Here is a 288,358-nt window from a genome sequence, read left to right on the forward strand (position 1 = left end):
ACTTGTTATATTTACCTGCTCTGGTATAATGGATATGCACAGAGCAGCCCATATCCTCCCCTTCTTGGGTCCCTCTTCGCTGCTCCTGGCCCCTCTCTCCTGACGAGTGCCCCCATAGACCAGCAGCTTGCTATGGGGGCACCCGAGCCGAGTCAGAACTCTGTGTATCCATTCAGACATGGAGCCCGACTCGGCCCCATCCCCTCTCTCCCTTGATTGGCTAACTGACTTTGATTGACAGGCGCAGGAGCCAATGGTGCCACAGCCAATCAGGAGGAGAGTCCTAGAGGGGCTCAGGGTAAGTATTAGGGGGTGCTGGGGGGCCTGCTAGACACAAAAGTTTTTTTTTATCTTAATGCACAGAATGCATTTAGATAAAAAACCTTTTGCCTTTAAAGGTAAACGAGTGGCAGTGAAAGGTCTGTAGGCAGCAAGGGGTTTAGCACTGGCCACACCTTACTCCTCATATGGGGGGTAATTCTGCCTTTCCTGGGTTAATCAGTGGTGGTGCTGGGAGAGGATATGCAGGCTGTGAGGGAACATGCCTCCAGGACTGAAGCAGACCCAGTGAGGTCTATTTATTAGCCAGGAGGCTTACATTTTTGTTTGATGGACTTTTGCTTTGAGACAATGGCCCAGATTCAAGTAGAATTGCGCGATATTTGCGGGGGAGCAGGGCAGCGATTTTGCCCTGCGCCCCCGCAAATATTTTGCGCTGCCCTCGATTCACGGAGCAGTAGCTCTGTGAATTGCGAGGGCGCGCCAGCAAATTTGCCCGGCGTAAGCGCGTGCAAGTTAAATGATCCCGCCGGGGGCGGGAATCATTTAAATTAGGCGCGCTCCCGCGCCGAGCGTACAGCGCATGCTCTGTCGGGAAACTTTCCCGACGTGCATTGCGGCAAATGACGTCGCAAGGACGTCATTTGCTTCTAAGTGAACGTGAATGGCGTCCAGCACCATTCACGTTTCACTTACGCAAACGCCGTGAAATTCAAATTTCACGGTGCGGGAAGGCCGGCTATACTTTAGCATTGGCTGCCCCTACTATTAGAAGGGGCAGCCTTGCGCTAAAAGTAGCCGTACGGAAACTCCGTACCTGGCTTGCGCGGGGCCCGCGCAAGCTTGTGAATCAGTGGTAGTATGCAATTTGCATACTACACGCTGATACACAATGGGAGCGCCCCCTAGCGGCCCCCGCAAGAATGCAGCCTAAAATCTGCGAGGCATAAGAGCCTTATGCCGCGCAGATTTTAGCCTGCAGTCGGTGTAACGAGGTTCCTGAATCAGGAGCACTCGTTACACCGGAGCAAGTAAGCACTTGTGCTGCGTAACCTATGGTTGCGCGGGCGCAAGTGCTTCTTGAATCTGGGCCAATGTTTGGGGGTTCTGAGTAATTTTCTAGCAAAAAAAATATGATGATTTTTACATGTAGGAGAGGAGTACCGGTATGGAAGTGGTTAAGGATCCTGCACGCCCTGAAAACAATCAATGGCGAGGAAGCCATTTCTTAAGGGGACGAAGCACAGAGAGAAAACTAGGTTTAGAAAAAGAACCTGAGAAGAAGTCCCATCTCAGGGGTGACCTATAGCAAGGGGACCTTCTCCCATTACACATGCAGCTGTTGGATTGGCTGGACACTACAATTGTGTAGCTGCAGGCCCCAGGACATTTAAACGACCCAGTGCCCACACATCCACAGTGTGATTGGCTGGGAGCCGCCGCTAATGAGCACAGCCAGAGAAGCACACTGACATCCCAGGAAGGATACACATGGTGGGAATATTCAGAGAATATCTACTGGGTGCCGAGTTCAGCTTTAGGTATTCCAGCCTGGGGAAAACCCATCACACAGACAGGCGCTTCAGGCTGACGATATTTTGTGGCGAATCGGACAGTGCCGTGCCACGGCAGGTTTGGGCCGTGATTGGGACCTTAGCACTGCCAGGTCTTATAAAACGTCCACCTACTCCGCTACAGCTACAGTGACCGACAAAGAAAGCAGAAGGCACAATAAAAATTTCCACAGGAGCCCAGAACCCCCCTCCCCCCCACCCACAGAGCTGACAGGTCATCCACGCTGGTTGGTCAGGAGGCTATGTTTTCTGTACACTGGGGGTGAGATGTCGTGGGTGATAATGTAGGTGCGGTCAATCGGGGGGGTTTTAATATGGGTCGGTGGGTAGTAATGTCAGTGCAGTCAGTCAGTGGGTGAAAATGTTGGCGCAGTCAGTCGGTGGGTGGTAATGTCGGTGCGGTCAATCAGGGCGTGGCAATATGGATCGGTGGGTGGTAATGTTGGCGAGATGGGTGGGATGTGGCGGTCAGTCTGTGGGTGGTAATGTCGGTGCGATGGGTGGGATGTCGGCGCGGTCAGTCGGTGGGTGGTAATGTCAGTACGGCCAGTCGGAGTGTGGTAATATGGGTCGGTGGGTGGTAAGGTCAGTGCAGTCAGTCGGTGGGTGGTAATGTCGGTGCGGTGGGTGGTAATGTCAGTGCGGTCAGTCGGGGCGTGGTAATATGGGTTGGTGGGTGGTAATGTCAGTGCAGTCAGTTGGTGGGTGATAATGTAGGCGCAGTCGGTGGGTGGTAATGTCGGTGCGGTGGGTGGTAATGTCAGTGCGGTCAGTGGGGGCGTGGTAATATGGGTCGGTGGGTGGTAATGTCAGTGCGGTCAGTGGGGGCGTGGTAATATGGGTCGGTGGGTGGTAATGTCAGTGCGGTCAGTCGGGGCATGGTAATATGGGTCGGTGGGTGGTAATGTCAGTGCAGTCAGTGGGTGGTAATGTTGGTGCGGTGGGTGGTAATGTCAGTGCGGTCAGTGGGGGCGTGGTAATATGGGTCGGTGGGTGGTAATGTCAGTGCGGTCAGTGGGGGCGTGGTAATATGGGTCGGTGGGTGGTAATGTCAGTGCGGTCAGTCGGGGCGTGGTAATATGGGTCGGTGGGTGGTAATGTCAGTGCAGTCAGTGGGTGGTAATGTTGGTGCGGTGGGTGGTAATGTCTGTGCGGTTAATCGGGGCGTGCCAATATGGGTCAGTGGGTGGTAATGTCGGTACGATGGGTGGGATGACGGCGCAGTCAGTCAGTCGGTGGGTGGGATGTCGGTGCGGCATGTCGATGTGTGGTAATATGGGTCGGTTGGTGGTAATGTCGGTGCGGTGGGTGTTAATGTCTGTGCGGTCAATTGGGGGGGGCAATATGGGTCGGTGGGTAGTAATGTCGGCGCGGTCAGTCAGTGGGTGGTAATGTCGGTGCGATCAGTCGGTGGGTGGGATGTCGGCGCAATCAGTCGGTGGGTGGGATGTCGGCGCAATCAGTCGGTGGGTGGGATGTCGGCGCAATCAGTCAGTGGGTGGGAATGTTGGTGCGATGGCTAGGATGACGGTACAGTCAGTCGGTAGGTGGTAATGTGGGTCGGTGCAGTCAGTCTGTGAGATGTCGATGGGTGGTAATGTGGGTAGAATGTCGGTGCGGTCAGTCGGTGGGTGGGATGTCGGCGTGGTGGGTCAGTCAGTGTGATGTCGGTGCGGTCAGTCGGGTGGGTGGGATGTCGGCGTGGTCGGTCAGTCAGTGGGATGTCGGCGCGGTCAGTCAGTGTGATGTCAGTGCGGTCAGTCGGGTGGGTGGGATGTCGGCGTGGTCGGTCAGTCAGTGGGATGTCGGCGCGGTCAGTCAGTGTGATGTCGGTGCGGTCAGTCGGGTGGGTGGGATGTCGGCCAGTCAGTGAGATGTCGGTGCGGTCAGTCAGTGAGCAGTCGGTGGGAGGTAATACGCATTTTGACACAATTCTGGAATCGCGGGCAGTGCCGCAGCAATTCCCCTTGCGATCCAGAACGCTCAGGTGTGAATGGAGCCTTAGCTTAACCTGAAATGAAGATGTGGGCACATTCACAAGAAATGTTTGTTACCTTGTCAGGCGTTTCTCCCAGCCGCACGGCACGGGTCTCCATCAGCCCGGTGTCCGGAGTGCAGCATCTGAAGGACAAATCACAATCAAGATTTAGATGGTCATCAATTGTGGGGAACCCACTGCACACATCTCATATTACTGCCCCCGGGAATGAGGAAAATACACTATGTGGCCTAAAGTATGTGTACACCCCTCCAAATGAAGGGTTCAGGTGTCTCCAGTGACCGGTACTGTTAACCACTCGAAGACCAGGAATTTTCTGACACTTTTTGTTTACTAATAAAAATCAGCAGTTTTTTGCTAGAAAATAACTTAGAAACCCAAAAACATTATTTATATTTTTTAGCAGAGGCCATAGAGAGTAAAATGGCGGTCACTGCAATTTTTTATGTCACACAGTATTTGTGAAGTGGTTTTTCAAACACAATTTTTGGTTTTTTTTTTTTAAATTTTAATGCAATATATAACCCATTTCTTTGGGTAAAATATAAAAGGTGATGTTACGCCGAGTAAATGGATACCTAGCATGTCATGCTTTGAAATTGCATGGAATGGAGAAAAACTGCGATAATTAATCTCCATATTTTACAGGTTACCAGTTTAGAGTTACAAAGGAGGTTTGCGGTGATACCCCCCATGTGTGGTGTGAACACTGGGGTAGATTCAGGAAGCAATTACGCCTGCGTATCCATAGATACGCAGCGTAATTGCTAAGTAGCGCCGGCGTATCGACTTTCTGTATTCAGAAAGCTCGATACGCCGACTGTAGCCTAAGATATGACTGGCATAAGGCTCTTATGCCGTCGTATCTTAGGCTGCATTCTGACGCTGGCCGCTAGGTGGCGTTCCCGTAGTTCCCGTTCCCGTTCCCGTAGTGGTCAGCGTAGAGTATGCAAATACGGCGCTTTCGTCGTAAGGCTGCTCCTGCTATTAGCTGGCGCAGCCAATGGTAAGTATACACGTCGTTCCCGCGTCGCGATTTTCAAAATTTACGTAGTTTGCGTAAGTGAATCGGGAATGGCGCTGGACGCCATTTACGTTCACGTCGAAGCAAATGACGTCCTTGCGACGTCATTTACCGCAATGCACGTCGGGAAATTTTCCTGACGGAGCATGCGCAGTACGTTCGGCGCGGGAACGCGCCTAATTTAAATGATCCACGCCCCCTACGGGGTCATTTAAATTACGAGCGCTTACGCCGGCCCCTTTTACGAAACGCCGCCGCAAATTACGGAGCAAATGCTTCGTGAATGAAGCGTAGCTCCAGTAATTTACGGAGGCGTAGCGTAAAAACGGTACGCTGCGCCGCCGTAGCAGTGCGCGCACCTAGCTGAATCCACCCCACTGTTTACATGTGCGCGCTCTTTTTACTACTCACCAGATTTAGAAAAAAAAACAAAAAAAACAAACTAACACACACTTAAGATATTAAAAAAGGTTCCCACCAGCCTATTGGTGAATGACACTGGGGCTGGCCTATGACGTCCTCGCAGGGTCCACCCAATGGTGTGATCTGTCACCAGCTGCATCCAACGGACACAGCTCACTGTACAGATCACTGAACCTGCCACCTGCCCCGCTGCTGATACCATGTGACTGCTTTAACCAATCACAGGTCACATGACCGTTGTAAACAATGGATGGCTTCCTTCAGATAGATAGATTTATCTATACACATACACAGGGCTCAACATTTCAAGTACTGAGCTACTAGCCAGGCCTCAAGGGTTACTCGCCACCAGTTGCCCCACCCAACCCCTACCCTGCCCCGCCCTCATAAATGATCTCATTAAATGACACTTGAATGTTTTATGCAGAATTAAGCAACTTTATCCTCGCTCATCAGTGCAGCCTCGCCCCGTGCCCACCAACGCAGCCTCGCCCGTGCCCACCAACGCAGCCTCGCCCCGTGCCCACCAACACAGCCTCGCCCCGTGTCCACCAACACAGCCTCGCCCCGTGCCCACCAACGCAGCCTCGGCCAGTGCCCACCAACTCAGCATCGCCCCGTGCCCACCAACGCAGCCTCGCCCCGTGTCCACCAACGCAGCCTCGCCCCGTGCCCACCAACTCAGCCTCGCCCCGTGCCCACCAACGCAGCCTCGCCCCGTGTCCACCAACGCAGCCTCGCCCCGTGTCCACCAACGCAGCCTCGCCCCGTGTCCACCAACGCAGCCTCGTCCCGTGTCCAACGCAGCCTCGTGCCCACCAACGCAGCCTCACCCCGTGCCCACCAACGCAGCCTCGCCCCGTGCCCACCAACGCAGTTTTGCCCCGTGCCCACCAACGCAGCCTCGCCCCGTGTCCTCCAACGCAGCCTCGCCCCGTGTCCACCAACGCAGCCTCGCCCCGTGTCCACCAACGCAGCCTCGCCCATGCCCACCAACGCAGCCTCGCTAGTAAAAGCCGCTAGTGATGTCCCCTCTCTACTCACCACCCCTCGCTCCCAGGCAGCCCACCCTTGCCAGCCCTCAAAATTCTCTCTCTCTCTATATAAATATATATCTATACACACTAGGGTTGTCCCGATACCACTTTTTTAGGACTGAGTACGAGTACCGATACCTTTTTTCAAGTACTCGCCGATACCGAATACCGATACTTTTTTTTAAATGTGTCCCCAAATGCAGCCATGTCCCCCCACAAATGCAGCCATGTCCCCCACAAATGCAGCCATGTCCCCCACAAATGCAGCCATGTCACCCCCATATGCAGCCATGTCCCCCCACAAATGCAGCCATGTCCCCACACAGATGCAGCCATGTCCCCACACAGATGCAGCCATGTCCCCCCCCATATGCAGCCATGTCACCCCCATATGCAGCCATGTCACCCCCATATCCAGCCATGTCCCCCCCATATGCAGCTATGTCCCCCCCATATCCAGCCATGTCCCCCCCATATCCCCCCATATGCAGCCATGTCCCCCCCCATGCAGCCATGTCCCCCCATATCCAGCCATGTCCCCCATATGCAGCCATGTCTCCCCCCATGCAGCCATGTCTCCCCCCCATCCAGCCATGTCTCCCCCCCATGCAGCCATGTCTCCCCCCCATCCAGCCATGTCTCCCCCCCCATCCAGCCATGTCTCCCCCCCCATCCAGCCATGTCTCCCCCCCATCCAGCCATGTCTCCCCCCCCATCCAGCCATGTCTCCCCCCCCATCCAGCCATGTCTCCCCCCCCCATGCAGCCATGTCTCCCCCCCATCCAGCCATGTCTCCCCCCCATAAGTATTCTATTTCGGTATCGGGGTATTTGCGGGAGTACGAGTACTCCCGCAAATACTCGGAATCGGTCCCGATACCGATACTAGTATCGGTATCGGGACAACCCTAATACACACATACACACACACACACACACACACACACTGATTTGGGTTATTTCCATGAAAGACGTGTACCAGAATAGATTTTGACCTAAATTTGTGAAGAAAAATTATTTGCAAAATTGTATCGAAACATAAAAAAAAAAAAAAGTGATAAAGATTTTTCCTTATTATTTATTTCAGGTATACAAATGTGTGTGTGTATAGGCGTGCCCTTGCAGGACCAGAGCGATGTCAAACATCACTTCTGCCCTCCGGCCTCAAAAGGGCCCATTTTTTTTCTTAAAAAAAACTTCTCATTTTATATTCGTATTATTGCTTTTAAGTGTAAATGTGAGGTCTTTTTGACCCAAGGTCTCATATTAGAGAGGCCCTGCCCTGCTTTTTTTCCCCCATTACAAGAGATGTTTACATTCCTTGTAATAGGAATAAAGGTGATCAAAATGTTTTATTTTATTTTTTAAAGGGACAGTGTAAAAATAAAAAATATAAAGTAAAATAAATAAAAAATAAAAAAATGTAAAGCCGATGGAGATTTCCAAGTATCAAAATTTGTCGCCATTCCACAAGCGTGCGCAATTTTAATGCATGACACGTTAGGTCTCAATTTACTTCATCTCAACATTATAGAAAAAAAACTGGGCTTACTTTACTGTTTTCTTATTTAATTTAAAAAAGTGTATTTAAAAAATATAATAAAAATTATTGCGTTTGTAAGACCGCTGCCCTTTTACAATGTGGCAAAAAAATATTGCAAAGATCTCCATTTAATTCTCTAGGGGTATATGCTAAACAAAAAAAAAGTATTATGTTTAGGGGTTCCAAGTAATTTTCTTAACAAAAAAAATACAGATTGTAACTGGTAAAAACAAAGTGCCAGATTCTCAAAAAACTCCGGCGGCGTAACGTATCGTCGTTACGTTACACCGCCGCAAGTTTACAGCTAAGTGCCCGATCCACAAAGCTCTTACCTGTAAACTTGCGGCGGTGTAACATAATTCCGCTCGGCGCAAGCCCGCCCAATTCAAATGGGGCGGGCACCATTTAAATTAGGGTTGTCCCGATACCACTTTTTTAGGACCGAGTACAAGTACCGATACTTTTTTTCAAGTAGTCGCCGATACCGAATACCGATACTTTTTTTAAATGTGTCCCCAAATGCAGCCATGTCCCCCCACAGATGCAGCCATGTCCCCCCACAGATGTAGCCATGTCCCCCCCATATGCAGCCATGTCCCCCCCATATGCAGCCATGTCTCCCCCATATCCAGCTATGTCCCCCCCCATATGCAGCCATGTCTCCCCCATATCCAGCTATGTCCCCCCCATATGCAGCCATGTCCCCCCATATCCAGCCATGTCCCCCCATATGCAGCCATGTCTCCCCCCATGCAGCCATGTCTCCCCCCATATCCAGCCATGTCCCCCCCATATCCAGCCATGTCCCCCCCCATATCCAGCCATGTCTCCCCCATGCAGCCATGTCTCCCCCCCATCCAGCCATGTCCCCCCCCATCCAGCCATGTATCCCCCCATCCAGCCATGTATCCCCCCCATCCAGCCATGTCCCCCCCCCATCCAGCCATGGCTGGATGGGGGGGGGGACATGGCTGGATGGGGGGGGAGACATGGCTGCATGGGGGGGGAGACATGGCTGCATGGGGGAGACATGGCTGGATGGGGGGGGAGACATGGCTGGATGGGGGGGGGGGGGGCATGGCTGGATGGGGGGGGGGGGAGACATGGCCCATCCAGCCATGTCTCCCCCATGCAGCCATGTCTCCCCCATGCAGCCATGTCTCCCCCCATCCAGCCATGTCTCCCCCCATGCAGCCATGTATCCCCCCATCCAGCCATGTCTCCCCCCATGCAGCCTTGTATCCCCCCATCCAGCCATGTATCCCCCCCCCCATCCAGCCATGTCTCCCCCCATGCAGCCATGTATCCCCCCCCCATGCAGCTATGTATCCCCCCCATGCAGCCATGTCTCCCCCCCCCCCATCCAGCCATGTCTCCTCCCATGCAGCCGTGTCCCGCTTACCTGCATCCCCGCTACCGCCGACTGTGTAATACGCGGGGAACATTACAACTTTGAATAGCTGTAATGATTGGCGCGCCGCGTATAGACACTCCCCCTCGCTCGGGATTGGACAGTTCACCCGAGCGAGGGGGAGTGTCTATGCGCGGCGCAAATCATTACAGCTATTCAAAGCTGTAATGTTCCCCGCGTATTACACAGTCGGCGGTAGCGGGGATGCGTCGTAACGGCGGCGGGATGCGGCGTCACGGCGACGTCGGGGGGGGGGGTGGTTTGAGTATTCTATTTTGGTATCGGGGGTATTTGCGGCAGTACGAGTACTCCCGCAAAACTCCCGCAAATACTCGGAATCGGGCCCGATACCGATACTAGTATCGGTATCGGGACAACCCTAATTTAAATTAGGCGCGCTCCCGCGCCGGACGTACTGCGCATGCTCCGTTTTGAAATTCCTGCCGTGCTTTGCGCGAAGTGACGTCATTTTTTAGAACGGCGACGTGCGTAACGTACATTCATATTCCCGGACGACTTACGCCAAAAAAAAAAAAAAAAAAAAAAAAAATCGAAACGGGAACGACGGCCATACTTTAACATGCCTCGTCTAAAGTTAAGCCATGTTAAAGCAGGCTTAACTTTGCGACGGGAAAAAATTACTAGCGACGACGTAACGAACGCGAAAACCTTCGTGGATCGCCGTAAAACCTCATTTGCATACCCGACGCTGGAATATGACGCGAACTCCCCCCAGCGGCGGCTGAAGTATTATTGCATCCTAAGATCCGACGATGTAAGTCAATTACACCTGTCGGATCTTAGGGCTATCTATGCGTAACTGATTCTATGAATGAAACGCATAGATACTCTCAGAGATAAGCCGTCGTATCTCCTCTGTGAATCTGGCCCCTAATGTCAGAAATAAGCTTGGTACTTAAAAGTGAACCCTCCTATCGTTTTCAACCAAGGAAGCCGCCATCATGGCTTCTGTTTTATCCTTAACTGCCATGATGCTGCACATGTGATCAGTTATGCCATTGGATGGTTTGACAGTTTAGTTGAGCGCACGACCAATGTGACAGTTGGCATTCTTGGCATGTCAGGAATATAACTGCTTTTTGAAACTGAAAATCGATGTGTTTATTTCCGCTTTAAGAGCCCTTTCACACTGGGGCGTTTTTTGTGGTAAAAATAGCGCTATTAAAACGCTCCAAAAACGCCCCTCTCCATTGAAATGAATTGAAAATGCTGTAAAAACGCTGTAAAAACGTGGTAAAATAGATGTGTTTTACCGCTATTTTAACGCTCCGCTATAGGCGTTTTTGGTGTGAAAGGGCTCTAAGTGGTTAAAGAATTTGTGTCCTGTATACAGGAGGTCCAGATCCTTTCTAAAACCTAAACACATTCATTCTATGTACAGCATTAAAGGAACACTAAAGGTTCGTTTTTTATTAGATCAATTGATTGCTGTAAGCTAGAGCATTTAAATATCACTTACCTCGTTTTTCCTTTTGACCTCCAAAATACAGTAATCCAGGTTTGAAAATGCCATTTCCTGTCTCTCCTCTTCTTGCTTTCCACCAGCATCTGAGCTGTTTTGCATGGTGGAAAGCAGAATGTGCTCACCCCCTCCCTATGACTACAGCCCTGTGTGAAGATGCTCTCTTATCCCTCCCAGGCATGGAGGCTAAGCCTAATGGGAACTGTAGTTCCCATTAGGCCGTGATGTAGCAAGAATGAATGCGCACCGCAAACCAGGAAGTCAGTGAGAATAATGATTCAGGAGTGACGGAGGTGAATAAAACAGCTTGATTTCAAAAGGTATCAAACTAGTTATAATGCAAAACATTACTTTTTACTTTATCAGCTACTGTCTGACTTTAATTTAAGAGGAAAATATTTTTGTCTTTACAACCCCTTTAAGCATACGAGTAGGGAGAGACACAGAAATTATAGATCTGCATTACACACATATAATTGATATATATATCATACAGGATAGATCAGTGCTTGTAACTGAATTCCCCCTCCCCCCCCCCCATGGGCAGACTGCCTGTTTGTTTACAATGCAGAGAAGGGGGCGGAGCCTAAGGCTTGAGCATAGAAGGAGTGGAGCCTACAGCTTGCATAGTGACATCACAGCACAGAGTACAGAAAAGGGGTGGAGCTATTGCTTGAGAAAAGTGGTGGTGCCTCCAGCTTGCATTGTGACATCACAGCTAGAGTGGTATTTATTCCAGGCGCACAGGGAGTTTAGAGACTGAAGCGAGAAGAAGTGTTTGAGCGACTCTCCTGATTATTGGACATATTATTGGAACAAACAGTTATTACAAGAAAAGAAAGCTTATTTTTCTGTACAGCAGATAAAAGCAGAAAGGATGACGACGAGGAGAATTACCAGAGCAACGAGAATTCATTTGCAGGAATTTGACTTCCATAGCATTCTGGGAAAAGGGGCTTTTGGAAAGGTACTATATTAAAACTAGAGGTTCACGATTAATCATTAAAGTGGAGGTTCACCCTATAAAAAATTTCTAAGGCCCCTTTCACATTGGGGCGTTTTTCATGCGGTACAGCGCTAAAAATAGCGCTGCTATACCGCATGAAAAATCATGCCCTGTAGTGTTCAATGTGAAAGCCCGAAGGCTTTCACACTGAAGCGGTGCGCTAGCAGGAGCGCACCAAAAGTCCTGCTAGCCGCATCTTTACCGCGGTATAGGAGCGGGGTGCTCACCGCTCCTATACCGCGCCTTCCCATTGAAATCAATGGGAAAGCGCGGTAATACCGCCCGCAATATCGCGGTAAATACGACGGTATAGCCGCGCTACAAATAGCGCGGCTATACCGTCACCGCGGCTGCGCGCCCCAGTGTGAAAGCAGCCTAACAGTACATCCAGCACCATGCTGCATATAAAATGTCACTGACCTTTATTTTTTTTTCCCCGTAGATATCGTTTAGGTGTGGAAATCACCGCGGCTTCCGGGTAGGGAATCCCGTGGGAGTGGGCGTTCCTATTGACATGCCAATCAACTGGCATGCTAAACGACGGCGCACACATCGCGTCACGACTTCCCGAAAGAAGCTCGGGTTGGCTCGGCTCTATTCGGTGCCGGTGCGCAGGCGCCGAATAGAGCCGAGCTTCCTTCGGGAAGTCGTGACGCGCTGTGTGCGCCGTCGTTTAGCATGCCAATTGATTGGCATGTCAATAGGAACGCCCACTCCCGCGGGATTCCCTACCCGGAAGCCGCGGTGATTTCCACGACCTAAACGATATCTACGGGAAAAAATAAAAAATAAAAGGTCAGTGACATTTTATATGCAGCACGGTGCTGGATGTAGTGTTAGAAATTTTTTATAGGGTGAACCTCCACTTTAAGAAGCGAGATCTCAATTATTTCCCCGATTCTCGTGGCAAAACAACATCTTTCACATTATACAAAAACACAATTAGGCTAGTAATTACAGTGCGACATATAATATTAGCAACAACAGCCATTTTATTCGCTAGGGTCTCTGCTAAAATAAATATATATAATATTTGGGGGTTCCAGGTGATTTTCTAGGAAAAAAAATGATGATATTAACTTGAAACCAACAAGTGTCATAAAAAGATTTAGGGCCAGATTCACGTAGATCAGCGGATCTTTAGATCCGCTCGATCTACCTGATTTTAGATCCGCTCCCGCAAGTTTGCGAGGCAAGTGGGTAATTCACAAACCACTTACCTCCAAACTTGCGGCGGCGGATGGTAAATCCCCCAGCGGAATTCAAATTCCGCGGCTAGGAGGGGAGTGTACTATTTAAATCAGGCGCGTTCCCGCGCCGATTTAAATGAGCATGCTCTGTCCGCGGAATTTCCCGGCGTGCATTGCTCCCACTGACGTCACTAGGACGTCGGTGGTTTCGACTTGAGCGTAACTAGCGACGCGCGGGTTTCTGAATCGGCGTACGCAAACGACGTAAAACATTTTTAAAAAAGGGACGCGGGAACGACGGCTATACTTAACATTGGCTGCGCCTCATAGAAGCAGGGGTAAGTATACGCCGGGAAAGCCGCTACGGAAACGTCGTAAGAACACTGCGTCGGGGTCCGCGTACGTTCGTGAATTTGCGTATCTCGCTGATTTACATATTATTCAACGTAAATCAGCGGCGTATATCTTTGTGAATCTGGCCCTTACACACTGGTGCGTTTTTCCCGCGTTTTTGCGGTAAAAATAGCGCTATTAAAATGCCCATAAAATGCTCCCCATGCCCCTCCATTGAAATGAATTAAAAACCGCTGTAAAAACGCGGCAAAAACGGAGCGTTAAATTGCGGTAAAACACCGCGATTTTAATTCATTTTAATGGAGAGGGGCATGGGGAGCGTTTTAACCACTTCCAGACCTTAGGTGTTTTTCAGATTCGGTGTTTGCAAGACTAAAACAGTTTTTTCTGCTAGAAAATTACTTAAAACCCCCAAACATTATATATTTTTTTTCTAACACCCTAGAGAATAAAATAGTGGTCATTCCAATACTTTTTGTCACACCGTATTTGCGCAGCGGTCTTACAAGCGCACTTTTTTTGGAAAAAATTCACTTTTTTGAATTAAAAAATAAGACAACAATAAATTTGGCTCAATTTTTGTATATATTGTGAAAGATAATGTTACTCCGAGTAAAATGATGCCCAACATGTCACGCTTAAAAACCCTACAGAGTAGCTCTAGGGCTATAATTATTGCTCTCGCTCTAACGATCGTGGCGATACCTCACTTGTGTGATTTGAACACCGTTTTCATATGCGGGCGCTACTCGCGTATGCGTTCGCTTCTGCGCGCGAGCTTGTCGGGACGGGGCGCTTTAAAAAAAATTTTTTTTTGTTTTCTTATTTATTTTTATTTATTTTATTATTTTTTACACTGAAAAAAAAAATAATAATAATTTGATCACTTTTATTCCTATTACAAGGAATGTAAACATCCCTTGTAATAGAAAAAAGCATGACAGGTCCTCTAAATATGAGATCTGGGGTCAAAAAGACCTCACATCTCATATTTGGGCTTAAATGCAAAAAAAAAAAAAGTCATTTTTTTCAAATGACCAAAAAAAAAATTTGTCTCTTTAAGAGGCTGGGCGGGACTGACGTTTTGACGTCACTTCCGCCCAGCCGAGCTATGGGGACGGGCGAAGGAGATTTTTCCTTCAGTCTCGTCCCCGACAGCACCCGATCGCCTCCGCCGCTACCAACGGCTCCGGTAAGCGGCGGAGGGCGTGGGAGAGCGGCGGGAGGGGGGGGCCCCTCTCCTGCCACCGATAACGGCGATCTCGCGGTGAATCCGCCGCGGAGACCGCCATTATCGGATTCCAGACCGCGCACACTAAAGATTGATACCTCGATTGTGGCAGCAGCTGCTGCCGTTACCGAGATATCAATCTTTAAAAATAGGACGTACATCGTCGTGCGCAGGTCTGGAAGTGGTTAATATCGCTATTTTTACCGCAAAAACGCACCAGTGTGAAAGGGCCCCGAGTGTATATACAGCTCAAGGGCTGAGGAATGTTCTGGTACTTTGCAGATAGATTTTTTTTTTTAGTTTTTAGAGAGAGGAGAAAAAAAAAAAAACTTGGCACTCTGCCAAATATGACAACATAGCTCCCCTTTGAGCTAAATATAAACATTGCAGATTTTGTTTCTTTAGATCAAAGGGAAGAACTTCTGGGTATAAATTAGGGAAGTTTAACCACTTAAATACTAAATCTTTTTATGACACTTGTTGGCTTCAAGTTAAAATCATATTTTTTTTTTCCCTAGAACCCCCCAAACAATATACATTTTTTTTTTTTTTTTAGCAGAGACCCTAGAGAATATAATGGCGGCTGTTGTAAAATGTTATGTCCCACTGTATTTGCGTGGCGGCCTTTCAAATTAAATTTAGAAAAACTTTAACCACTTAAGCCCCGGACCAATAGGCTGTCTAAATACCCAAGGGGTTTTTACAGTTCGGGACTGCGTCGCTTTAACAGACAATTGCGCGGTCGTGCGACGTGGCTCCCAAACAAAATTGGCGTCCTTTTTTCCCCACAAATAGAGCTTTCTTTTGGTGGTATTTGATCACCTCTGCGGTTTTTATTTTTTGCGCTGTAAACAAAAATAGAGCGACAATTTAAAAAAAAATGCAATATGTTTTACTTTTTGCTGTAATAAATATCCCCCAAAAACATATATAACATTTTTTTTTTCCTCAGTTTAGGCCGATACGTATTCTTCTACCTATTTTTGGTAAAAAAAAAATCGCAATAATCGTTTATCGGTTGGTTTGCGCAAAATTTATAGCGTTTACAAAATAGGGGATAGTTTTTTTGCATTTTTATTTTTTTTACTAGTAATGGCGGCGATCAGCGATTTTTTTCATGACTGCGACATTATGGCGGACACTTCGGACAATTTTGACACATTTTTGGGACCATTGTCATTTTCACAGCAAAAAAATGGAAAATTGTATCATACTTACCAGTAATTTTCCTTTCCTGGTGCCTATCCATGGCAGCATACCTGTGACAAGCTCCGCCTTGGCTCCTCCCTCAGGACTAGTGAATATTATAAAAGAGTTGGTTAGCACCGCCCCCACATTCTCCGTAATATAGAATACCGAGGGTGGGAGCGTATGCTGCCATGGATAGGCACCAGGAAAGGAAAATTACTGGTAAGTATGATACAATTTTCCGTTTTCCTGGTGCCTCCATGGCAGCATACCTGTGACAAATAACTAGCTGAGACGGGTGGGATGATGCTTAGGAGGTTTATTTCAAAGGAATTATTATTATTATTATCAATAATTAGAGGAAGCAACGGCTGATTTGATCGCCTGTCTGCCGAATTCTACCGATGAGAGAGCTCCTGGGTCTACTCGGTAATGCTTCAGAAAAGTATGTTGGGACGACCAGGTCGCTGCCCTACAAATAGTTTCGATTGCCACGTTCGCTCTTGCCGCCCAAGAGGCAGAGACCGCCCTAGTGGAGTGTGCCCTGACCATCAAAGGGGGGTCCAGACCCTTTGCCCTGTACGCCTTGTGGATAAGCTTAACAATCCATGAGGCCATTGTTCTTGCTGACGCCTCCTTGCCTTTGTTCTTCCCCCAGGGAATTATGAGCAATTTGGTAGAGTCTCTGAAAGGTGCCGTGACCCTGAGATAGCATTTTAGGGTGGAGGCAATGTCCAGTTCATGAAGAGAACCTGATTCCTGTTCTAGAAACGTTGGGAGAGCCCATGGTTCCGACATGGCCAAAGATGACGTGACCTTGGGGATAAACCCTCGTACTGTTCTCAGTTCCACTCTGTCATGGTAGAATATGATATGGTTATCATCCGCCCCCAGAGCTTGGAGCTCTGAAACCCGTCTGCCAGAGGTTATGGCTATCAAGAAGGTAAGCTTCAAGGTTAAATTCCAAAGTGATGCCGAGTCCGAAGGAGCAAAAGGTGGGCTGGCTAAGGCCTCTAGGATGACAGCGAGGTCCCAGGTGGGAAAAGCCTGTTTAGTTGGTGGTCGGATCTTTCTGACTGCCTTAAAAAATTGGATTATTAATGGGTCCTCTGCCCACCTTCTGCTGGTTGCTGTTGAAATTGCTGCTACCTGTACTTTTAATGTACTCATAGCAAGACCCACATCCAGGCCTGCCTGCAAAAATTCAAGCATTTGCGAGGATGATGGAGAATCTGGATCGCAGCTTCTGCTAATCATGAAGGCCTTGAACTTGTTCCACACCCTATCGTATATACTGTTTGTGGAAGGCTTTCTAGCCCTGAGAAGGGTTGCGATAACCTCGTTGGAACATCCTAGTGATTCAAACCTTTGCCTTTCAGCAGCCAGATGTGAAGGTTCAGCCTGCCTGGATCTGGATGGGTGTGACATCCCTGAGCGAGGAGGAAGGGTATCAGCGGAACCTTGACCGGCGACTGAGTACTCAGGTACATTGCCGTAGGAAACCAAGGGCGTCTCGGCCAGTATGGTAGAACCGTTATTACTGTTGTGGACTCTATCATGATCCTCGCCAGGAGTTTTGGAATGAGGGGCCGTGGAGGGAATGCATAGGCCAGTTTGCATGCCCATGGGGCTGAGAGAGCATCTATTGCTTCCGCTTGGGGATGTGGGAGCCTCGAGATGAACCTTGGAAGCTTGGAATTGCATGCAGTTGCAAATAGGTCCAGTTCGGGGAGCCCCCACTGGCTCACTATCCAGTTGAAGATTCTTGGGTGTAGAGACCACTCGTTGGCATCTATGAACCTGCGAGATAGGAGGTCGGCTCTTGAGTTGAGATGACCTGGTAGGTAGATTGCCCTTAGGTCCTTTAGGTTTCTTTCCGCCCAGAGGATAATGGGCTCCACCTCCCTCAGCAGGGACCTGCTGTGCGTCCCTCCTTGACGGTGTATATAAGATACAGCGGCTTTGTTGTCCATCCGTAGAAGGACTGGTCTCCCTGTGATCTCGAATTCTAGGGCTAGTAATGCACGGTAGGCTGCCCGGATCTCCAGGATATTCGACACCAAGCCCGTCGCACTGAAGGACCATCTCCCCTGCACTGAGATCTGGTTGCAGTGTGCTCCCCAACCTGCTGAACTGGCATCGGTGGTAATTGTGATCCAGTTTACATGCCCTAGCGGACGTGATTTCATCAGCGTGTGTTTCTTCATCCACCAATGAAGACTTCTGAGCATCAGGGTCGTCAGATGTATAGGTTGAGATAGATATCGTTTGTTCCACTGCCTCAAGAATTCCAGTTGGAAATATCTCAAATGCCAATGGGCCCAAGGGACCATGGGGATACATGACGACATCCGGCCTATCAGGCTCAGACACTTCGAGGCGGTCAGATGGAGTCTCGCACTCACACTCTTCATCTGCTGAATAATAGACGCCACTTTCTGAGGTGGAAGGGACACTGTACCATTCTCTGTGTTGAACAGTGCACCCAGATAAATCATTTCCTGGGTTGGAGACAGGTGACTCTTCTCCTGGTTTATCTTCCATCCAAAGTCTACTAGCGTCGTCAGAAGAACTTCCCTGTGTTCCATCAATTGGGCTGGATCGCTCGCCAGGAGAAGAAGGTCGTCCAAATAATGGTATACTCGAAGCCCCTGTTCCCTTAGAGGGGCTATCATGGCAATCAGTGTTTTTGTGAAGACTCTCGGTGATGTGCAGAGGCCAAACGGGAGACTGCGGAATTGAAGATGTACCGGGCCTACTGCAAACCTCAGATACTTCTGGAAAGAGGGGAGTATGGGTATATGCAGGTAAGCATCCCGTAAGTCTATTGATAACATCCAGTCCCCTGGTTGGATTACACGGACGATTGTTTGTAGTGACTCCATCTTGAATCGTTCTAGGAAAATGTAACGATTTAGCCTCTTTAGGTCTATGACAGGTCTCCAACCTCCGGTTTTTTTGGGGACGAGAAACAGGGTGGAGTAAAAACCTGTAAATCTTTCTGATGGAGGTACTGGGATTACTGCCTGCTGTTCCTGTAACGAGAGAAGAAACTGCTGTAGCGCCTCCGCTTTTTGAGGGGATCTTGACACCCTTGTTGGAGAGAAGAAGTCTTTGGGGGGTTTGTCTAGAAACGTCCAGAAGTGCCCGTATTTTACAGTGGAAATTACCCAGGGATCCCTGCACCTTTGCTCCCAGATTTTCGAGAAGTGTTGGAGTCTGGCCCCCACCGGAATCGCTTGGGATGGTTCGGCGTCAAAAGGACTTAGCAGAATCCTGCGGAGTAGGCACGGATCCCTGTCTACGGTTCTTGAGGAAGGTGGACTGCGTGCTTTTCCAATTTTGCCTAAAGCCTCTTCCTTGCCTGGACTGTCTGTAGTCCTTGTTCTTAGAATATTGGAATCTGGGTGTGAATGTTCTGAAGCGCTTGGATCGCCTGTCCTGGGGCAACAGGCCCGACTTCCCGCCAGTAACGCGAGATATGGCTTTATCCAACTTCTCCCCAAATAGGGATTTTCCATCAAATGGTATTTTGCACCAATTCTGTTTCGATGCAATATCTGCTGACCATGGTTTTAGCCACAAGGCCCGTTTGGCCATTACTGTGTGGAGCATTGCCCTTGCGGAGCATCGAACTGAATCGATGGCGGCTTCCCCAATAAAGTCTGCAGAGAGTTTTAGCTCATCCAAGGCCTTAATAATGTCTTCCTTTGGGACATCCTGCTGGATTGCCGACTCTATATTCTCTGTCCAAGCGCGTAGCGCGTTGGACACTGATGTTAAAGCAACCGCGGGCTTGCAGGCATTGCCCGCCATCTGGTAGGCTTTTTTGAGGTCAAGATCCATTCTTCTATCCAGTGGATCCTTAAATGACGTTGAATCTTCCATAGGCAGCGTAACGTTTTTCGCTAACCTTACCACAGCTGCATCGACCACTGGAGGGGCCTCGAGCATTACAGAGTCTGCTTCTGATAGAGGATATAGTTTCCCCAGGCGGTTAAGTGAGAATCTTTTTTCGGTTTTTCCCCATTCTTCCTCAATCACACCCTTAATCTCGTCCATGAGAGGAAAAAAGGAAATCTGGCGCTTGAGAAAAGGGAAGTATGCCTTAGACTTCTTGACTTCTGTCTCAGTCTCCTCCCAACCAATCGCCTGTTTCACTGCCTGCACATAGGGCTGGACCATGGAAAAGGCAAAGCCGGAGACATCTTGGTCATCCGAGGAATCCCCTGAGGCGTCATCCTCCTCCTGATGTTTAGAGGATGAGGCAGGTGTCGGTCGAGGAATTCCGCTAGTGGACGGTCCGGGAATGGCCTCCCCCGCCGGCTGCTCCTGGAGAGGAACCACCGGTTGCGATGGCATTGAGGCCACTAATTCTGCAAAGGAATCTTTTATTGCTTTCTTAAGCAGGTCCGCCACTTGCATGCCCTCGGACTCTCTGTCCGCCGCATAGTCTCTCATGCAATCTTGACAAATCCGTTTATGTGGAAGAGGGGTAGCTCCACAGGCCTGACACTTTGGGGATCTGGGTCTCGGGGAGCGCGAGTGATGGCGCTTTTTGGCCAAAGACTTCTTGCCACTCTCATGGTCTCCTCGCCTGGAAGACCTTCCCCTGCCGTGGCTTGAGTCAGAGTCTTCATGACGCCTTGATGTCTTCTTAGACGTCTTCTGGCGTACAGGGCTGCAATACATAAGAGTATGCGCCTTAGTGCACTCTTTTTTTTTTTTTTTTTGTAAACTTACCTGGACGTAGGCCCTTACCTTAATTGTAGAGTAGGATCTTGTATGGACTGCGAATGGCTCATGTTAGGTGGATTAGCGGAGGAAGCAGCTAAGGAAAGAACAGGAAAAGGTTAAACGCCATAACCTGACCCGGCTAAACGGACACATTCCTAAGTGTTATTGTTTTTTTTGTTTTTTTTGTTTGTTTTTTTTGTTTTTTAGAAAAAATTATCTTATGTCTTCTTTTTTTTTTTTTTGTAATAAATCGCCCCTTTTTTTTTTTTTACCTGTAGAAACAGGTCTTTTGCCCTGGAGCTCTCAGTATTCTGGTTCTCCCTGGACAGCCTCAGGCATCTTAGTGAGGCAGCCAGGGAGTTATAAAGGGTTCAGGTGAACAGAGGAACGCCTCTGCCCTGAACTTTTGGAGAAAGGGCAAAAATTCTATGTTTTTCCCTATTCCAAGATGGCCGCCGGAGCCTCCGGGCGTACTGCGCATGCGCGAACCGGCGGCTCTAGGACCCGGAAGTCCCGGCCGTCGGCGCCAGCGTCGAATGCAGCAGAGGACGCCCCCAGCCATACAAAACGGCTGGGGGTGACGCGCGCGACCCCTAAAGGGCCAGGAGACGACATGGAAAGTGAGGGATGACAGGGGCAGGCGAGGGAAACACAGGGGGAAAACGAGGGGGACCGCAGGTGAGCCATGGGATTGCAGGGACAGGAAAGGATGCCAGAATGGAGTTTAGGAAAGGGGGAAAAAAATAAATAAAAAAATAAATGAAAAATAAATGAAAAATAAAAGAATTAGCTGCTGCCTCCGTTACCATGGGAAGCCAGATGCCTGAGAGATACACTGCAGATAGAGCTCTTAGTTAAGAGACAAACTGCCTGTCCCAAAAGATCCTACAGAAGGGACTCCCAACCTTATTAGCGCGTTTAGCTGCCCAAGAGAAGGGACCGCATCCGGGAGAGGCTTGAACCCGGATGGACGCTGCCGAATGCAGAAGGTAGGACGATCGACCAGTATTCACTGCCATGAGGTATGAGGAAAAAAAGGAGAATGTGGGGGCGGTGCTAACCAACTCTTTTATAATATTCACTAGTCCTGAGGGAGGAGCCAAGGCGGAGCTTGTCACAGGTATGCTGCCATGGAGGCACCAGGAAATGCATTTAAATTGCATTGTTTATTGTGAAAATGACAGTTGCAGCTTGGGAGTTAACCACAGGGGGCGCTGTAGGGGTTAGGGTTCACCTAGTGTGTGTTTACAACTGTAGGGGGGTGTGGCTGTAGGACTGACGTCATCGATCGAGTCTCCCTATAAAAGGGATCACACGATCGATGCAGCCGCCACAGTGAAGCACGGGGAAGCCGTGTTTACACACGGCTCTCCCCGTTCTTCAGCTCCGGGGAGCGATCGCTAAAAACAAATAGCCGCACCGTCGTCCCGGATCGCTCCCCGAGCGGACCCGACCTCCGCATGTACCGGGGGGGGGGGTCACGATCGGACCCCCCACCCACGTCTAGCAGAGGACGTACAGGTACGTGATTGTGCCTGTCCGTGCCATTCTGCCGACGTAAATGTACATAAGGAGGTCGGGAACTGGTTAAGGCTTCATTTCCACTGGCGTTTTTACAGCTTAACTACTAGCCGACCGCGCACCGTCATTCTATGGCGGCAGGTCGGCTCTCCTGGGCGAGAGCACGTAGTATAACGTCTGCTCTTTGAGCCGCCACTAGGGGCGCGTGCGCGCCCCCCGCCCCCGACTCCCGTGCGTGTGCCCGGCGGGCTCGATCGCCGCCGGGCACCCGCGATCGCTCGTTACAGAGCGGGAACCGGGAGCTGTGTGTGTAAACACACAGCTCCCGGTCCTGTCAGGGGGGGTATTGCTGATCTTCTGTTCATACAATGTATGAACAGAGGATCAGTGTTTCCCCTAGTGAGGCCACCCCCCCCCCCCCACAGTAAGAACACACCCAGGGACATACTTAACCCCTTCCCCGCCCCCCTAGTGTTAACCCCTTCACTGCCAGTGGCATTTTTATAGTAATCCAATGCATTTTTATAGCACTGATCGCTATAAAAATGCCAATGGTCCCAAAAATGTGTCAAAAGTGTCCGAAGTGTCCGCCATAATGTCGCAGTACCGAAAAAAAAAAAATCGCTGATCGCCGCCATTACTAGTAAAAAAAATATATTAATAAAAATGCCATAAAAATACCCCCTATTTTGTAAACGCTATAACTTTTGCGCAAACCAATCAATAAACGCTTATTGCGATTTTTTTTTATGAAAAATATGTAGAAGAATACGTATCGGCCTAAACTGAGGAAAAAAAACGTTTTTATATATATTTTTTGGGGGATATTTATTATGGCAAAAAGTAAAAAATATTAATTTTTTTCAAAATTGTCGCTCTATTTTTGTTTATAGCGCAAAAACTAAAAACCGCAGAGGTGATCAAATACCACCAAAAGAAAGCTCTATTTGTGGGGAAAAAAGGACGCCAATTTTGTTTGGGAGCCACGTCGCACGACTGCGCATTTGTCAGTTAAAGCGGCGCAGTCACGGATCGCAAAAAGTCCTCTGGTCTTTGGGCAGCAATATGGTCCGGGGGTTAAGTGGTTAAAAACGCCTGTCCAAACGCGGTAGCGTTTTCGCGCGTTTTTGAGCATTTAACGTCTGGCGTTTTTACAGCTCTACTCTGGAGCTTCAGAACGCCCTGGTCCTGCGTTTTTTTTACAGCTCAAAAACGCCTATGCAATTTGAAGCTCAAAAAACGCCTATGTGGGCATGATGCCATAGAATAACACGGACAGGCGTTTTTAAGCTGTAAAAAACGCTCAGAAAAGTGGCTGTAAAAACGTCAGTGGAAATGAAGCCTAAAAAGAGAAGTATCTTTTTATTTTTATGTTTGATTCATACTTCCCTACGTGGATGAAGCATCAGACTGACGCTGCAGCCGTCCCCCGCCGTCTCTGCCCTGAGAACCGAGCCACCGAACATGGCAGATGGCTCAGTTTTCACATTTGTGCGACTTCATTGCGACTTGCATCGACATTTATAATTGAAGTGGCACTTAGTGGCAGAAAGTTGCACAGCATAGTCGCACGACTCTGGGGTCACGCTGCTGTGAACCGGGGGGCTAAAAGTGATTGTTATCCCAGGTTCACACTGACTGCGGGAATGAAAGCGTGTGATTTCAGCTGAACTCGCACCATTTCATTCCCGCATGTCAGTCCCTACTTCAGGGGGCGATTTCAGAGACATCTGTGCGGGGTGCTGCACAGATGTCTATGGAAATCGCACCCCGAAGGTCGCCAAAAGTAGCACAGAAACTACTTTTGGGAATCGGTGCGACATACGGTGCCATTGCCGGCAATGGTTACCGATTTGCCATGTTAAATCACATGCCAAAATCGCTCCAATGTGAACCTAGGCGGAAGGAAACATTTTTTACCTCCAGGACTTTTTTCCTGACACTTTTATTCTCATGTACAAACAATATTTATTCGTAGAAAATTACGTGGAACTTCCCAGAATTATATATTTTTCAAAGCCGAGGCCCTAGAAAATGAAATGGTTACGGGGAAACCAGAAGTGATGGAAGCTCATTGCTTCCGGGTTCCTATATCAGAGAGGCAATCAGAGCCATTCCAGTCTTTGTTCCCCTCTATAATCAGCTGGCGGAAGCGCCAGCTGGTGAGATGGCACAGCCTGTTAAAGCCACGGAAGGTGGCAGGAGGGGGGACAAATTCATGCCCATGCAAACCACGACCCATATGGCCGCATAGGTGTGACCCTAGGGTAAGACTTGGGTTAAGTTGTAATATAAAAATAGTTTGCTTTACACATAAGAGGGGAAAGAATCAAAACACAGAACATCTGAATGCTTAATAATAATGTTACTGCTACAGCACATGGAAAAGATTATGTACTAATTGTTCCTCTCCTATAGGTGTTGCTGGCGACCCACCGTGATAGTCTTTCACGGGTGGCAGTGAAGATGGTGAAGAAGAAGCCGCCTATGGTCGAAGACCCCACCTCCACCTTGAATGAAAGGGAAGTCCTGGAAATGGTGACCAACAACCCATTCTGCGTCCAGGCCTACGCCACATTCCAGACAGAGGTAAGTCTATTGTTGGAAAACGTAATGTATAGAAGAACATTAGGATATCTGCATTTCACCACTTGCCACCCAAGGATGTGTCTGTACGTCCTTCACTTGCAGTGATTATATGGGGGGGGATGATGCCTGGGCATCAGCCAGTATCTTTATTTTGGCTGGGGATTCTCTTTTTGGTAAAAGCAATCCTAGCAGCTAATTAGTTGCAGGATCACTTTTACAGGCAGGGAGATGAATGTGGTGCCCCCAACCCCTCTCACCACCTTCTGGGCTCACCCATCAACCCAGGATTGTAACCAGCCGACCATAGAAGGTTCCCAACGACCTCTATAGTCTGAGGAACAGGAAGCAATAAGTATTTTATCACTTTTGGCTTTGTGTTTTCTGCCCGGGTGCAGGAACAGATCGGTCTGATCGGCTGCTTTTGAGGTCAGAAAAAAAGATCTTGGGTCTAATAGATCCCTGATCTCTCTATAAAGAGGACCTGTCAAAGCCTATTGCTGTCACAAGGGATGGTTATATTCTTTGTGATGGCAATAAATGATAAGAAATATATAAATTGTTAAAGTACCCCCTTGCAAAAGGCAAACACATACGTAGGTGGCGCATGCATAATGTTACCAGTGTTTGCACCACACACGAGTGATTGCCACAAACCGTGTAGATATAGGGAGATGTCATGCAGGGTATTCTGGTAGAGAATTAGTATATTACTTTTATTTGAACCTTCTAATGGATCCATTCATTGACCTGTCTATTTTTTTTCCCCCAGAATCATTTATTTTTTGTGATGGAATACATGGGAGGAGGAGACCTGGAGAGCCAAATAGAGAAGACGTCGTTAACCCTCCTTACCATCAGACGCATGTCGGCAGAACTACTTTGTGGTGTAACATTTTTACACTCAAGAGGAATATTTCACAGGTAAGTATCTTTACTATAAACTTCCATCATTTCCCCCCTTCCGCTGCCTAAACCGGTACTAAACCCCATTTGTGAGGAGGATGGTGAGCGCACACTTACCCCTTCGTCCTCTTCCCTCCAATGTCTACCCTTCCGCTGGCCATACACAAAAGGAATAAGAGGAAGGTTGGAGGTAGATTGAACGGTTTGAACCCTTGTGCTTACACTGTAATACAGAAGTGTCACTTTGGTCAGATTTGAAGGCATTCGCCACCAGGACTGATGAAAACAATTACTTAAAGCGGGGGTTCACCCGTACATAACACTTTTTCCCCTTAGATGGATGCTCGTTTTGTCTAGGGGAATCGGCTAGTTGTTTTAAAATATGATCCGTACTTACCGTTTACGAGATGCATCCTCTCCGTCGCTTCCGGGTATGGGCTGCGGGACTGGGCGTTCCTATTTTGATTGACAGTCTTCCGAGAGGCTTCCGACGGTCGCATCCATCGCGTCACGATTTTCCGAAAGAAGCCAAACGTCGGTGCGCAGGCGCAGTATAGAGCCGCACCGACGTTCGGCTTCTTTCGGCTACTAGTGACGCGATGGATGCGACCGTCGGAAGACTGTCAATCAAGAAGGAACGCCCGCTCCCGAAGACCCATACCCGGAAGCGACGGAGAAGATGCATCTCGAAAACGGGTAAGTACGGATCATATTTTAAAACAACTAGCCGATTCCCCTAGACAAAACGAGCAGGAATCTAAGGGGAAAAGGTCTAAAAATAAATAAATGGGTGAACTCCCGCTTTAATGATCAGATCGCAAATATAGTGCAATCAGTTCATGAAAGATACGATTGTTTCCTGGATTGTATAATTCTGTGTATGGACAGCGCTAGGAAAGGGGGTTTTGTGAATGTTGATCCGCCTCTGGGAATTGTCTGAACCGCAGAGCTAACACTCTTTTTCTCTATAGGGACTTAAAGCCTGAAAACGTATTGGTTCATCTCAACGGTCATGTGAAGATTGCGGACTTTGGGTTGTCAGTGACGGGCATGCATGGACGGACGGTGGAGGGATTAATTGGAACAGTCCATTACTTTGCACCGGAGGTAAGTAAAGGACCAGTGATTTGCTGGTACAATATGCTCAGACAATGTACATGTATGCTGGAAATTAATCCATCTCTCTCTCTCTGATATTCTATAGGTGATCTTTGAGGAGCCATATGATCAACGGGCAGATTATTTCGCCCTGGGGGTCGTACTATATAAGGCAGCCTTCCGTGCCCTTCCATTCTACGATGGTTACGAACTGGCACTCCTTATACTCGATGTAGGTTTTCGTACACCATTTTACCCGGATGACGCTGACCCCAACCTGGTGGATTTTCTACAGAAGGTAAGTAGGGACACAGTCCCAGCGGGACAAGGAAAGTAACTAGAGGTCTGCTTTATAAATGGGATTTTTTTGCTTTGCTTGTTTTAGAACTCTGTATCCAGTAGGAGGTGGCAGAAACCGGTCACATGACCTTGAAATAAGTCATATGACAGCACACTCCTCCTATGGGCAAGTATTTGCAGCATTATGCAGAGAACACCGCGCAGACTCCACATTTTCACCATAAGACTTAAAGCGCCATGTGGAGCATTTCCTGCGCTGTACAGAGTGTGGAAGATGCAGTTCTTTTAGGTCTCTTAGTTTTCTACCATTATTGTCATCTTATATTTTCATGTTCTCTTTTTCCCCATAGCTCCTGAGCAAACAAGCATACGAGCGTGAAAGAGCCATCGCCGACATTGAACACCACCCTTTTTTCCAAGAAATAAATTGGGTGGAGCTGGCTGCAGGGGAGGCAGAGCCCCCATTCCCTGTCCTTTGGAAGGTAAGTAGAAATTTGGGATCACCTGATCTGATTCCGTACACAGCTGGGGCCCATCAGAAAATTAATGACATTTGTGAGATGTACCATTGTGCTCAAAGAGAAGCAGTCAGGACCATATTCATGAAAGAGTCTAACTATTCCATCTTCGGTTATTAGAATTGTGCAGCAATGCCATTTTCCACATTAGATTTATTGGAATCCGATTCGTCAGTTTGAGAACCAGGGGGAGGAGTCACCTAAGCTCCAACAGCGCTGTCTCCCAACTTCTGATTGTGCATGACAGCATCAAATAACAGAGCGCTGCACATACTCCCATTTCTCTCAGGGCTCCGTTATAGGATAGGCTGTGCACTGGCAGACCTCAAGAGAGCCGTCACCCCGACTCTCAATCTGAAGGCTCAGGGGACACAAGTAAAATAAGGGGACCAATATAAACCTTTCAGAAGAGAGTTTGCACAATTATAATATTGAAGATCGAGATCCTTGCTTCTGCACAGTGATGGCCGGTATCCGACATCTCACAGTCATATGGGCTTGGATGACCCATGGAGGGGGAAATGGCCCCCAGAGGTCATAGCGGGATTTATTTTACTCATTCGTGGATCTCATTGTTCTCTCTCTCTTTTTCAGAGCCACAGAAATCAAAGAAAGAAAATATTAAATCTGGAGGACATCATGAATCAAAAAGAGGACATCGCGGATCAAGAAGAGGACATCGCGGATCAAGAAGAGGACATCGCGGATCAAGAAGAGGCCATCGCGGATCAAAAAGAGGACATCGCGGATGAAGAAGAGGCCATCGCAGATGAAGAAGAGGCCATCGCGGATGAAGAAGAGGCCATCGCGGATGAAGAAGAGGCCATCGCGGATCAAGAAGAGGCCATCGCGGATCAAGAAGAGGCCATCGCGGATGAAGAAGAGGACATCGCGGATCAAGAAGAGACTATCTCAGCCAGAGAACAGGCCCTGTTCATTGGGTTTTCATTTATCAGCGATGAATGGATAGCCATGCAGAATGGATATGAATTGTAAACACCCAAAACACAACAGGTACGAAAGTAGATTATGTTAAACTGACATAAAACGCACCATTTCAGACCGATTTCACAGCATCTACCACCATTATAAAAAACAATCATCATATACCCCGGGACATACAAGGCTCAATTCACTAAACATGGCACCAAAAATTGTGGTAAAAGAGCACATGCTGTATTTTCTAAAAATGTTATCAATTCATTAAAACCACTAATATCGGGCATGTGCTATTTCTGTCATTTGGGCCGTATTTCTGGATGGAAATATACAATGTTCTTTGCACATTTAGCTGGTTGTTAAGAAGCCGGTGATCTGCCGATATGGTTCCGGCTAACGTGAAAGTTCCTGCGCAGGCGCAATCTGATCTGCCGATATGGTTCCGGCTGGCGGCAGCGATGACTTATGGGTGCCGGTGACTTGTCCTTAAGGTTCCCTTTAACGAGAAAGTTCCTTTAACCGGTTACCGACGGCCCACTGTATATATACGTCCTCTTTTTATAGATGGATATCTCGGTAACGGCAGCAGCTGCTGCCACAACCGAGGTATCCATCTTTTCAGTGGGCGGTCCGGTAAACGATAATGGCGGTCTCCGCCGCGAGACCGCCGTTATCGGTGGCGGGAGGGCCCCCCCTCCCGCCGCTCTCCCGCGCCCTCTGCCGCTTACCGGAGCCGTCGGTAGCTGCTTACCGGAGGCGATCGGGTGCTGCTTCCTAGTGAGTGAGGATGCGAGGGCAAGATGGCCCCCACCCGTCCTCATAGCTTTGCTGGGCGGTAGTGACGTCAAAACGTCAGTCCCGCCCAGCGTCCTAAAGAGACAATTTTTTTGTTGTCATTTTTTTAAATGACAAATTTTCAATTTTTTTTTTTTTCTTGCATTTAAGTCTAAATATGAGATGTGAGGTATTTTTGACCCCAGATCTCATATTTAAGAGGACCTGTCATGCTTTTTTCTATTACAAGGGATGTTTACATTCCTTGTGATAGGAATAAAAGTGATACATTTTTTAATTTTTTTTATTTCAGTGTAAAAAATTATAAAATCAATAATAATAAATAAGAAAAACAAATAATTTTTTTTTAAAGCGCCCCGTCCCGATGAGCTTGCGCGCAGAAGCGAACGCATACGCGAGTAGCGCCCGCATATGAAAACGGTGTTCAAACCACACAAGTGAGGTATCGCCGCGATCGTTAGAGCGAGAGCAATAATTCTAGCCCTAGACCTCCTCTGCAACTCAAAAAATGCAACCTATAGAATTTTTTAAACGTCGCCTATCGAGATTTTTATGGGTATAAGTTTGACGCCATGCCACGAGCGGCCGCAATTTTTAAGCGTGACATGTTGGGTATCATTTTACTCGGCGTAATATTAGCTTTCACAATATATAAAAAAATTGGGCCAAATTTATTGTTGTCTTCTTTTTTTAATTAAAAAAAGTGAATTTTTTCCAAAAAAAGTGCGCTTGTAAGACCGCTGTGCAAATACGGTGTGACAAAAAGTATTGCAATGACCGCCATTTTATTCTCTAGGGTGTTAGAAAAAAAATATATATAAATTTTGGGGGTTTTAAGTAATTTTCTAGCAACAAAAACTGTTTTAGTCTTGTAAACGCCGAATCTGAAAAACAGGCTCGGGGGTTAAGTGGTTAAGGACTGCGCAGGCGCAAACTTGCCGACGGAAATCTCCGAACCTCGGCCGGCATCCAGTTAGACGTGGATTTTGAGGAAAGTGGCCGGTCGACCACACGTCCTCGCTTCGCTCGGACGGCTCGCTCCGCTCGCTCGGCCTCCTGGCTCTTTTTTTAACATCCTCCAATCCACGGGGATGTTAAAGAATGAGCCTTGACTATGGTATACCAGAATACACCCTGACCGCTAAGACCCTTTTCCAGTTAATATCCCCACCTTACCCCTTAATAAATAATGAGACCACCACTTAATGTTGGAGTAAAAACTGGCCGTAGCAGCCTCCTTTATTTTAAATACTCTTTAAATAATAAATAACCAATAACATAACAACAAAACACGTAAAATTCCTGAGATAATACCTCTCCTAAATGGTGTTGGACTTTGCAGGACCCAGTAACCACTAAACTTGTTCACATTTTAACTTTGTAACATTGTAACTCTTTATTTGGCACTGCGGTGTCCTAACCTCTGGTCATAGGCCTCAAGCCGAAACTGGCTCAAAGACGACCGTTGACCGCAGTGCCCCCAATTCACCAACCTTCCAGCTACATTAGTAGACTGGGAACTAGAAACCCCTTCAGAAACCATCCACCACTGGGTACTGGTGTCCATCTTTGGGGTAATATCTTCTCCTGCAAAGTCCGAAAAACACCCGCCACTGCCACGACGATGTAATCCTCACCTGTAAAGAAACAAACACAAAAACAGCACCCAAACACATACCAAATTATCAAATACCATCAGTCCATTTTTTCTACCTCAAAAATAGGGAGGGTGGGTGGGAACTTTGCTCCCCCACGCCTGACTTGCCCGGGAAACTGGATGGTGGGAGATATATATAATCTCCCCTCCCACCGCTCCTGCTCATCCTCCCCCCCAGCTACCAGGGTTCTGTTAACCCTGTCATGCCGGCCCTACGCTGACTTGCAGTTGGCTCCGTGCCTCACTTGACTATGGTATACCAGAATACACCCTGACCGCTAAGACCCTTTTCCAGTTAATACCCCCACCTTACCCCTTAATAAATAATGAGACCACCACTTAATGTTGGAGTAAAAACTGGCCGTAGCAGCCTCCTTTATTTTAAATACTCTTTAAATAATAAATAACCAATAACATAACAACAAAACACGTAAAATTCCTGAGATAATACCTCTCCTAAATGGTGTTGGACTTTGCAGGACCCAGTAACCACTAAACTTGTTCACATTTTAACTTTGTAACATTGTAACTCTTTATTTGGCACTGCGGTGTCCTAACCTCTGGTCATAGGCCTCAAGCCGAAACTGGCTCAAAGACGACCGTTTACCGCAGTGCCCCCAATTCACCAACCTTCCAGCTACATTAGTAGACTGGGAACTAGAAACCCCTTCAGAAACCATCCACCACTGGGTACTGGTGTCCATCTTTGGGGTAATATCTTCTCCTGCAAAGTCCGAAAAACACCCGCCACCAGCACCCGAAGGTAACACCTTACCTTCGGGCGCACCTCCACACCCTCATCGCTTGCTGTACCCCCTCCTCTAGGCGCAACGCCCACATGTCAATCCCCACGTCCGTGAGGTGAACACCATCACTCCTGAGGTAACGCCAAGGGTCAACCTCCAATTCCGGGTGCCGTACCACCAGCCCCCCGTTCCTTAGCACAAAACGCCCCACATTCCTGTTGAGCTTCCTGCGCGCACGATTCACCGCGTCCACCGACCTAGCCATCCTCCACGATGTCCTAGCCACCATGTCCGACCACACCACTACCGCCTCCGGGAAAGACAACCGGAGCCGCTGAAAATCGAATTTAATGTCCCGCGCTATCTCCAGCATAGATCTCACCCCAAGATCATTGCCCCCGGCATGAATCACTAGCACATCCGGAGGTCTGTCCAAACGTGCCCATTTGTGTACCTCCGGCACAACTCTGCTCCATAGCATCCCTGGAACCCCCAACCACCGTACCCTCGCCTCCTGTCTCGAAATTCCCAGTTGCCAACCGGTCGGGCGCGCCTCCGCCCGTTTTTCCCCCCGAACCACGTAAGAGTGGCCCAATATCCAGACCAACAAGGGTCCAGTACCTGAAAGACAGTAAGCAACAACAAATAACTAACACATCCCCCAATACAGCGACACCCACGTTTCCAAACAGTCATCAAAATTCATTTCCCCTTATCCCAACATCATCTCCCAATCCTTCAACACAAATTTGCCACCAGCTGCGGCCTAACATATGAACGAAACCTCCTCGATTCCCACCGTCCTATGCTCTTTATTGCGTCCTCCCCCAGTCCATTCCTTGCCGCCTCCGTAGCAGCCCCAATCCTAAATGAATGAGCCGAGAACTCCTTTGCAACCAGGCCCAATTCCCCCAGACACTTCCTGAACACCGCCACAAACTGATATCTCGACAGCGGGGCCCCATTTTCGTGTACCAAAAAAGTGCCCCCCACCTCCGGGCGGATGTCCAGATATTTCCGGACCAGCCCCACTGGGCAAATTTCCGATCCTTCGATCGGGAACACCTGGACCGCTCTGCCCTTGCCGCTCTGGTCCGTTTTGGACCTTCTGAGCCACAACGTGACCCCCTCCGGGGCCCAACCAACGTCCGATGCCCCCATGCCCCCTTGGACCATTTTCGACGGGCTCACCAGCTCGCCTATCCTAAAAGCCCCAAAAAATGCCAGCGCGAATGCCGCGCGAAACAATGTAACCTCAAAACCGGACGAACCCACTGTACCCATCCTATCCATAAGCCCTTTCAAAATGTCGAAAGACACCGGGCGGCGCGTGTCCAACCGCCGCCCTTGCTTCCTGTACCCTTTCAGAGCCTGGCGCACCCAGAAATCCTTTGTAAAATCTGGCAACCCCTGCCACTTGAATAAAAACGCCAAGCCGGCCAACTTCTTATCCAATACCGACTGAGACACTCCTGCCTCGATATTTCTGGACAAAAAGTACCACACCAATGTCCTCACCTCCGGTCCCGAAAGGTGAACCCCTGATTCCATAACCAAGCTACTCCATTCCAACCATACTTTTTCATAGGCCGCCCAAGTACCCGCACTCACCGATTTTTTAATCCAGGTGGAGATGATTCCAATGGAATCTGCCACAGCCACTCGGACAAGGGACCCCTCGCTCTTCTGCTTCCGGCACCAACTCCCGGAACCTGTCCCACTGGAACCGAGACAAAGCATCAGCCACGACATTTTCCACCCCTGGTAAATGCACCGCATACACAAACACATTCAGCTGCAGACACCGAAGTACCAAGTGTCTCAGGAGCCGAATCACTGGGGGAGAAGACGCGGTCACGCGATTGATCACCTGCACGACCCCCAGATTATCCCCATGGAAGCGCACCTTCCGATCCCGGAAAGACGTGCCCCACAACTCAACCGCCAGCACCACTGGAAACAGCTCCAGCAGCACCAGATTTTTTGTAAAACCCGCAGTCAGCCAGGACTGAGGCCAGGGGCCAGCACTCCACTGTCCTTGAAAGAAGGCCCCAAAGCCCGACCCCCCGGCCGCGTCTGTATACAGCTCTAGGTCAAAATTGCTGACCGGGCCGGACATCCACAATGCCCTTCCGTTAAAGGCCTCTAGAAAAGAGTGCCAGACCCGCAGGTCCTCCCTGTGCTCCCTCACCAACCTTACATAGTGGTTGGGCAACCTAACCCCCGCCGTGCTGGCCGACAGACGCCGACAAAAAATTCTTCCCATCGGGAGGATCCTACAGGCAAAGTTAAGCTTCCCCAAGAGCGACTGCAGCGCTCGCAGCTGTACCTTACGCATGCCAATCATACCCCTGACCTCCGCCTTGAGGCCCTCCAACTTGTCCGCCGGCAGCCTGCATTCCATAGCCTCGGAATCGATGACTATGCCCAAGAACTGAATGACCGACCTAGGCCCTTCCGTTTTGTCGGGCGCCAGTGGTACCCCAAAACGTTCCGCTATGTGCTCCAACGTAGATAACAAAACCGTGCAAATCCTTGACCCCGCCGGGCCAATGCAGAGAAAGTCATCCAGATAATGGATAACCGAATCCACCCCCGCCATGTCTCGTACCACCCACTCCAAGAAAGAACTGAACTGTTCGAATAATGCGCAGGACACCGAGCAACCCATGGGCAGGCACTTGTCCACATAGAATTCACCCTCCCAGTGACACCCCAACAACCGGAAGCTGTCCGGGTGCACCGGCAACAGCCGGAAGGCCGCCTCGATGTCCGATTTGGCCATCAACGCCCCCCGGCCGTACCGCCTAACCCAACTCACTGCCGCGTCAAACGAAGTGTAGCACACTGAACAATCCTCTGCATTAATCGCATCGTTAACTGACCCCCCTTTTGGAAAGGAGAGGTGGTGTATGAGCCTAAACTTGTTCGGTTCCTTCTTCGGTACCACCCCCAACGGGGAAACCACTAGGCCTGCTAACGGGGGGGACTCAAACGGGCCACCCATTCGGCCCAGCCCGACCTCCTTACAGAGCTTCTCGGAAACCACTTCCGAGTGTTGCCTAGCTGAACGTAAATTTTCGGACATTGGCGGAATCACGGTCAAATTAGCAGGGATACGAAAACCAACTGTAAAACCCTCCTCCAGGAGCTGAGCAGCCGCCCTGTCCGGATACCTACCGAGAAACGGCAGCATCCTTTTCACCATCACCGGTGTGCTCCCTCTTACCTGAAGGATCTCCGGAACGGCCCTTGCCCTGCTTGAAGCAGCGGGAAGAGGGGTGATTACCCCCACACCCGGAGCACTCATGCTTGTACCGGCACGACCCTCCGAATTTGCAGTTTCCCTCGTTAAACTGCCAACAAACCCCCTTTTTCTTTCCGGCCGACTGTCCCAGGGAAGAGGCCCCGCCGGCCCCCCCCTGAAAAAACGTCGCCGACGTCCTCGGAGCCGTCATGAGCCGCATCCAAAGGCTAATGTCTTTCGCGTCCCACCGAATGTCCGGCCTAATCGCCCGGCGTTGCCTAAATTGCTCGTCATAACGAAGCCAACCCGTGCCCCCATAACACCGATAGGCCTCACTAATCGCCTCCTGGTAGCTGAAGAGCGCCGAACAGTGTTCGGGGTTCTTCTCGCCAATCACGCTGGCCAAAATAGAATAAGCCTGCGACCAATTCGCAAACGTGCGAGGTATGAGCCGATACCTCCGCTTTTCCTCGTCCTCCTTTTTGGAGTCCTCTGGCTTCACCCTGTCCAAGTTAAATTTCTCCAACGGCAACAAAGTGAATATCTCCACATATTCGCTCTTCCAAATTTTTTCCCGGACCTCTTGTTTCAAATGTGCCCCCAGCGGCGCATCATAACAAGTGTACACTTGCCCCTTTGCTTCATCCGCTAACCGCACCAAATCCCGCTTCTTGCCTGTGGCCCCTGCCGGCTCGGCAGTCACTGCCGGCTGCGCCGCCGGCCCTGACCCCAAGCCACCCCCGTTCGCCTCCTTCTCAGTCACCACTACCGCCGTTGGGGCAGCTGCCGCAGCCGCCGCAGCCCCCCGCCCGGCCCCCAAGCCGCTGTCGGGCCCGCGGGGGGTCTGTCACCCCCTTTTAGCTGGCTAACCAACGCCTCTAACCCCGACAAAAATCTCTGCAACCCCGCATCCACCCCAGGATTCCCCACCTGTGCGTCCGTAACCTGGGAAGATGTCGCACTGCCCCCAGCCACCGCGGGCACCACCAACCTATCCCGGGCCCCCCCACCCGGCCCCCCACAACCACATCATCACACCGTAAATTTGAAACAAATATGGAAAAGGACTTACCGGGCTGCGTGGAAGCAATCCCATCAGCCGATCGTCTGGAATCCCTCGCTGTGGGCACCGTCCTGGGCACGACCTCCTCCTCCGAACCGGACAGCTCCCCTTCCGACTGGTCCTCGCACAACCCCTCTTCCCCCGATGATGACCCCCCGGGCAGCTCGGTCCCGGCGGCCAAAGGCCCAGGGCCGGATTCACTCTCCCTGCGGGCCCTGGACCCGTGAGCGGATTTTGCCGGCGCTTTTCTGCCAGGCGTAACTCTGCTGCTGCGGTCTTCCTCCTGACTTCTCCCCCTCACCGCCTGGGCCTCCTGCAAGTGGCTAGCCGAAGCAGCTGAGAGGCTAGCCACCGTACTCTGGGATCCCTCTCGCCGAGGCCTGCTGACCGGGCCCGTCTCCACCTGCTCCACACGTCGGGCGGGCACGGCCGCCGCACCTGAGCCCCCACGGCCGTCCCCCCCTCTGTCCTTGGGTGCTTCTGGTCCCCCCTGCCGGGCCCTCAATGACCCCTGTAGCCGCCGCCGCCGCGCGTTTTGCGGGGGGGGGCCCGATGGGGCCCTGTTCCTGCCGCCTTCCGACCGTTGCTGGCTAGGGGATGTGCTGGGTGAATACCTGCGGGGGGGGCGCGACGAGCGCGACCGTGCGGTCCCTGCCCGGGAAACTGGATGGTGGGAGATATATATAATCTCCCCTCCCACCGCTCCTGCTCCTCCTCCCCCCCAGCTACCAGGGTTCTGTTAACCCTGTCATGCCGGCCCTACGCTGACTTGCAGTTGGCTCCGTGCCTCACTGGATGCCGGGCGAGGTTTGGAGATTTTCGTCGGCAAGTTTGCGCCTGCGCAATCCTTGAAGGATCGTTCTCGTTAGGGGAACCTTAAGGACAAGTCACCGGCACCCATAAGTCATCGCTGCCGTCAGCCTCCTAACATACCTCCCTATAGAGATAACAATAAGTAGCTACATTTAGTTGATGATGAGCATGATGGAAATCAGGTAGAATGGTAGAAGACGGCCACATGTGTCCATTATTAGGGATTCCTGCAGACCCCTCTGTACTGGAGTGTTAATAGTGACAGGGGGAGTGGGGGGATGCCATAGTGGGACATTCTGTCTGTACTGCTGAAGATGATGTCCCAAGGTCACCCCTGGGATTTTATACTAATGAAAGTAAAAAGAATATGAAATTGGTCTTTATCATTGGTCAGGAGGAAAGTAACACCCATTTACTAAACATCACTGTCTCATTTTTTACAGGAAGACTGAAGAATCGCTGCCCAACAGAAGATCTACACCATCTACGTCAAAGAAGACCACAGAACATGGATCTGACATGGACCCATGGGGGGGGGGGGGGAAGGAGACAAAACAAGGGGACATAGGCAAGAGGGGTTGTCTAGAAGAAAAGAGATTTCATCTCCAAATACGGAAAGGTTTCTTCACAGTAAGAGCTGTGAAAATGTGGAACAGACTCCCTCCAGAGGTGGTTCTGGCCAGCTCAGTAGATTGCTTTAAGAAAGGCCTGGATTCTTTCTTAAATGCACACAATATAACTGGGTACTGACATTTATAGGTAAAGTTGATCCGGGAAAAAATCCGATTGCCTCTCGGGGGATCAGGAAGGAATTTTTTCCCCTGCTGTAGCAGATTGAATCATGCTCTGCTGGGGTTTTTCGCCTTCCTCTGGATCAACTGTGGGTATAGAATTGGGTATATGGGATTGTATGATATCATTTATTTTATTTATTTTTATGGATCTTCAATGGAAGATGGAGGGGGGGGCATAGACAAGAGGGGACAATGAAGGGGGGGCATAGATAAGAGAGGACAAAGGGGGGGGTAGACAAAAGGGGACAATGAAGGGGCATAGACAAGAGGGAACAATGGGGGGGGGCATAGACAAGAGGGGACAATGAAGGGGGGGCATAGACTAGAGGGGACAATGGGGGGGCATAGACTAGAGGGAACAATGGGGGGCATAGAAAAGAGGGGACAATGGAGGGGGGGCATAGACAAGATGGGACAATGGAGGGGGGCATAGACAAGGTGGGACAATGGAGGGGGGCATAGACAAGATGGGACAATGGAGGGGGGGCATAGACAAGATGGGACAATGGAGGGGGGGCATAGACAAGATGGGACAATGGAGGGGGGGCATAGACAAGATGGGACAATGGAGGGGGGGCATAGACAAGATGGGACAATGGAGGGGGGCATAGACAAGGTGGGACAATGGAGGGGGGCATAGACAAGATGGGACAATGGAGGGGGGGCATAGACAAGATGGGACAATGGAGGGGGGGCATAGACAAGATGGGACAATGGAGGGGGGCATAGACAAGATGGGACAATAAAGGGGGGCATAGACAAGAGGGGACAAAGGGGGGGCATAGACAAGAGGGGACAATGGGGGGGGGCATAGACAAGAGGGGACAATGGGGGGGGCATAGACAAGAGGGAACAATGGGGGGGCATAGACAAGAGGGGACAATGGAGGGGGGCATAGACAAGATGGGACAATGGGGGGGGGGCATAGACTAGAGGGGACAATGGGGGGGCATAGACAAGATGGGACATAATAGGAGCAATAGGGATACCATGGGAGGAACGTGATAGGTTGGACACTTGGGGCTGTACAAAAATATATCAGGAAATAGGTTTCTAAGGAAGACCACAGAACATGGATCTTCCATGGACAATTGGGGGGGGGGGGGAGACGTAGAGAATAGGGGACCATGAGAGGGGTAGGGGGGTATTGGGCATACCATGGGAGGAACTCGATAGGTTGACACTCAGGGTGTGGGGTTGTACAGCTCTAAGCCATCTACATCAGGAAAAAGGTTTCCAAAGAAGACCACAGAACATGGATCCTTCCATGAACCGGGGGGGGGGGGGACGACGACAAGGGGACATAGACAAGAGGGGATGTGAAGGCATAAACTGACAGCTCCATCCAGTAGGGTAGCTTAGTGTAGTTAGTTTAGGTCCTGCCCTAGAAGAGTCTACCTTGCCGTGGTGGGCAGGCTTGGAATCTCTTGGTCAAAAGTGTGTCAAAAGTGTGTCAGCGAATGGGCGAGAGGATCACTAGATCTTCACTTCTGGCCAATTGATTTTACCAAAGGACTCTTGGTTTAATCCGAGTATATGTAGTCAGAAAGGTATAATTATACTTTCATGAACACACAATAAAAATTTGTTATATTTACATTTGAATTGCATCCTCTTTTATTTAATCCTTTCATGACCGGGGGTCATTACCACTTGGATGCACAGGCCTGGACCTGGATTCAGATACATTGGTGTATCTATCCGCGGGGCGTAACGTATCTCAGATACGTTACGCCGCCGTGAATTAGGGCGCAAGTTCCGTATTCAGAAAGAACTTGCGCCCTACTGTATGTTACGGCGGCGTAACGTATGTGGTCCGGCGTAAGCCCGCCTAATTCAAATGTGGATGATGTGGGCGTGTTTTACCTAAATTTAGTGTGACCCCACGTATTTGAAGTTTTTTACGAACGGCGCATTCGCTGTTCGTGAAAGAATCCCAGTGCGCATGCTCGAAATTACGCCGGAAATCGTCAATGCTTTAGACGTGAACGTAACTTGCGTACAGCCCTATTCGCGAACGACTTACGCAAACAACGTAAAATTTTCTAAATTCGTCGCGGGAACGACGTCCATACTTAACATAGGATACGCCTTATATAGCAGGGGTAACTTTACGCCAGAAAAAGCCTAAGGTAAACAACGTAAAAAAATGCGCCGGGCGGACGTACGTTTCTGAATCGGCGTAACTACCTAATTTGCATATTCCTCGTGGAAATATACGGAAGCGCCACCTAGCGGCCAGCGTAAATATGCAGCCTAAGATACGACGGTGTAAGACACTTACGCCGGTCGGATCTTAGGGAAATCTATGCGTAAGATACGCATAGATACGACCCCGCAACTCAGAGTTACGACGGCGTATGGCTGGAAAGGGCTCTATGGCTACTTCTGGTGTGTGTAGAGATGTGTAATAGGTGTTTATGTATTAACATGTGTCCTAACCATGTAAATATTCTTTCACCTTAATGCATAGGATGTATTAAGGTGAAAAAACATGAGGGTTTACCCCGTCCGGAGTAAAGTTATTCCACCTATAGGAGGCGCATCCCATGCAAAGATATGGACGACGGAACAGCCGTCGTATTTTACGCCGTTTACGTAGTAGTACGTGAATGGGGCTGGGCGTAGGTTACGTTCATGTCGTAGGCATTGAGCCGTCGTATCTTAGGGAGTATGTTTGACGTGATTCTGAGCATGCGCGCGTATGCGCCGTTCGTTCGGACCATGATTTGCATGGGGTCACGGTTCATTTAAATGGATCACGCCCACAGTCCACCTACTTTAAATTAGGCGGGCTTACGCCGAATGATTTACTTTACGCTGGCGCAACGTAGGGAGCGAGTGCTTTGTGAATACTCTGCTTGCCTCTCTGGGATTCGTCGGCGTAGCGCATATGAGATGCGCTACGCCGGCACAAAGATGCGCCGATCTACCTGAATCTGGCACTATGTGTTCTTTATGTTGTCTTTTTATTGGTAGTAAAATAATTATTATCTTCAAAACAGGGTGCAGCTCCCCGGGGATCTTTGATCTGTCCCATATTGTCAAGGTAGATCGCCACCTCCCAAAGGTTGCCTACCCCTGTTCTAGAACAATATGCTGAATACTGATCATACAAATATAGGTTTGTTCGGTCAGAGTAAAAGTAGACATGTTTGCTGCAAACCGAAGATAGCATTTCAAAATAATCTTATACCATTTGTGAAACATGGTGGTGGAAATGTTATACTTCAGGGTTTAAGCAGCTTGCAGTCAACTATACATCCTGCATCATATCAAAGTGTACTTGATGTGAATGCGAGGCAGGGGCGGACTGACAACTCATGGGGCCCCCGGGCAATAGAAGATTATGGGGCCCCTGGGCTTACAGATGGCCACCACGCCAGGAGGCAGTGCAGAGGCAGGGCAGCTAAAATCTCGGGATTTTCACATCAAAAGCATGTCGGTTTCGGACATATCAGGGACAGATGTAAAAAAAACATAGATTTTTACATACTGTCCCTGGTTTTACTGAGCCTGGCAACCCTGATGGGGCCCCCTAGTGGCATGGGGCCCTCGGGCAGTGCCCGAGTGACTCAATGGTCAGTCCGCCCCTGATGCGAGGCCATCTGTCCAAAAGTTAAAGTTTAACCAGAAATGAACCTTTCAACACAATACAATACAATGTCTCAAATAGAAGAAATAGAGGGTTACGGACTGTCCTGGCCAAAGCCCTAATTGTATTCCCATTGAAACTTTGCATGGGGATTTGGAATCAGGAAGTTCACAAACTTCTTGCAACTAAAGGAATTTAGCATGGAGAAGTGGTCAAAAATGTCAATGTGAGAGAGTGGTGGCCACAAAATGTCTACATGAAGGCATGCCTGCTGTAGGGGGCAATACTAGCTTCTAATGCTAAGGGTGTACTTATTTTATTATCAGTACACCATTAGATATTTTTATATTTTTTGGAATACACTTATCTTGTGTTTCTATTGAAGTGCATCATCTTTTTATGTAGACACTATTTGAATGAAGATCTAGGGGTAGATTCAGAAAGATCAGCGGATCTTTCTGCTGGAGTAACGTATGTCAGTTACGCCGCCGCAAGTTTTTCAGGCAAGTGCTTTATTCACAAAGCACTTGCCTGTAAAGTTGAGGCGGTGTAGCGTAAATCACCCGGCGTAATTCAAATTTGGCGGGTAGGGGCGTGTATCATTTAAATCAAGCGCGTCCCCGCGCCAAACGAACTGCGCATGCGCCGGCCATGACTGAATCCCAGTGCGCATGCTCCAAATGACGTCGGCAAATCGTCATGCTTTCGACGTGGACGTAAATGACGTCCAGACCCATTCACGGACGACTTACGCAAACGACGTAACTTTTTAAAATTCGACGCGGGAACGACGGCCATACTTAACATAGGATACGCCTCATATAGCAGGGGTAACTATACGCCGGGAAAAGCCTAACATAAACGTCGTAAATGTACTGCGTCGGCCGGGCATACGTTCGTGAATTTGCGTATCTAGCTGATTTACATATTTCTAGGCGTAAATCAGCGTACACGCCCCTAGAGGCCAGCGTAAATATGCAGTTAAGATCCGACGGCGTAAGAGACTTACGTCGGTCGGATCTTAGTCAAATCTAGCCGTATCTGATTCTATGAATCAGGCGCATAGATACGACCGGCCAGACTCAAAGATACGACGGCGTATCAGGAGATACGCCGTCGTATCTTCTCTCTGAATCTACCCCCTAATGTTTGCCTGTAAATGTGATGAAAAGTCGACATTTTCCATTGGGTTGAATATTTCGTTTTTCATATGACTGTATACATCTTAGTATGTGTGGCATAAAGAACGTTCTGTGAAAAGACAGGGGCAGAAAAAAAGAAAATTGTCTGGTGCCACCTTTAGGAAAATTACAGGTTATGTAAAATAATTTAACGCAAATCACAGGTCATACTGATTCTGTATGTATAAAATATTTTATTGTACATTTATATTTAATACAAATTAGATAAACACTTATTAAATAAAAATGCCTATTTCTGTGTAATTATTAAAAAATCTGACACCAAAGACACCAGCCTGAGTGTCCCTGTTATTAACATCCAAAACACATCAGAAATGCGATGACAACATTCCTCAAAGGGTGACGGAAAAACAGTAAGTCAGTAAATAGAGGGCTTGTAGTAAGCATGGCTAGTGATGGGTGAATTTGCCCAGGTTTGATTTGCCAAGGTTTTGGGCGAATCCTGTTCGAAATTTGGTGAACCAAAACTTGGAGGCATATCGCATTGTAGTCTATGGTGAGGGCATGTCATGTTGTTAATTTTTGGGCAATTTTATGGCTAATAGAGTAATAATAATAATAAAAAAGGCATGGGAAGCTGGGCACTGCCATGGGGGACCAAAATTATTTTGAAAAATTCTGTACAGCGAAGGTGAGGTTCTTTTTATGTGGCTCCGAGACCAAAATTGTAAATACACAAATCTTTTAAATAACGTACTTGGGGATGCTTTAAAGTATAAAAAAAAGGCAAAACTTTTTTTAAAATTTTGGTGTAAAGAGCGTCATCTGTGTCCCAGTTAGAGAGATTCACTGGGCCGGATTCAGAAAGAGATACGACGGCGTATCTCTGAGTTCGGCCGGTCGTATCTATGCGACTGATTCAGAGTATCATTTACGCATAGATCTCCCTAAGATCCGCCAGGTGTAAGTGTCTTACATCGTCGGATCTTAGGCTGCAATTCCAGGTTGGCCGCTAGGTGGCGCTTCCGTATTTTTACGCCAGGATTATGCAAATGAGTAGTTACGACGATTCAGAAACGAACGACCGCCCGGCGCTTTTTTTTTTTTACGTCGTTTGAGTTCGGCTTTTTCGGGCGTATAGTTACCCCTGCTATATGAGGGGTAGCTAATGTTAAGTATGGCCGTCGTTCCCGCGCCGAGTTTTGAATTTTTTACGCCGTTTGCATAAGTCGTTCGTGAATACGGTTGGACGTAATTTACGTTCACGACGAAAGCAATGACGTTTTGCGGCGGATTTTCGAGCATGCGCACTGGGATGTTTTCAAGAACGGCGCATGCGCCGTTCAAAAAAAAGTCAAATATGTGGGGTCAAGCTTAATTTAAATAAAACACGCCCCCTACATCCCCATTTGAATTACGTGGCCTTACGCCGCAACACATACGCTACGCCGCCGTAACTAAGGGAGCAAGTTCTTTCTGAATAAAGAACCTGCACCCAAAGTTAGAGCGGCGTAACGTATCGTAGATACGTTACGCCGGCCGAACAGATACGCGGAGGTATCTGAATCCGGCCCACTCTCTTTATTTGTCCCGTTAATCATGAAAAGAGTGAAAGAAAGTCCCAAATTTTGGGTTGTCCCCAGAACAGTAATAGAGGGGAAATCTTTCACCGAGGACAACCAGGAATTTCCTCACTTTGAAGAGATTTCTTCTCCTTTCCTGTTGTGGCTATGGGACAGGATGTGAAGGAAAATCTCCCGTATGGGACACAGAGGGCAAAAAAAAAAAAAAAATGCATTTAGTTCTACGTTGCGTTCTACGTGATGGTGTTACAGAACAGTGCAATTTTTGCAGCCAGTCTCAGTGACAGCATGCGCTGGCAGCACATACAGCATTTGGATGTGGAATTGTTTTACATTTAGTTTGGCTTACATACAGCAACAGCATCCCATACGTTCATGTAGTTTTAGCAGCAACACACGCCATTTTATTCAACGTTAATAGGCCCGCCTTGACCGGCACATAGAAATTTGCCAGAACATCTCCTGCCGCTGGCCAATTTCTATCAATCTCTCTCCTATAAAGACTGCATATCAGTGGCGGCCAATCCATACGAGGTCCCCCCTAATCCATGCATCTGGCCCCCTAATCTACCCCCACCAAGCCAGTGTTCAGCCCCACCATCTATTATTGACACTCCATTTGATCTTGCAGAGTGGATTATCATTGCATTTTCCTCTCATTTCACTAATTTGTTCATTGCATTAAAATTCATATTTACTCGAGTGTCAATACATGATCGGTCTGAACACCACGTGTCCGGATCACGTTTCCTGTTAAATGTTCGTCCCTGTCTTGTCTTCTAATTCCTAGTGTTTATTCGTAATTTTTAAGGTAGCCACATTCAACTTATCTTTATGGCAACCTAATACCCATTATGTAACTTGTAATATTTAATGCTTATCTTTCATATTTTTGATACAAATAAATTCACTTAAATGTATCTTTGTCCTTTCCATTGATCACTACAGTGTTGCCTATAGTAATCCCTTTAAGCCTTACTGGCTGATTTCCTTCCTTTTCCTCCATCCCCTCATTCTTCCTTCTAAATTTCCCTTCCCCGTATTCATCCTATTTACTTTGTTATTACCCCTAATCTACATGCAGGGTGCCAGACGCATGGATTCCAATGAGTTTATTTTTTTAGGCACGGATACCTCAGCAGACCGTTTTTTTTTAATTAAGGATAATAGGCCTAACCAGTGTATGCCTAACTTTTTTTTTAATCAATGGGATAGGTAGGTGTGATCAATATGAGTGATACAATGTGAGGTGGTCTAGGTGCACCCTGTTCTTGCACTTAGCCCCAGATTCTCGTACATCCGCGTAAAATTGTGCGGGCGTAACGTATCTGATTTACGTTACGCCTCCGCAACTTACACGGGCAAGTGCTATATTCTCAAAGCGCTTGCTTCGTAAGTGGCGGCGGTGTAGCGTAAATCGACCGGCGTAAGCCCGCCTAATTCAAATTTGGATCAGGGGGGCGTGTTTTATGTAACTGTACTGTGACCCGACGCGATTGACATTTTTCCCGAACGGCGAATGCGCCGTCCGTGGAATTTCCCAGTGTGCATTGCTCCAAAGTACGCCGCAAGGACGTCATTGTTGTTTGACGTGAACGTAAATGACGTCCAGCCCCATTCACGGACGACTTACGCAAACGACGTAACTTTTTCAAATTTCGACGCGGGAACGACGGCCATACTTAACATTGTTACGCCGCACTTACGCCACCATATAGCAGGGGCAACTATATGCTGGGAAAAGCCTAACGTAAACTGTGTAATTTTACTGCGTCGGTCGGGCGTACGTTCGTGAATTCGCGTATCTAGCTAATTTGCATACTCTACGCGGAATTCGACGGAAGCGCCACCTAGCGGCCAACGTAAATATGCATTTACGATACGACGGTGTAAGGCCCCATACTCACGACCAAACATGTCTGCTGAAACTGGCCCGCAGGCCAGTTTCAGCAGACATGTTTGGTCGTGTGTGGGCGCGAGCGGGCCGAATTCCAGCAAACATTTGCCCGCCGGGCCTTTTCCCAGCAGACAAATATTCCTGGACTTGTTTTAAAACAGCCCGCTGGAATTCAGCCCGCTCGGACATGTACGGTCGTCAGTACAGACCTACCGTACATGTCCAGGCGCCCGCCGTCCCTCGCATGCGTCGAATGACTTCGACGCATGCGTGGAAGCATTTTAAAGGCGGCCCGCCCACGTCGCCGCGTCATTGTCGCGGCGACACCGCGTCATCGACGCGGCGACACCGCGGACACGCCCCGCGTATTGTTTACGCGCGGACTTCTGTACGATGGTGTGTACAACCATCGTACAGAAGCCCTCTGGCAGACATGTATGGTGAAAACGGTCCGACGCACCGCTTTCACCATACATGTTTGTCCGTGTGTACCCGGCCTAACAGTTACGCCTGTCGGATCTACGGGAAATCTATGCGTAACTGATTCTAAGAATCAGGCGCATAGATACGACCGCGCAACTTAGGCCCCGTACACACGACCAAACATGTATGCTGAAACTACGTGCGCCCGGCGGTATTTTTTACGTCGTTTGCGTAAGGCTTTTTCCGGCGTAACGTTGCTCCTGCTATATGAGGAGCAACCAATGTTAAGTATGGACGTCGGGCCAGCGTCGAATTTTGCGTCGTTTACATCGTTTGCGTAAGTCGTTCGCGAATAGGGCTTTGCGTAAATTACGTTCACGTCTAAAGCATTGACGATTTGCGGCGGAATTTCGAGCATGCGCACTGGGATTCTTTCACGAGCGGTGCATGCGCCGTTCGTTAGAAACGTCATTTACATGGGGTCATGTTTTATTTACATAAAACACGCCCACCTCTTGCAAATTTGAATTTGGTGCGCTTACGCCGGCTGATTTACGCTACGCCGCCGCAACTTATGGAGCAAGTGCTTTGTGAATACTGCACTTGCCCGTCTAAGTTGCGGCGGCGTAGCGTAAATAACATACGCTACGCCCGCACAAACTTACGGCGGGCTACGTGAATCTAGCCCATTGTTTTTTCTAGGACATTAATAACGGTCGTGTGTACGCGGCATTAGGCTATTTTCGGAGGCTCGGTTGAGGTTCGTACTGCGTAAGCGCCGCGCCTACGCAGTACAGGGGGGGTCCTTATCCGCCGGGGGGAACTTATTCGGCAGAACACCGTCCCTCTTTAAAGACCACCTCAGAAACTTGTGCTGCCACGAACATATGATAATCTTTTCCAGGAAACTTGGAAAGGATCTCTCTAGAAAGCCTTGTGTATTGCAAGTGTGTTACCAAATACAAACAAAAAGCAGCAACTACACTATGGGGCAGATCCACAAAAGAATTACGCCGGCGTATCTCTTGATACGCCGCGTAATTTCAAATTTTGCGCGTCGTATCTTTGTTTTGTATCTACAAAACAAGATACGACTGCATCTCGGATCGATCCGACAGGCGTACGTCTTAGTACGCCGTCGGATCTTAGGTGCATTTTTTCGGCGGCCGCTAGGTGGCGTTTCCGTTGAATTCCGCGTCGAGTATGCAAATTAGCTTGTTACGGCGATCCACGAACGTACGTCCGGCGCATTTTTTTACGTCGTTTGCGTTCGGCTTTTTCCGGCGTATAGTTACCCCTGCTATTATGAGGCGTACTCAATGTTAAGTATGGCCGTCGTTCCCGCGTCGCCTTTTACATTTTTTACGTCGTTGGCGTAAGTCGTTCACGAATAGGGATTTGCGTAGAATGATGTCACCGTCGTAAGCATTTGGTTTAATTTCGAGCATGCGCACTGGGATACCCCCACGGACGGCGCATGCGCCGATAAAAAAGAATGTCGTTTACGTTGGGTCACGATGTATTTACATAAAACACGCCCCCATCACATCCATTTAAATTCCGCGCCCTTACGCCGCCAAAGATACACTTACGCCGCCGTAACTTACAGCGCAAATTCTTTGAGGATTCGAAAAAAAATAAATAAGTTACGGCGGCGTAGTGTATCTTAGATACGCTGCGCCGAGCGGAAATATGTGCCGAGGTACGTGAATCTGCCCCTATGCCTCTATGTAAGCTCCATCAGCTGATGAAAAACTAAGAACCCCCTTCTTGTGAAGATCACTTCACTATCTAACCAGCTTCTTTTTTAGAAAACACAATAAAGATTAATCACAGATAGAAAAAACTGCGTGTCAGTAAATTTTCCATATATTAATTATCAATCATCATTATGCAATTTAAAAAAAATAGTAGACAAAGCAAACAAACTATCTTCTAATACAATTTCTGGATACATGACACATGTAATCCTTTTGCCTAACAAGTTCAATATGGAGGAACATGGGTGAACGGTATATGACCTCTGCCCCACACGTTCCTTGTTGGATGCTCGCCCATCTGTCGTCATGATTTTGCCAAGAAAATTGATGCAATCATTCATTCCAGGACCGGCAGAATTACTGTGAAGGAATCTGGATGGTGTCCCTGAGTAGAGGGCCAAATCTGTACAATAAAATGTTGACTGATTTCACTTTAAGAAGCTTACCATGGAGTCTTTGTGTTCAGTCCATGAACAAGATGTCTTCACAACTAAACCGGTGCTCTACTAAAATGTACTTTGCACAAACACCTAAAAACAAAAACTCGACATCCTTTGCATTTGAGTATAAATAGCTAAATATCTATTCCCCATGTAGAAGGGTTTTGCCCCATTTTTCCGGAGCAGAAAGAGGTCTAATGTGGGCATTGAAGACGAGATGAGATGAGTTTTTTTGGCATCAAGCCACATTAACAGACGGCAAAATGATAAACGACTCCAGAAAAAAAAACACTGTCTCCTTGGGGTTTGGTAAGTGCAGTGATGCGTTGACGCATGGTGACTGAAAATGAAGGCGGACCAATGATGAAAAGTGAACCTTGAGATGAGCGGTTATGACGCGACGGCATGTTATGGCAGAAATGTACATTCACGACAGTGAAGTCTTAGAGCTGAGGTCTAATGTTAGACGTAGGCGTTCTTGCCGTATTTAGAGATACTGTTACTTGACTCGTATCGCGGGAGGGCAGTTTGCGGCGCGGGCTTCGATGAGGACCCCGTGTTTGTAGTGCGGTAATTATAGGAGTACCCTCTGAAAAAGAAAATAAATAATCAAGGATAGAACATTTATTAATTTAATGCCCTATACATTGCATATACAATACATAGAACAAGCTCAGTGCTTACATTAAAGCGGAGGTTCACCCATACCCTACACATTTTCCCCTTCGATTCCTGCTCGTTTTGTCTAGGGGAATCGGCTATTTGTATTAAAATATGATCCGTACTTACCGTTTTCGAGATGCATCTTCTTCCGCCACTTCCGGGTATGGGCTGCGGGAATGGGCGTTCCTTCTTGATTGACAGTCTTCCGAGAGGCTTCCGACGGTCGCATCCATCGCGTCACGATTTTCCGAAAGAAGCCGAACGTCGGTGCGCATGCGCAGTATAGAGCCGCACCGACGTTTGGCTTCTTTCGGCTACGAGTGACACGATGGATGTGACCGTTGGAAGCCTCTAGGAAGACTGTCAATCAAGAAGGAACGTAAATATATACAAAAAATATTGCGCTACTCGGAAAAAATGTATACTATATATCAGTGGTTGTGGGCAGCCAACATACCAATGGATAATTGTGCAAAAATAAAAAAATATAAAATGTAGCGCCAACCTATGTGAAAAAATTTTGTTTATCCACAAAGTGGCCCCAAATGGACAGACACCCTGTAGGGAAATATGTCCAAAAACTTCACTGGGTACACGATGGGAAAAAGATCATATATACCATGAACAAAAAACAACTGATGATCACGGTTAAATATGAATAAGTGAACCAACAAAGGTAAATAAAGTAATTAATAAGTCCTGTAAAAGTGTGTGACCACAAATACAATTTATAATTGAAAAAGTCCCATGTATATATGTGGGGGTGGTTCTTTATGATACATTCATAGCTTGTGACTACGTTCAGATATTTCCCTGAACGTAGTCACAAGCTATGAATGTATCATAAAGAACCACCCCCACATATATACATGGGACTTTTTCAATTATAAATTGTATTTGTGGTCACACACTTTTACAGGACTTATTAATTACTTTATTTACCTTTGTTGGTTCACTTATTCATATTTAACCGTGATCATCAGTTGTTTTTTGTTCATGGTATATATGATCTTTTTCCCATCGTGTACCCAGTGAAGTTTTTGGACATATTTCCCTACAGGGTGTCTGTCCATTTGGGGCCACTTTGTGGATAAACAAATTTTTTTCACATAGGTTGGCGCTACATTTTATATTTTTTTAACCAGTTGGTAACCGCCCTATAGCCAAAATACGGCTACAGAGCGGTTCCTGTACTCTAGGAGGGCGTCAATGTACGTCCTCCCAGAGACTGCGTTGTGCGCGCCCGAGCGGGCGCGCACACGCGATCGCCGGTGCTCGCCGGGTCTACGGGACCCGCAGCAACAGCACTCGCGGTAAGGAGCCAATGGAAGCGGCTCCTTACCACGTGATCGCGCCGTCCAATGACGGCGCGATCACTTGTAAACAAACCGGCGTCATGTAATGACGCCGGTTCCTCCCTCTCCTCTCTGTACCGTTCGGTACAGTGTGAGAGGAGAGGGAGGGGGGGGGATCGGGCGGCAGCAGCAGCCGCCGCACTGTGGGCTGGATCTGTGACAATTGCAGTCACAGATCCAGCCATCCCTGCGCAATACTCTGCAGTAAAAAAAAAATAATGATGAGTGCAATACCCCACCCCATACTCTGCAATACCCCACCCCATACTCTGCAATACCCACCCTGGGGGGGTGGGTATTGCAGAGTATGGGGTGGGGTATTGCAGAGTATGGGGTGGGGTATTGCAGAGTATGGGGTGGGGTATTGCAGAGTATTGCACTCATCATTTTTTTTATTTTACTCTGCAATACCCACCCACCCATACTCTGCAATACCCACCCACCCATACTCTGCAATACCCACCCCCCCATACTCTGCAATACCCCCCCCCCATACTCTGCAATACCCCCCCCCATACTCTGCAATACCCCCCCCCATACTCTGCAATACCCCCCCCCATACTCTGCAATACCCCCCCCATACTCTGCAATACCCCCCCCATACTCTGCAATACCCCCCCCATACTCTGCAATACCCCCCCATACTCTGCAATACCCCCCCCCATACTCTGCAATACCCCCCCCCATAATCTGCAATACCCCCCCATACTCTGCAATACCCCCCCAATACTCCGCAATACCCTCAATACTCCAATACCTTGCAATACGTCGCCTATGGGGATTTTTAAGTAGCAACGTTTGGCGCAATTTCACGAGCGTGTGCAATTTTGAAGGGTGACATGTTGGGTATCTATTTACTCGGCGTAACTTCATCTTTCATATTATGCAAAAACATTGGGCTAACTTTACTGTTTTTTTTTTTTTTTAAGCACAAAACTGTTTTTTTTTTTAAAAACACGCGTTCAAAAAATTGCTGCGAAAATACCGTGCAAGATAAAAAGTTGCAACAACCGCCATTGTATTCTCTAGGGTCTTTGAAAAAAAAGCATATATAATGTTTTGGGTTTCTATGTAATTTTTTTAGCAAATAAATGATGATTTTTACATGTAGGAGAGAAATGTCAGAATTGGCCTGGGTGCTCCAGAACGCCTGATGGTGCTCCCTGCATGTTGGGCCTCTCTATGTGGCCACGCTGTGTAAAAGTCGCAAACATGTGGTATCGCTATACTCGGGAGGAATAGCAGAATGTGTTTTGGGGTGTAATTTGTAGTATGCATATGCTGTGTGTGAGAAATAACCTGCTAATATGACAGAAACTAGATTTTTTTTTTTTTTTTTTACAGAATTTTCAGTCTTTTTTCTTTTATAGCGCAAAAAATAAAAACCGCAGAGGTGATCAAATACCACCAAAAGAAAGCTCTATTTGTGGGAAAAAAAGGACAAAAATTTCAGATGGGTACAATGTTGTATGACTGAGTAATTGTCATTCAAATTGTGAGAGCACCGAAAGCTGAAAATTGGTCTGGTGATTAAGGGGGTTTTCGTGCCCAGTGGTCAAGTGGTTAATCAAGAAGGAACGCCCGCTCCCGAAGACCCATACCCGGAAGCGACGGAAGAAGATGCATCTCGAAAACGGGTAAGTACGGATCATATTTTAATACAAATAGCCGATTCCCCTAGACAAAACGAGCAGGAAGCTAAGGGAAAAAAAAACAAAAAAAAACAAATGGTTGAACTCCCGCTTTAACCACTTTTACCTCCTACTGCCCAGGCCAATTTTCAGCTGTCAGCGCTGTCACACTTTGAATGACAATTGCACGGTCATTGCAAGTTTTTTTTTCACACAAATAGAGCTTTCTTTTGGTGGTAATTAATCACCATTTTTTTTTTTGTTTTTTTTGACAAACAAACGAAAAAAGATGGACAATTTTGATAAAAACAAAACTTTTTTCATATTTTCTTTCAAAAATTTTGCAAACAGGTAATTTTTCTTCTTCACTGATGTGCGCTGATGAGGCACTAATAGGTGACTCTGATAATAAGGCACTAATAAACACTGATTGGCAATACTGATTGGCAGCACTGGTGGGCACAGATTGGCAGCACTGGTGGGCACTGTTGGGACTGCACTGATAATCAAGACACTGATAATAAGTGCCCTAATTATCAGTATCCATGTCCCTTTAAAACAAGCCGGTTATCTGCCCTCTTATCTGTCACCAGATTACATTTAAAAAATCTGGTCACTTTAGTCTAGGGGTTGTCTTTTTTTGTAATTTATTTCTTGTAAAGCGGGTAATGGGAGAGGGATTAGGGCATGGGATACTGCAAAATGTTTAGTAGCTGGCCATGGGAGGACAATCCTCTTCCTGAAAAAAATTGAATAATAGACACAGCTGAGGACCATGAGGCATGTCTCTGGGCAGTCTAAGGCTCCACATCTGAGGACCATGAGGCATGTTTCTGAGCAGTCTAAGGCTCCACATCTGAGGACCACGAGGCAGGTCTCTGGGCAGTCTAAGGCTCCACAGCTGAGGACCACGAGGCAGGTCTCTGGGCAGTCTAAGGCTCCACAGCTGAGGACCATGAGGCAGGTCTCTGAGCAGTCTAAGGCTCCACATCTGAGGACCACGAGGCAGGTCTCTGAGCAGTCTAAGGCTCCACATCTGAGGACCACGAGGCAGGTCTCTGGGCAGTCTAAGGCTCCACAGCTGAGGACCACGAGGCATGTCTCTGAGCAGTCTAAGGCTCCACATCTGAGGACCATGAGGCAGGTCTCTGAGCAGTCTAAGGCTCCACATCTGAGGACCACGAGGCAGGTCTCTGGGCAGTCTAAGGCTTCACAGCTAAGGACCATGTGGCATGTCTCTGAGCATAGCCCTGTTGGACAACCTGCCTCCCGGTTCTCCTCAAGCCGACCCCCCATCGAACGGCATCCAGCCTGGGATCTCCTCAGTAGAACTGGGAACCCAGTAAGTCACTGGGGCCCCTTTCAGGAACATGGAGCTCCGCGTAGCGTGTGACCCCGGCCTGGTAGGCCATCACTGGGGTCCGTTGGATGCGCACACCCTGAAGGTGGGTGCCGCACCTGGAACCCGCGAAGAACCACACAAAATGGCGTCTGCCACAGATATACTCTCCCCCAGCATGCCCCGCGAGGGAAAACTCCTCTAATTGGCTGCTGGGGAAAAGTGGCTCTGCCAGAACCCCTCTAGCACCACCTGTCACCCAGGGGTGGAAACAGAACCCCTGAAACGCAGACTGACCTACAGGACAGTTCAGGGATGACAGCAGCCCAAATTTAGCAAATTGTGAGTGGGAGCAAAATAACTCTCCCATTCCCCACTTACTTTAGCGTAGTGCCCGTACTGAAAGTAAGGGGGCGCTACAATAGTAAATGTTGACTCCTTATACTGTAAATAGATTTTTATAATGATATTACAATGGATACTTACTTTTTGGCTTTGACCACCTGAGTTTTAAATGAGCAGCACATGAGTGACCCGCCAACCACATCTAGAAGAGCTCCTGACCAGCCCAGGTAAAGAGCCGCACCGATTTCATACCTAGTGAGGAAAGAATTGAGAAGTCATATTTGTCATTGCAATTTGTGTTTCATGCCTCGTACACACGATCGGTTTTCACGACGGGAAAACTGCCATGTTTTTTGGTCGGGAAAACCGGCCATGTGTATGCTCCCTTGCAGTTTTCCCGACAGGAAAACTGCAAGCAAAAAAATTTGAACTTGTTCTCTTTTTTCCCACCGCGATTCTCTGCGATATTTTGCTCGGCAGTTTCCCTATAGGGAAAACACTGCGGTGGAGCATACACACGGACAGTTTTCCCGACCAAAGCTCTCATGGCAGTTTTCCTGTCGGGAAAACCGGCCGCGTGTAGGAAAAGTAATCGAGCAGGTTCTCAATTTTTCCCTCGGTTTTCCCGGTGGACTTTTATTCCGCCGGGAAAACCGATCGTGTGTACGAGGCATCATAGTTGTATTCCACCATTAATACTTAGCTACGGGAATCCATACGTACTTGGTTCCTGGATACAGTGGGTTGAAGAATTCCTTGGTGATATTGAATGCGTACCAAGAGACAGCAATTCCGGCACAGATACCTGAAGAAGAAGAAGAAGATCATAAATTCAACAAGAGCCTCATATTACATCATAGGAAGTATTCATATCAACATCATATGAGGTATTTATAAGGAGCCTACTCAGTGCCGGCCCAAGACATTGCGCTGCCTGGGACCAAGAATGAAATGCTGCCCCCCCCCCCCCCCAGAAAAAAAATCACGCCAACCAAAAGGCCCCCACATTCATTATTTTATATCATGATAACTAAAGGGGACCCGTCATGGCTCTATATGTGTATAAAGGAGTATAAAGAGGACCTGTCATTGCTCTGTACATGTATAGGAGTATAAAGAGGACCTGTCATTGCTCTATACATGTATAGGAGTATAAAGAGGACCTGTCATGGCTCTATACATGTATATAGAGGACCTGTCATTACTCTTTACATGTAAAGGAATATCAAGAGGACCTGTCATGGCTCTATAAAGGTATAGAGGACTATAAAGAGTACTTGACATGGCTCTATACATGTATAAAGGAGTATAACGAGGGCCTGTCATGGCTCTATAGATGTATAAAGAGAATCTGTCATGGCTCTATACATGTATAAAGAAGTATAAAGAGGACCTGTCATGGCTCTATACATGTATATAGAGGACCTGTCGAGACTCTTTACATGTAAAGGAATATAAAGAGGACCTGCCATGGCTCTATAAATGTATATAGGAGTATAAAGAGGACCTGTCATCGCTCTATACATGTATAAAGGAGTATAACGAGGGCCTGTCATGCCTCTATACATGTATAAAGAGGGCCTGTCATGGCTCTATACATGCATATAGGCGTATAAAAGGACCTGCCATGGCTCTATACATGTATCCAGGAGTATAAAGGGACCTGTAAATTGCCGGCGGCCACAATGTCTTTTGCGCAAACTAATCAATGTACGCTAATTGTGTTTTTTTTGGTACCAAAAATATGTAGAAGAATACATATTCGCCTAAACTGAAGAAAATAGTTTATTTTTCTAAATTTTGGGGATATTTATTATAGCAAAAAGTTAAAAAATATATATATTTATAGCACAAAAAATAAAAACCGCAGAGGTGATCAAATATCACCAAAAGAAAGCTTTATTTGTGGGAAAAAAAGGACATCAATTTTATTTGGGTAGCGGAGCTGGCGGAACGGGCTGGCGGGCATCAGTATGCTGCCCCCCTAAAAGTGCTGCCTGGTACCCATGGTACCACCTGGTCCCATCATAGGGCCGGCCCTGAGCCTACTTGTAACAGGAAGCAGATATGGCTATCTAATTTCTGCTGGACACAACAAATGTTCTTAAAGCGGGAGTTCACCCATTTATTACATTTTTCCCCTTTTCCCCTTAGCTTCCTGCTCGTTCGGTCTAGGGGAATCGGCTATTTGTATTAAAATATGAGCACTACTTACCCGTTTTCGAGCTGCATCTTCTTCCGTCGCTTCCGGGTATGGGTCTTCGGGAGCGGGCGTTCCTTCTTGATTGACAGTCTTCCGAGAGGCTTCCGACGGTCGCATCCATCGCGTCACTCGTAGCCGAAAGAAGCCGAACGTCGGTGCGGCTCTATACTGCGCCTGCGCACCGACGTTCGGCTTCTTTCGGAAAATCGTGACGCGATGGATGCGACCGTCGGAAGCCTCTCGGAAGACTGTCAATCAAGAAGGAATGCCCATTCCCGCAGCCCATACCCGGAAGCGACGGAGAGGATGCATCTCGTAAACGGGTAAGTACTGCACATATTTTAAAACAAATAGCCGATTCCCCTAGAGAAAACGAGCAGGAATCTAAGGGGGAAAAGTGCCCTCTAAGGGTGAACCCCCGCTTTAAGGTGCATCTACCATCTTTGTTTTTAGTTCACATTGCACCTACATTTACAAATAAGTAATAAAATGTGGCTTTATTGTAGGGCCAGTGGCATCCCACTGATTTCTCTCTAGGCCACCCCTACTTCTCCAGAACGTGTGTAGATCCAATGAAAGAAACACTGTCACTTTGACCAGCAAGGCTTTCCGAGAAGGGGAACACCAGACCTCCGCTATGAGATTCCCTGAACACTGTTCGATGGGTAGGACCATGATGTCATCCCCTTGTCTAGGCTCCAACACCAAGCAACACTGGATCTTTGATGAAAGGTACTCCAGCTGGGGGATGTGTAAGCATACCAGTGTTGCCAACCGTCCGTTCGGACAGTTCGTAAAAACGGACACTCCCCCCCCCCCCGTTCGTAAAAATGTCTGTGGGTACGGGAATGTGCCGATAAAAATATCCGAGATCGGTTCGGCTTGGAACTGCGCATGGAGATTGGAGGCAGGGGGTGATTGGAGGAAGGGGGTGATGGTGGCTGCGGTGGCACCGCAGAGGGGTTATGGAGGCAGGGGGCAATGGAGGCAGGGGGAGATTGGAGGCAGGGGGTGATTGGAGGCAGGGGGTGTTGGTGGCACTGCAGAGGGGGATGAAGGCAGGGGGCGATGGAGGCAGGGGGTGATTGGAGGCAGGGGGAGATTGTGGCAAGTGAGGGGGGTGAAGGCAGGGGGTGTTGGGGATGTTAAATCTATTACAGTGGAACCGTGGTTAACGAGTAACGCGGTTAACAAGCGTTTTGAAAGACGGGCAACTTTTTTTAAAATCCTGACTCGGTTTGCAAGGGTTGTCTCGCAAAACGAGCAGGATTCAAGCCAATGGGGTGTGCAGTACCGTATTTGGCCAGAGGTGCGGGGGCGCCGGGGACACTCGGAATGGTTTGGAGCCGTTTGGAAACGCTCAGAAATACTCGGAAACACTCCGGAAACAAGTCCCGGACCTTTTTTTTGCAGGCGGCTTTCGGCGTTCGGCATAGGAGATGTGAACCATCTCCATAGAGGGGGTGAGGCTGCATTCACAATCGCGGCGTTTTGTCGCCGCAAATCGCGGTACTAAAAGCCGCAATTTGTCACCGCAATTCGCGGGACAAAACGCTGCAATTTTGTACGCCTAGGTGTGAATGCAGCCTTAGGGCAGACAGTACAGTTACAATACAATTCAACACAGAGGGCCCTACTTGTTAGAGCTTCCAATCTAGGAGGGAGGGTCAAGTGATACAAAAGGTAATAACTGTGGGGGGATGAACTGATGGATAAAATAAAAGTTCAGTTGTTAGGAGAGGACAGGATAGACTTCTCCGAAGAGAAAAGTTTTCAGGGATCTCCTAAAAGTGGATAGAGTAGTTGGAGATAAATGGAGAGATTGGGGTAGGGAATTCCAAAGAATGGGAGAGGCTCGGGGGAAGTCCTGGAGGCGAATATGAGATGAGGTGACGATGGAGCTAGAGAGCAAGATGCCAATCAGTGCCCACAAATGGGCACTGACTGGCAACATGGGTAGATCAGTGCTGCCCCTCAATGTCCATCAGTGCCACCCCAAGTGTCCATCAGTGCCACCCCACAGTGTCCATCAGTGCCACCCCACAGTGCCCATCCATGCCCAGTGCCCACCTATCAGTGCCCATCTGTGCCACCCATAAGTATCCATCAGTGCCACCCATAAGTGCCGCCCATGAGTGCCCATCTGTGCCGCCTATGAGTGCCCAGTGCCGCCCATGAGTGCCCATCAGTCCTGCCTATGTGTGCCCATCAGTGCTGCCTATGTATGCCCATCAGTGCCGCCTATGTGTGCCCATCAGTGCCGCCTATGTGTGCCCATCAGTGCCGCCTATGTGTGCCCATCAGTGCCGCATACCAGCCCCGCCAATCAGTGCCACCTCATCTGTGCCCGTCAGTACTACCTCATCGATGTCCATCAGTGCCATCTCATCGGTGCCCATCAGTGCCGCCATATCAGTGCCCGTAATTGAAAGAGAAAACTTACTTATTTACAAAAAAATTAACAGAAAAAAATAAAAACGTAATATTTTTTAAAAATTTTCAGTCTTTTTTTAGTTGTTGCGCAAAAAAAAAAATCGCAGAGGTGATCAAATACCACCAAAAGAAAGCTCTATTTGTGGGGAAAAAAGGACGCCAATTTTGTTTGGGAGCCACGTCGCACGACCGCGCAATTGCCATTCAAAGTGCGACAGTGCTGAAAGCTGAAAATTGGCTTGGGCGGGAAGGTGCGTAAGTGCCTGGTATGGAAGTGGTTAATCATTGTTCACGGGGCGAGGTTATAAGAACCAAACAATACTTAACTCACCTCCAAATATGGATAAAGCTCCGGATACGGTTGCAAACTTGCCCTTCATAACAGTATTCCCATCAGCGACCTTCGTGCACTGCAGTCCAACCATCCCACTCAGACATGCGAAAAACCCAAAGACCAACGATGAAATCATTAGGGCCCGGGAAGCCTGAAGGTAACCTGTAATGGCAGACACACAAACGTATAAAATAATGCACCAAATCAGTAATTCTCTAAACAAATGTATCTACCATTGGTTAGAACTAGATGTAGCCTGCAGGCACTAGATATACCTATTGTAGTGAAAAAATACAGGCAATTTTAGTAGTCCTGGCTCTTCTCCATATAGACAACATTTGTTGTGTAAATGTGGAAGTTAAACAAAAACATTAATGCCTGTATCGTCAGCTCCATCTAGTGGGCAAAATGCATTTTTTTTCTAAAGTACCTTAAAGCGGAGTTCCTTAAGCACTCCTCACCCCCTATATGCCACATTTGGCATGTCATTTTTTTTTTTGGGGGGGGGGAGTCCCACTTCCTCCTTCCGCCCAGGGACCACCTTGGCGAATTCTCTTCTTTTTTTTTTTTTTGTGCGTGTACTCGAGAGAGGATCCGGACTGCAGGAGTTGGGAGGCCTCCCCCAGAGGCAATCTGCCACCTTTCTCCATGCCCCGGGTGGCAATGGCGGGTGTGTGAGGGGGTCCTCCCACACAGCCCACCCTACCTGCTCCGCTTTGAAGCCCAAGGGGGCAGAGGGACTCCCTATAAGGGAGTGAGAGGATTTGCCCGCTCAACCAGCCCCGTTAGTCCTTCGCCTCTCTTTTTTAGAGACCGCGTGGTCAAAGTGCGTGCATGTTAACCGAATTTCGAGTGTGTGTAAGTGTGGTGTTTTTTTTGTGGGAGGGGGGTGGGTGTACTAAGCGCAGGCTTACCTCGCATAACACACCCACCGGGAGCCGGGCTGAGACCACCAAACTCAATTCACATGTAGCCAAGACCGGGATCCGAACCCCTAGCTGCAGAGGTGAATGGCTTATCACCGCAGTGCCAATCGCGTTGAGCCACCGCAGCTCCCTGGCGAATTCTCTTCTCCTTTAGGCGATCTCCAGGGACACGTGACAGGTCCCAGGAGATCGCCTGTCCATTCATAGAGTGCAGCGTGACTCGCGCATGCAGTGCGTGCCCGGCTGTGAAGCCGAAAGCTGTCACGGCCGGGTGCCCACACTATGAATGGAGGTGCCGGCCGGAGATGGGGGGGAGGAGCGGTCCGTGGAACAGCTAAGTGTCTGTTTATTAAAAGTCTGTTTAACCACTTCCCGCCCGGTCAATGGACAATTGACGTCCGGGAAGTGGTTGTGAAATCCTGACTGGACGTCTATTGACGCCCTGCAGGATGTCATGCCGGCGCGCGCCCGCGGGGGCGTGCAGCGCGGCGATCGGTGATGCGGGGTTTCAGTCTGGAGCTGATGACACAGGCATTAATCTCCTAATAAAATTGCATTACATTTCACTCAACTCCTTCTGACATTCATGCAGAAAATGTTTTCTCGTTTTAAATCATTTTAAAACAGTTTTGAATTTACATCCGATTGTCTCTTTAATTTTCAGTCTTTTTTTTTAAATTGCGTTTTTCATTGATCCTTGAGCAAGGGTATAAATATGGATTAAAAATTGGTTCTCTCTTCTGTTAAAAAAAAAAAAAAAGGTTAAAATGATACAAAAAAAAAAAAAATTAAAAAAAAGGGCATCTTCTATCTATTTCCATTTACTGCGATGTGAAAAAATAGAAATACACTGATAAAGTAACATCTGCTGCCCTCTTGTGGCAATATTTCAGTATGCAGTTTAAAATCTTGTTTTCTCTTGGAATATAATTCCCACATATGAAAGGAGTTTAGGAATATATAAACAAAGTTGCTTATTAAATACAGAGTCATGCATATTATATTTGTAATGTTTTTCTCCTGGCTAAAACCAGATTTCTGACACACACATATATATATATATATATATATATATACATACTGAAGTTTTTAAACCAGTAAAGCAAACACTTATGCCTTGTACATACGATCGGAATTTCCGATGAAAAAAGTCAGATGGACTTTTTTCATCGAAAATTCCGATTGTGTGTGGGTCCCATTGGACTTTTTTCCATCGGTGTTTAGAAATAGAATGTGTTTTATTTTTTTCCGATGGAAAAAAAAACGATCGGAAATTCCTATTGTCTGTGTGCAACTCCGACGGAGAAAAAAAAACCACGCATGCTCAGAATCAAGTCGACGCATGCTCGGAAGCATTGAACTTTATTTTTATCGGCTCGTCGTAGTGTTTTACGTCACAGCGTTTTTTGACGGTCGGAATTTAGTCTGACAGTGTGTATGCAAGACTGATGGAAGTCAGCTTCATCGGAATTCCGACGAAAAATTCCATCGGAAATTCCGATCGTGTGTATGCGGCATAAGTGTTTTCTCACTTTTAATCATTTTAAAACGGTTTCGAATTTACATTCGATTGTGTCTTTAATTTTCAGTCCTTTTTTTTTAAATTGCGTTTTTCATTGATCCTTGGGCAAGGGTATAAACATGGATTAAAAATTGGTTCTCTCTTCTGTTAAAAAAAAAAAAAAAAAGTTCAAATTATACAGAAAAAAAAAGAAAAAAAGGGCATCTTCTATCTATTTCCATTTAATGTGAAAAAAAAGCAATACACTGATAAAGTAACATCTGCTGCCCTCTTGTGGCAATATTTCAGTATGCAGTTTAGAATCTTGTTTTCTCTTGGAATATAATTCCCACATATGAAAGGAGTTTAGGAATATATAAACAAAGTTGGTTATTAAATACAGAGTCATGCATATTATATTTGTAATGTTTTCCTCCTGGCTGACACACACACACACACACACACACACATATGTATATATACAGGGCTGGATTTGCTCTCCCTGCCGCCCCAAGGCCAGGGTCCACAATGCACCCACTCCCCGCAAACCGAACCCCCCCCCCCCCCCCAATCAATGGAAAATGACAACCGGATGGCAGGGGCGGCACGGTTAGTTCAAATATTTTTTTTCTTTTTTTTTTTACTTTATCACTTTTTTTTTATTTGTAGCTTGTAGTTTACATTTTTTTATTTTTGTATAATTTTCATATTATTTTTCTTATTCTTTACTTTTTAATTACTTTTTTATTTTATTCATTTAATTATTATTTCTTATTATTTTTAGTTTTTTTATTTATTTTTTTCACTTAAAGGGGTTGTAAAGGTACATTTTTTTTCCCTAAATAGCTTCCTTTACCTTAGTGCAGTCCTCCTTCACTTACCTCATCCTTCCATTTTGCTTTTAAATGTCCTTATTTCTTCTGAGAAAAATCCTCACTTCCTGTTCTTCTGCCTGTAACTCCACACAGTAATGCAAGGCTTTCTCCCTGGTGTGGAGTGTTGTGTTCGCCCCTCCCTTGGACTACAGGAGAGTCAGGACGCTCTCTACGTTGCAGATAGAGAAAGGAGCTGTGTGTTAGCGGACGTCCTGACTCTATTGTAGTCCAAGGGAGGGGGCGAGCACGACACTCCACACCAGGGAGAAAGCCTTGCATTACTGTGTGGAGTTACAGACAGAAGAACAGGAAGTGAGGATTTCTCAGAAGAAATAAGGACATTTAAAAGCAAAATGGAAGGATGAGGTAAGTGAAGGAGGACTGCACTAAGGTAAAGGAAGCTGTTTAGGAAAAAAAAATTGTACCTTTGCAACCCCTTTAACTTTATTGCTATCACACAGGAGAAAACAATTCCCTGTGTGATAGTAATTGGAGGTGATAGGTTCTCTTTATTGACCCTGTCACCTCCAAAACAGGAGTCCTAGCACTGTGCTAGAACTCCTGTCACAGCTGAGATGGGAAGAGCACAGCTCACCCCTCTCACTGTGTACGTCGGCGGCAGGGACAGGAGACAGACTCGGCGGTCGGGGGGACGGAGTCCTGAAGACAGAGCCAGCAGAGAGATGTATGTGGGGGGGGGGGGGGTGGAGAGGGGAGGACGGCAGCACACATTTAACAAGTGATTGCGGCGACATCACGGCAATCACTTGTTAATGAGCGAGCGGATTCCATGCCGCCCCGAGCCGCCCTGCTGTCCCTAGGCCTGGCCTCGGTGGCCTTGTGGGAAATTCGGGCCTGTATATATATATATATAGTACAACAGCATGCTGCAGCTTTTAAACCAGGAAAGAAAACACTAAGATTACACAGATTACACAATTAATATGTGTGATGCTGTATTGATATAAATAAAAAATAAAAAAATATATATATATAAAAGACTCCCATGAGCGCATACTGTGATCTATTCCCTTAGTACTATATAGGGATTCTCCTATACATTTTTTAGAGTACCCTTATGTCCCCCCCCCCCCCAATTATTATGTTCTAGACACTCCGGAGCTCTTCTTTGTGTCACTGGCCCGGATTCAAGAAGCAATTGCGCCTGTGTAACCATAGGTTACACAGCGCAATTGCTTACTTGCCCCGGTGTTACGAATGCTCCTGATTCAGGAACATCGTAACGCCGACTGCAGCCTAAAATCTGCGTGGCATAAGGCTCCTATGCCACGCATATCTTAGGCTGCATTCTTGCGATGACCGCTAGGGGGCGCTCCCATTGTGCTCAGTGTATAGTATGCAAATTGCATACTAACACCGATTCACAATGTTGCGCGAGCCCTGCGTAAGCAATTTACATCGTTTGCGTACGGCGTGTTTAGCGTAAGGCTGCCCCTTCTAATAGCAGGGGCAGCCAATGCTAAAGTATACCCGTCGTTCCCGGGTATCCCGGGTAATGGCGCTGGACGCTATTCACGTTCACTTTGAAGCAAATGACGTCCTTGCCACGTCATTTGCCGCAATGCGCGTCGGGAAAGTTTCCAGACGGAGCATGCGCTCTACGCTCGGCGCGGGAGCGCGCCTAATTTAAATGATTCCCGCCCCCTACGGGATCATTTACATTAGGCGCCCTTACGTAGGGCAAGTTTACACAGTGCACACGCAATTTACGGCGCTACTGCTCCGTGAATCGCGGGTAGCGCAGTAAATTTGCGGGGGCGCAGGGCAAAAACGCTGCCCTGCGCCTCCGTAACTAAGGGGCAAATCTACCTGAATCCGGGCCATTGTTACCATCTCACCCCTAAGCCTTTACAAAAAAAAAAAGCTCTTCTACTACCCCTTATTTTATTCCTGTGATAACAAGAGTATTTTCACCATTTTATATAAAAAAAAAAAAAAAAAAAATCTTGCAGCAGATAACATTGATAAACTGTAGTTTACTGCTGTTATACTTCTAAACCTATTTTTTTTGTATGTGTACAAATGACTGTACAATCCAAGGAGAACAGATTCTAAACTGCATATTTAAAAGTTACCACAAGAGGGCAGCAGATGTTTAAATTGTTTTATTCATAGGTCAATGTTCTTTTGTAATGATTTCGCAGGATCAAGGAAAGCTTTCAGGATATAAATAATAAGGGAACTATTTGTTTTTGAAGTCGTATGCTCCGGGCTGGCATCCTGATCTTGCTTTTCTGCTCGACAAATCACTGACTCAGAGCAAGCATGTACATATTGTCAGGGCACCTTGCATTCACTTATTTGGATCATGGATTATTGGACTCGCTAAGGGGTCTATGTATAAAATGTTTAGGAAACAAATATCTCATACCTATGAACCTTTTAAGATGGGAACGAGGGACACCTATTAGCAAAAGTATGTAGGCATAGGACACACCCCCTGCCACGCCCTCCTTAAAGCGGAGTTCCACCTAAAAATTGAACTTCTGCTTTTTGGAATCCTCCGGTGTAGGGTGCCCACGTGTCCCGGATTGCCAGGGACTGTCCTGCAAATGACATGTCTGTCCTGGGTCCCCCGCCACCTTCATTCTGGGACAATACAATGTCCCGGAATGAAATAGAGGACACAGCCACCCCCTATTTACTAATAACTACATTTCCAGAACTGGTTGCTAGGGCCATTGTTTTCAGCGTGAACGTAAATTACGTCCATCCGTATTCGCGACCGACTTACGCAAACAACGTAAAAATTCAAAACTCGGCGCGGGAACGACGACCATACTTAACATTGGATACGCCGCATATAGCAGGGGTAAGTATACGCCGGAAAAAGCCGAACGCAAGCGACGTAAAAAAAAAATCGACGGACAGGCGTTCGTTTCTGAATCGGCCGAAATCGGAATTTGCATATTCGTTGCGTAAAAAACCGAAGAGTCACCTAGCGGCCGGCGGGAGATTGCAGCCTAAGATCCGACGGTGTAAGTCACTTACACCTGTCGGATCTTAGAGAGATCTATGCGTAACCTGATTCTATGAATCAGCCGCATAGATCCGACCGTCGGATCTCAGAGATACGACGGTCGGATCAGGAAAGTGCAAAATCTGGTGCAGCTCTCCATAGAAACCAATCAGCTTCCAGGTTTTATTGTCAAAGCTTAATAGAACAAGTTGAAGTTTGAAGCTGATTGGCTACCATGCAGAACTGCACCAGATTCTGATTGCTTCAAGTTTTAGTAAATCAACCCACAAATGAAGTGCAGCCCAGTCACCAGTGTCACTCCAACCTGCTCGCCTTCATAAATATGTTCTTTACAAGGAAATGAGGTCTAGCAGCACGCTTGTATCCCCACAGGGAGGAAATAATCCAGATCAAGGGTAGTTTTTGGGCCTTTCTCTGCATAATACTCATCACCACATATGCATCCATATGAAAGAGAAGAAAATGGTAGTTAATAGAAGTTGCTTTTTCTTGGAGTACAATCCCACTGGATCCATGGGCATCCGCAGAACTTTTTTCAGGGGGGGCATCATTTTAGGGTCACCCATGCGCTGCCCCTTTTCGACAATGTCATTATCACATTCTAATGGTCAGAGACTGCAGACGTAGTACAGTCTCTAGGATAAGTAATGGATAATGGCCAACAGGCCCTCTCATCAGACCCAGAAAAACTACAGCAGTGATCCCTCCGGCTGGATGATCACTCACACTAGGTTCCCCGTGGGCGATTCTGGTCAGTAGTGTAGATTATCTGTACCCTGGCAGTGGCTCAGTCTTTCTCTGGTGGTGCTGGGCAGCGTGACTCTCTCTATGGTGGCGCTGGGCAGCGTGACTCTCTCTCTGGTGGCGCTGGGCAGCGTGACTCTCTCTCTGGTGGCGCTGGGCAGCGTGACTCTCTCTCTGGTGGCGCTGGGTAGCGTGACTCTCTCTCTGGTGGCGCTGGGTAGTGTGACTCTCTCTCTGGTGGCGCTGGGCAGCGTGACTCTCTCTCTGGTGGCGCTGGCCAGCGTGGCTCTCTCTCTGGTGGTGCTGGGCAGCGTGGCTCTCTCTCTGGTGGCGCTGGGTAGTGTGGCTCTCTCTCTGGTGGCGCTGGGCGGCGTGGCTCTCTCTCTGGCTTCTTGATCGAGCTGCCTCTTCGGGGCTACATGTCCCATGATGCTTTCCTCTCCTAGTCTCTTTTGATTGGCCCTCAGTTATGGCCAATGGGGAAAGGAACGATGCGGGCAGGAAGCTGGGTGGGGAACTCGGTAAGAGCCGCTGTCTCTTTTCCCTGACAGGAGAAAGGGGGGCGAGTGGGGAGAACCTCTGACAGCCCACAGCTCGCTTTTCTCCTGACACAGCGTCGCCGAGTTCTCTTCTGGACTAAGCAGGGAAAAGAGCCTGCAGTCACACTGCACTGATGGGGGGCTTCACAGCACCTTGATGGTGTCACCCTGCTGGCTGCACCCCCATAGCGATGCCACTGTGCTGAATGTTCCGATCCGATCCCTGATTCCAGGGAGGGCACTTGACCCCCCTTGCCCCTAGCTGTGGACGCCCATGCTGGATCTGGACTAAGGGAAACCATAATCTCTCTCCAAGCACAGCAAACTCTAATATATCTACCCATAGGCTTTTTGACTTCAAAAGTGTGAAGGAATGTGATGATAAAAATGCCTATTTTCTTATGTGTAAAGATGTTTCTATGCATCTTTTCTATACTATAAAGTCTATATTCTACTTTGTATATACACAACTGCTTTCCTTGCTCATAATAGCCGCTAATAGCACCCCCTCCCATCGAGATGACTGGAGAAGCTAAAGATGGTGTCTGCCCCCACCTGCCCACTCATTAGAAGAATGAGGAAATGAGAAGAGGGATCGGGAGACAACCAAACCTGACCACCAAGTTTTTGTGGGGGGTGTATAATTATAAGGGGGCGCTAATAGTAGGTGATAAATAAATTCCAAATTCTATCTTGAAACAATATATTAACTGTAACGTCAACAATATAATAGTGATTTTAAGTGCAAGTGCTTATATAATAACAACATCAAAAAATAGGTGCAAACAGGTCCAAAAAATGCAGCAATGGTCACTAAATGATAAGCATTGGTGAGTCCATGCATCAAATGGTTGACTTGAAAGTAGACACCATCACCACGGAACAGATATCAAACTAGCATCACCCGGTGAGAGGTAGAGGTAAGTGCCTACTTACCAGACCACCATGACCCTTCGTTATAAAAAAAGGATCAGGTGGAGCTTTAGTACAGTTGGTGGCCTAAGGTCTGTACTGGTACCTGGATGGGACTGGCCAGGAATGGACACCAAGTTTTTGTATTGTTCCTGCATTTCAGCCAACCAGATGTGCCTTTTGGACTGATAACATTTGTGTAATAGTGACGTATACTTTATCGTGCTGTGTGTAAAAGAGCATGGCACTGCCTGTAATAAATCAGAGATAAAGAAGTAACTGTACTGTACAGATGTCCAGTGTGTTTGCTCGCATCTCTACACTTTACAGTTCGGAACAGCAGCAGAAATCCATCTGAACCCCCTTGAGGTTCATCTCCATCGCAAATGTATGCTGGGACCCAATGCAGCTTGTATCCCTCATTCCACCATTGTATGGTTCAGTAAGCACAAGACGAAGAGCCCATTTCTATAGAGAAAAATATTGGAGAAGCTGAATCACACGTCGGCTTAACCACTTAAGGACCCCTTCGCGCCGATATACGTCAGCAGAATGGCACGGCTGGGCACAATCACTTACATGTACATGTCTCTTTAAGCCCAGCCATGGGATCGCAAAGCTCCGTGACCGTTTGCGCCCCCCCAAAAATTTTGAGCACCAGCCGCCACTGAGTTTGACCATAATAAGGTCAATCGATGGTGTCACACTTTGCTGGTAGATTGGGGAGTCCAGCTGACAGAGTGATGACTTAATGGTAGGAGATCTTGCCATTGGAGTCTGAAAGGTAAAGCCAGAACATGATTTAGTCCTCCAATGCCCACTAATGATCAATCAAGAAAATCAAAGTTGAAGGCCCAGGTTACCCAGAAGCTCCATCTGTAAAGGAACTGCTGTAGGTGAAGCTGCCACTTCTACAGCTCATGCAGTACGTGCCGTCCTGTAAAGAAGAAGGATTAAGCGGCACTTATTCTGATGAATTGCCTCATTGAAAACCTCTCCACTTTCAGAACTGCAAACTCTAGATATAATAAGATGAAAGTATACATTGGGACGAAGTGTCTCCATTTCTAACTGTGATTGACATCGCTGCTAATGGCCCGTGTAAAAAGCCGGTACCACTTCATATCAATGTCTCGGCAGTCATAAAATCTGCCATCTTATTACGGCATTCTTAGGCCTTTATAGCGTGGAAGACATAAGAATAGTCAGGTGTTTAATACGTTCAGTAAATTACACACAAAAAAAGCCTTAATTCCGACACTTGAGATGGGTTACATAATCGAGCATGCCTAGTGAAAGGCAAAGCACACGTGCCTGGTCTTTTGATATAAACCTTCAGTACACCTGTCATATATGGAGGGGCTGCTATTGCTGACCTCGTCTACTGCAAATGCTACTTGTCAGACTGGTTATGCAAATTAGAAACCTTCTAAAGACAATGACCTACAACCAAACCCCCCAACATTTTGAGATGGAAATGAGGGACATCTACTAGCAAACTTATGCAAAAAGAGAGGAGATTGCGCTAAATAGATGTAAACCATAAATATTGAGTGATAAAAAACACATGAATGTTCAAATAATGATGATCATAAATGATAAGTCCGCCAAAAAGGCAAATACTGTATAAACAATCTCCCAAGTGTATACAGCGAATCTACACGAGAAAGTGCTTGAAAGGAAAGAACCTCCACCACAGTCAAATAAAGCCTCTTACCGAATGGAGATGATCCCCAAATTATAAGAGATCAAAAACAGCCTGGTAAGAGACATGGATCGATGGTATTCAATATGGAACCCAGATGATGATAACCTGGTAACCCGTATCCTTGGTATGGGTAAGTGACTCCCAATATGCCATCCGAGGGTATGTAAGAATAAAAGGGGCTCACATAGTGTAAAACCTTAATTTATTCAATAAAAATAAGTGAAATAGCACTTACAATTGTTCAAATATGCAGAGCATATAAAAGCCGGGCCAGCTTAGAAACACACAGCCCGTATCCGGGTAGAGAAAATGCGCGGTGACGTCAGCACGCCGCCTCCCTACGTTTCGTCACGACAGGACTTGGTCACAGGATACGGATACGGGCTGTGTGTTTTTAAGCTGGCCGGCTTTTATATGCTCTGCATATTTGAACAATTGTAAGTGCTATTTCACTTATTTTTATTGAATAAATTAAGGTTTTACACTATGTGAGCCCCTTTTATTCTTACATACCCTCGGATGGCATATTGGGAGTCACTTACCCATACCAAGGATACGGGTTACCAGGTTATCATCATCTGGGTTCCATATTGAATACCATCGATCCATGTCTCTTACCAGGCTGTTTTTGATCTCTTATAATTTGGGGATCATCTCCATTCGGTAAGAGGCTTTATTTGACTGTGGTGGAGGTTCTTTCCTTTCAAGCACTTTCTCGTGTAGATTCGCTGTATACACTTGGGAGATTGTTTATACAGTATTTGCCTTTTTGGCGGACTTATCATTTATGATCATCATTATTTGAACATTCATGTGTTTTTTATCACTCAATATTTATGGTTTACATCTATTTAGCGCAATCTCCTCTCTTTTTGCATACTGTTTTGTGTGGTATAACAATTTTTTTGATCGCTGCTTCTTTCACATATAAACAAGCGCAATATTTTTTCTTTACCACTAGCAAACGTATGTAGGCAAGGGACACGCCCCGCCACGCCCCCTGCCACAATGAAGGAAAATGAACCCAATAAAAAGCTTCATTAAATCCACAAGGATTTTTTTTTTACCCTTACTATTCCTTTATATTGGATTTAAAAATTTACAAAAGCAGCAATTTAGATATTGGATGAAAGTTTTAGCACTGTGAAACACTTTTTGAAAGATAAAAAGTGCATTTTATATACATCTATATAGATCAGACCAAAATGAGGGACAAATGAGGAGGAAAGAGGGACATTGCTCCAAATCAGGGACAGTCCCTCAAAATCACAGACTGTTGGGAGCTATGCTTACAACAATTAATAGCAATGCAATGTTTGCTTGTGATGACAGTGTAGCACCCTCTACCTTAGGTAGGTAGGTGCTAGAGTAATATTTGTGTTTTTGCTGATAATGCAGGTAAATTTAGGCAGGCCTAGCTGTGAGCTAGGCCTGTTTGTTTTTGATCTGGGGCAGGGGAGTGGTTTAGTGTAGCAGTAGGTGACTGACATGTGCCTCAGCTCTTGGGTGCCTCCTCTGTTTCCAGTGAGAAGGTTCTGGAAAAGAGGCAGGGCAGAGTGCTGGAGTGACATGGGGTTATTTTGGAGCCCTGACCAATCCCCAACTATAGGGTGACCAGACATCCCCGGTTTCAGGGAACAGTCCCCGGATTGAGGACCAAGTCTGTCCTCAGTTTTGTCCCCGGATTGGATATGAACAGGGACTGGGGCAATTTCAAAGACAGTCAGTGCTCCTACTAGCTTAGGGGGGTGGATGTTTTTCCATTATCTGTCCCCCTTGCTGATCATGTCGGAGCAGAGAGAATATTTCTTCAGTTTCGGGTGCATGCCCATTCCGCTCCGCTCGCATCTTCTTCTGCCTTGGCTCAAGTCCCGGCCAGCCGCCTGCCTGCTTATCTTCTTGCCTTCGCTGGCAGAGTGATCTTCCTCCGCCCCCCACCCAGTAGTAGCCAGGGCCCAGAGGGTAAGACTTGATAGGCTGTGAGGCGGGCGGCGACGGTCAGAGAGTCGCTGATTGCCGCCATTACTAGTAAAAAAAAAATATGTCCCCGGATTTCATTTTAAAAATCTGGTCACCTTACCCAACTAGGATTGGCAAGGGGCAGGCCTCTTATATAGGGTCATGGTCAGCCTGTTGTGGGAGGAGTTGTCGGGTGGAAGAACTGAGATGATGGTGTGTTAGGCTGTGGTGGCCCTTGAGGGACCCCCTATTCTGAGGGGGGGTGTACCTCGGGCCTGTAGCTCGGAAGCTGGGAGGGATCGTCTCTTTACACGATCATTGAGAGGTGTTCTGGAACAGGAGCAGGAGAAAGACAGCGGGGAGCACAGTCAGGAAAGTAATTCAGGAGGGATCCATGCCGGGGTCAGTGAGTGAGAAGCACAGTGAGAAGGTCTGGGAGAGACATGCCAGGATTGGATGTGAACAGGCATGTACTGGCCATCGGGACTACCGGCTATGCATTAGCCAGTGCCTGATTCCTGTGAGCATGAGAGGGAACATGTATTGGCCTGTGCACAAAAGTCTGTCCAGAGATGCCCATCCGGACATATAGCTGGATTCAGGTAGGGCGGCTCACTTTTGAGGCGGCGTAGCGTATCGCATATACGCTACTCGGCCGTAAGTCAGAGAGGCAAGTGCTGTATTCACAAAGCACTTGCCTCCTAAGTTACGGCGGCGTAGCGAAAATGGGCCGGCGTAAGCGCGCCTAATTCAAATGAGGATGAGGGGGGCGTGTTTTATGTAAATTACTCGTGACCCGACGGGATTGACGTTTTTTAAGAACGGCGCATGCGCCGTCCGTGGACATATCCCAGTGTGCATTGCTCCAAAGTACGCCGCAAGGACGTATTGGTTTCGACGTGAACATAAATTACGTCCAGCCCCATTCACGGACGACTTACGCAAACGACGTAAATTTTTCAAATTTGGACGCGGGAACGACGGCCATACTTAACATTGGCTAGGCCAGCTATTTGTTCGACTAACTTTACGCCGGAAAATGACTTACGTAAACAGCGTATCTTTACTGCGACGGGCAAGCGTACGTTCGTGAATCGCCGTATCTCACTGATTTACGCATTCTAGGCGTAAATCAGCGTTCACGCCCCTAGCGGCAGGCGGAACTAGACAGCTAAGATACGACGGCCGTCGTATCTTAGCTAGGTTTAAGTGTATCTCAGTTTGAGAATATACTTAAACATACGACGGCTTAGATTCCGAGTTACGACGGCGTATCTACTGATAGGCCGGCGTAACTCTTTGTGAATCTATCTAAAAGACTATAGAAATGTATCTACTCTTTATCATATTAAATATTTGCCTCTGCATTTGACTATTACTGGGATTAGCAATAGCTAAAAAGAATATGCATGAATCAGAATTAAAGTCCTAAACCAATATAGAGCCTTACCCCAAAAGAAGAATAAGAAACCAATAGGTAGATTCAGAGAGATTGGACTAACTTTAGGGCGGCTTAGCCTAGCCTGTTTAGGCTATACCGCCGTAAATTAACTTGGCTAGTAGTGATTTTCAATCTACTTACCTGCTAATCTACGGCGGCGTAGCCTCAAACGAGCAGGCGTAAGGGCGCCTAATTCAAATTGGTTGGAGGGGGGCGTGTTGTATGGAAATGAGGCTTGACCTCACGTTTTTTGACGTTTTTTGCTACTGCGCATGCGCCTACATTTCCCAGTGCGCATTGTGGCTAAAGACGCCGTACGGGCCTATTGATTTCGACGTGTACGTAAACTACGTAACTCACGATTCGCGGACGACTTACGCAAACGGCGTAAAAAATTCGAACCTTGCGGCGGGAACGGCGGCCATACTTTTGTTGGAGACTGAACATTGTTTCATGCTATGTTATACATTGCTTGGTTTATTTCCCTGTGTATTAGGAGTATGACCACTAGATGTCACTATACACAGATACTCTATCATAATGTTCTTTGTGTTAACTATCTGTTACTGCATTTTCCTGTTATCTATGGTTGTTGTTCTTCTATATCTCGTGTGCTAACATGAGCACCATGCTCTCTGCTGTATGTCTCTTCAATACAAATGAATCCAAGTAAACTACAGCCATCCATATATGTCTGATTATTCTTTGCATCATCTGCACCAGCCAACAAAGGTTATGGGCCCAGACAACGTGAATCATCAGACAGCCGGAACAGAGGCCTAGTCTTCTCCCGGAATGTAAGCAAAAGCTTTGCTTCCAAATACCTTGAGGTGTCCTATGCTTGGTTTTCGACTGTGCCATAGCTCGTATGGAGTTTTGGTTGTTGCCTTGGAGTGTAATCTGTTTTGTAAGTAGGTGGCCGTTTGTGCTGCTTCTCCCCAATATTTTTCAGGGAGTCCAGAATCAGTCAACATGCATCTGATCATTTCAGTCAGTGATCTGTTTTTCCTCTCTGCTACCCCGTTCTGCTCTGGAGTATATGGGACAGTCTTTTGATGTTCTATTCCTAGTTCCCTGAGCAATTGAAGGTGTCTTTGTTGGTTATGCCGACAACACCAAAGGATACAGAATCATAGACCCGAAGACCGATAAAGTGACAATCAGCAGCAGCGTAACATTTATCGAGGACCCGAGAAATGAAGTAACGGAGCCAGCCATGCCAAGAGCAGAAGAACCAAATAACGCTGAGCAGGTTTTCTTTCCTATGGAACGAACCCCCGAAAGTGATACTGTGTCACAGAAAAGACTGGAACAAACTGAACCAGCTAATGACGCTGAACCAAGACGCTCAGTGAGGGAAAACAAAGGTAAACCCCCCAACAGACTCTCGTACAAAGTAGAAACATCCTGCGTAAGAGAACCCACTTGTTGGAAAGACATAACACAACTCCCAGAGAGGGAAGCCAAGAGATGGATAAAGGCAGCTGAGGAAGAAATCATCTCACTACAGGACACGCAGGCTTGGGTACTAACGCAACTGCCGGCCAAAAAGAGGGCAATTGGGTGTAAATGGACTTTCAAGGTCAAGTACAACACTGATGGCACAGTTGAGAGATATAAAGCGAGACTCGTAGCCAAAGGATACTCCCAAAAATATGGAGAAGACTACGATGAGACATTTGCCCCAGTCGTCAAACATACCACAATCAGAGCTCTACTCACAGTTGCAACTACAAAACAAATGCTAGTAAAGCACTTTGATGTAAAAACCGCTTTCCTACACAGTGACTTAACAGAAGACATCTACATGGAGCAACCAGAGGGCTTTGTAGACCCACAAAAGCCAGAACAGGTGTGTAAACTTAAGAAGGGGATCTACGGGCTCAAGCAAGCAGCCAGAGCATGGAACATGAAGATTAATGAGGTGCTTTTGAGAGAATCCTTTCAGAGGAGCAAGGCCGATCCCTGCCTATACACCAAGAAACTAAATGGTAGGTGGATCTTTGTACTCATTTATGTAGATGATCTGTTAGTATGTTATGAGCAAGAAGGGGATTGTTCCAGACTGCTGGAGGTCTTAAACATGGACTTTGAAACAAAAGATCTGGGTGATGTCAAACACTTCCTAGGCATGCAGATAGAAAGAGAAGAAGATGGTAGTTTTCTTATTAACCAGAGTCACAAAATACAGGAAGTAATTGAAACTTTTGGGCTCAATGATGCCAAACCAGTCAACTCGCCTATGGAGACAAATTATCTTAAAGAATTAAACAACTCAATTAACCCCTTGCAAAATGACTCACAATTCAGAAGGGCAATGGGGAAGTTACTATACATAGCTACAGTGGCAAGGCCTGACATAGCTACAGCAGTGGGATTCTTATGCAGAAAAGTATCCCAGCCAACCCAGATGGACTGGAACGCAGCAAAAAGGATCATACGCTATTTGAAGGGAACAATAGACTTTAAACTGAAATTTTCATCAACAGGGAAGAGTGGTCTGACTGGATATGTGGATGCAGACTGGGCAGGTGACCCCAGTGATCGGAAATCCACCAGTGGACACCTGTTTCTATTTAAAGACGGCCTGATCAGCTGGACCACCAGAAAACAGTCCACAGTGACACTGTCTTCCACCGAAGCAGAATACGTGGCCGCATCACAAGCAGGGCAAGAGGTAATCTGGTTGAGACAATTGCTGGAAGATCTAGATCAGATCCAGAAAGAGTCCACGCCAATCTATGAGGACAATCAAGGATGTATAGCACTCGCACAGACAGAGCGGATAAACCCGAGAACCAAACACATAGACGTGAGATATCACTTCTTAAGAGACTTACAAGAGCAAGGACAGATGGATCTACAATACTGTCCCACTGAGGAAATGTTAGCAGACATCCTTACTAAGCCTTTGCCTGCAAAGAGACATATGGATCTAACAAGAAGAATCGGTTTGTCTAATTAAGCACTTCACAATGAGAAGGGGTGTTGGAGACTGAACATTGTTTCATGCTATGTTATACATTGCTTGGTTTATTTCCCTGTGTATTAGGAGTATGACCACTAGATGTCACTATACACAGATACTCTATCATAATGTTCTTTGTGTTAACTATCTGTTACTGCATTTTCCTGTTATCTATGGTTGTTGTTCTTCTATATCTCGTGTGCTAACATGAGCACCATGCTCTCTGCTGTATGTCTCTTCAATACAAATGAATCCAAGTAAACTACAGCCATCCATATATGTCTGATTATTCTTTGCATCATCTGCACCAGCCAACAACTTTAACATTGTTATTCCACTTCATGGGTGGAATAACTTTAGGCCGCCTAAGGCCTTACGGAAACTATGTTAATCGTCTGCGGCGGGCTCGCGTACGTTCGGGAATCGGCGTAAAAGCTAATTTACATAATCTACGCCGGCCGCAATGGAAGCGCCACCTAGCGCCCATCCAAAAAATTGCAAGCTAAGATAGGACGGCGCAAGCCGTCCTATCTTAGCTTGGTTTAAGCGTATCTCTGTTTGAGCATACGCTTAAACAAACTGGGGCCTAGATTCAGAGTTAAGTTGGCTTATCTACTGATAAGCCGGCCTAACTCTTTGTGAATCTACCTATAATTATATTGGAAAGGACAAGGCCAAGGCTTTATTGGAGCTAAAAACACCACAATGTATTTTCAACAGCAAAAACAAAGATATTAATATTTGAACAAAAACTCATGTTAGTCATACAGACGGACTGTGGACTATAATAAACTTGCTTAAATGTCTATCTTTCCTATCAGTTCTGGACTGACAACCAAGGAACCAAAAGTCCACATGGCATAAAACAAATAATGTTAACATGATGACAAAGTAAAACCCACTGATAAAGCTGTCAGGAGACTACAGGCAGCTCAAGGAAAAGAGTTTTAACCTTAAACTGCATAGAGGGTTCTTTACTGTAAGAGCGGCAAGGATGTGGAATTCCCTTCCACAGGCGGTGGTCTCGGCGGAGGGGGGGGGGCATCGATTACTACTGGCAGAATTTTTTTTTTTACTATTCAAAAGTTAAAACAACAAGGACAGAAGATTTAATGGATGAAAAGATGACCGAAGGTCTGCTTTAACAACATTTTTGTGGACTGAGTGGTGTCAGCCCTGCCCAACGTCTTTTGTAAAATGCTCAATCACTCCTACTCTCAGATCCCTACAACATAACGGCTCAATATTCTGTGGTTCAGAAGATGTATCTCTTATGTGTTGGAGACCACACTGGATTGACTGAATCAGTCACTGATCCTGGGTGGGTGGGTATGTGATCTAGGGGAAGGGGGAAAAACTTAACATTGTGTGTATAAGCAAGCAGTGTGATCTAGGGGAAGGGGGGAAAGATGGAGCATTGTGTGTATAAGCAAGCAGTGTGATCTAGGGGAATGGGGGAAGATGGAGCATTGTGTGTATAAGCAAGCATTGTGATCTAGGGGAAGGGGGGAAGATGGAGCATTGTGTGTATAAGGAAGCATTGTGATCTAGGGGAAGGGGGGAAGATGGAGCATTGTGTGTATAAGCAAGCATTGTGATCTAGGGGAATGGGGGAAGATGGAGCATTGTGTGTATAAGCAAGCATTGTGATCTAGGGGAAGGGGGGAAGATGGAGCATTGTGTGTATAAGGAAGCATTGTGATCTAGGGGAAGGGGGGAAGATGGAGCATTGTGTGTATAAGGAAGCAGTGTGATCTAGGGGAATGGGGGAAAGATGGAGCATTGTGTGTATAAGCAAGCAGTGTGATCTAGGGGAAGGGGTAAAAATGGAACATTGTGTGTATAAGCAAGCAGTGTGATCTAGGGGGAGGGGGAAAGACAGATAATTATGTGTATAAGGATGCAGCGTGATCCAGTGGAGGGGGGCAGAGAACCGGAGCATTGTGTGTATAAGGAAGCAGTGTGATCTAGGGAAATGGGGGAAAGATGGAGCATTGTGTGTATAAGGAAGCAGTGTGATCTGTGGGAATGGGGGAAAGATGGATCATTGTGTGTATACGGAAGCAGTGTGATCTAGGGGTAGGGGGGAAGATGGAGCATTGTGTGTATAAGGAAGCAGTGTGATCTAGGGGAAAGGGGAAAGATGGAGCATTGTGTGTATAAGGAAGCAATGTGATCTAGGGGAAGGGGGGAAAGATGGAGCATTGTGTGTATAAAGAAGCAGTGTGATCTAGGGGAAGGGGGGAAGATGGAGCAGTGTGATCTAGGGGAAGGGGGGAAGATGGAGCATTGTGTGTATAAGGAAGCAGTGTGATCTAGGGGAAGGGTGGAAGATGTAGCAGTGTGTATATAAGGAAGCAGTGTGATCTAGGGGAAGGGGGGGAAGATGGAGCAATGTGTGTATAAGTACGCAGTGTGATCTAGGGGAAGGGGGAAAGATGGAGCATTGTGTGTATAAGGAAGCAGTGTGATCTAGGGGAAGGGGGAAAGATGGAGCATTGTGTGTATAAGGAAGCAGTGTGATCTGGGGGAAGGGGGGAAGATTGAGCATTGTGTGTATAAGGAAGCAGTGTGATCTAGGGGAAGGGGGAAGATGGAGCATTGTGTGTATAAGGAAGCAGTGTGATCTAGGGGAAGGGGAAAAGATGGAGCATTGTGTGTATAAGAAAGCAGTGTGATCTAGGGGAAGGGGGAAAGATGGAGCATTGTGTTTAAGGAAGCAGTGTGATCTAGGGGAAGGGGGGAAGATGGAGCATTGTGTGTATAAGGAAGCAGTGTGATCTGGGGGAAGGGGGGAAGATGGAGCATTGTGTGTATAAGGAAGCAGTGTGATCTAGGGGAAGGGGGGAGATGGAGCATTGTGTGTATAAGGAAGCAGTGCAATCTAGGGGAAGGGGGGAGATGGAGCATTGTGTGTATAAGGAAGCAGTGTGATCTAGGGGAAAGATGGAGCATTGTGTGTATAAGGAAGCAGTGTGATCTAGGGGAAGGGGGAAAGATGAAGCATTGTGTGTATAAGAAAGCAGTGTGATCTGGGGGAAGGGGGGAAGATGGAGCATTGTGTGTATAAGGAAGCAGTGTGATCTAGGGGAAGGGGGGAAGATGGAGCATTGTGTGTATAAGGAAGCAGTGTGATCTAGGGGAAGGGGGAAAGATGGAGCATCGTGTGTATAAGAAAGCAGTGTAATCTGTGTTTTTATTCCCTGCAAAGCAGGGTAAAAAACAACAAGATCGCTTAGTAAAAGCTCCACATAACACACACACTAAACATTGTTGGGCACTCATTTAACCCCTTGATTGCCCCTAGATTTTAACCCCCTTGACAGTGTATAGTATTAGGACTGATCACTGTATTAGTGTCACTATTGGTGTCAGTGTCAGTTAGTCAGTTAGTGTACCCCCTGAGCCAGTGTCAGTTGGTGTCAGATTTCCTGCGGTTCTATCACAGTCCCACTGTCACTGATCACCACCATTATTAGTATAAAAAAAATAAAAAATCTAGCATCTATACTAGACCATATAATATACCCTTATTGGGATTTTTTTTTTACCAAAAAACATGTAGCAGAATACATTTTGGCCTAACTTTATGAAGAAATTAGATTTTTTTTGGATGTGTTTTATAGCAGACAATAAAAAATTTTGCTTTTTTTTCCGTATTTTCATTTATATCTCAGAAAAAAAAGAAAAAATGCAGTGCTAATCAAATACCCAAAAAAGAAAGCTATTTGTGTGACGGAAAAAAAATGAAAATACCATTTGCGTTGCCAGTTAAAGTAGACGCAGTGCCGAATAGCAAAAAAAATGCCGTGGTCATGAAGGGGGTAAAATCTTCCGGATGTCAAGGGGTTATTCAAGCAAATTTTGCCTAAGCAGCTATATTTTTCCAAAATCGTTTTTGGAATCTCATCTAGTTCTGAATCTCATTCGATGTATCCAATATCTAACTGGTTTCCCATCAACATTTCTTCTTCTAGGTGTGTTGAAGAGACTTTGGCCCAGATTCACCAAGCACTTACGCTGACGTCTAGCACGTTACGCCGACGTAAGTGCAAATGTGCGCCGGCGTATGTGTGCGGCAGACCCACGAACCAACATGCGCCTAAAAACAGGCTACACCCCGCCGACGTATCTTGCACACGCCGGCGTAGGGTGGGCGCACATATGGGCTGGAGACATGGGGCTGCTCCCATTGATTAGCCATTTAAACATGCAAATTAGGGAAATACGGCGATTCACGAACGTGCGTGCGCACGGCGCATGCTACGCGAGATGCGCGTAAGTTGTACATCCGGCGTAAAGTTATTCCCCATAAATGAGGTGCAACCCGGCAACAGACATGCACAGGTCTGCACCAGGGAACACAAGCCGGCGTATTGTGCGTTGGACGTGTGTCTGGCTGGGCGTACGTTATGTTTACGGCGTACGCGGTTATCCGGCGTAGCTTAGGCAGTTGTGCCGGCGTGGTTGTGAGCAGGCGCAGGGGGGTGCTGTGCATGCGTCCAGTTCGTGATACAAACCTGTCTGGCGCTCGGCCCATCATTTGCATGGGGTCACGCCCACTTCCACCTACGCCGGCATGCGCCTTCGAAACCCATGCCACGCTGGCGCAGCGTTGGGAGCACTGGCTTGCTGAATGCAATGCTTGCCTCTCCGCGCTATGTTGGCGTGCCGTACGGTGTTTGCTCTACGGCGGCGTAATGTGCGCCTGGCTCTCTGTGAATCTGGGCCATTGAACTGCCATGCTTTTAGCACCACCACGTTCCCTGCCTTGACCTCTTCTAGAAAAATGCTGTGTAAGGTGCCAGTCAGGTCACCAAGAGCACAATCAGTGTGGAAATCTAATAGTCATCATTGCAAGATCGCAATGTTGCCCGTCCAGCACTGGCATGCAAGACTGCAATGAAGATAATTACATTAATAGGCTTAATTGAGCTCTGGGAAAGTTCCTTTCTGAGAAACAAATTTGGAGCCCAAGGCAAGGTAGAGTTACATGGATTGGGATCTAAACCTCCCTTCTAATTTTGTCACTGCCAGTGTCGTTACCAGGGAAGGTACACTTTACTGCTCATTGGCTAACAAACATCCACTTGAACAGACCAATAAGGTAATGAGTTGTGGCCTGCAATGGAATGTGCTGGAGAACCGCCACGCGTCCAGGCCAGTCCCTAATGATCTCCTCTAAATCTTATGTCTATACGACCAGCGACAATAACACCTTCAACATAAATAGGGAACCACCATCCCCTGGCAGGTGTCCATACTTCTTTAATACCCATAACCAATGGGATTACCACTTTCCCTCAGGTATAGCTATTGCCATTGTATCCAGGTAAGATGTCATGTTTGCAAAGTCTGGTGTTTGTAAGACATGTTGTAACTCTATCCTTGGCATCGCCCCGTTGTCATGATTTGAACCTTAGAACCGCTGGCTACGGGCATTATATCCATTGTGGTGGTTGGACCAATGACAGTAGTTATCTGTTGTTTTTGCATAATTAACCTGCAAGTGAACCCCTAAGTCAGTGGTCATCATATAGACACGTGCACACTGAAATATTTCGTTTCGGGATTTTGGTTTCGTCCAAAAAATGTATTAATTTATTTACCCTATATACTCGAGTATAAGCTGAGTTTTCCAGCACTTTTTTTGTGCTGAAAATGCCCCCCTCAGCTTATACTCGAGTCACCTTTTTGCACCTGATCTCCCGGAATTTGTTGTCTGGGGGACCTACGGCCGGGGAGCACCGATTTTTCAAAGCCGTGCACCCCTTCCATAGACTCCCATGTTAAACGGTCATTTCTCTGGTGATTTTGGGGACCCGGTACTGGCCGGTCTAAGGTTCCCTGGACCCGGAACTTGGCACACATGTAGCCCCATTTTTCCTCTACAAGTGTGCAAAGTTTGTTGTCTGGGGGACCTACAGCTGGGGAGCACCGATTTTTCAAAGCCGGGCACCCCTTCCATTCCTCCCATGTTAAACATTAGTCTAGTCATGGACACAGTGAGGCATGGATATGGACACAGTGAGGCAAAGTGAGGCACATTGAGACATGCAGATAGACACCCTAGGCTTATACTCGAGTCAATACGTTTTCCCAGTTTTTGTGGTAAAATTAGGTGCCTCGGCTTATATTCCGGTCGACTTATACTCGAATATATACGGTACTCCCGAAATTCGTTTTTATTTATTGTCATGGACATGCAATAATGTCTGGCAGCTTACCTTCTCCTTATGTGTCCATTAGAGGCCTGACCCTCTTCTGGATGCCTTTTTATCATCTCTCCTTCCTGTATGGCCCCACCCCAGGCCATCCCAGGCAGTCTATATTAACTGTTGCACTTCGGGTCTGCTTTGCTGTTCAACCTTGTTGTTAGCTTAAGTTCCTGTCTGCAGTGTGCTACGTTTACCTTCCTGTGTACCATTTTTGGCTCGTCTCTAACTTCTCCTGTTTGCCTGTGACCCTGACCTTTTGCCTGTCCCTCGGTTACCCTTGTCTGACTGTTGCCCTGACCTCGGCTTACCCATCACTATCGCTTGTCCTGGTTGCTGCTTCCCCTCTCTCCCTGCGGAGCGTGACCTAGGGGATCCCAGGGGTCGCAACCTGGATCCAGCTGCAGCGAAGTCCATCCTCACCACTAGAGGCTCTGGTGAACACAAAGCTGGGTCTTAGACTCCGTGCCCTGGGGAATCTTGGGCTCATGCTTCCTCTCTGATTGCAGCAGTCGGCTATAGGGTTCACTACCCTGTGGTGCATCCCTGACCCCCAAAGCGGTGCACTTGTCACCTGGCCACAGGTGACCTGACATTTATTTTGTTTCGTTAAAAAATGCATTTGTTCGAAAATCCGAATTAAGGACGAATCTGTCAATTGAAGGCTTATGGTGTCTGTTGAATGTTCTAAGAAGATTCGATGAAGCAGCTAAACTGTACAACGCCGCAATCATACATTTCCGGTCGAATGCTCCGCCCACAAGCTATAGTAGAATTCTAATGTTGTATGACTAATAATAATAATAATTATTAATTATTATTACTAATCAGCCAACATTAGAATTGTTCTATAGCCTATGGGCGTAGCATTTGACTGTAAATGTCCGCTCGCAACGATCATATGTTTTTAGCTGCTTTGTCAAATCTTCATGTTGAATCTTTTCTCTCTATGTTGAATAATCTTGAATAATCTTGGACTAATAGAGTTAGGTTAGGCACATTCGAATCTTCTATCTAGATCGAACTGTTGTCACAACGAAACAAAAATAAAGCATTTTTTATGTCGGATCTTTCGGATTTCGGATTCTGCGTGTAGCGCCCCCTTACTTTCAGTATGGGCACTACGCTAAAGTTAGTGGGGAATGGGAGAGTTACCTTGCTCCCATTCACTATTTGTTTACATTTTGGGACTTCTGTCATTCCAGAAATGTCCACTGGGTCAGACTGTGGTCCAGGGATGCAATGTCATCCCTGTCCAGCAGCTGGCGCCAGAGGGGTTCTGGCAGAGTAAGTTTCTCCAGCAGCCAATCAGAGGAGCTTTTCCCTCGCGGGGCGTGCCAGAGAGGAGTATATCTGTGACAGGGGTCATGTGTTCTAAAATCTTCGCGGGGTCCCCGTTCCAGGTGCGGCATCCACCTTCAGGGTGCACGCATCCAAGGACTCCGCCGGCGTGGCCCACCTGGCCATAGTTGCAGACCACTTGGAACCTCATCCAGAGGTACAAGGGGACCCCAGTCAATTTCAAAAGAAAGCTCTATTTGTCGGGGAAAAAAAGGACACCAATTTTGTTTGGGAGCCACGTCGCACGACCGCGCAATTGTCAGTTAAAGTGACGCAGTGCCGGATCGCAAAAAGGGGCAAGGTCCTTAAACTGCATAATGGTCCGGGTCTTAAGTGGTTAAAGATGGCCCTGAGTCCACCGTAACACTAAAATCCCTGCATCTACAGACATCCACGATCTAACACTAACTTATCTCCTGTAAAGAAGAAATCAGTATACATACCTTTTTTGAAGCCGATCCGGTCCCCAGCGGCAGAAGCTCTGCATAGGACACAGCCGTCAACGGCTGTGAAATCAATGGGGAGTGACGTCACCCATAGAGTTACTATGGGGCTTCCGATGTCGGATGTGTCCTCTGCATCCGCCTCCACAGCGACCCGCTGACAGCTCAACGTGGGATCGGGTCGGATCGGCTTCAAAAAAGGTGTAACGGTATGACCCGTGGGACCCAGACACTTTTGAAGGGTGTGGGGTACTCCTGTTTCAGCTTCACCAATGACTCTTGTGTCTAGGGTCATCCTATGTCCACTAGGGGCATAGGATGACTGAGAACTGATATCTTGGATTACATCCAATAGGACAGTAATGATAATCCACAATTAGCTCATGTGGATTATATCAGTGCCAGAAAGTCTGACTAAAAATGTGTATTGGGCTCCTTGTGTCATGTTGTGGGTGGAGTTCAGTCATTGTTTATATTTGGTTGCTGACTGTATATAAAGAGCCTGAGTTTTCCCATTAAAGGACCTATTCGTTTGAACCAGAGACAGAGCTGTGTGTCTCGTTTCTAGGGAAATCCTATGGGTCCTGTTCATCCGCTGGATTGTGGAGTGTCGATAAGCTGTTGTGGGTTGGTGGAATGGAATATCGTAAACGGCGTTAACCCCTGACCGTTACAAAAGGTATGTATACAGATTTCTTCTTTACAGGGTTAGATAGGTTAGTGTTAGATCGTGGATGGCTGTAGATGCAGGGATTTTAGTATAAGGGTGGACTTCTACTTTTTTAGAACAGCAACATAGTAATGTATGTTACGCATGTTAGGCCCCGTACACACGACCGAACATGTCTGCTGAAACTGGTCCGCGGACCAGTTTCAGCAGACATGTTTGGCCGCGTGTAGGCCCGAGCGGACCATTTTCTGGCAGATCGGACAGGTTTCCAGCGGACAACTGTTTCTTGGACTTGCTTTAAAACAGTCCGCTGGAATCCTGTCCGCCCGGACATGTTCGGTCGTCTGTACAGACCTACCGTACATGTCCGGCCGCCCGCCATCCCTCGCATGCGTCGAATGACTTAGACGCATGCGTGGAAGCATTTAAAAGGCGGGCCGCCCACGTCGCCGCATCATCGACGCGGCGACGGCGCGTACACGCCCCACGTATTGTTTACGCGCGGACTTCTGTTCGATGGTGTGTACAGCCATCGGACAGAAGTCCCCGGGCAGACATGTCCGATGAAATCGGTCCGCGGACCGGTTTCATCGGACATGTCTGCTCGTGAGTACAAGGCCTCACTCCTACACGGAACTGTAAATGAGCCCTCAATCTCATAGCTCCAACACCATAGATGAAACCTAGGAGGTTACATTTTTGTTTAACTATTTCCCGCCCGGCCTATAGCCGATTTACGTTCGGGAAGTGGTTCTGAAATCCTGACAGGACGTTCCAAAACGTCCTGCAGGATTTCATGCCGCGCGCAGCGCGGCGATCGGTGATGCGGGGTGTCAGTCCGACACCCTGCATCTCCGATCTCGGTAAAGAGCCTCCGGCGGAGACTCTTTACCACGTGATCAGCCGTGTCCAATCACGGCTGATCACGATGTAAACAGGAAGAGCCGTTGATGGCTCTTCCTCACTCGTGTCTGACAGATGCGAGTATAGGAGAGCCGATCGGCGGCTCTCCTGACAGGGGGGGTTTGCGCTGATTGTTTATCAGCGCAGGCCCCCCCTCGGATCGCCACGCTGGACCACCAGGGATGCCCACCCTGGACCACCAGGGTGGGCAAAAAAAAAAGCCTGCAAATTTTTTTTTTAAAAAAGCCTGCAAAAAAATTAAAAAAGCATTCAAAAAAATAAAAAAGATGCCAATCAGTGCCCACAAATGGGCACTGACTGGCAACCTGGGAAAATCAGTGCTGCCCCACAGTGTCCATCAGTGCCACCCCAGTGTCCATCAGTGCCACCCCACAGTGTCCATCAGTGCCACCCCACAGTGCCCATCCATGCCCAGTGCCCACCTATCAGTGCCCATATGTGCCACCCATAAGTATCCATCAGTGCCACCCATAAGTGCCGCCCATGAGTGCCCATCTGTGCCGCCTATGAGTGCCCAGTGCCGCCCATGAGTGCCCATCAGTGCTGCCTATGTGTGCCCATCAGTGCCGCTTATGTGTGCCCATCAGTGCCGCCTATGTGTGCCCATCAGTGCCGCCTATGAGTGCCCATCAGTGCCGCATACCAGCGCCGCCAATCAGTGCCACCTCATCTGTGCCCGTTAGTACTACCTCATCGATGTCCATCAGTGCCATCTCATCGGTGCCCATCGGTGCCGCCATATCAGTGCCCGAAATTGAAAGAGAAAATGTACTTATTTACAAAAAAATTAACAGAAAAAAATAAAAACGTAATTTTTTTTCAAAATTTTCAGTCTTTTTTTAGTTGTTGCGCAAAAAAAAAAAATTGCAGAGGTGATCAAATACCACCAAAAGAAAGCTCTATTTGTGGGGAAAAAAGGACGCCAATTTTGTTTGGGTACAGTGTAGCATGACCGCGCAATTGCCATTCAAAGTGCGACAGTGCTGAAAGCTGAAAATTGGCTTGGGCGGGAAGGTGCGTAAGTGCCTGGTATGGAAGTGGTTAACCAAACCGTATGGTGGCCATACAAGCTTTGACAAATGGTCGTCTCCTTTTCCAGTTAATCTCTTCCGAATGCGAATCGCTCTTCAGAGACCAAAGAAATTGTGAGTGTCCTTGGCCGTGGAAATATTGTTGATTGTAAACCTCTCTGATCAAAAATAGCATAAAGTAATCAAAGAGAAAACATAAACGGATACAGTAACAAATGAAATAAATTCCAGCGAAGGCCATAAGGAACAGAGCGCTGCGTTACACGTGAGGAGCCCGGAACCTTTCTGAAAAGAATGGAGCTTATCTCAGGCTGTTTAATTACCTTCTTGGCACGGTATATACAGTGAAATAAAGATAGCATGACATCTGCAAAAATAAAACGCCAGCCAAGAATCACATGGACTCTGACATTTTAGGAAGTGTTTTGTTTTTCCTTGGGTTTGGTGATTTCATGCAGCGCTGGGGTCCCAGCTTCAGTTATAACAATAAAGATCCAACACTCAAAGAGGACCTGTTACCTAATTTTTAGTAGAAACAGAGGTCAGCGTTGGGTGAAGGCAGCCTAATGCCGCGTACACACGTTGGGAAATTCCGACAGGAAAAGTCCAATGTGAGCTTTTTGTCGGAAATTCCGACCGTGTGTAGGCTCTATCAGGCCTCGTACAGAAGAGGGGACATGTCTGATGAAAACGGTCCGTGGACCGTTTTCATCGGACATGTCCGCTCGGAGATTTCGGTCTGATGGCTGTACACACCATCAAACCGAAATCCCAGCGGACAGAGAACACGGTGACGTAGACGACACCGACGTTCTCTGACGCGGAAGTTCAATGCTTCCACGCATGCGTCGAATCACTTCGACTCATGCGCGGGATTTCGGCCGAGCGGACATGTCCGATGAGTCGTACTGACCATCGGACATGTCCGACGGACATGGTTCCAGCGGACATGTTTCTTAGCATGCTAAGAAACATTGGTCCGCTGGAAACCTGTCCGCTAGGCCGGGAATCCGGTCCGGTCGGCCCTACACACGACCGAACATGTCCGCGGGAAACTGGTCCGCGGACCAGTTTCAGCAGACATGTTCGGTCGTGTGTACGAGGCCTCAGACTTTTTCTGTCGGAATTTCCGCCAACAAAAGATTGAGCGCAGGTTCTCTATTTTTCCGTCTGAAAAAGTTTCTATCAGAAAATGTGCTCGTCTGTATGGAATTCCGATGCGCAAAAAAAACAGAATCAAGTAGAAGAGCAGAATTGCCTATTGAACTTCATTGATCTCGGCTCGTTGTACGTGTTGTACGTGACCGCGTTCTTGACGGTCGGAATTCCCGACAACATTTGTGTGACCGTGTGTCAGAAAAAATCCACGGTTTTCTTGTCGGAAATTTCCGATCGTGTGTACGTAAAGCTGACTTCTAGGCAGATATAAAAGTCATAAATTGATGCAACTTTGTATTTATCGGTAAAATGCAACTGATACTTGGAATTCAGACCCTTTATATCAATGTGCAGATTGCAGAAGTCTGAGAGAAGGAGTGGTGGCACTAAGAACCAATCAGGTGAGTACATGAACTGACAAGGAACATGCTTATAGGAAAAGAGATCAGCATGAGTAGAGGGATGAACCCATCGATCTGCTGCTGCTCCTTCATTGTTCAATCAGTAGGCTGGGAGATGAAACGGTGACAAAGCAGAATCGTCTACCTGGCTGTGTAACTCTCAAGCTCCCCTTTAAAGATTGATTCATGTGTTGTTTGCCAAACTGCTTATATTTTTAATATAGGTGTAGCACTCTTTTGACACCCCAAAGGCAGGATAGCACCTCTAGAGGCAGGGGCAGGCTAGTATTTTACCCCAGAGATGAGCCCATGGCTAAAATGGGGGTGGGGGTGGGGGGGACAAGATAGAATATTAGGCGCCAGTCAAGTTTTATTGCAGAACGGTTAAAGAGGAAGTAAACCCTGATGGGTGTTACTTCCTCTTTGTTTCCCTGTAAAGCAGTGGTTCTCAACCTTACTAGTGCCGTGACCCCTTGATAAAATTTCCCTTGTTGTGGGGACCCCAACAGTAAAATTATTTTCGTAGCGTGGGTTGTCGGCACCCAAGACAAGTAATTTGCGCCCCTAAACCACGGACATTTAGCGCTCCCTGAGTCCCTTCCACTCATACAGTAAAACCCCTTATGGTACATTTTGGGATGTACCACTCTTTTTTTGTTCTCCTTTCTTTCCCTTTTATCTCTCTATCCTCATTTCTTGCCCCCCCCCCCCATCCCTCTCTCTAGCGGTCTTTCTTGTTCTTTCTCTTATTCTTTGTTCCTCCCCCTCTTTTCCTCTCCCTTCCATGTATTCTCTATTTCTATTCCTTCTCATACTCCTTGGTGGAGGGATTGGGATGAGTGGCAGTGCTGGCGGGAAGTTGGGATGAGTGGCAGTGCTGGCAGGAAGTTGGGATGAGTGGCAGTGCTTGCGGGAAGTTGGGATGAGTGGCAGTGCTGGCGGGAAGTTGGGATGAGTGGCAGTGCTGGCGGGAAGTTGGGATGAGTGGCAGTGCTGGCGGGAAGTTGGGATGAGTGGCAGTGCTGGCGGGAAGTTGGGATGAGTGGCAGTGCTGGCGGGAAGTTGGGATGAGTGGCAGTGCTGGCGGGAAGTTGGGATGAGTGGCAGTGCTGGCGGGAAGTTGGGATGAGTGGCAGTGCTGGCGGGAAGTTGGGATGAGTGGCAGTGCTGGCGGGAAGTTGGGATGAGTGGCAGTGCTGGCGGGAAGTTGGGATGAGTGGCAGTGCTGGCGGGAAGTTGGGATGAGTGGCACTGCTGGCAGGAAGTTGGGATGAGTGGCAGTGCTGGCAGGAAGTTGGGATAAGTGGCAGTGGGGGTGTGAGAGTTGGGATGAGTGGCAGTGCTGGCGGGAAGTTGGGATGAGTGGCAGTGCTGGTGGGAAGTTGGGATGAGTGGCCCTGCTGGCAGGAAGTTGGGATGAGTGGCAGTGCTGGTGGGGGGTGGGATCAGAGGCAGCACTGGGCTGAGTTCTGATCAGCCAACTTAGGTGCTCTTGATCAAGGTCCCCTATGCCGTAATCAGGAGATAAGGTCTCCCCAGCCCCTGCCACTTCACATTCCTCACCAGTCAGCTGACCTCTAGTCTCTGCTCCCCATACCCATGCCGTGAACTGAATGGGCGGCTGCGAAAAGGCTGAGTGGGTGGCCACAGGCTCCAGGGACAGCCCGGCTGGGCTCCCGCAAAAAGGCTGGGTGAGTGGTGCGGGCTTCAGGAACAGCCCAGGATTCGGTGACCCCTGACAAATTGGCATTCGACCCCCAAGGGGGTCCCAACCCCCAGGTTGAGAACCACTGCTGTAAAGGTAAAACATAATGGGCTACTGTGCATCGCATAGGAGCCCATTTTGTGTCACTTACCTGCAGGAGAAGCCCGCGATGTCCCCGTCTTCCTTACTAGTAGCGAGCGGCCATTCTTCACCTCTCTTCCTTCCGGGGCCGCAAACTTTTTTTTTTTTATGTCACAATGTACAGTATAAGATTTCCTATCATCTTTGCCCAGTCTTGCCACACAGAGTTAATCCAGCTCTGAGCAATCCTCTTTTATTGTTCAGTGAAATAAAACGGACTTACAGAGAAAAACCTTAGTCCGTTCCGCCCCCTCATGCACTAGCCTGGAGACAGGCATTATTTTTTAAATCCCACCTTTACGAAAACTAGGTAAAAATGTATACAATAAGTTTGAGCTAACCACAGCCCAACCAAAAACTAAATGGACATAGTAGCCCCTGTTTAGGACAAGGGGGGCTACAATAATATAGGAAGTGGTGTTCTGTAGTCCACAAATGTGAACTGGACAGGGCTCACTGGATTTCTGGAAGATAAACAGGTATTTTCCTTCCACTTATCAAACAGATACAGACTAATAATACACTCACACTGACATACTTATTATAAAGGAGAAAATAAAAGAAGATTGTAAAATACTGATAACTTAAAAACAGAGTGACTGTTAATAGGTAACAATGTTAACTTTAGATAATTGATTTATTCATCATTCCGTCTATAAAGACGAACACCTGGCAAGTTATTGTAGTTTAGTTTACTGGATTTGTCTTTATTGCCCATGTCTGCTGGGACATGAGTCACGGTGTTATGTTTTTTTATTTATCTGCTTAATGCAGAGTACTGCTAGGAGTTTTACTGATTGGATTGGCTGTGATCTCATGAATATGAAGTGTCGGTGATGTCACTGGTCTCTAGTGATTGGACCGGCTGTGTTCTCATGAATATGAAGTGTCGGTGATGTCACTGGTCTCTAGTGATTGGACGGGCTGTGTTCTCATGAATATGAAGTGTCCGTGATGTCACTGGTCTCTAGTGATTGGACGGGCTGTGTTCTCATGAATATGAAGTGTCTGTGATGTCACTGGTCTCTAGTGATTGGACGGGCTGTGTTCTCATAAATATGAAGTGTCTGTGATGTCACTGGTCTCTAGTGATTGGGACGGCTGTGTTCTCATGAATATGAAGTGTCCGTGATGTCACTGGTCTCTAGTGATTGGACGGGCTGTGTTCTCATGAATATGAAGTGTCGGTGATGTCACTGGTCTCTAGTGATTGGACGGGCTGTGTTTTCATGAATATGAAGTGTCGGTGATGTCATTGGTCTCTAGTGATTGGACTGGCTGTGATCTCATGAATATGAAGTGTCGGTGGTGTCACTGGTCTCTAGTGATTGGACGGGCTGTGTTCTCATAAATATGAAGTGTCCGTGATGTCACTGGTCTCTAGTGATTGGACGGGCTGTGTTCTCATGAATATGAAGTGTCGGTGATGTCACTGATCTCTAGTGATTGGACGGGCTGTGTTCTCATAAATTTGAAGTGTCGGTGATGTCACTGGTCTCTAGTGATTGGACGGGCTGTGTTCTCATGAATATGAAGTGTCTGTGATGTCACTGGTCTCTAGTGATTGGACGGGCTGTGTTCTCATGAATATGAAGTGTCTGTGATGTCACTGGTCTCTAGTGATTGGGACGGCTGTGTTCTCATGAATATGAAGTGTCCGTGATGTCACTGGTCTCTAGTGATTGGACGGGCTGTGTTCTCATGAATATGAAGTGTCGGTGATGTCACTGGTCTCTAGTGATTGGACGGGCTGTGTTTTCATGAATATGAAGTGTCGGTGATGTCATTGGTCTCTAGTGATTGGACTGGCTGTGATCTCATGAATATGAAGTGTCGGTGGTGTCACTGGTCTCTAGTGATTGGACGGGCTGTGTTCTCATAAATATGAAGTGTCCGTGATGTCACTGGTCTCTAGTGATTGGACGGGCTGTGATCTCATGAATATGAAGTGTCGGTGGTGTCACTGGTCTCTAGTGATTGGACGGGCTGTGATCTCATGAATATGAAGTGTCGGTGATGTCACTGGTCTCTAGTGATTGGACGGGCTGTGTTCTCATGAATATGAAGTGTCGGTGATGTCACTGGTCTCTAGTGATTGGACGGGCTGTGATCTCATGAATATGAAGTGTCGGTGGTGTCACTGATCTCTAGTGATTGGACGGGCTGTGTGCTCATGAATATGAAGTGTCGGTGTTGTCACTGGTCTCTAGTGATTGGACCGGCTGTGTTCTCATGAATATGAAGTGTCGGTGATGTCACTGATCTCTAGTGATTGGACGGCTGTGTGCTCATGAATATGAAGTGTCGGTGTTGTCACTGGTCTCTAGTGATTGGACCGGCTGTGTTCTCATGAATATGAAGTGTCGGTGATGTCACTGATCTCTAGTGATTGGACGGCTGTGTGCTCATGAATATGAAGTGTCGGTGTTGTCACTGGTCTCTAGTGATTGGACGGCTGTGATCTCATGAATATGAAGTGTTGGTGATGTCACTGGTCTCTAGTGATTGGACCGGCTGTGTTCTCATGAATATGAAGTGTCGGTGATGTCACTGGTCTCTAGTGATTGGACGGGCTGTGTTCTCATGAATATGAAGTGTCGGTGATGTCACTGGTCTCTAGTGATTGGACGGCTGTGATCTCATGAATATGAAGAGTCGGTGGTGTCACTGGTCTCTAGTGATTGGACCGGCTGTGATCTCATGAACATGAAGTGTCGGTGGTGTCACTGGTCTCTAGTGATTGGACGGGCTGTGTGCTCATGAATATGAAGTGTCGATGATGTCACTGGTCTCTAGTGATTGGACGGGCTGTGTTCTCATGAATATGAAGTGTCGGTGATGTCACTGGTCTCCAGTGATTGGACGGGCTGTGTTCTCATGAATATGAAGTGCCGGTGATGTCACTGGTCTCTAGTGATTGGACGGGCTGTGTTCTCATGATATGAAGTGTCCGTGATGTCACTGGTCTCTAGTGATTGGATGGGCTATGTTCTCATAAATATGAAGTGTCGGTAATGTCACTGGTCTCTAGTGATTGGACCGGCTGTGTTCTCATGAATATGAAGTGTCGTTGATGTCACTGGTCTCTAGTGATTGGACGGGCTGTGTTCTCAATGAATATGAAGTGTCGGGGATGTCACTGGTCTCTAGTGATTGGACGGGCTGTGTTCTCATGAATATGAAGTGTCGGTGATGTCACTGGTCTCTAGTGATTGGACGGGCTGTGTTCTCATGAATATGAAGTATTGGTGATGTCACTGGTCTCTAGTGATTGGACAGGCTGTGTTCTCATGAATATGAAGTGTCGGTGATGTCACTGGTCTCTAGTGATTGGACGGGCTGTGTTCTCAGGAATATGAAGTGCCGGTGATGTCACTGGTCTCTAGTGATTGGACGGGCTGTGTTCTCATAAATATGAAGTGTCGGTGATGTCACTGGTCTCTAGTGATTGGACGGGCTGTGTTCTCATAAATTTGAAGTGTCGGTGATGTCACTGGTCTCTAGTGATTGGACGGCTGTGATCTCATGAATATGAAGTGTTGGTGATGTCACTGGTCTCTAGTGATTGGACCGGCTGTGTTCTCATGAATATGAAGTGTCGGTGATGTCACTGGTCTCTAGTGATTGGACGGGCTGTGTTCTCATGAATATGAAGTGTCGGTGATGTCACTGGTCTCTAGTGATTGGACGGCTGTGATCTCATGAATATGAAGAGTCGGTGGTGTCACTGGTCTCTAGTGATTGGACCGGCTGTGATCTCATGAATATGAAGTGTCGGTGGTGTCACTGGTCTCTAGTGATTGGACGGGCTGTGTGCTCATGAATATGAAGTGTCGGTGATGTCACTGGTCTCCAGTGATTGGACGGGCTGTGTTCTCATGAATATGAAGTGCCGATGATGTCACTGGTCTCTAGTGATTGGACGGGCTGTGTTCTCATGATATGAAGTGTCCGTGATGTCACTGGTCTCTAGTGATTGGATGGGCTATGTTCTCATAAATATGAAGTGTCGGTAATGTCACTGGTCTCTAGTGATTGGACTGGCTGTGTTCTCATGAATATGAAGTGTCGTTGATGTCACTGGTCTCTAGTGATTGGACCGGCTGTGTTCTCATGAATATGAAGTGTCGTTGATGTCACTGGTCTCTAGTGATTGGACGCCTGTGTTCTAAATGAATATGAAGTGTCGGGGATGTCACTGGTCTCTAGTGATTGGATGGGCTGTGTTCTCATGAATATGAAGTGTCGGTGATGTCACTGGTCTCTAGTGATTGGGACGGCTGTGTTCTCAATGAATATGAAGTGTCGGGGATGTCACTGGTCTCTAGTGATTGGACGGGCTGTGTTCTCATGAATATGAAGTGTCGGTGATGTCACTGGTCTCTAGTGATTGGACGGGCTGTGTTCTCAGGAATATGAAGTGCCGGTGATGTCACTGGTCTCTAGTGATTGGACGGGCTGTGTTCTCATAAATATGAAGTGTCCGCGATGTAACTGATCTCTAGTGATTGATTTGGGTCCTCTGCTCCCAACAGCCTAATTTGAGGCCTCAACCTCACTGACACTTCCCAGTTTACATTTCTTTAAGCTTTAATGCGCATACAAGAATTGTACTTACAACTCTATGGAAAACTGCAGGATTTATTGGCAAGTTAAAGTCAACCAACATAGAGCATACGAAAGAATACACAATCAGATTCACAGGGTTCTTGGCAGTGATTTTAAACTGCACTATATACTGCGGCCTTAACAGCATAACTGTAGCTCTCCTCATGAGATGAACTGCAACAAGTGAAAAAAAAAACGTATGAACAGGGTTAGGCTAGGTCACTTGAGAGCTCTCCTGACAAGAGAGCCAGGTTTAGGCTCAAGGTTATAGATTTAAAGCCAAACACAAATCTTCAGGATAAAAACATCTGGATATAGTCAATATTAATGTAAGTCTTCTGCCGGCTAAATCGGGGCCCTTGAAAACTTTGGCGCACTGGGATTGGGGAATTTGTATGATTTGAGTAGAAAAGGGCTGCAGAAGATTGATGATGTCATCATTCTGGTAAACCTCCTTCTGTCATGAGGCTCCCAGTGTTTGACTGACAGCAATGTGTAATACAGTACAGCCTCACTATTTCTCAACACTGGTCTCCCTCACTCTGTCCTTCTGTGCAGGGAATTGAAGGAAGCATATACATATAATGGCTAGATTTGTTTATAGAATTTTAATGCAAGAATTTATAGTATTTTTTATTATACCTGCCTGGAGTATACTTTGAGATTCTGCCATATACAAGCAAGACCTGTGCTGTTGACCTATTTTGTATGCTCTTAGAGGTGCTGGAAGATCATCTGGATTAGACTACAAAGGAGACATTAAGATTGTAAGCCTTTTGCCAAATGACTGCGTTACACAAATTAAACACAACGGCCTAAAACAAATATTGATCACCCTTTTCCAATGAAATGGCTTGCAGCAAGTCCATGCTGTGTGGAAAAAGAAAACATGACACATGTTTTCTTCTAGTGGAAAATTTCACAGTTATAAACCTTATCTAAATCATTTCATAGTGCGTTTGATAATATCTAAATGCTTTCAGTAAATAAAGTGTTTGATAAGCGAATTATGCAATATATTGTTACCGTACAAATGACAAGACTCCCCGCTTCTGTCACTGGGCAGACCCATTTCCCATTTCTGAGACATCATTTTATATTCAGGAGAACGCAGCAGTGGCGACCCATCCATAAGGGGCACAGGGGCGCCGCCCCCCAATCCATGCGACCTGCCCCTAATCTACATGCAGTGTGCCGGACACATGAATTTCATTGGGGTGTTTTTGTTTTAAGCACATGATTAAAGCCTGAAGTTCTAATTGGCTTAAAAAAAGGGTGGGCTCGGGGTGCAGAGCACTCCACCCTGATCCCACTCAGTTTTGTGACAGTAGCTAATTAATATACGCTATTGTCTTCCTGATTCTCCTCCTGGCCAATCAGGAAGCAGGTCCCAAAACTTGATGATTGGCCAGGGAGCCTTAGGACTCCCTGGCCAATCGGGTCTCAGAACACACTTCCTGTTTGGCCAGAAAGGTAGGCAATGGCCCGGCTCTTCCTTCCCCCTGCCTTCTAAGATAAGGCCTCTGACAGTCTGAAAAAAATATCACAAAAATAAAAATGCATGCTAACAAAAGCACCATGCATTTTGATGCAGCGGCATTAAAAAATAAAATTAAAAAAAGGCCCATGCACTTTGGTGCTATTAAGGGGTGGCAGGCAGTTCATTCTCAAATTAATAGGCTGTTCTGCAGCAAGGCACATACTCTGTTCGTGTAAATAAAATAAAAATAAAAAAACACAAAAATACATGCTAACAAAAGCACCATGCTTCTTTTTGAAAATCGTGATCTTCATTCTAAGCAAAAGAATTGTGATGCTCATTTTTCTCTACTGCCTTTAGGAATTAATATGAGAAACACCAGCAAATCTATTGACATAGCTTTAGGTGCACACTGTACAGAGGGCACAGGCAGTACACCATGTGAAAATACTGCAGCTAGCACAATCACCTGCCTTCCTGTCAGTAAATTAGGAAGAGCGGATCTAGCTAAACTCAATACAGTGTATAAATATATATACAACACCTGGGATGCATATATATCCTCTACACACTAACTCTAAGGCCCCGTACACACGACCGAACATGTCCGCTGAAACTGGTCCGCTGACCAGTTTCAGCGGACATGTTCGGTCGTCTGTACGTCCGACCGGACAATTTTCCGGTGGATCAGACAGGTTTCCAGCGGACAAATGTTTCTTAGCATGCTAAGAAACATGTCCACTGGAAGCCTGTCCGTCGGACATGTTCGGTCGTCTGTACAGACTCACCGGACATGTCCGATCGGCCAAAAGCCCTCGCATGCGTCGAAGTGATTCGACGCATGCGTGGAAGCATTGAACTTCCAGGGCCGCGCACGTTGCAGCGTCATCATCGCGGCGATGGCGCGGCCACGTCACTGCGTATCGTGTCCACGCGGATTTCTGTTTGATGGTGTGTACAACCATCAGACAGAAATCTCCGGGCGGACATGTCCGCTGAAAACAGTCCGGCGGACTGTTTTCAGCAGACAGTCCGTCCGTGTGTACGAGGCCTTACTGACTAGCCTGCCTGCCTGCCTGCTCTATCTAACTCCAAAATGACACTCTCTTTCTCTCTCTGTCTCTCTCTGTAAACCACCAACACACTACACAAGGCCGACTTCCAGACAGCATTATATAGTGTGGGGCGTGTACTAAACCCACCTGAGATATAATTGGCCAAAGCCAATCGAACATACGATGTTCGAGCCGAACATGAATTCAACTCGAATACGAAGCTCATCCCTAGTGATCATTGACTTATAGTGGGACTGTTATAGTGCGCCAATCTGACACTGGGTGGAAACTGACCATTTTTGGTCAATTATGTCTCCCGTGATGCCCACTAGTAGGGCCGATCCTAGGGTCACAGACGCTTGGATGCAGAAATATTTCTGGCGCCCACACATGGGCGTAGTCATCTTACCAACGCCTCCCCTTTACAAATGTTACTATGCCAACGTCTTAAACACAGAGATGCTCCTATTGGGTAGCCCTACTTGACATGGGTATCTATGATAGGAGGCCACGTCTGGTCCGTGTGGGCTACCCTGGAACAAAGGTTGTTCTTGTTCCTCTGTTCAGGGACCGGGTTACTTATCCTAAGGGAGGGATGTACTGTTGACTAATATGTGCTGGTTGATCTCTGCCAATATTGTACTGTCTAATGTGCCTTTCCCTTTTTGATGACTGTAAAGGCAGAAAACTAATAAACAAACTTTTAAAAAATAAATAAAATAAAAAAACCACAGAGATGCCCCCCTAAGAAGTCTTTGTTACCCTGAAGTGCCCTCTGCCTTTTCAGCCCCCTAACTTGTATGGCGCCCGGGTGCACTGCACCCCGCGCACCCGCCTAGGATCGGCCCTGTCCACCAGCTTGTTTAAAAAGCCAGCAGGCAGCAGAATTGTGATTTCATTATCCTAGCAACCAATGATACTGTGCAGCCTGCACACCAGATGTATTAATTTACTGGTGGTAGTAATACCGCCAATAAAAAAAATTACTTCCTGCTGCAGCAGGATGTTCAGTGCTGGCAAACTGGTGAATTGGTTTGGCTGGTCAACGAATAATGAACAAGCAAAGTTTGTGACGAACCTTGCACTGGGCCTAACCCAAACCTCATCGCTATTCCTTTGGTAATCTATATAATAAAAATAGATTAGGATTTGGATTGAAAACTCCTTCTGATGATCATAGCAGCTGGCATGAAAACTCAAGAGATTTCACCAATGTTGTCTCTTTTAAAATTTAAGAAACTTTTCAGCAATTCCCTGTTCCAACATTTGTGAAAAACGCAAAATAAAAAGTTTAGGTGGGCTGTGGCCAAACAAGACCTTCGAATCATGTTGCATAAGACATAAAATATCACTTGACTGTGTCCCGGGGATCATAGAAAGTCTGATTGGGAACATTCTTTACAAACTTGCTCTGCAGACCTTTATCTTTTACCACTTTGGCCCTGCTGGATTTATTGAACTACTTCTAATCTTGGAAAGTGATAAACTCATATTTTAAGGCCACCATGAATATCACTCAAACACCTGTGATTGCCTCATAAACTCGTATGGCTTTTCTACTACAACCCTTCCCTCACAGGTCCAAAATACACAAGAACGCCATAAAAATTAGACATTTGTACACTTGTCATAAACTCCAAGCAATATGGCCCATGATCCGTCAGTCTCTTCACGTCACAGGCGCAATTTCTGGAGGTAAATTACAAACAAGGTATTTCGCAAAAGAAACATTTTCCTGGTCAAACTTTACAGCAGATGTTCAGGGGATTAGGTGTTCGGGAGGATGTTTGACACCCAAGATGATGAAAGGTCTGACATTGGAAAAAGTGTGAAAGATCAAAAAAAGATACATAAAGCAATAAAATGTGTCCTCACAAAACAGAACTAACACAATATTTTTTTACCAATTGTGTTTTGAACCTTTCTTTCATTTAAAGGGGTTGTAAAGGTCATTTTTATTCCCCTAAATAGCTTCCTTTACCTTAGTGCAGTCCTCCTTCACTTACCTCATCCTTCCATTTTGCTTTTAAATGTCCTTATTTCTTCTGAGAAATCCTCACTTCCTGTTCTTCTGTCTGTAACTTCACACCGTAATGCGAGGCTTTCTCCCTGGTGTGGAGAAAGCCTCTTGAGGGGGAGGAAGCTATTTAGGGATTTTTTTTTTACCTTTACAACCCCTTTAAGTTTAACTCGCAGCACTTGATTTGTTATTGTGTGGTCCTAAGACCCCAACAAATAATACTAAGAGCAGCCCTACTCGCATTTTGCGAGTGGAAAATGAGGGCTGGCGAGGAGCGGGAGGCGAGCACCGCTGGTGGGCGGGGTTGATCGGGAGCCGTTCGCCGAGTGATCACCCCCGTGGAAGAGAGCATGGAGGAAGAGAAAAGCCGCGGGATCACAGAGCGGATAGCACGCTGTTACAGCTTACATTACAATTGCCTCCGCTCTGCTCGCCATCACACACAGCCCTGCCTCCTCCTGACCCTGCGCCTGTGATAGACAGAGCATCGGTCCGATGCTGGTATGCGTTTTGTCTATAACAGGCACGGGGTTAGAAGGAGGCGGGGCTGTGTGTGACGGCGAGTAGAACGGAGGCAATTGTAATGTAAGCTGTAACAGCGTGCTCTGTGATCCCGCGGCTTTCCTCTTCCTCAAGTCATGATCCGGCCGCCATGGCGAGGTTGAAATGTTGGGCACATTGAGGCTGAAATGGGGGCACAGTGAGGCTACAATGGGGGCATGGTGAGGCTGCAATGTTAGGCACGGTGAGGCTGTAATAGGGGCACGGTAAGTCTGCAATGTTGGGCATGGTGAGGCTGTAATTGTGGCACGGTGAGGCTGCAATGTTGGGCACGGTGAGGCTGCAATGTTGGGCACGGTGAGGCTGCAATGTTGGGCACGGTGAGGCTGCAATTGGGCACGGTGAGGCTGCAATGTTGGGCACGGTGAGGCTGTAATTGGGGCACGGTGAGGCTGCAATGTTGGGCACAGTGAGGCTGAAATGGGGGCATGGTGAGGCTGCAATTGTAGGCATGGTGAGTCTGCATTGATGGGCACAGGTCACGCTGCAATGATGGGCACAGGCCACGCTGCAATGATGGGCACAGGTGAGCCTGCATTGATGGGCACTGGTGAAGCTGTGCTGAAGGGACCTGATAAAGTTGTTGTAAATATTTATTTTTGTAACTTAATTCTGCATAAAACATATAAGTGTCATTTCATGAGATAATTTATGAGGGCGTGTTTAGGGGCAGTATTAGGGGCGGGGTAGGGGTTGGGTGGGGCAACTGGTGGCGAGTAACCCTTGAGGCCTGGCTAGTAGCTCAGGACTTGAAATTCTGAGCCCTGCTAAGAGCATTGATTTATAAAGATACTGTAATGGTATGTTGCACCCTGATGTTAAGGCAGGGCCACTAGCAAATTTGGCCAATTGGCCAATTGATAAGCGAACAATTGATTCCACCCTAATTCTGGAATTGATGCACTTCTCTCTTCTGTCACTAGATGGTCTGGTGGCACTAGATAAGACAAGGGCATTGCAAGGACAGATTAGAATTAGACGGGGTATCTCTGCCAATGGGCAGGGATCTTCTTGGGTCCCTTGGCCTGCTGGGAGAGCCTATTTATTTGGGTGAGGTCAGGTGATCTGGGTTCTGTGGATGTCTCTCTGGGTGGTCATGTGTTGTATTGCCCCGGGCTGCTAGGCTAGAGCCTGAGACCTATCCCGGGGACATCTGGCTTCTAGGCTGTCTAGAAGCAAGGGAGCAGCGCAGGGCTGGGACTGCAGCTTGTGATAACCTGTCATGGTCCGAGGTAGAGGGAAAGCTGTCACTTACTAATGGACCATCCACCTTATTACCAGTGACCACCGTGAGTAGCTGAAGCAAGTACCAGAGCAGTAGTCTCACCATCTGGGGACGGTGAAGAATTGGGAAGCCAGATACCCAGCCAGCGGAGGCGACACTTGCAAAGCAGGCTTGTGGGCCAAGCCAGGGACCGAGCAGGCCAGTGGGGTAATGCTTGAGGAGTATCGGTGAGTGCCAAGCTAGGGACCCAGCAGGGACACAGAGTTGATGCTTGAGGAAGATACTCAGTGAGAAGGTTGGAAGAGCTTAGGAGATCCAGTGTGAGTGGATCAGCGGGTCTAAGTGATAGACTGGGAGCTCAGTTGAGTGAAGATCTAAAAAGAAAATTGTGAAGGAACTGAACAAGTTCATTGCAACCTTTGTTAAAAGCTATTCAAGACTGTTGCCATGGGAGATAGTGTGTCCACACATGCAGATGTGGTGTCCAATGGGGTGCCTTTCCCTGCATGGCTGTCTACCTGTAGAAGTCTGCTAATTAACATTGCAACTGCTAAAGGATGTCCTGGCCCAACCCTCTCTCCCACAGTTCTGTTCAAGAGACAATAAATCTCTTTGCATTCAAGAAGTGTCTGGCGCCCATGAATCTACCTTGCACCATGTCTCGTAACCCACTCTACATAGAAGGATGTCAGCTGTCCCTAACTCTGGAGGTCACTGTGACGGATCTCGGATACCCCAGGTGGGCACATCCGCCAGACCTGTGTCTCCTGTCCTCCAAACGCACCCGCAGCCTGCAGATTCGCCATAACCAGCCCTTAACCCCCTCAACCATGAGACAATCCACACAGGTGTTGAGGGTTAAACAAGCAGAGCGTAATTAAATAAATATTAAATAGAAAACATACACTTTTACACACAGTTAGGGACACTCCCCTTAGCTTTGTCATAGAGGGGAGGGGGTAGGGGACAAGGAACAACCAATGGGAACTAAACACTTGTACATTGAAACAGAAACTACAGATAAACATAAAGGGATTATGGTAAGCAGGCAGCCTCTCAATACACATCCCCTGCGGAGAGACGTCTCCAGTCCAGACCATTGTCTATGTGCCATTTACCAACACAATTAGACACAGCAACAAGAGGGGGGGGGTAATGGGGAGAAGGGATGCAGCATTACATTACATTATCTCAATGCCAGCTTATCCTCAGGTCTCCAGTCTCTTCTGGGCCATAATCTGTGGGTAAGATGCCCGCCCACAGTCCCTTCCAAAACACACATTGGCCCAGATTCAAGTAGAATCGCGCAATATTTGCGTGGGCAAAGAGCAATTTTTTTTCTCTGCGCCCACGCAAATATTGCGCTTTGCCCGCGATTCACGGAGCAGTTGCTCGTAAATTGCGCGGGCAATATGCTAAGCAGCCGGGCGCAAGGCTGCCTAATGTAAATGATCCCGCCGGGGGCGGGAATCATTTAAATTAGGCGCGCTCCCGCGCCGAGCGAACAGCGCATGCTCCGTCGGGAAACTTTCCCGACGTGCATTGCGGCAAATGACGTTGCAAGGATGTCATTTGCTTGTAAGTGAACGTGAATGGCGTCCAGCGCCATTCACGGTTCACTTACGTAAACGACGTGAAATTTGAACGTCGCGAGCGGGAGGCGCAGCTATACTTTAGCATTGGCTGCGCCTGCTATTAGCAGGAGCAACCTTATGCTAAAGGCGCCGTACGGAAACTCCGTACCTTGCGTACGCAGGGCCCGCGCAACTTTTGTGAATCGGAGGTAGTATGCAATTTGCATACTACACGCCGTTCACAAAGGCCGCGCCCCCTAGCGGCCAACGCAAGAATGCAGCCTGGGATGTGAAGGCATAAGGAGGCTTATGTTTGTCACATCCTAGGCTGCATTCGGTGTAACGAGGTTCCTGAATCAGGAGCACTCGTTACACCGGAGCAAGTAAGCACTTGCGCCGCGCAACTATGGTTGCGCGGGCGCAAGTGCTTCTTGAATCTGGGCCATTGACAGTGGGTTCTGTCACAGTCACCATTAGGCCCCATGAGCCAAAGGGGCCCTGAGACCTCGCTACACTGAGAATTACACATGGCATACAGGACAAGAGAAGTGGTACTGTGCAGAGTCCATACATACAGAATAAGAACAGATACCAATAATTACACCCATCATACAGGACAAGAGAAGTGGTACTGTGCAGAGTCCATACATACAGTACCTAATAAGAACAGATACTGAGAATCAGGGGCGGACCATTGAGTCACTCGGGCACTGCCCAAAAGGGGACAGTATGCAAAAATGTGTGTTTTTTTTTACATCTGTCCCTGATATGTCCAAAACCGACATGCTTTTGATGTGAAAATCACGAGAGTCCCGCCTCTGCACTGCCTCCTGGCCATCTGTAAGCCCAGGGGCCCCATAATCTGCTATTGCCCGGGGGCCCCATGAGTTGTCAGTCCGCCCCTGCTGAGAATTACACCCGACATACAGGACAAGAGAAGTAGTACCGTGCAGAGTCCATACATACAAAATACAGCCTCGTAAAAAGTCCGCCGGGAAACCCAACAGGAAAACCGAGAACCTGCTCGGTAACCTTTTCCCCTACACACAACCGGGTTTCCCGACAGGAAAACTGCCATGCAAGCTTTGGTCGGGAATCCCGGTTGTGTGTATGCTCCACCGCAGTGTTTCCCATAGGAAAACTGCCAGGTTAAAAACCGCCATTAATCCCGGCGGGAAAAAAGAGAGCTGGCTCCCTTTTTTTTTGCTGCAGTTTTCCTGTCGGGAAAACTGCGATGGAGCATACACACGGCCGAGATTCCCGGCCAAAAGCTCTCATGGCAGTTTTCCAGACGGGAAAACCGGTCGTGTGTACGAGGCTTAAGAACAGATACCAATCGCTAGATTCAGATAGGTTTATGCCGGTGTATCAGTAGATACGCCGCCGTAACTCTGAATCTACGCCGTCGTAAATTTAAGGCCTTGTACACACGACCGGATTATCCGATGAAAACGGTCCGCCGGATTTTGGTCTGATGATTGTACACACCATCAGACCAAAATCCCAGCGGAAAACATACACGGTGACGTGTTGCGACGTGGCCGCGCCGTCGCCGCGACGATGACGAGGCAACGTGCGCGACCCTGGAGGGTAAATACTTCCACGCATGCGTCGAATCACTTTGACGCATGCAAGGGATGGCGGTCGTTCGGACAAGTCCGATGAGTCTGTACAGACGACCAGATTTGTCCGACGGACAGGTTTCCAGCGGACAGATTTCTTAGCATGGCAAGAAATTTGTATCCGCTGGAAACTGTCCGATTCGCCAGACAATTGTCCGCTCGGGCCTACACACGACCGGATCTGTTCGCTGGAACTGGTCCATACGGGGCCTAAGCGTATTCTGGAAACCAGATACGATTAAATTAGGCTAAGATATGAGCGGCGTAAGTCTCCTACGCCGTTGTATCTTAGGGTGCATATTTACGCTGGCCGCTAGGTGGCGCTTCCGTTGAGTTCGGCGTAGAATATGCAAATGACTAGATACGCCGATTCAGAAACGTACGTGCACCCGTCGCAATTAGTTACGCCGTTTACGTTATAGATACGCCGGCGTAAAGATAAAGCTGCTCCCTAGGTGGCGCAGCCCATGCAAGGTATGGACGTCGGAACAGACCTATCTTTTTACGTCGTTTGCGTAAGTCGTACTGGACGTAATTTATGTTCACGTCGAAACGGCGTACTTTGGAGCAATGCACACTGGGATATGTCCACGGACGGCGCATGCGCCGTACGTTAAAAACGTCAATCACGTCGGGTCACCAGTCATTAACATAAAACACGCCCCCCTGTTCCACATTTGAATTAGGCGTGCTTACGTCGGCCCATTTACGCTACGCCGCCGTAACTTAGGAGGCAAGTGCTTTGTGAATACAGCACTTGCCTCTCTGACATACGGCGGCGTAGCGTATATGCGATACGCTACGCCGCCTCAAAAGTAAGCCGCTCTACCTGAATCCAGCTACAATAATTACACCCAACATACAGACAGAATATTAGTGTCTGTTAGCTGTGCTCATTTGTCTTTCAAGTGATCTTTTTCCTTGGCTCCCAGCACTATTCGAGTAAATAATGAACTTATAGCAGTCAATAAAACTATTGGTTTTATGACGGGTAATAATAATAAGGCACAGCATATGACTGACTGATTTTTATAACTGGAGGGGGAGTATCGCTGAGATCGGCACATTCACAATGTCAAGGTCCTTCCTGAGAAGCCAACAGCCGGGGTGATAACAGCTGCGAGCCGAGCTGCAAACAATGTAACCCCACCGAACTCTATATGGTATGCAGAGTCCACCAATCACAACTGCTTTACACTGATGGTGACATTGTGGATTATGAATCATTGTCAGGAGTTCATTACGATCGTTTAACATTAGTCATTAAATGCAGTTTAAGCTCACATGACAAAAATTTGAATGAAAAAAATCGGTTTAAAGGCCTGGAAATGTGACATCCATGAAGATCATCGTAGACTTTCAGCCAGTACTTCACCCTCCTTATCACCACATGGGAAACCAGTGAAAGTGAGGTCACATTGCTGGACCATGTCCCAAAGCATCGATAAATCTGGCAGCCATGGTTTGATAAATATTTGCCGTCGGTCCAACTTTGACCCTTCTTTGCTGGAACCCTAGCCACTTTCTGCAGAACTATTATACATCATGTGATTGCTGAAGTATAGAGTGCTATCTGGCCTCTGAGGGACTCCCAACATCTCCCCCGTCTTTCCCTTCTCTGCACTTTCCTCTCATTTCTTTTGTAGCACCCCCTTTACTTTTAGTAAGGGCACTACGCTAAAGTTAGTGGGAGAATGAGAGAGGTACATTGCTCTCATTCTTAATTATGTTAAATTTGGCTGTCGCCAAATCTGGATTGTTCTGTGGGTCAGTCTGCGTTCTAGGGATGCGGTACCATCCCTGGGCGGCAGGTGGCGCCAGAGAGGTCCAGGGCGGAGCCGCTTCTTCTCAGCAACCAATTAGAGGAGTTTTCCCTCGCAGGGCACGCTGGGGAGGAGTATTTCTGTGGCAGAGGCCGTTGTTCTTGGTTCTTCGCGGGTTCCTGGTTCCCAGGTGCGGCACCCACCTTTAGGGTGTGCGCACATCGCGGGCCCCACCACTATGGCCTACCTGGCCTGGGGTCGCGCGCAACGTGGAGTTCCATTTTCCTGTCTACCTTAAGTTGATGTTGGTCGTGAACTGGACATTCGCTTATTGCTCTACTCACTACACTCACCCCTAGACAACACATAGAGGTAACTTAATACGCCGATCCCAAAACAATCAGCGGCTCCTGAGGGGGTAGCGCTACACTTTCTACCTTTCTTTATTTTCACATTTATTCTATGCTGCGTTTTTTATGCTGTAATGCCGCGTACACACAATCAGAGATTCCGTCAAGAAAACCGTGGATTTTTTTTTTTGGCTCAAACTTGTGTTGCATACATACGGTCACACAAATCTTGTCGGAAATTCCGACCGTCAAGAACACGGTGACGTACAAGACGTCACAAAGTTCAACTAATCCCCTTGCGGAGGCTTCCATTTGTCGATGGACATTTTATGGTAATGAAGTTCAATAGGAACTTTTGTTGGTGGAAATTTCGACAGCAAAAGTCCAATGGAGCATACACACGGTCGGAATTTCTGACCAAAAGCTCACATCGGACTTTTCTTGTTGGAATTTCTGATCGTGTGTACGCGGCATAAGAATTGTCAGTCACTCTGATAAGGGCAATGGAGCTTTTTGTACTGCACCTGGGAACAGGGAACTCATGCATGTATTTTTTTATTTGTTTCAAAATGCTCCATGTTCACGTATATGTTGTTGCATTATCAGATGCATAACAAATGAAACCTTTAATATGTTTCCAATTTCGAGTGTACCCAATTGTAATACAGTTCATTCTTTGTAATACTTGTACACCACGGTGTTCCCTTTAATAAAAAAAATAGAACAAAGAAACCAGTGAAAGAGATAATAGAGATAACCCCAGTATAGAAAAAAATGATGGGGAGAGGGAAAGAATATAAATAAGAACGAAAGAGAAAAATAAAAAAATTGGAAAGAAAAGTAAGAGAAACAAAATGAGAGAAAAGAAGGAAAAGGAAGTAACAAATAAAAGAAGAAACAAAAATAAAAGGGAAAGTGGGGGGGGGGGGATAAAGGAGAGAAAGAAAAGGATATGATATGTATCTTCAAGTTTGCTTTCATATGTATCTTCATGTTTCCTATCATATGTATCTTCAAGTTTCCTATCATATGTATCTTCAAGTTTCCTATGTATCTTTAAGTCCTCTAACACATGTATCTTTTAGTCCTCTATTTTATTTATCCTTACGTCCCTTATCATATGTATCTTCGAGTCCTCTATCATGTATCTTATAGTCCTCTATGATATTTATTCTCAAGTCTCCTATCACATGTATCTTCAATCCCCTATCATATGTACCGGTATCTTCAAGTCCTATATCATATGTATCTTTGAGTCCTCGATCATATGTATCTTCAAGTCCCCTATTATACGTAACTTCAAGTTTCCTTTCATATGTATGTTCAAGTCCCCTATTATACGTAACTTCAAGTTTCCTTTCATATGTATCTTCAAGTTTCCTATTGTATGTATCTTCAAATTTCCTATCATATGTATCTTTAAGTCCTCTATCATACAGTATGTATCTTAAAGTCCTCTAACATATGTATCTTTTAGTCCTCTATTATATTTATCCTCAAGTCCCCTATCATATGTATCTTCAAGTCCTCTATCGTATGTATCTTCAAGTCCCCTATCATATGTATCTTCAAGTCCCCTATCACATGTATCTTCAAGTCCCCTGTCATATGTATCTTCAAGTCCTCTATCGTATGTATATTTTAGTCCTCTATGATATTTATTCTCAAGTCTCCTATAACATGTATCTTCAATCCCCTATCATATGTATCTTCAATCCCCTATCATATGTATCTTCAATCCTCTATCATATGTATCTTTGAGTATTCTATCATATGTATCTTCAAGTTCCCTATGATATGTATCTTCCTTACCCTATCATATGTATCTTTGAGTCCTCTTTCATATGTATCTTCAAGTTTCCTATTATATGTATCTTTACGTCCTCTATCATATACTGTATATCTTCAAGTCCTCTATCATATAGTATATATCTTCAAGTCCTCTAACATATGTATCTTTTAGTCCTCTATTTTATTTATCCTCAAGTGCCCTATCATATGTATCTTCAAGTCATGTATCTTGTGTATCTTGTAGTCCTCTGTGCTATTAATTCTGAAGTATCCTATCATGAAGTCCTCTATTATACAGTATGTATCTTATTGTCCTCTAACATATGTATCTTTTATTCCTCTATTATATTTATCCTCTAGTACCCTTTCATATGTAACATGGGGACAGGGTGCTTTGCCGTGGGAGGGGGGGGGGGGGGGGTTCCAGCGACCATGTTGAAGGCAAGTGGCCTGGTGTGGTTCAAGATGGCCTAATATAGAGAGAGAGAAGAGAAGATAAAGAAACCAAAGAGGAATAAAAGATAATAGAGGAAAGGGGAAAGGGGAGCGAGAGAGAGAGAGAAGAGGAATGAAAGATAATAGAGGAAAGGGGAGAGACAGAGAGAGAGTGAAGAGGAATGAAAGATAATAGAGGAAAGGGGAGAGATAGAGAGAGTGAAGTGGAATGAAAGATAATAGAGGAAAGGGGAGAGAGAGAGAGAGAGAGAGAGAGAGAGAGAGAGAGAGAGAGAAGAGGAATGAAATATAATAGAGGAAAGGGGAGAGGCAGACAGAGAGAAGAGGAATGAAAGATAATAGAGGAAAGGGGGGAGAGAGAGAGAGAGAGAGAGAGAGAGAGAGAGAGAGAGAGAGAGGAGGAATGTAAGATAATAGAGGAAGGGGGGGAGATAGAGAGAGAGAAGAAGAGGAATGAAAGATAATAGAGGAAAGGGGAGAGATAGATAGATAGAGAGAAGAGGAATGAAAGATAATAGAGGAAAGGGGAGAGATAGAGAGAGAGAAGTGGAATGCAAGATAATAGAGGAAAGGGGAGAGATAGAGAGAGAGAGAGAGAGAGAGAGAGAGAGAGAGAGAGAGAGAGAGAGAGAGAGAGAGAGAGAGAGAGAGAGAGAGAGAGAGAAGAGGAATGTAAGATAATAGAGGAAAGGGGAGAGGCAGAGAGATAGAAGAGGAATGAAAGATAATAGAGGAAAGGTGAGAGTTAGCTAGAGAGAAGAGGAATGAAAGATAATAGAGGAAATGGGAGAGATAGAGAGAGAGAGAAGTGGAATGAAAGATACTAGAGGAAAGGGGAGAGATAGATAGATAGATAGATAGATAGATAGATAGATAGATAGATAGAGAGAGAGAGAGAGGAATGAAAGATAATAGAGGAAAGGGGAGAGATAGAGAGAGAGAAGTGGAATGAAAGATAATAGAGGAAAGGGGAGAGATAGAGAGAGAGAGAGAGAGAGAGAGAGAGAGAGAGAGAGAAGAGGAATGAAATATAATAGAGGAAAGGGGAGAGGCAGACAGAGAGAAGAGGAATGAAAGATAATAGAGGAAAGGGGAGAGACAGAGAGAGAGAGAGAGAGAGAGAGAGAGAGAGAGAGAGAGAGAGAGAGAGAGAGAGAGAGAGAGAGAGAGGAGGAATGTAAGATAATAGAGGAAGGGGGGGGAGATAGAGAGAGAGAAGAAGAGGAATGAAAGATAATAGAGGAAAGGGGAGAGATAGATAGATAGAGAGAAGAGGAATGAAAGATAATAGAGGAAATGGGAGAGAGAGAGAGAGAGAGAGAGAGAGAGAGAGAGAGAGAGAGAGAGAGAGAGAGAGAGAGAGAAAAGAGGAATGTAATATAATAGAGGAAAGGGGAGAGGCAGAGAGATAGTAGAGGAATGAAAGATAATAGAGGAAAGGGGAGAGAGAGAGAGAGAGAGAGAGAGAGAGAGAGAGAGAGAGAGAGAGAAGTGGAATGAAAGATACTAAAGGAAAGGGGAGAGATAGATAGAGAGAAGAGGAATGAAAGATAATAGAGGAAAGGGGAGAGATAGAGAGAGAGAGAGAAGTGTAATGAAAGATACTAAAGGAAAGGGGAGAGATAGATAGAGAGAAGAGGAATGAAAGATAATAGAGGAAAGGGGAGAGATAGAGAGAGAGAGAGAAGTGTAATGAAAGATACTAAAGGAAAGGGGAGAGATAGAGAGAGAGAAGAGGAATGAAAGATAATAGAGGAAAGGGGAGAGATAGAGAGAGAGAGAGAAGTGGAATGAAAGATACTAAAGGAAAGGGGAGAGATAGAGAGAGAGAAGAGGAATGAAAGATAATAGAGGAAAGGGGAGAGGCAGACAGAGAGAAGAGGAATGAAAGATAATAGAGGAAAGGGGAGAGAGAGAGAGAGAAGAGGAATGAAAGATAATAGAGGAAAGGGGGAGAGAGAGAGATAGAGAGAGAAGAGGAATGAAGGATAATAGAGGAAAGGGGAGAGACAAAGAGAGAGAGAGAGAGAGAGAAGAGGAATGAAGGATAATAGAGGAAAGGGGAGAGACAAAGAGAGAGAGAGAGAGAGAGAAGAGGAATGCAAGAGGAAAGAATTAAAATAATTGCGAGAGGAAAGAAGACATAGAGAGAGAAAGAGGAGAAAAGAGGGAGAGCGAGAGATGAGGAAAGAAAAAGAGAGAAATGAAAGTTATTTTTCATTTTCCTGGAGTTCTCTCCCAAACTGTAGATATCACACTCTGCCCCCATTAGTCATGCTTTCCTTAGTGCCAGCAGTCGGTATTGTTCTCAGCAAATCAGACCAGTTCTGCTGTCAGTGTTTCTGGGTCAAGCACAGTTAATTGAATAATTGTTTGTGGGTTAATTAATGATTGCATTGTGCGCCCTGAGGAAATGTTTCTGCACGTGTAGCTTTCTCCGACCACAGAAGCAGCCCCGGGCAATTCATAGCTACAAGTGGTATTTTCCACAGGTAGCATCTGTGTGCATTTTTTACCTCCCAACATTCTGATATGAGCAGATCCAATTTTTAGAGTTAAAACACAAGATATTTTTATTCTTCATCCCAGAGATTGCAAGCCACTTTTTTTCAGTTTAAAGGGTTACTTTACCTCTATAAATAAAATAAAAAGTGCAGTCAAGGCACCCCCGTAGTTTCCAAATCATGGTGCAGTGTTGAGAAACTCAACTTCATTTAAAATACAATACAAAAAAAAGGTCACTGTCCCTACCTATAACTGGCCTTTACAGCAAGAAGCATTGGAATGGCAGACGCATGTCAAATAAAACCAAAGAATTTCCGTGCTCAACTTACCAACCAACCAAATTAACCTGTCTACAAACCTTCAGAGAGGTCTCTGCAAAGCCTGGTGAAAAAAGTATTATTCTGAGTGATACATGCTGTCCTATGTGTAAGTACAGACAAGACAACTAACTGTAATACAATCCTAACCACCAATTGTCTTCCCATCCTAACCACCAATTGTCTTCCCATCCTAACCACCAATTGTCTTCCAATCGAAACCACCAATTGTCTTCCAATCCTAACCACCAATTGTCTTCCCATCCTAACCACCTATTGTCTTCCAGTCCAAACTGCCAATTGACTTTCACTCCTAGCCAGCAATTGCCTTCTAATCTTAACCACCAATCGACTTTTAAGCCTAACCACCAATTGTCTTCCAATCTAAACAACCAATTGTCTTCCAATCCTAACCAGCAATTGACTTCCAATCCTAATCACCAATTGTTTTTCAATCCAAACCACCAATTGTCTTCCAATCCTAACCACCAATTGACTTCCAATCCTAATCACCAATTGTTTTTCAATCCAAACCACCAATTGTCTTCCAAATCTTAACAACCTATTGTCTTCCAATCCAAACTGCCAGTTGACTTTCACTCCTAACTATTGTTGCCTTCCAATCTTAACCATCAACTGTCTTTTAATCCTAACCACCAATTAACTTCAAATCCCAACCATCAATTAACTTCCAATCCCAACCACCAATTGACTTCCAATCCTAAGCGCCAACTAACTTCCAATCCTAAGCGCCAATTGACTTCCAATCCTAACCACCTATTGTCTTCCAATCCAAACTGCCAGTTGACTTTCACTCCTAACCATCGGTTGTCTTCCAATCTTAACCATCAATTGTCTTTCAATCCTAACCAACAATTGACTTCCAATCTTAACCACCCATCGCCTTTTAATCCTAACCACCATTTGTCTTCTAACCCAAACCACCATTTGACTTCCAATCCTAACCACCATTTGACTTCCAATCCTAACCACCATTTGACTTCCAATCCTAACCACCAGTTGACTTCCAATCCTAACCACCAGTTGACTTCCAATCCTAACCGCCATTTGACTTCCAATCCTACCCACCAGTTGTCTTCAGCTCCTAACCTTCAATTGTCTTCCAATCTTAGCCATCCATTGTCTTCCAATCCTAGCCACTAATTATCTTCCAAGCTTGCTTGTTCTCATCCTGTCGTATTATTCATTCATTGTGTAGGTATGATTCACTGTTTTCACCATCAGAAAATCCACCCTAAACCTAAGCTCAAATGTAAGATGGGGATATTGTTTCAAAACAGGCTTCCACTGAAGTCGGAAACTATGAACAGTCACAGTCTATTCTTCTCTTTCCACTAGGTTATATCTAAACCCAAAAAATAACAGGGAGCTAGAAAGAAAGGAATGGATAGTAGAAGAAATAGGATAAGGAGGGCTTTTCTTAGGCTGGGTTCACACCTAGGCATTTTTAGTGCGTTTTGCATTTTGCAGATTTGCACTACAGAACGTGTTCCATAGGAAACCATGTTAATTGGATGGTATTGCAAATCTGCAAAATGCAAAAAGCACTAAAACTGCACAGGTGTGAATCCAGCCTAAGAAAAGCCCTCTTTATCATATTTCTCTTACTATCCATTCCTTTCTTTCTAGCTCCCTGTTATTTTTTGGGTTTTGATATAACCTAGTGGAATGCAAAGCATCGACTGTGACTGTTCATAGTTTCTGATTTCAGTGGAAGCCTATTTTGAAACAATATCCCCATCTTACATTTGAGCTAGGATCATATTTAACTATTTAGCTCACAAATCACAGGTCTGATTGCGTCACTCACATTCTTCCTGTTGGACGTGTCGCTGACTTTTTTTTTAAATAGATTCCGAATTTCACAATCTGCTTTTTCTGAGTTAAGACCCAAGACCTGAGGACAACATTGTAAACAGACAGAGGCTGCATTTAAAAGAACCTGTCAGTATAGAATTATAGAAGCTGGCTTTGATGGCCTTATTTTATTTTATTAGAGCAATAAAATCAGGCAAACATAAATTGCATCTGGTGATTAATTGACGGTAACAATACATAAGGAAATACAAGCACGGAAATAAGCTGTGCAGGGATAATAAACCCAAAGGAAAGTCATTGTAAGTGAAGACGTAGGCTGCCATTGCTGGAGATACTCATTGGGTGGCTGCTATGTCGATCCAAAGGCTTTAACACATTTGGAGGCACTGATTTAGGATAAATATAAAGATGAATCATTTGTCACGATGGCCTCTCTGTCTGGAATACATGCTTGATGAGTTTAGTGTAGAGGAACTAGAGTGGCTTGAGCACAGAGTTCTGAACTCATCCCTACTGAACAGCCAGGGGAGGGCTGGGCCAGGGGGCAGGGTGGCAATTGCCTCCCAGGCCACTCTAACTTATGTTCAAAATGGCTGGAAGCCGCTGCCCGCTACCATTTTTGTTTTTTATTCTGCACTAGGAAGTCGGGCCGGGGGCACTAGCTGTTGCATTCCGGGAGTTGTAGTCCACGCTCAAGCTCCCGGTGGGTGGAAAACAGAGCAGCGCAGAGGAAACTACAACTCCCTAGGACCAGATTCTTGGAAGTAGGCAGAGGCAGTGAGGGAGACGGGACACAGGGCTGCAGGGCTTGGCGCTGGCTGCAACTTGAATCCAGGACCAGGAGCATTACTCCCCCAGGAGCCTGCGGCGTGCAAGGATCTGCTGAGCTGAGAGACCCTGACACGCCTAGCTGACCCCCCATCTCCCCCCCATACACCCCATGTAACCTACCCCAGTGATCAGGGTGCATTGATGGGTGCTGGAGTTGGCTGCACTGATGGGCACTGGTGAGGCTGCATTGAAAAACCAGATGGGCCATGGATGGTGAGCTCATTTGGCAGTTCAACGGGCCACTTGACTGGACTTGCCCCCCAGGCCTAAGGCTGCCAGCCCTCCCCTGTGAACAGCTTTAGGAGGAACTGAAGTTGGGTCTTCTCATCCAACATCAGTACCTGACCTCAAAGATGGCCTTTTGGCTAAATGGACACACTCTAAAGCCCTGTACACACGATCGGTTTGTCTGATGAAAAATGGACCGTTTTCATCGGACAAACCAATCATGTGTGGGCCCCATCGTTTTTTTCCCCATCGGTGAAAAAAAATAGAACATGTTTTAAATTTTTCCTATGGATAAAAAAACAATAGAAAAAAAACGATTGTCTGTGGGGAAGTCCATCGGTCAAAAATCCACGCATGCGCAGAATCAAGTCGACGCATGCTCGGAAGCATTGAACTTCATTTTTCTCAGCACGTCGTAGCGTGTTACGTTGGACACGGTCGGATTTTTGAACGATGGTGTGTAGGCAAGACTGATGAAAGTCAGCTTTATCGGATATCCGACGAAAAAATCCATCGGATTAGATTCCATCAGATATCTGATCGTGTGTACAGGGCATAAGGCTACTTTCACACTGGGGCGTGGGTCCGTTAGCGATAAATCGCCACTAGTTTTATCGGCGCTTTACTGTAATTTTGGAGGCGCTTTTTGGCCATTTTCCGACTGCCTCTTGTACTTATACGTCGGCAGAATGGCACCGCTGCGCAAAGCAACGTACCTGTACATTGCTTTGTATTTGCCGCCGTGCGGCTTCGCGTGCGTGCCGTGAGCTCCGTGACCATACCCGTGGGACCCACAGACTCGGTGTCCGCCGGTGTCCCACAATAGTGTAACAGAGCTGCGGAACGGGGAGATGCCTACAGACTGGCAGCATGGTGGGCACAGATAGGCAGCATGGTGGGCACAGATAGGCAGAATGAAGGACACAGGCAGCATGGTGGGCACAGATTGGCAGCATGGTGGGCACAGATTGGCAGCATGGTGGGCACAGATAGGCAGCATGAAGGACACAGGCAGCATGATGGGCACATATTGGCAGCATGATGGGCACACATTGGCAGCATAAAGGACACAGGCAGCATGATGAGCACAGATAGGCAGCATGATGGGCACAGATTGGCAGCATGATGGGCACAGATTCGCAGAATGAATGACACAGGCAGCATGATGGGCACAGATTGGCAGCATGGTGGGCACAGACAGGCAGAATGAAGGACACAGGCAGCATAATGGGCACAGATTGGCAGCATGGTGGGCACAGATTGGCAACATGGTGGGCACAGGCAGCATGATGGCATACCTCCCAACTTTTTGAGATGGGAATGAGGGACACCTATCAGCAAAAGTATGCAGGCATAGGACACACCTTTTTTCCACGCCCCCTTAAAGGAGAATTGTTAAAAAAAAACAAGATTAGTTAAACCCACAAGTGCTTTTTTTTACCACTACTATTTCTTTATATTGGCTTTTAGAATTTACAAATGCAGCAATTTACAAATCAGATGGAAGGTTAAGCACTGGGAAACACTTTTTGATAGATAAAAAGTGCATTTTATATACATTTATATAGATCAGACCAAAATGAGGGAGAAATGAGGAGAATGAGGGACAGAGGGACATTGCTCCGAATCAGGGACAGTCCCTCAAAATCAGGGACAGTTGGGAGGTATGTGATGGGCACAGATTGGCAGCATGATAGGCACAGATAGACAGCATAAACGACACAGGCAGCATGGTGGGCACAGATTGGCAGCATGGTGGGCACAGATTGGCAGCATGATGGGCACAGATTGGCAGCATCGGTTGACACGGGCAGGCTGCATCGGCGGACACGGGCAGGCTGCATTGGTGGGCACAGATAAAGTTGTTAATATTTATTTTTAGAACTTAATTCTGCATAAAACATTTTAAGTGTCATTTCATGAGATAATTTATGAGGGCGTGTTCAGGGCGGGGCATGGTAGGGGTTGGGTGGGGCAACTGTTGGCGAGTAACTCTTGAGGCTTGTCTAGTAGCTCAGGACTTGAAATTTTGAGCCCTGGTCTATCACATAAAATCCCAATACAATACTTTTCCATTTTTGGTTGTAACATGACAAAATGTGGAACATTTCAAGGGGTATGAATACTTTTTTAAGGCACTGTATGCAGCCTGGGTCTGCTTGCACTATGGAGGGACGATAAAATGTTGTTGATGGTAGGTGCAGTTAGCTTGCCTGCCACTAGATGGCTCTGTTGCCATTTTGGCACAGTAAGGGGAAAGTAAATGGGTGTTAGCTCCCCTTTTAGAGAAATCCTCTATTGATGTAGGGGGGGGGGGGGTTAGTGTATATATAAATTCCAGCTGTGATTGGGACTCAGTGTAAATTTGCAAATCGTTGAGGTGCCACAAATGCGGCGGTGCACCGGTTCGGACGCTGGCATTTCCTGCAATTGCAGATCGGTTCGGCTTGGAACTGCACATGGAGATTGGAGGCAGGGGGTGCTTGGAGGCAGGGGGTGCTTGGAGGCAGGGGGTAATTGAAGGCAGGGGGTGATGGTGGCTGCGGTGGCACCGTAGAGGGGATGGAGGCAGGGGGAGATTGGAGGCAGGGGGAGATTGGAGGCAGGGGGATATTGGAGGCAGGGGGATATTGGAGGCAGGGGGAGATTGGAGGCAGGGGGGTGATTGGAGGCAGGGGGGTGATTGGAGGCAGGGGGTGTTGGTGGCACCGCAGAGGGGGATGGAGGCAGGGGGTGATTGGAGGCAGGGGGTGATTGGAGGTAGGGGGTGCTTGGAGGCAGGGGGTAATTGGAGGCAGGGGGTGATGGTGGCTGCGGTGGCACCGCAGAGGGGATGGAGGCAGGGGGAGATTGGAGGCAGGGGGTGATTGGAGGTAGGGGGTGATTGGAGGTAGGGGGTGCTTGGAGGCAGGGGGTAATTGGAGGCAGGGGGTGATGGTGGCTGCGGTGGCACCGCAGAGGGGATGGAGGCAGGGGGAGATTGGAGGCAGGGGGATATTGGAGGCAGGGGGGTGATTGGAGGCAGGGGGTGATTGGAGGCAGGGGGTGATTGGAGGCAGGGGGAGATTGGAGGCAGGGGGAGATTGGAGGCAGGGGGTGATTGGAGGCAGGGGGTAATTGAAGGCAGGGGGTGATGGTGGCTGCGGTGGCTGCGGTGGCACCGCAGAGGGGATGGAGGCAGGGGAAGATTGGAGGCAGGGGGAGATTGGAGGCAGGGGGATATTGGAGGCAGGGGGGTGATTGGAGGCAGGGGGGTGATTGGAGGCAGGGGGTGATTGGAGGCAGGGGGAGATTGGAGGCAGGGGGAGATTGGAGGCAGGAGGCAGGGGGTGATTGGAGGCAGGGGGTAATTGAAGGCAGGGGGTGATGGTGGCTGCGGTGGCTGCGGTGGCACCGCAGAGGGGATGGAGGCAGGGGAAGATTGGAGGCAGGGGGAGATTGGAGGCAGGGGGATATTGGAGGCAGGGGGATATTGGAGGCAGGGGGAGATTGGAGGCAGGGGGGTGATTGGAGGCAGGGGGGGTGATTGGAGGCAGGGGGTGATTGGAGGCAGGGGGTGTTGGTGGCACCGCAGAGGGGCATGGAGGCAGGGGGTGATTGGAGGCAGGGGGTGCTTGGAGGCAGGGGGTAATTGGAGGCAGGGGGTGATGGTGGCTGTGGTGGCACCGCAGAGGGGATGGAGGCAGGGGGAGATTGGAGGCAGGGGGATATTGGAGGCAGGGGGATATTGGAGGCAGGGAGATATTGGAGGCAGGGGGAGATTGGAGGCAGGGGGGTGATTGGGGGCAGGGGGTGATTGGAGGCAGGGGGATATTGGAGGCAGGGGGATATTGGAGGCAGGGGGAGATTGGAGGCAGGGGGGTGATTGGGGGCAGAGGGGAATGAAGGCAGGGGGTGTTGGTGGCAGAGGGGGATGTGACTAAATAAGTTGCCCGTATTATATCAAACATAACAAAAATATGTTTTTTTTTTACCTTAATATCTACCTTAAATCACATTGCTATTTGCCTAGCGTACTTGTTTGTAGCCTAAATATTAGGGCTGTTACTGATCAAAATGTTTGTGTTCGATTAATCGATTTTTTTTTATCGATTAATCGACTAATTTCGATTAATTATAAACGCACATACAGATCCAACTACTTTTATCTCCTTGCAGGCTGATTCCCAGTGCAGCTACCAACCACTGGAAAAATGGATAGCAGGATACAAAAAACACACAAAGGCAACGCTCGATGGGAATAGAATTACAACTTTTATGGTCTTCAAGTAGGTAACAAAATGAATATTGCACTGGAGATAAAATCGATGTAGCTACATAAACTATAAAAATGGTGCGAGTAATACCAAACGGTAGCAAAAGCAGTCATAGAAACATGTAGCCAAGTATGATACTGGTATAAAAATGTGTACAACGATGCCACTGCTGAATCCAGATGAGGAGAAGTTAACATCAGTCCGTCGGCATGTAGATGTCCCGTGAAGGGAACTATCACAACTCCCAGTGGATGGCTGTAGAATCCCAGGTTGATAGAGGGAAGTGTAACAGCCCTTGTGTGTGGCAGATAGTAAGGTCCCGCCGACATGCAGATATGAAGGCACAGCAAAGGAGCCCTTCAGATGGAAATGGCAAACCCCGCCGGTGTCCGTGACGTCACCGGATCTCAGACGGAACTCCCTGAAGCCAGTGGAGAGGTGAGTACAAATCAAAATAATTTTGATCGATTAAAAAAATTAAAGATTAATCGATTAATTAAAAGTTAATTTCCACAGCCCTACTAAATACTGAAATTTGCACCTAAAAATGTAATGTGAAATGCCAGTAAAAACGTGGCTGCGCCAGTAAATTTCGGGTGTCGTGCCAGTAAATTTCAATCTGGTAGGTTGGCAACACTGGAGGGACCTCCAGCAGATTGACAGCCTCAGCTCGGTTCCTGTGTTCTCTGTGAAAGGGGGGGGGGGGGGTCTCTTCCATCCAATCAGTTCTTAGAGCTCTCCTTACTGAGCTCTGCAGTGTGTAACTTTAGCTCTCTGCTCTCTTTTTTATGAACTCTCAGACAAGCTTATTAAGAGAAGAGAAGACCGCAGATACACAGGTACAACTGCTTTAAGCGATGGAGGAGGCATCTGACATAAGTACCCTGATGTGCTGTAGTGCAGTTGCCACTGAAAGGAGGCTTTCCCTTTGCTGTATGGCCACCCCTTGAACCACAGGTAACATACATACTGGGCCGGATTCAGTAAGAATTTACGCCGGCGTATCTATAGATATGCTGCGTAAATTCAAAGCTGCGCTGGCGTATCTTCTTTCTGTATTCAGAAAGCAAGATACGCCGAAATTAGGCTAAGATCCAACTGGCGTAAGTCTCTTACGCCGTCGTATCTTAGGGTGCATATTTACGCTGGCCGCTAGGTGGCGCTTCCGTCTTTTTCAGAGTAGAATATGCAAATTACCCAGATACGCTGATTCACAAACGTACGTGCGCCCGGCGGAATTTTTTTTACGTCGTTTGCGTAAGGCTTTTCCGGTGTAACGTTGCTCCTGCTTCTTTGAGGCGTACGCAATGTTAAGTATGGACGTCGTTCCCGCGTCAAATTTTGATTTTTTTTTACGTCGTTTGCGTAAGTCGTTCGCGAATAGGGCTGGACGTAATTTACGTTCTCGTCGAAACCAATACGTCCTTGCGGCGTACTTTGGAGCAATGCACACTGGGATATGTACACGGACGGCGCATGCGCCGTTCGTAAAAAACGTCAATCACGTCGGGTCACCACCCATTTACATAAAACACGCCCCCCTCATCCTCATTTGAATTAGGCGCGCTTACGCCGGCCCCATTTACGCTACGCCCCTGCAAGTTACGGAGCAAGTGCTTTGTGAATACTGCACTTGCTCCTGTAAGTTGCGTCTGCGTAGCGTAAATACAATACGCTGCGCCGCCGTAACTAGGCGCGCAGGTACCTGAATCTGCCCCACTGTATATAACACTTATCCTAATAACACCAAACTTTGAAGAAAAAAAAAAAAAAAATCCCTGCAGCAGTTACCATTAACAAATACATGTTTGTGAATAAAGTGAAATTATAGATTTAAAATAATAAGAGATAAAAAAAAAATTATAAAAAAAAAAACCCTCTTGAGCCTCAGGTGATCAGCGGGGACAATTAGAGAGAGAAAGCACTGAAACCGAATAGCTAAACATTTCAGCAGTTTGGATCAATAAAACTTTTAGACTGAGTAAACTTTGCTTTCCATTGTTAGCTCTGTGCTGTAAAGTAAACATTATCTAATAAGCTGAACTCCGTCCATGTAGCAATATTTTATACTGAGATATATCGAGCCCAGGTGTGTGTTTGGCCACCGTTCAATCAACTGACGCATTTCACACCATGTAGAGAAGAACTCAATGAAGCCTATCCGAGATTTACAATATCTATGGAGAATATACAATAGACACTAAAAACCATACACAAGATTAACAGCAAACAGCACTTTTTTAGTAGATAGGATAGCAACTCCCTGTTATAAAGTTATGAAGGTTTAAAGAAAAATAATAATAATAATAATATAAATATCACTGTAAAAATACAAACTTATCCTATCTTTCCAGCTCCAGTAAGAAACTTGGCATTCGCTTTCCTTCACAATACAAGGGTCAGGACTCAGGAATAAGTAACAAAAAGGTCAGAGGTCAGTAGTATGCAACACAAAGGTCAGAGGTCAGTAGTATGTAACACAAAGGTCAGAGGTCAGTAGTATGTAACACAGAAGTCAAAGGTCAGTAGTCTGTAACACAAAAGTCAGAAGTCAGTAGTATGTAATGCAGAGTGCAGGGGTCAGTAGTATGTAACACAAAAGTCAGAGGTCAGTAGAATGTAACACAAAAGTCAGAGGTCAGTAGTATGTAACACAAAAGTCAGAAGTCAGTAGTATGTAATGCAGAGTGCAGGGGTTAGTAGTATGTAACACAAAATTCAGAGGTCAGTAGTATGTAACACAAAGCTCAGAGGTCAGTAGTATGAAACACAAAAGTCAGAGGTCAGTAGTATGTAACACAAAGCTTAGAGGTCAGTAGTATGAAACACAAAAGTCAGAGGTCAGTAGTATGAAACACAAAAGTCAGAGGTCAGTAGTATGTAACACAAAAATTAGAGGTCAGTAGTATGCAACACAAAATTCAGAAGTCAGTAGTATGTAATGCAAAGTGCAGGGGTCAGTAGTATGTAACACAAAAGTCAGAGGTCAGTAGTATGTAATGCAGAGTGCAGGGGTCAGTAGTATGTAACACAACAGTCAGAGGTCAGTAGTATGTAACACAAAGCTCAGAGGTCAGTAGTATGTAACACAAAAGTCAGAGGTCAGTAGTATGTAACACAAAGCTCAGAGGTCAGTAGTATGCAACACAAAGGTCAGAGGTCAGTAGTATGCAACACAAAAGTCAGAGGTCAGTAGTATGTAACACAGAAGTCAGAGGTCAGTAGTATGAAACACAAAGGTCAGAGGTCAGTAGTATGAAACATAAAGGTCAGAGGTCAGTAGTATGCAACACAAAGGTCAGAGGTCAGTAGTATGTAACACAAAGCTCAGAGGTCAGTAGGCATGTGCATTTAGTTTCGTTCAGAATTTTTCATTATTCGGACATTCGGATGCATACGAATTCCCGAATTGTAATATTAACGAATTTACCAATTCCGAACGAACGTTTTCGAATCGAAAACCCGCGGACGAAATTCGATCGAACATCGAAAACAACTTCTATTCGTATCGAATTCGAAAACAATTCGATTCGAAAACAAATTTGAATGAAAATTGAAAGCAAATTTGAATCAAAATCTAAAAAATATAAATCGATTTCTAAAAAAGAATACAATAAAATAGAATATAAAATAATAAAACAATAGAATGAAAATCAAAGAATAGTAAAGAACAGAATGGAATTTAATAGAATGTAATCAAATACAATAGAATATGACCTGGCTTCTTCTATCTATCTTCTATCTATCTTCCATTTTCTGAAATTCGAAATTCATATAGAATGAACTCAAATTCGAAGAGAAAAATATTAGAATAGAGTAGAATAAAAATATATGGGGCGTGGCCAGGACAGGCATGTGAGAGGACGCATCTCTCACAGCTCCCAGCGCTGATCCGGTATTGATCCTCCCCCGGCCGTTATTCCGGTTCGAGACCGCCATATGCTGGAAGCCAGCACTCCCGGGACCACAGCGGTACCACCACCGGCGTTGTGCACCAGGGGAAAGACCCGCAAAGGACAGGTGGAGATCGCGGGGATGGAGGCCCAAGATGGCGCCGCCGCGCCAACTGCCAGAGGGACGCCTCGTGGAGCGGACAGAACGGGCCCCAAACAGGGTAAGCCTGCCAAGACCCAGGGAAAAGAGGCCCCCAGGGACATGCTTTACTATGCCCAAAAGATGTCTGGAACGGGGGGGCCAGAACAACCGTCCCGCTCCGGTGCCATGCACCAGGCTAGACCCGCAGCACAGGGCGACAGTGTCCCACTATACTGGGGGGAGGAGGAGGACAGAGAAGGAGCAGGCCAGGGACCGGAGGACGAGCAGGCCCCAGACGCACAAGCTGAGAATGCTGTGCAACCCACGCTGGCAGACATACTTAAAGCAGTTAATAAATGTACTGCATCTGTGGACACTTTGAAGGAGCAGTTTGGTTTACTAAGGCAGGATATGCAAAAGATTCGTGAACGTACTACTGCAGTGGAAAGCAGAGTCAGTGAGGTGGAGGATCAGCTGCAGCCCATGGCCCAAGACACCAGAGCTGCCCTGCAGATGGCAAGAGACGCTTATGACCGCGTGGAAGACATGGAGAACCGTCTCAGACGCAATAATGTCCGTATAGTAGGGCTGCCGGAAAGGGTGGAAGGTAAAGACCCCACCATGTTTGTAGAGAACTGGCTGATTGAACTTTTTGGCAAAAATACGTTGTCACCATTTTTTGCGGTGGAAAGAGCCCACCGAGTACCTTCGCGCCCACCGCAGCAGGGGGGCCCCCCTAGATCCATCCTGGCAAAACTACTCCACTACCGGGACAGGGAGGCGGTGCTGCGTCAGGCTCGGGAGCGAGCTAACATCCAACACAATGGCGTCCGGGTGTCATTTTACCCAGATTTTTCGCAGGAAGTACAACGGCGCCGGGCCAAATTCCTTGATGTAAAAAGGCGACTGCGACGGATACAACTCCCATATGCTATGCTCTACCCAGCGAAGCTCCGGGTGGTGGTGCGGGGTCAAGCCCAATTCTTTGAGTCTGCAAAGGAGGCCATGTCATGGCTGGATAGAAACGAGCAATCTTTACAACGCCAAGCACAGGAGGAGGGGGAGTGAGGCATGGGCAAGTTATTTTTACTTTTTATTTCTTTGGTTTTGCCTCCAGTCACTGACTATGCAAGATTGAAATGTTTCTATGCTTCACTGCTGTCCCTTTTTTAGGGGGGATCCCCTACAATTTGCCTGTTTGAATATTCCTTTTTCACTTACCCTTTGGCCGGGGGAAATTATGATTGGCAGCACATCGTGAGGAAAGCTGTTCTAAGTAAAATGATTTCTGTGACTGAAGTAAGCCGACGTTTAGTCGCACAAAGTGCTGGAGCCGCCCTGTTGGTGGACACTGATGTTTCGGGACCCGTTTGGTCCGCAAGTTATGCTAACTTTTGTTTTTCTAGCTACCATATGAAGACAGAGGTACATCTTAACAGACTTGGGCCGTTGGCCCTTACGCAAGATACTGTGCAGGAGAGGACAGAACTGGGGGGTGGCCCGTTTTCCCGACGGTGGGGTCAGACTGTGCATTTTTGCCCACAAGTATATTGCTTTCTGATGTTAAAGGAAGACACCCATGGCTAAGGTACCTATTGTGTCATGGAACGTGAGGGGTATGCTTTCTCCATTGAAACGCACGATGATATTTATGTGTTTAAAGAAATTTCTGCCTGGGGTGATATGTTTTCAGGAAACACACCTGACTGCGGATACTGTGGGCTTTTTGAAATATGTGTGGGCGGGCAAGGCATATCACTCTACACACACCTCCTTCTCTAGGGGGGTGAGTGTACTAGTGCACAATGCCCTGGATTTCCAGGAATTTGACAGTGCGGTAGACTCTGAAGGTCGCTATGTATTCATCCATTGCAAAATTGGTACATTGATTTGTGTATTGGCGTGTGTTTACATCCCCCCGCCGTTCACGGCAGCGGTGCTCAGGCTCCTCCTTTCCTTTTTAGGGGGTAGGCCGGAGGTTCCGTTGCTCGTGATCGGCGACTTTAATTGCTGTCTGGACCAGGTGGCGGATAGACATCCGTGCCCTAGACCCTCTGCCCTCGCTAGGAGTACTCCCCTGGCGCGGTTGTTGCAAGAGGTGGGCTGGACTGATATCTGGAGGCACCGTAATCCAGGGGGCAGGCAGTTCACGTGCTTCTCGAAGACGCATGGCTGCCTGTCCAGGATAGATCTGGGGGTGGGTAACGCAAGCATGCTTCCACTGATAGCAGACCTGTCGCATAGGCCCCGTAGTGTGTCGGATCACTCGGCCCTGGTGGTGCAACTCTGCGTGGCACCGCAGGGGAACCTGGTTAAGGCACCATGGAAGCTGAATGCATTTTGGTTGAAATTGATTAGATCCCACACCGAAATAGAGGACAGTATACGGAGGTATTTTGTTGCGGAGGAGGGGGTGGAACGAAATGTGCTACAGTGGGATGCCTTTAAGGCTTATCTTAGAGGCCTCCTCATACGGGAAGTGACTGGGGTGAAGAGGGCCTCTGCTGCATTACTGATAGAAGTGGAGAACAGGGTCCAGGAAATGGAGCGGGCTTACATTACAGATCCTTCTGATTCGGCCAGGGAGTCCTGGCAGGCGGCTCAGTCCGCCTACCAGCAGTTGCTCTCCTCGTCAGCAGAAAAGAAGAGATTCTTTGCCAAACAGGCGTTTTTTGAGGAGGGTGAGAAAACCGGCCGTATACTGGCACGGATTGCGAACTCTCATCAACGGTCACCTGAGATAGGGGCTATTAGAGCTAGGTCAGGAGGGGTAGTCTCTCAGCCAGACCAGATTATGCAGGAACTGGCGGGTTTCTATGAAGCCCTGTACAGTTCCGGCGCGGCATACACCCAGGAGGATCTGGAGCTATATTTGAACCAATTGACCTTCCCGGGACTGTCAGATAATCAGCGTATTTCGCTGGAGAAACCAGTTACTGTTGAGGAACTGCAAGAGGCAGTCAGTGCCTTCCCTAATTGTAAAGCCCCGGGGGAGGATGGGCTGCCCATGGAGGTATACAAACAGTATTCGGGGGTGTTGCTGCCACAGCTTTTGCAGGTTTTTAACAGCGCCAGGGAGGGAGGGACTTTGCCCCCTTCCATGTCCAAAGCAAATATAGTACTGTTACTTAAGCCAGGCAAGGACCCCGTGGACCCGGGGGCCTACCGTCCCATTTCCTTATTACAGAGTGACGTTAAGATCCTGGCCAAGGTGCTCGCCATCCGGCTAAATGGGGTGGTGACTTCCATAGTACATGGAGACCAAGCTGGGTTCATGCCTAACAAATCAACGGCGGTTAATTTGAGAAGGTTGTTCCTTAATATACAAGCGCGGGCAGACAACATGGGCAGTAGGGCTCTACTATCCTTAGACGCAACAAAAGCCTTCGATAGTATCGATTGGAATTATCTTTGGACCGTTTTGCGGAAATTCGGATTTGGCCCTATCTACATTTCCTGGGTGCGGCTGCTGTACAGCCAGCCGCAGGCAGCGATACGGACATTTGGCTCGTTGTCGGCGGGCTTTGCACTGAGGAGGGGGACTCGGCAGGGTTGCCCCCTGTCCCCCCTCCTCTTTGCCCTGGCTATTGAGCCGCTGGCCATGAGTATCAGGGCTAACCCCCGCATCACCGGTTTTTGCTATGGCGACATGCAGGAAAAGGTGATGTTGTATGCTGATGATACGCTTCTGCTGCTGGGAGACACGGATTCCTCCCTTAGAGAGGCTATGATGGCAATCACAGAGTTTGGAAAATTCTCTGGCTTGCTCATAAACTGGACAAAGTCAGCACTGCTTCTGTTGGATGGTGATGACACACAAGTAATTAACGCTGTTTGCCCCTTATCCATTACTTCATCCTTTAAATATCTAGGGGTACAGGTAACGGCCCGGCCACGAGATTTCATACATCTAAATATTTCCCCCCTGTTGTTGAGGTTTAGGGATAAGGTTAAAACTTGGAAGGCCCTGCTTCTGTCGGTTGCTGGGAGGGTGAATCTAATCAAGATGATACTCATGCCGCAACTGCTGTACTTTCTACACAACACCCCCATGGTCATCCCCCTGAAAGTCTTTCACACCGTGAACAGTATTTTTCGGGGACTTATCTGGAAGGATAAGAACCCTAGGATTAAGTTGGAACACCTGCAGAGACCTAAAGATAGCGGGGGATTGGCGCTGCCAAACCCCTGGCTATACTATTTGGCGGCTCAGATGCAGCAGCTGGTTGGCATGTTTCGGCCGACGGTGCGGTCCTCGGCTCAGAGGCTTATGGAGCACACCGTGGGCGGAGGTCCGATCCCTGAGGCGTTGGAGGCGCAGGCATTTGCTAGACCGCACAAGAAGCTCCCCACATTTAGTCTGATTCAGAAGGTATGGAATAAGGTTAAATATGTCCAAGGCGCAGAGGGTTACACGAAGTACAGTCCCATATGGCTAAACGACACGTACACTGAACTGGCTAAACTACAGTCCGGTGCCAGGTGGAAACACTATGGGATTACACACCTTACCCAAATATTCCGAAACGGGGTACTTCGCACGTTTCCGGACTTGCGGGAGGCGTTTGGCCTGCCACAGTCCATGTACTTCTCATACATACAGTTGAGACACGCAGTGGCGGCACAGGGTCGCTCCTCTGAGTGGGGCCTGTCGCCGACCCCTGCTTTTGATCTTCTGGGGGAGGCTGGGACGTCTAAGGGCTTTATCTCCCAATGCTATGCCATCCTGTTGCAGTATGTGATGAAGCAGCATCCCCTGAAGATACGGGAAAGGTGGGAAGCTGATGCAGGGGACTTGGACGGGGAACAATGGGAGGAAATTTTTCAGGCAGTAGGCAAGTGCTCACTGAATGTCTCACAGAGGCTCACGCAACTGTACATTTTGTTACGAATATATTATACCCCACACAGACTCCATAGAATGAACCCACAGCTCGACCCTACCTGCACCAGGTGCAAGAGAGACCATGGAGACCTGATACATATGCTGTGGAGATGCCCAAAACTCCACACATATTGGGCGGGAGTCGTGAGTACCATCAACTCAGCATTTGGAGTGTCTCTTCCGCAGGACCCGAGGGCTTGTCTCTTGGGGGCTCTGGAGGAATATGAATGGGAGGAGATGGACAGGGAGGCGGTGCAAAGGGTCTTATTCCAAGCCAGGAAGCTCATTATGGTTCACTGGAAGGCCGAGGCTCCTCCGACGCTGGCTGAATGGATCAATAACATTGGGACAGTGCTGAGGATGGAGAAGGTGATATATCAACACAGGGGTAATGCCCAAAAATTTGAGAAGTTATGGGCAAAGTGGCTGGATGTGCCGGGTCTGGCCCCTGTGGACCTGGTGATGGACAGGCTTCTGGGCATTAATATTGGGTGAGGTGGGCATTGAGCCAATTGTCGGGAGGGAAATGTTTGACTTGCTTGGGGGGGGGGGGGGGTTTACCTCCTGTTCATAGATGTATTCTGAATATGTGGCTGTCTCGCTGCAGATCTTTATTTTCCCCGCACTGTTAAGGGGACTTTGTATACCTTGTACCTCTGTAAACTAAACTAAATAAAATTTTGTTGGATTAAAAAAAAGAATAAAAATATATATATATATATATATATATATATATATATATATATATATATATATATATATATATATATATATATTTTATTATTCTACTCTTCTAATATTTTTCTATTCGAATTTGAGTTCATTCTATATGAATTTCGAATTTCAGAAAATGGAAGATAGATAGAAGATAGATAGAAGAAGCCAGGTCATATTCTATTGTATTTGATTACATTCTATTAAATTCCATTCTGTTCTTTACTATTCTTTGATTTTCATTCTATTGTTTTATTATTTTATATTCTATTTTATTGTATTCTTTTTTAGAAATCGATTTATATTTTTTATATTTTGATTCAAATTTGCTTTCAATTTTCATTCGAATTTGTTTTCGAATCGAATTGTTTTTCGAATTCGATTCGAATAGAATTTGTTTTCGAATCCGATTGAAATTTTATCGAATCCGGTCGAAATATTTTCGAATTCGTCCGGATTTTTCGAAATTCGGTCGAAAACGAACGAATTCCGAAAACGAATTTAACACATGTAACAAATCTAATTTAACAAAATTAATTAAATAACGAATTAAAACGAAACAAAACTAAACAAATTTTTCCCTTTTGCACATGCCTAGAGGTCAGTAGTATGTAACACAAAGCTGAGAGGTCAGTAGTATGTAACACAAAAGTCAGAGATCAATAGTATGTAATGCAGAGTGCAGGGGTCAGTAGTATGCAACACAAAAGTCAGAGGTCAGTAGTATGTAACACAAAAGTCAGAGGTCAGTAGTATGTAACACAAAGCTCAGAGGTCAGTAGTATGAAACACAAAAGTCAGAGGTCAGTAGTATGTAACACAAAGCTCAGAGGTCAGTAGTATGTAACACAAAAGTCAGAGGTCAGTAGTATGTAACACAAAGCTCAGAGGTCAGTAGTATGAAACACAAAAGTCAGAGGTCAGTAGTATGTAACACAAAGCTCAGAGGTCAGTAGTATGTAACACAAAAGTCAGAGGTCAGTAGTATGTAACACAAAAGTCAGAGGTCAGTAGTATGTAACACAAAAGTCAGAGGTCAGTAGTATGTAACACAAAAGTCAGAGGCCAGTAGTATGTAATGCAGAGTGCAGGGGTCATGAGCAAGTAATGCAGCAAAATTCAGGGTTCAGGAGTTTAACCCCCCTGGCGGTATTCCCGAGTCTGGCTCGGGGTGAGCTTTTTATACCAAAAGTGGTATCCCCGAGCCAGACTCCGGCTTGCCTCGCTGCAGTCAGAGACAAAGTTACTTACTTTGTCCCTGGATCCAGCGATGCCACCGTGCTGTGTGAGCGAGCGGGACCGCGCTCGATTCACACAGTGTCCTCCTGTGCCGCCGATCTCCGTTCCCTGCGATGTTACGACGCACGGGGGGGGGGGGGAGATCGGCGCCAAATTCAAAAAAGTAAACAAACACAATACACACAGTATACTGTAATCTTATAGATTACAGTACTGTATGTAAAAAATACACATCCCCCTTGTCCCTAGTGGTCTGCCCAGTGTCCTACATGTACTTTTATGTAATAAAAACAGTTTTTTCTGCCTAAAAACTGTAGATTGTCCATAGCAACCAAAAGTGTCCCTTTATGTCAAAAATAGTTTTAGAGCAGCTAGAAAACTGCGATAATAAATTATAATCGCTTGCAGAATTGAGCGATAGCGATTTGTGGGGAAATTCGTCATAAAAAATAAAAGTAATGACAGCGACAATTCTGCAACTGAGCAAATTTCAGTGATTTTGAGTTGATTACATTATTGAATAATTTTTATTATAATTATATTATTACTTTATATAATTATTTATTATATTATAATTTATAATTTTGTTTTTAAAAAAATATCATACCCGGGATGCCTACTAGACTCTTGTTTGGTCAGATTTAAGTCAGTTATTCCTAAGAATTACAGGCCTACAGTATAAAACTCCAAATTTCCTTGCAAATAATGGTACCGCTTTCAGCACCTTTTTTCTGAAATATTCATACCGCCAGGGAGGTTAATGCAGAGTTCAGGATAAAGTTATGCCGAGTTTAGACGTCAAGAGTATATAATGCAGAGTTCTGGGGTCAGTTGTAAATAGGGCAAAATTCAGGTAAGTAATGCAGAGTTCAGAGGTGAGGATTAGGTAATGTAGAGTTCAGAGGTGAGGATTAGGTAATGCAAAGTTCAGAGGTGAGGATTAGGTAATGTAGAGTTCAGAGGTGAGGATTAGGTAATGTAGAGTTCAGGGGTGAGGATTAGGTAATGTAGAGTTCAGAGGTGAGGATTAGGTAATGTAGAGTTCAGAGGTGAGGATTAGGTAATGTAGAGTTCAGGAGTGAGGATTAGGTAATGTAGAGTTCAGAGGTGAGGATTAGGTAATGTAGAGTTCAGAGGTGAGGATTAGGTAATGTAGAGTTCAGGGGTGAGGATTAGGTAATGCAAAGTTCAGGGGTGAGGATTAGGTAATGTAGAGTTCAGAGGTGAGGATTAGGTAATGTAGAGTTCAGAGGTGAGGATTAGGTAATGTAGAGTTCAGAGGTGAGGATTAGGTAATGTAGAGTTCAGAGGTGAGGATTAGGTAATGCAGAGTTCAGAGGTGAGGATTAGGTAATGCAGAGTTCAGAGGTGAGGATTAGGTAATGCAGAGTTCAGAGGTGAGGATTAGGTAATGTAGAGTTCAGAGGTGAGGATTAGGTAATGTAGAGTTCAGGGGTGAGGATTAGGTAATGTAGAGTTCAGAGGTGAGGATTAGGTAATGCAGAGTTCAGAGGTGAGGATTAGGTAATGTAGAGTTCAGAGGTGAGGATTAGGTAATGTAGAGTTCAGAGGTGAGGATTAGGTAATGCAAAGTTCAGAGGTGAGGATTAGGTAATGTAGAGTTCAGAGGTGAGGATTAGGTAATGCAGAGTTCAGGGGTGAGGATTAGGTAATGTAGAGTTCAGGGGTGAGGATTAGGTAATGTAGAGTTCAGAGGTGAGGATTAGGTAATGTAGAGTTCAGAGGTGAGGATTAGGTAATGTAGAGTTCAGGAGTGAGGATTAGGTAATGTAGAGTTCAGAGGTGAGGATTAGGTAATGCAAAGTTCAGAGGTGAGGATTAGGTAATGTAGAGTTCAGAGGTGAGGATTAGGTAATGTAGAGTTCAGAGGTGAGAATTAGGTAATGCAGAGTTCAGAGGTGAGGATTAGGTAATGCAGAGTTCAGAGGTGAGGATTAGGTAATGCAGAGTTCAGGGGTGAGGATTAGGTAATGCAGAGTTCAGAGGTGAGGATTAGGTAATGTAGAGTTCAGAGGTGAGGATTAGGTAATGCAGAGTTCAGGGGTGAGGATTAGGTAATGTAGAGTTCAGAGGTGAGAATTAGGTAATGTAGAGTTCAGAGGTGAGGATTAGGTAATGCAGAGTTCAGAGGTGAGGATTAGGTAATGCAGAGTTCAGAGGTGAGGATTAGGTAATGTAGAGTTCAGAGGTGAGGATTAGGTAATGTAGAGTTCAGAGGTGAGGATTAGGTAATGCAGAGTTCAGAGGTGAGGATTAGGTAATGCAGAGTTCAGGGGTGAGGATTAGGTAATGTAGAGTTCAGAGGTGAGGATTAGGTAATGCAGAGTTCAGAGGTGAGGATTAGGTAATGCAGAGTTCAGAGGTGAGGATTAGGTAATGCAGAGTTCAGAGGTGAGGATTAGGTAATGTAGAGTTCAGAGGTGAGGATTAGGTAATGTAGAGTTCAGAGGTGAGGATTAGGTAATGCAAAGTTCAGGGGTGAGGATTAGGTAATGTAGAGTTCAGAGGTGAGGATTAGGTAATGTAGAGTTCAGAGGTGAGGATTAGGTAATGTAGAGTTCAGGGGTGAGGATTAGGTAATGCAGAGTTCAGAGGTGAGGATTAGGTAATGCATAGTTTAGAGGTGAGGATTAGGTAATGTAGAGTTCAGAGGTGAGGATTAGGTAATGCAAAGTTCAGAGGTGAGGATTAGGTAATGTAGAGTTCAGAGGTGAGGATTAGGTAATGTAGAGTTCAGAGGTGAGGATTAGGTAATGCAAAGTTCAGGGGTGAGGATTAGGTAATGTAGAGTTCAGAGGTGAGGATTAGGTAATGTAGAGTTCAGAGGTGAGGATTAGGTAATGTAGAGTTCAGGGGTGAGGATTAGGTAATGCAGAGTTCAGAGGTGAGGATTAGGTAATGCATAGTTTAGAGGTGAGGATTAGGTAATGTAGAGTTCAGAGGTGAGGATTAGGTAATGCAAAGTTCAGAGGTGAGGATTAGGTAATGCAGAGTTCAGAGGTGAGGATTAGGTAATGCAGAGTTAAGAGGTGAGGATTAGGTAATGCAGAGTTAAGAGGTGAGGATTAGGTAATGTAGAGTTCAGAGGTGAGGATTAGGTAATGTAGAGTTCAGAGGTGAGGATTAGGTAATGCAGAGTTCAGAGGTGAGGATTAGGTAATGCAGAGTTTAGAGGTGAGGATTAGGTAATGTAGAGTTCAGAGGTGAGGATTAGGTAATGCAAAGTTCAGGGGTGAGGATTAGGTAATGTAGAGTTCAGAGGTGAGGATTAGGTAATGCAGAGTTCAGGGGTGAGGATTAGGTAATGCAGAGTTCAGAGGTGAGGATTAGGTAATGCAGAGTTCAGAGGTGAGGATTAGGTAATGTAGAGTTCAGAGGTGAGGATTAGGTAATGCAGAGTTCAGAGGTGAGGATTAGGTAATGTAGAGTTCAGAGGTGAGGATTAGGTAATGTAGAGTTCAGAGGTGAGGATTAGGTAATGCAGAGTTCAGAGGTGAGGATTAGGTAATGTAGAGTTCAGAGGTGAGGATTAGGTAATGCAGAGTTCAGAGGTGAGGATTAGGTAATGTAGAGTTCAGAGGTGAGGATTAAGTAAGGCAGAATTCATGGGTCTGTAATAAGTATAGCAGAATTTAAAATAAGTAATGCAGATTTCAGGGATAACCATTATGTCAGAATTATTTAATGCAGAGTTCAGGGGTCAAGATTAGGTAAAGCAGAGTTCGAGAGTCAGGATTAAGCTTTTCAGAGTTCGGGGGTCGGGATTAGGTAATGCATAGTTTAGTGGTCAGGATTAAGCAATGCAGCATTCATGGGCCAAAATGAAGTAATGCAGAGTACAGGGGTCAGGGTTAGTTAATGCAGAGATAATGGGTTAGCTGTAAGCAATGCAAATTTCAGGGGTCAGTAATATGTACTGCAGAATTTGGCATCAGGATTAGGTAATGCAGAGTTTAGGGTTCGGAATAAAGTAATGCAGAGTTTATAGGTCAAGATAAAGTTCATGCAGGGTTCAGGGATCAAGATATGGCAATGCAGATTTCAGGGATCAGGATGTGGTAATGCAGGGTTCAGGGATCAGGATATGGCAATGCAGATTTCAGGGATCAGGATATAGTAATGCAGACTTCAGGGTTCAGGATGTGGTAATGCAGAGTTCAGGGATCACGATATGGTAATGCAGGGTTCAGGGATCAAGATGTGGTAATGCAGGTTTCAGGGATCCATATATGCTAATGCAGAGTTCAGGGATCAGGATATGGTAATGCAGGGTTCAGGGATCAGGATATGGTAATGCAGAGTTCAGGGATCAGGATATGGTAATGCAGAGTTCAGGGATCAGGATATGGTAATGCAGAGTTCAGGGATCAGGATATGGTAATGCAGAGTTCAGGGATCAGGATATGGTAATGCAGAGTTCAGGGATCAGGATATGGTAATGCAGAGTTCAGGGATCAGGATGTGGTAATGCAGGGTTCAGGGATCAGGATATGGTAATGCAGAGTTCAGAGGTCAGGAGTAAGTAATGCAGAGTTCAGAGGTCAGGAGTAAGTAATGCAGAGTTCAGGGGTCATGAGTAAGAAATGTAGAGTTCAGAGGTCAGGAGTAAGTAATGTAGAGTTCAGGGGTCAGGAGTAAGTAATGTAGAGTTCAGAGGTCAGGAGTAAGTAATGTAGAGTTCAGAGGTCAGGAGTAATTAATGTAGAGTTCAGAGGTCAGGGGTAAGTAATGTAGAGTTCAGGGGTCAGGAGTAAGTAATGCAGAGTTCAGGGGTCAGTAGTAAGTAATGTAGAGTTCAGAGGTCAGGGGTAAGTAATGTAGAGTTCAGGGGTCAGGAGTAAGTATTGTAGAGTTCAGAGGTCAGGAGTAAGTAATGTAGAGTTCAGAGGTCAGGAGTAAGTAATGTACAGGGTTTGGGATCAGAATTATATAAAGCAGAGACTTCAGGGGTCAGGAATAGGCAATGCAGAGTTCATGGATGAAGAGTAAGTAGTGCAGAGTGCAAGGGTCAAAGAATTCTATACATGTCAGTCATGCCAGCGTGTAACATGATGGCTGGTAATTGGCACGCAAGGCAAGAAGGGCCCCCATAGTAAGCAAAGACTATCATCATTACCCGGGTTCCTAGGAAACGGGGACAAATAGTCACCTTATTCTCATGTCCCCACAACAGTCGAACACAATCATTATTATTATATAGCTCTGACATATACCGCAGTGCTGTACAGTGAACACTAAGCCAGTCACATCAGTCTCTGCACCATAGGAGCTTACACTCTAATGTCCCCTCACAGCCAAGGTTTGCATGAGTTTTTGTGAGTTCCAGGACTCCGGGGTGCCAGCCACTCGTGGTGACCCTAGACTGGCCCACCTTCTTCCTTGATACAAAGCCTAGGTGAGAAGCAGGTCACTCCCGGGTCTTAGCACACCGTCAGGACCGCTGACAGATAAGGACTCTCACAGTTCCACAATGCCCTACTGTCTCCCGATCAGGCGCGCAGACTTGTTGTTGCAACATCTGGCACAAAAAAATAAATCCTTGAAGAGTGATACACACAAGGACGTAAACCCTGAAAGATCTCCGCTTCTCGTGTCGTTATTCCGGTTTGTTACAATGAATCATTTTTAGGGACAGCTGCCCATTCACTACAATGTATCTGAGACTAGAACACGATTCAAGGACTGGAAAATGCTATCCTTGTTCTCAAAAAATGAGTCATTACAGGAAAAAGTACACAATTTTGTAACTTGTTGGGTCTCATTGACAAGCCTGATTAGCGACGCAGAATCAGCGTAAATAAGTGGTGGGGATCGGCCGTGGCCAGGAAGCCTATGCAGATCAAAGGTAGGATGACCGGTGCTGCAGCTGTCCATGGTTGTTTACATGTAACTGTACATTACCTTGTCTCATTGGGCGAGCACTACCTGCCTGCAGAAATTGACCCACTCAAGTGAACGGGGCCACGCTGCAACAGTCCCACAAGCACACGCTATGCACGCAGTTGTTGTCAGTAGTGCGACATTCAAGGGATTAAAACAGGAGATCAGAAGGCAAATTATTTTATTTATCATATTTTTATTACAGATGCTTATATAGCACCAGTGGTGGACGCTCATGCAGGGCGCAGGGGTGCAGGGGCGCCACCCCCTTAACCACCCCCTTAACCACCCCCTTAACCACAGGACCAGGGGCCAGATTCACATACCTTTGCGGCGGCGTAACGTATCGTCTTTACGTTACACCGCCGCAAGTTTTCAGCGCAAGTGCCTGATTCACCAAGCACTTGCGTGTAAACTTGCGGCGGTGTAACGTAAAGCCGTCCGGCGCAAGCCCGCCTAATTCAAATGGGGCGTGTACCATTTAAATTAGGCGCGTTCCCACGCCGAACGTTCTGCTCATGCTCCATTAGGAAATTTCCCAACGTGCTTTGCGCGAAATTACGGCGCCCCGACGTATTTTTTGAACGGTGACGTGCGTTACGTCGTTTCGCATTCCCGGACGTCTTACGCAAAAAAAAAAAATTTGAAATTCGACACGGGAACGACGGCCATACTTTAACATGGCTGTTCTATGTAAATGTAAGCCATGAAAAAGCAGGCCTAAGTTTGCGATGGGAAAAACCGACTAGCGACGACGTAAGAGATTGCCACGAACGCGCGTATTTTCGTGGATCGCCGTAATCAGCTAATTTGCATACCCGACGCTGGAAAACGACGCAAACTCCACCCAGCGGCCGCCGGAAAATTACACCTAGGATCCGAAGGCGTACGAAGCCGTACGCCTGTCGGATCTTAGCCAAAAGCCGTCGTATCTTTTTTGTAAATTACAAATTAAGATATGACGCGGCAAATTTGAAAATACGCCAGAGTATCAGTAGATACTCCGGCGTATTTCCTCTGTGAATCTGGCCCCAGGCCCCTTATTGCGATTCGGCACTGCGTCGCTTTAACTGACAATTGCTTGGTCGTGCGACGTGGCTCCCGAACAAAATTGGCGTCCTTTTTTTCCCACAAATAGAGCTTTCTTTTGGTGGTATTTGATCACCTCTGCGGTTTTTATTTTTTGCGCTGTAAACAAAAATAGAGCGACAATTTTGAAAAAAAAAACAATATTTTTTACTTTTTGCTATAATAAATATCCCCCAAAAATATATATAAACAAGTTTTTTTTCCTCAGTTTAGGCCGATACGTATTCTTCTACATATTTTTGGTAGAAAAAATCGCAATAAGCATTTATCGATTGGTTTGCGCAAAATTTATAGCGTTTACAAAATAGGGTATAGTTTTATTGCATTTTTATTAATTATTTATTTTTTACTACTAATGGCGGCGATCAGCGATTTTTTCCATGACTGCGACATTATGGCGGACACTTCGGACAATTTTGACACATTTTTGGGACCATTGGCATTTTCACAGCAAAAAATGCATTGTTTACTGTGAAAATGACAATTGCAGTTTGGGAGTTAACCACAAGGGGGCGCTGAAGGGGTTAAGTGTGACCTCATCTGTGTTTCTAACTGTAGGGGGGTGTGGCTGTAGGTCTGATGTCATTGATTGTGGTTCCCTATATTAGGGAACACACGATCGATGACGGCGCCACAGTGAAGAATGGGGAAGCTGTGTTTACATACACCTCTCCCAGTTCTTCAGCTCCGGGGACCGATCGCGGGACTCCAGCGGCGATCGGTTCCGCAAAACCCGCGGCCGCGGTCACGGAGCTTCGGACCGGGTCACGACCCACGGCTGGGCTTTAACAATCACGTACAGGTACGTGATTGTGCCCAGTCGTGCCATTCTGCTGACGTATATCGGCGTTAGGCGGTCCTTAAGTGGTTAATCCATGTGCCCGGCACCTAATCTACATGCAGGGCACCGGACACATTGATTCCAATGTTTTTTTTTTTTCATTTGAAGCACATGATTAGAACCTGAGGCTCTAATTGGCTTAAAAAAGGGTGGGCTCGGGGCACAAAGCACTGCGCCCCGAGCCCACGCAGTTGTGTGACATTAGTGAATTAATATTCGCTTTTGTGTTCCTGTTTCTTCTCCCAGCCAATCAGGAAGCGGGTCCTGAGACCCGATTTCGACGGGAGACCTAAGACTCGATTGGCTGCGAGTGCTAAGTAATGGTTGGCCGGGAGGAGAAGCGACCTCCAGGACTCGGGAGGATACGCAGGGGGGAAGCCGTGACCTGAATGGGGTAAGTGCGGGGCTGGTGGGGGGCCTGGTGGGCGATGGGCAAGCGATCGAACGACGGGGAGAAGCGGGAACGAGCGATGGGGGGTGGGGGATTATTTGGTTGACTGGGGGGGCGGCTGGCTGGGGGGGCCACGAGCTGCTATTAATATTGCCTGCTCATCTTTTTATTGTAAGCTGACAAGAATGTAAACAAAAAATATAATTTTTTGGGGGTTATTTTCCATATAACAGTTTTTTTTTTCAATATTTTTTATTGGCTTTTCATTTTTTTTATGTATTATAAAGCAGTATATTGTAACACAGGATCTCTTTTTGTGCTCAGCTGACACAGATGCATGACACTTGTCAGATCAGAACAATTGGATCGCCAACAAAACTTCCAGTGAGCAATGTGATTTGCTCTTGTGCAGGGGAGGGCTGGCAGCCTAAGGCCTGGGGGGCAAGTCCAGTCAAGTGGCCCCCTGCACCACTGGACCCCTTTACATCACATAGCCCTCTGCACCCCTTTACATTACACAGCACCCTACACCTCTGGACCCCTTTACATTACACAGCGCCCTGCACCACTGGACCCCTTTACATCACATAGCCCCTGCACCACTGGACCCCTTTACATCACATAGCCCCCTGCACCACTGGACCCCTTTACATCACATAGCCCCTGCACCACTTTACATCACATAGCCCCCTGCACCACTGGACCCCTTTACATCACATAGCCCCTGCACCACTGGACCCCTTTACATCACATAGCCCCTGCACCACTTTACATCACATAGCCCCCTGCACCACTGGACCCCTTTACATCACATAGCCCCTGCACCACTGGACCCCTTTACATCACATAGCCCCCTGCACCACTGGACCCCTTTACATCACATAGCCCCTGCACCACTTTACATCACATAGCCCCCTGCACCACTGGACCCCTTTACATCAATTAGCCCCTGCACCACTGGACCCCTTTACATCACATAGCCCCCTGCACCACTGGACCCCTTTACATTACACAGCCCTCTGCACCCCTTTACATTACACAGCACCCTACACCTCTGGACCCCTTTACATTACACAGCCTCTTGTGGCGATCACGTGATCGGAATTCGAGACCAGGAGCTGTCAGTGACAGTTTAGTCACAGGAGTCGGAGCGGGCACAGGGGCGCGCTGCTAGTTCACAGTTGAAATACAAATGAATGCTCTCCCAGCTTGGTGAAGTGTGACTGAGAACACATGACAGATCGCAGGTGCCTAGGGGTAAACCTAGCGACTGTACATTGAAATCATCTCACAGATGAAGACCAGCAAGCATGTAAAAAGGGACTCGCTGGTCAGCAGGCTTAAAGAGAACCAGTCACAGCTGCACTTAGGCAGGAAACGTAATATTTAGAAGAGCACAGAGCGGCTGTCATTCTTCTGAAAATGCTGATTGCCTGGTCACCACCAGCTTCAATACTCACACACCCAGAACAAACACTCCTTTACTGATTGCTTGCTGGGGGGTCAATGACTTTTAAAGGACTGAAGTTATTGGAGAAGAATGACAGTCAGGCAACTGGTATTTTTTTAGTTGAGTTCAGCAAGGGCAAAGGAAATCCATACTTTCTCAGAACGGGTTTCCTTTAAATTAGTATATCTGAGCAAGATTACTTAGGATTTATTGTATTGCTCATCCTTATCTTTGCACCTGAACCCTGAGAGTTGCTGTCCTCCCTGTGAACTACCTGGAGCTGACAGGGCACTCAGATAGGGCCAGTCCCTCTTATCTCATTGCCAATTGAAAACAATTATCTGCAAAAAAATGATTGGTAGCCATAGCTCATGTGACCATTCCATAGATTGGTAGCCATAAAATGTGTCCCCTAACCATAGAATGAAAGCCATATACTGTGACCCCCTAGCCATAGATTAGTAGGCATAGACAATGTGACCTAGCTACAGTTTGGTAGCCAAAGACTGTGTGATCTACCCATAGATTGGTAGCCATAGCCCATGTGACCTATCTACAGCCAATGTGACCTATCCATAGATTGGTAGCCATAGCCCATGTGACCTATATACAGCCAATGTGACCTATCCATAGATTGGTAGCCATAGAATGTGTCACTTAGCCATAGATTGCCTGACATTCCCGAGATTAGAGGGCAAAGACTGTAAGGCCCCGTACACACGACCAAGTTTCTCGGCAGAATTCAGCCAGAAACTCGATCGGAGCTGGAGTGTGTACACTTTTCAGCGAGGAAGCCGACAAGGAACTCGTCGAGCCGAAAAGAGAACATGTTCTCTATTTCCTCGTTGTTCAATGAGGAAAGTCGGCCCGCCGAGATCCTCGGCGGCTTCCACACTGAACTCGACGAGGAACTCGATGTGTTTGGCACGTTGAGTTCCTCGGACGTGTGTACGGGGCTTTAGACCAAGCCACAGATTGCTAGCCATAGATTGGTAGCCAGTGTTTGGTAGCCACAATCCGCGTGTTCAACCCCCGATTGATAGCCATAGTCCATGTGACCTATCCATAGATTGGCCATAGAATGTGTCACCTAGCCATAGACTGCATAACCTTACTATAGATTGGAATCCACAGACTGTGACCTAGGCAAAGAATGAAAGCCATAGACCGTGTGACCTAGCCATAGGATGGAAGCCATAGACCGTGTGACCTAGCCATAGGATGGAAGCCATAGACTGTGTGACCTAGCTAAAGATTGGTAGTCATAGACCATGTGACCCAGCCATAGAAGCCAAAGATTGTGTGACCTAGCCATAGAATGGAAGCCATAGACTGTGTGAACTAACTATAGATTGGTAGTCGTTGACTGTGCAACCTAGCCATAGAGTGGTAGACATAGACCGTGTGACCTAGCCATAGAATGGAAGCCATAGGCTGTGTTACCTAGCTATAGATTGTTAGTTATTTACTGTGAAGCCTAGCCATAGACTGGTAGTCATAGACTGTGTGACCTAGCCATGGATCGGTAGCTATAGACAATGTGATCTAGCCATAGATTGGTAGTCATAGACTATGTTACCCAACAACAGATTGGTAGCTATAGACTGTGTGACCCAACCACAGATTGGTAGCCATAGACTGTGTGAACTAGTCATAGATTGGAAGTCATAGACCTTGTGACCCAACCACAGATTGGTAGCCATAGACTGTGTGACCTAGTCATAGATTGGAAGCCATAGACCTAGTGACCCAACCACAGATTGGTAGCCACAGACTGTGTGACCTAGTCATAGATTGGAAGCCATAGACCTAGTGACCCAACCACAGATTGGTAGCCATAGACTGTGTGACTTATTTATAGACTGGTAGCTATAGACAATGTGATCTAGCCATAGATTGGTAGTCATGGACTATGTGACCCAACAACAGATTGGTAGCTATAGACTGTGTGACCCAACCACAGATTGGTAGCCACAGACTGTGTGATCTAGTCATAGATTGGAAACCATAGACCTTGTGACCCAACCACAGATTGGTAGCCATAGACTGTGTGACTTATTTATAGATTGGTAGCCATAGACCTTGTGACCCAATCATAGATTGGTAGCCATAGACCTTGTGACCCAACCATAAATTATTAGCCATGTACCTTGTGACCAAACCATAGACTGCTGCTAGCCATAGACTGTGTGAGCTAGTATGTATAGATTTGGATCTGTTCAACAGCACTTTTTATTTGGAGCAGGAAAGAGGTCCTTTTTTTCCCTCTAGAAACTACTAACTCTAGAAACAAGGTCATCTCTCGTCTTGCTCTCTCCTCACTGAGTCTCACTCCTTCTGCTGCAATCCCCATAATATAAAATAAAAACCAGCGTGCGGATAATTCACACTCATAACGGGCATAGAAGGCACCCAGTGGGCAGAGACACCACAAGAATTCTAACAATTAAGTGTCTCATCCACCTGGTATCTACACAGAACAGTGGTAGGGCACCGACCCTTTATTTTTAAGCCACAAATGTTTTCTCCAAACTGAAAAAAGTATTTTCATTAAGATAGAATTGAAAGTTGTGACAATTGTGTTTAAGAATACAAGCAACTTTCAAAAGTTTATGATTTGTGTTAATAATTATTTTTAGCCAGCAGAAATAGCCCTGCAAGCGGAACTTAGTGGAAAAACATTGATCTAGATCAGCCTCAACTTTTGGAACCCTTGAAATAATTTTCAAGTTTCAGGGAACCCCATACAAAAAAACAATTCATTGAGGGTCAGTGGGAAGAAAGCCTTCTCCTACTGACAGCTAAAAAGATCATGTACCTGGCTCCGAAAGTATGTACGCTCAAGTAAGCCCTCGCAACCTCTGGAGGAACCCTAGGCTTCAATGGAACCCTGGTTGGGAAATGCTTCTTTAGACCTATAATAGACTTCTGCCACCACTACCACCTTACAGTAGAAGACCCTTCTTACCTGAAAGCACCAACAAGGATGGGAAGTCTCAGCAGTTATACACCCCATTGGATTTTGTGGCACAGCTTAAGTAAGCCCTCGCAACCTCTGGAGGAACCCTAGGGTTTAATGGAACCCTGGTTGGGAAAAACTGCTTTAGACCCATAATAGACTTCTGCCACCACTACCATCCTCCCCCCTCCCTGTAGAAGACCCTTCTTACCTGAAAGAACCAACAAGGATGGAAAGTCTCAGCAGTTGTACACCCCATTGGATTTTGTGGCACAGCTTAAGTAAGCCCTCGCAACCTCTGGAGGAACCCTAGGGTTTAATGGAACCCTGGTTGGGAAAAACTGCTTTAGACCCATAATAGACTTCTGCCACCACTACCATCCTCCCCCCTCCCCGTAGAAGACCCTTCTTACCTGAAAGCACCAACAAGGATGGAAAGTCTCAGCAGTTATACACCCCATTGGATTTTGTGGCACAGCTTAAGTAAGCCCTCACAACCTCTGGAGGAACCCTAGGGTTTAATGGAACCCTGGTTGGGAAAAACTGCTTTAGACCCATAATAGACTTCTGCCACCACTACCATCCTCCCCCCTCCCCGTAGAAGACCCTTCTTACCTGAAAGCACCAACAAGGATGGGAAGTCTCAGCAGTTATACACCCCATTGGATTTTGTGGCACAGCTTAAGTAAGCCCTCGCAACCTCTGGAGGAATACTAGGGTTCAATAGAACCCTAGTTGAGAATGGCCGCTTTAGACCCATAATAGACTTCTGCCACCACTACCATCCTTCCACCTCACGTAGAAGACCCTTCTTACCTGAAAGCGCCAACAAGGACGGGAAATCTCGGCAGTTGTACACTCCGGTGGAATCGGTGGCACAGCTCATCCACAGGTTCTCGAACAAAGTGGAGGTGGTGATCACGTTTCCATCCACTGTAGACTCCCTCCAGTTGGCGTTAAAGAGTGTGATGCCCAACATAATAGAGCCCGTGACACCGAAAAAGAATCCCGTTGTCTCCACGAGCATTGACATTTTCAAAGGTGGTTGGAAGAGCAACACACGACTCCAACTTTTCGTACTTCTTCAGTTTTACAAAACGTCTTTTTCCTGTGTTTTTTTGTCCTGGTTTCTGTCAACTCTTCACTGTTGGTAACCAATTTGTCCTTACTGTTGATTTTTCCCACTGTATTTCCAGGTTTGTTTTGCAAACCTCTACTCAGAGGTTATCTAATACGGTTCGCTGTCACCTTTCTGACAATGACCCCTGTACTGTAATTCTGAACCACCTGTCTACCGTCAAGTTATCGTCTCCACCAGCTTTTCTAAACTTGATGGCTGTTTTCCTCTTTTGGTCTTTTGATGACCACAGAACCGGTGGTCTGCTGATCTGTACGGGTTCCTTTAATGATCAGAAGTCCCAACAATTGAAAGCCTTTTTGATCTCCTGCCGGTAACTTTGGAGTAAGTGTGCTAGTAAGTATTTTTGGAGCCTGTGTGCAACTGCTGGCATCCAGGTAGACAGAGAGATGTGTGTTATGTTTGCCCTGCTGCACTGTCTGGTATACAGGGAACAGTGAAGGTGTGGAGGCATTCCCCTCCTCCCTCTCCTCCTCACCCTGCAGTGATCTGCCTACACACCTTATAGCCAGGGATAGGTGATACACAATGTACAGTGATAGGATGTATCTGTGCGCAGGCTCTTATGTAAAGATCACAGCAGCAACGATATTTCATAAAAGCACATTAAACCCTATGCAAGTGTACTCAGGGGGCACCTCTGTTTCCAGGGACAGTCCCAGGTTTGTTTCCTGAACTTGTTGTTCCAAACTAACCCGATGTATTATAAAACCCATCCCTTTGCATGTTGTATTTTATCATATATGACCAATGCAGCTACATACACTCCATGCAAACCTTTTTTATTTCTGTTTTAGGCAAAAAAGAAAAGAAAAAGTGAGGACTTGATTTTTTTTTCTGCGGTTAACCTTCTTTAGTTCTATGTCTTGAGTGGGGAAGGGTTCAATCCACTCTGGGGGGTAGATTCATGTAGCAGATACGGCGGCGTATCTCCAGATACGCCGCCGTAAATTCAAATCTGTGCCGTCGTATCTGTACGCCGATTCTCAAAGGCAGAAGCGTTCAAAAAATAGGCTTCCTCCGCCGACGTAACTTGAATACGGCGGCGTATAATTGTGTGCAATCTTACGCTGGCCGCTAGGGGCGCTTCCGTTGTTTTCGGCGTAGAATATGCTAATGATCTAGATACGCCGATTCACAAACGTATGTACGGCCGGCGCAATTTATTTACTTTGTTTACGTTAGACTTTTTCGACGTAAGGTTGCTCCTGCTATTAGGTGGCGCGGCCAATGTTAAGTATGGACGTGGTTCCCACTTCGAAATTTGAATTGTTTACGTTGTTTGCGTAAGTCGTTCAAGAATAGGGCTGGACGTAATTTACGTTCACGTCGAAAGCAATGACGATTTGCGTCGGAATTTTGAGCATGCGCACTGGGATTCTTTCACAAACGGCGCATGCGTAAAATACGCGGGGTCACCATTATTTTAAATAAAACACGCCCCCTCGTCATCATTTGAATTACGCGCGCTCGCGCCGGCCCCATTTACGCTACGCCGCCGTAAGTTAGGAGGCAAGTTCTTTGTGAATACAGCACTTGCCTCTCAAACTTACGGCGGCGCAGCGTAAATATACGATACGCTGCGCCACCGTACCAATGGGCGCAGCTACGTGAATCTAGCCCTGGGAGTTTTATTGCTCTTAGGAAGGTATCCTCTCATTTACTTTCCTGGTGACACCATGTTATGCAGGGTGTCACCTAGACAGGAAGTGAACACGCTTGGTGCACACCCAATACTACTAAACTACTAAACCACAGCTTTATAATAAAACACAGGAAGCCACATGCATCAAATACCTTTAAATAATATATCTGACAAAATAAATAAATAAATACGTTAACTAATAATAACGTGCCAAATACAGTGTTGGCTGCAGTCAGGTTATCATTTTTCTTGCTTTTTAAAAGACAGGAAGCCGCATGCAAAATAAATAAATAAATTAGTTAATTAGAAAAATTATATATATATATATATATATATATATATATATATATATATATATATATATATATATATATATATATATATATATGAAAAAATAAAAAAGCAAATAGTAAAAGCCTGACGGAGAATCTATACCTTTTTATACTTTGCAATATGTGCCAAATAAAGTGTTGGCTGCAGTCAGGTTATCATTTTTCTTGCTTTTTAAAAGACAGGAAGCCACATGCAAAATAAATAAATAAATTAGTTAATTAAAAAAAATGATCTCTCTCTCATATAATTTTTTTAATTAACTAATTTATTTATTTTGCATGCAGCTTCCTGTCTTTTAAAAAGCAAGAAAAAATTTAAAAAAAGTACCGTAAATGGTAAAAGCCTGACGGAGAATCTATCCCTTTTTTTACTATACAAAACGTGCCAAATAAAGTGTTGGCTGCAATCAGGTTATTATTTTTCTTGCTTTTTTAAAGACAGGAAGCTGGATGCATCAAATACCTTCATATAAGATATCAGACAAAAAAAATAAAAAAATTTGGGTGGACCACCCACCAATTTGTGATTAATCACCTAGGTATGGCCTTACCGACTATCTTGAGGGTAGGCTATTACATCCCCCTTTTTCTTGTGTGGAGGGTCCACTTAACTCCCCCTTTGTCCACATGTAGATGCATTAGAAAATATATAGAAAACATTTTTTAATATATTTTTTTATTTTTTCCTTTTTTATTTCATCTGGTTAGCCCAAATCTCTATTCATAATTCCATCCTATGTGTGGTGCAATTACTGCCTTATCTCTGAGGAAATCCCCCCATGTCACCTGTTTGTTTTTTTAGTATATTAAGCATAACATGGGCTCTGAAGGATTATAAGAGGGAATTTAGCAATTTCTGCTTTTATTAGGTAATAGCTGAGTTTGTCTGTATATATATTTAATATTTTTTATTTCATGTTCTAGTAGTAGGAAATCACTTAAAGCGGTCCTCCACCCTAAAGTGGAGTCCCGCTGATCGGAACCCTCCCCCCCTCCGGTGTCACATTTGACACCTTTCAGGGGGGAGGGGGGTGCAGACACCTGTCTAAAGACAGGTATTTGCACCCACTTCCGGCCACACGATACGGGCGAAAGACGGGCATTCCGTCACATCCCGTCTGTCGCCCGTTGTGTGCTGGGAACACTCGGCTCCCAGCACACAGCGTGTGAGCCAATCGGCGGGCGCAGCGCGACTCGCGCATGCGCCGTAGGGAACCGGGCAGTGAAGCCGCAGCGCTTCACTTCCTGGTTCCCTGAGCGTGGATGGCGGGGGGAGCAGCAGAGTGACGAGCGATCGCTCGTGCTCTGCTGCGATCGGCGCTGGACTCCAGGACAGGTAAGTGTCCTAATATTAAAAGTCAGCAGCTGCAGTATTTGTAGCTGCTGACTTTTAATATTTTGTTCCCATGGCACATCCGCTTTAACTCACATACACCCTTACCTATGTCTGGTTCGTGGATGCACGTTTGTTGGTTCATGCCATTGTAGCGCCCCCTTGCTTTCAGCATGGGCACTACGCTAAAGTTAGTGGGAATGGGAGAGTTACCTTGCTCCCATTCGTGGTTTGTCTAAATTTGGGACTTCTGTCATTCCAGGAATGTCCACTGGGTCAGTCTGTCGTCAAGGGGTGCAATACCACCCCTTGCCGGAAGTTGGCGCCAGAGGGGTTCTGGCAGAGCAAGTTTTCCCCAGCAGCCAATTAGAGGAGTTTTTCCCTCCCGGGGCATGCTGGGGGAGAGTATATCTGTGACAGGGGTCATGTGTTGAGAAATCTTCGCGGGGTCCCCGTTCCAGGTGCGGTATCCACCTTCAGGGTGAGCGCATCCATGGACCCCGCCAGCGTGGCCCACCTGGCCAAAGCTGCAAACTGCAAGCTGCAATCGAACCTCACCCTGAGGAGAAAAGGGACCCCAGTGTTTCGCTGGGTTCCATGACCTGTTGAGAGAATCCCAGTCTGGGATCGGGCGTCCGGAACACTGACAGGTATGCTTGCTGTCATTCGGGGGCCTATATAGGAAAAGTCAACTGGGAGGATTCGCTCTCTTTATTCACCTAAGTCCTTTATTGAAACTGGCCTGTGGCAGAGGCCCTAGAGCCGGGTCTGTGAGAGAGACCTGATCCTCCCAGCTAGTTCAGAGTGACGCTTCGGCTGCCAGGCCTATTATAGGGGTCTGTCCGGAGGCACTTTACCCACTCCAAGTAGAGTGGCGACGAGTCACAAAAATTGGTACTATACAGAGCAGTATTGATTGACTGCTCCATTTAATATCCAGGCCTGATACCGCAATGGTCTCTTCTCTTTCCTTCATCAACCTTGACCTTCCCAATTCATGTTGATGTTGGCCGTGTTTGGCCTGGACAATAAAGCAATGAAAACCCTTCTATTGGCTGTCTGGACCTTCGCTCTCTATCGCTGTTCTCACAACTACACCCCTAGACACCGCCAGGGTAACTTAGTAGGCCGATCACAAAATCAACCAGCGGCTCCTTCGGGGGTGAGCGCTACACCATATTTACAAAAAACACTTTTTTCTGTGTGACCTGCCAGAAAATCGGGGCCCAACAGGGTACAGATACATGTGAACCTCACTGACTACCATATGGGACTTAGTAGCTATACTTATTCACCATAGTATCACTATATATACAATTTTTATATTTTAATTTAGATTCCCATTAAGAGGCTCTGTTAATTATGTAGCTTTACATGTTTCTATAGTCAATGGGTAATTGATGTATAGAAATGTGTCTATGGCCGCCTTGCCATATGTGTATACATGTATATATTGGTTTTGATTTGAGCCAAGCATTTATATTCATCCTTCATTTCCTTTTATATTGAAACCATAGGATTTATGTTTAGAGCGTTACCACGCAACCTTAGCGTTTATTCCCAAGGGTACCGTACCATTTGCTTTGAGCTTCTCTAGCGGGTTGTTATCATAGTATTTCCCTGTGTACTGATTGGCAATTTCCAGGCATGTGGGCGGGCGGTTCGTGGTGACGCTCCTTTATTAGGATGTAGGCACGCTATGCGTGTTACCGCCTCTGAAGACGTAATGACGAAACGCGCGTAAGGCGGAGACACGCATGCACGCACGATTTCATTCCTGCATGTCAGTCCAACTTCATGGGAGATTTCAGAGACATCTGTCTATTGAAATTGCACCCAAAGTCGCCAAAAGTAATGCAGAAACCACTTTTGGGAATTGGTGCGGTGCCGCAAAGTCAGCATTGCACTGATTCAGACGGTGCTATTGCTGGCAATGGCTGCCGATTTGACATGTCACCTGGGTACAGGTTATCATTTGTCCTGCTACTGAAAAGAAAACTAAAACTTGAACATTTTAAATGGTTACAAAGTTACAAAAAAAACAAAACAGGAAGCCGTATGCATCAAATATCTTCATATACAGTCAGGTCCATAAATATTGGGACATTAACACAATTCAAATCTTTTTGGCTCTATACACCACCACAATGGATATGAAATTAAACAAACAAGATGTGCTTTAAAAGCAGACTTTCAGCTTTAATTTGAGGGCATGTACGTCCAAATCAGGTGAACGTTGTAGGAATTACAACAATTTGTATATGTGCCTCACACTTTTTATTGGACCAAAAGTAATGGGACAGATTAACAATCATAAATCAAACTTTCACTTTTTAATACTTGGTTGCAAATCCTTTGCAGTCAATTACAGCCTGAAGTGTGGAACGCATAGACATCGCCAGACGCCGGGTTTTATCCCTAGTGATGCTCTGCCAGGCCTCTACTGCAACTGTCTTCAGTTCCTGCTTGTTCTTGGGGCATTTTCCCTTCAGTTTTGTCCTCAGCAAGTGAAATGCTCAATCGGATTCAGGTGAGGTGATTGACTTGGCCATTGCATAACATTCCACTTCTTTCCCTTAAAAAACTCTTTGGTTGCTTTCGCAGTTTGCTTCAGGTCATTGTCCATCTGCGCTGTGAAGCGCCGTCCGATGAGTTCTGAAGCATTTGGCTGAATATGAGCAGATAATAATATTGGCCGAAACACTTCAGAATTCATCCTGCTGCTTTGTCAGCAGTCACATCATCAATAAATACAAGAGAATCAGTTCCATTGGCAGCCATACATGCCCACGCCATGACACTACCACCACCATGCTTCACTGATGAGGTGGTATGCTTTGGATCATGAGCAGTTCCTTTCCTTCTCCATACTCTTCTCTTCCCACTCAAAATATGGGACGATGCCCTCGAGGCCGCAGACGAAGGAGAATCTTGTCTCCTGGTTCTGCTGGACCTAAGCGCAGCCTTTGACACGGTAGACCACAAACTGTTACTGATGCGACTAGCCAAGGTAGCAGAAGTCGCAGAAGGTGATTTACCATGGTTTTCTTCCTTTCTTGAAAACCGATCACAAACAGTTAAATTGGGTTGTTTCACGTCGGAAAAGCGCACGGTGTCATGTGGAGTCCCCCTAGGATCCCCCCTGTCACCGGTGCTTTTCAACATCTATCTTCGCCCTCTCTTTGATATTATCAGTAGCCAAGAACTACTCTATCACTCTTATGCAGACGATACGCAACTGTATTTTCGCATCTGCAACAAAAAGGATCATCATCTCAGTTTAGAGAAATGTCTCTCTTTGATAGAAAACTGGATGACTAAGAGTTATCTTAAACTCAACAGTTCAAAAACAGAACTCCTTATGTTTCACGCCAGCCGAAAGAGTCAACTGGCAACAACCTGGACACCCCCGCCCATTCTGGGCCAAATCATCACCCCTAGCTCCAAAGTCAAAAGTCTCGGGGTCATCTTCGACACCTTCATGACAATGGACGCACAAATAGGGTCAGTAGTCAGCGGAGCGCACCATCTGTTGCGCCTACTACGCAGACTTATTCCATTTATCCCCAAAGAAGACGTAGCAGTCGTGGTGGGAACAATCGTGAATTCCAGACTGGACTATGCTAACGCCCTGTACCTCGGACTCCCAAAGTACCAAATCTCCCGTCTGCAAGTCGATCAGAATACGGCCGCCAGACTGGTGACTGGGAAAAAAAAATGGGAATCAATCTCACCTTCGTTGAGAACCCTTCACTGGCTGCCAGTAAAAGACAGAATTGCATTTAAAGCACTCTGCCTGACACATAAGTGCATCCATGGGAAGGCTCCGCAATATCTTTGCGACAAGATAGAACCTCACAATTCGAATCGCGTTCTGCGATCCACCGACCAAAATCTGGTCAGGGTACCAAAAACCAAATACAAGTCCAAAGGAGAAAGAAGGTTTGCTTTTCAGGGTCCGAGACTATGGAACGCTTTACCAACCAGCGTTCGGTTGGAGGAAAACCACCTGACTTTCAGAAGACGAATCAAAACTCTGCTCTTTTGATGTCATGAGACACGAACAACTAGCGCCCAGAAGCGATTCAGTTCGCATGCGCCGCGCTTTATAAGTTTTTCATTCATTCATTCATCTGTAACGGTCACCACCGTTTACGATATCCCTTCCATCAACCACGACAGCTTATCTGACACTCCACAATCTCGCAGACATCAGACATCCCATTTCCCCAGAAATAACGAGACAAGCTCCGTTCTCTGAGTCAAAATGTATGAACACTTTTAATGGTAACGCTCAGTCTTATATGCAGTACAACATATTACAGTAATCAAAGGAACAAAAAACTCTCCACCCACACATCACTTCAATACACACTCTCTTAGACAATGACATCCCGTTGAGCTAATTATTCCCCAGACATTCCGTCTCCGACAATAAGTGATTCACCTGCAGAATACACATTTCTATGTCAGACGTTTTGGGCACCGATCTAACATGACCTAATTACCACAGCTGAGAAGTCACATTCCACACATAAAACAGTATTAGCATACTTAATAAAAGGTCTTGGAGCAGACTCAATTACCACCCCAACAGCCTGTGCTACACAGAGAAATGAGTCATTATTGACCGGTAGAGTCACAATATTAGTTCTTTGCAGACATTAAGGAATATATCGAGGATTACTGTCCCTGCTAAAACAATCCAACATATGTCCCTTATTTCCTGGCTCAATACATGAATTAACAGTAATGTCCCATCTCATGTAATTTATAATTAATATTTCTCAGTCACCCTATGCCCAAAAGGAACACAGGGTGACCTTAGACACAAGAGTTATCAGTGATGCTGGCACAGGAGTATCCCTCATCCTTCAAAAGTCTGTTTGTCATGGGTCATTCTGTTGCACCATCACTCTGGTACAAGTTGATCTTGGTCTTGTCTGTCCATAGGATGTTGTTCCAGAACTGTGAAGGCTTTTTTATATGTTGTTTGGCAAACTCTAATCTGGCCTTCCTGTTTTTGAGGCTCACCAATGGTTTCCATCTTGTGTAATCTGGTGAAGTCTTCTCTTGATTGTTGACTTTGACACACATACACCTCCCTCCTGGAGAGTGTTCTTCATCTGGCCAACTGTTGTGAAGGGTGTTTTCTTCACCAGGGAAAGAATTCTTTGGTCATACACCACAGTTGTTTTCCGTGGTCTTCCGGGTCTTTTGGTGTTGCTGAGCTCACCGGTGCATTCTTTCTTTTTAAGGATGTTCCAAACAGTTGATTTGGCCACACCTAATGTTTTTGCTATCTCTCTGATCGTTTTTTTTTTCAGCCTAATGATGGCTTGCTTCACTCATAGTGACAGCTCTTTGGATCTCATATTGAGAGTTGACATCAACAGATTCCAAATGCAAATAGCACACTTGAAATGAACTCTAGACCTTTTATATGCTCCTTGTAAATGGGATAATGAGGGAATAACACACACCAGACCATGAGACAGCTGAGCAGCCAATTGTCCTATTACTTTTGGTTCCTTAAAAAGTGGGATGCACATATACAAACTGGTCTAATTCCTTCACCGTTCACCTGATCTGGATGTAAATACTCTCAAAATAAAGCTGAAAGTCTGCAGTTAAAGCACATTGTGTTTCATTTCAAATTCATTGTGGTGCTGTATAGAGCCAAAAAGATTAGAATTGTGTCAATGTCCCAATATTTATGGACCAGGCTGTATATATATATATACATATACAGTATCTTACAAAAGTAAGTACACCCCTCTCATTTTTTTTTGTAAATATTTTATTCTTTCTTTTCATGTGACAACACTCAAGAAATTACACTTTGCTACAGCGTTGTGTAGTGAGTGTACAGCTTGTATAACAGTGTCAATTTGCTGTCCCCTCAAAATAACTCAACACACAGCAATTAATGTCTAAAACACTGGCAACAAAGGTGAGTACACCCCTAAGTGAAAATGTCCAAATTGGGTCAAAGTGTGCATCAAATATTTTGTGTGGCCGCCATTATTTTCCAGCACTGCCTTAACCCTCTTGGGCATGGAGATCACAAGAGCTTCACAGGTTGCCACTGGAGTCCTCTTCCCCTCCTCCATGATGACATCACAGAGCTGGTGGATGTTAGAGACCTTGCGCTCCTCCACCTTCTCTTTGAGGATGTCCCACAGATGCTCAATAGGGTTTAGGTCTGGAGACATGCTTGGCCAGTCCATCACCTTTACCCCCATCTTCTTTACAAGGCAGTGGTCATCTTGGAGGTGTGTTTGGGGTCATTATCATGCTGGAATACTGCCCTGCGGCCCAGTCTCTGAAGGGAGCATGTCACAGTACATGTTGGCATTCATGGTTCCCTCAATGAACTGTAGGTCCTCAGTGCCGGCAGCACTCATGCAGCTCCAGACCATGACACTCCCACCACCATGCCTGACTGTAGGCAAGGCACACTTGTCTTTGTACTCCTCCTCACCTGGTTGCCGTAACACGCACCTGACACCATCTGAACCAAATAAGTTTATCTTGGTCTCATCAGACCACAGGGCACGGTTCCAGTAATTCATGTCCTTAATCTGCATGTCTTCAGCAAACTGCTTGCAGGTTTTCTTGTGCATTATCTTTAGAAGAGGTTTCCTTCTGGGACGACAGCCATGCAGACCAATTTGATGCAGTGTGCGGCGTATGGTCTGAGCACTGACAGGCTGACCCCCCACCCCTTCAACCTTTGCAGTAATGCTGGCAGCACTTATACGTCTATTTCCCAAAGACAACCTCTGGATATGACGCTGAGCACGTGCACTCAACTTCTTTGGTCGACCATGACAGTCCTGTTCTCAGTGGAACCTGTTCTGTTATACCGCTGTATGGTCTTGGCCACCGTGCTGCAGCTCAGTTTCAGGGAACTAGAGAGGGCTACAGCGTGGCTCTCTAGTTCCCATCAGCCTCACAGTGCAGCCTCATCACTGCTCATCAGTGCTCATCAGTGCAGCCTTATCGGTACTCATCAGTGCAGCCTCATCAGTGCTCATCAGTGCTTATCAGTGCAGCCTCATCAGTGCTCATCAGTGCAGCCTCATCAGTGCTCAGCTCATCAGTGCAGCCTCATCAGTGCTCATCAGTCCTCATCAGTGCTTATCAGTGCAGCCTCATCAGTGCTCATCAGTGCAGCCTCATCAGTGCTCAGCTCATCAGTGCAGCCTAATAAGTGTGGCCTCATCAGTGCTCATCAGTTTAGCCTCATAATTGCCCATCCTCTTTAGGACTAATCAGTGCAGCCTCATCAGTATGCATAAGTGAAGAAGAATTACATAAACTAAGAAATTTTTGTCAAAAAAAAGAAAAACCAAATGGTGATTAATTACTACCAAAAGAAGGCTTTCTTTGTCTGATAAAACATTTATTTGGGCACAGTTTTGCATGATCGTGCAATTTTCATTCAAAGTGTGACAACGCTGAACGCTTAACCACTTAAGACCCGGACCTTTAGGCAGCTAAGGGACCTGGCCAGTTTTTGCGATTCGGCACTGCGTCGCTTTAACTGACAATTGCGCGGTCGTGCGACTTGGCTCCCAAACAAAATTGGCGTCCTTTTTTCCCCACAAATAGAGCTTTCTTTTGGTGGTATTTGATCACCTCTGCGGTTTTTATTTTTCGCGCTATAAACAAAAATAGAGCGACAATTTTGAAAAAAAAAAAATATTTTTTACTTTTTGCTATAATAGATAGCCCCAAAAAATATATAAAAAAAAATTTTTTCCCTCAGTTTAGGCCGATACGTATTCTTCTACATATTTTTGGTAAAAAAAAATCGCAATAAGCGTTTATCGATTGGTTTGCACAAAATGTATAGCGTTTACAAAATAGGGGATAGTTTTAGTGCATTTTTATTTTTTATTTTTTTTTACTACCAATGGCGGCGATCAGCGATTTTTTTCGTGACTGCGACATTATGGCGGACACATCGGACAATTTTGACACATTTTTGGGACCATTGTCATTTTCACAGCAAAAAATGCATTTAAATTGCACTGATTACTGTGAAAATGACAAATGCAGTTTGGGAGTTAACCACAAGGGGGCGCTGAAGGGGTTTAGTGTGACCTCATTTGTGTTTCTAACTGTAGGGGGGTGTGGCTGTAGATGTGATGTCAATGATTGTGCTTCCCTATATCAGGGAACACACGATCAATGACGGCGCCACAGTGAAGAACAGGGAAGCTGTGTTTACACACCGTTCTCCCTGTTCTTCAGCTCCGGGGACCGATCGTGGGAATCCAGCGGCGATCAGGTCCGCGGGTCCCGCGGGCGCGGTCACGGAGCTTCGAACCAGGTTGCGTGCACGCGCCGGCGGTGCGCGCGAGACCCCACGGCTGGGCTTAAAGTGCCACGTACAGGTACGTGGATGTGCCCATCCGTGACATTATGCCGACGTATATCGGCGTGAAGGAGTCCTTAAGTGGTTAAAATTGGGCTGCTCAGGAAGGGGGTGAAAGTGCCTGGTATTGAAGTGGTTAAACAGTGGGTAAATATCCAACGGGGGTTGGTCCCACAGAAAATGATGATCCTGACTGATGTTTAAAATCTTCATTAGGCTTTTCAAAATATTTTTTTCCTGAACCATTTCATTTTATTGTGGCCCACCATCGGTTACCGAGTCACTTCCGTGGCCCTCAGTCTTCAAAAAGTTGAGCACCCATGTTCTAAGAGCTACATTACCACCTGGAAAGGTATCAGCAAGCCCTTCATCATGAAATTAAACTGCCTATTGGGATGGAACGGGACATGACCAGGGCATGGCAAAGGCTGCAAACGACCTTTCTCAACATTTTCACTACAGAAGAACCTTTGAAATCATTTTCTGGTTTCAGAAACCCTTGCTACATAAATTAATAAAACATTTGGCACACCTACAGGGCCGATCCTAGGCAGGGTGCATGGGGTGCTCCGCACCCAGGCACCGCAGAAGTGGGGGCGCCGAAGCTCCAAAGTGCCACCCTCCAAGTGACCAAAGATGCCACGTATGCCCTACCCCCTGTAATATGCTTCTGCTCCCAAGCTACAGGGATCTATTGGACAAGTACTGATCTATGGTGTGGGGGGCTCTGAGGCGGGGGGGCTCTGATGTGGGGGGCTCTGAGGCGGACACCTGCTGTGGGGGGCTCTGATGGGGGGCAACTGCTGTGGGGGGGGCTCTGATAAGGGGCAACTGCTGGGGGGGCTCTGATGGGGGACACCTGCTGGGGGACACTAATGAAGACTTCTTAGGGGAGCATCTCTGTGCCTGAGTCGTTGCCATAGAAACATGTGTAAAGGGGAGGAGTTAGTAAGATGACCACACCCATGTGGGGGGCGCCAGAAATATTTCTGCACCCAGGTGTTTCTGACCCTAGGATCGGCCCTGCGCACCTAGCATATTTGATGCAATTCAAATAATTTCTAACACTCCCATGCTCAAAGTAATTATGACATTACAACAAAATAAAATAATAGTGACCAAAAAGTAGACAGTGTAAATTGCATTGTAGTAGACATTTGTAGTTAGTAGAAAAGGCCCCCCTATACTGATGCTCAGTGGAGAAGTGTCCTCTTACATTGGTGGTTAGGGATGAGCCGAGCACCCCCCGGGTTCGGTTCGCATCCAGAACATGCGAACGGACCAAAAGATTTCGCAAACTTTTGAACACCGTTAAAGTCTATAGGATGCGAACGTGAGAAATCAAAAGTCCAATATGCAAGTTATTTTCCTAAAAAGGGTTTGGAGACCCGGGTCCTGCCCCAGGGGACATGTATCAATGCAAAAAAAGTTTTTAAGTCAGTTTTTTCGGGAGCAGTGATTTTAATGATGCTTAAAGTGAAAAAATAAAAATGAAATATTCCTTTAGATATCGTGCCTGAGGGTGTCTATAGTATGCCTGTAAAGTAGAGCATGTTTCCTGTGTTTAGAACAGTCCCTGCACAAAATTACATTTCTAAAGAAATACAAGTCATTTAAAACTGCTTGCGGCTTTAATGTAATGTCTGGTCCCGGCAATATGGATATTAAGGGGACCCCCACACCTAAATTAAAAAAAGGAAAGTAGTGGGGCCCCCAGGCCCTATATACTCTGAACAGCAGTATACAGGTGGTGCAAACAAGACAGGGACTGTAGGTTTGTTCTTAACCACTTAAGACCCGGACCAAAATGCAGCTAAAGGACCTGGCCAGGTCTTGCGATTCGGCACTGCATCGCTTTAACAGACAATTGCGCGGTCGTGTGATGTGGCTAACAAAAAAAATTGGCGTTCTTTTTTTCCCACAAATAGAGCTTTCTTTTGGTGGTATTTGATCACCTCTGCGGTTTTTATTTTTTGCTCTATAAACAAAAATAGAGCGACAATTTTGAAAAAAATTCTATATTTTTTACTTTTTGCTATAATAAATATCCCCCAAAAATATATAAAAAACATTTTTTTCCTCAGTTTAGGCCGATACTTATTCTTCTACCTATTTTTGGTAAAAAAAATCGCAAGAAGCGTCTATCGGTTGGTTTGCGCACAATTTATAGCGTTTACAAAATAGGGGATAGTTTTATTGCATTTTTATTAAATATTTTTTTACTACTTATGGCGGCGATCAGCGATTTTTTTCGTGACTGCGACATTATGGCGGACACTTCGGACAATTTTGACACATTTTTGGGACCATTGTGATTTTCACAGCAAAAAATGCATTTTAAATGCAGTGTTTATTGTGAAAATTACAGTTGCCGTTTGGGAGTTAACCACAGGGAGCGCTGATGGGGTTATGTGTGACCTCATGTGTGTTTACAACTGTAGGGGGGTGTGGCTGTAGGTGTGACGTCATCGATTATATATCCCTATAAAAGGGATCACACGATCGATGATGCCGCCACAGTGAAGAACGTGGAAGCCGTGTTTACACACAGCTCTCCCCATTCTTCAGCTCCGGGGACCGATCGCGTGACTCCAGCGGCGATCTGGTCCGCGGGTCCCGCGGTCCTGGTCACGGAGCTTCGGACCGGGTCGTGCGCCCGCGACCCACGGCTGGACATGTGCCCAGCCGTGCCATTCTGCCAACGTAAATGTGCAGGAGGCGGTCCTTAAGTGGTTAAGTAGAATCTGTTTGTAATTTGGAACAGGTACATTTTCTAAGTGTAGCTCCAGCCAAAAAATCAATTTTTAAGCTTTTTGGAAAACACAGGGAAGGGTTATCACCCCTGTAACATTTGTTTTGCTGTCTGTGCCCCTGTTCAGAAGATTTCACCTCACTTTTTGTCCCAATGACAATTGTATTTTGAAAATTTGGGTTTTTTAGGGAAACAAGTGTAGCAAGGTATTACCGTTGCAAGCATATTAACGGACTGTAATTTGTGTTTAACAGAAGTTTGGCTCCCTCTGGTGTTTGTTACATGCTAAGAGTATTAAAGCTTGTTTGGTTCAGTTATTCATGGACAAAGCACTATGGGTATTGTGGTATCAGAGACAGAGACTCTATTTGCTATGGGTAGAACTGAGACTACACTGCCCACAAGGCCACTGTACTACCGAAGTGCAACAGCAGCGCATAGCCTGGTGGGAGGTCTTATTTAAGGCAAGGGCGGTCTCAGCCCGCTCTCTCAGGACGCCACATTCCAGCCAGCAGGAGGCCCACTTTGAGGCCTGCTGGAAGTGCGTCTAGGCCTGAGAAGCCTGGGCCTACAGTCAAAGAGAGCAGATCGCCTAGCAAGAGAGGGATCCTTGCTGACAATTTTGCCTTTTTCACCGGTACCCAGGAAGCGGCCGTGCGGAGGACCAGGGGCCCACACTACAGAGAGACTGATCACTGAAGGAAGTTTACAGACTGAGGAAAGCCAGCGAAGCAAGGCCTTGTTTGGTGAGCGGGCACTTGCTTATCAACATAGTTAACTAACTCGCAGGAGTGTGACTTTCATAGATTTCACTTGTGCTTGCTGGCGTCTACAGCGCCGCAAGCAGGGATACACTACCACCTGACAGCGATACCACTACATTGTGTGCATCAAGTGTTTGTCTTTTCTTCCACCCTGTTATTGGAATACAAATAAATAAGTGCACCAACGGAGCTAGCCGAAGATTAACTAAATCTTAGGCCTCGTACAGACGAGCGGACCTGTCCGATGAAAACGGTCCGCGGACCGTTTTCATCGGACATGTCCGCTGGGATCATTTGGTCTGATGGCTGTACACACCATCAGACCAAATTTCCAGCGGACAGACGACGCGGTGACGACGCGGTAACGTGGCGGCGACGTGCGCGAACCCGGAAGTTCAATGCTTCCACGAATGCGTCGAATCACTTTGACGTCATGCGTGGGTTCTCAGGCCAGCGGACATGTCCGATGAGTCATACTGACCATCGGACATGTCCGGCGGACATGGTTCCAGCGGACATGTTTCTTAGCATGCTAAGAATCATTTGTCCGCTGGAAACCTGTCCGGTCGGCCGGAAAATTGTCCGGTCGGCCCTACACACGACCGAACATGTCCGCGGAAACTGGTCCGCCGGACCAGTTTCAGCGGACATGTTCGGTCGTGTGTACGAGGCCTTTAAGGAAACAGCTACCCGTTTCTCTATTCTCACAAGTTACTACTACAGGACACGCACCAGTTGAACTGTCCACTAGGGGGAGCCATACAGTTGGGAGTATATGTGTTTATCATAATTGCTCGCATCACATTGTGATTTTTGCTGTTTTATGCGAGACCTGGTGGAGAGGTGTCCCAGTGCTGACATCATTGCATTAAGAGATTCCTCCACCATACTTTCGCTCAGATCACGTTATTTGGGTCTGATTTCAGGGATATTCTAAACCAGCTGTATGTAATTAATGTTCCTTGCATAACCATTGTTCTATTCTTTTGCCAAGTAAACACCTTATCACTAGTTAAGCCATACCTTGTGTGGGACTCTGTAGCAGCTGTGTGGCAGGTGAACAACACTAAGGAAACAATATTTGATTACATTCATTGTTGTGTGTTATCATTGTGGGCTCCTATAACCATTCGGGGTCCACAATCATATTACTGTCCATTTGTGCCAAGGGGGGATCGAGCCAAATTCTGGGGGGTTGACAGGCAGAGTGCAGGCCCAAATCTAAACCAGCAGCTCCTTCAGGGGTAGTGCTACATGTGGGGGCTCGTCCGGGATTCCTGCGACTCTGCAATCAAACACCCCCCCTCTAGATGGAACCCCTACCGGCACCAAAATGGATTCTGCCTCTGCTATTCAGTGGTGTGAAGAAGAAAATGCCCGCTCAGATTACAGCGTGGCGCTTGAAATTCTCTGAGAATCCTGGAGTGAAGAACAGATAAGTCAAGCCATGAAAACACTGTCCCCAGACAAGAAAGGCGTGGGTGATTGCTGTAAAAATAGACCCAGGGACTTTACATACCTATGCATTGGTGGAGTGGACGCAGGAAATCCCTCAACACTTCAAGGGTGCCAGTGTGAAGTTGGCCAACAGGGGAGAGCTTAATGTGATACATCCAGCAGCACCAAAAGAGGGCCCTACCTCATCTAGTCAAGCTGGCTCTAGCAAAACAAAAGTTCCTGCTCTGTTACCTCTGGCTACCATCGGGCCAGAGCTTTGTGCTGTCCTTGGAGAATTTGTTGCCAAATGTCAGAGGGACCCTCCTACATACTCAGCAGCTGGTTACAGGAAACTCAGGGTTTTCTCGGGAAGACAACCAGTACCTCCGACGGAGGACAGTTTCAAAGAGTGGCTGGACCAGCCCCACAAGCTTTGGATGAATGGGATATTCCAGAAGCTCATAAGAAACAGAGAATCACAGAGAGCTTGAAGGGACCTGCCTTAGAAGCCATCCACAAACCTGAAACTTAGTAAGCGGGACTGTCTTGCCCAGGATTACCTAAACATTTTACAGAATGTGTTTGGGCGTACCAATAAAGTCTCTGATCTTATCTACCAGATGGAACACTCTTATCAGAAGGAGGGAGAGAGGCTGTCGGAGTACATGAGGCATCTGGACAAGATTATACACCAGATCCTGCTGAAAAAGGGTCTAGACCCTCGGAAGGTGGACGAAACAAGTTCTGAGAGGGGCCCAGCCTTTAGACCCTATTACCCTTTTGTTGTGAACCCGGCAAGATGGTGGTATCCTGAAGTACCCAGCCCTGATCCAGATTGTCAGAGAAGAAGAAATCATGCTGGACTGGACAATAAAAAAAAAGAGCCAAAAACCTGAATCCACTGCCGGGGTCAGGACAATAAGTGCTGACGATGGTGACCCTCAGGTCGAGCTTCTGAAGACTCAAGTAACTCAGCTAATCGAGATGATGTCCTTGTTGACCAGCCAACCAACGGTTCTATCCAGTGAGAATGCCTTGGAGGAACCCAAGAAACCTCTAAGTTCTATTGTTGTTCAAGTACAGAAGCAAAAGAGACTGATGATCTTTTTTAACTGTGGAGGAATCGAGCATTTTAGAGAAGTATGCCCAAGCCCGGAGAAAGCTGCAGCACAGTACCGAAAGCCGGCAGAAAACTTCAGAGGGCCCCAGTGAAGGAGTCAACCGAGTGCCCGCCAATTTCAGCTAACTCCATAAAATTTAACAACGTGAGGAGACCGCAGTGGGGGTCCAGGTCCCTACAGGGGGCTCCGTTGTTGCCTCCAAGCGACCTAATACCCCACACTCTTTGGTCCTACCTGCACGGCAGCGGGGATTCAGTGCACACCAGACCCAACAGAGGTCAAAGCCCGAACAGAGTTTCTGGAAAACAGGAGAAAGGATCCAAGCCACTGAGCAAGCCAGACAGGTGCCTGCCCGAAAGTTCCCTAACAAATTAGTGGGACCCTCTCCAGTTGTTTCCATCCAAGTCAAAGGGATTTATACCAAGGCCCTCCTGGATACCGGTGCCCAAGTGACTCTCCTTTACCGGGACTTTTAAGAAAAGCATCTGAAGCACTTGCCGCTGCAGAAGTTAGAAGAGCTGGAGATATGGGGCATTGGGACTCACAACTTTCCCTATGATGGTTACCTACCAATCAAGCTAACTTTTGACCCCTCAGTGGCTGGAAAAGCATAGACCTTCGACACTCTGGCAGTGATCTGCCCCGGTCCACCAGGGGCCAGTAAAGGTTCCCTCGTTATTGGAACCAATACTGATCTGGTCAGGAGACTGTTGTTACCTCTGGCTCAAGGGTAGGATGCCTCGGGTTTAATGTAATGTCTGGTCCCGGCAATATGGATGAAAATCATTGAGAAAAATGGCATATTAAGGGGAACCCCGCACCTAAATAAAAAAAGGATAGGCGTGCGGCCCCAGGGCCCTATATACTCTGAACAGCAGTATACAGGTGGTGCAAACAAGACAGGGACTGTAGGTTTGTTGTTAAGTAGAATCTGTTTGTAATTTTGAACTGTTACATTTTTAAAGTGAAGCTCCAGCCAAAAAAATCTATTTTTAAGCTTTTTGGAAAACATAGAGAAGGGTCATCACCCCTGTAACATTTGTTTTGCTGTCTGTGCACCTGTTCAGAAGATTTCACCTCACTTTCTGTTCCAAATTCAGGGTTTTTAGTGAAACAAGGATTGGTGATAAAGCATCAGTGGAGAGGAAACACATTTTTTCCATATTAACTCTTACAGGAGAGAATTTCCCTTCCTAGGGGTAGATTTCCTCTCACTTCCTGTTGTCTCTTTTGCAAGTAGGAGTCGTTTGTAAGTTGGATGTTTGAAAGTAGGGGCCTGCCGTATATACTCTGCAGAAATGTGGCCCTTAGGTGTTGGTATTGCCACAACACTGTAAGCCCTCACAGTTAGTCTTGGTGGGCGCTGGAATGCCCTGCTGTGAAATATTATATCAAGAATTGTAATTGCATGCCATTGTTGAACAGTGGTCAAAAAATTGGGCCTTTGGTTGTGGTGGTGCTGGTGCCACAACACTGCAAGTCCTCACAGTTACTCTTGTTGGGCGCAGGAATGGGCCCTGCTGTGAAATATTAGAACAAGAATTGTAATTACATGCCCCTGTTGAACAGGGGCAGACAAATTGGGCTTTTGGTGGTGGTGGTGGTGGTGTTGCCACAACACTGTAAGCCCTCACAGTTACTCTTGGTGGGCGCAGGAATGGGCCCTGCTGTGAAATATTAGAACAAGAATTGTAATTACATGCCCCTGTTGAACAGGGGCAGACAAATTGGGCTTTTGGTACTGGTGCTGGTGCCATAACACTGCAACCTTAGGCACTGGTTCCGCAACACAGCAACCCCTCACAGATACTCTAGTGGGAGCGCAGGAATGAGCCCTGCTGCCAAGTATTGTATCAAAAATTGAAATGACACGCCCCTGTTAAACAGGGGCAGAAAAATTGGGCTTTTGGTACTGGTGCTGGTGCCATAACACTGCAACCCCTCACAGATACTCTAGTTGGAGCGCAGGAATGAGCCCTGCTGCAAAGTATTGCAGCAAAAATTGTAATTACACGCCTCTGTTAAACAGGGGCAGAAGAATTGGGCCTTAGCCACTGGTGGCGGTGCCCAGAACCAAAAATCAGCATGATCATTAAGGAGGAAGAGGATAGTCACTCAGCATAACAGGATAGTCACTCAGCATCAGCATAGGCAGTCTTGAAGGAATCTGACATTTCAAAAAAAAAATATTCGGTTACATAAGCATCAGGTGCTTGGTAGCTGCTGGTGATCCAAAACTAATTCATTTTTATGAAGGTCAGTCGATCGACCAAGTCGGTGGACAGGCGCACTCTGTTGTCGGTTACAAAGCCTCCAGCAGCATTGAATGTGCGTTCAGAAACTGGATGCAGGACAGGCCAGTAGTTCAATTGCATACTGTGCAAGCTCTGGTCAGTGATCCATCCTCAAGACCCAGTAAGCCAGAGGATTTTCAGTGGGAAAGGTGTCCAAGTCTGATCTAGGTATTCCGGCACCATGTAAAACAGACGCTGGCGATGGTTGCTGGAACCGATCATACCTTGGGGCTGCGGACTACAAAATTGTCTGAACGCATGAGTCAGACGGCCACCTTCTCCACCGCTTCTTCTTTGACTGACTGAAGCCTCAGCAACACGTTGTCCAGGACCAGGATTTTGTAACCTCCCAGTCTCTGGGAACGCGTTGCACAGACCTTTCTGCAAGGCCTCCGAAGATGTTTCATCCTCTGCTACCTCTGCAATGGCAAGATAAGGTCCGCAACCTTACCCTTGTAACGTGGATCAAGGAGGGTTGCCAGCCAGTAATGATCCCTCTCCTTGATAGCACAAATACGAGGATCTTTTTGCAGGCTTTGCAGGATCAGGGAGGCCATGCAGCGTAGGTTTGCTGAGGCATTCGGTCCGGGTCCTCTGGGTCACTCAGGAGGACATGATCCGCAACCACCTTCTCCCAGCCACGTACAAGTCCATGGGTTTCTTGGGACTGTAATTGATCACTTGAAGACTGCTCCTGATGCTGAGTGCTAGGCTCCACCTCCATGCTGACACAATCCTCCTCCTCCTTCTCTTTCTGTGTGATAGGCGGGCAAGCAGGAACACTGTCTGGATAAAGGGGGCCTTGAGAGGTAAGGAAGTCCTCCCTCTGTTCTGCCTCAAGTGCCCTGTCCATTATTCCACGCAGCATGTGCTCCAACAGGTAGATAAGAGGGACAGTGTCACTAATGCCTCCACTGTTACTGCTCACCATCCTCATGGCCTCCTCAAATGGTGACATGACAGTGCATGCATCCCTGATCATGACCCACTGGCATGGGGAAAAAAAACAAGCTTCCCTGACCCTGTCCTGGTGCCATATTGGTACAGATACTCAATGATGGCCCTCTGCTGCGTAAGCAGCTGCTGCAACATGGCCAACGTAGAGTTCCACCTGGTGGGCATGTCACAGATTAGGCGGTTCTTGGGCAGGTTGTATTCCTTTTGGAGGTCAGCCAACTGAGCACTGGCATTATATGATTGTCGGAAATGCACACAGAGTTTCCTGGCCTGCTTCAGGACATCCTGTAAGCCCGGGAACCTGCCCAAGAACCGCTGCACCACCAAGTTAAGGACGTGAGCTAAACAGGGCACATGGGTCAGTTGTCCCTGTCGGAGGGCGGAGACGAGGTTGGTGCCATTGTTGCAAACCACCATTCCTGGCTTAAGCTGGCGTGGCGTCAACCACCTCTGAGCCTGTCCCTGCAGAGCTGACAGAACCTCTGCCCCAGTGTGGCTCCTGTCCCCCAAATACACCAGCTCAAGCACCGCATGGCATAATTTTGTCTGCGTAGCCCCTTGAACGCCTACAGAGCACCGCTAGTTCCGAGGACAAATCAGCACAGGAAGAGGCCATGGAGGAAGAAGAAGAGGAGGAGGTGGAGGAGAGAGGTGTTTCACAATCACCAGTAGTGGCATTTTGGAGGCGTGGTGGCAGAACAACCTCCAACACTACTGTACCTTGTCTTGCATCCTTTCCAGCTGCCAGCAGAGACACCCAATGCACCGTGAAAGATAGGTAACGTCCCTGTCCATGCCTGCTGGACCATGAGTCAGTGGTAATATGCACCTTACCGCTGACTGCCCTGTCCAGCGAGGCATGGACATTGCCTTCCACATGCCGGTAGAGAGCTGGAATCGCCTTCTGTGAAAAAAAGTGCAGTTTGGGAACCTGCCACTGAGGTACCGCACATTCCACAAACTCACGGAAAGGGGGCAGATTCTACCAACTGAAAAGGCAGCAGTTGAAGTGCTAGCAATTTAGCCAAGCTAGCATTCAACCGCTGGGCATGTGGATGGCTGGGAGCGAACTTCTTTCGGCGCTGCAGCAGCTGAGGCAGGGAAATTTGTCTGGTACAATCTGACGTCAGTGTACCGATAGCAGATTGCTCGCAAGTACTTGGCTATGACACACCTAATTTTACACCTTCATTCCTCTCAGTGCAGGTTTCAGAGAGGACTGAAGGTATAGTAGGGTTAGGCCCCATACACACGGTCGGACAAAAACGATGAGAATGGACTGAGGTTCAGTTTTATCGGTCCAAACCGACCGTGTGTATAGCCCATCGGTCTGTTTTCCTTCGGTCCAAAATTTTAAAACATGCTTCAAAACCGAACCGATGGACCACTGCCCGATCGGTCCAAACCGATGGTTAGTACTAGGGTTGTCCCGATACTAGTATCGGTATCGGGACCGGTTCCGAGTATTTGCGGGAGTACTCGTACTCCCGCAAATACCCCCGATACCGAAATAGAATACCCCCCCCGCCGTTACGCCGCATCCTGCCGCCGTTACGCCGCATCACGCCGCATCCCCGCTGCCGCCGACTGGTTAATACGCGCGGGGAACATTACAGCTTTCATTTGAATAGCTGTAATGATTCGCGCCGCGTATAGACACTCCCCCTTGCTCGGGTGAACTATCCAATCCCGAGCAAGGGGGAGTGTCTATACGCAGCGCGGCGCGAATCATTACAGCTATTCAAATGAAAGCTGTAATGTTCCCCGCGCGTATTAACCCGGCGGCAGCGGGATGCAGGTAAGGGGGACATGGCTGGATATGGGGGGGAGACATGGCTGCATATGGGGGACATGGCTGGATATGGGGGGGAGACATGGCTGCATGGGGGGAGACATGGCTGCATATGGGGGACATGGCTGGATATGGGGGGAGACATGGCTGCATATGGGGGACATGGCTGGATATGGAGGGGAGACATGGCTGCATATGGGGGGACATGGCTGGATATGGGGGGAGACATGGCTGCATATGGGGGACATGGCTGGATATGGGGGGGGAGACATGGCTGCATATGGGGGGACATGGTTGCATGGGGGGGACATGGCTGGATATGGGGGGAGACATGGCTGCATATGGGGGGGAGACATGGCTGCATATGGGGGACATGGCTGGATATGGGGGGAGACATGGCTGCATATGGGGGACATGGCTGGATATGGGGGGGAGACATGGCTGCATGGGGGGAGACATGGCTGCATATGGGGGACATGGCTGGATATGGGGGGAGACATGGCTGCATATGGGGGACATGGCTGGATATGGAGGGGAGACATGGCTGCATATGGAGGGGAGACATGGCTGCATATGGGGGGACATGGCTGGATATGGGAGGAGACATGGCTGCATATGGGGGACATGGCTGGATATGGGGGGGAGACATGGCTGCATATGGGGGGACATGGTTGCATGGGGGGGACATGGCTGGATATGGGGGGAGACATGGCTGCATATGGGGGGGAGACATGGCTGCATATGGGGGACATGGCTGGATATGGGGGGAGACATGGCTGCATATGGGGGGACATGGCTGCATATGGGGGGACATGGCTGCATGGGGGGACATGGCTGGATATGGGGGGACATGGCTGGATATGGGGGGGACATGGCTGCATATGGGGGGACATGGCTGGATATGGGGGGAGACATGGCTGGATATGGAGGGAGACATGGCTGCATCTGTGGGGGGACATGGCTGCATTTGTGGGGGGACATGGCTGAATTTGTGGGGGGACATGGCTGCATTTGGGGACACATTTAAAAAAAAGTATCGGTATTCGGTATCGGCGAGTACTTGAAAAAAAGTATCGGTATTCGTACTCAGTCCTAAAAAAGTGGTATCGGGACAACCCTAGTTAGTACAGAAAAGCATCGATTCAAAACCCGCGCATGCTCAGAATCAAGTCGACGCATGCTTGGAAGCATTGAACTTTGTTTTATTCAACACGTCGTGTGTTTGACGTCACCGCGTTCTGACCCGATCGGTTTTTGGAACGATGGTGTGTACGCACATCAGACCATCAGGCCACTTCAGCGGTGAACCGATGAAAACGGTCCGTCGGACCATTCTCATCGGTTTGGAACGACCCCAGCTGATGAGGAGCAAGGAGAGGTTCGCTTTGTTCTTTAGTGTGGGTCTTTTAGGTACGCTTGCCAATGAACTGCATGGCAGGGCGACATATGTCTGGTCAAGCATGTGGTGCCCAAACAGGTGATGTTTTGGCCACGCGAGACACTCTTGAGGCATATGTTGCAAATAGCAGCTGTGCAATCTGATGCACTCGCCTCAAAAAAGGCCCACACCAAAGAACTTTTGGAATAACATGGAGAGACAACAATGCCCTGCACATGCAGAGCTCTGCAGTGTGATGCAGTCGGTGTGCTGCAGTTAAGCTGGCCCCTGGAGGGCATCCTGCCTTGTGGAGATGTGCCTCCTCCTCCTCCTGCTCTCTCCTATCAGGCACCCATGTGGAGTCAGTGACCTCATCATCCCCTCCCTCCTCATCACTGAAGTAAATCTGGCAGTATGCTGCAGCTGGGGGAACATGAAGGCCAGATTGCTGTCCTTTTTGGGCACCCCCTCTCTGGGCTCAAGTTACTGCCTTCCTCTAGCTGGGTACCATCATCGGAGCCTTCAAAACGCAGCGCATCCTCCTGCAGCATGTACCCAACACTGTGGTCAAACAGTTCGGGGGACTTCTCAGGAGGACATGGTGAGGCTAGGGAAGGAGTGACTGATGCCATTGAGCAGAGGGAAGAGGCTGCGTTGGCAGCTGCTTTGCCAGACAAAGTACCCTGAGCCTGGGTGACAGAGGATGAGGAGGATGAGGATGGCTTGGTCATCCTCTCTACCAAGTCTTCGGCATGTTGCGGCTCAACACAGCCAGCTGCCGAAAAAAAGGACAAGCGTGTCCCACGGCCACTTGCTGATGAGGATGCACCGTGTCCACGACCAGCACTGTTGCCTCTAGACGCAGAACCTGCTTGCCCTCTTTTATCATCTCGTGACTGTCTGCCTCTCCTTGTTGTCCTTCCAGACATACTAATGGCCTGCAGGGAGATGTAAATGCACAAAGCTGGGATGAATATATATATATATATATATATATATATACTGATTATACTGCAGATAGCAGAACCAACTGCCTGCCTATAGTATTATTAGTAAGAGAACACCAGCAATTGTCTTCAGTTAGCTTTAGTTGCACACTGTGCAGAGGACACAGTACACCAAGTGAAAATACTTGCAGATCCCTGTCTGTGGTATTAGTATTTAAACACCAGCATTTGTCTTCAGTTAGCTTTAGGTGCAAACTGTGCAGAGGACACAGTACACTTAGTGAAAATACTTGCAGATTCCTGCCTGTCGTATTAATATGAGAACACCAGCAATTGTAGTCAGGTAGCTTTAGGTGCACACTGTGCAGAGGACACAGTACACTACGTGAAAATACTTGCAGATCCCTGCCTGTGGTATTAGTATGAGAACACCAGCAATTGTATTCAGGTAGCTTTAGGTGCACACTGTGCAGAGGACACAGTACACTAAGTGAAAATACTTGCGGATCACTGCCTGTGGTATTAGTATATAAACACCAGCAATTGTATTCAGGTAGCTTTAGTTGCAAACTGTGCAGAGGACACAGTACACTTAGTGAAAATACTTGCAGATTCCTGCTTGTCGTATTAATATGAGAACACCAGCAATTGTAGTCAGGTAGCTTTAGGTACACACTGTGCAGAGGACACAGTACACTATGTGAAAATACTTGCAGATCCCTGCCTGTGGTATTAGTATGAGAACACCAGAAATTGTATTCAGGTAGCTTTAGGTGCACACTGTGCAAAGACACAGTACACTAACTGACAAAACTTGCAGATCCCTGCCAGTGGTATTAGTATGAGAACACCAGCAATTGTAGTCAGGTAGCTTTAGGTGCACACTGTGCAGAGGACATAGTACACCAAGTGAAAATACTTGCAGATCCCTGCCTGTGGTATTAGCAGGGCTTTTTTTCAGGGGGAACTTGGGGGAACTCAGTTCCACCACCTCTGGCTCAGACTCTTTGGTGCCTGCTCACCACAATCACTTGTAAACACAGAAGTCTGTTTTTTGTGTTTACAAGTGACAGCTCTGCACTCTGTGTGTCACCCACTGAACTCTGCACCATTTAAGACCCTCCTACTGTTTGTGAAATCTGAATGGGGTCGTGGTTGGGTTCCTGCACCTATTTTCTGAGAAAAAAAGCTCTGGGTATTAGTATGAGAAAACCAGCAATTGTATTCAGGTAGCTTTAGGTGCACACTGTGCAAAGACACAGTACACTAACTGAGAATACTTGCAGATCCCTGCCTGTGGTATTAGTATGAGAACACCAGCAATTGTAGTCAGGTAGCTTTGGGTGCACACTGTGCAAAGGACACCGTACACTAACTGAAAATACATGCAGATCCCTGCCTGTGGTATTAGTATGAGAACACCAGCATTTGTATTCATGTAAGCTTTAGGTGCACACTGTGCAAAGGGCACTAAAACAAAATACTAGAGGTCCCTGCCTGTATTTGTATGAGAACACCAGCATTGTATTCAGGTAAGCTTTAGGTGCACACTGTGCAAAGGACAGTAAAACTTAATACTGGAGGTCCCTGCCTGTATTTGTATGAGAACACCAGCAATTGTATTCAGGTAAGCTTTAGGTGCACACTGTGCAAAGGACGGCACACTGTGCAAAGTACACTAAAACTGAATACTGGAGGTCCCTGCCTGTATTTGTATGAGAACACCAGCAATTGTATTCAGGTAAGCTTTAGGTGCACACTGTGCAAAGGACACAGTACACTAAGTGAAAATACTACAGCTAGCACAATCACCTGCCTGCCTGTCAGTATATTATGAAGAGAATAACAGGAAACGGATCCAGCTAAACTGAATATAGTGTATAAATATATATACAACACCTGGGATGCATATATATCCTCTACACACTGTAACTGCAGCTGACTCGCCTGCCTGCTCTATCTAACTCAAATGAAATGACACTGTCTCTCTCTTTCTCTCTCTCTATCTCTCAGCACGCCGCAGTACACTACACAAGACCGACTTGCAGGTGGCCTTATATGGTGTGGGGCATGTACTAAATCCCCTGAGGCATAATTGGCCAAAGCCACCCTGGCTTTGGCCAATTACGGCTCTCTGTACAGACGGCGCTGTGTTTGGCCAAGCATGCGGGTCATAGTGCATGCTTGGCCAACCATCAGCCAACAATGCACTGCGATGCCGCAGTGAATTATGGGCCATGACGCGCCATTCGAATTTGGCGCGAACGGCCCATAACGTTCGCAATTTGATGAACAGTCGAACATACGATGTTCGAGTCGAACATGGGTTCGACTCGAACTCGAAGCTCATCCCTAGTGGTCAGAGGAGAAGGCCCTCCCTTATACAATGTATAAATGGTCTGTAAAAAGTTGGCCTCTATATTGGTGGTCAACGGAGAAGGGTCCTCTTACACTGGTGGCCATCAGAGAAGGTACTCTAACATTTTCAGTGGGACCAGGAACCACTTGCATTGGGGAACAGTTGGAGGAAGAATGTTCTTTACATTTTTGGTAAGTCAAGGAACCCCTAACAAACTCTGGAAAAACCTAGCATTCCAAGTCTTGTAGAGAAGGGCTGCTATGGACAATAGTTACCCTCTTACAACATTACCTGAGTCTCAGGACTGCTGCTATCTGGATTTCTGGGAATAGTTCATAACTTTTATAAATTAATAAATTATATTCGGAAGAAACAAGTATTTTTGTATGATAATTAATCATCACATCCTCTATTACTGGAATCGTGCAGTATCCATAGATATTATCCTCTAATGGAAGCCTATTGCCTGGCACAACTGGAAATACTGATAAAACTCTGCCTAGGTAAGAACTCTTCCCGCAAATGATGAAATGATTTTAGGGAATTGTTGCCAATTTTGCCACTCTGAAAAATTCCCCAAGGTCAGCTGGCCCCTTTCCCTGGATCAGAAGATTTATCTCTTTTTCTATAATGATACCTCTGGATATTACAAGCCCCAAGCACATGATCCAGTGTGGAATTTATATTGTGTTTATACTGAATATCTTCCTGGGAACCTAATCATAAGTAAAACTACATAAAAATAATTTAGCTATTCAGAAATGTTTAAAGTTGAACTCCAACCTTACCTTCAGGCCTCGTACACACGACCGTTTTCCTCAATAGAATCCATCAAGAAACTTGGTGGGAGAGCTTTTTTGCCGAGGAAAACGGTCGTGTGTAAGTTTTTCATCGAGGAAACTGTCGAGGAACTCGACGAGGAAAAAAGAGAACAAGTTCTCTTTTTCTTGACGGGAGTCTCAATTTCCTCGTCGTGTTTCTCGTCGGGCTGGTTTTTCATTCAATAAGTTTTTATTGGTAAATTATAAAGTTTCACATATATACATACATTGAACATCGTATGCTGTGAACAACATCAGATAATGAATAAAGATAACAAGAGAAGAGAGAAAAAGAGGTTAACTCCTCGACATCTCATTTGTGCATGGCCGTTTGTGTATCTATAAACTATCACAAGACACCAGAATGCCACATATATACCTCGGATGAGTCCAATAGGCCCTCGAGCCAATGCCGCCACAAGGCAGAGCGGAAAAGGGCGCAGAGAGGCACCCCCAGCACCCCCATGGGATCAAACTGTGCTCTCCCGGGGAGGCCCCCCCCGCCCCAACCCGCCCAGCCCCGAGCCAGCATGCCCCGAAGCCCCCAACGTTTACCATTTTCGAGGGCGCTAAGGCATCCCAATGGACAGATGAAGATGGATGTTAGCTAGAGAAGATGGGAGGGAAGGGGAGGGAAAAGAGAGATAAAAAGAAAGATAAAAAGGAAAGAGAAAGAAGACAAAGAAAAGAAAAAGAGAACAGAAACAGATCATAAGTGGTTAAAGATATAGTCTGGATCCACTATTATTTAGTTTATCATGTATTCAATTTACTTCAGAGATAGGGCCTTAACAACCATGCCACCCCTTGTACCACTCAGTCCACGACCTCCATCGCTCACAGGCCGGAAGGAATCTACCCTGTGAAGCTGCGAACATCCGTTCGTAGTCAATATGCGTGTTAATTATTGCAATTATCTCTTGTAATGTGGGAGCTTTTTGGTCCCTCCAGTGGCGAGTAATAGCTAGTCTAGTGCCCAGTAAAATATGGGAAACAACTGCTCTACTACTTTTCGGGATAGAGTCTATTCCCAATGAGAGGACCGCCAGTCCCGGGGATAAAGGTACTCCTACGCTCACCACTCGAGCGATCAAGGCAAAGATCTCCCTCCAAACTGAGCGCATAGCAGGGCATTCCCATAATATGTGGAACAGAGTTCCCACAAGACCACATCCCCTCCAGCAAAGCGGGGAGACCTGAGAGCTAAACTTCGCGATTCTGAACGGGGTTAAATACCACCGCAGTAATATCTTTTGGTAAAGTTCCCAGAGATTAATACTCCTGGTGGAGGTATATGTGGTACGTAAAGTTTGCTGCCATTGCTCTGGGGAATATGTTATTCCCAGATCCCCCTCCCATGCTACTATATTGTTAGATTTCACAAATATTAGCTTGTTGTTCATAGCACTATAAAATAGGGATATACCTCTAATATTGGTAAACTGTTTGGTGAGATACAGCGCAATTCTCCATGGGAGTTGGATCGAGAGAGTCGGACCAGTCTGAAGAAAGTGGTTTATTCTTAGGAAAGTAAAGTAGTCGGACTCCCCCAAGCCATACTCCACCTGGAGTGATCTGAACGTCTTCCCACTCGGGCCTATCATCAAGTCAGAGATGTGAACTATTCCCTTTTTAGTCCAGTGAGCAACATTTAAATCTGGAATAACGCCAGTGAGACATGTCATTGGTATTGGGAGGTATGTTTTGGGATGCTGCCCCTGGGACGTCTTTAGGAGTACATCCCAGGCTATCAGAGAAGCCACCATCGTAGGAGATAGTCCACCAGGGGGTTTAACTAAGAGTGTAGATGACATCAATAGGTCGTGCAAGCTGCCTTGTGTATATTGGGTTTCCTCTAGCTCCCGCCATCTTGTAGAAGGCGGATCAGGGAACCAAGTCCTTAGTTGTGCTAAAACGGCTGCCACATGGTAATCCCTCACCACTACATTGCCGACCCCTCCTACTCCTCTAGATGCTATAGAATTCCTAAATGCCCATCTTGCTTTTTTGCCCTTCCATAGAAATTGATTAATTAGGGCCTGGGTTTTAGTAAAGAAAGAGTTAGGGGCTGGAATGGGAAGGGTCCTGAACAGGTATATGAGTTGTGGAAGGACCATCATCTTGAAGGCCGCTAATCTGCCTGACCACAGTAGTTCAGACTTAGCCAGTTCTTGCAGTTTTGTTGGTAGGGAGGCCAGAAATGGGGTATAGTTACGCGCAAATAGGTCCCCTGACGTAGATGACAGGGTAATGCCAAGGTATTTAATGCCCTCTTTACTCCATGCGTATGGAAATCGCGAACCGAGTGTGCGCCTCACATTGGCGCTAATCCCCATCCCCAAGACAAAAGACTTATTCTCATTGACTTTATAGTATGACGTTTTCCCAAACATTTGAAGTGCCTCATGTACCGAAGCCAGGGAAGTGACAGGGTCTGATAGCATTAGGATAATGTCGTCGGCGAAAAGACTGATAGTATGTACTTTTTTGGAGGAGGGGAAGCCACTGATATCTTTATGTGTTCGTATGTACGAAGCTAGGGGTTCTAGGATCAAGTTAAAAATTAACGGTGATAGGGGACACCCCTGGCGAGTGCCATTAGTAATGGCAAAAGGTTTAGAGAGCGTCCCCGAAGTGAACACTCTAGCTGACGGCGTTGAGTATAGTGCCATTATTGCTGTGTATATGGGTCCTACGAACCCAAATTTCTGAAGGACCATCTCTAAATAGCCCCAATGGACCCTATCGAAGGCCCTCTCTGCATCCAGGGCAAGGAGCAGAGAAGACCTTCGCTGAACTTCCGCAAGATGTATAATATTGACCAGTCGCCTCGTAGCGTCGGAAGCTTGGCGCCCTTTTGTAAAGCCAACTTGATCCGGGTGGACCAATGAGGGCATTATGTCTACCAAACGTCTGGCAATAAGTTTGGCATACAGCTTGAGGTCATTATTCAATAATGAAATGGGCCTAAAGTTGGCTGGTGTGTCAGGAGTCTTCCCTGGCTTAGGCAAGGTTACAATTAGTGCTTCCAGCATTTCTGGTGGGAAGGACGAAGAGGCGGCGGCTTTACTAAATACTTTTTTGAGGTAAGGTGACAGAGTGGGCTTAAACATCTGGTAATATTCACTCACAAAGCCATCAGGGCCTGGGGATTTGTTGGGTGGTAGGGAGTCTATGGTTTTTTGTATTTCGTCCACCGTAAAGGGGGAGTTCAGAGATTCTAATTGTGGTGAGGAGAGTTGAGGCAAGGAAACTTTGCTCAGGAAATCATTTATCAGTGAAGTAGTGGGTTGGGGTGTGTCCTTATCGTCTTTTAGATTGTACAGGGAGCCATAGTAATGGCTGAAGGCGTCAGCCATATCTTGAGGGTGGAACAATTTCGTTTTATGTGTGGGATGTAAAATATGGGGAATTTTGGTCTTAATCCTACGGCCCTTAAGTCTATTCGCTAACATTTTACCGGCTCTATTTCCCTGTGCATAATAATTCATTTTTAATCGTTTGGATAGCCTCTCAAAATCCTCCAGTAGGAGAAGTCTGAGATCGGCTCTTAGTTGCGTGAGTTTGGTGGTGAGTGACTGAGGGCAACCTTTTGTTCTCGCATTCCAACTTTGCAATTTCATCAGTAAGATCTTTGATATTTTTATGCCGCAGCCTCCTTGCCCTAGCCCCCAACTGGATAAGAATACCCCTTATATACGCTTTATGTGCAGACCACAATGAAAATGGGTCTTGACCGGGTATATCGTTTATATGAAAAAATTCCTTTAGGTGCCTTTCAACAGTTAGTTTAGTAGTATGTTGTTGTAGCAAAAAAGTGTTGGCCCTCCACACAGGGGACGGGTTGGTGGTGACAGCGTCCCCGATGGTTAGGGAGATCGAGGCGTGGTCTGACCATGTTATATCATTGATAGATGCTGTTACAGATCTGGTCAGAATGGTGTAGTCAGTCAAGAACAAGTCTATTCTCGTGTAGGTGCGGTGTGGGGCTGAAAAAAAGGTAAAGTCCTTCTCGTCCGAATGAAGGCACCTCCACACATCGAATAGATCTGCGGTATGGATAGCTCCCTGCAGTGACACTCCTGCTCTAAGTGCTTTGGATGTTGTGTCCATGGTTACATCAGGCACAGCGTTAAAATCCCCGTACAGTATAAGGAAACCCTTTTTGATAGGTTGTATTTTCTTCATAAGCTTTTTGAAGAAGCGCATCTGGTGGGCATTTGGGGCGTACACATTCACAATGGTGTAGGTCACTGAATTGATGTCACACACCAAGATCAAGTATCTGCCGCCAGGGTCGGCTAGTTCCATGTGTAGGGAGAAGGTGACCGTATCTCGTATGGCCGTTAATACTCCTTTGGTCTTAGTATTGGCGTTTGCAGTAAATACGTTGGGGAAATTTCTATGAGAGCACTGAGGTGGCGAGTCTTTGCTGAAGTGTGTTTCTTGAGCACAAATGATGTCGCTCTTGTGTAGTATAGCTTCCTTCCATAGGGATTTCCTCTTGACAGGGTGGTTCATACCCCTTGTATTAATAGATAGAAACTTGATCGCCATTTATGTTAGAAAGAAGTGACGTGGGGCATGGTAGAGACATTTTTGGAGGGTTCAAGGACTCTCTCAGTGAGCTAAGTGGCGATGTTTGCATGTGGTTGTAGCCGAGTGTACTCACTGTGGTCCCGAGTCGGTACATCTTCATGAAGCGAGTTGAGGTCTTCCCATTCTCGTGAGATGGATATCGAGTAGAGTCTTTAGGTGAGTCCCAGTTTGAGGGCATAGGTGTGTCTGAGTGGGTCCAAAAACAAGAAAAAAAAGAAAAGAACGAGAAAACATAACAAAAAGTTAAGTGAAACATCAGTAAACAACCAGCCATGTCCATGGCAACAGAAGATAGCAGGGAAGGGCCATGCCCGGGTGCAGCTAAACGCTGCTCAGGTTGTATCGGGGATAAGTTCATGCCCAAGAACCGTTTTGGTTCCCACGTAACATTTTATGAATCCTGGTGCAGGACAACAAAATGGAGAAGAAAAGTTATTTGTGCGATCTGGCATTCTTTTGAGTGACTTGTTTCCAGTCAGGGATGACATTGGTTTTCCGCGCGACTGGCCTGTCGCTTTCGGCAGGAGCAGGTAGGATTTCCCATTCTTTCAGTAAGCCTATTCCCCGTTCAACTGAGTCTACGTTGAATGATTTATCACCGTAAGTGATAATGATTTTAGTGGGGAAACCCCACTTGTAGGGGATGTCATGGTTCCTCAAAGCTTTAGTGATAGTGCCTAGATTCCTTCTTTTTTGTAGGGTATGCTGGGAGAGATCAGGGTAAAACTGCAGGTTTTGAAACCTGGGTGGAATGTTGTCATTTCTACGCATCTTCTGCATGAGCTGATCTTTCACATGGAAAAAAGTCATACGTAGGATCACATCCCTGGGGACAGCTGCAGGGAGAAAGGCGGGCTTCGGAAGCCTGTGGATCCTATCAATGGTGAGGTCTACACTGGTAAGATCTGGAAGGAGAGCTGAAAATAAGTCGATCGCATACGATCGCAGATCCAGGGGTTGCACAGATTCAGGGATGCCTCTTATTTTCATGTTGTTTCTCCTGGATCTGTCTTCGAGGTCTGCTAATTTGTTCTTAATCCATTCACTACTCTCCTCCTGCACTTCACTTGCATCCACCAGGTTATTAATTGTGGAGGCATATTCCCCCATTTTGGATTCTATGTGCTCCACTCTGCCCTCCACCTCTCTAAGTTCTCCACTCACCCTGTGCATACAGTTCATCATATCTGCCTGTAGTGAGCTGCGCAGCGTCACCAGCATGTCCCTGAGGACAGTGTCCATCACAGGCTGGTTACTAGTAGGGAAGGTTGCAATGGAGTCTGGTAACTCACGTGTGTCATCTCCGGAATCCGTGACAGGGCTCACTGCAGGGCCGCATCCAGCTCCATCCAGTCTCATCCGAGTCCTTACCGGGCTGTCGGATGGTGAAGGGGTGGATAGATGTGTGTTAGGAGGGGATGTCTGCGCTGTACGAAGGGAGCGCTCTCCCCCCATGCTCTTGGTCTGGTGCGGAGGCCTGGGTGTCGAGGCCGCGTCGGCGCCATCTTGCCTGCCTCCCTCTCTCGGCACTGTGAACATGTCCATCAGTCGCTGAGGCTTTGCGGACCCCTTCCGCTTGTTGGTCATCCTCCCTGTCGTTGCCCGGATCGGATCGCTCGGTCGTGGGACCAATTTTGTGCCTGTATCCAGCCGTTTAGTGCCGTTTTAGTCTCGTGGGTGACGGAGCTCTCTCACCAAGCTTCTATCCGGCTCCGCTGCAGGCCACGCCCCCCGTCGGGCTGGTTTTTGACGAGAAACGCGAGCGTGTGTATGCTAAGAAACCCGCGCATGCTCAGAATAAAGTATGAGATGGGAACGCACCTTCGGTAAAAGTAGTGTTTGTAATGGAGATAGCACATTTGTCACGCTGTAACAGTCTGAAAAGTGCAAATCGTCTCTTACCAAACTTTTACTTAACACGCAGTAACATGAGATTAGCAAAAGCAGCGCCAAGGGTTGTGCCAGTGGAATCGAACTTCCCCTGCAATTGTATGTGTTGAGCGTCACCGCGTTTGAGAACGAGGAGATTTGGTCTTGACCGTGTGTACGCAAAGAAAGCTTGTCGAGTTTCTCGACAAGCCTAACAAGAAACTCGTCGAGGAAAACGATGTGTCTTTTCCGACGAGTTCCTCGGTCGTGTGTACGAGGCCTTAGTCTTGCACAGTTCTACAGACTCCTGTCAAAATGTTGTTATCCAATCACAGGACGTACCTAAATAGGAAGCTTCAAGGTGGGAACACCAGGGATTATTTTAATAAAAAGCTGAAGAATTACAAAAAAATAAATATAATTTTTTGTTTTTTAAATGACATTAAAGTTCATATTCAGTAAATGATGGGGGGACACAGCACCAAAACATTAGCTATCTGTAATGGTGCGTATTCAGTAGGCTGCTTTGTGTAAAAATGTTTTCCTCATGCCGCCTGATAATACACAGAGTGGCAATCTTTCAGTGCTGCATGGGGCAACAGAATGAAGGACTTGCACCAATTGCCCACCTCTTTCTGCCACTTCCGCCATATACAGAGCTTGTACTATTCATGTGAATGGAAGAGAAACAGATGAATGACTGGATCTCTCCTGCACATACCAAGACCACAGAGGTGGTCTGTTTGAGTTTGAGTATTCAGCTTGGCAACTCATGGCAAAGAACTCTCTGAGGATCTGAAAAAAAGAATTGTTGCTCTACATAAAGATGGCCTAGGCTATAAGAAGATTGCCAAGACCCTGAAACTGAGCTGCAGCACGGTAGCCAAGACCATACAGCGGTTTAACATTACAGGTTCCACTCAGAACAGGCCTCGTCGTGGTCGACCAAAGAAGTTGATTGCACGTGCTCAGCGTCATATCCAGAGTTTTACCAGTGACCCAGTTCTAGTAGATGCTGTGACATCAGAAAAGGGAAGGCAATAAGGTGAAGGAACATTGTGATCATTACACAAGTGTAGGGATGAGCTTTGTGTTCGATTCGAACGTATGTTCGACTCGAACATTGTCTGTTCGTACGTTCGACGAATTTCGAACAAAACGGGTCATTAGCGCCTAATTCGAGTGACGCGCAACGGCCCATAATTTACTGCGGCATTGCGGCCGCCGGGAACACGCATCAGGTCCCCTAGTGGCTCTGGAAGGCGAAGACGTCATATGACGTCAGGCCAGAACGAGAGCCTTATCGTCCCGCCATGAGATGACGGTGGACGGTAGGCTACTGGTTAAAGGAAAATTGATAGAGGAAGGGGGAGGTTTTGGGACTTTAAATGAGATGCGTTTTTAGTAGGGTTGTCCCGATACCACTTTTTTGAGACCGAGTACAAGTACCGATACGTTTTTTCAAGTACTCGCCGATACCGATTACCGATACTTTTTTTAATGTCATGTGACAGTATTCTATTTTTTACAATTTTTTTTTACATTTTTTTCTCTTTTTTTACAGTGATTGTTTTTTTGTTTTTTTTTAGGGGGGGGGTGGTGGATTGTCAGTGCGTTTTTTTTTTTTTTTATTTACATTTTATTTTTATTTATTTTTTTACAAAAATATTTATTGCATTTTTTTTTTAATCAGCCCTGTTGGGGGTCTTTGGAGAGATATCAGGGGTCTTAACAGACCTCTGACATCTCTCCTTTAAGACAGAGAAAGGGACTAAGGACACAGATTCCCCAGTCCCTTTCTCTGCAGCCTCAGCTGAAATGAATGGAGGGAAGCTCCTCTCCATTCATAAACTGAAGCATCGTAAACCCAGGTTACGATACTCAATTATATGAATGGACAGAGTCAGTGATCACTGACTCTGTTCATTCTGAAAAGGTAGGAGCCGGGTTTAGCAGATCCTACCTCCGCTCTCCATCCTGAAAAATTGAGGGGGGAGAGAGGACAGCACGGAACACGGGGGAAAGAGAGGACAGCACGGAACACAGGGGAAAGAGAGGACAGCACGGAACCCGGGGGAAAGAGAGCACAGCACGGAACCTGGGGGAAAGAGAGCACAGCACGGAACACGGGGGAAAGAGAGGACAGCACGGAACATGGGGGAAAGAGAGGACAGCACGGAACACGGGGGAAAGAGAGCACAGCACGGAACACGGGGGAAAGAGAGGACAGCACGGAACACGGGGGAAAGAGAGAACAGCACGGAACACGGGGGAAAGAGAGGACAGCACGGAACACGGGGGAAAAGAGGACAGCACGAAACACGGGGAATAGAGAGGACAGCACGGAACACAGGGGAAAGAGAGGACAGCACGGAACACGGGGGAAAGAGAGGACAGCACGGAACACAGGGGAAAGAGAGCACAGCACGGAACACGGGGGAAAAAGAGCACAGCACGGAACACAGCGGAAAGACAGCACAGCACGGGAGAAAGACAGCACGGAGCACGGGGGAAAGACAGCACAGCACGGGGGAAAGACAGCACGGAGAACGGGGGAAAGACAGCACGGGGAGAAGACTTGCAACTCCCCTGCCTGCCCAGGTATCGGCTGAGGCATCGGAGCATTTCCCCTGAGTACAAGTACTCAGGGAAATTCTTGGTATTGGTACCAATACCGATACTAGTATCGGTATCGGGACATCCCTAGTTTTTAGCAATAATTAAATATATATATATGAAAAAAAAAATGTTTCCATAATAACCAGGCTCAAAGTTACCAACCAAAAAAGCAACAAACCAAATTAGCCTGTCTAGCTGTATGCATTAAAAACTTAGGTTTAGTTGCACGCATTTGCAAATACCTGTGTAAGCTGCAGGCCCCGTCAAGGCACTCTGTGTGCTGCAGTCCTAACTATGGCCTTTTTAAAGTCTCCTCCGTTGAAGCACAGGAGTGCTAATCAATAGATAAGGGGGAGATAAGGAGGGGCATAGATAAGGGGCAGGAGGGATGGAGATGCGTTTCAGGAGTGGAATAAAGTGCCTCCACAGATTTACCATTGATGATTTGTGTATTGTCATTTATTGACTAGTTGACCCAGGTTGATGTGATATCTTCATATATACACATGCGTTTTTCCAGCGCTCTTTATTGTTAAACCAGCCATAGGTAGGCGCATAGTAAGATAGCACACCAGCACCTTTGCTTCTATGCGCTGGGTGTTTGGTGTGTTCCTGCCCCTTTAAGAAGGACTGGGTTACCCCCAGTCACCTGCCCCTTATCTATTGATTAGCACACCTGTGCTCCCATGGAGGAAACCTTAAAAAGGTCATAGTTAGGACTGCAGTACACAGAGTGCCTTGACGGGGCCTGCAGCTTACACAGGTATTTGCAAATGCGTGCAACTAAACCTCTGTTTTTAATGCATACAGCTAGACATTTGGTTTGTTGTTTTTTTGGTTGGTAACTTTGAGCCTGGTTATTATGATTTTTTTTTTTCATATAAATATTTAATTATTTCTAAAAACACATCTCATTTAAAGTCCCAAAACCTCCCCTTCCTCTATCTATTAATAGGGATGGAGGCCTATGTTTGTTGATCTTAGGCCTCATGTAAAGTCACAACCTTATTTCTTTTTTACTGGTTAAGGAAAATTAACCCATAAAAAGGTTTATTAAATCCACAAGGGCTTTTTTTTTTTACCACTATTCCTTTCTATTGGCTTTTAAAATGTACAAATGCAGCAATTTAGAATTTGAATGAAAGGTTTAGCACTGGAGAACACTTTTTGAAAGATAAAAAGTGCATTTTATATACAGCTATATAGATCAGACCAAAATCAGGAGGAATGAGGGACAGAGGGAAATTGCTCCAAATCAGGGACAGTCCCTGGAAATCAGGGACAGTTGGGAGCTATGTAAATCCATTGTGAATCATGACATCCAGACGTGTAAATGCTCATCAATCACCATAGGTGTGGGCAGCCGATTGCATTAGGGTGTGCACCCCAAAGCTCAAACACACAATAACGCCACCTGCTGTCACAGGGAGGAGGCTCTGATGGTGGGAGACAGTTGATAGGGAGCGTATTACATTACATCCTAAGTATAGGTGTAATGTGTTCCTACAGTTGAACGTAGCCTTTAATATAATGGGGGCATTTACACTGGCCACTGGAACCCCATCCACCCACTGGCTGCCACCCCTGGATAATGCTAATGCACATGGGGTGATTAGGGTGTGCCCAGGCACATCCGGCACACCTATGTCAATCACTATGATGTGCCGCCCACCGATATGTACCTGCCGCACTCCTGTCCCTAAACAACAGATCTCCAATGCTTCAGTAATGTAAAAACAGCACTAGAGATTCATATTTGGCCAATAATGTTTCCTTGGCACTGCTGTTATGAAAAACACAGTGGCCCAAATTCACAGAGAGTGGGCGCACATTACGCTGCCGTAGCGCAAACAATGTACGCTACGCCAACGCAGCGCAGAGAGGCAAGCATGGAATTCACCAAGCCAGTGCTCCCAATGTTGTGCTGGGTTTCGAAGGCGTACGCCGGCGTAGGTGGAAGTGGGCGTGAGCCATGCAAATGAGGCGTGACCCCATGCAAATGATGGGCCGAGCGCCGGTGATTTGCCATATTTCACTCATTTGCATATTTGAATGGCTAATCAATGGAAGCGCCACCATGCGTCCAGCCTAAATGTGCGCCCACCATACGCCGGCGTAGGCAAGGTAAGATCGGCGGGATGAAGCCTATTTTTAGGCACATCTTAGTTTGTGGGTCTGGCGCACAGATACGACGGCACACATTTGCACTTACGTCGGCGTATCTTGTTATACTTCGGCGTAAGTGCTTTGTGAATCCGGGCCAGTGTCATTTATCCTGGGAGACATCACTGACCAAACTGGGGTGGGCAAACAGTTTCGATAGTTTGTTGAGCATTCAGATAAAACTCAAAAACAAATTTCATCCTTAGTTGGTGGCTTTTTTTTTTCTACCGGCTGTTGCTTGAGCTTAGAACCCTAGGCCTTCTGGGGCTACCATATAATATCTTCTATTAAAGAAGTACCTACCTAACCCATGCTGATCCTGCTGTCAAGGATAATATTTCTGGGGACTTTGAGTCAGACCCTGTACACACGGCCGGGAATCCCGTTAGGAAAAAAACGTTGGGATTCCTGCCAAGCTTGTCTTGCAAAGCCGTGCATACAGATGGCCATTCAAAGGAACCGCCGTTCTTTTGAATGGCAAGAATGCGGTGACTTCATTGACTATGACGAGCCGGCGCTCGTCACATTCGATGCCATCGCCGCCATCTTGCTACACCCCACACTAAACTTGTATGCTACCGTGTATGCATCAAACTCTTATTAAGCATGTGCGGGTTTACCTGGGACAGGTAAGCATACAGACGACCGGTTTTCTCGGCAGGAAACACTCTGCCGGGAATGCCGACGGGAAAATAGAGAGCAGGGTTCTCTATTTTCCCGTATGGATTCTGGGCTGTTTTCCTGATGGGAAAACTGCTAGGGAGCATACACATGGCCGGGATTCCCGGGCAAATGCTCTCCTGGCAGTTTTCCTGCCGGAAAAACTTGTCATGTGTACGAGGCTTCAGACTTAAACCTCCACTGGCTGATGCTGTAGTCATACCATGTACAGAGAAAACACAGGAACCTCTGTTTTATTGGATGCTACATTTGTCTGTTGTACGCAGAATAAGTTTCAACTCCATTCAGGTAGTTTAAGCTTGGAGAAGGAGTGCTAAGAATTGCTGATTTGGTATTCCACCAACCCCGTTCCTACTGTTGGTGCAATAAACTTTCAAAATACTGTTTTATCTTGAATGGTAATTTTGTACCATTTCTGATACCTTGGTCAGACCAGTTGTATATTTAATTACTTATCCTTCTTTAGATAATTGAAATTGTGAATCATTGTGAACATCGGTGCCTGACCTCACAAATGCTCTTCTGGAAGAATGGTCCAACATTCCCATAGACACACTCCTAAACCTTGTGGACGGCCTTCCCAGAAGAGTTTGCAGTTATAGCTGCAAAGGATGGACCAACTCAATATTGAACCCTACGGACTAAGACTGGGATGCCATTAAAGTTTTTGTGCGTGTAAAGGCTCGCGTCCCAATACTTTTGATGATATTTTGTATTTTATGGAAAAATCTCCTTCAGATGGAAAAAAAAAAAACAGCCAAAAAATAAATAAATAAACAGGCTTTCACGTACCTGGTGGTGGAGCCTGATGAGGATAGGTAGCCTCTGGTAAGCTAACATGAGGTACCGGATCATGGAGTGGCATGAGTGCCTGACAGTTCTTCCACTGATGCAGGCTGGACTGTGATTGCTCTGCCGCAGAGAAGACAGGCTGCAGAAAGCATGGTGGAGGCCGGCAAGTCACCAGTAGACAGACAGCAGGCACTGGCAGACTGGTACATGTTGGCAAACACAAGTTCAGATCAGTAATTTGCGGACAGGTCAGGAGCAAACAGAAGACAGAAGAGTAGTAGTAGCCAGGGCCGGTGCAGGCAGAGTTCAGACGTAGTCAGAAGCAGATCAGGTAAGCAGCAGAAGGTCAGGAACAGGAACGGGTAGCAGGTTAAACAGAAAACATTATAGACCATATGGTAAGGATCCAGTGCATCAGTCCTGCCTAAATAGCCCTCTTGGTGTCTGTCCTAGTGCTGGGCATGCTCGCTTGCGCACACGTGCATGGCTTAATATAATTTTGCGCTTGCTCACACGTATGCGTCTGGGCACATTATGACTTTCCTGACACAGGCATTCAGGAGGCAACACTGGCGACCTACGAACCACCTCTGAAAAGCAATCCACAACAGAAGAGGAGTGGTAGGAACTTCCACCCATGTGAAATTAGCCTGAGGCCCCGTACACACGAGAGGATCCATCCGCTGGAATTGATCCACGGACCGGCTCCAGAGGATAGATCCCCTGGTGTGTACAATCCAGCGGATCTGTTTCCGCGGATTTTTATCCCCTGGGATGGATTTCAAGCGGATAAAAATTTGAAAACATGCTTTCAAATCTATCCGCTTGAATCCATCCCAACGGATTGATCCGCTGGTCTGTACAGACTCACCGGATTAATCCGTCCGAATGAATCCCCCGCATGCGTCGTAATGATTCGACGCATGCGTGGAATTCCTTATATGACAGCGTCGCCTCGTCATCATCGCGGCGACGGCTCGACACGTCATCGCGATGGGATTTCGGCGCGGATTTCGATCCGATGGTGAGTACACTCCATCGGATCAAAATCCTCGCAAATCCTCGAGAGGATTTATCCGCGGAAACGGTCCGGTGGACCGTATCCACGGATAAATCCTCTCGTGTGTACCGGGCCTTAGGGCGACAGGTTTGCAGTACTTGTCTTTCCCAATCATGGGAAGCCACAGATAACGTAAAGATAAGATGATGACATAGTTACGTGACAACCATGAAAAATGTTGACTACCCATTATCTCCAACTAATCGCACATCTGCTGGAAATTATCATTGTTCAAAGTCACCACCCAGGGTCATTGTGATAATAATTGTATTTATCAGTGTGTACCGACCTGGGATGTGTCTTCTCCAGTCCTAAAAGATGGTATAGATTACATCAGGAGAAGAATCAATAGAATGTCAGACTGAACATCATTCTTCTGAGAAAAAGTCTTATCTTATCATAAATGGTCATTTTGTGAACATGGGCAAGAATTGCACAGGCACCAGGATATGTATGGTTGTGTCATCTCTGAGCCGGCATCTCAGTCCAGGAGGACGTAGACGGTGACCCTGGATGAGGCCAATACAAAGATGGACAAAGACCCCTCCACAACAATTTGATTTACTATCATCAATTATGGGCACCTTTCTTTACTCAAATTTCCTGGGGGGGGGTGGTAGTTTGGGGGGTCTGCGGCACCCACCCAGCCAGCCACCCCCTTCCCCATCCAGCCATGCATTATTCTTACCCCCACCAAAACCCCCTTCCACCCCCAGCCAGGTTTTGGTGCGTCTGACCTTTTTCATCGTAAATTTCGATCGCGTGTACGACTCATTAGAAGTGATTCATGCTGATAGCAGAGGAAGGAAGCAGCAGACCGAAATGACACTTAGTGCTCTGGATAGAGACAAGTACACAGTATAGAGCAGGGGTGAGGAACCTGCGTCCTGCGGGCCGCTTGCGGCCCGCAAAATCATTCCATCCGCCCCCCCCCCCCCCGTGCCGCTGAGTGTGTGTCTGCGGAGCTGTCAGAAGGAGCCAATGTTTACCTTGTAGTTACGGCTCCTTCTGACTAGGGGTGCAACGGATCGTCACCGATCCGTGATCCGAACATGTCGGCACACCCCGCGATCCGCGGAGCACCCACAGAGGAGGAGGAGCCTGCGCTCGAGGGAAACACACGCCGCTGTCTGAGGTCTGAGGTCTGCACTACTGTGGGGGTTACTGTCTGAGGTCTGCACTACTGTGGGGGTTACTGTCTGAGGTCTGCACTACTGTGGGGGTTACTGTCTGAGGTCTGCACTACTGTGGGGGTTACTGTCTGAGGTCTGCACTACTGTGGGGGTTACTGTCTGAGGTCTGCACTACTGTGGGGGTTACTGTCTGAGGTCTGCACTACTGTGGGGGTTACTGTCTGAGGTCAGCACTATTGTGGGGGTTACTGTCTGAGGTCTGCACTATTGTGGGGGTTACTGTCTGAGGTCTGCACTACTGTGGGGGTTACTGTCTGAGGTCTGCACTACTGTGGGGGTTACTGTCTGAGGTCTGCACTACTGTGGGGGTTACTGTCTGAGGTCTGCACTATTGTGGGGGTTACTGTCATTGATCATTTTATATGGCCCCCGAATGATGTTACAAAAATCCAAATGGCCCTTGGCAGAAAAAGGTTCCCCACCCCTGGTATACGGGAATCTCGACCAGAAACCTGCTCCCCAAGTCCCGCTACAAATCGAAGGGAGAACGAAGATTTGGAGTCCAAGGACCATGGCTATGGAACGCTCTACCCACAAACATCCGCATGAAAGAAAACCATCGGGCCTTCAGGAAAAAACTTAAGACTCACCTCTTCTGAAGGATCAGGATGACACTGGATGGAAATAAGCGCCTTGAGGCGATTTAGTTCGCATTTGCAGCGCTATACAAGTTATTCACTCACTCACTCTCTATTTTTCTCAAAGCAGGAACAAAAATTTTCTCTGGACCGCCGCACTCTGAACAAATTGTAGCCTTTATTAAAAGAAGGACATCACTACAAGTCGCAGCAAAATAAAATAAAACCCGACCGCTGACGCGTTTCGCACTGAAACTAGTGCTTAATCATTGAGCTATGACTAAGCACTAGTTTCAGTGCGAAACCCGTCAACAGTCGGGTTTTATTTTATTTTGCTGTGACTTGTAGTGATGTCCTTCTTTTAATAAAGGCTACAATTTGTGCAGCTGTCCAGAGACAATTTTTGTTCCTGCTTTGCTAAGTGTATTGCCTGCACCTGAGTTGTCTGCAGCGGAGGATATTCATCTGGGTTCCCACCTGGAGCGGCTACTCCCTTTTCCCTCTCTATTTTTCTTGTCTGGATTCTCTGCAATGTTTTCCTGCCGAGAAACCCGAGCGTCTGTATACTTACCTGCCTCCATGGAAACCTGCACATGCTCGATGAGACTTTGGCGCATGTGCGGTAGCTTCCAAGGCATAGTGTAGGGTGTAGCAAGATGGCCGCGATGGCATCAAATGTGATGAGCGCATGCTTGTCTTAGTCGATAACATCACCGCGTTCTTGCCATTCAAAAGAACGGCGGTTCTTTTGAATTGTGTGTGTGTACGCTCGGTCAAGCAAGAAAGCTTGCCAGGAATCTTGTCAGGAAAACCAACGTTTTTTTCCTGACGAGATTCCCGGCCATGTGTGCGAGGCTTGAGGCTCTAATTGGTGTCAAAAAGGGTGGGCTCGGGGCACAAAGCACTGTAAGGGGCCCGATGGTCCCCAGTGTTTTTTTTATTTTATTTTATTTATTTTTTCATCTGACCCCCCACCTTTAGCAACTTGCAGCAGGGCCCCCCCCCCATTTTTTTTCCGTCTGACTTTAGCAACTCGCGGCAGGAGAGAGAAGAGAAGACTTGACTTGACTTTGTTTTGTTTGTCAGCACCAACGCCCCCTCCCCCGGTTCTCTGTTTCAGGGGGGCCCTGCCTAAAGCTGTGTAAAATTTGTGATGGCTTCCCTGGTAGACTGTGTGACCTAGCCATAGAATGGAAGCCATACACTGTGTGACCTAGCCATAGATTGGTAATTATATACTGTGAAACCTAGCCATAGACTGGTAGTCATAGACTGTGTGACCTAGCCAAAAATTGGTAGGTATATGCTGTGAAACCTAGCCATAGACTAATAGCCATAGACTGTGTGACCTAGCCATAGAATGTAAATCATAGACTGTGTGTCATAGCCATAGATTGGTAATTATATACTGTGAAACCTAGCCATAGACTGGTAGTCATAGACTGTGTGACCTAGCCATAGAATGGAAGCCAAAGACTGTGTGACCTAGCTATAGATTGGTAGTCATAGGCTGTGCAACCTAGCTATAGATTGGTAGTCATAGACCATGTGACTTAGCCATAGAATGGAAGCCATAGACTGTGTGACCTAGCCATAGAATGGAAGCTATAGACTGTGTTACCTAGCTATAGATTGGTAGTTATATACTGTGAAGCATAGCCATAGACTGGTAGTCATAGGCTGTGTGACCTAGCCATAGATTGGTAATTATATACTGTGAAACCTAGCTATAGATTGGTAGTCATAGACCGTGTGACCTTGCCATAGGATGGAAGCCATAGACTGTGTGACCTAGCCATAGATTGGTAGCTATAGACAATGTGATCTAGCTACAGATTGGTAGTCATTGACTATGTGGCCCAACAACAGATTGGTAGCTATAGACTGTGTGACCCAACCACAGATTGGTAGCCACAGACTGTGTGACCTAGTCATAGATTGGAAGCCACAGACCTTCTTACCCAGCCACAGATTGGTTGCCATGACTTATTTATAGATTGGTAGCCATAGACCTTGTGACCCAACCATAGATTACCGTATTAGCCCATTAAACCGTAGACTGCTGCTAGCCATAGACTGTGTGACCTGATCTGTATAGACATGGATCTGTTCAACAGCACTTTTTATTTGGAGCAGGAAAGAGGTCCTTTTTTTTCTTCTAGAAACTACTAACTCTAGAAACAAGTCTCACTCATTCTGCTGCAATCCCCATAATATAAAATAAAAACCAGCGTGGGGATAATTCACACACATAACGGGCATAGAAGGCATCCAGTGGGCAGAGACACCACAAGAATTCTCACAATTAAGTGTCTCATCCACCTGGTATCTACAATGGTAAGCCACCGACTCTATTATTAAGCCACAAATGTTTTTTCCAAGCTGAAAAAAAGATTAAGATAGAATTGAAAGTTGTGACAATTATGTTTAAGAATACAAGCAACTTTCAAAAGTTTATTTGTGTTAATAATTAATTTTAGTCCATCCTTAGCCAGCAGAAATAGCCCTGCAAGTGGTACTTAGTGGAAAAACATTGATCTAGATCAGCCTCAACTTTTGGAACCCTTAAAATAATTTTCAAGTTTCAGGGAACCCCATACAAAAAAACAATTCATTGAGTGTCAGTGGGAAGAAAGCCTCCTCCTACTGACAGCTAAAAAGATCATTGGTGTCATGCACCTGGCTCCGAAAGTATGTACGCTCAAGTAAGCCCTCGCAACCTCTGGAGGAACCCTAGGCTTCAATGGAACCCTGGTTGGGAAAGACTGCTTTAGACCAATAATAGACTTCTGGCACCACTACCACCTCACAGTAGAAGACCATTCTTACCTGAAAGCGCCAACAAGAACAGGAGGTCTCAGCAGTTGTACACTCCAGTGGAATCGGGGGCACTGCTCAAGTAAGCCCTCGCAACCTCTGGAGGAACCCTAGGGTTTCATGAAACCGTGGTTGGAAAAGACTGCTTTAGACCCATAATAGACTTCTGCCACCACTACCATCCTCCCACCTCATGTAGAAGACCCTTCTTACCTGAAGCGCCAACAAGGATGGGAAGTCTCAGCAGTTATACACCCCATTGGATTCGGTGGCACAGCGTAAGTAAGCCCTCACAACCTCTGGAGGAATACTAGGGTTCAATAGAACCCTGGTTGAGAATGGCCGCTTTAGACCCATAATAGACTTCTGCCACCACTACCATTCTCCCCCTCCCCGTAGAAGACCCTTCTTACCTGAAAGCGCCAACAAGGATTGGAAGTCTCAGCAGTTATACACCCCATTGGATTTGGTGGCACAGTTTAAGTAAGCCCTCGCAACCTCTGAAGGAAAACTAGGGTTCAATAGAACCCTGGTTGAGAATGGCTGCTTTAGACCCATGATAGACTTCTGCCACCACTACCATCCTCCCCCCCCCATAGAAGACCCTTCTTACCTGAAAGCGCCAACAAAGACGGGAAGTCTCGGCAGTTGTACAATCCAGTGGAATCGATGGCACAGCTCATCCACAGGTTCTCGAACAAAGTGGAGGTGGTGATCACGTTTCCATCCACTGTAGACTCCCTCCAGTTGAAGTTGAAGAGTGTGATGGCCAACATAATGGAGCCTATGACATCAAAAAAGAATCCCGTTGTCTCCACGATCATTGACATTTTCAAAGGTGGTGGGAAGAGCAACACACGACTCCAACTTTTCTTACTTCTTAAGTTCCACAAAACGTATTTTTCCTTTGTGTTTTTGTCCTGGTTTCTGTCAACTCTTCACTGTTGGTAACCAATTTGTCCTTACTGTTGATTTTTCCCACTGTATTTCCAGGTTTGTTTTGCAAACCTCTACTGAGAGGTTATCTAATACAGTTCGCTGTCACCTTTCTGACAACGACCCCTGTACTGTAATTCTGAACCTACGGTCTACCATCAAGTTATCGTCTCTACCAGCTTTTCTAAACTTGATGGCTGTTTTCCTCTTTCGGTCTTTTGATGACCACAGAACCGGTGGTCTGCTGATCTGTACGGGTTCCTTTAATGGTTCAGAAATCCCAACGCTTGAATGCCTTTTTAAACTCCTGCTGGTAACTTTGGAGTAAGTGTGCTAGTAAGTATTTTTGGAGCCTTTGTGCAACTGCTGGCATCCAGGTAGACAGAGAGATGTGTGTTATGTTTGCCCTGCTGCACTGTCTGGTATACATTGAACAGTGAAGGTGTGGAGGCATTCCCCTCCTCCCTCTCCTCCTCACCCTGCAGTGATCTGCCTACACACCTTATAGCCAGGGATGGGTGATACACAATGTACAGCGATAGGATGGATCTGTGTGCAGGATCTTATGTAAAGCTCTAAAGCTCACCGCTGCAACTAAGTCTCATAAAAGCACACAAATCCCTTTGCAAGTGGGGGTACAGGGGGCACCTCTGTTTCCCAGAGACAGTTCTAGTTTTTTTTTTCCTGCAGTTTTGTTGTTCCAAACCAACCAGATGCGCTAAAATGGGAGACGCTAAAATGCGTTTTAAGGGGTCTTTTTATAAAGCATGGTGCTAGACTGAAAAAAGAAAGAGAAAGTAATACCGTATTTATCGGCGTATAACACGCACAGGTGTATAACACGCACCCTAACTTTAAGAGGAAATTTTCGGGGAAAAAACTTTCCACAGCCCCCTGCGTATAACACACAGCCACAGTTTACCTATCTATTTTTACTTATCTATTTTCAGGGTAAAAAAGTGAGTGTTATACGCCAATAAATACAGTATATCCTTTCTGCTAAAAGAAATACCCATGCTTGAAAAGAGGCATAAGCAAAATCCAATTTCAGGGAATGTAATAGAATTAGCCGATAAACTAAAGCCTCGTACACACGACCGAGAAACTCGACGGGCGAAACACATAGTTTTGCTCGTCGATTTCCTTGTGAAGCCAAAGAGGAACTCGACAAGCCAATTTTCTCCATTCCCGTCAAGGAAATAGAGAACATGCTCTCTTTTTGGCTTGTCGAGTTCCTCGACAGTTTCCTCGACGGAAATGTACACACGACCGGTTTCCTCGGCAAAAAAATATCTCCCAGCAAGGTTCTTGCTGGTTTTTGCCGAGAAACTCGGTCGTGTGTACGAGGCCTAAGAGAACTACAAGGCTACTAAATGAACAAACCTTACACCTTAGAGATAAGAGTCATACACTGTTCTAGCAACACGACAATAAACCGGGTCGACTTCTAGCTAGAGCACTGACTCAAATGACATCTATGACCCCTATAACAAATTTTAAAACAGCAATAGAAGATATAACACACGATCCCAAAGAAATCTTTCAATCTTTTCATTTATTTTATTCTAAACTTTATAATATACCTAAACAACAGATAGGAAGAGACCCCGAAATTGTCCGACAAGAAATAAGACAATATATACAGATACAGCCATTCCATCAATTTCTTTGACCGAAAGAGAGGAGCTAGAAAAATAATTTTCAATAATAGAGTTGCAAAAAGCAATCGACTCACTGGTACCGGGCAAAAGTCCTGGACCGGATGGTCTCACACCACCCTTTGATGGAACATTTTAAGAGCAGTTTATCCCAATTATGATCAGAACCTTCAATGTGGTCTCGGCCTCTCGAACCTTTGCTCCACAAGGGATGGAAGCATATGTATCAATAATCCCAAAGCCAGAAAAAGATCATACGCTGTATGGGAGCTATCGCCCAATATCGTTAACCAATATAGATCTTTGACTATATTCTAAGATCATAGCTAATAGAATTACTTCAATTTTACCAACATATGTTCACTTGGACCAAGCAGGGTTCGTAAAAGGGAGAGAGGCAAGAGACAATACATTGAAGACTTTGACATTAGTGGAATTTGCCCAACGGAACTCCATCCCAGCCTGTCTACTAGCGGTGGATGCTGAAAAAGCATTTGACAGGGTGGGATGGAGTTTTATGGAGGAAACCCTAGATCAGTGGGGAATAGGCCCATTGCTAAAGGGGGAAATAATGGCCCTTTACCAAAACCCAACAGCCCGAATCCAAACAAATGGAAACTTATTGGAATCGGTGAAAATATCGAATGGAACATGTCAGGGATGCCCCATATGCCCACTATTATATGTATTGGTGATGGAGCACTAATGACTACAGCCATGCAAAATAATCCAGATATACAGGGGATAAAAGTTAAAGGAACAGAATACAAAATGTCTGTATATGCAGATGATCTTCTGCTATACATAACGAACCCATTAATATCCATACCAAATCTAATCCAGGAGTTCAACTGTTTTGATAAGATGAGTAACTTTAAAGTAAACTATAATAAGACAGGTGCTTTGAATATTACACTCCTAAGGAAAGATATTGATAACTTAAAAAAACACAATTCTTTTAAATAGCAGATCGTAGCTGTTAAATACTTGGAAACTTATATTCCCAAGGACTTAACAAAACTTCTAGAATTGAATTATATACCAACAATACAAAAAATTATTAAGACACTTCAAAGATATGACAGAACGGTCTTCTCCTGGATTGTTAGGATTAACATTAAAAAAATTGGATATACTCCCGAAACTTTTATATATTTATTCCAAACAATCCCAATATATTTTCCAACTAAGTTACTACATCAACTCTGAAGAGCGATAGGGGCATTTATATGGGCTCATAAAACACCTCGAATTAGAAGAAATATATTGATTAGGGCCAAAAAAACGGAGGTCTAGTGCTCCCAGACTTCTCATTATATCTATGGGCGGTATTCATGGGGAGAATAGTGGATTGGTTTCATGATGCAAAAACTAAACAATGGGTGAAATTAGAGGAGGATATCATTGAAATAAAACTTAAATCACTACCATGGATAAATCGTAATGTACGACCCGCCATGAGAGAAATGCTGATGCTGGTATCCTCCACGTTAAAGGCATGGGATGTAATGCTAAAAAATGAGAATTGGTACACAGATCGGGCCAATGACACCTCTGTTTGGAAACCATGAGTTTCCACAAGCATTAAATGCCCTAACCTTTTTTTAAATGGTATAGAAACGAATATACTAGAGTGGTCCAGATCCTGATTGAAGGTAAAATCCCTCCAATAGACTCTCTTGGTCTGGAGTACAGGCAGGGGCAGACTGACCATTGCAGCACTCGGGCACTGCCCAAGGGCCCCATGCCACTAGGGGGCCCATCAGGGTTGCCAGGTTCATTAAAACCAGGGACAGTATGTAAAAATCTGTGTTTTTTTTACATCTGTCCCTGATATGTCCAAAACCGACATGCTTTTGATGTGAAAATCCTGAGATTTTAGCTGCCCCGCCTCTGTAATGCCTCCTGGCTTGGTGGCCATCTGTAAGACCGGGGGCCCCATATTCTTCTATTGCCCGGGGGCCCCATGAGTTGTCAGTCCACCCCTGAGTACAGGAATATGTGGATACAATACTAACAACTTCGAACATACACTCAATCACTAATAGAAAATGGGATACTAGATAGATCAGGCACGGACTTCAAGCAGTTACTAATACAAGAGGAAAGCCCAACACATGTATTATTCGTAATATACCAATACCTCCTCCCAAATAATATTCGAAGGTCAGAGGGCTCTGGATCCACCCCAACACGGTAAGAAGAAGAACTAACATATATAAATAGATGGGAGGAAGAACTGGGATGGAACATTCCCAGACCGGACTGGAAAAGAGCTTTCCTAATAGCACACAAGCTATCGATATCCAGTAGATATCAGGAAAAAAACTATAGAATCTTAACAAGACGGTATAGATGCCCAGTAGATATGCATAAAATCAATAGTGAAAATGATGAGACATGTTAGAAATGCCACAGTGCAAAAGGTACAATGTCTCATATATGGTATTACTGCCCCAAAGCACTGATATTCTGGACCAAGATATATAGTATACATCATAAAGTCACAGGGATCAATATTCAATATTAACTTCTCTTTTATCCATGATTCCCGGGTCTATAAAGACTATAAAAAGGGGCATATTAAGACACATGCTGGTAGCAGAGCGTACCATTATAGCCCGGCACTGGAAAAAAAAGGGAACACTTTCAATTGGAGAATGGATATGCGAAATGGGCAGGAACAAACGTTAAGGACATGGCAGCAATGGGTAGAGTTTAGAACCTCCACACCAATATCAGTACTATGTTGGGGAATTCCCCCCCCCTTCTTCCCCCCTCTTTCCTTCCCCCCCTTTTTTTTGTGGTGGTAGTGTTATGCCATTGTGTAGATGCTATGATAGGCAATAGAGACCAGTAGAGAACCTGTATGGATGTGATAAATGTAAAGATTATTTTTTTTTCATTTTTTTTTTCTTTCCTCTTTTAGATATGTTTATGATACCAGATGATATTAGATGTGTGTATGTATGTGTATATATATATATATATATATATATATATATATATATATGGAGTGAGTGGGTAATGGGCTATGACAGTTATTGTAATATTTGTAATGTTTTTGTGTAAAATTAAAATTTATAAATAAAGATTATAAACAAACTAGCCAGAGGTATTATAAAACCCATCCTTTTGTATGATGTATTTTGTCAACTATATAAACTCCACCCAAAGCTTTTTTTGTTCCTGTTTTAGGCAAAAAAAGCTAAAAAAAAAAACTGAGAACTTGATGGAGCATTTTTTTTTCTCTGCGGTTAACCGTCTTTATTTCTATGTCCTGGGTGGGGAAGTGTTCAATCCACTCTGGGAGTTATATTGCTCTTAGGAAGGTATTCCTTCATTTACTTTCCTAGCAGGGGCGGACTGACAACTCATGGGGCCCCCGGTGGCAATAGGAGATTATGGGGCCCCCAGGCAATAGATTATCGGGCCACATAGTACACACACGCACACACACACAACTTAAGCTGCCCACATTTAAAATGATTGCAGACAGACTCAGTGGATGGAGATTTCTGCAGCATATTTGGCAAGTACAGAACCACATTATATATAAATTAATATGCAAAGTGGTTGGAGCGAAGATTCAGAATGGCAAAGATGTTTTTATTACAAATTATGTGAGCAAATTATGCGGCCCTCAGTCTTCAAAAGATTGAGCACCCATGTTCTAAGAGCTACATTAACACCTAGAAAGGTATCAGCAAGCCCTTCATCGTGAAATAAAATGGCCTATTGCGATAGAGTGAGACATGACCAGGGCATCGCAACACAGAAGAACCTTTGAAATTGTTTTTTGGTTTCAGAACCATTGAAATATTTGCAACACAGAAGAACCATTGAAACATTTGCAACACAGAATAACCTTTGGAATAATTTTCTGGTTTAAGAAACCATTGCTAAATAAATGAATAAATAATTTGGCGCACCTAGCATATTTGATGAAATTCTATCATTTCTAACACTCCCATGCTCAATGTAATTATGACATTACAACAAAAATATAATAGTGACCAAAAAGCAGACAGTAAAGATTGCATTGTAGTAGACATTTGTGGTCAGTATAAAAGGGCCCCTTACACTAATGGTCAGTGGAGAAGTGTCCCCTTACATTGGTGGTAGGGTTGTCCCGATACCGAGTTTTTTCGGCGGTAGTCAGACGCCGATACCCCGCCCCGATACACAAATAGAATACTTAACCCCCCCCGCGCCGCGCCGCCGCCGACCTCCGCCACCGGAGCCGCAATTTGCCGCTGCGATCCGCCGCCGCTACGCCGCGGACTGTGTAATACGGGTGGGAACATTACAGCTTTGAATAGCTGTAATGATTTGCGCCACGCATAGACACTCCCCCTTGCTCGGGTGAACTGTCCAATCCCGAGCGAGGGGGAGTGTCTATACACGCAGCGTGGCGCCAATCATTACAAAGCTATTCAAAGCTGTAATGTTCCTGGCCGGCCGTAGTACTTTACACAGTCGGCGGTAGCAGGTAAGCGGGCCATGGCTGCATATGGGGGGCACACATGGCTGGATGGGGGGAGACACACATGGCTGCATATGGGGGGGACATATGGCTGGAAGGGGGGAGACACACGGCTGGATGGGGGGAGACACACATGGCTGCATATGGGGGGGACACATGGCTGGATGGGGGGAGACACACATGGCTGGATGGGGGGAGACACACATGGCTGGATGGGGGGAGACACACATGGCTGGATGGGGGGAGACACACATGGCTGGATGGGGGGAGACACACATGGCTGGATGGGGGGAGACACACATGGCTGGATGGGGGGGGGAGACATGGCTGCATGGGGGGTGACAATGGCTGCATGGGGGGTGACAATGGCTGCATGGGGGGATACATTGCTGGATGGGGGGTGACAATTGCTGGATGGGGGGATACATTGCTGCATGGGGGGTGACAATGGCTGCATGGGGGGTAACAATGGCTGCATGGGGGGTGACAATGGCTGCATGGGGGGTGACAATGGCTGGATGGGGGGAGACAATGGCTGCATGGGGGGTGACAATGGCTGCATGGGGGGTGACAATGGCTGCATGGGGGGTGACAATGGCTGGATGGGGGGAGACAATGGCTGGATGGGGGGGTGACAATGGCTGGATGGGGGGAGACAATGGCTGGATGGGGGGATACATTGCTGGATGGGGGGTGACAATGGCTGGATGGGGGGATACATTGCTGCATGGGGGGAGACAATGGCTGGATGGGGGGGAGACAATGGCTGGATGGGGGGGAGACAATGGCTGGATGGGGGGAGACAATGGCTGGATGGGGGGATACATGGCTGCATCTGTGGGGGGACATCGCTGCATTTGGGGACACATTTTAAAAAAAGTATCGGTATTCGGTATCGGCGACTACTTGAAAAAAAGTATCGGTACTCGTACTCAGTCCTAAAAAAGTGGTATCGGGACAACCCTAATTGGTGGTAAGTGGGAAAGTGATTACTTAAATCCTTACATTAATGGTCAGTACAAAAGAATCCCCTATAATGATGGTCAATGGAGAAGGGCTTCCTTACATTGATGGTAAGTGGAAAAGTGATCCCTTACATTGGTGGCCGGTGTAGAAGGTCATTCCTTTCATTGATGGTCAGTACAAAAGAACCTCCTATATTGATGTTAAATGGAGAAGGGTTTTCTTACATTGGTGATAAGTGGAAAACTGATCCCTTACATTGATGGTCAGTGGAGAACGCCCCTGCTGTACATTGATGGTCAGTACAAAAGAACCCCTTATATTGATGGTCAATAGAGAGGGCTTCCTTACATTGGTGGTAAGTAAAAAAATGATCCCTTACTTTGGTGGCCGGTGTTAAAGGTCCTCCCTTACATTGATGGTCAGTACAAAAGAACCCCTTATATTGATGGTCAATGGAGAGGGCTTCCTTACATTGGTGGTAAATGGAAAACTGATCCCTTACATTGATGGTCAGTGGAGAAGACCCTCACTTACATTGATGGTCAGTACAAAAGAACCCCCTCTCCCATACATTGATGGACAGTACAAAGAATACTCTATATTAATAGTAGATGGAGAAGGGATTCCTTACTTTGGTGATAAGTGGAAAACTGAACCTGTACAGTGATGGTCAATGGAGAAGGCCCTCCCTTACATTCATGGTTAGTTCAAAAGAACCCCCTCTCCCATACATTGATGGTCAGTACAAAATAATCCCCTATATTGATGGTAAATGGAGAAGGGCTTCCTTACATTGGTGGTAAGTGGAAACCTGATTGGTACATTGATGGTCAGTGGAGAAAGCCCTCCCTTACACTGATGGTCAGTAGAAAAGACCCCCCCTCTCCCTTACATTGATGGTCAGTACAAAAGAATCCCCTATATTGATGGTAAATGGAGAAGGGCTTTATTACATTGGTGGTAAATGAAAAAGTGATCCCTTACATTTGTGGCCAGTGGAGAAGGCCCTCCCTTACATTGATGGACAGTACAAAATCACCCCCTATATTGATAGTCAGTGGAGAAGGGCTTTCTTACATTGGTGGCCAGTGGAGTAGACACTCCCTTATACAACGTATAAATGGTCAGTAGAAAGTTGGCCTCTAAATTAATCAATCAATGATCAATGGAGAAGGGTCCTCTTAGGCCTCGTACACACGACCAAACATGTCCGCTGACCAGTTTCCGCGGACATGTTCGGTCGTGTGTAGGGCCGACCGGACAATTTTCCGGCCTAGCGGACAGGTTTCCAGCGGACAAAAGTTTCTTAGCATGCTAAGAAACTTGTCCGCTGGAAGCCTGCCCGTCAGACATGTCCGATGGTCAGTACGAGAACCCACACATGGCACACAAGTGATTCGACGCATGCGTGGAAGCATTAAACTTCCGGGTTTGCGGACGTGGCGGCGTCAACGTCACCGCCACGTCACCGCGCTGTCTGTCCGCGGGGATTTTGGTTTGATGGTGTGTACAACCATCAGACCAAAATCTCCAAGCGGACATGTCCGATTAAAATGGTCCGCAAACCGTTTTCATCGGACATGTTCGCTCGTCTGTACAAGGCCTTACATTGGCGGCCATCAGAGAAGGCCCTCTAACATTTTCAGTGGGACCAGGAACCACTTACATTGGTGAACAGTTGGAGGAAGAATGTCCTCTACATTTGTGGTTAGTCAAGGAACCCCTTGCAAAATCTGGAAAACCCTAGCATTCCAAGTCTTGTAGAGAAGGGCTGCTATGGACAATAGTTACTCTCTAAAAAGGAATCACCCTTGTAACCTCTGACCATTCACCCTCTTACAACATTACCTGAGTCTCAGGACTGCTGCTATCTGTTGGATTCCCCCAATGTTCTGTTCTTGGACCTCTCCTATTTTCAATCTACACCTCCTCCCTGGGTCAGCTGATAGCCTCCCACAGCTTCCAATACCACCCCTACGCTGACGACACTCAAATCTATTTCTCTGCCCCTCAACCCACTCCTACATTTTCCTCACGTATCACTAATTTACTATCAGATATATCACTTTGGATGTCACACCACTTCCTCAAACTCAATCTATCCAAAACGGAACTTATCATTTTCCCTCCCCCATGTGCCTCTTCCCCTGATCTCTCTGTCAAAATTGATGGCACAACTATCAGCCCATCCCCACATGTCAAGGTCCTAGGAGTAGTCCTGGACGCTGAACTGTCCCTTAAGCCTCACGTTCAATTACTGTCAAAATCTTGCCACCTCAACCCTCGCAACATCTCCAAAATACGCCCCTTTCTAACCAATGACACCACAAAGCTCTTAATTCACTCCCTGGTCATCTCTCGCCTCGATTACTGCAACTCCCTTCTCATTGGCTTACCGCTGCATACTCTATCCCCCCTTCAGTCAATCATGAATGCTGCTGCCAGACTCATCCACCTTACCAACTGCTCGGTCTCTGCTACTCCTCTCTGTCAGTCCCTCCACTGGCTTCCGTTCGCCCAACAAATTAAATTCAAAATACTAACTATGACCTACAAAGTCATCCACAATTCTGCCCCCAGCTACATCACTGACCTAGTCTCTAAATACCAACCTAATCGTTCTCTTCGTTCTTCTCAAGACCTCCTGCTCTCTAGCTCTCTCATCACCTCCTCCCATGCTCATCTACAGGACTTTTCCAGAGCCTCTCCAAGCCTATGGAACTCCTTACCCCAAACTAAACGTCTATCTCCTTCTCTATTAGCTTTTAGAGGATCCCTAAAAACCCTCCTCTTCAGAGAAGCCTATCATACCCACATCTAACAACTGTATTTTAATTTTGTCCATCTGATCACCCCCCACATCTACTACCCTCTGTTCCACTTGACCCTCCCTTCTAGATTGTAAGCTCTAACGAGCAGGGCCCTCTGATCCTTCCTGTATTGAATTGTATTGTAACTATAATGTCTTCCCTGATGTTGTAAAGCGCTGCGTAAACTGTTGGCGCTATATAAAGCGTGTATAATAATAATAATAATAATAATTTGGATTTCTGGGAATACCGTAGTTCATTATATTTATAAATTAATGAGTTATATTCTGAGGAAACAAGTATTTTTGTATGATCATTAATCATCACATCCTCTATTACTGGAATCATACAGTACCCCAGAGATGTTATCCTCTAATGGAAGCCTATTGCCTGGCACAACTGGAAATACTGATAAAACTCTGCCTAGGTAAGAACTCTTCCCGCAACTGTTGAAATGATTTTAAGGAACTGTTGCCAATTTTGGCATTCAAAAAAATTCCCCAAGGTCAGCTGGCCCCTTTCCCTGGATCAGAAGATTTATCTATTTTTCTATGGTAATTTTACCTCTGGATATTATAAGCTGCAAGCACATGATCCAGTGTGTGGGATTTATATTGTGTTTGTAATGCATGTTTGCTGGACTTGTCATAAATAAAAATGCATAAAAGGAATATACTGTAGCTATACAATGTTTAAAGCTGAACACCAACTTCAGCTTAAGTCTTGCACAGGCTCCGCTCAGAACATTTCGACCCAATAAAAAGTAAATACCTAAACTGGGACCTTCATGGCGGAATCACCAGGGGTTATTTAAAAGAAAGCTGCAGATTTTTAAAAAAACATTAAAAATAATTTTTAAAACCACATTAAAGCCAAAGTTTTATATTTATAGAATGGTAAGGCAGATCAGCATAAGGAGCAGGCAGAGATGTAATCTAGAGACAAGTCATGGGCCGGTGCAGGCAGAATTCAGACATAGTCAGAAGCAGATCAGGTAAGCAGCAGAAGGTCAGGTACAGGAACGTGTAGCAGGTTAAACAGGAAACATTATAGACCATATGGCAAAGATCCAGTGCATCAGTCCTGCCTAAATAGCCCTCTTGGTGTCTGTCCTAGTGGTGGGCATGCTCGCTTGCGTGCACGTGCATGGCTCAATATAATTCTGCGATTGCTCACACGTATGCATCTGGGCACACTATGACTTTCCTGACACAGGCATTCAGGAGCCAACACTGGACACCTACAAACCACCTCTGAAAAGCAATCCACCACAGAAGAGGAGTGGTAGGAACTTCCGCCCATGTGAAATTAGCTTTAGAGTGACAGGTTTGCAGTACTTGTCTTTCCCAATCATGGAAAGCTACAGATAACCTAAAGATAAGATGATGACATAGTTACGTGTCAACCATGAAAAATGTTGACTACCCATTATCTCCAACTAATCGCACATCTGCTGGAAATTATCATTGTTCAAAGTCCCCACCCAGGGTCATTGTGATAATAATTGTATTTATCAGTGTGTACCGACCTGGGATGTGTCTTCTCCAGTCCTAAAAGATGGTATAGATTACATCAGGAGAAGAATTAATAGAATGTCAGACTGAACATCATTCTTCTGAGAAAAAGACTTGTCTTATCATAAATGGTCATTTTGTGAACATGGGCAAGAACTGCACAGGCACCAGGATATGTATGGTTGTGTCATCTCTGAGACGGCATCTCAGTCCAGGACGTAGACGGTGACCCTGGATGAGGCCAATACAAAGATGGACAAAGACCCCTCCACAACAATTTGATTTACTATCATCAATTATGGGCACCTTTCTTTACTCAAATTTACTGGGGGGGCGACATTATAGAGACAGTGTTGGGGGTAGAACATTCAACATGAACGACGAAGATTCGACGAAGCAGTGAAAAACATCAAATGTCGAATCTGTCATTGAAGGCTTATGGTGTCTGTCGAAAGTTCTAAGAAGATTCGACAAGCAGCTAAACTGTAAAACGCCGCAATCATACTTCTCCGGTCAAATGCATGAAAAATAGAAAAATGTGAATGTTGGTTGACTAGTGATAATAATTTATAAATTTAATTAATTACTACTGTCATACAACATTAGAATTCTTCTATTGCTTGTAGGCAGAACATTTGACCGGAAATGTATGACTGCGGACTCATAGGCCCCGTACACACGGCCGAGGAACTCGACGTGCCAAACACATCGAGTTCCTTGGCCAGTTCAGCCCTGAAGCCGGCGAGGAGCTCGGCGGGCCGAGAGCTCCCATTGAACAACGAGGAAATAGAGAACATGTTCTCTATTTCCTCGTCGAGCTCCTCGTCGGCTTCCTCGGCCGAAAGTGTACACACGGCCGGGTTTCCCAGCAGAATTCAGCCAGAAACTCGGTCGGAAGCTGAATTCTGCCGAGGAAACTGGTCGTGTGTACGGGGCTATACAGTTTAACTTCTCCATGAAATCTTCTTAGAACATTCGACAGACACCATAAGCCTTCAATGAATCAGATTCAAAGATTCAAACTTAATTCATTCGGATTTTTGGACTAATGCATTTATTTTAAGGAAACAAAATTAATAAAAATGAATTTCGGGAGTAACTAAATGCATTTATTTTTCGGACGAAAACGAAATTCCAAAACAAAATATTTCAGTGTGCACATGTCTAAAGAGAAGGCCTCATCTCCCCTGGACATTCCCCTGATCGGGGGCCAGATGGCCAGATTGCATTCAGTCCCCTTCCAACTGTCCCTGATTTGGAGCAATGTCCCTCTTTTCTCCTCATTTGTCCCTCATTTTGGTCTGATCTCTATAGTTTTATATAAAATGCACTTTTTATCTTTCAAAAAGTGTTTCCCAGCACTAAAACTTTCATCCAAATTCTAAATTGCTGCATTTGTAAATTTCAAAAGCCAATATAATGGAATAGTAGAGGTAAAAAAAAAATCCCCTGTGGGTTTAACTAATCTCTCATTTTTGGTAATTCTCCTTTAAGGGGGTGTGGCAGGGGGCGTGTCCTATGCCTGCATACTTTTGCTAGTAAGTATCCCTCATTCCCATCTCAAAAATTTGGGAGGTATGCAACTGTCATTCCGACTGGAATCTTCTCCTTTCACGGTACTGATCCGATGAGAATGGTCCGAAGGACCGTTCTCATCGGTTAACCGATGAAGCTGACTGATGGTCTGATGTGCCTACACACCATCAGTTAAAAAACCGACCGAGTCCAACGCGGTGACGTAAAACACAACGACGTGCTGAAAAAAACGAAGTTCGATGCTTTCAAGCATGCGTCGACTTGATTCTGAGCATGCACAGGTTTTTAACCGATGCTTTTGCATACTAACCGTCAGTTTTGACCTATCGGTTAGGCGTCCATCGGTAAAATTTTTAAGCAAGTTTTCTTTTTTTTTTGACCGAAGGATAACTGACCGATGGGGCCCACACACCATCGGTTTGGACCGATGAAACGGTCCTTCAGTCCGTTCTCATCAGTTTTGACAGACCGTGTGTACGCGGCTTTAATGTGCTTTCCCACCAGGTTTGTTGTGAACCGTTGCTGCATTTCTTTAAGACAAGTTTATTGTGCCTGCCAGTGTAAATTATTGACTCCACACCACGCTGCACTCCCCACCTACAAATTGGGTACACAAAATGATAGCGAAATCAAATGATGGCACATTGAACAAAAACCCTGTAATCAGTACCAGGACCAAGTCATCTAGAGCCCATGGCGGACATGCCAAACTGAGCCAACCCCCGAGATGTAAGAGCATTATTCTTTGAAATTGTCCACATTTTGTCATGTTACAACCAAAAACTTAAATGTATTGTATTGGGATTTTATGTGATAGACCAACACAAAGTGGCACATCATTGTGAAGTGGAAGGAAAATGATAAATGGTTTTCTTTTTTTTTTTTTTACAAATAAATAAGTGAAAAGTGTGGGGGGTACATTTGTATTCAGCCCCCCAGAGGCTGTAATACTTTGTAGAACCACCTTTCTCTTCAATTACAGCTGCAAGTCATGTAGACATGTGCACACTGAAATATTTTGTTTCGGAATTTCGTTTTTGTCCCAAAAATACATTTATTTAGTTACTAACGAAATTAGTTTTTATTGTGTTTCGTTAAAAAATGCATTTGTACGAAAATCCGAATTAATTAAGGTCGAATCTGTCATTGAAGGCTTATGGTGTCTGTCGAATGTTCTAAGAAGATTCGACGGAGCAGCTAAACTGTACGACGCCGCAATGGTACATTTACGATCGAATGTTCCACCTACAAGCTATAGTAGAATTTTAATGTTGTATGACACTAGTAATAATTATATTTATAAATTATTATTACTAGTCAACTAACATTCGAATTCTTCCATAGCCTATGGGCGGAGCATTTGACCGGAAATGTACGATTGCGGCGTTGTACAGTTTAGCTGCTTGTCGAATCTTCTTAGAACTTTAGACAGACACCATAAGCCTTCAATGACAGATTCTACGTTTGTATGTTTTTCGCTGCTTCGTCGAATCTTTGTCGTTCATGTGGAATGGTCTACCCCAACACTGTCTCTATAATGTTGAATCTTTTATCTCTATGTCGAATCTTTCCTCTCTATGTAGAATAATCTTGGACTAATAGAGTTAAGGTTAGGCACATTCGGCCACAGGTTCGATAGACACAGATCGCTATTGTCAGCGTCATGTCGAATCTCCTATCTATATCGAACTGTTGTAGCAACGAAAACAAAAATAAAATATTTTTTTATGTCGGATCTTTCGGATTTCGGATTTTGCGCGTTTGTTTTTGTTTGTTTAAACGATAACGAAAATAACAAAAATACCCGAAATTCGGACAAAAATGCATTTGGATGAAAACTAATGGACATGTCTACTAGAGAGTGACATTTTTTCTCACACATAAATATACTTTGATCGAAACCATTCCATTGTAGCTCTGGCTGTATGTTTAGGGTTGTCGTCCTGCTGGAAGGTGAGTCTCCACCCCAGTCTCCGGTATCCCAAGATTACCCTGTATTTGGCTCCATCCATCTTCCTATCAACTCTTCCTATCAACTCTGACCAGCTTCCCTGTCCCTGCTGAAGAAAAGCATCCCCACAACATAATGCTGCCACCACCATGTTTCATAGTGGGGATGGTGTGTTCAGGGTGATGTGCAGTGGTGTCAGGAAAACTTTGTAATGCTCTGTACACACGATTGGATCCTTTCTAGCTCCGTCGGAATTTCCGACTGAAAAAGTCAGATTGGGCATACACAATTGAACAAAATTCCGTCTGACCTTTTTCATCGGAAATTCCGATCGTGTGTACGTGGCATTATAAGTGATTCATGTTGATAGCAGAGGAAGGAAGCAGCAGACATAAATTACACTTAGTGCTCTGGATAGAGACAGGTACACGCTATAGAGGGATACGTTTTGTTCATACAGTATTTCATGTCTACAGCCACTTTAAAAAAAATGGCAAATGATGTCCGAGGGTTCATTCACACCGGATGCGCTGGGGTGCGTTTGTGAGAGTGCATTGCCAAAAAAAAAAAAAACAGTTACCTATGCATGCAGATCACATCATATCAACTTTTCAGCGCATTATGTAATATTTACCCATTGCTGAAAAAAAGTACAGCATGCACTGCTTTTTTAGCACATGTTCAAATGCATACAAATGCGCAAAAACACAATGCGAAAAAAAACTGCAAAGCATGAAAAATGCAACATGCCACAACACAAAATACACAACACACATGCATTGTGGTGCAAATGAGCCCTAAAAAAGCACCACAAATGCTCTGCAAGGGCAACAAAAACGCACTGCAAACGCAGCGCAAAAGCTCCACCAATGCATTAAAAATGTCTGTAAATGTATGGCGGAGATGCTGCCGGGACTGGGGGAAGGTAGGTCGACTGATCCCCCCCCCCCCGCCTCCACCTCGCAGCACGCCAGGCGGTCGCTGCATCCGGCTCGCTTCAGCCCTGAGGTGTCTGTGAGGGCCAGCCGCCGCTTAGGGAGCCCAATTGCGGACCCACCGGCGCCCCAGGCAAAACGCCCAGCCCCGGCATCTAGGGGGGCGGCCGGGAGGAATCCTCTGCCCAGACGGGACCCGGCCAGGAGGGGGGCGTCACCTTCTCCCTCACTGCCCGCCACGGGAGTTGGAGGTTCGGCGGTGGCACATGCAGGGCCTTCCCCCCTGCATGGTGCCACCCGGCGTGGAAGGCCTTCCAGAATGGCTGCGAGCACCTTCATCAGGGCGGCTGTTGCCATCGGGGACAGAAGCGGAGGTCCTGTGGGAGGAGACGGCGCCGGGTCCAGAACGGCTGCTGCAGGCGCGCAGAGGGCCCAGCAGGGAAAGCCGGAGGTGGTGAACCGCGCAGCGCAGAGTGATCCGGGGGTTGGCGTCGCCAGCCGGCAGTTGCAGCGTCCCCTGCTGGTCAGGGGGACCAGCGATCGGAAGGCGAGATATCGGACACGGACTCGGAAGGTCCATGAGATGCAGCGGACCCGTCAGTGCCTCAGCGTGGACCCGGAGTAGAGGCTGGTCGGTCGGTTTACCCTGGGCAGCATGGTAAGTCTCCTTCTATCCCATTGAATGCTTCTTTGCCTGTTCCCTTGTACGTTGTGGTTGGGCTTTAAGGGCGGTTTCCCGATTCCCAGCGAATTGGAGGCTAACCCCCTCGGTCACGGCCCACCTGCGGTCGGCGAACGAACATCCTGAAGTGGTTTCGGAAAAACTGTGGAAGGAGGTTATGTTGGATAGGATGGGGGGTCCATTTTCAGAATTGCCAATTGGGGACTTGGTGGTTTCGCCTTTGGGGGTAGTGCCGAAGCGCGAGCCGAATCAATTCCGGCTCAAACATCACCTTTCTCATCCGAAGGGAGAGTCGGTGAATGATGCGATAGACCCAGCCCTGTGTACAGTATCGTATGCATCATTTGACGAGGCCATGCGGTGGGTCCAACGTTTCAGTAAGGGGGCACTTATGGCGAAAACTGACATTGAGTCAGCGTTTCCTCTGCTGCCGGTGCATCCGGAGAGCGTCAGGTTGTTGGGATGTCATTGCGAGGGGGAGTTTTTTGTAGATAGGGTTGCGCTATTTCTTGTTCATATTTTGAGCTGTTTAGTTCCTTTCTGGAATGGGTGGTTAAGGACATGTCGGGCCTGAGCGCGATTTTGCATTACCTGGATGACTTTCTGGTGATAGGCCCGCCGGATGATCGGTCGTGCCTGATTTTGTTGTCCACCATTTACCACATTTTCAACGTTTTTGGTGTTCCGCTGGCGCAGGGCAAGACTGAGGGTCCAGTCACGGTGTTAAAAATTTTGGGAATCATTATTGATACCGATAGGATGGAATGCAGATTGCCCAGTGAAAAACTGGGGGATCTGTGGCAGACGATGGTGTCGGTTGTTCGGGGCGGCAAAATTAAATTGCAGGATTTGCAGTCTTTGTTGGGTAAGCTCAAGTTTGCTTGCCGCATCATGCCTATAGGGAGGATCTTTTGCAGGCAACTGGCGGCTGCCACGGCTGGGGTTAAGGCTCCCCATCATTTTGTTTGTTTGGGCCGGGAACACAGGGAGGATTTGAGAGTGTGGGAGACGTTTCTTGACCAATACAACGGGAGATCGTTCTGGTTGGAACCTGTGGTGCAAGCCAGAGACTTGGAGCTCTTCACTGACGTGGCTATATCGGTTGGTTTTGCTGCCTATTTTCAAGGGCGGTGGTGCGCCGACCGGTGGTCGGAGGCCATGGCAGGTTCGGCGTTGATCAGGAATCTGATGTTGTTAGAGTTGGCAGTTGAACTGTGGGGGTTGGAATTTCAGAACCGGAGGGTTCAATTTCATTGCGATAATATGGGGGTAGTTCAGGCAATTAATTCCTTGACGGCATCGTCCTTGCCCGTGGTGCGTTTGCTGCGTTATTTAGTGTTGAAGTGTTTAACGTTAAACATTGTGGTGTGTTCTGTGCATATTCCAGGAGTAAAGAATGAGGTGGCTGACGTGCTCTCTCGTTTACAGTGGGAAAGGTTTTGGCGGCTGGCTCCGGAAGCGGAGCGGGAGGGGGTTCCGTGCCCCAGTGGCTTATGGGACCTTGTGTCGGAACAGTGATGTATTTGGTGATGTATTTGGTTCGACGGTCGTTATTGAAATCTACTTGGCGGTCTTATGAGCGTGTGTGGCGGGAGTGGCATGAGCTGGTGAGTAATCTCGGGTCAGGCTCCTCTGATGAAGACAGGCTCCACACCTTATTGTACTTTCTAGGGTGGGACTGCGAGCAAGGTGTGTCCAAGGCGGCATTGAACGTTAAAATGGCAGGTTTGGTGTTCTTGTTTCAATTATGGGGGGTTGCGGATGTTACAAAGTCCTTTGCAGTCCGCAAGGCTTTGTGGGGCTACAGGAAGGGGCGGGTCAGGCCTGATTCCAGGTGACCGGTGTCGTTGAATATGTTGAAAGTGTTAGGGGGGGTGCTACCCCAGGTATGTCATTCTCGGTTTGAGGTCAGTTTGTTCAGGACCGCGTTTGTCGTGGCATTTTTTGGGGCGTTAAGGGTAGGAGAGTTGGTTAGTCCATCAAAAGCGGTGGCTGGTGGGTTAGATGTCTCAGACGTGGTGTTAGACAGGATTCTGTCAAGCTGTTAGTGCGTAAGTCAAAAACTGACCAGTTGGGAAAAGGGACCAACGTTGTTTTGGGGAGGGTGCCCGGCCTGGCATTGTGCACGGTGTGAGTGCATGGGGAGTGGTCAGCGATACGGCCTCCTGGGGCGGGCCCTCTTCTAGTTCACAAGGATGGGTCGCTCTTGTCTTGGTATCAGTTTGCTGCAGTGTTTAAACGTAGCCTGGAGGCCGGGGGGTTCAATGTTGCAGACTATTCCTCTCATTCTTTTAGGATTGGGGCGGCGACTGAGGCCTCCCATTAGGGGCTGAGCGATTACATTTTGCAAAAAATATGTCAGTGGGAGTCGCATCGGTTCAGGCTGTATGTGCGCCCCCACTTGCTTTATGGGGGGGGGTGGTGTCCTTTACCTTCCCTTGTTGTTACTTGTAAATGTTTGTGTGTTATCTGGGTTTTTCTGGGGGCGAGCATGGGGAAGCGTGTCTGGTTGTAGTTTTCCCATTATGTGTTGTGTTTTCTTGTCTTTCAGGCCCGGTGTGCCTGATGTGGATCCTGGGCCATTCATATGTCCATTGGGGGGCTAGGAGGGCTTTGGCTGGACCAGGAGGCAGGCAAATGTTTTTTTTCATGTGAAGAGGCCACGGTCAGGTGGATCGGGATCCCAGGCATGCTCTGGGCTAGGGTTATGCCGGAGGTCCAGCGCTATGCCCGCTTGGACAGGCCCCCCGATGTGCTGCTACTGCATGTTGGGGGCAATGACCTTTGTCCTAGGGCATCCCGGGATCTTATCCGGGATGTCAAATGGGATTTCTTCCGTCTCAGGTTAGTTTTCCCGCAAGCCATAGACTGTGTGACTTATTTATAGATTGGTAGCCATAGACCTTGTGACCCAACCATAAATTATTAGCCATGTACCTTGTGACCAAACCATAGACTGCTGCTAGCCATAGACTGTGTGACCTAGTCTGTATAGATATGGATGTTCAACAGCACGTTTTATTTGGAGCAGGAAAGAGGTCCTTTTTTTTCCTCTAGAAACTAATAACTCTAGAAACAAGGTCATCTTTCATCTGGCTCTCTCCTCACTGAGTCTCACTCCTTCTGCTGCAATCCCCATAATATAAAATAAAAACCAGCGTGGGAATAATTCACTCTCATAACGGGCATAGAAGGCGTCTAGTGGGCAGAGACATCACAAGAATTTTCACAATTAAGTGTCTCATCCACCTGGTATCTACACAGAACAGTGGTAGGGCACCGACCCTTTATTTTTAAGCCACAAATGTTTTCTCCAAACTGAAAAAAAGTATTTTCATTAAGATAGAATTGAAAGTTGTGACAATTTAAGAATACAAGCAACTTTTAAAAGTTTATTTGTGTTAATAATTATTTTTAGTCCATCCTTAGCCAGCAGAAATAGCCCTGCAAGTGGTACTTAGTGGAAAAACATTGATCTAGATCAGCCTCAACTTTTGGAACCCTTAAAATAATTTTCAAGTCTCAGGGAACCCCATGCAAAAAAACAATTCATTGAGGGTCAGTGGGAAGAAAGCCTCCTCCTACTGACAGCTAAAAAGATCATTGGTGTCATGCACCTGGCTCTGCCAAGTGGTGTTGGCTCCGAAAGTATGTACGCTCAAGTAAGCCCTCGCAACCTCTGGAGGAACCCTAGGCTTCAATGGAACCCTGGTTGGGAAAGACTGCTTTAGACCAATCATAGACTTCTGGCACCAATACCACCTCCCAGTAGAAGACCATTCTTACCTGAAAGCGCCAACAAGGACAGGAGGTCTCAGCAGTTGTACACTCCAGTGGAATCGGGGGCACTGCTAAAGTAAGCCCTCGCAACCTCTGGAGGAACCCTAGGGTTTAATGAAACCGTGGTTGGGAAGACTGCTTTAGACCCATAATAGACTTCTGCCACCCCTCCCCGTAGAAGACCCTTCTTACCTGAGATCGCCAACAAGTACGGGAAGTCTCAGCAGTTATACACCCCATTGGATTTAATGGCACAGCTTAAGTAAGCCCTCACAACCTCTGGAGGAATACTAGGGTTCAATAGAACCCTGGCTGAGAATGGCTGATTTAGACCCATAATAGACTTCTGCCACCACTACCATCCTCCCTCCTCACGTAGAAGACCCTTTTTTTACCTGAAAGCGCCAACAAGGATGGGAAGTCTCAGCAGTTATACACCCCATTGGAATTGGTGGCACAGTTTAAGTAAGCCCTCGCAACCTCTGGAGGAATACTAGGGTTCAACAGAACCCTGGTTAAGAATGGCTGCTTTAGACCCATAATAGACTTCTGCCACCACAACCATACTCCCACCTCACATAGAAGACCCTTCTTACCTGAAAGCTCCAACAAGGACGGGAAGTCTCGGCAGTTGAACACTCCAGTGGTATCGATGGAGCAGCTTATCCACAGGTTCTCGTACAATTCGGAGAAGGTGATCACGTTTCCCTCCACTGTAGCCTCCCTCCAGTTGGCGTCGAAGAGTGCGACGCCCGACATAACGCAGCCTACGATACCTAAAAAGAATCCCGTTGTCTCCACGATCACTGACATTTTCAAAGGTGGTTGGAAGAGCAACACACGACTCCAACGTTTCTTACTTCTTCAGTTCTACAAAACTTGTTTTTCCTGTGTGTTTTTGATCTGGTTTCTGTCAACTCTTCACTGTTGGTAACCAATTTGTCCTTACTGTTGATTTTTCCCACTGTATTTCCAGGTTTGTTTTGTAAAGCTCGACTGAGAGGTTATCTAATACGGTTCGCTGTCACCTTTCTGACACTGACCCCAAGGTATCGTCTCTACCAGCTTTTCTAAACTTGATGGCTGTTTTCCTCTTTTGGCCTTTTGATGACCATAGAACTGGTGGTCTGCTGATCTGTACAGGTTCCTGTAAAGGTTCAGAAGTCCCAACTCTTGAATGCCTTTTTGATCTCCTGCTGGTAACTTTGGATTAAGTGTGCTTTTAAGTATTTTTGGAGCCTGTGTGCAACTGCTGGCATCCAGGTAGACAGAGAGATGTGTGTTATGTTTGCCCTGCTGCACTGTCTGGTATACATTGAACAGTGATGGTGTGGAGGCATTTCCCTCCTCCCTCTCCTCCTCACCCTGCAGTGATCTGCCTACACACCTTATAGCCAGGGATAGGTGATATACAATGTACAGCAATGGGATGAATCTGTGTGCAGGCTCCTATGTAAAGCTCTAAAGCTCACTGCTGCAACTAAATCTCATAAAAGCACACAAACCCCTTTGCAAGAGAGGGGGTACAGGGGGCACCTCTGTTTCCCAGAGACAGTCCCAGTTTTTTTCCCCCTGAAGTTTTGTTGTTCTAAACTAACCAGATGCGCTAAAATGGGAGGCGCTAAAATGCGTTTTAAGGGGTCTTTTTATAAAGCATGGGCTAGACTGAAAAAAGAAAGAGAAAGTAATATATCCTTTCTGCAAAAATAAATCCCCATGCTTGAAAAGAGGCATAAGCAAAATCCGATTTCAGGGAATTTAATAGAATTAGCCGATAAACTAAGAGAACTACAGAGGCTACTAAATGAACAAACCTTACGCCTTAGAGATAAGAGTCGTACACTGTTCTATCAACACGACAATAAACCAGGTCGACTCCTAGCTAGAGCACTGACTCAAATGACATCTATGACCCCCTATAACAAAAATTAAAACAGCAATAGAAGATATAACACATGATCCCAAAGAAATCTTTAAATCTTTTCATTTATTTTATCCTAAACTTTATAATATACCTAAACAATAGACATGTGCACAACAAAAATTTTCGTATTTTTTTTGTTCAGTTTCGTCTCGTTCTGTAGATTCGTAAAGATTCGTAATTTCGTAAGACTCAAGTTTTCCAAATTGGACCCGTTCGTATTTTGTAAGATGCAAGTTTTCCTATTCGGACCCTTCGTACTTCGTAAGACGCAAGTTTTCATATTCGGACCCAATCGTATTTCGTAAGACGCAAGTTTTCCTATTCGGACCCGTTCGTATTTTCGTAAACAGTTTTATTTTTGTTTATACAGAATGATTCGTAATTATGTCTAATTTATTTTTGTTGATTCGAAATTCGTAATTTTGTTAGATAATAATTTCCGTTTAATGGATTCGTAATTTTGTACTTTCGTAAATATGTAGCAACACGCGGCTAATCCATATTATTCGATTCCCGACCGCCGCATGTACATATACGTCCACAGAATGGCACGTACAGGCACATGGGCGTACATGTACGCCCCCGCCTTTCCGCGGGTCGGGGGTCCAATCGTGACCCCCCCCGGTACATGCGGCGGTCGGGAACCCGCGGGGAGCGATCCGGGACGAGGGCGCGGCTATTCGTTTCTAGCCGCCCCCTCGCGATCGCTCCCCGGAGCTGAAGAACGGGGAGAGCCGTATGTAAACACGGCTTCCCCGTGCTTCACTGTGGCGGCTGCATCGATCGAGTGATCCCTTTTATAGGGAGACTCGATCGATGACGTCAGTCCTACAGCCACACCCCCCTACAGTTGTAAACACACACTAGGTGAAGCCTAACTCCTTCAGCGCCCCCTGTGGTTAACTCCCAAACTGCAACTGTCATTTTCACAATAAACAATGCAATTTAAATGCATTTTTTGCTGATGAAAATGACAATGGTCCCAAAAATGAGTCAAAATTGGCCGAAGTGTCCGCCATAATGTCGCAGTCACGAAAAAATTGCTAATCGCCGCCATTAGTAGTAAAACTATTTTTTTTTATAAAAATGCAATAAAAATATCCCCTATTTTGTAAGCGCTATAAATTTTGCGCAAACCAACCGATAAACGCTTATTGCGTTTTTTTTTACCAAAAATAGGTAGAAGAATACGTATCAGCCTAAACTGAGGGAAACATTTTTTTATATATGTTTTTGGGGGATATTTATTACAGCAAAAAGTAAAAAATATTGCATTTTTTTCAAAATTGTCGCTCTATTTTTGTTTATAGGGCAAAAAATAAAAACCGCAGAGGTGATCAAATACCACCAAAAGAAAGCTCTATTTGTGGGGGAAAAAAGGACGCCAATTTTGTTTGTGAGCCACGTCGCACGACCGCGCAATTGTCTGTTAAAGCGACGCAGTGCTGAATCGCAAAACCTGGCTTGGGCATTTAGCTTAAGTGGTTAAGATATACTTTCTCTTAAGCCCCGTACACACGGTCGGACTTTTTGCCACAAACGTCAAAACGAGCGTTTTCCAAAAAATCCGACCGTGTGTACGCTCTATCGGACAAACGTTTTCGGTTTCAAAAGTAGTGTTGAGCAGAATATGCCATATTCGATTTCGCGATATATCTCGAATATATATTCGAATATTCGAGATATATTCGCTAAATTCGAATATTCGTGATATTTTATCGAAATTAATTGATTGCGATTTTTCGCTATTGCGAATGCGAAAATAATTGCGATTTTTTTAATAACTGCGGTAGGAGCGCTCTGATTGGCTTAGAATATTCGTGATATTTTATCGAAATATCGCAACATGCGAATGCGATATTTATTGCGGAATTTCGAGATATGCTGGAGGAGCGCTCTGATTGGCTCAGAATATTCGTGATATTTTATCGAAATATCGCAACATGCGAATGCGATATTTATTGCGCAATTTCGAGATATGCTGGAGGAGCGCTCTGATTGGCTCAGAATATTCCTGATATTTTATCGAAATATCGCAACATGCGAATGCGAAATTGATTGCAGATATTTCGAAAACTGCTGTAGCAGCACTCTGAAATCGAATATGTATGATATTTTAACCAAAATACATATTGCGATTGCGATTTTTCGATCGCGCATGCGCAATTGCGCGAACAACACGCGACCATTTCCTGGAGCCTTGCCAGTTTCCAACTTATGATCGCAGCGCAATCACACAGCAACATGGTTGGAAGCAATTTCACTAAGTCTGAGGAAAAGTTGCTGATTTGTGTAAGTATTTTGACCACTGTTATTTCATCATCTTCAACTGCATTTAAGTCTAGTTTAAAAGTTAGTATATATGATCAGATATTAGTATTTCACAAAAAATGTGTCTCCTGCTTTTACAAAACTACAAGTCCCAGCATGCCTGGACAGCTGCAGACACCCTGGTTGGCAAATGTGTATTTAGGCACTTTTCCTTGTTATTTAGCATAATGAATTTAACATTTTATTGGACATAGGACGTATGCGAACGTCCTGACTTCAGTGTCCTCAAGGCCCAAGGACGTTCGAATACATATTGCCCTTTAGATGTTGCAGAACTACAACTTCCAGCATGCCTGGGAATGCTGGCACTTCTAGTATTGTAAGTTCTGCAGGCCCCCATTTTTCAGGCCTTTATGCACGGGTCTCTAAACTGTGGCACCCTAGATGCAGCAAAAGTAAAATTCTTAGCATGCACTGACAGACCGTGGCTGATGGGAGTAGTAGTTTTGCAACAGCTGGAGTTGGACTGGTCTTGAAACCCAGAGTTAGGTAACAAACCCGTAGTGTTTTGCAACCATTCTGCCTCCAGCTGGTTATTTTCTGTTGAAAAGCCTGTGGCGTGCAAAACACAACCCAAAAACTCCACCCGGTGCAAGGAAAAATTTGCACACACCTAAAGAGTGACATCACAAAAAACTGCGACGGTTGCATACGTCAGTGGTCCTCCGAAAAGGTCCCGTCTCTGACCCCCCGGGGCGTTAGGCTCCTGACAGGGAAAAGAGTTACTGTGGTCCATACAGCCGAAGCCATATGGACCCATCTCGGTCCAAGCAGCGCAATCAACACGCGAACAACACGCGACCATTTCCTGGACCCTTGCCAGTTTCCAACTTTATGATCGCAACGCAATCGCAGAGCAAGATGGTTGGAAGTAATTTCACTGTATCTGAGGAAAAGTTGCTGATTTGTGTAAGTATTTTGACCACTGTTATTTCATTATCTTCAACTGCATTTTAGTCTAGTTTAAAAGTTAGTATATATTCATAATTATGCAAATGATAATGGCTGCTATATTTATGTAAAAAAGGTGGCGACGGAAATGGCAGTATATAAAATCTGTCATGTTACCCCTGTCATTGATTAATAAGGCGAGAATGCTTCCAATTGTTGAATAGCATACATTTATGTCATATATCCATAAGGCTGTCAACAAAAGTATTACAATATACTTTGTTCTTCATCTTGCAGAAGTTCCTGGAAACAGGATACGATGAGCTGCGGAGGCAGCAAGAAAAACAGGGAGTTATAAGCTCCCTGATTGAGGAACTAGGCGAAGAACACACTCGCATGGCGATCCTCAAAAAGTGGTCCGACCTGAAGAGGCGCCAGATGAACCGGGTCAGGCGTATCCGGAATAAATATCATCCTGGTAAGTTATTGGTCACAGTTATGTTTTTTTTTCCCTAAAGTGTATTTTGTGCGTGTACTCGAGAGAGGAGCCGGACTGCAGGAGTTGGGAGTAGGCAGGCCTCCCCCAGAGGTAATCTGCCACCTTTCTCCATGCCCCGGGTGGCAATGGCGGGTGTGAGGGGGTCCTCCCACACAGACCGTCCTACCTGCTCCGCTTCGAAGCCCCACGGGGCAGAGGGACTCCCTATAAGGGAGTGAGAGGATTTGCCCGCTCAACCAGCCCCGTTAGTCCTTCGCCTCTCTTTTTAGAGACCGCATGGTCAGAGTGCGTGCATGTTAACCCAATTGCGAGTGCGTGTGTAAGTGTGGTGGTTTTTGTGGGAGGGAGGTGGGCATACTAAGCGCAGGCTTACCTCGCATAGCACACCCACCGGGGGCCGAGCTGAGACCACCAAACTCAATTCACATGTAGCCGAGAGCGGGATCCGAACCCCTAGCTGCAGAGGTGAATGGCTTGTCAGCGCAGTGGCAATCGCGTTGAGCCAGCCCGGGTCCCTTGGGGACAGTTATGTAAGGTCATATGTAATTAATGTAAGGTCAGATGTTGTTAACCAAGACGCCATGTTGTTGTAACATATATCACCACCAGCCAAGGTATTCATAGTACTGTTGGAAAAAAACATGGGACAGCAGACAGGAACACAGAAGTTATGTGGGAACATACTTTTCCCATTGCTTTGCATGGGACTTTAAACAAAAAGCCCGACCCTCACCAATGGGGTTAGTTAAGGGATAAATTAACGATCCTATACTTTAAGTGGACGTATAGATAACATGTGACCAAGTGTTATCGAAATATCTACAGCTGTTATGAAATAACATGTATTTCCCATAGAGTTGAATGGGACTTTAAAGAAAAACCCTGACCAAGGCAAATGGGGGTGGGTATGGGTTAAACCACCAATCCTATATTTGTGGCTGACATATAAGTAACCTGTGTGCCAAGTTTCATGTAAATATCTTTAGCCGTTTGGACGTGATGGTGGAACATACATACATACATGCACACACACGTTGAGTTTTATATATATAGATTCCCACTAAATTCCTGTGTTAGGCGTGGGGTTGTTATAGTAATCCTGTGTACTCCATCAAGTACTTTTTTTTAACATGAGATCGTCTGAACAAAACAAAGGAGACAAAAACAGCTCATTTTACCATGGTGGCAGCCCAGCTCACGCTCAGTCCCCTGTAGTGCCCACAAGACCCTTTAATATAACATTGTCCCATTGGTTAACTGTCTATATAAATTAATTTGTATTCATATACAATACAGTAGAGTACACAGAATTTGCATACGTCATTAGAAAACATTTTTATAATATATGAACATTGTGTTATTATAGGAGCTCCGCTACCAACTGTGCGCCCCAAGCGCACAAGGCGACAGGCCGCAGAGGAGGAGCAGGAGGAGGATGTGGAAGAGGAGGAGAGGGATGAGGAGGAGCAGCCAGGGCCATCCACATCACCACCCCCAGTTCCTGTGGAGGAGCAAGAGGAGGAGCTGCACCCCCCCCCCGAAACTTCTGGTGGAGTAGTGGGTGACGAGGAAGAGGAGCAGGATGAGACGGTTAATTATACCGTCAATCAGGAGGGTAAATATGTGCACATATATTAATAAAATTTCAACAATAAAATGTAGCTCTAAAAATGGACAGCATTTAAAGCAGGGCTGTGGAGTCGGTAGATAAATTTTTCGACTCCGACTCCTCAGTTTTATGTACTTCAGACTCCGACTCCCCGACTCCCCGACTCCCCGACTCCGACTCCTCTGTATTAATATGCGAATGTATTTTATAGATTCCTTGAGGGAAAGAAACGCAAACTACCACAGGACTACTGGCTGGGAAGCCAACAGTCTACTGTATTGCACAGTTTAAGCAAAAGACAAACACAATGAAAACAATCAAGTGACTGGATAGTAGCAGCAGGCTTAAACATCAGGAACATGATCTTTAACAGTTCAAAAATACAGACCACATTATTTGGCTGTTTTAGAACCAAAACAAAGCTTATCTATAATGAACCCAAAAAAAAAATATGAAAAACCTAGAAATGGTTTATATTAATCTTGAAATGTAGTTCTAGGCTTAGCAAATGCAAATAAATGCAATGTAGAGTTCTAAGGAAGAGAATTGCCTCTGCCAGATCCTCTTTCATAGAGTCTCTTAAGTCAGACTTTATTATTTTTATGGCTGAAAATAATCTTTCGTAACGGTCTTTGAAATCCAAATGTTTTTTTCTTATATCCTAACAGTTCTAAAAAAGCTAGAGGTGAAACAAGCTGCCATGAAAAACCTGACGAAGAGAGTAATGGCAAATGAGCAGCAGATACTGTTTTTGATGCGCCAAAATCAACAACTGGTGCAACAACTGGCGAAAAACATGGATGAGGTGACAGAGCTTCAGAAGTTAATGTCCTAATTTTTTTTTTTTTTTTTTTTTAATAAAAAATGTTATATTTTGCAAAGGTTTCATTTCTTATTGAAATTGTTAGTTTTTTAAACACATCTAACTTCACATCTAACACATCAACATCAACATCAACATCAACACATCTAGCTTAATAATAACCGAAAACATTTTATACTATTACTAGCTGAATACCCGGCGTTGCCCGGTCTTCCTATCTTAACCTTTTGGGGAGGAAAATCATAGTAATATAAACATACCCATCTTTTATATAAGGGTGTTGGTAAGGGTTAATTTAACTGTTATATATTTTTATTTGGTATATAAGTAATATGTATAGCGGGTATTATTGAAATATCTCCAGGCGTACAGAAGTTATGTGGGAACATACATTTTCCATTGATTTGCATGGGACTTTAAAGGAAAACCCCGACCCTCACAAATGGGGGTAGTTAAGGGATAAATTAACTATCAGTGGTATCAGTGAACAGCAGTGGTAATAGGAGTATATATAGAGTGGGAATTAACTTTTTACATAGGTGTCTTGACAGAGCAGCAGCAGCAGTAGTAGTAGTAGTAGTAGATACAGAGTCATATCACTTGGGCAGGAGGTGCCATGATGAACAGCAGTGGTAATAGGAGTATATAGAGTGGGAAATTACTTTTGACATAGTTGTCTTGACTGAGCAGCAGCAGCAGCAGCAGCAGCAGTAGTAGTATTAGCAGTAGTAGTTGATACAGAGTCATATCACTTGGGCAGGAGTTGCCATGATGAACAGCAGTAGGAATAAGAGTATATAGAGTGTGAAACAACTGCTGACATAGGTGTATTGACTGGGCGGCAGCAGCAACAGCAGAAGCAGCAGTAGTAGTATTAACAGTAGTAGTTGATACAGAGTCATATCACATGGGCAGGAGTTGCCATGATGTACAGCAGTCTTAATAAGAGTATATAGAGTGTGAAATAACTGCTGACATAGGTGTATTGACTGGGCGGCAGCAGCAGCAGAAGCATCAGTAGTAGTATTAACAGTAGTAGTTGATACAGAGTCATATCACATGGGCAGGAGTTGCCATGATGTACAGCAGTCTTAATAAGAGTATATAGAGTGTGAAATAACTGCTGACATAGGTGTATTGACTGGGCGGCAGCAGCAGCAGAAGCAGCAGTAGTAGTATTAACAGTAGTAGTTGATACAGAGTCATATCACATGGGCAGGAGTTGCCATGATGTACAGCAGTCTTAATAAGAGTATATAGAGTGTGAAATAACTGCTGACATAGGTGTATTGACTGGGCGGCAGCAGCAGCAGAAGCAGCAGTAGTAGTATTAACAGTAGTACTTGATACAGAGTCATATCACATGGGCAGGAGGTGCCATGATGAACAGCAGTAGGAATAAGAGTATATAGAGTGTTAAACAACTGCTGACATAGGTGTATTGACTGGGCGGCAGCAGCAGCTGAAGCAGCAGTAGTAGTATTAACAGTAGTAGTTGATACAGAGTCATATCACATGGGCAGGAGTTGCCATGATGTACAGCAGTCTTAATAAGAGTATATAGAGTGTGAAACAACTGCTGACATAGGTGTATTGACTGGGCGGCAGCAGCAGCAGAAGCAGCAGTAGTAGTATTAACAGTAGTAGTTGATACAGAGTCATATCACATGGGCAGGAGTTGCCATGATGTACAGCAGTCTTAATAAGAGTATATAGAGTGTGAAATAACTGCTGACATAGGTGTATTGACTGGGCGGCAGCAGCAGCAGAAGCAGCAGTAGTAGTATTAACAGTAGTAGTTGATACAGAGTCATATCACATGGGCAGGAGTTGCCATGATGTACAGCAGTCTTAATAAGAGTATATAGAGTGTGAAATAACTGCTGACATAGGTGTATTGACTGGGCGGCAGCAGCAGCAGAAGCAGCAGTAGTAGTATTAACAGTAGTAGTTGATACAGAGTCATATCACATGGGCAGGAGTTGCCATGATGAACAGCAGTAGGAATAAGAGTATATAGAGTGTGAAACAACTGCTGACATAGGTGTATTGACTGGGCGGCAGCAGCAGCAGAAGCAGCAGTAGTAGTATTAACAGTAGTACTTGATACAGAGTCATATCACATGGGCAGGAGGTGCCATGATGAACAGCAGTAGGAATAAGAGTATATAGAGTGTTAAACAACTGCTGACATAGGTGTATTGACTGGGCGGCAGCAGCAGCTGAAGCAGCAGTAGTAGTATTAACAGTAGTAGTTGATACAGAGTCATATCACATGGGCAGGAGTTGCCATGATGTACAGCAGTCTTAATAAGAGTATATAGGGTGTGAAATAACTGCTGACATAATTGTCTTGACTGATCCAAAGGAGTCATGGGAGAAAATCATGTGGTCAGATGAGACTATAATATAATTTTTTGATCATAATTTCACTAACCGTGTTCGGAGGAAGAATAATGATGAGTACCATGCCAAGAACGCCATCCCTAATGTGAAGCATGGGGGTGGTAGCATCATGCTTTGGTGGTGTTTTTCTGCACATGGGACAGGGTGACTGCACTGTATTAAGGAGAGGATGACCGGGGCCATGTATTGCAAGATTTTGGGCAACAACCTCCTTCCCTGAGTTAGAGCTTTGAAGATGGGTCGAGGCTGGGTCTTCCAACATGAGAATGACCCAAAGCACACAGCCAGGATAACCAAGGATTGGCTCTGTAAGGAGCATATCAAGGTTCTGGCGTGGCCTAGCCAGTCTCCAGACCTAAACCCAATAGAGAATCTTTGGAGGGAGCTCAAACTCCGTGTTTCTCAGCGATAGCCCAGAAACATGACTGATGTAGAGAAGATCTGTGTGGAGGAGTGGGCCAAAATCCCTCCTCCAGTGTGTGCAAAGCTGGTGTAAAACTACAAGAAATGTTTGACCGCTGTAATTGCAAAGAAAGCCTACTGTACCAAATATTAACATTGATTTTCTCTGATGTTGAAATAGTTATATTCAGCACTGTAAATACATCAGGTCCGGGGCTTCATCAGGGAATGCATGGCAAGGGACCCTTCAGCGCCCTGAACCGACGACGGGTGCCAGAAAGTCACCGCCGATCCAGGACTCATTCATCTTTATGAATGTGAGTCTGTCCACGGAGTCTGTGGACAGACGGGTCCTCTTGTCCGTGACCACCCCACCTGCCGCGCTGAATGTCCGCTCAGATAGTACGCTGGAGGGGGGGCAAGACAATAACTCCAGCGCATACTGAGCGAGCTCGCGGCAGGTGTCCAATCTGGCAACCCAGTACTCCATGGGGTCGTCGGTGCTCATACTGTCAGAAGCACCGACGGACGCCATGTAGTCTGCCACCATGTGGGCCAGCCGCTGGTGGTGACTGCTGCTGCTGCTGCTGGTGGTGGTACTGGGTCGCTCGGTTTGGAAGAACATCCTCATCTCTTCCATTAGGTCCCCTGCTCGGCTGCAGCTGGGTGCAGCCACCTGCTGGGTGAGATGAGGGGGGACAACTGGAGGCCGGGGAGTTGCCTGCTCCAACCGTCTGACAATGGCTGCCTGCAGTTCCTCCATCCGGTGCTGCCTCCGGCTGGCTGGGATGAACTGCTCCAGTTTCCCCTTGCACCTGGGATCCAAAAGGGTGGCCATCCAGAAATCATCCCTCGTCTTGATGGTCTTAACCCGGGGGTCCCTCCTGAGGCATCTCAGCATGTGGGCAGCCATGGGGAAGAGCACAGCCCGCTGTGACTCCTCAATGCTGGCCAGGTGAATGAGGTGCGACTCTTCATCCCTGAGGCGCTGCTGGTCAAACTCAGACATGCCCAACCCCCGGACTATCGGTGCCCCCAACACCGGCTCTCCCTCCTGACCAGGCCCTGACTCCGGGACGACACCAGCAACCACCTCCTCCTCCTCTTCATCATCATCCTCCTCCTCCTCCTCCTCCTCGTCCTGGCCCTGGTCTCGGTGGAGCATTGCTGACTCCTCCTGCTCCACCAAGGCACTCTCCCCAGCCTCGAGCAGGCGATCTAGTGTCCTCTCCAGCATGAACAGTATTGGCAGCACGCTATTGAGGCCAATTTGCTCACTGCTGACCATCTTGGTCGCCTGCTCGAAGGAGGACAACACTTGGCAGACCTGGTTTATCTGCCCCCACTGCGCACAGGCGATGAAAGGGAGTTGTGGTGAAGCCCTCTCAGTGCCTAGTTCCATCAGGTACTCCCTCACCGCCCTTTGCTGCTCCCACAACCTCTTCAGCATGTGGAGGGTGGAGTTCCACCGCGTCACACTGTCCACAATCAGCCTGTGAAGGGGCAGATTGTACTTCCGCTGCAATTTGGACAGGGACGCGGTAGCGGTTGGGGAGCGCCTGAAGTGGCTGGCAATCCTACGCGCCTTTGCCACAATGTCACTCAACCCTGGATAAGTGCGCAGGAACTTCTGCACCACCAGGTTGAGGACATGTGCCAGACAGGGCACGTGCGTCAGACTGCCAGCATGGAGGGCGGCGAGTAGGTTGCTGCCGTTATCGCAGACAACCATACCTGGCTGGAGCCTTCGGGGTGTCAGCCACTTCTGGACCTGAGCTTGAAGTGCTTTCAGCACTTCTTCTCCAGTGTGTCTCAGGTCCCCTAAACTAACAAGCTGGAGCACGGCCTGACAGCGCACGTGCCCCACACTTGAGTAGCTACGGGGGCGCTTGCTGGGAGGCTCAGCAGCTGCGGAGACAGTGGCTTGAGGGAGACCAGCAGTTCTCCCCTGGACACCCCGGGGCGGCACCACAAGATCGGTTGCCGACGATCCCTCACCGACGCCTCGGAGGGAAACCCAATGGGCCGTGAAGCTGATGTAGCGTCCCTGCCCATGCCTGCTGGTCCAGCCATCCATTGTCAGATGAACCCTGTCGCTGACAGCGTGATCCAGCGACAGGGTTACATTCTGCACAATGTGCTGGTGTAGGGCAGGGACACCAGTCCTGGCAAAGAAATGGCGGCTGGGGACACGCCATTGGGGTTGGGCCTGCTCCAACATCTGCCTGAAGGGGTTGCTGTCAACTATGTTGAAGGGCAGCAGATGTTGGGCAATAACCCTTGCCAGGAGCCCATTGAGGGAACGCACACGTCGGTCTCCAGGGGGGAAGGGAGTGGTGCGGTCAAAGGCGTCTGAAATCGACGCCTGGCGCCGGACGGCAGTGCGGGACACAGACGTGGAGGGTGCTGTGGAAGTAGAGGTCTGGCTGCCGGTACCAGTACCTCTACTAGAGGGAGCGGGGGGGCATGACCTGCTGGAAACAGATGAAGATGTGGCAGGGGCTGCTGTACCCTGCTCACTTGTGGTGGTGGCGCTGCTACCACCACCACGCTTCATCTCGTCATACAACGCCCAGTGGTTTATCCTCAGGTGCTGGTTCAGGGCTGTGGTACCCACCCGAGCCAAACACTTCCCTCTCTTCACCCTCACTTTACAAATCCGGCAGATGGCCACGGTAGGGTTGTCTGCCACCAGGGTAAAGAAATTCCAGACAGGTGACTTCAGCACCGCCCTCCTGTCAGATGGGGTGACGCTTACTTGCACCTGCTGGGACTCGGTGCGCACAGGTGGAGCTGCCTGCTGCTGCTGCTGCTGCTGCTGCTCCTCCTCCTGACACCTCCTGCTGCCATCACCAGTGGAGACCCTGACGATGGTCTCCCTGGTGGTGACCTGGCGCACCGTTTCACCAGGGTGCCTACCTTCCCCGTCGTCACTGACGTAGTGAGCCGACGCGTCAGATGGCAACCATGATGGGTCACCCTCTTCGCCCCCAGAGATGTCAGACCAAGGGCTGAGATGTGTTGGTCTGAGGGAACCACGTGACATGGAGCCTCTAGCCTGGCTCCGCTGTCCCCTCACCCACGCCTGGGTCTGACTAGGTGCTGCTGTTTCCTGCACCAAAACAGCAGCACCAGTTTGAAGGGATGTCTCTGGGATACTGCCAGCAGGTATCCCATCCTCCTCATCCATCCCTTCAAAAAGGTCCTGACCATCAGGACAGAGCTGGAGGTCTGCCTGATGCATGGCCTCCCCCAAGAGATCCCTCTCACTGTCGCTGTCGAACAGTAAGATGCTGGACTCTTGGGGGCTGGGGGGGGGTAGTACAGGCAACGGTGTAATGGTGGTACTACTGTGAGTCGGGACCGACGACTCAGTGGCACTGCTGTGCCCCATGTAGTCCACCACTACTTGAGCCTGAGATGGCAATATCGGGCGGCTGCCCGATGGGAAGAACTCCCGGATCAGGCGTACTCCCCTTGCACCCGATCCTCTACCACTAGTAGGGGCACGAGAGGTACCCCGTGCTGGCAGCGATCCAGCACTGGGAGTAACTCCCCTACCCCTGCTGCCACGGCCACGGATGCCGCTCATTATTGCTGATATGTGTGTGGGGGGGGTAAACTTTATTGGGGGGGGAAAATGTGAACAAAATGTGTTTTTGTGTTTTTTTTACAAGACAGGCACGCAGACAAAGACGTACACAGACAGCTACTAAACTATAAGAAAAGTAGTACACCAGACAAGGACTACAAAATTAAAGAAAAAAAAAAAAGCACTAAACAAACACTAACTTTTTTTTTTTTTTTTAAACACAAAACACAGACACTAAACACACACTAAGCTAAGCTAGATGAAATAAATGTACACTAACAGTGTGTACACTTACTACACAAAATTTAACTAAACTGAACACAAAACTTAGCTTTTATAAAAGCTCTTTAGGGAAAACTAAACAAAATGTGAACTGAGATGCCTATCAAATATCACTGAACAGCGAACCTGCAAGATCTAACAGTAACACAAGATGAACAAAACTTAGCTTTTAGAAAAGCTCTTTTATAAAGCTCAGCAAAATGTGTTCTGAAATCTCTTGCAAATATCACTGAACAGGGAGGATTGCAGGATCAAACAGTAACACAAATGAAAAAAACAGCACAAAACAGCACAAAACGTAGCTTTGAAAAAAGCTCTTGGGTCTATTGCTTTGAAAAAAGCAGTTGATATACTGGAAAAGATCCACTGGAATCACTAAATAGCAATGCTGGTGATGATCTAAATCAATCAAGAACAAAGACACAGGAAACCAGGAACACAGAAACAGCCTCCACACTCTATAGCCAGCTTCTGAATCTGCAATGAAATGGTGCTGGGAGTGAGCTTATATAATGTCCATGCAGGCAGGTTCCTATTGGTTGCTAACCTGTGACGAGTGTGGAAGGAGAACTCTGATTGGCTCTGATGCAAAAGGGCGGAGCAAATAATCGCGCAATATTCCTATTGCCGAATATTCGCATTGCGAATATTCGGCAATATAAAATGATCGCTTCAGCTACTCGGCCCAATGGCTCTAATCATACCAGCAATGCTTTCAGACGTCTATGGAGATCACTAGGATGTGATCTGTTTTAAAAATGAAACTGTAAAAATCGCTCTGATGCGGAAGATCGGGGCGAGGAAAATAATCGCGCGATATTGCGTTTGCCGAATAATCGCATTGCGATCTTTCTGGAAAATTCAATGAACGCTTCAGCTACTCGGCCCAGGGTCTCTAATGATACCAGCAATGCTTTTAGACGTCGATGGAGATATCTAGGATGTGATCTGATTAAAAAAAAAAATTGTAAAAAATCGAATATTCGGAATTGCGAATATTCACCGCGAATTTCGAAATATAGCGCGATTTCTCGAATATGCTATATTCGAGTCGAATATTCGCAATGCGAATATTCGTGAGCAACACTATTCAAAAGTCCGGCCGACTCCCTTCAGACAAAAATCCACGGACAAATTTGTTTGAAGTCCGATCGTGTGTACGAGGCTTTACACTGTACAATGTGACACAAATTTACGAACAGACAAAGAAACGGGTTTACAAAACACACAAATAAAAATACGAACATACGAATGAAAATACGAACAGACAAAGGATTTAAAATACGGAATGCAAATCGTTCGTTATAGATTTCATTTTCGTTCTTTTGCTTTTTCGGTGTTTCGTATTTTAGCAAGATTGTCCAATCGTACGTTCGTATTTTCGCTTGTTCGTTATTTTGCTTATTCGTAATTCCGTAATTTTCGTATTTTGGTTCTTTCAGCTTTTCGGATGTTCGAATTGATACGAATGTACGAATACTAACAAATTCGTACAAAAATCCATTAGTTACGAACGGGAACGCACACGTCTACTAAACAACAGATAGGAAGAGACCCCTAAATTGACCGACAAGAAATAAGACAATATATACAGATACAGCCATTCCATCAATTTCTTTGACTGAAAGAGAGGAGCTAGAAAAATAATTTTCAATAATAGAGTTGCAAAAAGCAATTGACTCACTGGTAACGGGCAAAAGTCCCGGACCGGATGGTCTCACACCACACTTTGATGGAACATTTAAAGAGCAGTTGATCCCAATTATGATCAGAACCTTTAATGCGGTCTCGGCCTCTCGAACCTTCGCTCCACAAGGGATGGAAGCATATGTATCAATAATCCCAAAGCCAGAAAAAGATCATACGCTGTGTGGGAGCTATCGCCCAATATCGTTAACCAATATAGATCTTTGACTATATTCTAAGATCATAGCTAATAGAATTACTCCAATTTTACCAACATATGTTCACTTGGACCAAGCAGGGTTCATAAAAGAAAGAGAGGCAAGAGACAATACATTGAAGAATTTTAGCTAGATTCAGAAAGAGTTAGGCCGGCGTATCAGTAAATACGCCGACCTAATTCGGAATCTGCGCCGTCCTAAGTTTAAGTGTATTCTCAAACAGAGATACACTTAAACCTAGCTAAGATACGACAGCCTGCGCCGTCGTATCTTAGGGTGCAATATTTAGGCTGGCCGCTAGGTGGCGCTTCCATTGAGTTCGACGTAGAATGTGTAAATCACTAGATACGCCTATTCACGAACATACGTGCGCCCGACGCAGTACAGATACGCTGTTTACGTAAGGCATTTTCAGGCGTAAAGTTATTCCATCAAATAGCTGGACTAGTAATGTTAAGTATGGCTGTCATTCCCGCGTCAAAATTTGAAAATGTTACGTCGTTTGCGTAAGTCGTCCGTGAATAGGGCTGGACGTAATTTACGTCCACGTCGAAACTAATACGTCCTTGTGGCGTACTTTGCCGCAATGCACACTGGGATATGTACAAGGACAGCGCATGCGCCGTTTGTAAAAAACGTCAATCACGTCAGGTCACCCCCCATTAACATAAAACACGCCCCCTCAGCCTAATTTGAATTAGGTGTGCTTACGCCGGCCACATTTACGCTACGCCGCCGTAAGTTAGGAGGCAAGTACTTTGTGAATACAGTACTTGCCTATCTAACTTAAGGCGGCGTAGCGTAAATACGATATGCTACGCCGCCTTAAAGTTGCGGCGCTCTACATGAATCTAGCTATTTGACATTAGTGAAATTTGCCAGGGCTCGAGTCCTGCGGGAACGCATCGGGACAGCGTCCCTGCAGTTTTTTCACAGCAGGAACGCCGTTCCCTTTGCAGGACTCGAGCAGCCTCTTTCAGGAGCTGCGGACCGGAGTCAATGACAGAGCGAGAGCTGCGCTCTGTGTTTCTCCCTCCCCCACTCCTGACTGGCAGACCTGTGTAGCACACAGCCGAGTGAAGTTTTCTGACTGTGTGCTGAGCAGGGGCACCTTATTATACACATAAAATGTATGGATGGCTCATCAGAGCCGTGAGCAGTGAGGGGATGCTCAGTGACCGGCGCTCCGGCAACCTCTCCCCCTGGGGGCGGGGCCAAAAGTCACTGCCGAAGGGGACCGTCTGTGAAGGCGCTGGAGGCAGAGTGAATTGCACACAGAGCGAACTTGTTCCCTGATATTGGGAACGACGATCACTGATGTCACATGTCCAGCCCCGCCCCCTACAGTTAGGAAACACACATGAGATCACACTTAACCCCTACAGCGCCCCCTAGTGGTTAACCCCTTCACTACCATTGTCATTTTCACAGTAACCAGTGCATTTTTATAGCACTTTTCGCTGTGAAAATGACAGTGGTCCCAAAAATGTGTCAAAAGTGTCCCATGTGTCCGCCATAATGTCGCAGTCACGAATAAAATCGCTGATCGCCGCCATTAGTAGTAAAAAAAAAATATTAATAAAAATTCAATAAAACTAAATTTTGCGCAAACCAATCGATAAACGCTTATTGCGAAATATTTTTTTACCAAAAATAGGTAGAAGAATACGTATTGGCCTAAACTGAGGAAAAAAAACGTGTTTTTTTTCATCTTTTTTGGGGATATTTATTATAGCAAAAAAGTAAAAAATATATATATATATTTTTAAATTGTCGCTCTATTTTTTTTAATAGCGCAAAAAATAAAAACCGCAGAGGTTATCAAATACCACCAAAGGAAAGCTCTATTTGTGGGGAAAAAAGGACGCCAATTTTGTTTGGGAGCCACGTTACACGACTGCGCAATTGTCAGTTAAAGCGACACAGTGCCGAATCGCAAAAAGGGGCAAGTTCCTTAACCACTTAACGCCCGCTGCACGCCTATTTACGACCACAGAATGGCACGTACAGGCAGATGGGCGTATATATACGTCCCTGCCTTCTAGCGAGTCGGGGGTCCGATCGGGACCCCCTCCGCTGCGTGCGGCGGGCGGCTTACCACGGGGAGCGATCCGGGACGACGGCGCGGCTATTCGTTTACAGCCGCCCCGTCGCGATTGCTCCCCGGAGCTGAAGAACGGGGAGAGCCGTATGTAAACACGGCTTCCCCGTGCTTCACTGTGGCGGCTGCATCGATCGAGTGATCCCTTTTATAGGGAGACTCGAGCACCCATGTTCTAAGAGCTACATTAACACCTGGAAAGGAATCAGCAAGCCCTTCATCATGAAATAAAACTGCCTATTGCGATGGAGTGAGACATGACCAGGGCATGGCAACACAGAAGGACCTTTGAAATAGTTTTTTTGGTTTCACAACATTTGCAACACAGAAGAACCTTTGGAATAATTTTCTGGTTTCAGAAACAATTGCTACTTTGGTGCACCTAGCATATTTGATGAAATTCAATCATTTCTAACACTCCCATGCTCAATGTAATTATGACATTACAACAAAAAAATAATAGTGACCAAAAAGCAGTAAAGATTGCATTGTAGTAGACATTTGTGGTCAGTAGAAAAGGGCCCCTTACACTAATGGTCAGTGGAGAAGTGTCCCCTTACATTGGTGGTAAGTGGAAAAGTGATTACTTAAATCCTTACATTGATGGACAGTACAAAAGAACCCCCTATAATGATGTTTAATGGAGAAGGGCTTCCTTACATTGATGGTAAGTGGAAAAGTGAACCCTTTCATTGGTGGCCAGTGGAGAAGACCCTCCCTTACATTGATGGTCAGTACAAAAGAACCCCCTCTCCCATACATTGATGGTCAGTACAAACGAATACTCTATATTTCATTGGTGGCCGGTGTAGAAGGCCATTCCTTTCATTGATGGTCAGTACAAAATAACCTTCTATATTGATGATAAATGGAGAAGGGTTTTCTTACATTGGTAATAAGTGGAAAACTGATCCCTTACATTGATGGTCAGTGGAGAAGGCCCCTGCCGTACATTGATGGTCAGTACAAAAGAACCCTGTCTCCATTACATTGATGGTCAATACAAAAGAATCCCCTGTATTGATGGTAAATGGAAAAGGGCTTTATTACATTGGTGGTAAGTGAAAAAGTGATCCCTTACATTGGTGGCCGGTGGAGAAAATCCTCCCTTACATTGATGGACAGTACCAAATCACCCCCTATATTGATGGTCAATGGAGAAGGGCTTTCTTACATTGGTGGCCAGTGGAGAAGGCCCTCCCTTATACAACGTATAAATGGTCAGTAGAAAGTTGGCCTCTAAATTAATGATCAATGGAGAAGGGTCCTCTTACATTGGTGGCCATCAGAGAAGGTCATCTAACATTTTCAGTGGAACCAGGAACCACTTACATTGGTGAACAGTTGGAGGAAGAATGTCCTCTACATTTGTGGTTAGTCAAGGAACCCCTAACAAACTCTGGAAAACCCTAGCATTCCAAGTCTTTTAGAGAAGGGCTGCTATGGACAATAGTTACTCTCTAAAAAGGAATCACCCTTATACCCTCTGACCATTCACCCTCTTACAACATTACCTGAGTCTCAGGACTGCTGCTATCTGGATTTCTGGGAATAGTTCATCCTCCTCTCGGCCTAGGCAGCCCCTCCCTGCCAGCAATCTTCTGGGACAAAACTCAGGTCCCAGACGATCGGCTGGCCAATAGGAGAGCGCAGCGCGACTCGCCGGAAGCTGTCACGGCCAGGTGCCCACAGTTAATATGACAACACAGAGGAGGGGAGAGGAGCGAGCCTCCGGGCGGCCTCGTCGCTGGACCGTGGGGCAGGTAAGTCTCAGTTTATTAAAAGTCTAGAAGAATGGTCAAACATTCCCATAGACACAGTCCTAAACCTTGTGGACAGCCTTCCCAGAAGAGTTGAAGCTGTTATAGCTACAAAGGGTGGGCCAACCCAATGTTGAACCCTACGGACTAAGACTGTGATGCCATTAAAGTTCATGTGTGTGTAAAGGCTGGCGTCCCAATACTTTTGATGATATTGTGTATTTTAAGGCAAAATCTCCTTCAGCTGGGGAAAAAAAAAATATGCAGGCTCTCATGTATCCGGAGGTGGAGCCTGATGAGAATAGGTAGTTGTCTTTTACACCTCTGACTCTGGGCCCCTGGTAAGCTAACATGAGGCACCGGATCATGGAGTGTCATGAGTGCCTGACAGTTCTTGCAGTGATAGGTGTGCATGAGTCGTCTAGGCATTTCCAGATGCAGGCTGGACCGTGATTGCTGTGCAGCAGAGAAGACAGGCTGCAGAAAGCATGGTGGAGGCCAGCAAGTCACCAGTAGACAGACAGCAGGCACTGACAGACTGGTAGGTAGCTAAGTACATGTTGGCAGGCACAGATTCAGATCAGTAACTTGCGGACAGGTCAGGAGCAAACAGAAGACAGAAGAGTAGTCAGAGTCCAGGGCAGGGTCAGTAACAGTAAGGCAGATCAGTATAAGGAGCAGGCAGAGACATAATCTAGCGACAAGCCAGGGTCGGTGCAGGCAGAGTTCAGACATAGTCAGAGGCAGATCAGGTAAGCAGCAGAAGGTCAGGTACAGGAATGGGTAGCAGGTTAAACAGGAAACATTATAGACCATATGGTAAGGATCCAGTGCATCAGTCCTGCCTAAATAACCCTCTTGGTGTCTGTCCTAGTGGTGGGCATGCTCGCTTGCGCGCACGTGCATGGCTCAATATAATTTTGCGCCTGGGCACACTATGACTTTCCTGGCACAGGCATTCAGGAGGCAACACTGGACACCTACAAACCACCTCTGAAAAGCAATACAACACAGAAGAGGAGTAGTAGGAACTTCTGCCCATGTGAAATTAGTCTTAGGGCGACAGGTTTGCAGTACTTGTCTTTGCCAATCATGGGAAGCCACAGATAACTTAAAGATAAGATGATGACAGAGTTTCGTGACAACCATGAAAAATAACTAATAGCACATCTGCTGGAAATTATCATTGTTCAAAGTCCCCACCCAGGGTCATTGTGATAATAATTGTATTTATCAGTGTGTACCGACCTGGGATGTGTCTTCTCCAGTCCTAAAAGATGATATAGATTACATCAGGAGAAGAATTAATAGAATGTCAGACTGAACATCATTTCAAATATTTCTTCTGAGAAAAAGACTTGTCTTATCATAAATGGTCATTTTGTGAACATGGGCAAGAATGTGGACCTTAAAGTTTTCACAACGATTATCGCCACAAGATTACTAGACCATATCCCGGGTTTATTACATCCAGACCAGGTGGGATTCACCCCGGGGAGGGAGGGAGGGAGGGAAGAGAGAACACACAACGAGTGCTGAGCGCGATTTATTTAGCACAAAAACTGCGGAAGCCAATGGTATTGGTATCTGCAGATACAGAAAAGGCCTTTGATAGGGTAGACTGGATGTTTGTAAAAGCCACCTTACAGCATATAGGTCTGGGAGAAGGGATGATATGTTGATTTTCCAATCTAAACTCAGTACCGAGCGCGAGGGTTAAAATAGCTGCGGTGGCTCAACGCGATTGGCACTGCGCTGACAAGCCATTCACCTCTGCAGCTAGGTGTTCGGATCCCGGTCTCGGCTACATGTGAATTGAGTTTGGTGGTCTCAGCCCGGCTCCCGGTGGGTGTGCTATGCGAGGTAAGCCTGCGCTTTGTACGCCCACCCCCCTCCCACAAAAACCACCACACTTACACGCACTCGAAATTGGGTTAACATGCACGCACTTTGACCACGCGGTCTCTAAAAAAGAGAGGCGAAGGACTAACGGGGCTGGTTGAGCGGGCTAGATCCTCTCACTCCCTTATAGGGAGTCCCTCTGCCCCGTTGGGCTTCAAAGCAGAGCAGAGCAGAGGTAGGGCGGGCTGTGTGGGAGGACCCCCTCACACCCGCCATTGCCACCCGGGGCATGGAGAAAGGTGGCAGATTGCCTCTGGGGGAGGCCTGCCTACTCCAAACTCCTGCAGTCCGGCTCCTCTCTCGAGTACACGCACAAAATACACTTTAAAAAAATAAAATAAAAAATAGAAGATAGAATCTCGGAGCCATTTCTTAATCGAAATGGGGCAAGACAGGACTGTCCATTGTCGCCCATTATTTTTATTTTGACAATGGAACCCTTTCTAAGGAAGATACGGGCAAACCCGAGTATTAAGGGGATAGTAACGGAAGGCAAAGAACAGAAATTAGCAGCCTACCCTGATGATTTAATTTTTTTTATATCTTCCCCGATAGTAGCCCTACTATCAGAATTAAGAGAGACTATGGAAGGCTAATCTAATTTCAAGGTCAATTATGGGAAATCAGAGACAATGGGAAAATAAATAAATTCTTCTTTAATGCACCAGATAACTACACAATTTGAATTCAGATGGACAGATTCCCACATAAGTTATTTAGGGACTAAAATATTGAGGAATTTAAACAAATTATTCTAATTTAATTATGTACCATTGAGGAGATGGATCAAATTAGACCTATTGAGGTGGGATAAAGAAATGGTTTACATGGTTCGGGACGGACAAATATAATAAAGATGAATGTGATACCAAGACTTCTGTATTTAATACAGACTCTACCGATTAAAATTCCCCCAAGTTATCTAAGAGATTTAAGGTCAAGGTTTTTGAACTTCACGTGGGCAGGGAAATCGGTGAGAGTATGAAGAACTATTGTGTCATTACCCAAAGGAGAAGGAGGGATTGGGTTTCCAGACCCAGTAAAATACCAAGAAGCATCTCAGTTAGTTAGGCCTCGTATACACGACCGAGTTTCTCGGCAAAAACCAGCAAGAAACGTTTTATTTATTTTTTTTGCCGAGGAAACCGGTTGTGTGTACATTTTTCGACGAGGAAACTGTTGAGGATCTCGTCGAGCCAAAAATAGAGCATGTCTTCTTTTTCCTCGACGGCAATGGAGAAATTTGGCTCGCCGAGATCCTCGACAGCCTAACAAGGAACTTGACGAGCAAAATGATGTGTTTCGCCCGTCGAGTTTCTCGGTCGTGTGTAGGAGGCCTGAGAGTAATGGAGTGGTGTGGATTCAATAAGAAACCCTGGATAAAGATGGAACAGGCGACGGTGGATACACCACTGGAAGGCCTTGTTTGGATTCTAGAAACGGAAATATCGCCAGAGATAAAGAAACATCCGACGATAGGCGCGACTATACGAATAACCAAAAAGATTTAAAAAAAAAACGACTATGTCAATATACCCGAGTCCGATGACCCCGATTCTGGGTACTATGACATTCCAGCCAGGGCTGACAGATCGAAAATGTATAGATATACGACAAAGAGGCATCAGTTAGTGGTTCATTTTGCAAGAGAAAACCGATTGATGACGAAGAGGGAGATTGAAAGAGAGGCAGCACCAGAATTGGATTTTTTTCCGAATGATGCAACTAGAAGCGTTTATACAAACAAAGCTAAAGGTATGTACAGAAGTTAGATCATTGTCAAGATTTGAGCAGATGTGCTTGAAGGGAAATCCTCTTAGACACTCGTTATATTTCTACGGAATATTAATAAACTCAGAAACACCACAAGAACTTACATTCCTGCAGGCATGGGAGAGAGACCTGGGGATAACATTCTCTCAAGAGCAGAGAGACCGGATTTTGGTATTTAACCATAAGGCCTTCGTAGCAAGCAGATACCAAGAGGGAGGGTATAAAATTCTAACCAGATGGTATAGAACACCATCTGAATCACATCAAATTTACCCCCAGATGAAATATGTTTGCTGGAGGTGTAAGGCAGTAGAGGGTACATTACTACAAATTTTTTGGGAGTGTGAGAAAATTAAGGAATTCTGTAGAACAGTGATAGAAATTACCAAAATAATAACAGGAGTGTCTCTAGAAGACAGACCAGAAGTCAGGGCTCGACAAATTCCGGTCGCCAGGTCGCCATGGCGACCATAAATAGCATCCTGGCGAGTGGGGTCTTGGCTGGGATGGTGGACATGGCCCGGTCCTCGTACTGCCTGTCACTGTCAATTTGGAATTACTACTCCATCCCCTCTGACGCCGGTAAGAGAGCAGCGCGGCAACCACTGTTTTTTTTTTGTTCCATAGGACCGGCGCTCCGCAGACTAGGCTGAAGCCGCGGCCTCGCCTAAAAACATCCTGCCCGCAGCTCGCCACGATCCTGGGAAAAGGCCGCTGGCGGCCTTTTCCCAGGATCGTGGTGAGCTGCGGGCAGGATGTTTTAGGCGAGGCCGCGGCTTCAGCATAGTCCGCGGAGCGCCGGTCCTAAGTTTTTAGTTGAGGCCACGTTTTTTTTCTGAAAAATCGGTCAAGCGTAACAAAGGCTTCCTCAAGCATCTTCACAACGTCTAGTGCCTATTTACCCGGCACCAAAGCAGCACGCAGCTTGAAAGACTAGACCTGTGGGCTTCTTGGGTGAGTATTGCTTGTGTGATGGCTATATTTTGAGCACACCGGCTGCGGTGTGATAGGAGTATCTTGATATACAGAACCTACACACTTCGTACTGTTACCCTATTCTGTGCTGGTGAATGGGGGCAGTGTTCTCACTCCTGTAGATTAAAGTGGCTGGAAACGTTAACTGATTGATATAAGTAATGTGTATCATAGACAATTGCTGTTTTCACCTTTTTCCCATCATTTGCTGCATCTCACTGCTGCTGATATTCTACAACTTCCTGTAAATGTTCTCAAGTGGTGACACCGAGGTGTTTCCTAGTATTTGGAGCAACTTCCTGTAAATGTTCTCAAGCGGTGACACCATGGTATTTCCCAGGATTTGGAGCAACTTCCTGTAAGTGTTCTCGAGCGGTGAGCACTGTTTTTTTTACCCTTTAAAATCGCCATTGGCGACATTTAAAAAATTCTACGGGTTGCATGTTTTGAGTTACAGAGGAGGTCTAAGGCTAGAATTATTGCTCTCGCTCTAACGATCGCGGCGATACCTCACATGTGTGGTTTGTATACCATTTACATATGCGGGTGCTACTCACGTATGCGTTCGCTTCTGCGCGCAAGCCTGGTGAGACGGGCGCGTTTCCTGGCTCCTAACGTTATAGGCTGGCTCCTAGATTCCAAGCAAATTTGTCAAACCCTGCCGGAAGCCATTCTATTATTCGATATTCCTATATCAATGGAAAAATATAAAAACTCACTGCTTAGACATCTTCTTACAGCTGCTAGGGCGTGTATCCCTGTCTTGTGGAAAAAGGAGAGCCCCCCCATCTAGTATACAGTGGTTCACCAGAATCGCAGAAATCCAACAAATGTAAAATCTTACTATGACAATGAAAGATAAGGATGAGAGGTACCGGATGAAATGGGCTCCCTACATGAGGTATAGGGAGGGGATAAGAGAGGGAAATTGAGCTGGGGGGGGGGGGGTGGGAATGGGAGGAGGAGAGAGTTGGATTTTGTTTGTTTTTTTGCTTTTTGTTTTATTTTTGGGGAAGGAAGGAGGGGGGTGGTAACGAGAAATGAATTGGAGGTAGGGAAGGAAAAGATAACTCACATTGAAGTAATGAACCGAATAGGAGATAAGAGTATATACGATGATGATATATAGAACGGTAAAATGAGATGGTAAAAAAGTGTGGAAAATTAGAATGTGAATGTGAAAACCATAAAAATAAAAAATTTATATAAAAAAAAAAACATGGGCAATAACTGCAGGGTGATACTAATTAGGTGACTTCTGAAGACAATTGGTTCCACTAGATTTTAGTTAGGGGTATCAGAGTAAAGGGGGCTGAATTCTAATGCACGCCACACTTTTCACATATTTATTTGTAAAAAACATTGAAAACCATTTATCATTTTCCTTCCACTTCAAAATTATGTGCCACTTTGTGTTGGTCTATCACATAAAATCCCCCCAAAAAAACATTTAAAGCGGTAGTTCGGCGGGATGTGGGTTTTTTTTTTTTAAGTAATGTGCAGCACTTACCTTTCCTCCTTCCCTAACAGGGTGTCCCACACGTCCAGCCGTCCGATGCGCTCTTTTTCGGAAAAAGATACGTTTGATTTTGCTGCGATGGACGTTTCCATCTTGCCTGTGGGCATACTGAAGCCGACAGGGTCTTCTTCCGGGATCAGGCGAATGCTGGCCTCCCAGCATTCACCGCTCGATCCCGCGCATGTGCAGTGTTGACGGCGAGCGTCGGCGTCAACACTGCATGGTTGCTATAACAACGGCTGGCGTCTGAAGTTCACGCCCCGTTGTATTAGGAGATTTCCGCGATTACGAGGAGATGTCGCGCGATTACAGCTGAGCGCGTCGACAGAGGAGTTACAGAAATGTGAGTGGCAGGACGGGGGAGAATGGACTGACACGCCCATTCCCCGCGGGAGGACATGATTGACAGGTGGGACGATCGACCAGGAAACAGGTAAGGAGCGCATAAAAAAAAAAAAAAAAATTCGCCGGGTCTATGTTCTTTAAAAACAGTGCTAGTGGTCACAAGTTGTCAAACAGGGTGAACTACCGCTTTAAGTTTTTGGTTGTAACCTGACAAAATGTGGACAATTTTAAAGTGGTATGAATACTTTTTCAAGGCACTGTATCTGTGCATACAGACACAAAAGAAGCCCGTAGCTAAATACATAGGGGCAGATCCACAAAGATCTGCCCCAGCGCAGCGTATCTGAGATACGCTACACCGCCGTAACCTACTTTTTTTGGTTTGAATCCTGAAAGAATTTGCGCCGTAAGTTACGGCGGCGTAGTGTATCTCTCGCGGCGTAACGGTGCCTAATTCAAATCGGCGAGTAGGGGGGGCGTGTTTCATTTAAATGAAGCGCATCCCCGAGCCGAACGAACTGCGCATGCGCCGTCCCTAAATTTCCCACCGCGCATTGCGCTAAATGACGTCGCAAGGACGTTAAATTACGTCCATCCCGATTCACGGACGACTTACGCAAACTACATTTTTTTTTTAAATTATACGTGGGAACGACGGCCATACTTAACATTGCGTACGCCACCAAATAGAGGGTTTAACTATACGCCGGAAAAAGCTGACTAGAGACGACGTAAAAGAATGCGACGGCTGCTCGTACGTTCGTGGATCGTCGGAAATAGCTAATTTGCATACTCGACGCGGATTACGATGGGAACGCCACCCAGCGGACGCCGAAGAATTGCATCTTAGATCCGAAGGCGTACAAAGACGTATGCCTGTCGGATCTAACCCAGATGCCGTTGTATCTTGTTTTGAGGATTCAAAACAAAGATACGACGCGGGAAATTTGAAAGTACGCCGGCGTATCAGTAGATACGCCGGCGTACTCTCTTTGTGGATCTGCCCCATAGTATTAGGCAGAGGGCTGGCATGACTAAGTAGCAGGGAACCGAATACAGGGTTAAAATTAGGGGAGTGTTAACTGCAGGTTAGAGGTGGCCGGAGTTAATATTTTCCCGGGGTAGGAGGGACTTGGTGGGAGGTCCGGAGATCAGTTGCGGTGCAGCATTGGAAGAGGAAGCTCCCACCCTCCCGCCCTATTATGTTGTGATTGTATATAATTTGTTGTGTTTGGGGCAGGTTAGCGGTTGGGGATCTTCGGAGGCAGTAAACATTTTGACCAATTTGGCATAAGTGGGGAACCATCAAGGGATGGGATCCTCGGTTGATGCCAGCTAACCGTGGTTTAGCTGGCATCGGTTGATGGGTATCAGCGTGGGGAAGGTTCAGAGTGCTATGGTCCTTGAGTCGGCGCACTGCGACTGGGATCTTGGATGACCACGCTGGTACAAAGGAAATTTGGTCAATGCCTTTAATTATCTCCAATAGGGTGGCAATTGTATCTGTGAAGGATTGTTTAGTGAAATAAAGATGTTGGTTAATTTGTTAATAAAATGACCAAGCGGACAATTTTACTCCAAAATGGATGTCGTTTGGTTATTTATAAGTTAAAGTGGAGGTTCACCCTTTAAAAAAAATTCTGACATCACACGGAGTCGCGCGTTCAAGCACTGCCTGTGATTGACAGGCTTCCGAACGGCGCATACTGCGCGTCACAGGTTGCCGACAGAACCCGAACGTCGGTGCGCAGGCGCCGTACGGAGCCGCACCGACGTTCGGGTTTTTTCGCCAACCTGTGAAGCGCAGTATGCGCCGTTCGGAAGCCTGTCAATCACAGGCAGTGCTTGGGAACGCCCACTCCCGCGGGATTGCCGTGAGGTGAAAATCGGGATTAAGAGGTATGTGCTGAGAAAAAAAAAAAACACCGGCATTCTGTCGGTAGGATGGCGCGACTCCGTGTGATGTCAGAAATTTTTTTGAGGGTGAACCTCCACTTTAAGGTATATTTTGGGTAATATGGTAATTGGAGGTTTATCTGACTTACTATAGTAATGACCCTGGATGTGTTTTTATTAATACTGCAAGCTGGTAAAGAATACTTCAAAAGAAGAATTAATGGAATGTCAGTCCCTGAACATCCTTCTAAATATTCCTTACTAGGAAAAGGCTGTTTTATCTTCAACTGTAACTTTGCATCATTTCTGCTGCCAGGCCAGTTGTAAAATTGTTTTCTTATCTTTTTTAGATATATGGGATTTATGGTCTGTGACTTTTAGCCTGCAGTAGAATATAGTCAAGGCGCGCCATGAGATCCGCTGTCAATACAAAGTAGGTATACAGAAAGAGTTCCCTATGCGCAGGTTCACACTTGGAATGAAGCCGTGCGAGTTCAGCTGAACTGAATTGACTACAATTTAAAAATCGATCCCACTCCCACAGCCCTGTCCTCCAGGGAGAGCACCATAACTTCTCTATATAGCAGAGAGTAAAGACATATACAGAGATTAAAATATATATACAAAAGTGTCCTATATCAATAATAAAACCTCAAAACAATTAACAGAAAGAAAAATAAATAATAAACACCCATTTGTGTACAGTAAAACCTTGGTTTGCGAGCATAATTCGTTCCAGAAACAAATTCTCTCTTCTTTTGTATACTCAGTTGTGACATGACGCTACTCTTATATCAAGACATCGCTTGTATACAGGGGCGGACTGACAACTCATGGGGCCCCCGGGCAATAGAAGATTATGGGGCCCCTCTGGCTTACAGATGGCCACCACGCCAGGAGGCAGTGCAGAGGCAGGGCAGCTAAAATCTTGGGATATTCACATTAAAAGCATGTCAGTTTCGGACATATCAGGGACAGATCTAAAAAAAAAACAAATTTTTACATACTGTCCCTGGTTTTACTGAGCCTGGCAACCCTGATGGGGCCCCCTAGTGGCATGGGGCCCTCGGGCAGTGCCCAAGTGACTCAATGGTCAGTCCGCCCCTGCTTGTATATCAAGGTAACATTTATTAAAACATTTTGCTTGTCTTGCAAAACGCTCTCAAACCAAGTTACTCTCAATATAAAAGAAAACGAATTAGCGCAATAATAAATACAATGTAGACCAGCTTCTGAACACTAGGAATCAATTCAAAAGTTCCTGAAGCAAATATATAAAGTATAGTGCAGCGCTAGAAAAGTCCATCAAATAGTCATCCCGGTGAATTTCAGAAAGTGACTTGATGTAAACACATGCAGGTGATGAACGTGGGTTAATGAAACACCTCCACCAATAGAAAAAATGGCCGCTCACCTCCCAAGGGGGACCCTCTGTTAGATAGGGTCAAATGCGCATTCCCATAGGGATACAATCCGGGCTAAACTGTAACAGTGGTCAATCCAGGGTCAAGCGCTCATAAACAGATGAATGCCAGTGGAATAAGGATTCATTCATAAAAAAGAGGACATGCCATAGTGCTCTCCGTAATAACAATAGACAATTTAATATAAAAATGTAAATAAAACACTCACAAACATGGGCACTGTTCCAGTGCCAGGACATACAGCGAGACTGAGTGTAGTGGTGGACGGCTGCGGGTGACGTCACGTCCTTTCCCTACCGAACGTTGCGTCCCTTGGGGCGGGACTTCTTCAGCGGAGTTACTCTCAAACCAAGGTTTTACTGTAAGTAACCCCATATATACTAACACATGCACATTATTAGGAAAACATCGATATCTGCCAACTGTAGACAAAAGATCACCAACAAAATGTCCACCTCAGTGCAGGCAGATATATCTTACTGAGTATAAATGACCTACTAATAAGGTGTGGTCATAAAGCACTCAAGAGTATATAGCCATGTCGTCTCAATAGCCCCTGGATGATGTAATTATCTTACGAAACACGTAGGGCAGAGTGGAGCGACGTGCTGACATCACCTTGTATATGTGTGATGGAATTGATAAAATGATGATTTTGTGTTTATGTTATTTTTCCCTTAACCACTCACATATTGCTTTCCTTTCTTGTATTGTTTTATTTCTTGATATATATATATATATATATATATATATATATATATATATATGTATGCTGTTTCAGTATTCTATGTGAAATATATTTCCTTGAATGAAGTCATTATAGAGTTAAATCTCAGCCCGGAATTTAAAACTGAAAGCAGATGTTCAACCCCCTCCTCCCTCTTTCCACCGACCAAAGCAATATGGCGACTGAGTGTAAAGCCTCGTGGCAAGGAGGAGATGTAACGAGAGAAGACTATATGAATGAGCCAATCGGATGCACCCATATGAATGATGCTTGCTTATGTCACTTTGTCTATAAAGCTGTGATACCAATAAAGTTCGGCCTCTTTGTGGGTTGGAAGACATGGAGGTCTGTGGTCTGAAATATTGTCTATAGTCTACAGACTTACTTTGTCATGAATTTGATTCAGAGGCAGATTAGGATATGCTCTGAAATTAAGCCAGGGAACGTCTATTTCATATGGACTTCACATTTATTTGGACACTGTATTAACTCATTCATTTAATGTTTACAGGTTTTCATATTTCTAGCATTTAACCATTTATGATCACATTTGGTTATTTTACACGTTAATTTAGACACGTTTCATTATTTGGTGATTATTAGAGCTTTCTTTTCATGCACGCTTTACAGGCTAGCGTGATTCTATTTTTTCTTATGCCATGTTAAAAGCATTCCAACAATCCCCAATAGTAATGGCATGTAAAGAGGAAAGCTGTGGAAAAGAGAAAGGGTGGGGCAAAATAATAGTTGCTGAAGCTAGACTTGGGGGCATGCTCTCCCAAATATTTGTGGACTATCTCGGTACTGATAAAGAACAATAAAAATTGTTGAATTAAATGGTATATTATTACAGATAAAAAATTACAAAACGGTCATACAAATCAAAGTTTGGCCGAAGTCTCTACTAGTTTTGCGGGGATACCGCTTCTTCAGGAGAGCCAATCTATAGAATACATAACACAATAAAGTCATATAAAACAGTTCAGCCAAAATTGATAATACATAGAAAGAGGCAGTGGTAGCTTACCCGATGAGTAATAAAACAGGATATGGAGGCGGCCACCCAGTGCCTTGGGACCTTCATGGGTGCCTTTATTAATTTTAGTCCATGCATTACCCCGCATTCTCTATCACCAATATGGATACCTCCATGGTTGACATTATACTGGTTAGTTACCAGCGACACCGGACACCTCACTCCATATTGTTGTAATATATGTTGTAATATATGTGGATTTATGTGGAATGTTTTATATATTGTGAGGGGTTAGCACGGTAGCGGGGTGTGTGACCCCTTGGATGGGTTCACCACACACTGAACTTATACAGACTGGCAATCAAAAACAAAGTTTCTGGTTTATTTTTCCATCTTGCTGGAAAACAATTGCAAGTATCCAAACAGCATAAACAAAATCAAAACATAAAATAAACTCTAGCCATTCTGGGCGTCTACCTTCCACACAGGAACCTATCTATGAAGTCTAACACAGCCTACCGCTGGATAGACAGTGCTGCTCATACAGCACAAACAATAGTCTTTGGACTTTTTATCACACAGAAAAGTCAATGGTCTCCTCACCTCATCAGGAGACTGTCTGGCACTGCTTCTCCTGTTCACACAGCCTTAGGAGTGATGCAGCCAATTAGTGGTTATCTTCTGGGCTACTTTATAGAGGTCCTTAATTGACTCACTCTGAACAGCTGGAGTCTTCCAACGGCCCTTAGCCTTCCTGGCTATTTCTGGCAGCCGACGCCTAATAATGATTGGTGTATTGTCTAACCAGGCAGAAACGTATGTCCCAGCAGTGACAACACCCATAGATTTACCTGACTTCCTGTCACAAACACCCCCCTCTTGTTTCAACCCTAGGGTTGGGACACAGGTTACCAGGCAGGCATGCACTCGGGACAACCCATCTGCATTCCCCATTTTAGCACCGGGGCGATGCGTTACCAGTTCAAGCTTTTTAATTTTCTTCTGAAGCTCATCTATCATGCTCTGTTTACTGTCCAGAAGGGACTTGCTCTGTACGCTGCTCATCAAATGTTTCACCCTTTTTTCCAGTTTTTCATTTTCCTTGTTTACTTCATCTTTTTCCTTCTGTTGCTTTTTAAGTGTTCTCTGCTTTGTTCGTAACTCTTGATTTAGGTTTTCCAGGTCTTCTGTGAGGTTATTCTCTCTAGCCTTGCTAGTTTTTAGGGCCTCTTTAAGCTTTAGTTGTAGCTCATTTAAATCTTCAATCCATGCCTTTAAATCTTTGGTCTGTGCCCTCCACTTCAATGGGGCATGATCCGTCACCAGTTCAAACTGTCTACCCACGAGGTAGTACCGGAGAGAATCCAAAGCCCATTTCACCCAGGGGATTTGTATTTGTGTCATTATCTCTTGTTTTATTGAATTGATGACAAACAGCAAATTATCATATTCAGTATTCAGGCCACACAGCTTCACTTTATTGGCTTCATACTGGGCTTTCTTTTTTTGACGGCCAGCTCTGGAAGCCAGCTTGTTTTTCTCCTTACGAGAATGCGGCCTGGTAGTGACAGGAAGCTCCGATACGGGGGTTAGGTCACTGATTACTTTATTCAGTTTACGCAGTTCACCACCAATCTGCAGAAGTTTTCTTGGATTTGGAGTCAGGTCTTCCACATCTGTCCTGCGAGATTTCTTCACAGTGTACTTGCCGTGATGCAGACCATTCTTCTGGTACATATTTCTGGGAAGCGTGTGTCTGTCCCATTCAGACGGTCTCAGCATCCCTTCATGTTGAGAAGGCATTAATTGCTCGCTATATTCCCAGAAATACCTTTGCTTTCCTCTTTTCCTCGATGGCACGGCAGTTATTCCTTTCAAATCTTCAACAGAATCATTTTCATAACCTGGCTCTGAAAAGGTATCACTGATATCATGTTTGTCATCTTCATTGTCTTCTTCTTCTTCCACCTCTCTAGTAAACTCCACTTTCTTATCTTTGTGGTGCCACACAGGATTCATGCTCTCCATGAAATATTTCACATCGCTGTAAATTTTAATTCTGTCAGCTGTGCCTTTACCTTTTGGTGGGGAGGCAGACATTGCGCTTTTTCTACAAATTTCCTGCATTATATCTTCAATACCTTCTTTGGTAAGATCCATTTTAGTCGTGTTGTCTCCCCTGCTATCTTTTACCACAGCTTTGTAAAGTCCTTTATCTTCATTTGTAAACTTTTTCATTACAAGTGTCCCTGACTCAGTTTGATTATCAAATTGTTCGTTAGATAGTGGTTTCTTGTCCACAGACCACTTGAGCGTGGTCTCTGTTTTGGTATTTTTAACTTTGCATATCATAATAACGTGGCAGTCTTCTGTGACCTTCTTTTGGGACTCATCTTAAACTTTATCAAAATCTTCCCCAGTAAGGGTAACCATGAGCTGGTTTGATGCTTTTCCATCTACTACTTTTGCAGTATACGTTCCTTTATCTTCTTCGCCAAAGTCTTCCTTAATTATTTCAGTAAGTCCATTTTCCTTGTCAAATGGTATTTTTCGTTTCGGTGTATTTTGGATGACTTTGTCATTGAGAATTATCTCCAAATCTGCATCAGAGGACAGTTTTTCTACTTGTAACCAGAGGCGCACATCTCCATTCTCCAGTACTTCCACATTCCAGCCTGAGATTTTCTGTATCAGTGGATGTCGTACATCATGGCTTTTGCGCATCAGTTCCTCTAGTTCTTCCTTTGTTAGCATGTGACTAGCAGATACTCCATCTGTATTTGGCACTTCAACAGCAAAGGTGCCTTCATCTTCCTCAGAAGGGTTTGTTAGAATAAGTTTAGACTTATTTCCATCCGTAGAAATGTCTGTTTTCTCTGAGTCTGGTGCTCCCTTGTAGTCCTTGGACCAGAGGAACTGTGGATTGTCAACTGGCTCCGGGTTTTCAAATGAAAGGTAAATAAATCCTTCCTCGTCTACCCCAACCTCAATTTCATTCGTGTCTTTTTGTCTGATTGGCTCATCATCCGAATCACTGGCAATGTGATTTTGAGCATCTTCATTTTCAGAGTCACTAGCATTACGATTATTGCTACCATTTTCTACTTCGCTGGATGTTCGCTCCCTAGGTTCATCATCTTCTGAATCATCAGAGTCACGCTCATCTTGAACTGAGGTTGCACCACCGTCATCTGAGTCATCTAGACAGTCAGATTGTCCACCGCAAACAGCATTAGTTGGAACACAATTAAGATTTTTACACTGATACTCGTTACTTTTGCACATCTGCATTTTGCAGTGAACTTCATCACTGCCATCATGGCAGTCCGTGCGACTATCACACCGCCAGAAGGTCAGAATACATTGATCTTTACTAGCACAAGCCCACTGCTCGTTTTCACAAGTGATCTTCTCCAATTTACAGTCCTTTTCATCACTTCCGTCTTTTGCACCATCACATTTCCATTCCATTAGCAAGCATTCACCAGATGGACATTTAAATTCCCCACTTTGACAGCGGACATGTTTAGTGACTGTACAGTTTTGTTCATCTGAATGGTCACCACAATCACTGTCTCCATCGCAGTGCATACCATAGGGAATACACTGTCCATTAGTACACTGGAACTTGTTACTGCCACATTCCTTACGTTCACAGCCTTGTTCATCAGGCTCATCATTGTAGTCTGGTTTACCATCACAGATCCAATTCTGAGGAACGCAGCAAGTCTTTGAAAGACACCAAACAGAAGAATCTGTTGATCTCCAGCAGTTTTTTTCATCAGATTCATCAGAACACTGTGGCACCCCATCACAGCGGTATTTCTTCTCAAAACATTTTGTACTACTTTCACACTGAAAAAAAGTCTTCATTTGTCTTTTCCTGTTTTTTGGCTACAGCACCACAAAAACAAGTATTTTCCTTGGCTGCATCTCGAACTTTAGGTACACAAGTGGCTCCACCCACTATGATCACGTGATCAATTTCCTCCATGTTCATTTCAGCACCACTCAAAGCATTTTGCACAGGTATGGGGACTCTTTCAAATAAGTCTTCACAAAGCTCCTCACTGTTTAGCTGAGCAAGAGTGGGGGTTTTACTGATAACTTTTTCATCCGGATAGGGACTTGAAAAGTCATCAAGACGAAGATAATCCAGCTCTTTTGTTCCCCATGTTTCCAAACTAGTTAGCTTTGTGTACTTGGTCAGATCCTCACAATATGTATCCCACCGCTCCCACTGAGATGTTAAGGGTGGACTGTTTCCAAGGATACCAGTAAACAAATCAAATATTTCAAAGTCTTTGCACTCCTCCAACACCAGACAATTCTCTGCTGGGCTTTGTTGCTGTGTCACGATGGCCTCCATTTGCTGCTGATGTCTCTGTTCCCAGCCTGCCATGCTCTCTTGGTGAACTGCAAGACTCTCTTGGTGAACCTGTTGTTGCTCTAAATCTGCATTCATCTGCTGTTGATTTGTATTCCTCTGCTGTTGATTTGCATTTGATAAAACCAGCTGTTTCAGCATCTCCTCCATTTTGGGTTACTTTAACTGCCCGCATTCTCCACCATATGTGAGGGGTTAGCTCGGTAGCGGGGTGTGTGACCCCTTGGATGGGTTCACCACACACTGAACTTATACAGACTGGCAATCAAAAACGGTTATAAACAAAGTTTCTGGTTTATTTTTCCATCTTGCTGGAAAACAATTGCAAGTATCCAAACAGCATAAACAAAATCAAAACATAAAATAAACTCTAGCCACTCTGGGCGTCTACCTTCCACACAGGAACCTATCTATGAAGTCTAACACAGCCTACCGCTGGATAGACAGTGCTGCTCATACAGCACAAACAATAGTCTTTGGACTTTTTATCACACAGAAAAGTCAATGGTCTCCTCACCTCATCAGGAGACTGTCTGGCACTGCTTCTCCTGTTCACACACCTTTAGGAGTGATGCAGCCAATTAGTGGTTATCCTCTGGGCTACTTTATAGAGGTCCTTAATTGACTCACTCTGAACAGCTGGAGTCTTCCAACGGCCCTTAGCCTTCCTGGCTATTTCTGGCAGCCGACGCCTAATAATGATTGGTGTATTGTCTAACCAGGCAGAAACGTATGTCCCAGCAGTGACTACACCCATAGATTTACCTGACTTCCTGTCACATAATATATATATATATATATATATATATATATATATATATATATATATATTCATATATATATATATATATATATATAATGTCGTATTGTTGTGTTATAAGTCCAAAATTGACCAGGCCAGATATCAAACCTGTAATTACATGTTACACATCAAAAGACGTACATGATCCATTTTACACATCAAACCTGTAATTCAAAGAGACAGGATGAATCTGTTTTTACACATCAAACCATTTATCAGGCCACATGTAATCTAATTACTAATTTTCCCCTAGCCTAGCAAATTTATTCATGGCCTTCTGGGAAAGAGAGGTGATTGACAACAACCACCCAGCCAGTTAAAGCTATGGAAAAGATATATAGATGATATCTTGGTGCTATGGGAGGGTGACCTCCCGTCCCTTGAAAGATTTTTTCTAGGTTAAATAACAACGATAGGGGTATCCTTTTAAAATAAGAGGCTAGTGAGTCACAGATCCATTTTTTGGATCTTAATATTCAAGTGAAGGACGATACTGTGATCACCACCACTTACTTTAAAGAAACGGATCGTAACGCTTATATCCCACTCACTAGTTGTCATCATTCCCAATGGCTTAAAGCTGTCCCTAAAGGGCAGTTTCAAAGAATAAGGCAGAACTGCACCTCACTTGAGGACTATCACCAACAGGCCCAAGTCCTCAAATTAAGATTCCTGGAAAAGGGCTATAATGATGCTAATATTGATGACACTATTCTATCAGTCAGTTCTATGAATAGAGGGCAGCTTCTAAGTGGTGTAAATAGAACTGCTATAAATAATAATGACTCTTTTGGATTTGCCATGATCACTGGTTACTCAAATCAGCATTTTTCAGTAAAAAAAGATTTTAAAAAGACACTGGAACGTTCTGAAGAACGATCGTGTCCTGGGTCCTAATATCCCAGATCGACCATCAGTCATTTTTAGGGGTGCACCATCTCTGCGCCATATGTGATTGACCCTCCTAGAACTGTACATTTCTTTCAAGACATGAAAGGTTTTTTTCCTTGTCGTAGGTGCAATATTTGCAAAATAAATGCATTTCAGAGGCAGAAACGTTTATCCTTTCAGTCTACCCAGACTCAAAAAACATATAACATAGATTATTTTATTACTTGCCCTAGTGAACACGTTGTATATCTTATACAATGTCCCTGTTCTAAGCAATATATCGGTAGGACTAAAAGGGCCCTCCATGTCAGACTAGAGGAGCATGTAGGCAATGTTGGGCGGGGTTTTCCAAACATTATGTGAAATGTCATGCTAAGGATATTAAGGGGTCCCTTTTTTTACCCATTGAGAAACTATGTCCGCACTGGAGGGGTACCAATAAAATTTGTTCCATCTCTAAACTTGAGACTCGATGGATTTTTAATATGAAATCTTTTATTCCGTATGGGTTAAATGTAGATTGGGACATTAAGTGTTTTTTAAATAATGCCTAGGTTATGTCCCGTGTATTATTTTTTTTTAGCAAATTTCTGTAATTTGACTAACGTTCAATTTTTCCCATTTATTTTATCTATTTGTACCACTTTTAATATTCATTAGTTTTAATTACTTTTTAATGTTATAATATTTACATTAAGTTGAGAATATTGTGTAATATATGCGGTTCTATAAGGCATTCCTTCTCTGGTCCTTCCTCTGTTATTGCTTTAAGGTCCGTTTATTACCGCTCTCCTTTTTCCCCACAAGATGGCAGTTATTCTGTTTATTCTGCCTATATTTTCTTCCCAAGTCTGCTATACCTTCTATACGTTGCACGTTAATACGTGGACGTTCGTTTGTCCTTCTCCCAAAGGTCCTTTGTGAAAGCTGCCCTCAATTAAAATGGAGGCTATTTAAGGGACTGAGTGATGACGTACACCTAGCAGCCTATCCCCGACGATGTCCTGTTTGTGACGAAACGCGTAGGTGTGGCCTAGCTCGTGATGTTATCACGCACTATACGGAGACACGCGGCGACAGAATTGAGCAGAGGGAGGAGGAACAGAGGAGACGCCACTCCATTACATTCACTATTGCGCTGAACTTTTTTCAACTGATTGTAAGTGTAAATTTTTACCTTATTAAAAACCCTCAATGTAAACGGTTTCACACTATGTGGTTTCCCATCATTTTTCATGTCATGGGAGTTTGAATCGATATTCATTGGTGGCACGCATACAGTTTGAAATTGTTCCAGCTTCAGAGGTAGTCTTATTGGGAAGACTTTTAAACATCCCTGAGCCCTATAAGACCGCTGCAATACCGGTCTTTCCATCTGGTAAGACTACATCTTTATTTATCGGGTGTTCCTTTTGGTGGAGGACTTCTTTTTCAATTTATTTAGACATTAACTTTTTTCATCTATTTATTTGGATGTGGAATACATTTCTTGGACTTTTTTTGACATCACAGTTCTTTTTTCACAGTTCACTTCACCAATTTATTTTTCAGTTGTTTTTGGTGGTCAATATTTTTTTAGCGCTGTACTTTCTTGTTTTAATTGTTTTATTTTGGTATTTTGAGTAATTAGTACTGAAAAAAATCGCTGATCTCCGCCATTAGTAGTAAAAAATTTTTTTTTATAAAAATGCAATAAAACTATCCCCTATTTTGTAAACACTAAAAATTTTTGCGCAAACCAATCGATAAATGCTCATTGCGATTTTTTTTACCAAAAATAGGTAGAAGAATACGTATCGGCCTAAACTGAGGGAATTTTTTTTTTATATATATATTTTTGGGGGATATTTATTATAGCAATAAGGAAAAAATATTGATTTTTTTTTCAAAATTGTTGCTTTATTTTTGTTTATAGCACAAAAAATAAAAACCGTAGAGGTGATCAAATACCACCAAAAGAAAGCTCTATTTGTGGGGAAAAAAGGACGCCAATTTTGTTTGGGAGCCACGTCGCACGACCGCGCAATTGTCAGTTAAAGCGCCGCAGTGCCGAATCGCAAAAACTGGCCGGGTCCTTTACCTGCATTTTGGTCCGGGTCTTAAGTGGTTAAAAAGCTTGTTGTCATGTAAAATTACATATGTACATGAGGACAACCATATTTGCTCATTGCACATGCAGGCTCTGCTTCCTGGTTTGCAGCACTAAGTAGTAGCTGTGCTTTACTGCTACTTCTCATAACACAAGTCAGCTGACTCAATGGAAACAATGCTTCCCCAAGGTGGCTGATATCATTTCACAGCAGCTATTATGAATACTTTACATACTTGGAAAAAAAAAAGTTGCAGGAGCCCAATTATAAGACAATAGAACCTGAACTACATGCAGATGTCACTATTAATCTTCCAGTCTATTGTTACAGGGCCAGCTGGTAATTCCAGGTGTGACCAGCCATTTGTAAAATGTTTACCTATTACACAACAGGGAGAGATTTGAAACTTGATTCAGCCACCGATGTTATCACAGCTGAAGGAAGTGTTGTGTCTGGGTGGATTATCTAACACCAGAATACAAGGAATTAAATCCTATACACCTTTGCTATTTAATAGCCAGGACAAATTAATAACATGTATATACGGACAGGGTTTTTTTGCCTTCCTCTGGATCAAACAGGGAGGTACGGTTCACTGAAACCGTCACTCCCAGCACTACTGAAACCCCCCCCTCTTCTTTTCCCCCTCCTCATAGGTATCTGCCCTCCAGTACGGCAGCAACTATGACTAAATTGAGTTATTCGGCAGCAACTATTTGGGGACTAAAGTCTTTGGCCTCAATATTGCCAGCCGCCACCAAAAAAGCCCTAAGGATGGAACAGCTGTTTAGAAGCGATCAACGATCGACAATTAAACAGTACACCGGCCTACCCAAATTAAAGCACATATCATGTGCTCTGGTCAATACAAGATCGGCAGTAAGACACCGAGTAGAAATTCATGATCTCATCCTACAATGCGATTTAGACTGCCTCTTCATTACAGAAAGCTGGCTCACAGCAGACTGTAACACCATTCTGGATGAACTGGTGCCAGAGAACTATCGCATAATAACAGAAAACAGAGTGGGGCAAAGAGGAGGAGGCCTGGCAGTGATCTACAAGAGTGGCCTCTCGATCACTAAACCAGTCAGGCAAAACACACTTCCTTTTATGGAAACCCTCTCGCTACAGCTTCAAACAAATCCCCAGGAGACCGTCCATATCCTACTCTGCTATAGACCACCGGGTCCAAAATCGCAGCTCCTCACATTGTTGACTGAGTTCCTTTCCACTTATACACTAAACAGCAAACATTTTTTGCTGCTTGGGGATCTGAACCTTTGGGCCAACTCCTCACAGGATCCCATGGCTGTCGCCTGCATTGACCACCGGGAAGGACTAGGTCTGCAGCAGCTAGTATGTGGGCCCACACATGCTTCTGGCCACACGCTCGATCCTATTTTCAAGCAAGATCTGGAAGTAAAAATTCTGGAAAATGAACCGTTGCCATGGACAGACCACCATGTAATCAAATTCATGATTAACAAAAATGCCCCTTTAACAAAAACACCAAAACCAGTGACAACGCACTGGACGAGATCTCAGAAGAAGCTCCATTCGGAGCTCTTCAAAACAACACTAGGGAATAAAGTAAAAGATATTCACTCACGTCAGCCACAAAAACCCTGGATGCAATTAACGTAGCTCTACTACAGTCAGCCGACTCAGTAGCGCCCAAACGTAAAACCTGCATCCGGAAACACAACTCCAGCTGGTTTAACGACCAGCTGGCGTTGGTTAAGCAAGAACGCAGAAGAGCGGAAGCAACCTGGAAAAGAAGCACTGCAGATAAAAACCACACCATCTACAAGGACATAACAAAAAAATACCACAAAGAAATCTTCAAGGCCAAAAAAAATCATTTTTCCAAGATCATCACCAGTGCCCTAAACCGCCCCCGAGAACTCTTCAAGCTGGTCACCCAGACCATGAATCCAGTTTGTCTGGAAGCCCCCAATTCTGATACCCAAGAATTTTGCAGTGAATTATCGGATCACTTCATTAACAAAATTGAGAGGATCCGCGAAAGCATTCAGCAAAACATTACCCTTCTAAATCCCCCCCTTAATCAACAACCTAACGCCCATGAAAATCAGTCCCAATTAATCAGGTTTACTCTAAAACCCATCTCCATCGAGGACACAAAAAATATCATCAGCGCCCTGCGGCGACAGCACAGCGCCTAATGATGTTATCCCCACTAAACTGCTAAAGGAATGTGCCGATATTCTGGCACCACCGATTATGCAACTGATTAACCAATCATTCAGGGAGGGCTCAGTACCCACCCTGTTGAAACAAGGTATAATCAAACCCATCTTAAAAAACCCACCCTTGACCCCAAAGATCCGGAACACCGTCGCCCCATAACAGGCCTGAACATCTTCTCCAAGATAATGGAGAAAGCAGTGGTACAACAGCTGCAACAGCATTTAGACACCCATAATTTGCTTGATCCTTTTCAATCAGGTTTCCGTCCAGGACATGGGACGGAAACAGCATTGCTCAAAATATGGGATGATGCTCTTGAGGCCGCAGACGAAGGAGAGTCTTGCCTTCTAGTACTGTTGGACCTCAGTGCAGCTTTTGACACGGTCGACCACAAGCTATTGCTGACTCAGCTATCGGAAGTAGCCAGAGTCGCAGAAGGTGACCTATCCTGGTTCACCTCCTTTTTGAAAAACCGTTCACAAACGGTGAGACTGGGACCGTTCACCTCTGAAAAATGCACGGTATCATGCGGTGTCCCCCAAGGATCCCCTTTGTCGCCGGTGCTGTTTAACATCTATCTTCGCCCTCTTTTTGAAATCATCAGCAGCCAGAAGCTGCTCTACCACTCTTATGCGGATGATACACAATTATACTTTCGTATCTGCAACAAGAAGGATCATCACCTCAGTCTAGAGAAATGCCTCGCTTTGATAGAGAACTGGATGACAAGGAGTTATCTTAAACTCAACGGCTCAAAAACAGAACTTCTACTGTTTCACGCCAATCAAAATAATCAACCGGCAACACCCTGGACACCCCCACCCATTCTGGGAAAAATCATCACCCCTAGCGCCAAAGTCAAAAGTCTCGGAGTCATTTTTGACACCTACATGACAATGGATGCACAAATAGGGTCAGTAGTCAGCGGATCTCACCATCTGCTGCGCCTACTACGCAGACTTATTCCATTTATCCCCAAAGAAGACATAGCAGTCGTGGTGGGAACAATCATCAATTCCAGACTGGACTATGCAAATGCCCTTTACCTCGGACTTCCAAAGTACCAAATCACTCGCCTGCAAGTCGTTCAGAATACGGCCGCGCGGCTTGTGACTGGGAAAAAAACCTTGGGAATCTATTTCCCCCTCATTGAGAAGCCTCCACTGGCTCCCAGTGAAAGACAGAATCACCTTTAAAGCACTCTGCCTGATGCACAAATGTATCTTGGGTAATGCACCCAAGTATTTGTGCGAAAAATTAAAGGCATACAACCCCAGTCGCACGCTGCGATCCTCCAACCAAAATCTACTCCAAATCCCTAAAACAAGATACAAGTCCAAAGGAGAAAGGAGATTTGCGGTCCAAGGCCCTCGACTTTGGAACACTTTACCAACCTCTATTTGGTTGGAGGAGAATCACTTGGCCTTTAGGAGAAAGATCAAAACCCACCTCTTCTGAGATCAATGGAGAAATGGTCAAACAAGCGCCCAGAGGCGATTCAGTTCGCATGTGCAGCGCTATATAAGTTTTTCACTCACTCACAGCTTATTCTGCCATCCATGGCATTCAATAGATACACAGATCATGATTGACATCAAATGTGTGATGTGTGTAGGGCAGTGGTCATCAACCCTTCCCTCAGGGCCCACTAAGACCCCTTTCACACTGAGGAGTTTTTCAGGCGGTACAGCGCTAAAAATAGCGCCTTAATACCGCCTGAAAAACTCCTGCCCAGCCTTCTCAATGTGAAAGCCCGAGGGCTTTCACACTGAGGCGATGCGCTGGCAGGAGAGAAAAAAATCTCCTGCAAGTAGCATCTTTGGAGCGGTAATGGAAAACCGCGGTAATACCTCCCGCAATGCGCCTCTGCAGAGGCGCATTGCGGGCGGTATTAACCCCTTTATCGGCCGCTAGCGAGGGCTAATACCGCACTGCTAGCGGCCGAATCCCGCAGCAATTCTGACGGTATAGCGCCGCTACTTTTAGCGGCGCTATACCACCACCGCGCCTCCCGCCCCAGTGTGAAAGGGGCCTAACAGGCTAGGTTTGCAAGATAACTGAAATACATTGCAGTTGATATAATTGCTGCTCAGTGATTGCAGTATTCTAGTCTGCATCTCCCCAAGGTAATACATAACACCTGGCCTGTTAGTGGGCCCTGAGGACAGGGTTGATGACCACTGGTGTAGGGGACTGCAAGGAACAGGAGTTATGAAGGTAATGCTTGTAGGGGGGTGCAGCGCAATGTGGCAGCAATAATTCACACAGTCGGGTGCAATAGAAGCTTGTAATGCAGCGACAGTTCACAGCAAATCCTGAGGGACACCTTCCCAACTCATAGTTTCCAATGATGTGAAGAGAACAGATCTCAGTGAGGTTGACAGTGTCTGTTAAGAGAGCGGAATGCGGCCTCGCCATCCTGTGCCCAAACAGGATTAGGTCCAAAGAACTTTTCCCTACCGCTAGTACTGTCCCTAACAAGCAGGGCATCTTTCTCTACACTGCCGACTCACAAAAAGCGCGCCAATCCTGGAAGCCAGGGCCTTAAAAAGGCTCCGTCTGACCCAAGATGACTGCCAGGGTCACATCTTGCGGGCGCATCCAATTGGGTGCTTCCTCAGTAACCCAGGAAACCATAAAAGAACTCTGTTCCTCTTGACATCCTCTCTGAATGTGGTGCCACTGTGGCTGAGTGCCACCTGCAGTGGAGAATTTAGACTGTACCTGCCTACATGCTAATTAGAGCTTACAATCAAAAAGAAAACATGAGGTATGAGGGACCTAGTCAGAGCTTATATTGAATAGGAAAGGGAACAGATTGTTTGAGGGTACTGGTCTTACAATCTAATATGGAACGGGTAGTATGAGGCAAAGGCGTAACTAGAACCTTCTGGGCCTCAGTGCAAGAAACCATGAAGAAGCCAAAGAAATCTTCTGAGTGTGGTGGCGGAACTCCAGGGTCCGGTCTCAAGTGTGACCTTTGTGACTGCTGGTAGTTCCGCCGCTGGTGTCAGAAGTTTTTTATTTTTGCTATTTTATTTGTTTATTATCTCTTACCATTATTTTTTTTTACAGTTTTATTTTTTATTATTTCTAACAATTCTTTAGGTGCTATATTAAAAGGGAGAGGACCAGGGGCGTTGCTAGGTGGCAAAAAGACCTGGCACCAGGGGGGGGGGGGTTGTCCAGGGTGGCCGTGGCACTGGGTTGTTTGGCTGGGCGGTGGGGTTGTGTGGCAGGGGGTAAGTTCACTTGCTGGTTGCTTAGCAGTGCCCATCAATTTTGACCACTAAACTCACCTACCTGACACACTGACCTACATACTCCTACCTGACATACATACATACACTGACCTCACCTACCTGACATACATACTCTGACCTCATCTACCTACCTGACATACATACACTGAATTTACCTACCTACCTGACATACATACACTGACCTCACCTACCTGACCAGGAGACAGACTTCGTGTGTCCAGGTGTCCTGCAGTTCAGTCTCAGCCATAGTATGCGGTATGCAGCATGTGTCACAGCAGACAGCCAGAGGAGGAGAGGAGACTGCTTGGATTTCATCGCCTGCACGGCCAGCAGGCACAAGGCGGTATGGAGAAGACTCTTCTGCCTCCTGTTCCACACTCCGGTGCCCATGATCAGACACACCGAGATCCGGAGCTCTTCACTCTGCCAACAATCCGCCCCCAGCACCAGCACAGCTCAGGTCAGGTAATCAACACACAGTCACCCCAGTGCAGCGGGCTCCTCCGGTCATCCTCATCCCCTCCTCTACATCGGTGCAGTCACTGGCAGATTTCGGACTCGCCCGATCGCTCCTCCGCTGCCCTGATCTCTCCTGAGTCCCTCCTCAGCTCCGAGCGGGGATCTCAGTGTTGTGATGTGGCTGTGGCTGTAGCGGCGGCGGGATTGTAATTCCCGCCTTCTGGAGCCGGCGGCGCGTATGATGGATGTCACACATTCCGCAGTCCCGGCATTGGACCAGTGGGACATCCATCATATGTTCTGCAGGCTCCAGAAGGCGGGACCTGCTATGACACTCAGTGACTCGGTCACACTCGACGGATCAGATCGGTCCCTGCTCGGCGACGTTCGGGGCTAAATATTGTATGGTGCCTTTCTGAGACTCTGGGCTTTTCGGCAGGGATTGACTGGCCATTGGGACTACAGGGAGTTTCCCGGTGGGCCGATGGCTCAGTGGGCCGGCTTCAGTGACAGCGGACTGCCGCCCCCTCCGCTCCTCTGTCTCTCCCTCCCCGCAGCGCTCACCTGGGGGGAACAAAGAAGCAGGGGGAGGACCAGAGGAGCATGGGGGGAGGGAACAGACAGCTGACTCAACAGATATGGCCTGGGAGTTTCTCACTTCTGCCTAATCTTGTCCCATAAAGGAGGGGCACTGAACTGATTCTTTGCCCCGGGTGAAATAATGTCTAGCTTCCCCACTGGTACTGCCTATAAGAATACCAGTACCAGCTGTTCTACTCTAATAAAGTAGAACGGCTAGTGGCTAGTGAAGGGGGAGAGGGGGCTTGGGTGGCCGGAGGGGGAGGTGTGGGAAATGTCCGACCGCCATGGGATAGACCTGTCAAAGTGGGCCAGTCTGGATGAAGTCCAGGGCCACATTTTTGTCCCAGTCCAGCCCTGCTTTTCGGGGTCACATTCGGGGCTCCAGCCCCCCTAGCCACCCCTCCCAACGCCTCTGGAGAGGACGAGAAGTCGGCTTTCAGCTGCTGCAAAAGAAAGATGAAAAGCATTGACTCCTCTGCCACCCCTGCTGATCCCTCCTATCCAGGTCTACCAGGGAGCCACACAGGCCCCCAGGAGCAGGGGCTGGGTCGCATCTGTGACCCCTGCAACCGTTGTAATTACACCCCTGGTATGAAGGTCCTGTCAGAGCCGACAATCTAATAGGGTACAGTAGGTATGAGGATCCCAGTCAGAGCTTACAGTTTAATAGGGAACAAGAAATATGAGTGTATGGTCAGAGTTCACATTCTATTGCCGCATACAGAAGATCAGACATTCTGACAACAAAACCGTGGATTTTTTTCCGACCGATATTGGCTCAAACTTGTCTTTCATACACACGGTCGAACAAATGTTTTGTCGGAAATTACGATCACCAAGAACGCGGTCACGTACAACACGTACGACGGCACTATAAAAGGGATGTTCAATACCAAGTGCGCCATCTTTTGGGCTCCTTCTGCTAATCTCGTGTTAGTAGAAGTTTGGTGAGAGAAGATTCGCGCTTTTCAGCCTTATGCTTTTCAGTCCGTTACTGCTCTTTGCAGTGCGACAAATGTACTATCTTCATTACGAACGCTTGTTTTACCAGACCAAGCGCTTCTGTTTCGTACTTCATTTAGAGCATGCGTGGAATTTTGTACATCGGAATTGTCTACACATGCTCTGAATTTACGAGAACGGATTTTGTTGTCGGAAAATTTGAGAACCAGCTCTCAAATATTTGTTGTCAGAAATTCCGACAGCACATGTCCGATGGGGCCTACACACTGTGGAAATTTCCGACAGCAAGTTCCCATCGAACATTTGTTGTCGGAAATTCCGAGCTTGTGTACGTGGCATAATAGGGAACATGAGATTTGAAGGTCCTAGTCAGAGCTTACAATCTAATAGGAAAAAGTAGGTATGAGGGTCCTGATCATTAAAGCTTAGAGTCTAATAGCCAAGTTCAGAGAGGTTTATGCCGGCGTATCAGTAGATACGCCGTCGTAACTCTGAATCGGCGCCGTCGTAAATTTAAGTGTATTCTCAAATTGAGATACACTTAAATCTAGCTAAGATACGACTGCGGGCACCGTCGTATCTTAGCTGTCTATTTAGGCCGGCCGCTAGGGGAGTGTACGCTGATTTACGCCTAGAGGGCCATATTCACATACTTTCTGCGGCGGCATCGCGTAAGCTATTTACACTACGCCGCAGCAACTTACTGGAGCAGGTGCCGTATTCCTCAAGCACTTGCTCCGTAGTTTGCGGAGGCGTAGTGTAAAAGGCCCGGCGTATCCCCGCGTATTTCAAAGGGGGCGGCTTATATTTAAATTAAGCACGCCCCCGTTTCGAATGAACTGCGCATGCGCCGGGCTAAAAATAGCCCAGAGCGCATGCTCCAGTTCTCGGCGGAAAACGTCAATGACGCCGACGTGTGCGTCATTGACGTAAAGTCGTATTCAAGAACGACTTAGGGAAACGACGTACCCGACGGGAAAAGACGACGTGGACCCGACGCCATACTTAACATGGCATATGTGGGACTGGCGTAAGGTTACCCCTCATATAGCAGGGGTAACCTTACGCTTACGCAAACGGCGTAAGCGACGGTTACGCGACGCGATTTCGTTCGGGAATCGGCGTATCAGGCTCATTTGCATAAACAAATGAGACCTGAACGTAAACGCCACCTAGCGGCCGGCTGGGAAATTACATTTAAGATCCGACAGTGTAAGTGACTTACACATGTCAGATCTTCAGCGTATCTATGCGAAAATGATTCTAAGAATCACTCGCATAGATACGCGTGCCAAAAAAGAGAGATACGACAGAGTTTCCTGAGATACTCCGTCGTAACTCTACTCAGAATATGGCCCACAATGCGTAAATCAGCGAGATACGCCTATTCACGAACGTACGCTTGCCCGTCGCAGTAAAGATACGCCGTTTACGTAAGGCGTTTTCAGGCCTAAAGTTAGTCCACCAAAAAGATGGCGCAGCCAATGTTAAGTATGGATGTCGGTCCTGCGCCCAATTTTTTTATTTTTTCGTTGTTTGCGTAAGTCATCCGTGAATGGGGCTGGGCGTAATTTACGTTCACGTCGAAACCAATAAGTCTTTGCGGCGTAATTTGGAGCATGCGCACTAGGATATGTCCACGGACGGCGCATGCGCCCTTCGATCAAAACGTCAATCACGTCGGGTCACGATTTATTAGCATAAAACACGCCCACCTCTTCACAATTTGAATTAGGCGCGCTTAGGCCGGCACATTTACGCTACGCCGCCGTAACTTAGGACACAAGTGCTTTGTGAATACAGCACTTGCCTCTCTAACTTACGGCGGCGTAGCGTATATGAGATACGCTACGCCTGCCTAACGTTAAGCCCATCTACGTGAATCCAGCTATAAAAGAGAACAGGAGGCATGAAGGCCAGAGCAGCCTACAATCTAATAGCACCTGTGAGAAAGTTAGCTACGTTGCCACAAGGTGGCTCTGTACCAGAATTGTGTCTAATTTCAGTAAGTGAGGTCTTCAGGTGCTAAGCCCTTTTAAGAAGCGTCCTCCTGCAGCGATGTCGGGGTTCGGTCAGCACCCATAAATAAGTCAGGTGAGGAGGGGAACACATACTCTTGGGGCATGGAAGTCAAACATCCCACACCTATGAGGATGTAACCAGCAGGAATAGCACACCTCCCAACTTTTTGAGATAGGAATGAGGGACACCTATCAGCAAAAGTATGCAGGCATAGGCCACACCCCCTTGACACGCCCCCTTAAAGGAGAATTGTACAAAAATATAAGATTGGTTAAACCCACAAGTGCTTTTTTTTACCACTACTGTTCCTTTATATTGGCTTTTGAAATTTACAAATGCAGCAATTTAGAAACCAGATGAAAGGTTTAGCACTGGGAAACACTTTTTGAAAGATAAAAAGTACATTTTATATACAACTATATAGATCAGACCAAAATGTGGGACAAATGAGGACAGAGGGACATTGCTCCAAATCAGGGACAGTCCCTCCAAATCAGGGACAGTTGGGAGCTATGGAATAGGCCCTGGACAGGGCAGGAGGTCAGGTGGAGTAGACCTACACATAGGAGGAGCCAGCTGTAGTCATTCTGTCCCTTATGAAGGTGGTGGGCTAGGATGAATTGCAAAAGGACATTTTAGGCCAGGCTGGAGATCCCTGTGTAATGCCTTCTACACACGATCGGTTTTCCCGGCGGTAAAAAGTCCGCCGGGGAAATCCGAGAACCTACTCGGTAGCTTTTGCCCCCTACACACGGTCGGTTTTCCTGGCAAGGAAACTGCCATGAGAGCTTTGGCCGGGAAACCCGACCGTGTGTATGCTCCACCGCAGTGTTTCCCATAGGAAAACTGATGGGAAAAAGACTGCTGGAAATCCCGGCAGGAAAAAAGAGAACACGTTCTCATTTTTCCCGCCGGTTTTCCTGTCTGAAAAACTGCCATGGAGCATACACACGGGGGTAGATTCAGCAAGCAATTACGCCTGCGTATCCATAGATACGCAGCGTAATTGCTAAGTAGCGCCGGCGTATCAACTTTCTGTATTCAGAAAGCTCGATACGCCGACTGTAGCCTAAGATACCACTGGCATAAGGCTCTTATGCCATCGTATCTTAGGCTGCATTCTGACGCTGGCCGCTAGGTGGCGTTCCCGTAGTTGTCAGCGTAGAGTATGCAAATTGCATACTCACGCCGATTCACAAACATACGCGCGCCCGGCGGTCGTGTTTTACGTCGTTTGCGTTCGTCGCTTTCGTCGTAAGGCTGCTATTAGGAGGCGCAGCCAATGGTAAGTATAGACGTTGTTCCTTCGTCACGATTTTCGAAATTTACGTTGTTTGCGTAAGTGGATCGTGAATGGTGCTGGACGCCATTTACGTTCACGTCGAAGCAAATGACGTCCGTGCAACGTCATTTACCGCAATGCACGTCTGGAAATTTTCCCGACGGAGCATGCGCAGTACATTCGGCGCGGGAACGCGCCTAATTTAAATGATCCACGCCCCCTACGGGATCATTTAAATTACGCACGCTTACGCCGGCCCCTTTTACGAAACGCCGCCGCAAATTACGGAGCAAATTCTTCGTGAATGAAGCGTAGCTCCAGTAATTTACGGAGGCGTAGCGTAAAAATGGTATGCTGCGCCGCCGTAGCAGTGCGCGCCCCTACCTGAATCTACCCCACGGCCAGTTTTCCCAGCCAAAAGCTGTCATGGCAGTTTTCCCGACGGGAAAACTGGTCTTGTGTACGAGACATAAGGCTGCTTTCCTGGAGATTTTCCAGGAGAGAGGGTACAAGGAGGTGACTACTGAGGGTACAGTCCTGTGAGTACTAATGATCCTGGGAGGAGGAGAGACTATATGTAGATGGCTGCTATGGTGCAGCACATGCTTTCGTCTGTTACTACTGCGGAACTTCCACTAAATGTGATTACCATCATACCGTGCTGTAGAAGATTCAGTTTGCTGTTCCCAGCCGGACTGAAAGGAAGTGAGCACTGAGTGTGTGCACTTCCTGTCAGTCCGGCCGGGAACAGGAAACTGAATCTCCTGTACCACGCGGTTACGGTACCCGGCCGGACTGCAGGAGGAATTAGGAAAGGAGCTCGGCCACGCTACAGGCTGCAGCATTTATAACAGGGGTCTTGAATTAAAATACAAGGAGGTCCGGTCACTAAAATTTTCTTTGGGTCGAGGTCCGAATTCCAAGTCCCCATCTGTCCACATCACAGCGCCCTATTACATCAGGTGTCCCCATCACAGCGCCCTATTACATCAGGTGTCCCCATCACAGTGCCCCTTTACATCAAACGTCCCCATCACAGTGCCCCTTTACATCAGATGTCCCCATCACAGTGCCCCTTTACATCAGGCGTCCCCATTACAGTGCCCCTTTACATCAGGCGTCCCCATTACAGTGCCCCTTTACATCAGGCGTCCCCATCACAGTGCCCCTTTACATCAAGCGTCCCCATCACAGTGCCCTTTTACATTAGGCGTCCCCATCACAGTGCCCTTTTACATTAGGCGTCCCCATCACAGTGCCCCTTTACATCAGGTGTCTCCATCACAGCGCTAATTTACATCAGGGGTCCCCATCACAGCGCTAATTTACATCAGGCATTCCCATCAGAGTGCCTCCTTACATCAGATGTCCCCATCAGAGTTCCCCTTAACATAAAATAAGGGAAACGCTAATGGACAAATTTTATGTTAAGGGGCACCCTGATGGGCACAATAAAACGTGCCCCTTAATTCAAAATGTGCCCATCAGTGTTTCTCATAAAATATGCCCATCAGCGTGCCCCTTAACATAAAATAAGGGTCATGCTGATGGGCACCTGTTATTTTAAGGGGCACTCTGATGGGCACATTTCATTTTAAGGGGCATGCTAATAGGTATATTTTTAATGTGCACACTGGTGGCCACATTTTATGTTAAGGGACACTCTGATGGGCACAACAAAACGTGTCCATCGGTGTGCCCCTTAACAAAATATGCCCATCAGTGTGCACATTAAAAATATACCCATTAGTGTGCCCCTTAAAATAAAATGTGCCCATCAGAGTGCCCCTTAAAAAAATGTGTCCATCAGAGTGCCCCTTAATATAAAAAAAAATATGCCCAGCAGTAAATACTAGCTAACATGTGGCCCACATACCTTGAATGAGGGCACAACAGAAGGGTCAGAATCTGCAAGATAAGTAGAGTCAGGACCCGGGAAACGTGAGTAGCAGGGGGCGGGGCACGCACGTGACGTCACGACCCTACTAGCAAGAAGAGTCAGGACCAGGTGTCTTCTCGTCAGCACACGTGATGTCACGCCTCTACTCGCGGCTGTGCAAGTTTTTCATCTCAGAGACCTGCGGTGAGGAGCAGGGAGCGAGCGGGCGCACGTACACACGCAGCGTCACTGGGGGAAACCCGCAGTCCCAGCAAACAAACAGCTGCGGACATTTATGATTATCCTGGCAGTCCGGGCAGAAGCGGCATTTAGTGACGGCTGATTTATAGGAAGCGGCGGCGCGGCGCTCTGCTGGGGCCCCAGGCCAGCTCGGGGCCCCAAGCAGTTGCTTGCTTTGCCTGTCCTGTTCCGACGGGCCTGGGCAGGGAATGTCATGTGGAGGCCTATGGCAAGGAGCAGGGCACAAGATGGCGGACGGTTTGGCCTCAGAAGGAGGCACAGGGCCGGATTCAGATACAATGGTGTACAGTATCTATCCGCCTGGCGTAACGTATCTTACGTTCGTGAAAAAATCCCAGTGCGCATGTCCGAAAATCCGCCGCAAAACGTCATTGCTTTCGACGTGAACGTAAATTACGTCCAGCCCTATTCGCGAACGACTTACGCAAACGACGTAAAATTTTCAAAATTCGCCGCGGGAATGACGCCATACTTAACATAGGATATGCCGCACATACCCCTCATATAGCAGGGGTAACTTTACGCCGGAAAAAGCCTAACGCAAACGGCGTAAAAAAAAATGCGCCGGCGGGACGTTCGTTTCTGAATCGGCGTAAATACCTATTTAGCATATTCCTGGCGTAACTATACGGAAGCGGCACCTAGCGGCCAGCGTAAATATGCAGCCTAAGATACGACGGTGTAAGACACTTGCACCAGTCGGATCTTAGGGATATCTATGCGTAACTGATTCTCTGAATCAGGCGCATAGATACGACCGGCCGGACTCAGAGATACGACGGCGTATCAGGAGATACGCCGTCGTATCTTGTTTCTGAATCCGGCTCACAGTGTCCTAGCAGGGCTGGAGCAGGGGTAAGGACTTGTGCTTTGGCCCCAATCTAGCCAACCACATAGCCCCTCGTACAAGGAGACAAGATGATCCGAGAGGAAAAGAGCTTCAGTCTAAGGCCTCGTACACACGACAGAGATTCTCGGCAGAATTCGCCGAGAAACTCGGTCAAAACCCGGATTCTGCCGAGAATCTCTGTCGTCTGTACAGTTTTGGCTCGATGGAGCCGCCGAGGAACTCGACGAGAAAATAGAGAACATGTTCTCTATTTTCTCGTTGTCCTCGTTCTTCTATGGGAGAAGCCGGCCCGCCGAGCTCCTCGGCGGCTTCATCCCAAAACTCGACGAGGAACTCGACGTGCCAAGCACGTCGAGTTCCTCTGTCGTGTGTACGGGGCCTAAGAGGAAGAGAAGTTCTGATGGTTGGAAGGGATACTGCATTTTCGAAAAAAAACGGAACCTCTAAAACAGAAGTCCTTGAGCTTTTATTGGAAAATGGTGGTTCGTAGAGGAAGAACATTCCAAAGACTGGAAGTGGAATATATGTTTAAAACAGTTTGGCCTTGTACACACGACCGAACATGTCCGCTAAAACTGGTCCGTCGGACATGTCCGACCGTGTGTAGGGCCTACCGGACAGTTTTCCGGCCTAGCGGACAGGTTTCCAGCGGACAAAAGTTTCTTAGCATGCTAAGAAACTTGTCCGCTGGAAGCCTGTCCGATGGTTAGTATGGCTCATCGGACATGTCCGCTGGCCCGAAATCCCGCGCATGCGTCGAATTGCTTCGACGCATGCGTGGAAGCATTGAACTCCCATGTCAGAGAACGTCGGTGTCTTCTACGTCACCGCGTTCTCTGTCCGATGGTGTGTAAACACATCAGACCAAAAGATCCCAGCAGACATGTCCGATGAAAACGGTCCGCGGACCGTTTTCATCGGACATGTCTGCTCGTGTGTACAAGGCCTAAAAGAAACCCTTTCCATTGCCTAATTTCATGTAACAGGTTAAATTCTCAGTGTCTGACTTCACGTGTGCCCCAGCCAATATATCTCAGTTTGTGCAAACACTCCTGTGAAAAAACCACGAAGTGCCAACTGGCTGAGTGACCTGGGTCATTGTCTCATAGGACAAACTGGCAGTGAAACCAATTTATTAAACAATTACTTGTAACAAATTGACTCTCACCTTTTTTGTACTGCTGAATAGCTACATTAAAGGGAATTGACGTCTGTCAATAAAAAAATTAATACAGTACCTCAACTGGTATTGGCAGCGGTAAACCATGCATGAAGCAAGGAACAGTTAGAGAGCCCTGAACGTCGGTCAGCTCACATATATAAAGGCCTGTGGTCAGCTGAGACAAAAGCTCTACAAAGCCTCCGGGCTCCAGGAACCAGGGCAGGATTTTGAGGAAACAAGAAGTTGTTATCCACATCAGTCGAAAAACATGTGAGGAACCTGGGTGACACATACACAAGTCCGTGCCTCACAATATATATACAGTCAGTGACGGTGCCTCCATTTAGGGGGCGCACGGGCGCCGCCCCTCTCTCCTGCCACCTGTCTATCACTATAGATCAATTCATGCATTGCATGAATCGATCTATGGTTGCCGCTGCCACCCCCTATTCAGGTCCCCCGGCCCCTTTTCGGGCACCTGGGAGCCTGAATTACAGCGGCAGTATATATTTGGAAGCCCTGATTAGAACCATAGGCTCTAATAGGCGTCCAAAAAGGTGAACAGCGGGCTTTCCTGACACTGAACCGACTTTCAGCCAATCAGGTGCTTGGGTCTATTACCTGTCACCTGATTGGCTGAAACGACAGGGGCTGTGATTGGATGTCCAATCATAGCAGAGGATAGGAGAAGACATCGAGGAGCGTGGAGGGCATCGCCGCCGTGACCCGCTGCCCTACCGAGATAGGGTAAGTGCCGGGTGGGCAGGGGATGCACACTGGCAGCCAGTGCCGATCCTGACCTCCCTGGGGCCCTAAGCAAAATGACATGTCACATTAATGTTGAGAAGTGTGTGTGTGGGGGGGGGGGGGGCTGCCGACAGTGACATGTCACATTAAATATTAAAGTTGAGAAGCGGGGGGAGGGGGTGTTCTGCTGTCGGAAATGACATCTTACATTAAAGTGAGAAGGCGGGGGGTGCTGACTTCTTACCTCTTCTCCCATGCAGCCAGCGAGTTGAGAAGTGGGGTGAGGGGCCAAAAATTACTTCTCACCAGGCGGGGCCTCTAGTAATTTGGGGGGCCCGCTGCAGCTTTGCTGGGCCCTAAGTAGCTTGCATAGTGAGCCTATAGGGTGGATCGGCCCTGCTGGCAGCATTTGCTGGGCACAGTAGCGGCAATTGATGAGCACACTGGCAGCAATTGATGGGCACAGTAGCGGCAATTGATGGGTACACTGGCAGCAATTGATGGGCACAGTAGCGGCAATTGATGGGTACACTGGCAGCAATTGATGGGCACAGTAGCGGCAATTGATGGGTACACTGGCAGCAATTGATGGGCACAGTGTCAGCAATTGATTGGCACACTGACAGCAATTGACGGGCACAGTAGCGGCAATTGATGGGTACACTGGCAGCAATTGATGGGCACAGTGTCAGCAATTGATGGGCACACTGGCAGCAATTGATGGGCACAGTGTCAGCAATTGATGGGCACACTGGCAGCAATTGATGGGCACAGTAGCGGCAAACCTCTTATGAAGTAATTTAGAAAGAAAGGTGAAGTAGTTCACAGCCCCCTTGTCAAGCGCAGGGCAATGGCCTTCATTCAATGCTTAGGATTCCTTTCACACGGAGGCGCTTTTAGGGCGCTTTCACACTAAAAAAAGCGCCTGAAAAGCTCACAAAAACCTGTTTCTATTAAAATCAATAAATGCTTTCACACTGGGGCGGTGCGCTGGCAGAGAGGTGAACAAAAACACCCCTCTACATTGAAATGAATGGAAAGTTCTTAAAAAAGCACCTGAAAAGCTCCTCAAAAGCGCTTAGTGTTTTACTGGCAGTTTGGAAGCGCCTCAGATTCCTGGCATCCACCCAGGTTGATCAGATCTTATCAAATTTTTATTGGTCAATTGCGACCCATATATGTGAACCATTATAACGGGAGAACCGCATTAACCACTGATTCCAGGCTGCCACAGTGGGGGGATCCAGCAACTTCTATTTGGAGAGTGTCGTTTTCCTAGCATAATACATATAGGTAGATTCAGAAAGAGTTAGGCCGGCGTATCAGTAGATACGCCGACCTAACTCGGAATCTGCGCCGTCCTAAGTTTAAGTGTATTCTCAAACAGAGATACACTTAAACCTATCTAAGATACGACGGCTTGCGCCGTCGTATCTTAGGGTGCAATATTTAGGCTGGCTGATAGGTGGCGCTTCGGTTGAGTTCAGTGTAAAATATGTAAATCACTAGATACGCCTATTCACGAACGTACGTGCGCCCGTCGCAGTAAAGATACGCAGTTTCCGTAAGAGATAGGCCACCTAAAGATAAACATGCCCCCTAGGTGGCGTAGCCAATGTTAAGTATGGCCGTCGTTCCCCCGTCGAAATTTGTAAATTTTACGTAGTTTGCGTAAGTCGCCCGTGAATAGGGCTGGACGTAATTTACGTCCATGTCGAAACCAATACGTCCTTGCGGCGTACTTTGCCGCAATGCACACTGGGATATGTACACGGACAGCGCATGCGCCGTTCGTAAAAACATCAATCACGTCAGGTCACCCCCCATTAACATAAAACACGCCCCCTCAGCCTAATTTGAATTAGGCGCGCTTACGCCGGCCACATTTACGCTACGCCGCCGTAAGTTAGGAGGCAAGTACTTTGTGAATACAGTACTTGCCTATCTAACTTAAGGCGGCGTAGCGTAAATACGATACGCTACGCCGCCGCAAAGATGCGGCGGCGTCTTTGAATCTAGCTAATAGCATAGAATACAAATGTAGCAGGTACTTCTCCAGACTGATCTAATCTATTAGGAGACAGCTGTCTGCTGCAGCAGTGTGGGCTTCCCCCCCTTCTCTCTTCACACAGACACTCAGAACTGCTTGTTTGGAAACTCCCTATTGGAGGTTGTCTGTAAACTCCCTATTGGAGGAGTTTGAGACAATCATGAGACAGCAGCAAAGGACTGTGGGGGAAGGACATAAAAAGCCAGAGGAACTAGGCCAGAGCCTCTTTTTGCCTGCACCCCATCAGGAGAGCATCTGCACTCTATGTGTGCATGAAATCGCGGCCTATCAAGGGACACTCAGCCTGCAGCTCCAGACCAGAGGAACAGATTGTTCATGCAGCTCCAGCCCAGAGGAACAGATTGTTCATGCAGCTCCAGCCCAGAGGAACAGATTGTCCATACTAAAAAAGAACACCCTGCAACAGCTCAAGGACTGAATGCCACTGCGACACACCTGCATCTAAGATCGATGGATCGTTTAGGGGAGGACAGCTGACTGTGTACAGGATTTGGTGAGGGGGCTTTGCCCAGGAACCTTTAATGCTTTTCATAGAATACCACATCCAAATATTGTCCACAGAGCTCCTACATTGCTGGTGAAGATAATAAAACGCAAAGCTTTGCCTCCAGGACATTACCGCGGTTGCTCTTAAACGGGAACCCACCACGGGTATTGAGATCATTTCACTGGGTGTGTACTAGAGGTATCGTAGGCTGGCTTGGGGTTCCCCTTTAGCCACAGCATCCCACACACACCAAAATTTATCGGGGAGTCTATTTAATCTGTACATACTGGCCCAGATTCAGGTACATTTGCGCGATATTTGCGGGGGAGCAGGGCAACGATTTTGCCCTGCGCCCCCCGCAAATATTTTGCGCTGCCCTCGATTCACGGAGCAGTAGCTTCGTAAGTTGCGAGTGCGCGCCGGCAAAATTGCCCGGCGTAAGCGCGCGCAATGTAAATGATCCCGCCGGGGGCGGGAATCATTTAAATTAGGCTTGCTCCCGCGCCGAGCGTACAGCGCATGCTCCGTCGGGAAACTTTCCCGACGTGCATTGCGGCAAATGACGTCGCAAGGACGTCATTTGCTTCAAAGTGAACGTGAATGGCGTCCAGCGCATTCACGAATCACTTACGCAAACGACGTGAAATTCAAATTTCACGGCGCGGGAGTGGCGGCTATACTTTAGCATTATCTGCCCCTACTATTAGAAGGGGCAGCCTTGCGCTAAAGTTACCGTACGGAAACTCGGTACCTGGCTTGCGCAGGGCCTGCGCAAGTTTGTGAATCAGTGGTAGTATGCAATTTGCATACTACACGCTGATCACAATGGGAGCGCCCCCTAGCGGCCCACGCAAGTAAAAAAAAAAAGTACCATCATCCAAATATTGTATAGAGAAAAGGCGAGTAGGGAGCGTCGGACGCTGTCCTATCACACGATCGTAAGGAAAAATCGCAGGTATCCCGGTACTGATAAACAATAATCAACTTGGAGTAAAAAAAATATAATTTATTACATATAAAAGACATACAGATTACACAATCTCAATATAAAAAATAGAAGGGAAAATGTCAATACAGTATACAAATACTTGTAGGCTTTCCCAGTGGTTATCTGGTAATGGAGTTTTCCTTACAGATTAACAATCCTCTAATAGTTATGCTGTCCAAAGGCCGCTTCATCAGGAGGAATAATCAATAAAACAGATAATGTATTTAGAAACAACAGACATATCCTTTATACATGTGAATCAGCAGTAACACTAGGAAGTTGCTTACCCGAGAGCCCAAATATGTAGTGTATTGTGTTTGTTTGCACTATAAATACTTTTACAGTGTATTTTTTTTTATTTTTATGAAAATATGCGTTTGATAAATAGCTGCACAAATATTGTGCGAAATAAAAAAATTGAAACTGCCGCTATTTTATTTTCATGGGTCTCTGCTTTCAGAAAATATATACTTTTTTGGGGGTTTAACCCCTTCCATACAGGGCATTTTCACCCCCTTCCTGCCCAGACTAATTTTTAGTTTTCAGCGATGTTGCACTTTGAATGACAATTGTGTGGTCATGCAACACTGTACCCAAACTAAATCTTTATGTTTTATTCCCCCCACAAATAGAGCTTTCATTTGGTGGTATTTGATCATCTCTGCGGTTTTTATTTTTTGCGCTATAAACAAAAGAAGAGCGATTTTTTTTTAGAAAAACTGAATATTTTTTACTTTTTTATTTAATAAATCTCACAATTTAAAAAAAAAATCAAACTTTTTTTTCCCTCAGTTTAGAGGCCTCATCTGTCATCTATGTACCTGTACCATAGTAGGAGATGATCCAGAAAAGGTGCATAACGATCCTTAAAGGTTATGTGCCTATCCCACCCACCCAGATACAGATTAATATAAGCAGGGGTGCAGGATGTCCCCATAGCGACTCCTTGAGTCTGTATATAGTACTGATCCTTGAAAGTAAAATAGTTTTTAGCCAGAATGAATCGTAAAATTTGCAAAATAAATTGGTTCAAGGGCCAAGAAGTCTGTTCTTGTTCACCAAGAAAGTATCCAGCCGTCAGGACGCCCTGCACGTGGGGGATACTCGAGTACAAGAGTACAAGGCCTTGATATCTATAGCCATGAGCAGGGCATCCGCAGGGATCTGGATCCCCTCAATATGTTTCAAAAGGTCTGCAATATCCTGTGTGTATGAAGGAAGGTTACGTACATGCGGCATTAGAAAGGTGTCCACTAATTTAGTGGCATGGTCTGTAAGAGATCCAATACCAGAGATGATTGGCCTCCCAGGAGGTAAATAAATGTTCGTGTGCATTTTGTATAGGGTGTGAAAGGTAGGAACACAGGGAAATTTTGGGGACCAGGAACTCCAGGGTGTCTTTGTCAATGAGGCCCTCATAGAAGGCCCCCGTGCAAAGTTCTCGGAAGTTCAGAGGCAAAGGTAGAAATCAAAGAAGGGTAAATGGGTTTGTACCAATGCTTGTTGTTGAGGACAGCGAGGCACATTGTTTGGTACTGAGTGTTTGTCATTAAGACAACATTGCCGCCTTTATCCAATTGTTTAATAACAAAATCAGAATGTTGTTGTAAAGATTTAAGTGCTTTAATTTGTCTAGTTGTCACGACCAGGCGTCAGGCTTGAAGACCAATTGCTATAGCAGTTGCAGGACTACCACCGACCAGCAGGAAGGGTACACAGGCAGTCACTCGGGCAGATGACACAGGCTCACCTGAGGTGCGGAGTCTAAGTACTAGCCGGTGTTCACCAGAGCTCCTGATGGTGGAGATGGATTTAGCTGCATGCTAGTACCAGGTCGCGGTCCTCAGGTTTGCCCCACAAGGGTGTGAGCAAGCCGGGGTCCAGTAGCGGATGAGCCAAAAAGGATCAAACGGCAGCGTGGTCAATAAACAAGCCAAAGGGTCGGTAACGAGTAGTTAGAGGTTGGGATCAGGCAGTAGAGTAGTCAAGGAACAAGCCAAGGGTCGATCACGAGGGGTTTGCAAAATACAGGCGGCAGTAAGGAAGACAAGAGCAAGGCACTGGCTGAAAAGGCACAATAACCTGGCAAAGAGGAAGAGCTGAGACAAGGCTTAAATAAGAAGTTCATGGGAGGAGCAAGGAGTTCAAGGTTCAACAACAATCAAGACGCATAGCAGGGTTGTCCAATGGATCAAATAGGATTGTCCAATAGATCAGGCAGGGAGCTGTCTAGCATTTCAGATAGCTCAGTGGGAAGAGTCAATGCCAGACACAGAAGAGGTCCCTGGTTCAAGCCCAGGTCAAGCTCAGGTCCTGACACTAGTATTAAGATTTTAATGGAATATGGTGCTACTTCCGTTTCTTGAGGTCCCTAATGGCTTGATGCAGAAATGCCCGGATGGCCGGGCAGGTCATAAGATCAGGAAATTTTTGAGATATCAATTGAAATTAGTTAGTCGATCGAGTCCGAATCTGGGATGAGGTAGAAATAGGTATGGAAAAGTCCGTTGTGGGGGAGAGGAGGATAAATCAGTTCCTCCGTAGCCCCTTCATCATAAAAGAGCATGAGGTCGCGAAGGGCCCTAAACTCCTCCATGGTGAACTGTTGTTTTGTTTGCTCCGCAAGCTCACGCACGCTCCAAGTTAAGCTGTCCATGATCTTTATCAAAGATATTACTGTCTTTGGGCCAAAAATAAGATACGCCTAAATTTTGGCTCCATCCGACCGACGCAAGTCTCCTACGCCGTCGTATCTTGGGCGCATATTTACGCTGGCCGCAAGGGGCGCTTCCATTGATTTACGCGTCGAATATGCAAATGACCAAGATACGCCGATTCACAAACGTACTTTTGCCCGTCGCATGAGTATACGCTCTTTACGTAAGGCGTACGTCCGGCGTAAAGTTAAAACACCTATAGGGAGGCGCAACCCATGCAAAGGTATGGACGACGGAACTGCCGTCGTATTTTACGTCGTTTACATAAGTCGTACGTGAATGGGGCTGGGCATAGGTTACGTTCACGTCGTAGGCATTGAGCCGTCGTATCTTAGGGCGTAAATTCGACGTGATTCTGACCATGCGCGCATATTCGCTGTTCGTTTGGCCCTTCATTTACATGGGGTCACGCTTCATTTTAATAGATCACGCCCACTACCTTCCTACTTTGAATTAGGCGGGCTTACGCCGGCCAATTTACGTTACGCCGGCTCAAGTTTGGGAGCGAGTGCTTTGTGAATACTGTTCTTGCCTCACTGATTTACGTTGGCTTAGCGCATATGAGATGCGCTACGCCGGTCTAAAGATGCGCCGCTCTACGTGAATCCGGGCCTATGTCTGTAAATTTCTCTGTCTGTTGTTTCTAAATACATTACCTGTCTTATAGATTATTCCTCCTGATGAAGCGGCCTTTGGACCGCGTAACTAATAGAGGATTTTTAATCTGTGAGGAAAACTGAACTCCATTACCAGATAACCACTGGGAAAGTCCACAAGTATTTGTGTACTGTATTGACATTTTCCCTTCCATTTTTTATATTGCGATTGTGTAATCTGTATGTCTTTTTTATGTAATAAATTATATTTTTTTACTACAAGTTGATTATTGTTTATCATTCCCGGGATAGTCCAAAGTTTTTCCTTTCGGTCGAAGTGTGTGATAGGACACATAGCGTTTTGTTTTTAGGCCACAAAGTTCAATTTTGGTCTCATCTGACCAGAGCACCTTCTTCCACATGGCTTCTCGCAAACTGCAAACTGGACTTCTTATGGCTTTTTCTTGCCACTCTTCCATAAAGTCCAGATTTGTGGAGCGCACGACTAAGGCCCCGTACACACGAGAGGATCTATCCGCTGGAATTGATCTGCGGATCAGTTCCAGCGGATTGATCCGCTGGTGTGTACAACCCAGCGGATCTTTTTCCGCGGATTTTTTTCGGGCCGACCGATTTCCAGCAGATAGAAATTTCTTAGCATGCTAAGAAATCTATCCGCTGGAATCGGCTTCAGCGGATCGATCTGGTGGTCTGTACAGACTCACGGGATCGATCCGTCCGATTCCCTCCCTCGCATGCGTCGTAATGAGTCGACGCATGCGTGGGTATCCTTATATGACAGCGTCGCGCACGTCGCCGCGTCATCATCGCGGCGACGGCGTGACACGTCATTGCGATGGGATTTCGGCGCGGATTTCGATCCGATGGTGAGTACACTCCATCGGATCCAAATATCCGCATCCGCGGATCAATCCTCTCGTCTGTACCCGGCATAATAGTTGTCCTGTGGACAGATTCTCCCACCTGAGCTGTGGATCTCTGCAGCTCCTCCAGAGTTACCATGGACCTCTTGGCTGCTTCTCTGATGAATGCTCTCCTTGCCCGGCCTGTCAGTTAAGTGGACGGCCATGTCTTGTAGGTTTGCAGTTGTGCCATACTCTTTCCATTTTAGGATGATGGATTGAACAGAGCTCCGTGAGATGTTCAAAGATTGGGATTTTTTTTTTAACCTAACCCTACTTTAAACTTCTCCACAACGTTATCCCTGACCTGTCTGGTGTGTTCCTGTTGCTGTTTGCTCACTAAGGTTTTCTAACAAACCTCTGAGGGCTTCACAGAACAGCTGTGTTTATACTGAGATTAAATTACACACAGGTGGACTCTATTGACTTCTGAAGGCAATTGATTCCACTAGATCAGGGGTCTCCAAAAGGTCTCCAAACTTTTCAAACAAAAGGGCCAGTTTATTGTCCTTCAGAGGCCGTATTGTGCCCAGCAGGGGCAGAAAATGTCAAGGCTCGGCATCAATGAGAATAATTATGGCCCCAGACTTGGTGGTCAATAGGAGGAGTAGTACTCCTAATTTCGTGGCAGGAATAGTATCTCATCATTGGTAGTAGAAAAAGTGGGGAAAAACTCAGATGGAGCATAAACACGGTCAGGATTCCCGAGGAAAAGCTCTGATCGCAGTTTTCCCAACGGATGGTTACATTACACAGCACCCTGCACCTCTGCACCTCTGGTCATGTCAGCTGTATGGGGGAAAAGTAGAGAGCAGGTTCTCGGTTTTTCCCCTCTGGATTTCCGACAGACCTTTTCCCGTCGGGAATCCCGGTCGTGTGTGCTAGGCATGAGTGTACCTCCCTCAGGGCCGTTTGAAGGAACTTGGGGGCCCCAAGCACCCCCCCGCATGCAAAGCCTACGTTAACGCTACACAATTATTTTTTTCTGTTCTTACCTCCCCTTCTTCCCTGTAGGCTGCTGCTGTAGCGTGGCCGAGCTCCTCTTCCCCCTGCCTCTTTCCCAGTCCCCTATCAGATAGTGCCCGGGCCGGACTGAAAGGAAGTGAGCACTCAGTGTGCACTTCCTGTCAGTCCGGCCGGGAACAGGAAACTGAATCTCCTATACCACGCGTAGTACCCGGCGGACTGACAGGACTCCAGGTGGAAGGAAGAGGAGCTCGGCCACACTACATCCTGGGAAGGGGAAGTTGGGGGCCCCCAGGCCAGCTCGGGGCCCCAAGCAATTGTTTGTTTTGCCTGTCCTGTAGCGAGGGGCCTGACCTCCCTCCTCTACAAGTCTACCAGTCAGATCCAACTGATAAATACCAGTGTAGCCTAGGCTTTATGTCAGCTGTTGCAGAATAAGGAAGGACCACAGTGCAATACAAATAGCTGTATGAGGGGAAGTCCTGGATGCAGTCATTGAAAAGCAAGAATGCAAATTGTGAAAGTCAAATAAAAAATCAATTTAAAGTAAGCAATATAATAACACAGATATGTTGCTTGGTGAAAAGATCCAGTGTTGCCAGAGGCTGTCTTTGCACCATTTGCACCTGACGAGCTTGAATGGCATGCAGAGGTGTTCAGAGCACCGGGGTCACGAGACAAATCAATTAAATATCTGCCTGTAATGTATAAACAAGTAAGCATGATAGGAATGTGAAAACTCTAAAATTGTCACTTTTTATTTCATACATTCTTTTTCACAGTAATCATTTTGATTCCTCTCATGCAGAGTCATGTTGAGGTCATTGTTTGTCTTTTATACTGTGCATAAGTCATATGATTCATATAAGTCATAGAGTTCACAATTTGCAAACTTTGCAGTAAACCCTTTTTAAAATCTACGGGGCAGGCATAGGCTCCAGGCAGGCATCTTGGGATAGGACAGCAATCCTATTGAATACCGAAGTCCTGTGAGATTTAGGTGGCCATCTTGACCCAGAATTCCATATGTAGCGCCCCCTTACTTTCAGTATGGGCACTACGCTAAAGTTAGTGGGGAATGGGAGAGTTTTTTTGCTCCCATTCACAAATTGCTAAATTGGGACTTCTGTCGTTCCAGAAAAGTCCACTGGGTCAGTCTGTGCTCCAGGGATGCGGTACCATGCCTGGCCAGCAGTTGGCACCAGAGGGGTTCTGGCAGAGCAAGTTTTCCCCAGCAGCCAATCAGAGGAGTTTTTCCCTCGCAGGGCATGCTGGGGGAGAGTATATCTGTGACAGGTGTCATGTGCTCAAAAATCTTTGCGGGGTCCCGGTTCCAGGTGCGGCATCCACCTTCAGGGTGCGCGCATCCATGGACCCCACCGCCGTGGCCCGCCTGGCCAAAATTACAAGCTACGCAGAGCCTCATCTGGAGGTAAAACAAGGGGACTCCAGTGACTTGCTGGGTCCCCAGTTCTATTGAGAGGATCCCAGGCTGGGTGCCGTTCAATTGGGGGGTTGGCTTGAGGAGAACCCGGAGGCAGGTTGTCCAACAGGGCTTGAACGAACCAATCGGGGATCTGGTGACTGGAATGCTGACAGGTACGCTTTGCTGTCATCCGGTGACCTATGCTAAAACTTACTGGGAGGATTCGCTCCAATCATCCATCTAGCTCGCTTAAAGTAATAGGCCTGTGGCAGAGGCCCTAGAGCCAGGCCTGTGAGAGAGATCTGTTCCTCCCAGCAAATCTAAAGTGACACCTCGGCTGCCAGGCTTATGATAGGGGTCTGTCTGGGGGGGACTTCACCCACTCTGGCTGGAGTGGCGACGAACCACAAATCTGATACTACTGAGAGCAGGACTGCTCGGTTCATATCCAGGCCTGATACTGCAAGGTTCTTTTTTTTCCTTCATCAACCCTTTCTTCCCTATTTGATGTTGATGTTGGCCGTGTTGGCCTGGAAATTAAGCATTGGAAAACCTTTATTCACTGTTTGGACATTCGCTCACTGCTTTGTTCTCCAACTGCACTCCTTGACCACATTAAGGTAACTTAATATGCCGATCCCAACAACAAATCAGCGGCTCCTTCGGGGGTAGCGCTACACATAAATAGGAGATTCTGTATCATTCAGTGTGCCTGCAGGGCCACGGTGGATAGGGAGAGATTGGGAACAGTATTAAGTAGGTGTACCTGTTAAGGTTTGAAAGAGTAGGTTCCACCATCTAGGATGTCTCCTTTGTTGGCTTCCTGCAACAGTCTTTCTCTGGCAGCTGGGTATCTGGAGGGGCATTTGAGTGTGCAGTGTGACCAAGCAATATCATAGCCCCCTCCAGAGGAAATGCTCCTCTGGCGATCTGTGGTCTGTAAGTGCCTGATATATTTTTATTATTTAGCTGGGTGCACATTGGCTATGCGGATTCCTCGGATTTACCCCCAGGCCCGGACTGGGACAAAAAATTGGCCCGGTCAATTTAGACTGGGCAGCCCGGGTGGGTGGTCGCGGCGAAGACGTTTCGGGACGGCGGCGATTAATGATGGAATGTGGTGTTCCAGCACCTTGTGCCTCTGGACCCCTTTACATTACACAGCACCCTGCACCTCTGTACCCCTTTACATTACACAGCACCTTGCACCTCTGGACCCCTTTACATTACACAGCACCCAGGACCCCTTTACATTACATAGCACTGCACCTCTTGACCCTTTTACAGCACATTACACAGCACCCTGCACCTCTGAACCCCTTTACATTACACAGCACTCTGGACCCCTTTACATTACACAGCACCCTGCACCTCTGGGCCCCTTTACATTACACAGCACTCTGGACCCCTTTACATTACACAGCACCCTGCACCTCTGGACCCCTTTACATTACACAGCACCCTGCACCTCTAGACCCCTTTACATTACAAAGCACCCTGCACCTCTGTACCCTTTTACATTACACAGCACCCTGCACCTCTGGACCCTTTTACATTACACAGCACCCTGCACCTCTGGACCCCTTTACATTACACAGCACCTTGCACCTCTGGGCCCCTTTACATTACACAGCACTCTGGACCCCTTTACATTACACAGCACCCTGCACCTCTGGACCCCTTTACATTACACAGCACCTTGCACCTCTGTACCCTTATACATTACACAGCACCTTGCACCTCTGTACCCTTATACATTACACAGCACCCTGCACCTCTGGACCCCTTTACATTACAGAGCACCTCTGTACCCTTTTACGTTACACAGCAACCTGCACCTCTGGACCCCTTTACATTACATAGCACCGCACCTCTGGACCCCTTTACATTACACAGCCCCCCACAGTTTGTTACACAGACACACTCCTAACAGTTCTGGACCCCCTGCATGTTACACGGGGGGGAGACGTGACATGCGACCCGTGGGCCGCCGAGGGCATATGCCTGGTATGCCCTATCATGGCCAGTCCGGGCCTGTTTACCCCCCCAGCCACCACACTGAAGATTAGAGCAGAAAGGAGTGGTGAAACTGTAGGCTGCTCTCTTTCTCTTCACTGAGCTGTTCTGGGGGTCAGAGAAAGCTGTGTAAAATCTCCCTTGCCCCCATTCCTCCTGGTAAACAGCAGCAAGACCAATCAGCAAGGAGAGAAGATGATAATGGGACATGTAGTCCAGAGAGACTGCACTGCCTATTGAAAGTAGTAGGGCATGAAATTCAGACCCCACCAAGCTTTGCTGCAGAGGACGAGAGAAAGGAAGGATTGCCTGGGGAAATCCTACAGAAACAGTCAGAGTAGTGGAAGCAACGAGAGTGACCATGCTGCAAGGTGCCTTAACAGAAAGAGAGACTGTGCCATTGGAAACTCATGGCTGCGTGTGGTGAACCCAGACAGTACAGAGTGATGACATGAGTTTGGATAGCTAGAATCACCTCAAGGATACACACCTTGCTCACTGCCTACCGGAGTCACCACAGGCAGCCCAGACTGAGGAGAGACACCTAACCAGAGGGACCACTGCCGCTGTGTCACTGAGTCTAGTGACTTATTAAAGACTTAGGCCCGGTACACACGGGCAAACATGTACGATGAAACCGGTCCGTCGGACCGTTTTCACCGTACATGTTTGCCAGAGGGCTTCTGTACGATGGCTGTACTAACCATCGTACAGAAGTCCGCGCGTAAACAATATGCGGGGCGTGTCCGCGATGACGCGGCGATGACGCGGCGACGTGGGCGGGCCTGCCATTTAAAGGCTTCCACGCATGCGTCGAAGTCATTCGACGCATGCGAGGGACGGCGGGTGCTCGGACATGTACGGTAGGTCTGTACTGACGACCGTACATGTCCGAGCGGGCAGGATTCCAGCGGACGGTTTTAAAACACGTCCAGGAATATTTGTCTGCTGGGAAAAGGCCCGGCGGGCAAATGTTTGCTGGAATTCGGCCCGCTCGTGCCTACACACGACCGAACATGTATGCTGAAACTGGTCCGCGGACCAGTTTCAGCATACATGTTTGGTCGTGTGTACGGGGCCTAAGGGGCAGATTCACATACCTCCGCGGATCTTTCCGCCGGGTGCAGCGTATCTAAGATACACTATGCCGCCGTAACTTATTTTTTTTTTTGGAATCCACAAAGAATCCGCGCCGTAAGGTACGGCGGCGTAGTGTATCTTTGGCGGCGTAATGGCGCGGAATTCAAATGGCTGTGATGGGGGCGTGTTTTATGTAAATACGTCGTGACCCGACGTAAACAACGTTTTTTTTTAACTGCGCATGCGCCGTCCGTGGGGGTATCCCAGTGCGCATGCTCGAAATTAACCCGGAACAAGCCAATGCTTCCGATGGTGACGTCATTCTACGCAAATCCCTCTTCGCGAACGACTTACGCAAACGACGTAAAAATTTCAAATTTCTACACGGGAAGGACGGCCATACTTAACATTGAGTACGCCTCATAACAGCAGCTTTAACTATACGCCGGAAAAAGCCGAACGCAAACGACGTAAAAAAAATGCGCCGGGCGGACGTACGTTCATGGATCGCCGTAACTAGCTAATTTGCATACTCAACGCGGATTTCGACGGAAACGCCACCTAGCGGCCGCCGAAAAATTGCAGCTTAGATCCAACGGCGTACTAAGACGTACGCCTGTCGGATCCACCCGAGATGCCGTCGTATCTTGTTTTGTGGATACAAAACAAAGATACGACGCAGGAAATTTAAAATTACGCTGGGGTAACAATAGATACGCCGGCGTAATTATTTTGTGGATCTGCCCCTAAATCATTAGGAACTACCTACTTCTACCTTATAGCTATAATACTGCCTGCAGGCCTTGTTGAATGCCTTAAAGCATGCCAACAGTTACTGGGCCCCAACATTTAGCCGGCTGAAGAGTCAGGATTAAGGACTGCCTCCTAACAGTTGCTACACAGAGATCTTTCACCCTTTTTGCGTGGCTAAAGAGGTACCTCTCAGAAGACACTGCACCTTACCCCAGCTAATCCCTTAGCGTGCACTCTAAATCAATATCACCCATACTGCATATAAAGTTTATCTACATTGTTAATTGCTGATTTGCTAATTCACATATTGATTTCAGTTAGTGGTATAGACTCTGATCTTAGACACTCTGACATAGTTATTACTTTGTCTGCTATGCTCAAGTTTACCTGCTGCGTGTTTAATGGGGTTGTATAGGTTCAATTTTTTTTTTTTTTTTTTAATAAAACATTTCATACTTACCTCCACTGTGCAGTTAGTTTTTCACAGCGTGGCCCCAATCCTGCTGTTCTGGGGTCCCACGTCGGCTGTCCTGGCTCCTCCCCGCTAAAGCCAACCCCCTCTGGGAAGCTCTTTCCCGAGGGGATTAGCTTGCGGGCACGCTCCCGTGTCATACAGTTGGCGTCCATGGACGCCAAGCTTATGACTCGGCCCTGCCCCCCCAGCGGCCGCATCATTGGATGTGATTGACAGCGCTGCTATCAATCTATCCATTCAACGGCCAGACTCTGCGGGGAAGAGGATGCCGGGGGACGCACACAGCAGGTGAATGGGCTCAGGTAAGTAAAACGGGGGGGGCGGGGCCCATGACAGCGAGGTGTTTTTTCACCTTCATGCATAGGATGCATGAAGGTGAAAAAACACAAACCTTTACAACCCCTTTAATTATTGTCTACTGTCATTTACAGTATTCTAAACCTGTATTGATAAGGTGCATAAATCATAAACAGGTGCGTGTTTATTTTCTGGGAACAACCCACAACCAGGTCAAGGGTATTTATACTTGTGTCTTGACTATAGTAAGTAGATAAACCTCCTATTGCCATATTAGCCGAAATATACCTTAAAGCGGAGTTCCAACCACAATTAGCATTTTTTAAATGTATGTCCTTTCATCCTGCGTTTTTATAATATAAATCTGGTCACTTACTATTTTACAATCCGCCGCCGATTCGCATAGATATTCAAAAAAGATAGTTTATAAAACAAAGGCCCAGATTCTCATACATTCGCGCTGCTCCTGGGCAGCGTAATGTATGAGCTCTACGTTACACCGCCGCAGGTCTACAGGTTTAAATCCTGATTCTCAGAACACTTACCTGTAAACTTGCGGCGGTGTATCGTTAGATTGCTCGGCGCAAGCCCGCCCAATTCAAATGGGGCGGGCACCATTTAAATTAGGCGCGCTCCCGCGCCGAGCGTACTGCGCATGCTCCGTCGGGTAAATTACCCGACGTGCATTGCGCTAAATGACGTCGCCCCGACGTCATTTGCCTAGATGTATACGTAAATGGCGTCCAGCGCCATTCACGGACGTCTTACGCAAACGACGTAATTTTGATTCAATTCTACGCGGGAACGACGGCAATAGTTAACATTGGTTGCCCCTGCTAATAGCAGGGGCAACCTTACGCGTCGAGTACGCTACGCAAACGACGTTAATTCGCTGCGTCGACCTCGCGTATGTTCGGGAATCGCCGTACTTACCTCATTTGCATAGACGACGGGGAAAAGCGACGATGCGACACCTAGCGGCGGGAAAAAAAATTACTTTGAAGATCTGACAGCGTAACAGCCTTACGCTTGTCAGATCTAATGGGTACCTATGCGCAACTGATTCTAAGAATCAGTCGCATAGATACCCGGGGCCAGATGAGGAGTTACGACGGCGCTAATGGTGTTGCGCCGTCGTAACGCCTTCGAGAATCTGGACCAAAATCTACACAGTTGTCATTTTGCTTGTGGGCATTGTGAAGCCTACAGGCACTTAGGGCCAGATTCACAAAAGAGATACAACGGCGTTTCTCCTGATACGCCATCGTATCTCTGTTTCTATCTATGCGGCTGATTCATAGAATCAGTTACGCATAGATATCCATAAGATCCGACAGGTGTAATTGTTTTACACTGTCGGATCTTAGGATGCAGTACCGCGGCCGCCGCTGGGGGGAGTTCGCGTCGCAAACCAGCGTCGGGTATGCAAATTAGGAGTTACGGCGATCCCCGACGGATTTTCGCGTTCGCTACGTCGCCGCTAGTCTAGTTTCCCGTCGCAAAGTTAGTCGTCGTTTTTGGTGCCCTAACTTTAATCAGCAAACGTATTGCTGTCTAAAGTATGGCCGTCGTTCCCACGTCGAAATTTAAAAATGAACGTCGTTTGCGTAAGCCGTCCGGGAATACGGAATTACGCTACGCGCATCGCCGTTCGAAAAAATGATGTCACGGCGCGCAAAGCACGACGGGAATTGCGCAACTGAGCGCAGTAGGTCCGGCAGCGGGAGCGCGCCTAATTTAAATGGCACCCGCCCATTTGAATTGGCCCGCCTTGCGCCGGAGGCCGCCGGCGTAGGTTTTCATCGCAAGTGCTTGGTGAATCAGGCACTTGCGATGAAAACTTGCAGCGGTGTAATGTATCTACGATACGTTACGCCGCCGCTCACCTACGTGAATCTGGCCCTTACTTCCTGGAAGTCTTGGATGGGGAGTGATAATTGGCTAGCGCACTGCATCCTGGGAACTGATGACACACATTTCCCAGGAGCATTAGAGGGAGATGATGTCAGAATCCTAGGTGGTTTCAAAGGCAGATTTTGTGGGACCGCATAGCAACAGGCATTTCCAGATGAGTAAAAAAAAAAATTCTTTTTTTTTTTCTGTTTTAGTCGTAAGCTACAGTTTAAAGCAAAATTGTTTTTTTGATGGAACCTCCACTTTAACTTAGAAATAACCAGGCAACATCCATTTTGGAGTAGAATTGTCCGCTTGGCCATTTTATTAACAAATTAACCAACATCTTTATTTCACTAAACAATCCTTCACAGATACAATTGTCACCCTGTTGGAAAACATTGAAGGCATTGACCAAATTTCCTTCGTACCAGCGTGGCCATCCAAGATCCCAGTCGCAGTGCGCCGACTCAAGCACCATAGCACTCTGAACCTTCCCCACGCTGATGCCCATCAACCGATGCCAGCTAAACCACAATTAACTGGCATCAACCGAGGATCCCATCCCTTGATGGTTCCCCACTTATGTCAAATTGGTCAAAATGTCTACTGCCTCCGAAGATTCCCAACCGCTAACCTGCCCCAAACACAACAAATGATATACAATCACAACATAATAGGGCGGGAGGGTGGGAGCTTCCTCTTCCAATGCTGCGCCGCAACTGATCTCCGGACCTCCCACCAAGCCCCGCCTATTCCGGGAAAATATTAACTCTGGCCACCCCTCTAGCCTGCAGTTGCCACTCCCCTAATTTAGCCCTGTATTCGGTTCCCTGCTACATAGTCATGCCAGCCCTCTGCCTAAAACTATGTATTTCGCTACGGGCTTCTCGTTATACGTTCTTGTAGAGATTTTTTTTTCAGCCAGGTGTGTCAGAGGGGCTGAGGTTGTTCTTGGAGTCAAGGTAATAGAACAGAGAACCCAACATTTCCCAATGCTCTTTTGGGGGGTGGCGCTGCAATTGGAAAGTGTCTTATGAAAAACGGCGTCCTTTTCTGGCTGAAGAAGAGTATGACCTGCTATAAATATGTAGCATGCTCTTAGACCCCTTTCACACTGGGGTGCTTTGCACTCGCTATAACGCTAAAAATAGCGCCTGCAAAGCGCCCTGAAAGAGCCGCTGCTGTCTCTCCAGTGTGAAACCCCCGAGGGCTTTCACACTGGAGCTTTGCGCTATCAGGACAGTAAAAAAAAGTCCTGCTAGCCACATCTTTGGAGCGGTGAAGGAATCCATGGGCACCGTGGCTATACCACCAGCAAAGCAGCGCTTTTCGGGTGGTTTTAACCCTTTTTCGGCCGCTAGCGGGGGTTAAAAGCGCCCCACTAGTGGCCGAATACCCCCGCAAAGCACAGCTAAAAATAGTAGCACTTTACCGCGGACGCAACGGACGCCCCAGTGTGAAAGAGGCCTTAGGTAGGTGCTAGAGTTAGTGTTTATAGTTTATGGTTTCTCTGCTTAACAGGGAGACAGCTAGGTAAATTTATGCACTGTCACTTAACAGAGGCTGTGATTGTTTAGTAAGGTCTGCTCAGTGTGCTCTGGTGCTGCTCATGCTGTCTTGAGAAGTTTCACACTGGTCCAGTAGCTATAGGTATACTGGAAAGTGGGTGGAAACCAGGCAGATTAGAGCATGAGGCTCGGATTCACGTAGATGCACGTATCTTTGTGCGGGCGTAACGTATCCTATTTACGTTACGCCTCCGCAACTTTGACAGGCAAGTGCCGTATTCTCAAACCAAAGTTGCGGCGGCGTAGCGTAAATAGGCCGGCGTAAGCCCGCCTAATTCAAATGTGGTAGATGTGGGCGTGTGTTATTTAAATTTAATGTGACCCCACGTAAATGACGCTTTTTACGAACGGCGCATGCGCCGTCCATAAAAGTATCCCAGTGCGCATGCTCCAAATTAACCTGCAAGAAGCCAATGCTTTCGACGTGAACGTAAATGACGCCCAGCCCTATTCGCGAACGACTTACGCAAACAACGTAAAATTTTCAAAATTCGACGCGGGAACGAGGTCCATACTTAACATTGGTACGCCGCATGTACGCCTCATATAGCAGGGGTAACTTTACACCGGGAAAAGCCTAACGTAAACGCCGTATCTGTACTGCGTCGGCCGGGCGTACGTTCGTGAATTCGCGTATCTAGTTGATTTACATATTTCTAGGCGTAAATCAGCGTACACGCCCCTAGCGGCCAGCGTAAATATGCAGTTAAGATACGTAAATATGCAGTTAAGATACGACGGCGTAAGAGACTTACGCCGGTCGGATCTAATACAAATCTATGCGTAACTGATTCTAAGAATCAGGCACATAGATACGACGGCTCGGACTCAGAGTTACTACGGCGTATCTGGAGATACGCCGGCGTAACTCGTACGTGAATCCGGGCCTGAATGTTCATAACAGCCCTGGCCAATTAGGGGATGTGCCCAAGTGCATGCTGGGTAACTGTATTCATATTTGATGAGCACATGGGCTCAGGGTCTTCCTCTAGAGAGAAAGGTTCAGGAGGAGAGGGGGCTGCTGCCCCTCCACAGTGCATATTGCCATGTGACCTCAGGTGGGTGACCCGAGGGCCTGAAACATTGGAGCTGAAACTCGTGTGAGAGATGACTGAGGGAGGATGTCCACAGATCCTCTCTAACTCCTGAGGAAGGCAGCCGCTGGTCCTTCAGGAGCCTTGTGAGTACAGACTCCCACAGGGTCTGTACTCACAGAGGGAGATCTAGAACCACAAGACTCCCACAGGATCCCTGGAGCTAAAGGGGACACTGGTGTCTTGAAGAGGCAAAGTTCACTGAGTTCCTTCTGCTATAAAGGGACTTGTTTATTCCATACAGCTGCTGTATGGTCCTACTGATAATCTGGTGCACAGTTCTATCAGGAAAGTTGTCCTCACCTGTGAATCATTTATTTGGAGTATCATACTAATTCCCTTCTCCTATCCAAGTTCTCCAAATAAAACAAAAAACAAATCCCCTAGATGGGTCATTGGAGATAACGAGTGGAAGAGGCTGTGTGAAAATACCCTGTGACTGGCTGTGGATTAATTAGTGGGAGACCACAAACAAATATCCTAGCTCTACATACAGTTGTGCTCATAAGTTTACATACCCTGGCAGAATTTATGATTTCTTGGCCATTTTTTAATAATAACCCGATAAGAATTTGAATGATAACCCAGTAATTTTTCTTTGACTCATGGTTAGTGTTTGACTGAAACCATTTATTATCAATCGATTGTCTTTACTCTTTTTAAATAATAATGAGAGCAGAAACTACCCAAATGACCCTGATCAAAAGTTTATACACTCTGGTGATTTTGGCCTGATAACACGCACACAAGTTGACACAAAGGGGTTTGAATGGCTATTAAAGGTAACCATCCACACCTGTGATCTGTTTGCTTGTAATTAGTGTGTGTGTGTATAGAAGGTCAATGAGTTTCTGGACTCCTGACAGACCCTTGCATCTTTCATCCAGTGCTGCACTGATGTTTCTGGATTCTGAGTCACGGGGAAAGCAAAAGAATTGTCAAAGGATCTACGGGAAAAGGTAGTTGAACTGTATAAAACAGGAAAGGGACATAAAAAGATATCCAAGGAATTGAGAATGCCAATCAGCAGTGTTCAAACTCTAATCAAGAAGTGGAAAATTAGGGGTTCTGTTGAAACCAAACCACGGTCAGGTAGACCAACTAAAATTTCAGCCACAATTGCCAGGAAAATTGTTTGGGATGCAAAGAAAAAACAACAAATAACTTCAGGTGAAATACAGGACTCTCTGAAAACGTGGTGTGGATGTTTTAAGACGCACAATAAGGAGGCACTTGAAGAAAGATGGGCTGCATGGCCGAGTCACCAGAAGAAAGCCAATACTACACAAATGCCACAAAGTATCCCACTTATAATATGCCAAATATCACAGAGACAAGCCTCAAACCTTCTGCCACAAAGTCATTTGGAGTGATGAGACCAAAATGTAGCTTTTTGGTCAAAACAATAAACACTTCATTTGGAAAGGAGTCAACAAGGCCTATGATGAAAGGTCCACCATTCCTACTTTGAAACACGGAGCTGGATCGCTGATGTTTTAGGGATGTGTGAGCTACAAAGGCATAGGAAATTTGGTCAAAATTGATGGCAAGATGAATGCAATATGTTATAAAAAAAAAACTGGAGGAACATTTGCATTCATCAGCCAGGAAGCTGTGCATGGGACGTACTTGGACATTCCAACATGACAATGATCCAAAACACAAGGCCAAGTGGACCTGTCATTGGCTACAGCAGAATAAAGTGAAGGTTCTGGAGTGGCCATCTCAGTCTCCTGACCTCAATATCATTGAGCCACTCTGGGGAGATATCAAACGTGCCGTTCATGCAAGACAGTCCAAGAATTTACAGGAACTGGAGACTTTTTGCCAAGAGGAATGGGCGGCTTTACCATCTGAGAAGATAAAGAGCCTCATCCACAAATACCACAAAAGACTTAAGCCCTTTACACACGATCGGATATCTGATGGAATCTAATCCGATGGATTTTTCCGTCGGATATCCGATGAAGCTGACTTTCATCAGTCTTGCCTACACACCATCAGTCAAAAATCCGACCGTGCCAAAACACGGTGACGTACAACACTATGACGAGCCAAAACAATTGAAGTTCAATGCTTCTGAGCATGCGTCGACTTGATTCTGAGCATGCATGGATTTTTGTCCGATGGAGTTCCACACAGATTAACCGGATTTTTCTATCATTTTTTTTATCCATAGGAAAAATTTCACAGATGGGAAAAAAAAACGATGGGGCCCACACACGATCGGTTTGTCCGATGAAAACAGGTGAAAACAGTCCATTGGTCTGTTTTCATCGGACAAACCGATTGTGTGTACACAGCTTAAAAGCTGTCATTGATGTTAAAGGGGGCAATACACGGTATTAAGAACTGGGGTATGTAAACTTTTGATCAGGGTCATTTGGGTAGTTTCTGTTTTAATTATGATTTAAAAAGAGTAAAGACAGTTGATTGATAATAAATGGCTTCAGCCAAACACTAACCATGAGTGAAAGAAAAGTTTTTGTGTTATCATTCATATTCTCTGAAAAATGGCCAAGAAATCAAAAACCTGCCAGGGTATGTAAACTTATGGGCACAACTGTATGTGGTGACATTGCTGTAAATTGCCTTATATCTGTGATTATTCAATGTCTACAATATAAACCAAGCATATGTATCAAAGTGTGTTTATTCAATTCACTATAGTTGTTGTGAGTCGACCTTTCTCAGGCCTCGTACACACGACCGTTCTCGGCAAAAACCAGCAAGAAACTTGCTGGGAGATATTTTTTTGCAGAGGAAACCGGTCGTGTGTACATTTTCGTCGAGAAACTCGACGAGCCAAAAAGAGAG

At 46.4% G+C, this 288,358-nt stretch overlaps 2 protein-coding genes across 4 annotated transcripts; one reads left to right on the forward strand and one right to left on the reverse strand.

The window, feature by feature from the left end:
• Positions 1–28,010: 28,010 nt before the first annotated feature.
• LOC120933620 (coiled-coil domain-containing glutamate-rich protein 1-like) lies at positions 28,011–37,192 on the forward strand. Its single transcript, XM_040346923.1, has 2 exons — positions 28,011–28,421; positions 37,111–37,192. Exon 1 carries the CDS (start codon positions 28,047–28,049, stop codon positions 28,401–28,403), a length of 357 nt encoding a protein of 118 aa, XP_040202857.1. The 5' UTR covers positions 28,011–28,046; the 3' UTR covers positions 28,404–28,421; positions 37,111–37,192.
• A 10,760-nt stretch (positions 37,193–47,952) lies between these two features.
• CLDN15 (claudin 15) lies at positions 47,953–211,727 on the reverse strand. 3 transcript variants are annotated; one of them, XM_040346927.1, is made up of 5 exons: positions 210,870–211,727; positions 58,602–58,766; positions 54,358–54,439; positions 53,776–53,886; positions 47,953–48,890 (listed from the first exon to the last, which is right to left on the reverse strand). In XM_040346927.1, exons 1-5 carry the CDS (start codon positions 211,084–211,086, stop codon positions 48,764–48,766), a joined length of 702 nt encoding a protein of 233 aa, XP_040202861.1. In that variant the 5' UTR covers positions 211,087–211,727; the 3' UTR covers positions 47,953–48,763. The 3 variants fall into 3 exon arrangements, with proteins under 3 accessions (XP_040202861.1, XP_040202860.1, XP_040202859.1); XM_040346926.1 differs by lacking the exon at positions 210,870–211,727 and adding an exon at positions 189,633–190,416; XM_040346925.1 differs by lacking the exon at positions 210,870–211,727 and adding an exon at positions 142,009–142,302.
• Positions 211,728–288,358: the final 76,631 nt, after the last annotated feature.

Source organism: Rana temporaria, chromosome 3 (assembly GCF_905171775.1).
Source record: "Rana temporaria chromosome 3, aRanTem1.1, whole genome shotgun sequence".
In the NCBI taxonomy this organism is placed as follows: Eukaryota; Metazoa; Chordata; class Amphibia; order Anura; family Ranidae; genus Rana; species Rana temporaria.

Coding starts and splice junctions, on each gene's coding strand:
- LOC120933620 (XM_040346923.1), top strand. CDS start 28,047: ATGAATCAAAAAGAGGACATCGCGGATCAAGAAGAGGACATCGCGGAT.
- CLDN15 (XM_040346927.1), bottom strand. CDS start 211,086: ATGTCAGTGATCGTGGAGACAACGGGATTCTTTTTAGGTATCGTAGGC. Junction 58,767..210,869: donor GTCCTTGTTGGAGCTTTCAG/GTAAGAAGGGTC, acceptor CTGCCATTACAG/GTTACCTTCAGGCTTCCCGG. Junction 48,891..53,775: donor CAGGTGGTCAAAGCCAAAAA/GTAAGTATCCAT, acceptor TTTCTTTTTCAG/AGGGTACTCCTATAATTACC.